The following is a 252916-nucleotide window of genomic DNA, read 5'->3' on the forward strand; positions in this document are numbered from 1 at the left end:
GTAGTTGATTTCTAGTTTCATAGCATTGTGGTTGAAAAAGATGCTTGATATGATTTCAATCTTCTTAAATTTATTGAGGCTTGCCTTGTTCCCCAACATATGGTCTATCCTTGAGAATGTTCCATGTGCACTTGAGAAGAATGTGTATTCTGCTGTTTTGGTATGGAATGTTCTATATATATCTATTAAGTCCATCTGGTCTAGTATTTCATTTAAGGCCACTGTTTCCTTGTTGACTTTCTGTCTGGACGATCTATCTATTGATGTGAGTGGGGTGTTGAAGTCCCCTACTGTTACTGTGTTGCTGTCAATTTCTCCCTTTAGGTGTGTTAATAGTTGCTTTATATACTTTGGTGCTCCTGTGTTAGGTGCATATATATTCATAGGTGTTATGTCCTCTTGGTGGAATGTCCCTTTTATCATTATATACTGCCCCTCTTTGTCTCACATTGTCTTTTTTGTCTTGAAGTCTGCTTTGTCTGATATAAGTAGGGCAACACCTCCTTTCTTTTGCTTGCCATTTGCCCAGAGTATCATCTTCCATCCCTTCACTCTGAGCCCATGTTTGTCTTTAGAGCTGAGATGTGTTTCCTAGATGCAGCATGTTGTTGGGTCTTGTTTTTTAATCCATCCAGCCACTCTGTGTCTTTTGATTGAAGAATTCAATCCATTTACATTTGGAGTGATTATTGGTATATGAGGGCTTAATACTGCCATTTTATCTCTTGTTTTCCAGTTGTTCTATATTTCCATTGTTTCTTTTCCCTTGTATTTCTGACTGCCATTTCAGTTTGGTGGTTTTCTGTGAGGTTTTCTCAGTTTTCTCTTTATTTATGATTTGTGGCTCTGCTCCAACTTTTTAGTGGTTACCATGAGGTTTGCATAAAAGATCTCACAGATGAGATAGTCCGTTTTCTTACAGCCTGTTATCTCCATTAGCCTAAGCAGGTTCTATCACTTTCCTCTTCCCCTTCTAAGTTATTCTCGTCACAAATTATTGTGTTGTGTGCTTGTGACTAAATTGAAATGTTTATAGTTATTCTTGATGCTTTCCTTCCTTTTTCTTTTATGTTATAATTAAGTGTTTAGTGACCTATTCTGATATAGAGCTGCAATTTTCTATCTATTTGTCTCCTTGCTCAAGGTTTTGTAAGCCTTTGCCTTTTTGTTACAGGTGGGAGGACTTCCTTCATCATTTCTTGTAAGAGAGGTCTAGTGGTGATGAATTCCCTCACTTTTTGTTTATCTGGGAAAGCTTTTATTTTTCCATTGTGTCTGAAGGATAGTTTTGCTGGATAGAGTATTCTTGGCTGAAAGTTTTTGTCTTTCAGTATTTTGAATATATCATTCCATTCTCTCCTAGCCTGTAACGTTTCTGCTGAGAAATCCACTGAAAGCCTGATAGGAGTTCCTTCATAGGTTATTTTCTTCTGCCTTGCTGCCCTTAATATTTTTTCTTTGTCATTGACTTTTGCCAGTTTTAATAGTATATGCCCATGAGATCTTTTTGCATTGATATAATTAGGAGTTCTATTGGCTTCACATACTTGTAAGTCCAGGTCCTTCCCCACATTTGGGAAGTTGTCAGCTATTATTTCTTTGAACAAGCTCTCTGCTCCTTTCTCCTTCTCTTCTCTCTCTGGAATACTGGAAACCTTATGTTGATTTTCCTAATTGAGTCAGACATTTCTTGAAGAATTTATTCATTTTTTTAAATCTTAGTTCTCTCTCCTCCTCCACCTGGAGCACTTCTATATTTCTATCCTCTAAATCACTAATTCTGTCCTCCATGACATAAGCTCTATTTTTTATGGATTCTAGATTATTTTTTATCTCATTAGTTGTGTTCTTCATATCCAGAATTTCTGTTTGGTTCTTTTTTAGTTTCAATCTCTTTGGTAAAGTATTCCTTTACCTTCTTCTCATTAATTTTATTCCTGAGCTCATTGAACTGTCTTTCTGAGTTTTCTTGTAACTCACTGAGTTTCTTTATGATAACTGTTTTGAATTCTCTGTCATTTAGATTGTAAATTTCTGTGACTTCATGGTTGGTTTCTGGAGACTTGTTGTTTTCCTTCTGCTCTGAAGTATTACTGTAGTCCTTCATGGTGTTTGATGAATTGATCCTTTGCCAGTGCATTTGTGATAGTATCAGGTCACAGATTCCACCTGTCACCACCGGGTGGGGACAGGATCTGTGTTTCCTGTCCTGCCCTGTCCACTGGAAGTTGTGCCCATAGGGCTTCTGTGCATTTGTGCACTGGCCACAGCCACTTGGCAGGTGACACACACACATGCAGGCAGGGCCTCTGTGCTCCACCAGTGGGTCTGTCTGGTGTGGGGCCCCTGTGGCAGGGGACAAGCTGGTGCACCAGGTGGGAGAGGATGGGTGCTTTCTTTCACGCATGTTGGCTCTGCAGTCATGGGCAGCTTGGCTGAGCTGCTGCACTTGGCAGGGGCTCCTTCAAGGAGGCTGAGCCGCACCACTTGGTGTAGAGCATTCCCACGGTCAGGGCTGCCGCAGCATGGTGGACACTCCTGCAGGGCCAGGCTACAACTCCAAAAGCATTCACATGGGCTGCGCTGCCCTTGCCTCCTCTTACAGTCACACAGGCCACTGTGTGAGGACCCAAGACCTAGATTGCTGCCACCGGGGAGGAGGAGAGGTGAATTCACCTAGCTCCACTGCCTCTTGGGGATACCACCCCCTCAGATGTACAGCTGCATGGATCTCTCAGTAGTCCTGCTGTGCTGTACAGGGAATCTTCTGCTGGTTAATGAAATTCTATTTAGTTGTAACTTAAAGAGGAGAGACAAAGAGAACAACTCATTCCACCACGATGCTGACATCACTCCAAATTTGACAAAATTTGAAACCACCTGTGTGAACTTGGGCAAGCTAATCAACTTCTCTGTGCTTCAGTTTCCTCATCTATAAAGTGAAGATCATAGAATCTACCTCATCGGGTGGTTGTAAAGATGAAAAGAGTTAATTAATATGAAGCACTTTGAAGATGGGCCCAACCTCAATAAATGCTACTGCTATTATTATTATCATCATGAAATTGGAAGAGCTTTCTAGCTGCTTCCCCTTTGGAACCAGGAGGTCTCAATCCTCCTCTCGAAGGTCTCCAGTGAGTGTCTTCTAGTTACATTAAAAAGACACAATGTCCCAATCGGCAACATGGAGTATCACTAGGGCATAGGAGAAGAGGTCAGGAATATTCCCACAGTAACACCGTATATGAAGCTGCAGAAAATCAAGGAACAAAACGAATAAACACATACACACACGCACACACCCAAAATCTCACCCTGACCACCTCACAAGACAATTCAACATAGCTGGATAAATCATTAGGGTTGATTGTCCTGCAGATCAACTGAAGTCTCCTATGTATATGGAGATGATGGACTTAGGTATTTTCACTGAACATGAAACAATCACCCCATGGATGAAGAACTCTTATACCCCCAACACAGGTCATACATCAGGCTTTTCCCTTAATTCACTCCACCAAATTCAGCTTTTCACTTTTAGAAAATATGGATCTCCATGTAATGAAAGAAAGGCCAAGAAATGTGGTCACAAATATGAGAAGAAATATGCAGGATCGGTTGGCAGGCTCTTCTTCCAATTATCTTGTAGAGGCTTGAGGCTCTGCACCATTCACAAGAGAAATGCTGGAATAGGTATTTCTCTTTAAATATGTAACTATTGGCCTAAGACTCACCTAAGATTGTGGAATAGAAAGAAAGAAATGGATTTCAGAAATAGTTTGGGAGGTAGAATCAATAAGACTTTTCCACTGATTGGATGTTGGGTGAGGGGTTCAAAAATAGGAAAAGACCCCATGACAACTCCCATGCCCTGACTCAGCCCTGCTCTTCCAGCAGTGCCACTTGGCCCCTTAGAGCCCTGAGTTTCTTTCCAACCAAGCAAGATAATAATGCCTCCTCTAGCTAATCCATGGAGTGGTGGGAAAACCCACTGAGGGACTTGTGTCTTTTTTGTCAATTATTATATGTCAATTGTTACATTGGATCCATCACATGGAGGGTATGAATGAGTGGTATATAAGGAGCAGGTTGTCCTGCCACACTATCCAATGTCAGCCTTCTGGATAAGAGTGTGGTCTGTGGTCAGGGCAGAGAGAAGACACCCCCTTGACACAGGGAAGAATTCATGGCCCAGCTTTGCCACCACCACAGCCACCCACAGAGGACCCGACTAAATGGTGTCTAAGGAAACAATGTACCTATCTGCAGGATCTGGCCCACACAGAATTAACTAATGAGACTCTTCCTATAGGTCTTTCTCAGGCCAAATTCCCAGGCGCTGCTGGCCATCCCAGTGCCAGAGATCTATTAGAGTCCCCATTGGCGCAGCATATGTCTTCTGTGGCATTTCTTTTATTTGCATATACCGACAAGCATGGCCTTCGTTGCCATTTGATTGGATTGTTGTATTGATGGATTTTTTTCTATATGACAGCTAGTGGAGAAAAGGTGTTTAAAAAGGACTGTAAACTGTCCAACCTAAAAATATATCTCTAGGGCGGTTCTAGTGCTTAATAAATTTAATTCAGCCAACATTTAGCAAGAGCCAACTATGTATGGGGTGCTGTGATGTGCTCCAAGGAAGTGGCATAATATGAAAGAATTGTGAGCATTTTAACTGAATTTACTACATTTCAGTTGGTGGCTCTGTCATTATAACAACACCCAAGCTATGCATTTGAAACATTGGGATGGTCCATTACACAACGTGGGACACATGTATGGAAATTTTTTTTCCAATATAGGATTTTTCCATTGTCTTTTTTTTTTAAGATCTTGTGATACCCAGAGACCTACCAAAATAACCAGTGGCTGCAACATCTGGGAGACCAAACAGACACAGGAAAAATACAGCAGAAGGGGAAGATCCATGAAAACAGGAAACATGGAGAGGAGAGTAAAAAGATATCAAAACAAAGGCAGCCTGGGCGGGCAGCGGGGGAGGAGGCCAGGAGAGAGGCCATAAGTTCATCTGCCGGCACTAGTTCCTCAGGAGTCTTCAGAGAATTGCAGGCTGACGTAGTGCCGTGCCCACACAAAACGACCACAGCCTTTTCACCTCTGTTTTACGCAAAAGTCATGGCCTCCTTTAAAACCAAATAATAGCAACACCACCAACTTCCCTACCCAAGCGGCTAACCGTGGCTGTCTGGGCCAACTAGACTCCAGACATTAACAGATATGGAGCGACAGCAGCGCTGTGGGGACTTGGATGCAGAGCTTGTTCCAACTTTGCCCAGTCTCATCACAGAGGACTCTCCATGCCCTCATTCATCTCCTTCATCCCCATATCCCTGCACTAGCACAGGGCCAGGCCCATAACACAGTTGTTTAATTAATAATTCACTAAACTGAACTTATAATAGCTTTGATCCCACCACCCAATACTCCTACCACATCACTCTCATTTCCTAGGCCAAGTTTTCAGTTCCAACTAGAGCGAAGTACCCACCCACAGCTGAGAGGGGCAGCACCCAGAGGACCCTCCTGCACAGAGTTGGCACCCAGTCCATGTTGTTGACTAACTCGTGGACAAGTAGAACTTTAAGAGTTGGATGGAGACCTAGAGTTCATCAAGTCCAATCTTCTTAGACATGAATTCTCCATACACCATTACAACAGAGAAACTTTATGCTCTCTCTGAGTTCATGTGTCTCCTGTGTCCAGACATTAGCACCCAGAGAGGGACACTTGTTCACCTCCTACCACGGACAAAGCAATGGCTAAATGCTTATTTCTCTTTTTATTTTTTCTTCAAATGACAAAAAAACCCACCACCACCACCACCACCTCTTCTCTGTTGCTTCTTCCGTGTGCCAGGATAAAATGCCACCTTCTCATTCCACTTTTCCAGCAGTTTCCCTGGCTTGAGAACTGTTCAGCAGAGATCTGATCTCCTCTTGCTTTAGCAATTACTTCTTCTGAAAGTAGCTGTGGATGCCATGAAAAGTTCTCCTCCCAGGAGAAAATGAAAACATTCAAACTCAAGACCTGGACACTTAAACCAAGGAGTCCTCACTGTTCACCTTCTCAAGAAAAGGAGGAAGAGTGGAGAGGAAAGTAGACAGCACTCTGCTCCCATGACTTCATGGATATTTCCTTCTCTACCCTTCAAACTGGTCACTACCCTATAGGAGTGAAATGAGAAGGGGTCCAGGGCAGTTCTCTGTTCTTCCAGTAGTCACACCAGTTGGGTCTTAACACCAGCAGTTTCCCTGCTCCTAAGTCCGAGAACCCCACCGGAGAAGGGTAGAGCCATCAGTCACCAGGATCAATGAGGCTTTAACAACTCCAATTGTACAGGGACCAGGTGCTGTACAGAAAGAGCTTCTCTCTGGGAACTTCCAGGCTAAGCCACAGATACCCAGCCACCTATCACACTGCACTGTAAGTTAATTGTTTACATGTCTTGCTTGCTTACTGCACTCCAACAGGACAGTGATTTAATTATCTGATTCCCCAGCGTCCAGCAATAAACGTGTATTTGTGCTCAAGAAACACAAACCTGAGACATGAATAGAGAGGCCAGTTGATCACAGCATTTCCAGGTAGAGAATCAGTGAAGTAACTTGGTGGTTAGAAAAATGAGGCATTTTGAGACTAAAGTCCCAAATCTAGAGCAGACATGGATGGGAAGGGAGTGGGGTTAGGTTTCTCCTACATCCCATGGGAATCTTTGTCTTCAGTCTGTTTAAAGTTAAAGTAATAGCTGAAGGAGCCAGGGTGGACACAATACCCAGTGTGAATGGGTTTCCATCTCTCCGGTGCCCCCACGGGAGGCCCTCAGACAGGCTGGTGGAGAGGTCTGCAACGAGAGCTTTTCCGCACAAAACGACCTCCCTCTTGAACCCCTCTCACTTCACGTTTCTTTGAGAGGGTGCCAAGGTTCACTTGCTGGCACAGAGATCCGCTCCTTCCCTCAGACACGGCATGTGAAAGGCAAGGCAGGAGGAGCTTTTGTCGCCTGTGTAACTGGGAGGGGTTGGGGGTCCAACGGTGAGACCCCAATAGAGGAAGGACCTCAGACAGCTGTCTGCCAAGGCACAGAAGAATGTCTTTCTTACTTTATGAGAAAGAAAACAAACAAACAAACAAAAAGATCTAAGGAAAAGGGAAAGAAAGGTAACCATGGTGCTTTTTCCAAGGAGCCCAAGACAGCTATCTCCGCCAGCCGGAGAGTGGGAAAGTTCAGCTTTGTTCTGATGAAGGGATATGAGGCTTATTTGGACCAGAGAAAAAAAAAAACATCCACTGAATAATCAGATGCCTCTGGACTGGCTACAGAAGGCTCTATCTGGTGGTGTCCATTCTGCCTGCTGGCTTCCTGCAGAGATGAGAGCCTCCCCCAAGACAACTGCCATTCTCCAAAAGTCGCGTTCTTGGCATGGAGCTGGGGCCCTCACGATAAGGGATTAGATGGTCTGGGGCCGGTTCTGGCCTTCTCCCTGCCAACTCCACATGGAATTAAAATGCCTGGATCTGAGCTGCTCACTCGGGACCTGCCTCCCACTCCACTCCCCATTCCCAATAAATCTGTGACCCCATGGGTCCCCGGAAGTTGGAAATGAGATCAAGGCCATTGGGAGATGCCTCGCTGAGCTTCCTGGGAGAAAGGAATCATTCCAACTGTAAGACAGAGAAAGCAAAACGAGCCCCAAGATTAATTTAATTTCCATTTATATCAGTCGTGGCAAGTTTCAGAAAAAGAAGAACTTGTTTTGTTTTATTTTGTTTTTAATGGCTAAGTGGTACCCTAAACCAGAAAGAACAGAGTTCTTCACTTCCCTGCAAGAAGCTACAACTAACACCCAGTCCTAGTAGGGAGCTCAGGGTTGGGAGATGCAATTGTCAGCAGCTGGAACCTTAGTCTTTGTAACAGGAATTTTAAAAGGGTGTGATCAAACCGGAGGAGGAAATGCCTTCCCCCATGACTCTCTTGGCTTATTCAGCTCCTGGAAAAAAAGCAGTTAGCCAATGTTCACTCATCTAATAGAGATCAACCTGGCATTTCACTCAGCATTTCAGCCACTGCAGGGTCCATTTGCAGTGTCTCCAATTCACAAGGTCTCTAATGTATGCAATGTTAAGCTTCAAGGTACCTTCCAACCCTCCTTTGTCTAGAATTTCTTTCCTTTCTCGTCTCCCCTTGTCTTCTCTCCTCTTTCTCCTCCCCACTTTTCCTCACATCACCCAGACCTCCCAGTGGTTCCCACCCACACCCAGAGGTCTGCACAGAACTATAAAGATGGTTTATACTTTTATCCGGTTCACACTAAATGGACAAAACACAGACCATGAACTCAGGAAAAGAAATGTCTTTCCTTTCAAAAAGTCACTACCTCACTCACCCATCCAATGAGCACCAGACTTAGAAAGAAGAATTGGGCAAAATGTCTTTGTAGCTAAAAGAGATCAGCGGCCCACCGTTTAGCCTCCAGCAAATTTTGTTACGGCATCCCAGCTCAGGAAAATAACTTGAGCAACCTCTTGGAGTTGATGGGTAATGTGATTTGACCTCTAGGCAGAATTCATTTTCAGAAATCATTTGTTTAAACAACAAATAAGAATTGCATGCTTTCTGAAGGCCAGATCCGGGTGTAGACACTGAGGATACAGAACTAAAACAGACAGATAATATTTCTGCCCTCACAAAACCTACTCTTTAATAGGGACAACAAGATAATATACATGTAAGTAAAATTAAATACATAAATAACTCATACAAATAAAATTCAGTTAGTAGTAAATACTATAAAGGAAATAAAAACTATGTAACAAGATAGAGATGGGAGTGGATGGGTGACCACTAATTGACCTTTGGAGGGCAGAGCTGGCCCCTTTAAGGATGTGGGATTGATGCTGCATGATGTGATGACCCAGGCTTGGAAAGATCTGGAGGAAGGGACTGCCAGACAAAGGGAACAGCAAAGAGCAAAGGGAGGTTGAGGGGAGGTGTCAGAACAAAACTGGGTAAATCAGCTTAGTCAATTACTTTTCAACAGTACCAGAAAAGTCTCCTGTCTTTCTGAATGCTTTTTTTTCCCCAAATAAAAATTAATCATAATTATTTCTTTCCCAATTTCTGCCCTGCCAGGGCCTCGTCTTGTGTCAGCCCCTTCCCCTAACACCCTCACATACACACATGTACACACAGGCGGAGACACACAGCTACTAACGATGCAAGGATTTCAGAGAGAAAATGAAGTCCCTTCTTCAAGACCTGAAGACCACCCACAAGTCAGGCACATGACCAGAAACCTGAGTGCCATGCCTGAGACAGAGGCCCCACGGCCGGAGACGTGCGGAGTGCCAGAGAAAAGAGAGAGAGCATGTGAGACTGTTCTGCATGGTTTTGTTTCTTCTTCCTTGGTTCTTTGTGAACAGCACTGGTTAATAGTATGTCTTTTTTTTTTAATAGATTAAGAGTTAGTCTGAGGCAAGAAATGTATCCTGGTGGTTAGAAAATAGAGCAACTTCTTTCTTTCTTTGACCATTTGAGTGACTCCTCCCTCCTGCTCGGTTCAGGCTAGGGCTCACGTCCCTGCACTGCAGGCCCGTGCAGTCTTCCCATTTCCTGCATTTCATGCGAAGGAGCATTCAGGAGATGGACAACAAGGGTTTTATTCAACTTGATCATCTCCTCAAAAAAAAAAAAAAAAGAGAAAGAGAAAGAAAAAAGATGAAGAACAAAAGTTGGGAGAGGCCAGACTAAATGGATATGATCTGAATGCATATTTGTGTTACAACTAATACAACCAGCATCAGAGAGGGACCAAGATCAAATAAATGGTAAAACCTGACAAAGAGAAGAATAGATGGTATGTGGAGCCATCTGTTTTGGAGGACACCCAAATCTGACTGAATCTGTGAGGCCAAACTACCAGCTATTCTAAGACGCCCCATTCCAAGAGTGGCCTAATGCGTATCTACACAATCGGTTTCTCTCACCATCACTTTGGCTGCAACTTTTTTGTGCAATTAAGTAATTTATTCCTTTCTTCAGCCTCCTGATTCTAATGAATCCGAGCCACAAACAAGCCTCAGTTGCTCCTATTCAAGGAGTCTGATTGCATCTGGCAGTGATTGCTGAAAATCCTGAAGAGGAAACAGGGAAGGAAGCATATTGTCTGGGGGGGTAATAGGTGAAGACCTGCCTCTCTTGACCTATAATACATTAGTGTCAGTGAACATTTGGCAGCCTTCAGATGATTAGCAATGAAGATGAATCAAGCAAAAAAGAGGTAGAAATCTGCCTCATCTGAATCACCAGAACTGCATACATTTGCATGCTGATTAGCTGTTCTTTTGTCTGTGTTCCTAATTATTATGACACATTATGTCTTCATCATGCAAGATTCTGATCTGTCTTGTTCAAAATGCATGTAGAAAAAAGTGCTGTTTATTGATTCAACATGTAACTTTTATTTTTATGTTTGCTTTAATTAAATACATATTTGATTGCCTTTGACTGCTGTCCTTTTTTTTTTTTTTTTCTCTTATTTATTTCATCTTGTTGACAAACACACAGGTAACCTTCCTTTATCATTCTCAGATCATTTGGTGCTCACCGTCTCTTCCCCCTCGGCCTCCCTCTCGCTCTCTTTCTCAGGTGCTCACTTTCCTTTTCTTAAAGAGGCAAAACAAAGGGGGAAAAGAAAACAGAACAGCATCCCTAGTAACACAGCCAAGGGGGAGCCGGGGCAAGGGCCCACAGGCGAGGCGCAGAGGAGGGAGGGAAAACGCTCCAACCTTAACAAGAGCAATTGTTTGTGACTCTGGAGAAGGGCTGTCCAGAGGACCATGGGCGGCAGAAGGGGGTTAAAAATAACATGATCCCGCAAAAGAAAGAGACCCTCTGTCATTCCCAGTTGTCTTCACACATTACTGATGATGAGGATTTGTGAACAGGATGCAAAAATGCCTGTCTCCCAGGTCAGGCCTCCATTTTTCCCTTACAGCCCAATGGCTCTGCTGGAAGATCCAGGAAAGGAGGGGAGAATGCTTTCCCAATGGGCTCTGCTTAGATCCACTTACCTCCTCTTTCTCAGAAGTGGAAGTGGTGAGGGAAAGCATCCGGGCCGGACCCCACAGATTCCCCTCCAAAGCAGTCAGGAAACCAACATCCCCACAGGCAAGGGCACTGAGCAGATAACTCTGGATTGAAGGGGCTCCAGCCCTCCCCTAAAAAAACTGCAAAATGTACGAGCATGTACCCCATGGCTTGCTGGGGCTATCCCTCCAAATGACTGGGGGTTCTATCAGGAGGGGCGTGGGGAGAGGTGTGGGCAGAAAGGGAAAGGAAAAGATATTTGTTTCCTGCTGGTTACAGCCACCCCAAGCCCTGATGTCCTTATCACCCTCCACCCAGGGATATGCTAAACAGCTGTAGTTAGCACCAAGCTATTTGGAGAATCCAATCAAGACACTTAGAAAGCAAAAGAGCATCACAGAGGAAGAGCCGGATGCAGGAGTAATTGAGTGCGCTCAGGGTCCAGAGATGCTCAGAAAGAAAGCGGGGGCCCAACCAAATGCAAATGGCTCCTCACTGAAGAGGCATAATGCCCACCGCTCTTCCTCGCTAATGGGCAATGATTGGCTGGAAATGTAATCAACAGCTCTGCCCCCAACATCTATCCCCACAGTGAGGGATGATGGAAATCCATATTCATGAGAAAGCAAACTGGCAATGTTTACTGGGTGCAAAAAGGGGGCAGGGCTGGCCTGGGTGAGACTGAGGTCCTTGGAGAGCGATAATGAGGCTGGGAGCAGGGAAACCAGTGCTGTTAGGGCCCCCACCCCACCCCACCCCGTCACTCATACCTGTCCCCCAATGTGGACACACGTCTGCTGAACCTGGGACTAAAGAGAACTCCCAGTGTGGCAAATCCATAATTTACCTAAGCAGAATTTCCCCAGCGCCAGTGGCCTCCAGATGTCTATGTGGGTGCCACCATCTCACAACATCATGTGTAAAGGTGCTCACTCCCTCCCCCAACCCCACCCTCAAAGTGCAGCATATCTACTCCATTTGTAGGAATAGACATGGAGCACATGGTAACAAAAGGTACAAGCATAACATCTTGAAATCCATTTTGGAATCCCTCCATCATATGCTGGGTTGTCTAAGCCAAAAATAAAGGATATCAGGCATTGAACTGGGTTGAATAGTGTCTGGATCAGTCTGACAGGCTGTCATAACAAAATACCACAGACAAGGTGCCTAAAGAACAGAAATTTATTTTCTCCTAGTTCCGGAGGCAGGAAGTCCAAGATCAAGGTGTCAGCAGGTTTGGTTTCTCCTGAGACCTCTCCCCTTGGCTTGCAGATGGCTGCCTTCTCTGTGTGTCCTCACACGGTCTTTCCTGTGTGTGCACATTCCTGGTGTCTCTGTGTGTCCTAATCTCTTCTTATAAGGACACCAGTCAGAGCGGATTAGGGCCCACCCCAATGGCCTCATTTTAACCTAATTACCTCTTTAAGGCCCTCTCTCCAAATACACTCCTATTCTGAGGTACTGAGGGTTAGGGCTTCAACATATGAATTTTGAGAGAACACAGTCCAGCCCAAAACAATATCCCCCCAAAACTCATATCCACCAGAACCTCAGAACGTGACCTCATTTGGAAATACAGCCTTTGCAGATGTAACTCGTTAAGATGAGGTGTTACTGGACTAGAGTGGGCTCTAAATTCAATGACTGGTGTTCTTAAAAGAAGAGGAGACAAACATAACGGCAGACACACAGTGAGAACGCCGTGTGATGACAGAGGCAGAGATTGGAGTGATGCAGACCAAGCCAAGGAAGGCCAAAGATTGTCAGCAAACCCCCTGAAGCTGGAAGAGGCGAGGAAGGATTTCTCCCTAGAGCCTTCAGAGGGAGCATGGCCCCGCTGACACCTGGATTTCAGCCTCCAGCCTCCAGAACTGTGAGAGAATAAGTTCTGATGTGTTAAGCCACCAACTTTGTGGTCATTTGTTATAGCAACCACAGGAAACTAACACAAGCATGACGACTGAAACCCCCAGAAAATCCCAAAATCTCAATGTAGAATTAGATTATCACTTGAGCCAACCACTTGCTCACCACAAGATGACCACAGATGCCCCAACACAAACTGGTCTGCATTTCTCTTCCCTCCTCCACCTCCCAAACCTCCCTCTGGTGAAGGAGCCAATGAGCAGTGATGAGATTTGCGAATATCCACCAGGGAGACACCAGATCCTAGTCATCTGGTCACCAGCTATCTGAAGTTGGAGCCAAAAAAATACAGGGAGATAACCATGTTCAATAAAGTCAGAAATCCAAACTAGTCCTTTGTCTCTAGGCTGAGGTTTAGAGACCTATGCCAATCCCCAACGACCCTCAGTAAAATGAGAAAAATAAAGACAAAGTATTGATTTTTTATAAAGCTAAATATGTTTAATCCAAAGGATGCCCCCTTTATTCTGAGATCTTGTCCTTTTTATATCTTAGATGTCCTAACTATTATGAAATGATGGCAATAAGAGATGTTAAGAATTTTTCTAACATCCATTCTTAAAATGAAAAGCTGGCAATTCTCTGACTGGCCTCCAATGAAAAAATAAAAATTCATGACCTGTTACTTCTTCCAAGAAGCCTCTGCACATCCCTCACTCCTTTGATACTGATGCATAAATTCTGCATTTCATTTTTCACTCACTTATATTTAGTTCTATAATTGTTCTCTGATTCCTTCCAAATAGATTGCAAATAGATCCCTTTCTCCCAGGAATAAGGATCATGACTCTTACATCTTACTATTTCCACTTTTACATAGCAGTGCACTCAACAGATGCCCAGGAAATGCTGAATGAATGAATAAAAGAATAAATAGGTGAAGTTGGTAAAAACTACACAAGAAGTTTTCATTGGGCCCAGGACAAAGCAAGAATTTATAAAGTAATAATGGAGACTTGATAGCTACTAAAGTCTCTTCCCACTACAGCTGTCTATGGTTCCTTAGTTTGTGGGCAAACTATTGGGATGAGAAACAGACTCCAAGTCAGTTGAAATGATAATGAAAAAGGTGATGTCCATGCCACAGACCCAGAGAATTATAGAAGCTTCCATGCTGAAATTGGCCCAACATATGAGGCAGCTTGATACATCACCAGGATCCAACTGCTTCTCACCGCCTTTGGCCAAACTACCTTCATCCTTCACCTCCATTAATGCACTAACCTTTATGGTAGGCAGAATAATGGCCTTCCAAAGATGAACGCCTCCTAATCCCCAAAACTCATGAATGGCAAAGGGACCTTGCAGATGTGATTAAGTTAAGGATCTTGAGACAGGAAGATTATCCTGGATTATGCAGATGGGCTCAGTATAATCACAAGGATCCTTATATGGGAAAGAGAAGGGTCGGGAAGGAAATGTGACAACAGAAGAAGACATCAGAGAGAGAGAGAGATTTGAAGATGCTATGCTGCTGGCTTTGAAGATGGAGGAAGAAGCCATGAGCCAAGGAATGCAGGTGGTCTTTAGAAGCTGAAAAAGTGAAGGAAATGAATTTTCCTCTAGAGCCTCAGAAGGAACGCAGCCCTGCCAACACCTTGATTTTAGGACTCTGACCTCCATAACTGTAAAATGAGAAATTTGTGTTGTTTTAAGCCACTAAATTTGTGGTAATTTGTTACAGCAGCAATAAGAAACTAATATATCCTCCTTACTGGTCTCTCTGCTTCTCTCTTGTCCTCTACGGTCTATTTCTAAACACGAAGGCCACAGTGATCCTTTTAAACCCAAGCCAGACCATGTCCCTCCCCTGTTCAATATCTTCCTATGGCACCCTATCTCAGAATAAAATACAAAGTTCTTAACATCACCCCCACGGTCCTACCTGACCTAGTCACGGTAACTTCCGAGGCTTCCTCTCCTGTCATCTCCTCCCATTCATTCCACTCTGGCCTCACTGGTCTCCTTGGGGCTCCTGGCATCCTCTTGACTCAGAGTCTTTTCATTTGCTCTTCCCTCTGTCGAGAAGGCTCCTGCCCCCAGATATCCAAGAGCTGGATTCCAACCTCCCTCACATCTCTGCTCAAATGGTACCTTCGCACCAAGGCCTTCACTGAGTCCCCTATTTAAAACTGAAAACCTTTTCACTCCCACTCTTCCCTCCCTACCTGCTGTTTCTCTACGGCACTCAACTCTCTGACATACCATATGTTTACTTACCTGCTTATTTCCTGTCTCCAATAGAATGTATACTTCATTAGGACCAGGATTTTTGTCTGTTTTATCTGCAGCACCAAAGCAGTGCCTGGCACACGGTAGGTGCTCAGTGAATACTACTAAATGGATGATCACCCTCTGCCAGCCTTTCCCTGTAGGAGGGGATATAACCAGTGCTGATAACAGCAACCACACTTATCACAGCTAAGTCACTGGGTACTTAGTAAGTGCCAGGCATTGTAGTAAATGTGTTACATGTATTAACTCAGTTAATCAAATCACAGTGGCTCCTCACATAGGGTCCTCAAGGGAACTCAAGGAGCAACAAACTTCAAAATGTAGGGTGGGAATTGCTGATTGCTGATGAAGGTCCCAGCTGGTTCGGGGCAAAGAGAGGAAACCGTTTACTGGGCAAAACTGAGGTTACCACAGGAGTGTTGATAAAATGGCATCTGAGCCAATAACCCTCCAGCTCTGGCAAGCATCCGACCCATAGTAGGTATGCAGTTGGAATCTGCTAATTCGTTTTTTTACAAAAAAAATCTAATGTCACCTGCCAACACGGAGAGAGGGGACAAGCTCACAGAAATTTGGGACTTCTGCTCAACAACCCACCCTTGTCAAAGCCTCCAAATCCTACCCACCTGCTCATGTCAGAGGCCCGAATGGTACGGTGTAGGCAGCTAAGAGCAGAGATGAGAGCAGCTAAGAGCAGAGAGACGGGGCAGAGGTGAGACGGGACAGGGACACAAGAAGAGGGTGCGTAAGACCTCTTGCTCCCCAAAGAGTCACAGAGGGGAAGTGTGGACAGAGCTGTCCCAGTGAGTGAGTCTGCGGGCAGCTGCAGGAGGCGTTCCAGAAGCAAGCTCTCCTTTCTGACTGTCCCCTGTGGGTCTCCTGTGGGAAAACACTTTCTGAAGCCACAGGAACTCACCTATGACAACTCCAATCACAGGCCTGACCCTCCCTGAGGGGGAAGAAAAAGGAATCCCCCTTTGAGGCCACATTCCAGGCGGGGATTTCCCTTTGTTTGCAATTGTAATCTCAGTAGTCACTCTCGTCAATAAACAAACAACTGAAAAGATTCAGCGAGGTGTAAAAACAGATCTGCACAGGGCAGACAACTGCGCATTCCATTTATTTACCTCTTCTAACAAACTGATACCTGGGGTGACATTTATTAATAAACGGCATTACCAGGTGCCTGATACGTGGCTCACGGAAATTAATTACCTAGCCCATGGTAAAACCCTAACAAGCCTGCAGCGCTGTAACATTTGTGCTAATTGAAAACGAGATAAGTGCTGTGGGTGCAATTTGCATTCAATGCAGTGTATTAATTATCTTCAGTTCCCTTCGTGATAAATACACCTGACTGAATCACTCTCCTAATTTACCAGGTAATAGAGTCGTAAGTGGATTCCCTTAGGTAACCAAGGGAAGGCGTTGAGTTGTAGGCAAGATGGAGGCCTCTGCCTTTCCAAGTACTTCAACGAGGTTAGCTCATGAACTTTCATGTGCTTCACATCCTTCCTAGGAATACAGTGAAGTCAGCCTGTTATACTCACTCAAACTCCCAGCCCTAATCCCTCCCTTGTCTTCCACCAGATAGGCCAACTGTTCTAGAATCTCAGAGAGTGCTCAAAAATATGAAGTCAGAGGGACTATATTTCGATCCGATAGACAACACTCCTGTACACTGAATATTATCTCTGCAAGGAAGGGCCTTTTGCTATTCATTGTCCCCGCATTAATTCAGGATTTAATTGTCCTTGTTTCTAAATGGACATGAATTGAAACTTGCACTAATAACAGTCAGGAAGATGCAGATTTAAAGATACTGGGCAGTTGCCGCAGATTGATGCTTGGGGGTGATGATTTGGAGAGAGGGCTCAAATGACAAACCCCAGAGGAGGCGTACAGAAAAGTAAGTTGCTTAGAACCACCCAACAAGGAAGGCCTGCCTTGCAAGATGGAAAGACACATTCAGTTACTAAGAACTGGAGTTCCCCGACCATCCAGGGCTAGCACGTCTGCAAAGCTCTCACCATTTCTTCGAACTTGACAAGCTTTTCCTCTTGTCTTCATGTGTTGAGCGGCATATAATGAGGGAGAGGTGACAGTTAATAATAATAGCAAGAGCAGTTATCAAGTATTGATGGGCCTGCCCCGTGGCGTAGCAGTTAAGTGTGCGCGCTCTGCTGCGGCGGCCCGGGTTTGGATGCCAGGCGCGCACCAACGCACTGCTTGTCAAGCCATGCTGTGGCGGCGTCCCACAAAGTAGAGGAAGATACGCACAGATGTTAGCCCAGGGCCAGTCTTCCTCAGCAAAAAAAGAGGAGGATGGGCATGGATGTTAGCTCAGGGCTGATCTTCCTCACAAAAAAAAAAAAAAAAAGAGTTGCGAGCTTCCCATGTGTCAGGCACCAAGCTAAAGACTTAACTTACATTATCTAAATTGATGCTCTTTAGAAGCCCTCCCTGCTTATTCTGTCTAAAGAACCCTCTGCCCCCTTCCCCCACACAGTAACTCGCCATGAAGCACCTTGCTCGCTTCCTGTAGGGCACTGTCCCAGTCTAGAATCACCTTGCTCGGCTGTTTACCTGCCGCCTCCCTATTTAGCATGCAAGTTCCTGAGCTGGAGCCTGTCTTCTTCACCCCTATGTGACCAGCACAGAGTGGGATACTCAATAAATATTGGGGAACAAATGCAAACTTATCATAATCCCCTAAAGTAAGCAAACCAAAACTCAATTTATAACCCAGTCCAAGCAGTGCATAAAACATGTTCTCAAACTAATAAATATATAAGGTGTCTCAGCCGCACCCATAGAGATCAAAGCGGGACTGCATCCCAGGGCCTCCGTGGGGATGATTTGGAATCCTGCGCAATAAGGGCCTGTAGCTCTTGGAATGCCCACCAAGAAACCCCATCTACATGCTGGTGAGGCGGCTCCAACCTGATTCAGCCTTCTCACAGTCCGTGGAAGAAGGACGTGCAGCTGGAAGTGCCCATAAGGTAAAAGGAACCGGTAGCCCAAGAGAAGCACAACTATTTCTGATTCTCACACTGGAGAGAAATTTCTTCTGAGGACAGCGAACACGTTGTTCACTGTCCAATCACACCCTCGCAGTAAGGAGACTGCTGTCGGCAGGCCCACAGGTACATCAGCGTAAATAGAAAAGGGCGCCCTTCAAGAGGGCACAGGGCTCGGCCAGAGGAGCGCGCTGGATTCCAGCCCTCCCTCGCCCCCTTAGGCGGGAGCCCTTGTACAGAACACAGCCTGTGCAATGCCCTGGGCGGCCCTGCTGAGGAAATGCCGGCGACTGTCTCCTCCCAAAGCTTCTCCTGTTAAAGGGCAACCTGGTCAAATCATCCCCACGGAGGCCCTGGGATGCAGTCCTGGTCCTCTGCTCTCAATCCCCTGTAGATGTTACCACACCCAGGACAACTCTGCTAGGTTACCTCTCAGTGTGACAAATGACCATCACTGCTGGGTTTCTCCTAAGAGGAAGGTAACAGATGTTATTTTAGCTAAATGAGCATCTTCTCCATTCTGGTAACAAAAGAACTGAACTCTTAATTCACTTCTGCCATGGACTGAACATTTGTGTCCCCCCAAAATTCATATTTGGAAGCCCCAACCCCCAATATGACTGTATGTGGAGATAGAGCTGTCATGGAGGTAATCAGCTTAAATGAGACCATAAGGGTGGGGCCCTGATCTGATAGGATTAGTGTCCCTATAAGAAGACACAACAATTTCTCTCTCTCTCTCTCCCCCTCTCCCCCCCCCCCATGTAAGTACACAGCAAGAAGGAGGCCATCTACAAGCCAACAGAAGAGGCCTCAGAATAAAATCTACTTTGCTGGCACCTTGATCTTGGACTGCCAGCCTCCAGAACCATTATTTAAGCCATGCAGTCTACGGCATCTTCTTATGGTAGCCTGACCTAAGATACCACCATTAACATCAATGATATTTAGCCACTCTGGGAAATGGGCAGCTACAAAAGGAGAATGCATAACAGGGTATTGAAGACTAGAGCTAGGAAAAGGAAAAGACAAGCAATGAATCAGAGAAGACTTTCTTCAGAAAGTTATGTTTGAGAGCCCACAATTTAAATTCATATACACCATGAGTTACATTCGCATTTCAATATCATATATTCTCAACACAGAGCCAGATTGGTCCTCTTGAAATGTAAGTCAGATCTTACCACTCCTCTGCTCAAAACTTACCAATGGCTCCATCTCCCTCAGAATAAAATCCCAGCTGTGCATGAGTTCCTACAAAGCCCCCCTGACCAGACCCAGGCTTCCTCTCTGATTTCCCCCCCTACTATCCTCCCCTTGGTTCACTCTGCCCCAGCCATACTAACTTCCTGCAGCTTCTCAGACACGGCCAAGCACATGCCCACCCCAGGGCCTTTACCTCTGCTGCTCCCTATGCCTGAGGGCTCTTTCCTCACTTTCTTTCTCTCTACTCAAATGTCACGTTATTGGTGAGGCTTTCCCTAATCACTCTCTATAAAATAACAACCCACAACCCCCTACACACACACATACACATACACTGCATGCCTTACCTATCTTATCCTGCTTTATTTTTCTTCATAGCAATTCTCAGCACCTGACATACAATTTGCTTATTAATTTGATTATCTGCCTTTCCTTAAAACAAAAGCTTCACACAGGCAGGAAATTATTTGGTCTCTCTTATATCTCCAGCAACTTCAATAGTGCCTGGCACATAGTAGACACTCAATAAGTATTTCTTAAATGAATGAAAAATGTGAATAATTATAAGGTAGCAGATAATAGTAGTAGCTACATTTATTGAGTGATAAGCTAAGATTTTTTTTGGGGGGGAGGAATATCAGCTCTGAGCTAACATCCATGCCAATCCTCCTCTTTTTTGCTGAGGAAGACTGGCCCTGGGCTAAAATCTGTGCCTATCTTCCTCCACTTTATATGGGACGCCGCCAAGGCATGGCCTGACAAGCAGTGCATCAGTGCGCGCCCGGGGTCCAAACCCGGGCCGCCAGCAGCGGAGCATGCGCACTTAACTGCTATGCCACGGGGCCAGCCCCGCTAAGATTTTTATATATGTTATATGTATATATGCTGGGCATTAAGCTAAACTCTTTACATACCAGGAACAGAGCTTTAAATTCATTATCTCATTAAAGTCCCCGCAATAACCATTTGAGGTAGGTATTATTATTCCCATTTAACTGATAAGAAACTGAGGCCCCCAGAGTAAGCCATCTGGACGAGCTCTTAGGGATAGCGAGGAGTGAAGTCGTCAGGATTTGAACACAGGTCTGTCTGACTTCAAAGCCCATGCTTTTAACCACTCTACATATCCACTGATACATTCCGAAAATTGGTATGGAAATCAGGTATCTGTGAATTAAATCTTAACTGAAATATACCAGGAGTATTTACTATTTAAAGGGAGCTTGCTGTGAATTCCAAGTTGTATATTTTAAAAAACATATAATTCTTTTTATGAAATAGGCCTCTATTGTATCTATTTGTGATAAATATACCAGCTTTATCTTAAACCAGGACACACCCATGATTCTAAAAACATTTTTATTTGCCTTTGCAATATAACATGACATTTCTGCCAGGAGATTGACCTTCCTAACTAGGTTTTGCCCAGGCAAGCACCAAAATGGATTGTACCCCCAAATCACACCGATGGGCAGAGAGGGAAAAGAAACCACCACCACAAGTTTGCTGCAAAGCCCACCTGGGATTAAACTTTTTCCAAAAAGATGCATAAAGAACTCACATGGTATTGAGAGGGTCAAAAAGAGGATTTTTTGTTGTGGTGGGAAAATTATCATCATTATGTTCTTTTAAATATCAGCAGAGAATCAAGTCTTCGCTGGGCAGCTCACCATTCTATCACATCATTTAAAATCATTGTGATTGAAAGCACAGAATAGCATAAGGACTTACCGACTTCACTGATTTTCCTGGTTGAATTACTGGGCTTGAAGAGTAATCACGCACTGCACATTTCTAACATCTATGCTTGTCCCCATTTTCAAATGAGGAAACACACCATACAGGGGTCAGGTGAGTAGACCGAGCATGGGGCACCCTCGCAGACATCCTGTCCAGCTCTTGACTGAATTTGAGTATCACTCAGAATTGAGTCTTTTAAAAATCGCTCCTATTCTTCAGTGCCCATTTCATGCTACACAAAAAAAAAACCCTACTCAACTGAATATCGTATTATTCTGCTTACTTCATTTGGGGCGATTCATATGGCAAAAACAACATTTAATGGGCCTATATTCCCCCCAAGTCTATTCCATTCCTGTTAATGGAGGAAACTTGGAGCAAAAAAAAAAGTTCCTGTGGTCAAAAAAGCTAGTGAAAATAAGTTTGAGTTAAGCAAGTGTCTTTAGAACAAGATTTCTCAGAGCCTTTAATATGCTAACAGGCATCTTAAGTCCCCAGCTCAGGGACATAGATATAGTGTTTCTCTAATGTGTTTGACAAGAGGACACTTTTTTTTTTTTTGCTGAGGAAGTTTAGCCCTGAGCCAACATGTGTTGCCAATCTTCCTCTATTTTGTATGTGAGCCGCCACCACAGCATGGCCTCTGACAGACAAGTGGTGTATGTTCACACCCAGGAACCGAACCCAGGCCACTGAAGCAGAACGCACCAAACCTAACCACTAGGCCACCAGGGCTGGCCCAAGAGCACGCTCTTTTTTAACCAGAATCTAAGGATTCCTGTTCCATAGCCAAGGTTTTAGGAAACACGGTTTAAGAGAGTACATCAAATACTCTAGGCTTCAAGAAGGTTAAAATCTACTTGAGGGGTGTTATGAGTTGAACATGTCCCCTAAAAAGGAATGTTGAAATCCTAACCCCTGTTATCTGTGCATGTGACTTTATTTGGAAATAGAGTCTTCACCAACGTAGTCAAGTTGAGATAAGGTCATTAGGGTGGGCCCCTAATTCAAAATGACTAGTATTCTTATAAAAAGGATGCCATGTGAAGAGACAGAGACACACAAGGAGAGGACATGTGAAGACAGAGACAGAGATGGGAGTTATGCTGCCATGAGCCAAGGAAGCCTGGAGCCACCTGAAGCTGGAAGAGACAAAGCAGGATCCTCTCCTAGAGGCTTGGGAGGGAGCACAGCACTGCTGACACCTTTATTTCAGACTTAGCCTCCAGAATAAATGTCTGTTTTGTTGCTTTGTTTTGGCAGCCCCTAGGAAACTAATATAGGAGGATGAGACACACTAATGACCGACTAAAAAATGGAGACTAAATAACAATACAAGCAAGAGGCAAGGATGGAAGGAGGCCATGTAGAAGAATGTCCAAAACGGAGTCCAGGTAACACAGATGCAGGGTTTGAAAGGAGAAGAGCTCTGGGGTGGTCAGAGATGGCTTCCAGGCAGAGGTGTGGGAAGTGGAGACGAGTAAACACAAACCTTCTGGATTATTGGAGGGAGTTAAAACACACATACACACAACTTGATGGAGTCACTAGAATAGACTGACACCTCCCTCCTGAGAGATTTCTCCCCTGAGCAGCTCGGTGGTCATCTGTCTGCCTTGAAGCATCATGTAAAATCCAGTAATCTCTCATACACGTCCCAAGTGAGTTTTAGAGAATACATGCATTTTCCACTTTTGTGAGCTTTGGATTTCTGGGTCAGCTTGCATGTCATGAAAAGAACAGCTAAATAAGAACAGCTAAGCAAATAATAATTCTAGAACAAACCAGTTACACAACCATCCTGTTTCAATAGGAAGACCTAGAGGAGGAAAAATATCTCTGAAACTTTGGAGTAAAAATCTCCATTGACTAAAACAGCAGTCAAGGTTTGCATGGGGGAAGGGAAAGGAATCATGAGAACCTTAACTTTTAGCATGAAATGCATCTGTTAAATAGACCTACTAATGGCGTTATTGTAGCTAAAAACAGCGACTTGAAAATGTTGTGTACATTATTACTGTCATTATCCACCAACTGTAAGAATGCTATGTTAAAACTAACTCAAAACACCTCGAGAAAGGTAATTGCTACTAATGGATCTGAAGTGTGCAAAATTGGACATCATTACCCCGTCCTCACATTGTGGGGCTGGGGAAGCTGCTTAGATGGCGGTTAGTAGGCTCACTCGTCTTTCAATCAGGACTGAGGTTTGAGGATAGGGCCAGGCTATAGCGCGAGGGAAATTCCACTCTGCAGAGCATTACAGGCAAGTGTTTATGGGGCAAAGCCAAGGGCAGGAGATGGAGTTTTAGCACCACTCACCAAACTTCCCCAAGTTGATTCTGTTGTGGGAGAAGGGACCAGAGATACGATAGAATCTTCCTACTCTGAAAATCTTCCAGGGGCCAGTTTGTCAGATCAATTGCCACCAAAATGAGTTAAGTATTGCTGACCCTGAAATTTAGGGGAATAATCCAGAATTGAGGGTTATAAAAGCCAAATGGTCAGCTCGAGTCACCTTCTGCTCCTAGACACCCCCTGAAAGAGAGCGACCCAGCTGTTCCATGTGATACGGCTTCTCTACTGCTCTGGGGTAATCCCTCCAGCCTCTCTCGCTGTGTAGAGCCACACTTCTTCCTGGTGCTTGGCCTGACCTCCTTCAAGTGTAACAACTGCTCCTATTCTGTGCTGAGTTCCCAAGCTCCTCACCTCACTTATCTCCCAATTTTCCCTGCTCCAGTGCTAACTGATCATTAAAAAACCCTCAGCCCTTAAATGTTTCCCAAACTTTCAAAATGAATGTCCCCAAACACTACATGCACCTTAACGTGGAAGCTCCCTCTTCCACCGAACTATCCAGTACACCTCCCCCACGATGCCCCCTCAAAAAAAAAAAAAAAAAAATCCAAGGAAGCTGATTTTGACCGGGAATTTCATCTCTTTTCTCACTACAAGTCTGACAACTCAGATGGAATTTTCCTCCTCCCTTCTGGTCAAAAAACAGGAGTAAAAACAGAGATGCCAAACACCCAGAAACTGCGTAAGTAATCTCTGACCAAGAGAGAGCTGCCTGAATTCTCAACTTAAAATTAAAAAATAAAAGTCGTTCATCCATGTAAGTAACGTCTTCCCAGCCCCAACGGCTCTGGTTGAGCAAGACTCCCAGTGCCCTTGCAAGCCTGTGATCTTGAAGCTCTGAATGAGTGACTTTGCCCCCATCTATTCACCAAGAGACTGAGAAGCAGGGAGCTGAATGGTCTCCTGGTCCCCTGGTGAGGCTTCCCCCTGCAAAGAGCACAGTGGGTGGTGCACAGGACAGATAAATGCACGGCAGGATGAAGTGCTGTTGGAGGAAGAAACTGGGCAAAACATTCTGACTTTTAAAACAATTTTCTTACATGTAACCTCAACATAAATAATATAACATTCATTTCATCGTTCATGTTATTTCTTTATTTACTCAAGAATTACTTATTTAGCATCTACTAACAGTGTTAGTGCTCTAACAGTACCTGCAAACAAAAGAGATACAGATGCCCGATGCATACACTGAAAACCTACAGTGAATACAGAATGTATATTCCAGTGTGGGACAGCAAATAACAAACATATACATATACAAGTCAGATCTTAGTCATTTTTCTTATGAAGAAAAATTAAGCAGGGGAGTATGACAAGGTGGAGTGCTCTCTTAAATGTGTGCTCAGGACATGTGAAAAGAACCAAAAGGCAGTGGGGTATCTAGGGGAACAGTCTCCTAGGCAGAGGGAAAAGAAGTGCAAAGGCCTTGAGTGGAGAGCGAGCTGGGGGAGTTGAGGAACAGCAAAGAGGCCAGGTGACTGGAGCACAGCGTGGGGGGAGGAGAGTGAAATGGATGACATCAGAGAGGTCAACAGGGGCAAGGCTGGGTTGGGCCTTACAACTTCAGGGAGGACTTGGGATTTTATTCAGAGGGAGATGAGAAGCTGCTGGAAGGTTTGAGCTGAGGAGGGATAAGGTCTGACCTGTTTTAAAAGGATCACAGTGACTGCTATGTGGAGAAGAGACGGTCCAGGGACAAGGATGAGAGTGGGAGCCCTGGTGGAAAGCTATTGCAGCAATCCAGGGAGGATGGGAGAGTGGGGAGAAGTGCTCAGAGTCCAGGTGTGTTTTGAAAGAGAGGCCAACAGGATTCGCTCGTGGGTGGGATGTGCTATGAGAAAAAAGAAGTCAAGGACCACTCTAGCTGGAGTGACGAAGAACTGGCAAGGTAGGCAGACCCCAGGTCTAGTCCTGCTCCCTCAGCAGCAGCGCGACCTTGTACAACGTCTTCATCCTCTCTGGGTCTTCTTCATCTCTCAAGTGAGAGGGTTGGACGGAACATTTCTAAAGTTCCTATGGGCTCTGACAGTTTTCACTTTGTTTTTGGCATGAAGGAGGAGTATAATGCAGATCACTTTTTAAACACTTGGGTATTACATCAGTTTTCTTAGGGCTCAAATAGTTCTCTTTTCAAACACCTGTAATTGTCATCCATGTCAATTGTCTCTTCTTCAATTTGTTATTAACCCCAGCTCTGCCAGATCTCCATCGTCAAAGGCTTTGCAGTTCTCCGTATCACTACAAACAATTTTATGAGAACTTGGATCTTCTGCAAAACTTGCAATTTCACTTTGCAATCTATTTATATGTTATTTGCATTAGTGTTGTCAAATGTTTCCCGTACCCTGGAATTAGCTGAGATGGGCTGAGAGCCAAAAATGTTAAAGATATTGACCCAATGGGCAGGGTTAAAACTCTCGTGTTAAACAAGGAGGGACGTTTGAGTGGAGACTGATTTTATAAGTGGTCACATCATGACTGAGAATTTTCTTATTAGGATGACTTTTTCTTCTATATGCAACTAGGGATTCGGATAATGAATACTCAGAGAACAAAAGGACCCTTACACCAATTAAACAGCTTCAAAAAGTTTCCCATAGTGGGTCTGAAATGTCTTTTAGCAGATAGGCATGGTGTTTTAGCATCTAGTTCCAAATCTGTTTATACATATCATTATAATTACAAGTACTAAATATTCAGTGGGTCCCAATAGAGAAAATATTTTGGAAAATCTGTTCCTAGACTTATCATATTTATTATATAGACATCAAGATAACGAGGAAGAAGAAAAATATATAACAATGTGTTTCCTATTTTTATTTAGAAATAGCCAGTCTTCCTCAGCAAAAAGAGGAGGACTGGCATGGATGTTAGCTCAGGCTGATCATCCTCACAAAAAATAAATAAATAAATTTTAAAAAATAGAAATAAATTAATTTTTCTTCATTCTTTTTAATTTTGGCAATAGCCCAATATTATACAGCCCTTTTACCACTCAAGGCTGGTACCATCCTTCCTTGCTGCCCACTGCAAACCAGGAGAAGGTCTAAAGCAAGTATTGTGCTCTCTGGAAGGAGAGAGATTGGGGAGCCAAGAGAGGCTGCTGATGAGAACAAAGGGAGACAGGAAACCAGTGAATTGACTGTGTTGTTCTTGCTGAGGCTTTCTTTGTGCCGTTTATCATTTCACTTGAGTTTCATGGTACAGAGACTATGGAGAAGCCATCCCAGAGCCCTGGCCAAGAATGAGCCCCTTTTGGAGATCCTGCTGGTCTTTTATATCACTTCTGCTGAAGCAATGAAAGAGGAAAGGTAGCATTCCTCCCGCTCTGTCCTGGGTGGATTAAAAAAAAATTACAGGCACAGAGGAGGGAAACTAATTTCATTCCCATTTGCTAGTTTAAGCTTTTTAAGAAAAGAGAAAATTCTGTGTAAGGGAACAGAATCTGGCACCCAATAAGAATAAGCAAAGTTTTACATAGCAGCCAGAGGAATGAGCTAGAGGAAGAGAAACATAAAAGGAGATGGTAATCCATTAACACCTTTAGTTTACTTGAAAACACATGTCACAGGGATGAAGCATATGGTTAGTTCTGCAGGACTCATCATGACAAAGGAAAAATACTTCAAAACCTGCATACTTCTTACAGGAGTGCATGTGAGAGACAGCAGATTAGCAATTACTCCTATTGCTTGAATTAATCTGGTACTAACTGAGCAGTCATATTAGCTCAGAGATGGAAATACAAAGAAAATAATGTGCCTCCACTTCCCTCGCCTACCACATACACGCACACACACACACAAGCATGCACACAAGCATCCCATGACAGACATCGCTAAATGATATTGACACTGTAAGTCCCATGTAAGCTGGAAGCATCAGCACTTGGTACAGCATCTACTACATAGTAAGTGCTCTGTAAATATCTGTTGAATGTATGAATCACTGCACTCTTCCCCATTGAGCCTAGTGCTGCCTTCAAGTCCTGCTCAACACAGCAGTTGAGTTCCAAGCTGTTTACTACCAATCAAGTAGCCGTGGCACACAAATTGAAACCTGCCTGCCCTCCCTTCACAATTAGCTAAATCATAACACTTTCCCTTTAAGTGATATGATTTGCATCTGAAAATATAGGTAGATCCCTGTGTTACCTGGAGCTCCATCATGACACCCAGGTTAATTTGACGTAGTTATTTTCACCATGAGGCATCCAATTTCACATATTTGTAAACAACAAATTCTGTTTGAAACATAAAGCCTATGTAATGGGCACTCTCATAAGTCACTCTTCATCGATGCTGCTTGCACATATTTAATGATGTTTTTCTCTAATTACTGTGTTTGGAGTATATTTTGAGATCTCTTTTCTGGTAATTCAAGTAGACATCATGATGCTCACCAATATTTCCAGTTCTCCTTCCTTCCTGGACATAGAGACGACCACATTTTCCTGACCCCAGGCAACGAGGTGAGGTCCTGTGCCTAGTTTTGACCCAAAGGCTATAACTGGGTGTTGCTGCCAGGTTGCAGCACTTAAGTGACAATGTTCAATTTTCTGTACACTCATCCCCTGCCATGGTCATTCTGAAATCATGTCTTAAGATCAAGGGCCATGAAATCCAAGCAAACTGGATCGTTGAGTCACACCCCATTGGATGACTGCTGCCTGAGTGAGAAACTTGATCACATAAAGGCACTAAGGATTTGCAGCTATTTGTCACTGTAACATTACCTAGCTTATCCTGACCACAGCAATGAATGAGGTCTGTCAGCCATGATGGAATGCTTGCCCAACCTCAGCCCAGTGCATGAGGAGTGATGGCCAGACTCTCAGAAGTTATAGGGTCAAAACAGTTGATGGAAGAGCAAAGTAGCTGGTACAGCAAAGAGGTGAAGACGGAGAGGGCAGGGGATTCAGGAGACAGGAGCTGGTAGGGACAGAGAAAGACGTGCACGGGAATTCATTACCAGGAAATCTGTATAATACATTAGGCCAGTGGGATCTGTCCTTACCTAAAGATACCAGAAACACTGATACCACCTAAGTGAACCCCAAGCATCACTCTAAACTCTTCTCCACTCCCCTACTCTGTGTCCTGATACCTGCCTCGAGCTCAGCCGTGGGCACGAGCTGCCTTCCGCTAGGGTAAAATGAGCTAAGCAGAACACTCAGCTGATCGGAGTTGGGGTTTTTGACTCTGCACTTTTCAAAAAACTAGCTCCATAAAGCCAGAGCAAAGTGGAAACTTACTCCAGATACTGGCTTGGCGGGTATATAGCAAGAGTCCGAAACAAGCCTAAATGCCAACTTGGTCCAGTAAAACAGATTTTGCATGAATTTCAGACTGTTTCCCAAAGACAGGTTCCGGGATATTGTGGCATTACCTGTAACAGCAAAAAATGGAAATCGTCTAAGTGGTCAGCAAAAGAAGAATCATTAAAAAACAAATTAAAAAAACCCCGGGGACATCCTTGTAATAGGATATTATGGGTAAAGCCAAATGGAGTTTTTGAAGAATATCTAGTGGAATGTGAAATATTTACAATGTAATGTTAGGTAAACAGACAGATGCAAAATTTTCTATACAGAACAATCTCAATTTTATATAACAATACATAATATGCATAAAAAGACTAGAAGGAAATGTATTAAAAATGTTACCAGTGATTATCTCTGAGTGGTAGATTATGGTGATTTTTATTTCTTCTTTACAGTGTCTGCATTTTTCAAGTTCTCTTTAATGAATATGTATTATTATAAATTTGGGGAAAATTTTTATCTTAAGCAAAATAAACTTGTATCAGGGCTTCAGTGATTATAATTATTCCAGGGTATGTTCTGGGGTGAGGAAAGCTCCAGTTCAACAATCTATACCTTCCAAATGCAATCCTAGCCAACGGTCATTAATGTCCAGTATAATGGGTCTATCAAAAGGACATTTTATTTTTATATTTTTTTAGTTGATATGTTATTAACTAAATAAAATATTATGAGAACACTATTCAGAATCTTGTTGTTAAATTATTTATACCACCTTTTGGTAAAATAAGGCTATCCTCAAGTTAGCTAATTTGAAATCCAGTGATTCTTAAAACAATTCAGCACGGCTGGGAGGAAGGTGCTGGATTCTCCAGGCTTTTGGCACATCCTACACTCGCCTTTTTCAGGGGAAACACAGCCAGAGTGTGGGCTATGTTTGGGGAAGAGCCATGCCCTGCCTTCCAGTCCTTGGGGCTGCCCCCTGCACCACAGGCCCCGGGGTCCACACATCCGAGCAGGCAAGAAATTTGGTCTAACGTCCAAGTCACCTCAGATCCGGAAGGAGTCTGGGATGGTGTCAGGTTTCCAGGAGTGCTTAAGAAATGGGGGACTCTCAAAGGTCAGTTTCAGTCTGGAAAATCCTAAGAAGAATCTTGAAGGGAACACTAGTTATTGCTACTGCGGCTTCCAAACAGGTGCAAGTTCCCAGGCACAAAGCAGAGGCTTATCTTCTCTACCTCCCATCCCGGCACTGATGTGGAGCTCAATACACGAGACCCCTCTACTCATGCTGCGGCCTGGCTTGCTGAGGACCTAAGGCAGTGACCAACAGTCAGCCAGTCAACTAGTATTTACCGAGCAGCCAGCATATGCCAAGCACTGGCATGGCACTGACAAAGTTTTTTTGGCAAACAGAGCAGAAAAGGCATACAGTCTAGTGCTTCTCAAACTTCTTAAGTGTGTGTGCATGTCACTTGGGGATCTTGGTAAAAGTGCAAATTCTGTTTCAGTAGATCGGGGGTAGGGCCTGAGAGTCTAACATGCTTCCAGGTAATGCTGATGCTTCTAGTACTTGGACAATATTTTAAGCATCAAAAGTCCAGTAGGCAAAATATATGCAAAAAAGTAAGCTACTGTTATTGAATACTTACAATGTTCCAGGCACCATGAGAAGCATGTTCCATGAGTTCTGTCGCTGGGTTTCTCCCAGACTTGTCTTATTAACAGGGGTCTGGAGGGACACCGAAGCCACTGGGACAAAGAGGTGGTGCCTATGGTCAAACCTGTGCCCATATGTGGATGGGTCACAGTTAGAGCAGTTGGCACGTTAATCTCCCAACCTTAACCCTGCCTTTGGACATTCAATATGAAGATATGATCCAGTAACTTTGGGGGCTGAGGCTTGACCCACAAGGAAGCAACAATAGAAATGTAAGTAATACAAATGGGACTTTGGACTAGCTCATTTCTTAGGTCCTTTCCAATCCTGAGATTCTAGGAGCCTATAAACACAATGGATATAGAAACCTATAAATGGCCATTAGTCAACTTCTGGCCAAGCAAAGATATTATAAAAGCATAAACAGGCAGAGTATGCTACCCCTAAGCAAGGTTTATAATGAAACATCTCTAATGTTAAAGACTTTCTTTTTTTTTTGCTGAGGAAGATTCATCCTGAGCTAACATCTGTTGCCAACCTTCCTCTTTTTGCTTGAGAAAGATTCGTCCTGAGCTAACTTCTGCACCAATCTTCCTCTATTTTGTATGTGGGTTGCTGCCACAGCATTTCCACTGACGAGTGGTGTGGGTCCACACCCGGGAACTGAACCCAGGCTGCCAAAGCGGAGCTCGCCGAACTTAACCACTAGGCCATGGGACCAGCCCCTAGAGACTTTCTTCTAATGTCTGTTCACAATGAGTGATGTGTCCAGAAGCTGATTAGGAGTTTCGTGTGTGGGGATAAGATTTATCTATTGGAGTCTCAGGCCCCATCCCAGATCTACTGACACAGAATTTGCATTTTTAACAAATCCCCAGGTGATGTGCATACACGAAAGCTTGAGAAGCACCAGACTACGTGCCTTTTCTGCCCTGTTTAACACTGCATTGCCAGGGCCATGACAATGCTTGGCATATACTAGCTGCTCAGTAAATCTCTATTGACTGGTCATTATATTGACTATAATTTATAATAAAATTATATGCTAAGTTTTAATTTTAAAAGCAGCACAATTGTTGAGCCCAACAGCTAAAAGTTCTAAGGCACCAAATGGCCCCGACATTCATTCTGGTGGCATTGTCACATTAGCAGGACATGGGGGCTTTCCTTCCTTAAAGCTCTCTCTGCTTCCTTCTAAAATCCTGCTAAAATAATACGCAAAGGAATATACAAATGACAAAGAAAACAGGAAAGGAGAAGACAGCCCACAACGAATGTCGCCAAATATTTTGGACAGAAAGTGGATGCATGTGTGATAACTGGCTTAGCAGAGTGGAACAATATGAAACCTAAGAGCCTATAGACAGGATACCCCTGAAATGGGATTGCTTCACAGTAGAGGGCCCAGAGAGGCTCAGGCACCTTCCTCAGGAAGCATGGTGAGGGTGGTGCTGGAAGAGGAGAACTGGCTGCTCCCCAACCCTACCTGTGGCAGCCTGGAGACTACTCCTCTCCAACCCAGCAAGCCCTGAGAGGTCTATTCACTGTCTAATTAGATCAAAGCGACTCTGGTAGAGACACCAAGTGCAATAGAGGGTAGAGATGGGATGCTTTACTGAAGTGATGGCATTAGGTGAAAATTCACACCACCCCTGTCTCCTCCACTGCCTCCAGAACACTGACAGCCAGGCTTATATTGATTACATACTACAGTGATATTTTGAATATGTTAGGTTAAATGAACTATATTATTTTAGGGCACATTGGTATGGTGACAGATGGTAAGGAGATTGATTCTTCTCTGAAGAACCTGACCTAAGAGAGACAACCAAAAGATGCTGACCTGTGATCTATCCCCAATAAGATGATCTGGTCCCATCAACCACCCTTCAGTGACGTCTAGCAATAGCTAAGCCTTGTCCCACACACAGACCTTGCAATCAACCTCTAAGACCTTCAGTTTTAGCAAATAGATGTTACAGGAAAGTCTTCACCATGAAGCTCAGAAACCAAAGCAAATAAACCAAGGAAAACCTGGAGGGTATGGAGAGCGTGTTTTCCAAAAACAGCCACAATATTTCTGTTCCCGTATTTTCTTTAAAACTTCGCCCTTCTCCCATTGAGAGGTGGAGTTTATGTTCTCTCCTCTTGAATCTGGGTGGGACTTCAACTAACAGAGTCGCATTGCTCAGTATGGGAGCCAGTGGCCACTAGGCACGTGTGGCTATTGAGCCCTTGAAATGCAGCTATTCCAATTGAAGAACTGAATGACAATGTTATTCAATTCTAAATCATTTAAATTTAAAACTTGAAGCAGTATAAAATATTTTTCCACTGATTTTATTGTTTTGAGGACTACATTTCACACTATTGAAAATTTAGCATCCAAAAAAAATTTATCATCTGAATTAGATGTGCCGTATGAAATATAAACTGGATTTCAAAGACAGTATGAAAAAATAATATACAATATCTTATTAATAGTTTTATATTGATTACATACTACAGTGATATTTTGAATATGTTAGGTTAAATGAAATATATTATTTTAGGGCACATTGGTATGGTGACAGATGGTAATTAGTCTTTGGGTGGTAAACATGATGTAGTTTACACGGAAATCGAGATATAACGATGTACACCTGAAATTTGTATAATGTTATAAACCAATGTTACTTCAATAAAAAATAATAATAAAATAAAATATATATATTATTAAAATTAATTTCACCTATTTCTTTTTACTTTTTTAATGTGGCTACTAGAAAACTTAAAGTTACACGTGTGGCTCACATTATATTTCCATTAATTGGACAGCACTGCAACAGAGTAAAGGGGAAATGACACTATGTGACCTTTGAGGCTGGGTAATAAAAAGGATGCAGCTTCCACCCAGCTCCCTCTCTTGGAACATGTACCTTAGGAGCCCTGAATCATCACATGGAAGTCTGATGCCCCTGAAGCTGCCCTCCTGGAAGGAACACCTGTTGTTAGAGAGAGATGCCCCAGCTGTTCAAATCTTCCCAACCCAGACACCAGACACGTGAGTGAGCGAGCCTTCAGCTGATTCCGGCCCTAGCTGACACTGAACGGACGAAAGAGGAGCTGTACCTACTGCTTTCTTCTCAAATTGAAGGTTCACGAGCAAAGAAAATGTTATCATAAGCCACTAAGATTTGGGGGAGGGGAATTTGTTACACAGTTAGATAATTAGAACAGAGGGAATCATGCTGGAAATTGGAAAAACTAAAACTAAAACTCCAATTCCTCTCTCCTTAGAGAGACAAATATACATAAATATATCATTATTAAAATAAGAATAGGATGCTATAAAATCGGTGTATCCAAAGAACAAGAAAGATTCTTGAAAATTAAAAAGATGACTGCTAAAAGAAAACTCAATAGAAAAACTGGGAAATTAAGTTGAAGAAATTTCCAAGAAACAATAAAAAGAAAATAGAAAAGAAAAAAAAAATGTTTAAATCACTCAAAAAGGCCCAAACTTAGCTAATAGGAATTCCTGAAAGAATAGCAAACAAAAGAAATAATACAATAAATAGTCTCCAGGCTGAAGGATATGAGTTTCTGGATCAAACGGTCCCACAAAAGGCTCATCATTGGGACACTGAGAAAAATGACTGGGAAATTCAGAATAATAGGAATTGAGAAAAGATCCTAAGAGCTTTCAAAGAGGAAAAAAAGGTCAGGAATAGGAATAAAATCCAGGACAATTGCCTCTAAAATTCTGAGTGAAATGGTTCCAGCTTAAACTCTATATCGAGCCAAATAATCAAATTTGAAGGAATTATACACTTTCAGGCAAAATACTCAAAAAAACGTTATCTCCTCTACACCATTACTCTGGTAGTTACCAGAACAAGGAAGATGAAGACATGGAGATCTAACACAGGACAGACGTAAGAAGAATTCCCAGGATGATGGTGAAGGAGTTTCAGGACAGAGGCTCAGCTGTTACATCCAGGCTGAGGATCTTCCCAAATTGGAACTCACCCTGAGGCAGCTAATCTGGGGAGGCTCAGCGTGGGACAGGGACTGGGATGCTCAGAGGAGATCAGTGGATAAGGCAAAACCAGAGAAAGAAGCAGCAAGACCAGAGGAAGGATGGGAAATTTACATCAAAACCAAACTACATATAGTTATTTCTGGGTAGGCACACTTATGCTTAAATCACCTATTCATTCAATGCACGCAGTTCATTCCAAAACGTGGGTTCAGTATTCTCCGTTAATCTTTCCTGTTGGCTTTATAAAGCGCTCAGTTAAGAGACTGTTTCAGACATTGCAAGCAGAGGTATTTGGACTGGGCAGGCACAAGGGATATTTGTGTTCAGATTCTTGTCCTCCAAGTGGAGAGGCATGGAAGCTGTAAACTGCCGTTTTACACACTGGTTCCTGAGCAAGGCCCACTCCTGCCTGGATGTTTCTCACATTACATGAGCAAACTCTCACATGGCCCCCATGGTGGGGACAGACAATGGAGACTCGTTTCCAGCGACCGTTGAAAGTGAAGCTGCATTATCAGTCTGTGTGAGTTCAGTCAGCTGCAAGAGCTCAGGCACTTTCTGTTCCTAATCATTACTATGGAATATTCTGGAAACCTGAGGATCTATCCATGCTCTCTGTCTTAGCCAGCTTCAACTGCTGCAACAAATTACCATAGACTGGGTGACTTAAACAACAAACATTTATTTCTCATAGTTTTGGAAGCTGGGAAGTCACCAGCAGATCTGATGAGGGCCCACTTCCTAGTCTGCATTAGCCTTCTTGTTGTATCCTCACATTGCAGAGAGCAGAGAGAGAAGCAAGCCCTCTCTGTCTCTTCTTATAAGGGCACTAACCAATTCACAACCCCTCACGACCTAATTACCTCCCCAAGGGCCCCACCCCCTAATACCATCATATCAGGGTTTAGGATTTCAACATATGAATTTTGGGAGGACACAACATTCGGTCCATAACATCCTCTTTGAAACTTTGCGTTATACTGCTGTCTATTGCTGCTTCGTTATAAATTCACTTCTCCCTGCTGCTTTGGTAGATTTGTGAGACAAATAGCATGCATGAGGAGGAGGCATAGAGAGGAAGAATCGACACTATCAACCCCACCCCCGACCCCTGATTTTGCAAAGGAAAACTCTGCTGAGTAGACAGACACTTGGAAGATTCTTCCCTTTCACTCACTCCTCTCCACCACACTAGAGGTATTTCTTTTGTCACTGTAGCAAGCCTGTATAAAGGATCCTAAAGAACTGAAAATTTTTCCCGGTGACCCTCACTTGACCTTAGCCTGCAAATGTTGTCCCCACTCATTTTGATAAACTTGAATTGCCCAACCAACGGCTGCTAAACCACAAGAATGATCCATCCTGCTCTGAGAACCACCTTTGACCAACTATTCCCAAAGCTAGCTGAGCTTCGGCTGACTCTTCTCGAAGAAGCTCTATAAAAACACCACCCTTCTTCCCCAAGGCAGAACACTCCTTCAGTCTCCTCATGCTGCAGCATTCTAAACAAAGGCTTATGCTAATGGTGCTCTGGTGGATTATCTTCCCCAATTTTTGATGCCAAGACTCTAATCACTGCCTGGACCCACTGCTGCTCAGCCCAGACCACTCCCGTGAGGATAGAGAATGCAGCAGACCCCTTGAGTCTCTCCTCTGGGGAGTCCCAGGGACTGGACAGCTGAGTAATTCCTGCCCCTGACCAGTACTCAGCTCTCTTTACACTGAAGCACCACCTAAGCCTGTGTTCTTCTCTCTTAATCGTCCTTGGTGAAAATCTTTCATTCGATTTATATCACAACCCAGGGCTCTCAACAATAAGACAGTTACGTGGTGCTGAGATTCTGAGAGAGTCCCCAGCCATTCAGTGGGCCTCCAGGTCTTGGTCCAGCTTCTTACATGTACAAACATGGTGCCAACAGCACCAAATCTTTGAAGTTCTGATGGCATCTTACCAAGAACAATTTAGAACTTCAGTGGCTGCTTTAGTGAACTTGGGATATGGGTAAAATAATCCATCTGCATGGCACTGTAGGAATCAAAGATTTCAAACATTCAACGTATTTATTACTGGTATTGAAAGGCCTCTGAAAGACAGAAAAATTCTAAAGTTGCTTCCTTTAAGGATTCTTTAGGAAAGACTAATAAAACCCTGGACGATCTAAAATCCAAACTTAAACTCCCTTCTCCCTCTACTAACACAGTTGATTGCATATTGGCCTTTTCCTGGTTCCCCAAACCTTGACTTCCTCCTCACTCTTGCTCTGCTACTTCTCCTGCACCTTCACTAGACTCTCTTTCCTCTCCTCCACTGCCCCTTCTTAAACACATCCCTCTCACTAGACAATACCTCCTCACAACGGTTTTTTAACATAGTTGGGGATGAAGATTACCCCCAAGGCCGATGGACTTATAACTTTAATCTTTGGCCATGATCAGATTTGCACAATCTAGTTATGGACTTCCCAACCCCTAGTAGGAAGGAAAGACAGAAGTTCACTGAAGAATTAAGGATTGTCCTTGCAACACATATCCTGGGACTCCTTAGTCTCTATCAATTTATTTGGTTATCAAAATGATGTCAAATATATGGATCAAAATTTAACCATGGATGGATATTAAAAGAGCATAAATATCAGATAAGATCTCTTAGCAGCTCTCCCTGAGATCTTTCACGTCAAAATTGAGTGGTCAAAAATTCAATCCTTAAATGAAGCCATCCTGATCTCAGAGACTATTAACTGTCTCACCTTCCAGGCTTGCTCTGATCTCCCTGTAAAGATATCACAATTGGCTTATCTACTCTCTGTGTTGGTGGTCTTAAACCTTAAACCCTTTCTTGGAAGGAACCTTATCAGGTACCATTAAATATAAACACTGCAGTCCAATACCAAGGAATCAGTCCCATTGGATTCTTGATTCCCAAGATCTCATACACTCACATCCTGGACTTCCATATTAACAGGACATCTAAAATTGAAACTCCCTCAGAATTCTTCTGAAGCAAATGGCATCCCAAAGGACACAGCTTTCCCAAGAATCTCCTGGCATCCCGAGATCAAGCAGCAGACAGCTAGGCATGGACAGTTTGGGCGCATGACCTCCAGATCAAGACCCCAGAACACAGGAAGCCACTGACTACCATATCCTTATTTGTCTCTTTCTCCTTCTTTTCATAATTATCTTTTCCCTTCTCTGTTGGTTTAAGACTTTGTTAAAATGAGAATCTTAAAATTCTTTCCCCTAATACTGTAATGTTATTCTGGATGCCAAAGATTAAACCCCAGTAAATCAAGAGGATGAACAAAGTGTTGGGCAAATTTACTGATATCAAACCTCCCTTCTCCTTGGGTTGGGGATGGAACTGTTCTCCTGGGTGATCCTAGGTGGGTCAGGATCTTGATTAACAAGCAGTATCCAAGGCCTTTTGATAATTCTTTTAATACGTGTTGTCTCCATAGTCATTCACTGTGTTCTCTGCAGAGTCTTAAATGCTTCTGTGAGCCATTCACTCAAAAAATGGTTGAAATTTAACTACAAAGGCAAAAGTCATAAGAAACTCTGATAGCAGTCATCACCAGTGAGTCTGAGACTGCAACTGACATGAGTTATGTAATTTGGAGGAGTGAACAAATCAGAATCTGACCAAATGATGAGACTCGTTCTCCCTGTTGACCAAGAGGAGGGACTGTAAGAGCCTCTAAGTGACTGAAAATTTCCCACTGTGGCCCTCGTATGACTTGGCCTCTGCAGCTGTGTCTCCCACCCTTCCGGATAAAACCCACCGTTCCTATCCAATGGCTGTTAAACCACAAGGTCATTCCTGCAATTCCTCCTAATAGTGCTCTGGTCGATTTCCTTCTACACCTGCTGACTGTGGTTTTACTGTTTAACAATTTTGTGCCCAATATGGACAGAGAACGCAAGGAGATTACAAAAAACTAAAAACTGTTGATATGTTAGGATAATGAGAATATTAAGAATTGTTTCCTATTTTCCAAATTTTCTCTAAGGTAGTTATATTATCTTAATAGTAATTATATCTCCTGATGAAAAAGGGAAGGGATGCATTACTCGGTTCCTACACAACTATAACCACTCCAAGAAAAGATTTCCAAAAACATCTTAAAAATTTGATGTTTTCCATGAAGATACTCAAGATAAGTTTTGAGCGATTTGGGGTATTATTTTCTTTAAACTTTTTCCTTACTTTAACAAAAATAGCCTATTTCTTCAGCAGAAACATGAATGTTTGGTTTAGAAATGACCAAAATCACAAAAAGCTTTGATTTCCTGCCACCTACTCTTCTCCAAAATGCCAAATTAATGGCATCTGATCCTAACAAAGTGAGAGATCCACAGCTAAAAATGTCTTTATAATGGGGGTAGGGAGAGAGGGGGAAAAAGCAGGGGTAATTTTTTCCCAATATGTTTGTCATTATTATAGGTTATATATACAGAAGGAAAGTTAATTAAGCTTTAAAAAAAATCCATCACACATCAATGGCTGCATTTTAATGAGTACAAAAAGTTGAGGTGTTTACTACCAATTAAAGTGGTTTTTAAATAAGCATTAATTAACACAGAAATTCAGAAGAAAGTTATACCTTGTCAAAGAAAGGCCAGTGCAGGCTATGCCCACTTCTGCTCCCATTCATATTCAGATAGTAATTACCACCAACCCTATATTTTCCATAATAATGAGGAGATGCTGTCATGTCTATCAAACAACAACACACACACAAAAGTGGTGGAATTAGAAATTCTCAACCTGAAGTAAACTTTTCAAATTTTTTTTTTCTGGGTTTTTCCCTCATCGGTGTCAGAGTTATTCAAAGAGGAGGCTGGCCTGATTTTAATTGTGAGTTTCTCTTTTCCTTTCTCCCCCTTTTATAGGGAGCATTGCTGGGGAGCTCTCAGTGATCAGAGAGGTGTATTCAAGTCTCCACCAGCAAATCAGAACTATTACCCAATTATGATTTAAGACAGCCTGCAGTTCTTCCTTTGTTTCTTAATAATCGTGTTAATTTGCATAATCCTACTCCCTCTACCCCACTTGCTTTTAGAAAATTATTGTCTCTCATAAGGTGGTAAGGAGGAGAAAGACATAAAATCTTTAAAATCCACAACCTAACTAGCACCCATCTGATGGATGGTCTTATCCTTGAGTGAAAAGTAACGGGCAGTGTGCTGGGATTTGGGGAAGCATCAAGGGAGACGCCGTGGGGGTGGTCGCAGGAAAGGGGTTCTCAAGAACCTCAAGGCAACAAGTTCCAGAGATTGATCCTCAACTATACAAATCAGATTTTCTTAGTGATGACCTTATTCTGACCAAATTAACACACAATTGACCAATAAATCATAATTTATAATGGAGGAGTTCAGAAATTTGCTTTCTGGAGCTTGGAATTCTCATGTTCCCTATCCAGGCGATCCCCTTTCCAATATCAATATGTTTAGCAAAGGAAGCTGAGTTATTAACCAGAAGGCTCCTTGGTGAACTCAAAAGCAGAGCAGGGAAGCAGAATGGCGTGGGAGTGTTCTGCCCAGTGGAATTTCCCCTCCGCACAATGGGGAACCTCTTGTGCTCAAAGTACTCCAATCTCTCACACACAGTGCCTCCTCCTTATGCAGTGGTGCAAGGAAGCTGACCGTGGACTCCGATTTTCAGTGCAGATTCCTCCCTTGTTTCACTGACACATATGTTGCTTTATCTAACAAAGTTCCTCCCGTTGTGGTAAATTTAATTAGTCAAATTCTCACCACACGAGAAGCTCGTCACACTCACAGTCTTTAATGATCCAAGGATAGAAAACCAAGCAAGAAAGATCAGTTCCAGGAGTTTGCATTGGACATGTTTTAAATCAAGTTGCCTAAGTTGCTGAAGAGTCGATTCTTGAAGCTAAAGGGCAAGAGGAGGCAGTGGAATAGACTTCATCATCTCCTTGAGAAGAGTGGTTTCTCCTCAATGCACAAAAAGGTGGCGGGATGCTTCCAGAAGTTCACACAAAGAAGTGGGAGGGAATGTATCCTTCTTCTTAGCCTCAGTCTAAGCCTTACATGAGGCATGAAGAAAGAGATGGATGAAGAGATGGTTTGATTATGTGGCCTTTTAGTGGTCAGAGTGCATTTTCAGTGTAGACTCAGGAGGCTGTGGCGGCTTCAGAATTTCTATTTAAGACAGGTTTAGGGAGCAACTCAGTTGGAAGGAGCTTAGAGAACTTGTCTGGAAGCCACATTTGCAAAGTAAAACTGCTATTTTTAGCTAGACTGAATGTATCTTGGGGTGGCCTTGGGGTGCTGATGAAAACTGAGGGAGGAAGTAAAGACTCTGCCATTTGCTGTGGGATTACTGAGGGGGGGGCCCAGGGCTAACTTATCTTTGAATTACGGAAATGCCTAGCAGGATGAGTAGTACAAGACAAGTGCTCAAAATGTTTATTAAATAAATGACAAGGGAGTTTTTAGTTCCATATCAAATGATAAGTTCATGCCTGGGTTTGATTCCCTTGTAAGCCACTGGCTTCCCTCTAGTTCCATGACTACTGACAGTGCTCTTAAATTACACCAACCAACTTTCATACCCACCCGTGTCACAACTAGATCCAGGAAGAGACTGATAATGGACCAGCAAAAAACTACAAACAAAAATCTAAAAAACCTAAGAATTTAGTTGAGAAGAGAACAGGCTGAATTGACACACCAGAGGAGGTGGCGCTGGAAATTGGTGTGGAGGAGGAAACAGATGGCAGCCTAACCTCGTGAGGAGCCACAGAGCACAAACATCCTGCCATTCAAGTTGCAGGCACTCTACATCATCCCTCTTCTTTTTTGTAATATAGCTGTTCATTGTTGACACTCACCTCCGTCTTATCTGATCCATTCGTACAGGAATAAACAGTCTTCAAAGAACAGTTAAGTACCAATGCGCTTCTCAGGAGAGAATAGCAAAAGGTTGGCAACCCCTCAAATTCCAGAAGTGTGAAAATCTCCTGCCTCATGTGGCTGCCACCTTGGCCTTTGCTTCTTGTTCCTTTCACTGCCGTTGCCTTTATAGGAAAATGCTCATTTGGGGCACTGTTTAAACATGCAGTCAATTGTACTTATTTTTGAAAAAGTGTGCATTTTCCCCTAGAGAGTAAATATGGGAAACATGTCTTCTTGGTCAAGACTGGCAAAATGAAATGTCCCTTTTTCTGAAATTCCTCAGTTATGTTACACCCATTATCTTGCCTTATTAAAATGGAAAGAACTTTCCCCTACGTGTGTCCCCTTCTTCCATTTATCAGAATTGGGATAGATTGTGCCTTTCCACTCAATTTGGACAATGAAATGAGTTTCATTTTTATTTATGGGCTTCATAAATCCGTTTCACTTGCTGCTTTTCATGCCCCAGTTCCACGCCGTTGTGTTGGGATTTCCCACCCTGCCAGGCAATTAAACCAAAAACTCACGGAAAAAATTTCTTTACAAAACTCTTTTACATAATCATCTCCATTTCAGGTCCAATATATTTAAAGGATAGAGTCTCTAAGTCTTCTTTTTGAGCATCCAACTCTCCAGATTAATTCTTTCGCTGTCATTGCCAAGCCCTCGTTTGAGTTCTAAAGGTTAGTTCAAAATTCCAGGACGGAAAGAACTCTTTAATTTTAGATACTATGTTTCCAGACCAGGTGCCAGGCCTGTGAGAAGATAATACAGTGGCTGCGTGGCTGCCGGAGCGAGGAACAGCAGGGGGCTCACACACCACGATCACCTGAGCTCCGAGCAGGATGAGCCTAGAAACCTAGAGCAGCAGCAATAGTTCCACAGTCTACACCGGATTTAAACAGACAAACAAACAAACAAAAAACCAGCCAAACTCAATCCCCCAGACCCACAGCATCAAAGGAAAGGTGAAGAGATGTAGTCCTGTTTCTCAGTACTTTGCCACCCTCAGACGAAGTTACTGTTATTTCTCTAAATACACAACCAAACAGCAGGCTTCTACCTGATAAGGCTGCATCCAACAAGATCCTATAGACCCAATCCAAGCTAATAAAATTTATGGATTGGATTCAGGTATAGTTCAGTCCTGTTATACAAAAATCCACAAAAAGAAACCCAATAAAACTTTATTTAGACAGAAACCCAGTAATCTAAATTTTGGATAGCTCAGACACAGCCAAGCTGAAGTTTGCTTCGATGCTTTCTCTGATTCAACCATATTGTCTATATCGACTAGTAGAAGTCAGCAAAGAATGTTTAAATCTGGCCCTACCAGGCTATAAGCTACTTAAGGCCAGGAACCATTGCTGCTTCCTCTTTGTCTAGTCCATGGAAGGTGCTCCACATTTGTTAGATTCATCTAACTGAACCTCTTTGTATGCGAGGTAAGCTGGCTGCTTCAATTGTCACGCCACTGATCACTAGGGTTGACCCAGATGCTCTGGCTCACTGGGAAGGTGTTCCCTTCCTCCCTCTATGTAGAGCCAGGGAAAAGATAAGCTAGAAAGCAAGAATTTGTAAGTGTGTGTATTGCACGATGTTGACACGGTTGACACAAGTGTTTTGGTCCAGCTGGCAGGTATCTCCCTGGAGTGGAGATGGGTGGATAGAGCATGATGAGAATGTCACCAACCATTAGGATCATCCATCTCCCTTTGCAAACCACACAACCTTCTGGCTTCAAAGGTACTTGCCTAGAAGGGAGAGAATAGAGCTAACACGAGTACTCTCGTTCATTTAGCAGTTACTATTATTATGAAAAATTAATAAACTGACATTCTGATTTATATCACAATCTTTTTGAACTTTTGCTAATGTGGGTCTATCCTCCGGAAACTGATGAATTATGGTGAATCAAGTTCTGGACCTGGCCAAGATGGGGTCTAGAGCCCAAACTGTGCTAGCTACAGCAGGAGTGTAATACCATGGAACTTCCTGCCTCAGCAGGCAGCCAGCTCTCTTAAACATTTCTAATACTACATAACATCTCAGGAAGTACCTAATTCTACCTCAGGGATACTGCATGCTAAAATGAGCAAGAGAAATATTGGCTAGAATAGCACTTTCTCTATCCCCCTGGATCGTTCAATTGCACTGAAGTAAAATTCCTCAAAGAACAAAATGGTGATTACAAAAAGAATTCCTTCCCTTAATAACACCAAATGGAGATGAGCCTGAAGCAACATAGACATTCAAGGCCATTTCATAAAGTTGTGCAGGTTGTATACTGCACAAGACCACCATCAAAGAGGCAACTTGCATATCATAGGTATTATAGATTTTTGTATTTACTGGCCAATAGCCTAAATGCCTTGAGGAAAGGCTGCCTTTTTCTAAATTGCACAAAGACATCAATGAAGGCTAGCAGTAGCTCTGTAGAAACCTACATCTAGTAAAAGGATAAGGTAGCTAGCATCCTCTTTTGTCTTTTTATTTATGTATTTATAAAGTATATAAATATTTTATTTATAAAATAAGGTAGCCAGCATTATTTTATCTTTATATATATACTTATAAAATATATAAATATTTTATATATTTATAATGTTTATATATATTTTATATATATACACACCCCAGAAGTCCCTCCATGTGCTCCACCCAATCATAACCCCTCCTTTCACCCAAAGTATCAATTACCCCGTTATGGTTATCACTTATTTGCATTTTTTAAAATCATTTTATCTCCCATGTGGGCATCTCTAGACACTATTGTTTAGTCCTACCCATCTTAAAAATTTTAATATCTTTTCATTCTCTTTTAATCTATAGATTTCTCCTCCACCCTCTTCACTTCTTTACAAATTATCTGTTGAAGCATTTAAGCAATTGGACCTTTAGTTTTCCAGAGTCCTCATGCTGCTGATTGCATAGTTATGGGAAAGCTCAACATGTTCCTGTGTCTTCTGTATTTCCTGCAAATTGGAAGCTCAGTGCACTTAAGGATCAGACCCAGTTTGGAGCCCTTTAGCAAGACTGTAGGTGGTGTCTAGCAATACTATAGGAGGCACAAATGTCTAGTTGTCCTCCGTTTTGTGATCTGAGCAGCCATTGATGCTAAATGCTTGTATCCATCCATTGGCGGTTGCGAAAGGGTGATATTCTAATTCTACCACTTCTTTTTCATTCTGTAGCTGGAACAGTTTCATAGAAGACTCTGTCCTCATTTACTATTTGGATACCCAGTGGAACAGTTTGTATAAAAATCAGGATAAATGCTTGGTTCTTTCCCTTGATTTCCCAGTCTTCAAGGTAATGAATTGGTTCCCTATAATTCTCTGAAGGTGGTTAATTCTTTTTAATCTCATTATCATCACGGACTTTTAAAACATATCTGATAGGTTTCAATTCTTATCATTATTGAAAGTCATTTGTCCCATCTTGGGCCAGTAGGAGGCTCTGTGTTCTTTTGACATAACCCTAAAGGCCTTTGATAGCTTCCTTGGTATCTAAGATATTCCTGCTTCATTTTGTAAACTTCCTGCCCCAGACTTATTTCTCCAAGAAGCCCTAATTTATTTTACAGAGAAATGGTATCTCAAAACCACAATCTGGGTGCTAGAGATGCTCTTGACTAAGTCAGACATAGTTTCTAGGACTTCTCAGTGAAATAAACTAGGAAATATTGATTCAAAGACAAAAACATCTCATAAATGTATATTGATACTTTCTATTCAAATTCAATACTGTAGAGCTTTTACTTAACCTCTTCTCTATAACAGCAGAATCTCCTTTCTTCCATTCTAAGAATTCTGGTTCTTAAAAGCAAAGGAGGGGGCCTGCCCAGTGGCACAGGCGGTTGGGTGCATGCACTCCACTGCGGCAGCCCAGGGTTTGCCGGTGCGGATCCTGGGCGCGCACTGACACGCCGCTTGTCAGGCCGTGCTGTGGCGGCGTCCCATGTAGAGTGGAGGAGGATGGGCATGGATGTTGGCCCAGGGCCGGTACTCCTCAGCAATAAAAAAAAAGAGGAGGATTGGCAGATGTTAGCTCAGGGCCAATCTTCCTCACACACACAGAAAAAAAAAAGCAAAGGAGAGGGGCAGGCTCAGTGGTGTAGCAGTTAAGTTCGCATGTTCTGCTTTGGCGGCCCGGGGTTCGCCAGTTCAGATCCTGGGTGCGGACCTACTCACCACTCATCAAGCCATGCTGAGTCGGCATCCCACATAGAAGAGCTACAACTCTACAACTATGATATGCAACTAGGTACTGGGACTTTGGGGAGGAAAAAGAAAAAGAGGAAGATTGACAACAGATGTTATCACAGGGTCAATCTTTCTCAAAAAAAAAAAAAGAGAGAGAGAGCAATTACAGAGCTAATACAAAAAAAACCCTAAAGTTATTATTTAAAAAAAAAAAAAAAAGCAACGTGGATGCTAGAATTAGAACATCCCAATATTACTTGTTTTATCCCACGTTACACAGCAACAGTCTCAGAATGACAATACCAATGTCATCACTAACATGATTATCAAAAATATTTAAAAATTTTTGCATATGCTTTCCCTACTTTCTACATTTTAAAAAAATAGTTCTACTACATCTACATTGTCAGAGTATAGAGCCATTACACACTGTACTCTCTCCCCCTTACTCCTCCTTTAGTCTTAGTTCTACAGGCAACTATTTCTTTAATGCTTAAGTTCTTATATCAGTATCTTTCCTATTATTTTACTCACCTACGATACATTCTCTACTAGATTTCTCAGGAAGAGCTCCTGGGAACAATACTCCCTGAGTACTTGTGTGTTGATAACTATTTGTGCCTTTTATACTTAAAAGTCAGTTTTGCTGGGTATAAAATCCTTGGCTGACTCTCCTTATTTTAAATATGTTGTTTCATTTTTCCCCCTCAAAAAAGCACCGCTGCTGAGAAGTGCAATGATAAACTAATTTTTCTCTCTTGTAAATCACGTGCAACTTTTCTTCTAGAGGCTGAAAGCATTTTTTCCTTTTCTTGGTGTTAATCATACTGTCAAACTCTCAGGTATGCAGTATGCTCTTTCCATATGTAGCTTCAATTTTTTTTTTAATTTCAGGGAAGTTTCCTTGAGTTAGTTTTTATTAGTTCAGTAGCCTTGCTTTTGTTTTCTTTGTGATCTCCTACCAACTATATGTTTAATCTTCTTTGCTTACTTCAATTTCTAGCACTTTCTCTTGAATCATTTTTATCTCTTTCTCTTTCTTAATTTTTTTCCTTTTAAAATTCTTCTGACTTCCAGTTCCACATGTAAGGAGCTTAGAAGTTGTCACTCTTTCCTAACACAAGTGAAATTCTGAAAAGACTGAAAAACCAACAACTCTCCTTGGATCTGTAAGAGAGACACAAGGTCAACCACTGCCCCCCAGACTGAAGACACAGACAGGAGAATACAGACAGTTATGGCTTACCAGAGCAGAGACTCACATGCGGAAACCAATGCTGTGGTAGGAAAACCTAACTATAATTGACAAATTGCTGGAGGCTCAATGTGGACAAGTCCAACAGTTAAAAACCCAGGGGATTCAGTCATGTGGGGGCTCTCCATTATATTGTGAGATTTACCTCCAGGAGCTCGACCAGGTTCCTACAGTAAATATAGAAGAAAAATACTCTCATGCTTTCATGCTTCTAGTAGAGGATGGGGAAAGGAACCATTTTGAAATATGCCAGAGAACTCTGTTCTTCTTAACAAGACCTACCCTCAGGGAAAACTAGTTAACCAAGGTCTAACCTGCTGGGTATTATCACAGCCTAACTGACCTGGGGAAAGGAAATACCTAACTCCAGTCAGCTCTAGCCTTCCATGTGGGAGAAGGGAAATATCCAACTGCAGTCCACTCTAGCCATCCTGTCCTACCTAAGGAGGTTGAAAAAACTGAGAAACTCTTGTGAAGTTCACAGTCCAGAAGCATAGTTTCACTAAAAGAGTGAGACATAATCATAGGACTAGAGAATGCTTCCCCTTCCCCCACACCTCACCATCACATTACTAAAGACCTATTTAGAAAATCATTTTACCCAGTACATCATGTATTGCAGTCAATAAAAAATTACAAGGCATACCAAAAGGCAAAAAACACAATTTGAAGACCCAGAGCAAGTACCAGAACTAGACATGGCAGGGAATTATCAGATTGGGGATTTAAAACAACTATGTTTAATATAGTAAGGGCTCTAATGGATAAAGTAGACAGCACGCAAGAACAGATGGGCAATGTAAACAGAGAGATGAAAATCCTACGAAAGAACCACAAAAAAAGTTAGAGATTTAAAAAAAAAACACTATAACAGAAATAGAGAATACCTTTGATGGGCTAATTAGTATACCGGACACAGCTGAGAAAGAATCTCTGACCTAGAGGATATATCAATAGAATCCTTGAAAATCAAAAAGCAAAGAAAACAAAGAGTGAAAAAAACAGAAGAGAATATCCAAGGACTGTGGGGCAACTACAAAAGGTGTAACATACATGTAATGAGAATGCCAGAAGGAGATGAAAGAAAGGAACAGAAGAAATATTTGAAACAATAATGACTGAGAAGAGGGGGCCGCCTGGTGGCGCAAGTGTTTAAGTGCGCGCGCTCCGCTTCAGCAGCCCAGGGATCGCAGGTTCAGATCCTCGGCGTGCACCAATGCACCGCTTGTCAGGCCATGCTTTGGCAGGGTCCCATATAAAGTGGAGGAAGATGGGCATGGATGTTAGTTCAGGGCAAGTCTTCCTCAACAACAACAACAAAAAAAGAGGAGGATTGGCATCAGATGTTAGCTTAGGGCTGATCTTCCTCAGAAAAGAAAAGAAAAGAAAAATACTGAGAATATCCCCAAATTAATGTCAGACATTAAACCACAAATCCAGGAAGCTCAGAAAACACCAAGCAGGATAAATGCCAAAAAAAAAAAAAGGAACTACACCTAGGCATATCATTTTAAACTATAAAAAATGAAAGATAAAGAAAAAATTCTGAAAGAACCCTGAGGGAAAAAACACCTTACCTATAGAGGAACAAAGATAAGAATCACATCTGACTTCTTCTCAGAAACCATGCAAGGAAGAAGAGAGTGGAATGAAATATTTAAAGTGTTGAGAGGAAAAAAACACCAACCTAGAATTTTGTACCCTGAGAAATTAATATTCAAAAGTGAAAGAGAAAAAAAGACTTTCTCAGATAAACAAAAATTGAGGGAATTGGTTGTCAATTGACCTGCCTTGCAAGAAATGTTAAAAGAAGCTCTTTAGAGAGAGAAAAATAATATAGACCAGAAACTTGGATCATATAAAGTAACAAAGAGCATCAAAGAAGGAATAAGAAAAGGTAACATAAAAACTTTATTTTCTCATTCTTAATTGATCTAATAGACAATAGTTCATTCAAAATAATAATACCAACAATGTATTCGATTATATATGCTTAAGTACATATGATATGTATACATATATGTATATACCAGATACATACATATGTATGCTTATGTATGCTTATATGTGAGTGAAATGAATGACAGCAATGATACAAGGATGGAAGGGAGGAATTAGGATTATTTTGTTATTATAAGGTACTCACACTAGCTGTGAAATGGTATAGTGCTATCTGAAAGAGGACTTGGATTAACTGTAAATGTATATGGCAAACTCTAGGGCAACCACTACAAAAGAAAAAAAAAAAAGTATAACCAATATGCTAAGAAAGGAGAGAAACAGAATCATATAAAATGCTCAATTCAAACCACAAAAGGCAGGGAAAGAATAGAAGACAAAAATAAGGACAAAGAACAAGGATAACAAATAGAAAGCAGCAATGAATATGACAGATAATAATCCAATTATATCGATAATCACTTTGAATGTCAATGGTGTAAATGTACCAATTGAAAGACAGAGATTTTCAGAGTCAATCAAAAAACAAGAACCAACTATATGTTGGCTATAAGAAAACCACTTTAAACATCAAGACACACATAGATTAAAATTAAATGGATAGAGAAAAATATACCATGCTAACAGTAATTAAAAGAAAGTGGGAGTAGCTATATTAATTTCAGACAAAGCAGACCTCAAAACAAGGAAAGTTATCAGGGATAAAGAGAGGCAGTACATAATGATAAAGTGGTCAATTCTCCGAGAAAATGTAACAATCCTTAACATGCATGTGCCTAATAAGAGTGTCAAACTATGTGAGGCAAAAACAAATAGAACTGCAAAGAGAAATAGATGATCCACTAACATAGCTGGAGACTTCAACACCCCTCTAACAGAAACGGACAGATCCATCAGGCAGAAAATCAGTAAAGACATAGCTGAACTCAACAACACCATCAATCAACTGGATAAAATGGACATCTATAGACTACTTCACCCAACAACAACAGAATACACATTCTTCTCAAGCTCACATGGAACATTCATCAAGATATTCACCTTCTGGGCAATAAAACACATCTTAACAAATGTAAAAGAACAGAAATTACACAATATCTGTTTTCAAACCACAATGAAACTATAAATCAATAACAGAAAGATAACTGGAAAATCCCAAAATATGTGGAGATTAAACAAACAAAAATACTTCTAAATAATACATGGGTCAAAGAAGACATCTTAAGAGAAATTTCAACATATTTTGAACTAAATGAAAATATAACTTATCAAAATTTGTGAGATGCAGCAAAAGTGCTTAGAGAGAAATTGATAGCATTGAATGCATATATTAGAAAAGAAGAAAGATCTAAAATCAATCATCTAAGTTTCCATCTTCAGAAAGTAGGAAAAAAAGAGCAAATTAAATCCAAAGTAAGCAGAAATAAAGAAACAATAAAAATTAGAGCAGAAATCAATAGAATTGAAAACAGGAAACCAACAGAAAAAAATTGACAAACCAAAAGCTGATTCTTTGAAAAAAAATCAATAAAATCTATAAGCCTCTCCCCATGCTAAGAAAAAAGGAGAGAGGACAAAAATTTACTAATATCAGAAATGAAAGAGGGGATATCACTAGAGACCCTATGGGCATTAAAAGGATAATAAAGGAACTCTATGAACAACTCTATGCCCACAAATTTGATAACCTAGATGAAATGGACCAATTCCTTGAAAGAAAAAGTTTGCCAAAACTCACACAAGAAGAAATAGACAATCTGAATAGGCCTATATCTATTAAAGAAATTGAATCAATAATTAAAAATCTTCCAAAACAAAGGTCTAGGGTTGATGGGTTGAGGGGTTCAATGGTGAATTCTACCAAACACTTAAGGAAGAAATTATACCAATTCTCTACAATCTCTTCCAGAAGACAGAAGTAGAGGGAATACTTCCCAAATCATTCTATGAGGCCAGCATTATCCTAATACCAAAATCGGACAAAGATATTACAATAAAGCTACAGAACAATATCTCTCATGAACATAGATGTAAAATTCCTCAAGAAAATATTATTAAATCAAACTCAACAATGTGTAAAAAGAATTATACACCAGGACCAAGTGGGATTTATTCTAGGTATGCAAGGCTGGTTTCACATTCAAAAATCAATTAATGAATCCATCACATCAATAGCCTAAAAAACAAAAATCACATGATCATATCAGTAGATGCAGCAAAAGCATTTGACAAAATCCAACCCCATTCATGATAACAACTCTCTGTGAAGTAGGAATAGAGGGGAGCTTCCTCACCTTGATAAGTAACATTTACAAAAAACCTACAGCTAACATCATACTTAATGTTGAGAGACTTGAAGCTTTCCCATTAAGATCAGCAACAAGGCAAGGATGTCCCCTCTCACCACTCCTTTTCAACATCATACTGGAAGCTCTAGCTAATGCAATAACACAAGAAAAGGGGAAAAAAGGTATGCAGATTGGAAAGGAAGAAATAAAACTGTATTTGTTCACATATTACATAATCATCTATGTAGACCATCTAAAAGAATCGACAAAAAAACTCTTGGAGATAACAAGTGATTATAGCAAGGTTGCAGGATATAATTTCTTATAGACCAGCAATGAATAAGTGCAATTTGAAATTAAAAACACAATGCCATTTACATTAGCAACCCCCAAAAATGAAATACTGAGGTACACACTGAACAAAAAAAGACAAGATCTAGAAACACAGTACTAGAAATCCTAGCTAGAGCAATCAGGCAAGCAAAAGAAATAAAAGGTATCCGAATTACAAAGGAAGAAGAAAAATTGTTTCTATTTGCAGATGACACTATTTTATATATAGAAAATCCAAAGACTCAACCAAAAATTGTTAGATCTAATCAAGGCATTCAGTAAAGTTGCAGGATACAAAATTAACAGACAAAAATCAGTAGCATTTCTATATACTAACAACAAAATTTCTGAAAAAGAAATAAAGAAATCAATCCCATTTACAATAGCATCAAAAACAATAAAATATTTATAAATTTAACTAAGGAGATGAAAGATCTCTCTGCTGAAAACTACAAGACATTGATCAAAGAAATCAAAGAAGACACATATAAATGGAAAAGTATCCTGTGTTCATGGATCGGAAGAATTAATATTATTAAAATATCACAATACTACCAAAAGCCATCTATAGATTCAGTGCAATCCCTATCAAGATTCCAATGGCACTTTTTACAGAAGTAGAAAAAACATTCCTAAAATTTATATGAATAGCCAAAGAAATCCTGAGGGAGAGTAACAAAGCAGGAAGCATTACACTTCCTGATTTCAGGCTATACTATAAAGCTATAGTCCTCAAAACAGTATGGTACTGGCATAAAAAGAGACACATAGATCAATGGAACAGAATCAAGAGCACAGAAATAAACCCAAGGATATACAGTCAACTAGTATTTGACAAGGAGCCAAGAATACTCAATAGAGAAAAGACAGTCTCTTCAACAAATGGTGCTGTGATAATTGGATATTCACACATAAAAGAATGAAACCGGACCCATGTCTTACACCACTCACAAAAATTAACTCGAAATGGAATAAAGATTTAAATGTAAGGGGCTGGCCTGGTGGCGTAGCAGTTAAGTGTGAGCGCTCCACTTCGGTGGCCCGAGGGTTCGTGGGTTCAGTCCCGGGTGTGCACCGACACACCACTTGTCCAGCCATGCTGTGGCGGCATCCCATGTACAGTAGAGGAAGATGGGCACAGATGTTGGCCCAGGGCCAATCTTCCTCGGCAAGGAGAGGAGGATTGGCATCAGATGTTAGCTCAGGGCTGATCTTCCTCACAAAAAAAGGGAAAAAGATTTAAATGTAAGACCTGAAACCATGAAATTCCTAGAAGAAAACATAGGAATAAATTGACATGGGTGTTGGTAACGATTTTTTGGATATGATACCTAAAGCATAAGCAAAAGAATAAAAAATAAACAAGTGGGACTAAATCAAACTAAAAAGCTTCTGCACAGCGAAAAAAAAAAACATTAACAAAGTGAACAGACAACATATGGAGTGGGAAAAAATATTTGCAAACCATATATCTGATAAGGGGTTCATATCCAAAATATATAAAGAACTCATACATCTCAACAGTGAAAAAACAAATAAACCAATTTAAAAAGGGGCAAATGACCTGAATAGATACTTCTCCAAAGAAGATATATGAAAGGCCAACAGGTACATGAAAAGATGTACATGTACAGGTACAAGAAAACATCACTAGTCATTAGGGAAATGCAAATTAAAACCACAATGAGATATCATCTCACGTCCATTAGAATGGCCATTATCAAAAAGACAAGAAATAACAAATGCTGGCGTGGATGTAGAGAAAAGAGAACCCTCGTGCACTGTTGGTGGGATTGCAAATTGGTACAGCCACTGTGGAAAACAGTATGGAGGACCCTCAAAAAATTAAAAATAGAACTACCATATGATCCAGCAATTCCACTTCTGGGAATATTCAAAGGAAATGAAAACACTAACTTGAAAAGATACCTGCATCCACGTGTTCATCGCAGTATTATATACAATAGCCAAGACATGGAAACAACCTAAGTGTCCATCAATAGATGAATGGATAAAAAAGTTGTGGTATATGTGTGTATATATACACACACACACACATATAACTATATACACAATGGAATATTATTCAGCCATAAAAAAACGAGGAAATCCTACCATTTGCAACAACATGGATGGACCTTGAAAGCATCACGCTAAGTGAAATAAGTCAGACAGAGAAAGACAAATACCGTATGATCTCACTTATATGTGGAATCTAAAACAATAAAAACCCAAACTCACAGAAAGAGATCAGATTTGTGGTTACTAGAGGCAGGGGCTGGAGGGCGGGAGAAATGGAAGAAGCTGATCAAAAGATACAAACTTTCAGTTATAAGATAAATAAGTACTAGGATGTAATGTACTATAGCTAACACTGCTGTATGATATATAGGAAAGTTAAGAGAGTAAATCTTAAGAGTTCTCATCACAAGGAGAAATATTTTTTCCGTTTTTTCTTTTCTTCTCTTTTTTTCATTGTGTCTATATGAGAAGATGGATGTTAGTTGAACCTATTGTGGTAATCATTTCACAAAATATGTAAATCAAACCATCATGCTGTATACTTGAAACTTAGACAGTAACGTATGTCAATTATTTTTCAATAAAACTGGGAAAAAATGGTGCTGGAATAACTGAAAATCCACAAGCTAAAAGAATGAATCTAGACACAGACCTTACATCCTTCACAAAAATTAACTCAAAATGGATCACAGACCTAAACGTAAAATGCAAAACTATAAAACTCCTAGAAGATAACATAGAAGAAAGAGCTAGATGAATTTGCGTATGGTGATGACTTTTTAGATACAACACCAAAACCACAATCCATGAAAGAAGTAATTAATAAGCTGGACTTCATTAAAATTTAAAACTTCTGCTCTCTCTGCAAAAAACAACATCAACAGAATGAGAAGACAATCCACAGACTGAAAAAAAACATTTGCAAAACACATATTTGATGAAGGACTATTCTCCAAAATATACAAAGGGCCCTTAAAATTCAACAATAAGAAAATGAACAACCCAACTAAAAAAGAGGCCAAAGACCTTAACAGGCACCTCACCAAAGAAGATATATAGATGACAAATGAGCATATGAAAAGATGCTCTACATCATACATCATCAAGGAAATGCAAATTAAAACAGCAATGAGATACCATTACACACCTATTAGAATAGCCAAAATCTGGAACACTGACAACACCAAATGCTGACGAGGCTGTGGAGCAACAGAAACTCTCATTCAGTGCTGGTGGGAATGCAAAACGACACAGCCACTTTGGAAGACAGTTTGACAGTTTCTTACCAAAGTAAACATACTCTTACCATACAACCCAGCAATCATGCTCCTTGGTGTTTACCCAAAGGAGCTGAAAACTTATGTCCACACAAAAAACTGCACAGAGATGTTTATAGCAGCTTTATTAATAATTACCAAAACTTGGAAGCAACCAAACGTCCTTCAGTAGGTGAATGGATAAATAAACTGTGGTTCATCTATCCAGCAGAATATTATTCAGCACTAAAAAGAAATGAGCTATCAAGCCATGAAGACATGGAAGAATCTTAAGTGCATATCACTAAGTGAAAGACGCCTATCTGAAAAGGCCACACACTGTATGATTCCAACTATATGACATTCCGGAAAGAGCAAAACTATGAAGACAGTAAAACGTTCAGTGGTTGCCAGGGGTTGGGGGGCAGTGAGTAGGAAGGGATGAATTAGGGGGTGCACAGAGAATTTTTAGGGCAGTGAAAATACTCTTTATACCATAATGATGGATACATGTTATTACAGCTTTGTCCAAACCCATAGAATGTTCAACACCAAGAGTGAAGCATAATGCAAACTATGGACTGTGGGTGATTATGATGTGTCAAAGCAGGTTCATCAGTTATAACAAATTTACCACTCCTGTGGGGGATGTTGATAATGGGGAAGGCTATGCATGTGTGGGCCAAAGGGAATATGGGAAATCTCTGTCCCTTCCCCTTGGTTTTGTTGTGAACCTGCAACTGCTCTAAAAGTCTTAAGAAATTTTTTTTTTAGTTTTTCCCCTTCACCTTATATTTCTCTTAAGGCATTATCTGTTGTGTTTATTCCCTCCTTTGCTCCCTGTTGTTTAGTTTTCATTTCTGAAATAATTTTTTTCTTTTATTTATAATTCTTTCCTGAATTGTCACCTCTTTTCCGAGTTTTCTAATTTTGATTTATGTTGTTCTTTCATGGCTTACATAATTTTCTTAACATCTTTCCGTTCATTTTGAAATAGTAAATTAGTTTTGATCTGTTTTGTGAGCACATCTTTCTGGAATGCTTTTATTGTCTGTAACGATATTATTCTATTCCTAATTCTCTTTTTTCTTATAATAACTTTGTATGGGACTTGATGTTGATTCTTTTCTGTTGTGCATTTTTATGTGAAATTCGTTTTTCTAAACTATGAGAGAAAAGTGGGTTAAATTTTAAAAGGCTCTAATTTCATAGAGCTCCCTCTTCTGTTGTTTTTGTGAAGTGTTAAAAAAAAAAGTATGACACCTTGTTTTCTGAGATTTCCTGGCCTTTCTTCCCTTCCTTTGAACCGGACCTTTCTCTTGTCTCTGCCCTGCTCAATTTCTATGCCATTCCCAGCAATTTCTCTTCAGTGTAGGGCCCTGTACTAGAAGGCAGTTCTGGCAGGTCGGTTTTGAGAGTTCAAAGGGCTAGCCCCTTCAATGCCTTTTATTGCAAGCTCTTGGCACTCACCAGGTGTTAGAGAGAGCAAACTGCCTTCACCTTCAGCTGCTCTTCTCAAATTGGCCCACTGAGTTTCCTAGTGAATACCAGTTGGCTATGTGGGGTTCTCCTCTTCTCAGGTCCAGTCAGAAGCTACACTGTTGCTTCCTTTTGCCTCCCACATGGATGCCCATATCACTCAAGTCTTGTGGTTACTGGTATTTTGTCCGCAACTGCTTGTATTTTGGGATTCGTGGTATCCTGTCGCCTAGTTTTGTTGTGTTATCTATGAATTTTTGATTTTGCTGTGTAGTTGCTCTGTCTGTGTTTACGTGGGATTATGTGGGCAGCCGGCTACTGCCATCACCACCACCATCTTCCCAGCATATCATCATCTTTGAATTCAAGCTAATTTTCGCTATGTGCTTCCTCTCGATTCCTTCCTTCAGCCTGTCACAGGAAGAATGTGGCCTCAATTTGTAAGGAGCCCCTGGATTATAGTATGTGTGTGCGTTTGGGAGATGTGTGGAGAGGGGGTCATGGGTGAGTGGAGGTTGCTAATTGGGGGCAGAGTTGCAAAAATTTAAAGACACAGTCCCTGCCCTTAGAATCCAGCACACATCCACTCGGTGAAGCAGAACTACAACCACCTAGTTTCTAGTCACAGCTCTTATTAGCTTGCCATGCCAACTGGGGCAAGTCAACTTCTCAGGACTTGCCCCAGGACTTTAGTTTCTCCATTTGTAAAACACAGTGCACGTCACTTGCCCTTTCCAACCGCATAGGTGTGGGGAAGAAACGAAATAACGGAACATATGTAATTTAGTCACCAGTGACCTGCGTCCTGGGGGCAGGAAACATATGTTCTTCATCTTTGTCTCTACCCCTATTTAATGCCTCGGACACTGCTTGACACACTCTGAGCACCCAATGTTTGCACCTCGAAAAAAGCATTAACAGCCCTGTTATGTGATAATTAATTTAAAAAGCTCCTTAGCCTCATCAGTGATGACAAGAGTTAATATGCCCATGTTTGGGAGCTGGAGAGGCTATCCTCAAAAAAGACCCTTCACATCGAAGAAATGGCCTTGACTCCAAAAGTCAACCAACAGAAGACACAGAAGAGCTGAGTTTTTAAATGCATTTTTTATTATTCAGCCTTCAGCAGAAATGTCACCTTTCTAAAGCAAGCTGTTATCATGCGCTCCCCGTGCCAAACAGGCGCCTCTGAGGAGCAGGATTTTATCTCAACATTTTTAGTGATTTGTGTTTCTCTTTCAAGGAGCTCCATGCCTTAAGGCACCTGAAACACTAACAGCACAAGAAGGTAAGGTTACAGGAGGAGCAGACTCCAACAACATGAAACGGGGATTTTTGCAAAACAGGTCTAGGATCAGCATCAAAGTTATAGTCTGCAGTCACCCTGCCCAATAATTCATGTCCTCTCAGTGCAGCTCATTGTTTTCTGGTGAGCTCCTTGGTTGAAACCATATTCTCAAAGAACTCCGTTTTGTGACAGGGCCCCCATTAGCAGGCTCAGCCACATGACAGGCCTAGAAGCAGCCAGCACAACTGCCGGCGATGCTTGCCAATAAGCCAGATGCTGCCACATATTGGCATCTGGGTCCTGGAATAGCAACCATGTTCTCAGTCTGGCTAGGGATTCTGACCCCAGCTACAGAAGGAGACAAAGGAAGGAAAGAAAGAGACAGAGCAAGGCGAGGGAGGGCAGACTAGGGAAGAGTCTCTTGGTAATTTCCCTACCATGGATTTAGAGCTTCCACAACAAAAGACTCGTTGGAAAGCTGCTACCAATGCTGCAATGGGCGGGAGAGGTAGAGATGGGGAGCATTCTAAACCCAGCGAGCTATTCTGGCACCTGGGGAGTGGGGGTAGTTGATTCAAATGGAGACAGCTGCAGCAGACAGCAACTGCTCTCCCCTCCTCTCCCTCACACCATGATAGCCCACAGTGGAGATAAGCTACTGGATAGAGCTTAAATCTGCAGCAGAGGGACAGAGTGGCAACATCAGGATGGCTGTCACTTTCTGCCTTTTGGGTGCCAAGATTTACCAGCGCCAGGAAGACCAACTAAATGGTGAGGACGAGATCCAGACCAGCAGTCTTTAGAGGATCCTTACGATCAAGAAAGATGTGATCGCGGTGTTTTGATCACAGCGACAGAGTGCAGGCAAAAGGAAGCCCGGTGCCTCGTAGTGACTTTCAATGCTAAGACGAGCCCAGCCAGAGTGAGGCTTCAGGTCCTGCTAGAGTCACATTAGGTGGAGGCATGGCCCAGGAGGGGTACACTGAACTGAGGTAAGTTTAGGGTTTGAAGTAAGAGGTGAGAGAATAGAAAGCAGATAGCAGTTCTTCTTGCTCAAAATATCAAATTCTAGGGGCCGGCCGGGTGGTTCAAGCTGTTAAGTGCACGTGTTCCGCTTCGGCGGCTCGGGGTTCATGGGTTCGGATCCCAGGCACACACTGACACACCACTTGTCAAGCCATGCTATGGCGGTGTCCCATATAAAGTAGAGGAAGATGGGCACAGATGTTAGCTCAGGGCCAGTCTTCCTCAGCAAAGAAAGAGGAGGATTAGCATTGGATGTTAGCTCAGGGCTGATCTTCCTCACCAAAAAAACAAAAAATCAAATTCTATGCAGCATCCCCTTTACCCGTATCATGTTTGTCAAGAGTCGCTCAGGGCCTTACACTTGAACGACAGGTTGATAGGAGCAAGAGAATAAGAGACAGACTATATGGTGGGAAGAGTCCTGGCCTCTGCAGTCAGAAGACTGGGGGAAACAGCCCCAAAGGTCATTTACCAGCAGGAGGGTTGATTCTCTTAGGGGCAAAGTGGCTTTTCTCTGTTCACCAGATACTGTACTCCCTAATGAGAACCACCTGGGTGTGCCTCTGGTCCTGATCCGTGGGGGGGGAGGGGGGTGTTAGTGGGAACCTCGGCCTACCACTGGAAAAAATCGTGCAAAGTATGTCCCATCGATGGTGGCTTAAACAATAGTGTCATTTTTTAAAAAGGGCAGCACATGACTACTGAGGCTGAGTCCAGGCGTAGCAAGAGCAGAGACAGACGACGCAACTGCTGACCCTGAAGTCTCACCTACTGAAAACACAAAACCATCTCAACACTCTGCTGACGCTCAGGAGAGGTCAAATATATATTTGGTCAAAACATACTTTATTAGTAATCTCATCTAATAATCTTGGTACCTTATAAACAAAAGAGCCTTAAAGTGAAAAATGAGATAGTGGGTCACCCACATTCCCCTCACCCTGCACCCCCTCTACACACACACTTAACCTCAGGGAACATCTACATTTCACTTCACTTCTGTGAAGCTTGACGCCCATTTTCAAAAGGCAAAACCACGTCTACTGAGAAAGCACTCCCAGCTGAGTCCCTCAGTTCTAAAGAGAAAACAGAGCAGTTTTGCTACATTTCAGAATCCGATGAGAACATTCTGGTGTCTTTCCCAACCTACAGTTTAGATTCTTTACATTCAGATTTTGAACAACGCAAGGACTAAATACTAAATTTCCACTGTGGCTCTGCTTAAGAAGGAGCAAAAAACCCAACAATATACAAGAAGTAATCAAAAGAATTGTAATTATACTTTGATGTTTATTCTGTTTCTAAAATACATTTGAGACAGCAGAAGCTATCTGTAAAGGGTGAGTTATCTGAAGCTGGATGACTCTGACAGAAGGGGCTGAGTCTCTGGGGGAACGGAATCGCCCCCACCAGGTGCTCCTCCTTTTGCCTGCCGCCTCTGATTTTGTTCTTCATCCAATTGGCTATTCCCCTTGCCTTTTCCCTTCCTGCCTGTCCTCATTATCTATCTTCTCCTGTCACTTCTGGTGATTCCTATTGGTGCAAGGACTTCCTGCGCCAGCCTCCTGGGAAATGTGCTAAGTGTTGGGAAATGTGTTCGAACTCAAAACATGTATCAGAGGGAAGGATGCCTATGATCATACAAGGCCGAGGCGAAAGCTGACATTAAACTAAACCAGTGGTTCTCAAACTTAATCGTGCATCAGAATCCCCTGGAAAGACCTGTTAAAACAGACTGCTGTGCCGGCCCCCAGAGCTCTGATTCAGTAGATTTGGAGAGGGTCTGAGAATCTGCATTTCTAACAAGTTCCCAGGTGACGCTAACGTTGAGGGTCTGGGGATCACCTTTTTTTCACTTTCCTAAAACTTTTTTATTTGGAAATAATTTAAAACTTAAAGAAAAGTTGCAAGAGGAGTAAAAATCACCCTATTCTCTTGACCCAGATTGGGATCACTTTTTGAGAACCCCTGAGCTAAGCTATGTCAAGAGTCTGGTTCAAAGAGAGCAATCACCTGGCAGGATGGAGTCCCTTCTAAGAGCAAGAGCAGAACACTATCCAAATAGAAAGCAAACCAGCTATTTCAAAGCAAAAGGCTGGGGAGGAGTGCCACCAGTGAAAAGAAAGTGAGTTCGGACCCAGGGGTTTTAAGCTCTAAACAGTAAATATCATTATCAACCAATGGAGGAAAGTGTGTCTCTCTCTGGTGAGTGCTTGGGGGTGATTTTACAAAAAACAAATTCATAATCTCCTAGTATAAAGTGGCTTCAAGAAAAAAGGAAAGCAATTATTTGATAGGGAAACTCTGTCCGCTTGAGAGACACAGAACAGAGGACAATGACGTAGCCTTCCTTTGTATTCTCTCATCTTAACTCAGGACTTTCTCTCCTGCCTGAAGTTCTGCAATAACTCCTAACTGATCTCTCTGCCTCTAATTGCCCTCTCTCCAATTTATTCTCCATTCTAACCTTAAAATTATCCTTTCAACAGCAGGCTGCAACCATGTCAGCTCTCTAAGAACCTTAACTAGTTCCCTACGACATAGAGAATGAAGTCCAAGTGTCTCAGTATGGCATTTCATCTGGCCCCAACCTACCTTTCAAATCCATGTACCTACAAACCAGCTGAAACAGAGTATGCACAGCTTTACATTTTCCCATCTCCGTGCCTTTGTACACAACTGTTTTTTTGTTCCCCTAGAAACTTTTCTTCTCCCCAAATAAAATCTTTATTGAAAAAAAAAAAGTCCTTATGTTTAAAAATACTGTTCCAACTTCAAGGTTCTGCAGCAATACCGGAAGCCTTCCTGCAGCTCCTCAGATCTCTCCTGTGTGCTCCCATACTCTATTTGTACCTTACACCACTTACAACATTCTGCCCTACTTATTATTTATGCCTTCTTTCCACCAGGTGTTTTAAGGTCCTTGAAGACAGGCACCATGTCTTTTGTTCAGTGACCAGAGAAGCCCATAACAGGGGCGGAGGGTGGATGAAGAGGAGGCAGAGAGAGGAAGAAGGAGGAAAAATGAGATAACAGTAGGAGAGCACGGTGAGGGGGAAAAGTTCAGTTTTAAAGTCTTCTTAGGCATTCAGAATCTTTTTGCTGAAGACAGAGCCTTCAAATATCTAACACTTTCTCTTTCCAGAACAATCCCAAGAGACTGAAGAGTTGTACAAATTTTCCTTCGTTTTGCCAACACCTCACCTCCTTTTCTTCTTGTTTTCCATCTATGTCGCTACTGAGTCCATTTTATCTATATATCGCCCAACATCACATTGCAGTCATTATTATTTTGGCACTGAAACAGGTTCTAATCCCTTTACATTCGTCACGTCCCCTTTGACATTTGCCTCTTTTGGTGGGGTTGGTCAAACTCCTGTGCTGTGGATTAGCTTTAGGAGGAACTGGGGATCAATATTCCTAGAAGAGTTATCTTTTTGATATAAAATGTTTTAATTTGAGATTTACAGGAGGGTGCCAGTAACTCTAAATGTGACCAAAAGCTGGTTCACGTGTCATTCTCCCTTACCACATTCAGTAAGAGGTACTCCTGCCCAAAGAAATCACAGCAGCTCTCCTCAGACACTCGTGGCCTCTCCCTTTACCACCAGCTATACCAGCTGTCTTCAGCAAGGAGATGGAGATAGAACTGACGCTAGGGAAGCCTGTCACTTAATCCTTTCCAAAGACACAGTTCAGCAGCTCTTTTCCTGGGGTAGTAGGAATAGTTTTGTTCTGCCTAACTCTTCCTGGAGGAAGAACTAAGAACTGCACTTCCATCTAGCTCAACAAAGGCTCTCTACTGCTCCAGATACCTGGGCCAACATGCCTGACGAGCGTGCTGCTTCACTTCCCTAGACCACCTCACTTGAGTTTTTTTCTTTCTTATACCTCCACAAATCTTCTCTGTCTCTATTTCTCCCTGAGATGAGATCCCTGGATCAAGGGAAGAAGTTATGTGATAGGAACAAAAAATGCAAAGCTATGCCATCTATATATATATATCACCACCACCACCAATCTCCCCAAAAAGGAAGCTTGTTCTCTGGTTTCCTCTTTACTGTCCTTGAGAGAGTAAGTGATGCCGAGTCACAAAACCCTGTAGTACTTTGCTTCTCATTTCCCTACTGCTGTTATGTTTACAACTTGATTTAGAAATAGCTGACTTCACAGCTTTTGCCATTTAGCAACCCTTCAACATAAGGACTTACTATGAAATCCTTAAAATGAGCTGAGTGGTCATCAAATACTTAAAAGTCCAAATTACCTAGCCTGGTAGAGGTTAATGTTCTGCATTAAATAGGAAAAGAAAGTATCAATTTTGTACTCTGATTATGCCTGCCAAAGAACTGAGTCAAATAAACACATAAAATATGAGAGATGAGGGCAATCAGGGTAGGAATACCACCACAGTCATTGAGAAAGGTCTAGTGAGCAAATGTAGGTGTGTCCTAACCTCCTTTCACCTCCATGTATGTCTATCGGGACCTTCAACTCTCCTTCTCCAGTGTAGAGCCGACTGAGAAATAACCTTTTAATATTCTATTCTATTTATAATTTTTATAGCCACATAACCACTAAGGGTTATGCTACTGAGCGGGTATATGGCAGCAACCCAAGGATCTGGGATTACTAGAAAAATAATTATAAGAAAACAGTTAAGTACCAATTAAAGATTTTCATTAACCTTGTCTTTCTACAATGTTGGTTTATCAAATTAGTTTACTCTGAAAAATAGAAAGCCCGTCATATGCTTGTGGAGCTTAGGACTCACCTACCTTTTTGTTCTATAGGAGAGGGAGCAGGTCTAGAATAGTTTTATTTGATTAAGGTTAAAAGGCTAGTTAGTCACAGAGATAGGACCAGAACACCACTCTAAGACTTGCCATTATATTCTACAAGCCTCAAAGAAAGAGCTTGCGATACCAGGCTTCATTACCCACAGCATTTAGATATATCAGAGGTTATATCAACTACTTTAAAAAGAAAGACAATCTATCTTATGCCTTGGCCTTTGCTATAAAGTTAATTCCTGAGTGAGTCCAATAAAGATGCTATAAGCGGCCCCCTGAGAAACCAAGAGCTTTTCAGTGCTATAGTCAGATTTCTTCTGTTTGGGTTCATAAATTACGGGCAAGTGAATTCAACCAAGGCATACTATGTGTGGGGTCCTGATATAGTGTTACTGGCCACAGCATGAGTATTATTTATAAATTGTATAATCTTTAGTACATGTATTACATGAAAGCGAAATTCAGTCTTGGTTCACAATAACTCTGAAATAGGATAGGAAAAGCTTGAGGGTCAAAACACAACAGGAATTATAGCTGTTTAAAAATCTTAAAAGGGAGATTTAAATATATTATCAAGAATTTAGTTATCATAACACAAAAGTTGAAAAGATCTAGGTCTCAAAAAGTATTAACTCATATCATAGTTAAAACAAATTGCTAAAATGATGGCATTCTTTTTTACTCTCAGGGAGTTTCACTTACCCATCTGTGAAATACAAATGGGAGATTTTCAGATCATATCTTAAGACAGGTGATATACCATAATGTTACTGGCAACCTGCTGGAAAAGCTCTCTCATAAAGAGCATAGTAGGGCGGGCCCTGTGGCTTGGTGGTTAAGTGCGCGCACTGCGATGCTGGTGGCCCGGGTTCGGATCCCGGGTGCGCATCGAGGCACCACTTCTCCGTTCATCCTGAGGCCGAGTCCCACATACAGCAACTAGAAGGATGTGCAACTACGACACACAACTATCCACTGGGGCTTTGGGGGGAAAAATAAAATAAATAAAATCTTTAAAAAAAAAGAGCATAGTAAAATAATAGTCAATGACATTGGTAATTTCATATAAAAATATAAAATCAAATGAGAGTAGGCACTTGAACAGAGGTTTGTACATTAATGTTCATAACGACATTGTTCCCAATAGCCAAAAGGTGGAAACACCCAAACATCCATTCACAGATAAACGGCTAAACAAAATGTGGTATTACATGCAATGGAATATTACTCAGCCTTAAAAAGGAATGAAATTCTGATACATGCTATAGCATTGATGAACCATGAAAACATTATGTTAAGTAAAATAATCCAGACACAAACAAATATTACATGATTCCACTTATATGAGAGACCTAGAAGAGTCAAATTCATAGAGACAGAAAGTAGAACAGTGGTAACTAGGGGCTGGGGGGGTGGAAGAATGGGAAGTTATTGTTTAATGGGTACAGAGTTTCAGTTTGGGATGATTAAAAAGTTCTGAAATGCATAGCAGTGATGGTTGAATAAAAATGTGAGTCTACTTAATGCCACTGAATTATATACTTAAAGTGGTTAAAATGGTAAATTTGATGTTATGTATATTTTACCACATTAAAAAAATCAAATGAGAAATACTAAGTGGGAAGTTCTTTTATGATTTTGACCCATATGACATATGCTTAAAAAAAAATACAAAAAACAACAACAAATAGTATCACCCATAGCATTAGAAATACTAATATTTCTAATATACATCATCAAATAAAAGCAGACTTGGGTTCATCACCCCAAAGCCATTTATCCTGTGTGTTTATTACTAAAATAATTCCTGTCCACCATGATTATGAATAATGTATTCACATTTACCACAAGTTCCAATCAAACATACAGAGAGAAATTGAAGCAATGGAATTGTGTCAACACACTGACACAGCAACCATCTGTTGACATTACTGTCCTCTGAATCCAAGGGACCAAAATCATGTGGTAGGGCTGGGAGCTTCACCTTAGCTGTGAAGTCCTACTTTCATGTCATAGGGCACTTCTGGAAGGAAGCTCTGTAATGGCCAGCTCTAACTACTTGCAGATTTCCTACTAGTCCTACACAGGAAGTCATCCTTGTGTCTCACCTGCATGAGTTCCTGTTATGAGGCCAGGGGCTGGTAAGTTGAAATCCAGTTCCAGGGACTGATGTCATCTTGACTGAGCTGTGATCCTGGTGACCTGTTCCCCATCCTGGTGTTGTTGCAGTCCTTCAGCTGGGGTTCAGGTTATAAGGGGACCAAAAAGGAAAAAGGGGGAGTAGGGTAACAGAAAAAGGAAAAATGCTTGCACATTTCCTTTGTTTCATTAAAGTATTTGCTGCTTCCATTTAATTTGATGGGAGGACCTGGGTGATGGCAGATGGAAGCTGTACAGATGCTCTTGGAGGAGGGGTGGGCTCTCACACAGATCTCAAAAATACAAAGGATTAGAAGATACAGAAGACTTTCATTATTTCTGGTGACTCCTAACTTGGAAATAGTGACTTATTTCTTCTTCTCTGGATAAAGTTTAAAAAACAGACATTAACACCTTTAAAACATTTGAAAATTGTTGTAAACAATGCATGACTATGGGAGCTATCTTAGCAACATGAAAGAAATAATACACGTTTGGAAATGTGTAAATACTCATATTCTTTCTACACAATGTCAAGTAGATTAGGAGGTCAAATCTGGAAATCCCATCACTATAAGTAACAAAATAGGATTGCCATTCAATGCCACTTAGACGAGATCCTTTGGTTCTTAGTATAGGCAAGCCAAAAAACTAAAATAAAGTCAAGCAGCAGAAGAAGCAGAAGTTGCTAAAATTCCAAAATAAAAGGAAGAGAGGCCTTTTTAAAAAAAATCTTAAGCAATTAAATGGAGAGATTTAAATTTTTACCACATTTATTTTACATCATGATTTCTTAGTCATTAAGTTGATACAATTTGGGGAAATAAATACTTCCTTCCCTTTTTTGTTGCTTACGTTTTAGCAGGGGTAAAAAGAACAGAATATGAGAGAATAGGCAAAGGGTGTAGGAAGTGGAAAGATGAAGTTGAAGAGAGAGACGGTGAGCGTTTGTAGGAACCTTCTGTAAGCAGTGTCAACCAACAACGTACAAAGTTGACAACATCAAGTGTTTTCTTCTCACGTGGACTTCTGAAATATGAAACAATATCAGGCCACATTCAACACACATTAGTTATAGAGCATTGTGGTACAGGTTTCCTATCAGACATGATGTGTATATTCTTTTTTTCTCACTTTTTAAGCTCCACAGATGACATTACTCATGAAGCAGTTTTCATATATTATTCAGCAAATATTAATTTGATCATATAACCCAATCTTGGTTAGCAGTTAGCTGCCATGTAAAGGTCCTCCTCTCAAGTAACACTTAATTCTACACTTGGAGCTTCACGTCAGAGGAAGTTCTTGAAGGGCATTCCTCTTTCAGTTGGGTTTACAACTTATCTGCAATACCATTTAAATGCAGATAAAACAAGGGACACACCTGCTTAAAGGTATGTACATAACAGCTCCTTGCAAACTAGCCAATATCTTGTCCAGAAAGTAACTGTAAAGCAATTGTTTTCTTTCAGCCTTTTTCTTCCCCCATTTCCTCTAACGGTCTTTATCCCAAAGCTTTGGTGCTCCACAAGTGACCATGAGGCAGAGCTGCCTCTGTGCTGGAGGCGCCCGTCACAGAGAAGATCAGAATGTGTGCAGATTATCCTGCATTATGTTCATCTCATCAGTTCTGCCCAATCCACGGGGGTAAAAAATGGATGAGATTTGATATCTTCAACACCAGCAACTCCAGCACCAAGTCGCTCCACAGGGTTGAACTGCAAGAGCTAAAAAAGAGGGATTTAGTGAGTAACAGGAATCCAACTGGCGAATCAAAGGAAAACAAAAATATATAAAAGAAAAGAACTTTTAAATTCAACCCCAGTGACAAATGGACTTCATTAATAGTCAACTGACTATATTTCCTTGAAAGGGAGCTATGTCTAAACACCACTCTAGCTGTGGGATGGTGGGAGATATCTGAGTTTACAGCTTTTCAAATGATTTGAAACATGACCTGAGTAACTCACTTTGTTTCTCTCATCCTCATTTAGTATAACAGGATAGCTACACCTATCAATTTCCTATTCAAAAAGTATATCGTGACATTAGACATTGCACCAAATTCTGAGAGATCCCGTTCCTTTCATGATTAGAAAGTTTAAGAAGCACAGTAAGTCTTTCAACTCCTAGTGAATTATGTATGCACTGAGACTAAACTTGACCTCAAGTCTGAACAAGCTAATTCGTACTCCAAAATCTATCTAGTCTTTGGAATAGCTGACTCACATGGAATAATACGACCCAATGAGGGAAACATGTTTTGACTTCTTCACTAATAGGAATCATGTATAAGATAAGTTAATAGTGTTATATGCAACAGGATTGTTAAGCGTGGGAAAACAGAAGTAGTTATATACAATTACAGTGGATCCTGAGCATGCGGGAAGAATGTGTCTTGACATTGATGTATCCTCAAATTTTTTGTTTTAACAGCTATACTGAGAGATAATTTATACATATAACATAAAACTTGTCTATTTTAAGTGTACAATTCAATGATCCTAAGTAAATTTAAAGAGTTGTGCAACCATCACCATAATCCAGTTTTAGAACACTTTGATTACCCTAGAAAGTTTCTTTATGCTGTTTGCAGTTAATCTTCACTTCCATGCCCAGCCCTAGGCAACCACTGATTTGCTTTCTGTCTCTATAAACTTGCCCTTTCTGGATAGTTCATGTAAATGGAATCGGAAAATATGTTGTCTCTTGCAGCTACCTTCTCTCACTTAGTATAATGTTTCTGAGCCTCATCTACATTGCAGCAGGTATCCACAGTCCACTCCTTTCTATTTCCGAACAGCATTCCACTGTTTGGATATAACATATTTTGTGAATCTATTTACCAGTTAATGAACGTGGACTTTCTAGGTTGAGGCTATAATGAATAATATTGCTATTAACATTCACATATATGTCTTCATGTGGACATATGTTTTCATTTCTCTTAAGGACATTCCAAAGAGTGGAACTGCTGGGTCATGTGGTAAGTTTATGTTTAGCTTTTTAAGAAACTGCCAAACTTTTCTAAAATAGCTGTACCATTTTACACTCCCACCAGCAATGTATGACGGTTTCAGTTTTTCTACATCCTTACCAACACTTGATACTGTCTATCTTCTAGTGGGTATTAGTGGTATCTTATGGTTTTAATTTGCATTCCCTAATGCCTAATGATGGTGAGCATCTTTTCACGTTCTTATTAGCCATTCACATAGCTTCCTTGTTGAATCTTTGCCTATTTTACACTGAGTTGTCTGCTTATTCAGTTATGAGTTCTTTATACATTCTGAATACAAGTCCTTTATCAGCTACATGATTTGCAAATATTTTCTCCCAGTCTGTGGCTTATCTTTCATTTTCTTACTGATGTCTTTTGAAGTGCAAAAAGTTTTTAATTATAATGAAGCCCACGTTATCAATTTTTTTCTTCTATGGATCATGATTTTGGTGTCATATCTAATAACTCTTTGCCTAACCCAAGGTCATGATGATTTCCTCCTACGTTTTCTTCTACAATTTTTATGGTTTTAGCTCCCATATTTAGGTCTATGAGCTATTTTGAGTTAATTTTTGCATATGGTATAAAGTAAGGGTCTTAGTTCATTTTGGTTTTAGCACGTAAATATTTGATTTTCCCAGCACCATTTGTTGAAAAGACTATTTTTTCACAATTTTGCTAATCTTTTCAAAGAATCAACTTGTGATTTCCTTGATTTTTCTTACTTTTCTCTTTTCTATTTTCATTGATTTCTGATTTCTTTCTTCTGCTTACTTTGGATTTACTTTGCTTTTTATAGTTTATAGTCTTTTTCTAGTTTCCTAAGGTGGAAGGTGAGATTCCTTTTTTTACGACCTTTCTTCTTTTCTGATGCAGTAGTCCCACCTTACCTTCAGTTTCACTTTCCACAATTTCAATTACCCGTGGTCCACCGTGGTCCAAAAATATTAAATTGAAAATTCCAGAAATAAATGATTTATAAGTTTTAAATTGCACACCGTTCTGAGTAGCATGATGAAATCTTGTGCTGTCCTGCTCTGTCCCGTCCAGCACGGGAATCATCCCTTTGTTCAGTGTATCCATGCTGTATAGTCTACCCTTCCATTATTCACTTAGTAGCCATCATGGTTATCAGATCGCCTGTTGTGATACTACAGTGCTTGTGTTCAAGTAACCCTTATTTTACTTAATAATGGCCCCAAGCAAACAGTAGTGATGCTGGCAATTCAGATATGCCAGAGAGAAGCTGTGAAGTGCTTCCTTTAAGTGAAAAGGTGAAAATTTTCAACTTAAGAAAAGAAAAAAAATCGTATGCTGATGTTGCTAAGATCTACAGTAACCTTTATTACAGTATATTATAATTGTTCTATTTTATTATTGGTTATTATTGTTAATCTGCCTAATTTATAAATTAAACTTTATGATAGGTATGTATGTATAGGAAAAAACATAGTACATATAGGGTTTGGTACTATCCATGGTTTCAGGCATCCACTGGGGGGTCTTGGAATGTATCCCCCACAGAGAAAGGGGGACTACTGTATAGGTGTTTAAAGCCATAGATTTTCCTCAAGAACTGACTTAGCTGCATCTTATAAATTTTGTGTGTTTGTTCTCATTCTGATAAAAACATTTTCTAGCTTCTCTTGGTATTTCTTCTTTGACTCATAGGTTATTAGAAATGTGTTGTTTAATTTCTAAATATTTGTGAATTCACCAGATCTCCTCCTGTTGATGATTTCTAATCAAATGTTATGGTCAGAGTATATTGCAGGATTTTAATCCTTTTAAACATTCAAACTTGTCTTATGGCATAGCATATGATCTATCTTGGAGAAGGTTCCATGTGTATGTGATAAGAATGTATTCTGCAATCATTGTTCTATATGTGTCAGAGTTGTCTAATAATGTTATTTGAGTCTGGTCTATATCCTTGCTGATTTTCTATCAATTATCAAGAATGGGTATTGAAGCCTCCATTTATTATTATTGGACTGTCTATTTTTCCCTTCAATTTGGTCAGGTTTTGCTTCATATGTTTTGAGGCTGTTATTAGAGCATATACATTTATAATCATTATATCTTTCTAAGTATTGACCCTTGTATCATTATGAAACATCTGTCTTATCTCTAGTAAGTCTCTTGTCTTCACATCTATTTTGTCAGGTATTTGATGCAGCCACTCCAGCTCTCCTATAGTTACTGTTTGCATGGTTTATCTTTTCCCATCCTTTTTCTTTCAACCTATTTGTGTCTTTGAATTTAAGGAGTGTCTCTTGTACACAGAAGATAGTTGGATCTTATTTTTTACCCAGTTTAACAATCTCTGTCTTTTGTTTGGTATGTTGAGACATTCACATTGAATGTAATTATTGATATAGTGGGTTACATTTGCCATTTTGCTACCTGTTTTCTACATCTACTGTCTTTTTTGTTTCTCTTTTACTGCCTTCTGTTGTGGCAAATACTTTTTACTGTACTATTTCAGTTCCTATATTAATTTTCTTTTACTATTTTTTTAGTGGTTGCTGTAATATGCTTCTTAATTTATCACAGTCAACTCCAGATTAATACTAATAATTCCCATGAAATGTAGAAACTTTGCTCTACTATAGCTCCATTCCTTCTACCTCTTTTGTCTATTACTGTCATACATATTACATATTACATCTATATATTATAAACCCAACAGCGCAATGTTATAATTACTGCTTCATACAATCTTATGTCTTTTAAAGGAAACTGAGATGAGAAATAAGAAAAAATATAGCCTTTTATATTAACTCATATTTACCATCCCAGAGTTCCTCATTTCCTCCTATGGATTCAAGTTACTATCTGGTGTCATTTCCTTTCAGACCTGAAGGACTTCTTGTATTATTTCTTGTAAGTCAGGTCTGGTAGCAATGAATTCTCTCAGTCTTTATTTGGGAACTTCTTTATTTCATCTTCATTTTGAAGGATAATTTTGCTGGATATAGAATTCACGGTTGACAGTTACTTCCTTTCAGCACTTGGAATATATCATTACACTGTCTTCTGTTTTCCATTGTTTTTGATGAGAAGTCAGACATTAACGTTCTCTTATATACAATGAGTTGTTTTTCTTTTGCTGCTTACAAAATTTTCCTCTTTGTTTTTGTCTTTCAACAATTTGACTACAATATTCTAAGTGGGGTTCTCTGTATTTTCTGCCTTGGGGTCCAGTGAGCTTCCTGGATGTATATCAATGTTTTTCATCAAATTTGAGACATTTTCAGCCATTATTTCTTCAAATATTTTTGTTGCCCCTTTCCCTCTTTGCTCTCCTTCTGGGACTCCTATTATATGTATATTGACATATTTGATTTTGTCTTACAGGTCTCTGTAGCCCTGTTCATTTTTCTTCAATTTTTTTGGTCTTTTTTCAGTTTGGATAATTTCTATCATTCTATTTTCAAGTTCATTAATGCTTCTTTCATCTACCTCAAATTTGCTGTTGAGATGCTCCAGTGAATTTTTTTCCTCCTAGTGAATTCTTCATTTCATTACTGTACTTTTCAACTTGAAAATTTCTATTTGGTTCTTTTTTTTAAAATATAATTTCTATTTCCTTATTGAAAATCTCTATTTGTTGATCCATCGTTGTCATACTTCCAATTCTTTAAACATGGTTTCCTTTAGTTCTTTGAATATATTTATAATAACTGCTTTGAAGTCTTTATTAAACCCAAAATCTGGAGACACTCAGAGACAATTTCTATTGACTGCTTTTTTTCGCTGCATATGGGTCATACTTTTTTGTTTCTGTGTATATCTTATAATATCTTGCTGAAAACGGGACATTTTAGATAATATATTTTAGCAACTCTGGGTCTGATTTTTTTCCCACAAAGACTGTTACCATTGCTGTTGGTTGGTTTGTTCTTTGTTTGGTAACTTTTTTCACCTAGATCTGTAAATCTGCTTCCCCCACCCCACTGTAACAAGCAGCTGTTGATATCTCTGCTCATTTTTGTTCTTGTTTTTATTTTTAAGCTTGGCTTCCTAGGGGTGATCCCTGCATCTGCATAGCTTAGTGGTCAACCAGTGATTGAAAAGAGGTTGCATTCAAATACTTCAGCCACTAAAGCTTCCCATCTGCCTATAGACAGGAGAACACATTCAAACTTTAGGCCACATTCAAGTCTGCCCTGGTTTTTTCTCTCCTCTGGAATCTTTCCCTGCTCCTATAGACATGCATGCCTCAGGGTTGGTCCTCATGGCCTGCCCCAGTCTGGCAGAACACTTACACCTGACCATGCAGGGAAGAGAGACTGCGAGCAGCTCCAGGCAAGAATGCCACAGAGTCCCACTGTTCTTTTCCAAGGTTCAGCTGTTTTTCAAGCATAAACACTTTTCAGATTGTTGTATGCCTCTGATCCATTTCCAGAGCACTGAGACGGTTGTTTTTGCCAATTCTGTCCAACTTTATAATTTCCTTTTTTGAGGGGAGAATTTGCCAACTTCCTCATACAGCGACAGCCATTCAAAATTGAGAATATTTCTATAGCAAATAATTTTTTCCACAGAATTTAGCCAACCGCAACTGAAATATTTAAATGATTTCTTTGCATTAATGGTTCTATACATACAGGAAATCCCACTATTCAAATTTAACCAAAATTTCTATTTATTTTTTTCCTTTATTTCTATTTTTTTCAGTCATGATTCATTAATTATTTGTTTGAAAAGTATCACCTGATTTCCTATTATGGGCCAGTTCACTACCTTTTTAAGACCTTTTCACCAGTATCACCAGCAGTTGCCTCACTGTTATGTTAGCAGCCCTGTAATTCAACTACATGCTTCATCAAATTACAAAGTACTATATGTCATGAACCTTCAATATTGTCCTACCAATAATAATACAAAACACTTATGTGACACTTACTGTGTGCCAAGCATTATTCTAAGTGCTTAACATGGGTTAATTCATTTAACTCATAACAACTCTATAAATATCTACTATTATTATCTCTATTTTATAGATGAGAAAACAGAGACTTGGGGAAATTAAACAACTTGTTTAAGATCATATGAGTAGTAAGTAGCAAAGATAGGATATGGATTCAGGCACTATGGCTCCAGAACCCATGCTCTTAACCACAACATTATACTGCCTCATGAGTGTGTGACCTGCAAATGCCAAGAATCTAGTACTTTACTTTGATATTACCAAATCCACAAGGAGTGAAGCACATACTTCAAAAGACTGTACTCACAGTCTTTTCACTTGAAATTATTATATCTAGCTTCAAAATGACTACTATTTATTAAAGCTAACTGCTCAAAGAATTATATTAGCAGTTGCTAAAATGTGTTAAGAGAAAAGCTGCTTTTATAAAACAAACATCATAAAAATATCCTAAATGTATCAAATCCATTTTCAAAATCAGACAATTCATGTCTACTGACGGAAATGTGGAAGACCTCAGACACCTTAATATAAATCTAAAATGTCAAACATTGGTAAAAGTTAACTATAACTATAGCATATTTTTTAATATTTCAGGAAACATATCAGTTTTTTCTCCTTTGTTACAATTGGCTGTTCCACCCCCATTCTTTCCAAAACATGACCTCATTATAAAATTCCTATAAAGGTTCATATTTTGACTTTTACTCAAGTCAATTTACTTAGTTCATGGAGTCCTCTATAAATTTGCAAGCATAAATCTATAGGCCAAAGTATAATTGTTTTACCCATGACTATCGTATGCATTCTGCAATTTTAAATACTATACCAGGCCTCAAGAGAGATCACACAAAAATTCTATTGCTTAAGAGAACGTGTCAGCCAGTGGCAAAGCCAAGATAGTCACTACTAACCTCCTTTCTCCTGAAGAATAGGCAATAAAGCTGAGCAATAAAGGCACAGAAATTTGTTTTGAAGATCTTTTTCTCATATAATATTTTTCAACTGACAAAGCAACTGTGTCATAATTAACTAACTGTATACTGTGAAGTACAAACATACATGCTCTGAGGATTTGTAAAATGTTAAGTATCTTTTTTTAAATTGCATTTAAAATGTAACCATGTTTACTTTAGCACCATTCGCTTGACTAAGATGGGTACAGGGGATTATGTCTAGGAAGAAAGCAAGGGGGTAAAAGACCAAAGAGAGGAAAATCTCCCTAAAGCAGAATAATTATTTCCATATAAATCATTCTGTAATTTTTTAAAATGACCTCTCTGACCTGTGAGGTAGTGGAAGAGGAAAGTCAAAATGACAAATTGCTAATCATGCCAAGAGACCCCTTTTCCCTTTCCTGATGATGTTTCCTCAACATGACTGGTAGTTTCCTTAGGCAGGCCAATGATAGCATGCTGATTTACTGTCTAAGCTGTATACATCTATAGTGGGGGATTTAACATACCTTAAACATACAGTCCTTTACAACACAATTTCTAATATGGACAGGAGCAGCAGACCTTTAGAAATTAATGCAGGGAATTCTACTCTCAGTATTATATAAGAATGACTACTTCTTTAAGGAAGAGAAACAAAAAATAGCAGTTGTTAGCCTTCCTTAAATTATTTACCAAAAAAAAAACCTTTGAATTTACCTTGTTGTGCCACAACAAATAAAATGAAATCAAATGAGTAGCTGTCCTTTTTTCCCATTACGATGAAATGTTTTATGTATCTTTGCATTACCTCTTAATCTTTTTGCAAAGTGCTCAGGGTATTCTCATCGCAGTATTTCCAACCTGATTATGTTTCTTTATATTTTACTTACTCTGGGCATTAATCTTCCTGAAGCACAACTCTGATCCTTTCACTTTTCTGCAAGAAAACTTCAAACCTCGATTTTTTACTGAATTAAATATTATCACTCTACCCTAGTGTTCATGGTAATAGAACCCTGTAAGAACCCCAACTTATTTTTCTGCACTCATCTATTACTACTATTCATCCCTATATTCATCCCGTCACTCTAGATAAACCAAACTTTTGATTTCCCAAATTCAGTCTTTCGGACTCCTTCCTTTGTTGAAGCTGTTCATTCCACCTAGTCATTCCCCCTACATCCAACCCTGCCATGCCCAAATTCTGTCTGAGGCTCCAAAAAAATAACATCCACTGCACAAAACTTTCCTAATACGACCACTGCATCAACTTATAACCCCTCCTTATCTTGACTTGCCAAAGTATTTTTTAAACCTCTCTGACAGCCTTTATCAAATCCATCTGTGATATAGTTATTTGTGAGTCTTTCCTTTGTAGCTCACAGCACTGTGCCCTACATATATTTGTTGAATGGAACCAAAATCACTCTTTAAGAGCATACTAGGTAATTTTCTTCTTACTATAGTCTCCCCTCCCCTTTTTCGTTTTTTTTAAATTTTTTTTCCCTGATAAAAGAAATAATTCATGTTTCATTAAACAAAAATTTTAGTTCTTTACTTTTTTCAAATAACCTTTCCCTTTATGTTTTCATAAAAGTATAAGGATCCCAGGACTGACGATTCTTGCTGATTTGCTATGAGCCTATCATACCACAATGGTGACAACCCTCAGTTGACTCACCAAAACTAGAGGAGCATTTTAAATGTGGGGAATCAATTTAAGAAGCTTACTAGAGTTCCAAGCCTACCTCTGGGATACTGAACTTTAACTATCAATTGTCTCTTTCCTCAAAGCCACCAGAAATGCACTAACTGACACCAATGCCCAAGTTCCATAAATGGATGAAGCTAGGAGTGATCTAACTTGGCAAGATTTTCTACCACCACTTCTCTCCTAAGCAACCTGAGTAGCCCATTCCTATTTATAAATATGAATGAAAGATTGAAAATAGCCATTCATACATGGTTACAAAATGTAACAGCAAAAATACAGCAGCTCCAGACAGGCTAAAAGCAATAGCACTTAAATCTCACACCTACACAAATATATGGAAGTGACTAAACATTAGCCTGGATTTTCAAAAAAAACTTTTAATACCAATAAGCTTTAACTGTTCTCTCCAACCTCACCAATACTTAGATAACAGCAGAAGCCTGAAGATATACAGTATTAGTTCTGAATTTGTAATTAGTAATGGGTCTTTCGTGCCCCAAACTAATTTCTTTAAGGTTTTGGAGCTGTAGGCTCTGCTAATTGGCATGGTTGATATACTTGGCCAATAGGTCAATTAAATTACCTGTTGAATGAGTGAGCGAGCCTCTTCAGAGACACATTCTGGCATGTTCAAAGTAGTGTGAGTATTTATTCCCGCTGGATGGCACTCAACCAGTGTCTGAAACAATCAATCAGGTATACTTCTTATCCCAAATAACATCATATTCTGTTCTATCACAGGATTTACGGACAGCAAGTACAGAGAGCTCGACAACCACCTTCACTGGAGGTGTAGTAATCAACATAGTGCCATGTAGGCAGTTTAGGACGAGGGCTATGAGCTACAGAACTTCTGACTGAAATGAAGGCAATCACTGAAATCACATCATAAGCTTATGTTACTAGCTCTTTTCTCTTAGTTATAAAGAGAATGGCTCATAATAGAGAAGTTTACATTACACATAAAAACTAAAAAGGGACTTGATATCTCTGAAACTTTTTAATGTTCTTAAAAACCTTCAAAGTTTAGAATTTCTTAATAATACTTTATATATGTACAGCAATTTATGATTTTAAATGTATGTATAGGTGATTTGTAAATTATACAACAACCTTAGGAGTTCAGTATTACCTACATATTTAAAGTAGATGACTACTTACAAAAATATGACTATTCATTTTCTTTGTTTTCTTGCCAGGAGGCAATCTGCATAATACTCTATCAAAGTCTATTAACCTCAAACATCTTACTTAAAAGTTATTTATCAGAGACAGTATAAACTCTGCCCTTAAGCTAGAACAGGAAAAATTTACAGTATTGAGAAAAAAGATAACATTATCTTTAATATTTACATTAATTTTCTATTCTGTGTAGTCTTATACCTTACTATGTACTAACATTGGGACATAGAATTTTATATGAATTTATTCAATGTAATACAATTCTACAATTGTATTACAATATCTGGAATATCTTAAAATATTAAATATTCTTAAAATATCTGGAATCTTGATAAACTTGCATTTTTCTGCTTTTTTTGATATGAAAGGTTTTCTTACTTAGTCCCTGATCTAACAACTAAAGGCAAAGGCTAAATGTTCTCAATTTGAAATCAAGCTAGCATCTGGGTAAAGTTATTAAACGTTCAGGTCACTGCTTACCTTGCCAGTGAGAAGTTCAAACAGGACAGCACCCAAACTCCACCAATCACAGGCTTCCGTTTCCTCTGTGATTGCTCCAACCTCTAAACACACCAAAAGAGGTTGATATTAAAATTCCAAAGGTCAATGAAACTTTCAAAATTAACATATATTAGCAAGGTGACCTTTTTAATGCTGAGAGAGCAGATACTAAATACTCCTGGGCTTTCAAAATTCCTGCAAGTTACTTATCCCTTTGGTCACCTACTGTGGTTGCATTTTTTTTTTTATGCAGTCATATATTAAACTGAGACATTTGTTCTCTAATTGATAGAAGGACACCTTCAAGACGCTATAGTTAAAAGTTATATAAATCTACTAGATCAGCATTTCGCTCAATTTTTCAAATTCAAGAAAAGTATAGCCAACTCTACCTCAGGGGTCATTTTTTTGGGTGTTTTAGAAATACAGACTCTAAGTTCAGAAGGAACTTCAAAAATCACTTAAACCAGTATTAATTAGCCTTTTAGTTACAGATTAGAAACCAGAGAGGTGAAATGCCTTGTCCAATGTCATATGGTACATCAGCAGCAGAACTAAAACCTAGTTTATAGTATCATCTGTCTCCTATAAAATTAATTGTTTTCAAGTACAGAAGAAGCATGTGAAATGCAAATTTATCCATTTTGTTATTTAGAAGTACAGACAGATATGTTGTTTTAAGCCACAACTGAAACTACTGGCTAAGATAAAGGCTTTTAGAATATCTACAAATTACACTTTTATCTGTGTCATCTCTATATCTCACCAGCCCAAGTTCCCGAAATGTAATATGACTTTTCAGGTGTCATCTTGCAGGTTTCTCCACACAAATCAGCAACAACTCCTCATTTCACCATTTTTGAGGCTTTTAGCCCTTCAATCATGTTTGAGGTCTTCTTGTCCTTTCCCAATGACATTCAATTAGTCACTAAGCCTTGTCAATATCTGCCCTTACATTTCATTTGACTGACGAAATATACTTATTATTTGTCTGCAGGTAGCCCACAACTCATAACAATAATGTTCAAAAGTTTTTAAGTAGTTAGGTTAGTAATAACTGGCAGTGGTGCTCAGGTGCCTAGCCTTTTAACCAATACTTGTAAATCTACTGTGTGGGAGAACCACAAAATTCATAAAATAGCCTCAGTGTGAAGTCCTGAAGCAAAGGTCATGTGGGCCAGAAAAAAAAAAAGGAGCCATTCCTATGCAAAATACTGAAATTACTCCATTTCAGCAACCTTCTTCTACAGCCCTGCACCCACCCTCTTCTTCTGGGTTTCAAATGGCCTGTGTAGAACTTGACCCTTTCAAACTAGACCCTATCTAGTCTTTCCTCTTCCTAATGTGCTTCATGCCAAATCACAACTTCCATTCTCTAACTAGCTGCTCTCTGCTAGGTGGTAAAAAGAAAATATAGACATTTAACTAAAACTACTGTGTGAATGAAAAGTCTCCTAATCCTCCTAGAGCCATTTGCATTTATAAAATAGCAGCTTGTTAAAAAAACTGAGAACTATCTAACAATATAGGTTTAATTACATATATTGTGGCACATCAGTATGATGGAATACTACTATATAAGCATTTTAAATGATGTATTCATACAATGTTTAAGTATATAAGTAAATGTCTGGATATATTAAATTAAAGAAAAGAAGCTACAGAACAATAGAATTCTAATTTTAAAAGTATGTATTTAAAAAAAAGACTGGTGAGAAAATATAACAAAATGTTTTAGTGATTTGCCTCTGGAGTGGTGAGATTTTTATTTTCATTCTTATAAACCTACAGGAATATTCAAGTGGTACAATTTTAAATGTATAGCAAGATGACATGAAAACATTCACGCCCGTTGGAGCAGGGAAGACAAAGCTATGTAGGCCAATCCTCCCTAGGAGTCTGTTTGCCCACACAGTTTCCCCCGCAACTTGAATGTATTATATACTAGAGAGAGCAATGGACTAGGAACCAGAAGTCCTGAGTTAAGAGCCTTGAGGAATTCACTTGATCTCATCCATAACATGAGGGTTAGAGCTAGGGCCTCTAGGTTAAATTCAGCTCTAACTTAAATTCAGCTCTAAATTCTATGATTTTGATACTCAAGGATTTCCAAAAATAGTGATTCTCTTGAAGGACAATTCCTTGGGGGTTCTCATTCAAAGTACTCATGCTACCCCTCCCAGATTCAAATACACTAACCCCACCCCCATTCCCAACCTCCCCACAGAGAGGAGAGCCACTAACACCTTTGGAAGTGTGCTCTAGAAACTAGAAAAATAAAAGAGACATACCATAGTCCTGTCATCAAATATAACCTTTTGCACATTTCCTTCCAGTCTAAAGCAAGCACTAGATTACACTATCTCCTTGTTCAAAACTTTGAAATGGCTTCTTACTAACCATTAAATAACATTCAAATGTCTTGCTTAATCAGGCATGTATATATTCCGGCCCCAATAATGAGGTCTCAACCTATCAGATTCATTCACCCACCATACATAAACAGTACAAACCAGGCACTATGCTAGGCACTTTCCTCCACAGAACTCTCTGCACTGGCCACATTGCTAAATAATATAAAAGTAAAATCAGTTTTCCCACTAGCATAGTTAATGGTTTTATTTTTTAATAACTTTTTCCTCAAGAATTTAAGTTATTCCATTTTCTTTAATCATACAGCAAGCGGTATATATTTCCTAGCTTTACAAAGGTGGTGACTATTCAAAATTCAAGACCAAAATTATTGATCAACCATCTGTTTTGAACGTGCCACCAACAAGCCTCACTTTCCGTGTTTGAATGTTGCTTTGCTCCTAGTAGGCACACACTGCAATAATTATAGTTGCAACAATAAAACAGGAGTTAATGTTTATTGACTGCCTACTATACTGTATGTAAGGAACTGTGTTTAACATTTTACATGAATTATTTAAAATTTCCAAGCAACCTTATGGAGAACTTATTTGGGTAGAGTGACTCTGGAGGAGAAAGAATACTGTATTTGTGTGTCCGGGGAAAAGAGGAATATGTGACCCAGTCAGCTCAGAGAAAGTTGTGAAAATTAACAAGATGGTTAACACAGGGTCTAACAACATGTCCTGAGGCGCTCTAGACCAGAGCCACACCCCAAGTCTCTGCTCATAAAGGTTTCCTGTTAGAATTGAGCAGAGGGTCACTGAATTAAGCCTATGTAATGTAATCAATGGCTAACACAATTTATAATGGCACCTTTTAAATTCAGCAAAAGGTCCAAAGTGCCATCACCAGTGTAGCCTAGACCATCAAAAACTATATGTTAATGCAGTGTCCCATATCACTGCTGGGAATGTGCATTGGGGAGAAATGTGCCACTGTGTGTGTGGCTGGGGGGGGGGGAAGGGCGGTGGTCCTTGAAGCTACCAGATAAGCATAGTGCATCTTCCTGAGCATCAAAGATTTTTATATGTGTGGGAGCGGGTGGGATATTGTTTTACTATTACAAGAAACACAGATCTATTATGAAACAGAATGTAAAATTTGCATAAGATTGGCAGCTAAAAAGACTTCAAAGAAACTCAGGATCATATTTCACTAGTCCCCTGGGGTGCCTATTTCATATTACCTCTACAGTCAGAAGTACTGGGGCAGAAAAGTTTGAGGCACTTCCTGAGGCAGACAAGGTGTATTCCTGTATTGGTTTCTGTGAACTTGCTCAAATAAGGGGTCTAAGAACTAGGTTCAGTGGTTTTATGCTGCTTTGAAATCCCTCGCAGTTTTCTGCCTGCGTCCTTAACAGCTATAATGACCACCCCACTGCCTCAAATGTGGACTGCCACAGTGTCTGATGGGTCCCAACCTGAACGTGAGGCAACACAGACAGCAGCAGGAGACCCAGGTAGGCCCCAAAGCCAGTTCACTTCCAATTCCTCAGTCAGCTCGCTATCCAGTCCAGGACGCACCAGGAGGCACCTGACACGACTGCTGGTGACACTCTAGTACCAGCCACCTTAGTCACTTCTTTCACTCCCCATTTCTTTTTCCATCTTTCCTTATCTTCCCCTCTTCTTCTTTCCCCTGACAGCCTGCTTCCCTTTCCTCTCCCCTCATTTTGTCTTTCTTCCCTCCTCTTGGATGTCATTGGTTAAGCTTCCTAATAGCACTCAGGCCTTCAGAGACTGCTGATCCCAACCTAAGAAAAACTGCTTCTGAAAGTATGAAGGCGAAGAGGCTGAATGTCATCTTCAATCTGCCCGGGCTAGTAAAGAACGATAACAACATTGAGAAAGTCATTTTTTTTCATGGAAATCTGGAAAAAAGACACTGAACAAGTTTCAAAGCCATCTCCTTAACAGTGGAGCTTAAAACGCTGCAAAATGACTTTATATTAAGCAAGGATTCATTAATTAATGTGAAATTGACATCATATCCAACTGTCCTTGATTTTCATAGATGACTCTAAACTACAACAAAAAGTTCTGCATTTAGGTAAGATACAAAGAAGAACTTCCTAACAGATAGGAAGTTTAAATATTAGAACAACTGGAAGCAAGTACTTGCAGAATTTCTTCTTTAGGGTTTTAAAACAGAATTTTCTTTCTCTTTTAGTAATCAGAATAAAGGATTTTGGATGTCTTTTGAACATTCCTTAAGGACCAATAATTCTTAGACTAAAAATTTAAAGATATACCCTGAAATTGCATTGCCAAAAAGAAGCTGAGGTTGTGTGGCTCTCAAAACCACTGCTCTAAAACTGCTTTACTTGCAAAATCTATACAAAAAATGTAAGCATAAATAAGAGTACTGATTTCTACATAAAGCTACATGATAACTACTACAAACACCAGGTGAAGAGTCAGGGACATGTGCCTACTGTCAAAAGTAGAAAATATAAAGAAATACCCAATAAATTTGTGAGGCTATTTTAAAATAAGTATAACATAGTGAAGCTGAGAAGTCCTTTTAAACTCCTACCTTGAATTTTTTAAATCTCTGGGGGAAAAAAGCAGAGAAAACACCTTAAAGGACAAATGCTATCACCGTTTTGTCAATTTTCAAAATATTTTTCCTATAAAACCCAATATGTTAAGTTTCCATGCATGCCCTTTCCCCCACCATTACATTCTTTTTTTTGTTTTTGTTTTGTTTGTTTTTATGTTTTTGCTGAGGAAGATTCGCCCTGAGCTAACATCTGCTACCAATCTTTGTCTTTTTGTATGTGAGCCACCACCACAGCATGGCCACCGACAGACGAGGGGTGTAGGTGCACACTCAGGAAACAAACCCAGGCCAGCGAAGTGGAGCATGCCAAACTTAACCACTAGGCCACCGGGGCTGACCCAGCCACCACTACATTCTATATTTGCAATTTCCAGGGTGGCAAATAGTATCCTTATTCTCTGCAAGTGCAGCAGTACTATAGGCACTCAGCAAAATGATCAGGGGGAAAAATAAACTATTCCCTAAGAAAACAAATTCTCAAATGATTCCCACAAAAACTCAAAAAGAGATGGTGATATCAAAGAATCCTGGATTTTTGTCTTTGAGTCAAAGAAATGTATTGACAGGGCTCCAATCATGCTACTGTTTGAGCCTGGCTGGGTATGTCACTTAGCTTCTCCAAAAATGAGGACAGCCAGACCTCTAATATTCTTTCTACCTGTAATTTTATGGCCCTGAAAGTGTTTTCAAAAGCACTCATGAGCCTTTCTCATAACTTCTTCTCCCTCCATTAACCTAAGATGCCCAAAGAGTGGGATTATGCTAAAATGAGCTAGCATTCCTCAATCTTCCTTTTTTTCCTTTCTCTACACAGCCACTCTTCCCTTTCCCTAAGAGACCTGGTGGCCAACGAAATGAATCAGCGTCGCTAAACCTAACCATCATCATCTTTTAATGTAATGGAGACACAGAATCAGCTCCAGATTAGATTTCAACGCATCCAAAATTTTTTTTTTTCTTTTTGAGGAAGATCAGCCCTGAGCTAACATCTGCCAACCCTCTTTTTTTTTTTGCTGAGGAAGACTGGCCCTGGGCTAACATCTGTGCCCATCTTCCTCCACTTTATATGGGACACCACCACAGCATGGCCTGACAAGCACGTCGGTGCGTGTCCAGGATCCAAACCCGGGCCACCAGCAGCGGAGCGCGCACACTTAACCACTACGCCACGGGGCCGGTCCCTCATCCAAAATTTTTTAAGGACATCAAATATGTGAGAACAGTATAGTAAAATTCTAGAACTCTCATTGTAGCACTACCAATTCTCATATTCTAACACAATATAGAATCTTAGTCACAATATAGGATCTTTTTGATTCGTACTAATGATTCAAACTCTCATACTTCACAAGTGAATAAACAAGTTTAAATAAAATAATAAAGATATCACAACATAAAATGTGCTTTTCCTACCTTTGTTTTACTCATGTTTAACACCTCACAGAACACTCTTCAATAAGCCAGGATATGTTTCAGAAAAACAATGCTGCCTTGGTAACCAATATTGTCAAAGGGCTTGCTAAAACATAGAATAAGAGAGTTTTATAGTCCTTATGATAATCAGTCAGAGTTTACTAAGTCTCCCTCTTATAGCCAAAAATAATAATGTTACCTGACCCCAAAACTGTAACTATAATAAGCCTCACTTCTGAAAAGGAGAGGAGCAAAAAAGCAGAAAGCCAGGAAACTATAAAATGTCTGTATCTGTATGAGAAGTGACGGGAAAGAAGCAAAGTATACACTTGCAGGCTTGAAGAGGTCTGAGAGACAGACCATGTGATCCCAGCATTACTGAAATCATGGCTACACTCATCTACGGGCACAGGCCCTGCCTTTTAGGACCATACAGTTCAAACCACATGGATTTGTCAAAGATGTGACTCAAAAATAAACATAGATAATGCTAAAAGGATGCTGGAAACTGTATAGAAAATCGAAAAAGCTAGAAAATGTGTCTCAAATTCAGGCTTTAAGTGAAGACCAACCTTTCTACCAAGCTTTATAAAAATGAACCATCTTACACTTCAAGCAATTACGGTACCCTCAATATCCCAAATTCAGAATTTACTTTTCATTAAGAGACATTACTGTTATGATGCTTGATAAATAAGGGAATCTGATATCGTACATTTAGTTTTTTTGATGGATTTTTTAAGGCACACCTTCAAACTGGTGATGTCACCTGATTCTGTTCCCTGATTTTTCCACTAAGAGAGACCCACAAAGGCCACTTCATCCTTCCCCTTATCTCTACTAATACTAATAATATAGTTGCCCATCCCCATTCTAAAAATCTCCAGAGACAATTCCATAACCTCCCTCTGGCAGTATGTTCTGCTGTTGCTCTCTTCCTTCCAAGATATGGTAGGAAATACAGTAAGTTCAGGATTTTCTTAGAAGAGAATTTCACATATAGAGAAATTCTATTTTAATTTAGAACAAGTATTTAAATATTTCTCCCAAACTGTTTTCTTTAACTACACTTTTTAATAAACAGAATATCAGACGCCCCATTTCTTTTCACTCCAAAGTTATAGTAACTATAGAACTGTTATTAAGAAGTCATATAAAACTCAATCAAAAAGCAACAATTGTTGCAAATAAAGTATTTACGTAATAGTCAAATTAAACCAACATTTAGATGCTGGCAGAATTTGTCACACAAATGATATAGCACTTTATCTAAGTATCAGAATGATGGAATAATTTTACAACCACAGACCTATACAATATACTAAAATGATAATCAGTAGTAAATATACTTTGGGAAGGGGGAGGGTAAATATAGTTTTCTAATGCCACAGGATTTTTTTTCTAAAATAATTTTTAAAGATTTGACTTTAAATATCTGACCTCATGGATTCCAACTCTCTCTTAGAAAAGAAAGATAAGTAAGAAAAATACATTAGGCTTTTGGAATAAAAGAGAGATCTTTGGTGAGTAAGGCAAAATAAAAATTAAGCCACATTCTTATAAACCTTAAAATGAAGCACTATGTACACTTTTATAGTATCAGAAAGAAAGCTGTAGTATCTAAACTTTGCATAAATTCTGTAAGTGTTCGGTAATATTTAAAATGCTGTACAAACAGTCAAGAATTTGTTAACTTTCTTCCAAGGGAGTCAGACTTCATTAATGGCCTTAGGAGTAGAGAAAAGTGAAAAAGAAAAATCTGATCTATCATTAGTGACATATTTGGACCAAGAAAAAGAACATCTTTCTTTTGCAATGAGCATTCTATGTCAGCTAGAGCATGGAAACATTAGTACTGTGTTCCTACACAGACAATCTTTCCCTGCAGCATCTGTTGCTAATTGAAAGGGACTAGAATTACAAAATTCTAGTCAATTTCTCTCACCAGCTCTTGCTGTGTATAAAGATTTTCTACACAGGGGCTGAACATTAGTCTTCTACTACAGCTGATAACTAAAGAGCAAAGAGAAAGAAACACAGAAGAAAGCATTTTTTTTTGTATCCAACAATATATGAAACTAAACCGTGAGAAGAGGGACAGCTACACATATCTTTTGTTAGCTGTAAATTACAGTTCTAAAAATACAACTGTTTACCTATAAAGGTTTACTAATGTTCTAGTTAACCAATTGTATGTCTTCTGTTTGGGTAGTCTCTTTTTATATATAAATCTTCAAAAGTAACTATCAATATTATACCAATTATGTCTCTTATTTCTAGCTCCTAGGCACAGTGCCTGGGACACAGGAGGTACGTAATAAATGTTTGTTGAATAAATATATCATCTTGTGTTTTGCAGCACTGTTCATTCAAGGTGTTCAAAACACCTACAAAGACCTCATCACGTTCATTTTCTTCGAGCCCCATGAAGCAGAGAGATCTACACCAAGTCCTTTTGCAATTTTACATGTGGTAGGCTAGAAAGTTGCAAACATTATCTAAAGCATACCCTGGCTGCTGGATGGAGCACAGATTAGAGCAGGGTGAGAACAGAGGCCAGTCAGTTGATGACTGCAGTAGTCCAGGCAAGAGATGCTGGTGGCTTAAACCGGGGGGTGGAGTGGACACCTTCCAGTGCTCCCCTCTGTAGAGCCCAACCACCGCTACAGTTTGTTCTGGCACAGAGGGCATGTGACAAGGAAAAAAAGCTGAAAAGGCCTGGGAGCAGGAAGAAGACAGGAGTGAGGGATAACTCAAGGTTTCCCCTGCCCCTGCTCAGTGTCAGGAATCCAGGCACACAGTTTACATGAAACATGCTACAAATGTGTAAGCTGGCTATAATATTTGGCTGCTGGTCTGGTGGGATAATTAGTATCAGTTAGAAATTTTTTTTAAATGTTATCAAAAACAAATTCATTTAAGTTCCTTGTATGACAACTATACTATCTAGTTTTCCCAAAGGTATTATTTTAGATATAACGACACATTTTTTAAAGTTTCCACAAACAACAAAATAAAATGTTACAACTAAAAGCAAAACTAAAAGCCGTATCAACTCTGAAAATAAAATCTCATTTTAATTCCACGTTTGGATTGTTCCTCTAATACCTATAAACTAAATTATCAAAGTTTAGAAGTTTAAAGTTTAAAAGTCTGAAGGTACACAACTGTTCAGAGACCGTGTATTTGAAATGAGGTAATTTGGACAGAAGAAATTTACTTGCGCAAGGTCTCACAACGTCTCTGAGGCAGATCTTAATTCCGAGGGTGACAGACTAACTAGAGCCTGGAATTTGCATTTCCTAGCCCATCCTTTCAAATGGGCATTTTGCTCCTTTTTCCTTATTTTATACTATTTCAGAAAATGTTGGCTGCCCAATTATCTGTTCCACATTCTGTAAAGTCCTCCAACATTGTACTCAACTGATTATTCAAATGCCATATTCATTGAGCAGGGCATATGAACTGTTTAAAAGCTACCAATATCACATTAGTCTAATTTGTTAGAGCATTATCCAGAGAAGACCAAAGACAGAGGCCAGGACTTTGCAGAGAGAGGAGCGTGTGGCAGCGGGGGCTCTGCTCTTCTCCGCAGCGCCACAGGAGGTGGGAGAGACATGGTGCTGCTCCACCCTTCACACGCTTGCTTTCTTGGCTCATCCCAGTCTCTAGCCTTGCTTCCTGCCACAACCACATTATTAATCCAGTTGGTTTTCAGGTAATTTAATTACCTGAAACCCTGGGCCTTTTGTATTGTGGAGACTTGGACGTTAAGTACACACCATGCTCAGCTAATTCAGGCTAGGCTTGCAAAATACCTAATTCTGCTTTTCTCCCACTACCCAGCTCTGAATTTCTTGTTGTCGTGGTGACCTGGCAACCATGTTCTGAGCTTTCCTGCAATTATCTGTACAACTTGGGTCAAAACTCCTTGATTTAACTTGATTCAGCATTCCACAGCCAAGAATTACTTGTTCAAGGGAGTTTATAGGTATCATTACTATACTGTTTTCTTGTGAGATAAAATAAGAAACGAGTAACTACCATATGACTTCTGGTTGACTGATTATAATTATAATTCTGAGCTGTATACAGTCTTGCTTACTCTCTCACCCTGCATTTCTAATAGGAAGAAAACCAACAGCACGCTCCATTTTCCATTGATCATATCACAACAACTCCATTCTGGATAGCCATCGGGTGTCACAGTGTTACCCAACCAAAGCCATTAAAGTTGATTGATGAGAAAAAGGCTAACTGAAAATTGTGAAAATGACAGACGCAGTTCTCTCTCTCTCTCTCCGCTGCTCTGTTGCTGTGTTTGGCAGGCAGAGCTATAGGCACTGCTATTAAAGGAACATCAGGAATTCTATTTGCTTTATCATCAATTTTTTAAAACTTTAGCATTTTTAATCATTTATTTGAAGGAAGTATTTGTGAATAATTGCTTAGAAGGAGTAAGCCCTGGTTACTTCATGGAGATTCAAACTGACAAGATTTGACATGAAATAGAAACTGACGACTTGGTCAGAGCAGCTAGGCAATAGTTCTGGTACATAATGTTTAACTTAGCATTACATCTTCTTTGTTGAATATCAGAGGTAAAAGATAGTTCACTTTCTTCTTTATAATATGGTGGTGAGGCCAATTAACTGACTAGTCGCCAAAAATCAACTTAGACCCGAAAATTAAGAAGCATTACACTGCAGCTATTACTTCAAACTATAAGTATCCAGTCTCTTGTTCCTCTTCTAAAAAAGAAATTTGTTGAAGATCACAAAGAAAAAGGTTTGGAGTAAGTAAGAAGTTAAAATTAACTTCCTTTTAGTAATCTAAAGCTTGGCATAAACCCCTTACTCCTCAGTATCAGGTAGTAGTATGAAATGTACAGAGATAATATCTTCATACAGAAGAGGCAAAATACAGTATCAATTCTTTCACCGTTATAGATTCTCCAATTCTACCAGCTGAAGAATTTCTTCTCTTGAGATAGACTAATGTGTTAGTCACTAAGGTGCCAAATAACAGAGACTGAACACTTTGCTATTACTCTGTCTCATTCCCACCACTACAGATAAATCACATTCTGGCTGGATGAGAAGTATGATTTCAGAATGGGTCTGTTTCAATATGGAGTGACGTTAACGCAGAGGTGAAGGGGACTAGCTCATCATCAGGGAGGTTGTGAGGGGTCCAGGATACATCCTACCTAGGGATGAATCCCAAGGTTCCAGACCCTCAAACCCATATAAAGCAACCCTTTAATCTTTCTTCCATCAGAAGGGCCTTGCCTGGACAAGGTAAGACTTGAGTTGACTTGAAGCTCTTTTTGCGTATCCTAACCTGCCTCTATCCGCATGACACAAGCTTCATCAGTATATAGGGGTGAAGTGCATCAGAGAATTTTCCTCAGTGTAAAATTCCACTACTCTATGGCAAACTTGAAAAGTTACTGGTTCTCTCAAAGAAGATATAGATTTAGTTTTTACGACAACAGGAACTAAAGGCAAAAGATTAAAAGTACTTGCTAATCATTCAAGGAAAACATTAAAACGTTTATTATGTACAAGGGAGCTACTGTTGAAGTTTTGCTTAAGGGTAAATCAAACAAAAGAGTTACTGTTTGAAACATAATGTTTAAATATTAACCACAAATTTTTACTCTTTGAAAATTATCTCTATAGCTCCCTCTTGCCTTTTTCTTTCTTCTCCTTTGGGGAAAAAAAAAGACCACCAGGGATATAGCCATATTTCCTCGTTATATCATTATTATTTCAAAATATACGTCTATATTCATTTGCTTTCTCTAACAACTTTGCATTCCTAAGATTAGATTCCTCAAGCTTTGTAAAGTTACCCAGGACCCGAAAATTTTCACATCTAAATGGTTCTTTCTTCTTTAAACAATTTTGTTTTTTGAGACTCCTGGCATTCAAATTTCACCCTACTCACTAGTTGTCTTGGCTTTTTCCCTTTAAATGAAAATATTTTCCATAAATCCCTCATTTCTACATTATACACTTTATGTACAAACTCTATAAATGAGTAAAAATATATACTTAGAAAGTCCTCCAAGTAAAATAATTCTTTTAACCCTACCAATGTTAGACAAGAAATCAATATTTATCCTTGTGGGAAAAAAATTCGTGCCTTAATAAGATGGACTTGAATTTTGACTAAATTTTGTATAAGAAGGTTATCAGATGATTTGACATCTGTGATCTTTTTTATACTCAACAAATCTATTTTACTAATGGTAAATTAAGGCCTAGAAAGTCTTAAATAACTTGCCCAAGGTCATGCAATGAGTTCATGGCTGATGTGGGACAAATATCAAGGTTTGGTAATTCTCGATTCTATCTTAATATTCTAAAACTTAAACTTATGATGTCCTCATGATATTCTTAAACAATCCCTGGTCTGAGTCCTAGATTTAATTATCAAACACATAACTATCACACAGAGCACCATGCTTAAAAAGCAACAAATCGCAGTAAAACATGTTTATGGAGAAGGGCAGGGGAGACTACCCCCCAAAAATATATTCATGGACTATTTGATAAAGTCAGGCTAGAAGAGCAAAGGGTGGTAGTAAATAAATATCACGCTCTAAAACTGAATTTTGTAGATAGTTTTCAACACGATTTTTCTATGTTTCACTTTCCACTGTCAGCTGTGAGCTGTTTCCAAGTGTGAAATCGCCTAAAAGAGGAAGCAAAGCTGTCATTTGACATCTGGGAGCGTGGAGATTGGGCTGTAGTAAAAAGCATTTTGGACTTCTTCAATTTTCACACATATTCACCTATAATTCTAAAGTCTGAAAAGTATTCAATGAGAGATATCAACGCAAATTTCAAGCATTTATAAAGGCGTATAATGGGGTGGAAAATAAAGGTGAAGGACACACACTGATAGGATACCATATCAACTTGTTAAGACTAGAATGGGAAACTTAAGTGATTATTATATTAGTATAATAACTAACATATAAACAATTTTACTCACTTGTCTTAGATTGCATATTAAACTTTCAAATACAGTCTTTTGTATTTTATTTGCTTAACATTATAGGTCCTATTTTCTAGCTGCTTTTTTATGATGAGAATCAAGACTGCTAAGAAAAAATACTGGTAAAAGCAAAAATACTTTCTTGACACTTTATTTTATTTTTCCTTTATACTTAAAATGCTATACCAAAAATGTATTCTATATTATGATAAATTAATAATTCCAATGACAAAGCACATAAAATCCTTTGTGTGTATGTATATAGAAATAAAATCAGCATAACTACAAGGAAGTCCTCTGGAGAAGAATAACCAATTACTCCAGTTTTTATTCTATAATCTCTCACAACAAAAAAATAGGAGAACCCATCTAAATTAATAAAGTATGTAAAAGGCTCCTAAAATGGAAACTAGACAGTGTTATATTTATACTGTCATGCTATACAATCTATTCCTACTTAGGGGACTATTTCCTTGCTTTTTCTCTTCCTGAACTCCATTCTGTGTTTCTCTGGTATGAAAGGAACTCATTTACCACGAATGATGTTTATTTAAAATAAAACCTTTCTAGAGAATCATCCTAGATAATCTAAGGACACAAAGTGAACCTAAAAGGAATGGCTTCTACTTTGAAAACAGGGCTGGGTTTGATCAGTGAATTCGTATTCTCAAGACCCTCTTGATGGGCCTGCAGCTGCAGCCATTTATGTACTGGCTTTTTCACAGATGTAGACAGAGAAAGCGCCATCGTTTTTGTCTTTTTGTTGTTGGATCTGTTTTCTTTAATATAAAAAAGTGGCAACTTTTAAAAAAAAAGTTCTTCATTTTGTTGTAGAAACTTGTGAATATCTGACATCCTTGGTAGTATACATTGTTGAAATGACTATGACTTTTTAAAATCTAAGATCATAAAGTTGGCAGAAACTAAACTTAAATAACAGAAGGTGATCATTTGCATTTCAAAATTTTTATCTATCTTGCTTTTCCCCTCAATTAGACCAAAACATGTTGATTCACAGGTTTCTGTGTGTGTTTTTTCTTTTTAAAACTTATTTATAGAGCAGAATAATGGCCCCCCTGCTAGTTTGGCATTTGCTCAAGTTTCTGTCCATGTAAATCGAATCTGTTACTGGAAATTTTTCTCAAAATATAAAGGGACATCATCCACAAGATAAAAAGATACACTGCTGATATTATAAAGTACAGGGCAGGTGGATAATGTTTTTAGGAGAAATATGTGATAAGGATTCCCAGGAGGGAGGGGCAGTAGGGGTAGAGGTTGCATGCTGTCTAAACAGAAGTGAATCGTTCTCATCACAATCTTATGACAACTTTACTTTCTAACCAAACATCAGCTGCTTAACATGCTTTAGAGTTACTTGGACAATAATACTAAGGTTAGAGTTGGGAAATGGGAGGGCACGGGGACTGTGAGGGGAGAATTACTTCAATCCTTAGTGTTTCTAAGGGTAGATCAAAAGATGACTAGTACTCTATGTCCCCAGGTCATTGATTTGTTATTTTTAAACATTGAAATATGAGCTTACTATCATTGCTCCCACCCCTTTGAGAAGAGGAGAAAAGCCTACTTACAGTTTTTATCAGTAGCACTGCCATTCAGTTTTGAGACAAACAGTAATTTACAAATTTTTGCTCTAATTCCTCTTGCATTGTAAGCAAGGGGCAGGAGTACATAGACTTAACTGAGTTCTGTAACTCTCAGGGTTTAAGATCATCTAAATTAGAACACTAGCATTCTTCTCACTTATGGCCATTACTGGTTTTGTTTTATTCTGTTGGTAAAATAAATTAATAGGCCCAAGGAATGAAGAGACTTTCCACATTGTTCAATGCATGCCATAATACTAGAACACTTTTGTGACTCACAAAGCTTGAAAGTGCAATTCTTTTATGCAAATAATTAACACAAAGCCCTTCTTCAAACTACAGCTTTTTTCAAATGTTAGTGAAGGACAACCTGGAAGACAACAGTAAAGATCCATTAATGGTAGACTGCCACCTGCTGGTGAACTATGAGAACTGTGATTTCTGGGAAAAGGCTTAAAAATTAGAACTTGGAAACTGATCTGTATTAAACTCAGTATTTCAGTACACACAACTGAAAGTATGTACCTGTTGATGAATGCAGTATGGTTTTGTTCCATGTTCATGAAATAGGTCAGCATGCTATGGAAGTTAAAGTAAACATGATTGCACTTTGAACTAAAGAAAAATAGTGTGCTGGAATGCCAGAAGACAACCCTAAATGGTTTTCAATAAGAAAGTGACAATAAGGATAGTGAATAAGAAGTCAGTTATAAACATTAAGCAATGTCCCATAAACATTTGGTTTTGATGTGAGATTTATACTGCAGTGAGGTTTATACTGCACTTGACTTCAGGATTTAATGGGTTTCATTTAAAAGAACTCCCAGATATAATTTTGATCCTAAAAGCTTCAAATTCATTATAATTAACACACTGATACCTAAAATATTATTTTTTATCAAATTAGAAAAGGGGAGGGTCTGTTAAAAAAAAAACAGATAACCATAATAAAGTGATTTCACTATGAAATTTTCTGTTATCCTATTAACTAAATCATAAGGTTTCAAAAAACAGCATAATATTATCTATTTGAGAGAAACAAAAAATGTAGGCATGCTCTATTGCCCCTAGGAAGAAATAAAATCAAACAGTCCTAATTTGGGGGAAGAAAGAGGAAAGAAAAGAGTATAGGAAAGAAGAAAATCCAAATCATTGTTTTCAGGAAATAGTTTTAGGATATTTGCTTTGGAGGTTGAAAAACTTTGCTACTCCCCAATACAGAAATAATTCTTAACAATGAAGGTTGTAACTAAAAACAATACAGCTCTTTCAATCCTAATTATAATCACTTCCCATTATGCAGGGAAACAATGTTAGCATCAATACACTGGTTAGCTAGTAAGCATTAAATACTGTATTAATTAATCAACAACTAAGCAGATCATGTCAATATAATCAGCTTGAATCTCCTTTGAAAACCAGTGGGGTGACAAGTGAAGCAACTTTGGCCATCCAAAGAGGCTGAATGCTAGGCAAAAGGTGAAGGAACTTTGAAGTCAAATATAGCCCCATCCACACTGACAGAGAGAAACTAACTCAAATCCAATTCAGATGCTTCAGCGACCTGTAATTACCAGCAAAGGATCTAACGCCCCCAGAAATAAATCTCTAATTTTTAGAAAATAAAGACTATACAGTAAGAGCAAGAGAAACCTGCTGTGTCAAATATTTGGCTAAATAGACTATCTTAAAACAAAAAGGAACATGCTTCCGAAAATTTGTCAAGTATAGAAAGAACTCTTTAAAATCTGCTCCAAAATGCCAGGTTGGCTCATCACTAAAGTCACAACATTGTATTTTCTTTAATTCTGCATTTTATCCATTCTTAGTCTTAGGAATCTTACCCTTTTAAGTCAGCTATCTCTCAAATCTTAATAAAAATCATCCATTTAAAGGTTCAGGGTATTTAAAGGTCCTTCTAGACACTAGGAATTTAAGACAGAATTCATTGACAGTTCTAAGAAAAGTACAGACCCATTTAACAACAACAACAAGTAAATACACACACACACACACACACACACACACACACACACATATAACTATGGACCATATAATGGTTTTAACTCTCAATTTTCTTTGTTGAAGGGTTAAAGAGATAACCAAGTCCAAGACATACGGGAACTGCTAGTGAAAAATAGAACTTCTATAAAGAAATGAGAGCTACCGAACTACTTTTTTAAGTGAAACATTTTAGGAGATTACTCTAACCTGGGGCACAGTACATTCTCTCTATGGCATCGCTGTCACAGGAATCTTCAACCTCACTCCACCTGCTAAAATACGTTAGCTGAATGTGTCCTAAAAACAAAACGACAGGAGAAATCAAAACATTTTTCTCTTCCATTTTCTGCAGAAGTGAACTGTAATTACTCCTTTTGTAGCTAAAAACAGTATCATTAAGAATAATGGCATCATTAAGTACTAGAAGCTATTACTGGGGGTGAATTTGCTGCACTGATAATGAAGCTCTAGACAGGAAATGAAGATACTAATTACAAGATAAAACGCCTACTCAGTTAATTGGAAGCAACAGCGAATAAAAAGAAATGCATTTGCAAAAGTTCCTGACCTCTATCATTCAATAAGATGTTGTTTGGGTTCAAATCGCGGCACACAATTCCCTCTCTATGTAAAGCATCAAGGGCTACCACCATTTCAGCTGCCCATCTTTGAATGCAGCCCTCTGGGATGTAAAACCTGGAGTTTAGTGCTAATTTTTTATCAAGGTCCTCAAAAATCCGATGTATTTCCTTGTCTCCGTCTAGTGCTAATCCACTCTCTCCCTTAGTCTCAGAGTCTCGCTGAAATAAAGTTGGTTCCTCTTTAGCCAAATCATCAGTTTGATCTGTAAACAGCAATACTTCTTCAGTCTTTAAAGTGTCTATGTTTTCATTATATTCATTAGCACCTGAGAGTGGGTTAGAAACATGGAATAAGCTTTCTTCTGTGTTGTTTGCAGTTACTGCCGACGCAACCACTTCAAGTCGTTGAAACTTAGGATCTGAGCTGTGTAACAAAGACATGTCTCCTGAACTACTATGATCAACAGCTGCTACAAGTAACATTCCAAGATCCCCCTGTGCATAGTGTTTCTCTGTTAAACTATGGGATTTAGGCCCAGAAGGATCACCCAATTCCTCTGTGCCTTTTTCTTCATATGCTTGGCACTGGTCAGGACTAAGCCTGAGGCATAAAACATCAGGGGCTTCCAATAGTTTACTTTCTATTATGCCTATATTAGTCTGTGTAAACTTAGTAGGTCCCATTGCCGCACCATCTTTTGTTGGCTCCAATTCACCAGGTAGATTTACAAGAAGATCAGGCCTTCCTTCATCTGTACCACTGACATCATCAAAAGCAGCATCTTTAAAAGAAATAACTGGGACTGAGTCATCTGAGCCCCTGCTAATGGTGTCCTGAGGTATAAACTCTACCTTGCTTTCACTAATATGAAAACTCCTGGAAGTGCTGTCTCCATCTGGAAGAGTGAAAAATGGTTTCAAAGGCTCTGACTTTCGACTATACAATTTTTCTCCAAAATCAAGTCCTAGGAGTTCACTAGTGCTATCCTTACTGTCTATTCTAAAGAATTCCATGGGGCTGTTTTTAGATCTACTGAGGGAATCTGATGTTCTTGGAGAACTAACTGCTTCTGGGTCATCATCTCCAGGGAAGAACTTCAGCTCATGAGCTATCAGCTGTGTGCTGGGGCTGCTGCTGTCAGCAGCAAAGTGTGCTGGGAAGCTTTTAACAGCTTTGGTATCAACAGCAGTCCCTTCAGTCTTCATGAAAGGCTCCTCATTCAATGACCCTGGTTCAATCTTTTCTTGCCCATATTCATTGCATAACGTTAAATAACTAGTAGTACATTCTTCTTCTGAACTTGAGCCAGAATCTGGCCATTTTGGAGAGCTATCTTGGCCATCATCATCTTGGTTGCTATCATCTTGAGAGCTTGGAGTAAGACTAGCCTTCAGAGGCAGAACTTTAAGCATGGTTTCACTCTCACTTCCTCTGGCTTCAAAGCCGCTGCTGTCCCGAGGACCAGAAGTTGGCTGTTGCAGGTGAACTTTAGTAAGTGCAGATTTTTTCACTTCCTCGATGTCAAAGCTTTCTTCAGGACTTCTGTTTAGAAATTTACTGATATATGACCAGAGTTTGCCACCTGTGAACAAGTATAACCAAAAAAAAACTTTTTAAGATCCCCAAATTAATGGTTGCTCATTGAAACCATTAGAAAAGCAAAATGTTAATATTCTAGTATCACTATTAGAATATTACTAATATTAATATTAATATTCTAGTATCTAATAGTCTAGTATTCTAATAACCAATCAAAAGCAAGTCAATAATACCCATTAATATTGAGTATGCTGTACGACAAGCATTTTAATAAAATGCCTTCTTGTTATTGCTAACTGGTAAGTATAGTTTCAAGCATATCTCCTGATATCAATTACTTTTAAAATGACAACCTATTTCTTCCTTCCAACCTATTTCTTCCTTCCCTTCTTTTGAAGGGAAAATAGTTATAACATATACTAGTATCTGGGCCGGCTCCGTGGCTTGGCGGTTAAGTGCGCGCGCTCTGATGCTGGCGGCCCGGGTTCGGATCCCGGGCACGCCCCAAGGCACCACTTCTCCGACCAACCCGGGGCCGAGTCCCACGTACAGCAACTAGAAGGATGTGAACCTATGACATACAACTATCTACTGGGGCTTTGGGGGGAAAAAAATGAATAAATAAAATCTTTATAAAAAAAAACATATACTAGTATGAAATCTCACAGCTAAAATTCTGCTTAAAAGTTAAATATAATTTAGCTTTAGAAACATCTGATTATGTTCTGATCTGCTTATGTAACAATTTTTTCAAGCATGGCCCCTTGGTCAAGTGGAAATATATAAATAAGTGCTGCTTAAAATTGTATACTACAGTGGTAAAAAAAATCGACAATATTATTCCATTTTGAAAAACACCCAGTCCAGGATCAGAGAGGATATTTGGCATCTGGTATATAATTATATCATATAAATGACATATTAATATTTTTTCCATTTTCTCCCCTCCCCATATATATCATGTGTGGTATAAGACCAAGTAAAGCAAATGAGGAAAATTAATTGGGCAGCCATTATTGAGGCAAGCTGTTGTAACTGTGGTTCTGTATTCTGATACATATCAGAAACCTATAAAAATCAATTTCACAGATACTATAGAGATTAAATAAACACAAAATAATCCAATATTTTACCAGCAATACTTGTCAGGTAGTTATTTCATCTTATTTTTTTTTGTTTTGTTTTAACCATTAAAAACTCAACCTCTTTTGCTAATTAGAATCTTTGAATAAATAAACTATAATAAGTATCAAAAACCTACGAAAGCTCTACTGATTAGATACACTATTACAAAAAGAAAGCATAGTTAAATTTGATCTAGAAATTTTAAAAACAGTAATTGCAGAAGCGTACTTCGTGAAGATATAACTGTAGCTTCCAAAAGTGGGAAATAATGTATTAAAAATGAATCCCTCTATTAATACGGAGAAGGCAATTTTTTTCAGCACACTTTTAATGTCATTATTAAGCATCAAATACCAAGGGAAATACTAAATCTTAAGGGAAATAATCATTGACAGTCAATTGTATGTGTAAAAAGGTCAATGGAAGCATCTAAAAAATCTTTTTCTACTTCACATTTCATTTCATTTAGAAGAACTCAATAAATAGATAAAGCACCTGATATTGTGCCCAGCATAGAGCAAATACTCTCAATAAAGAGTAGTTGTCATAATATTAATCCTAGGATACTCATACATCTCCTCTCCAGTGATCTAGTTAATAGTCTTCTCCCATTCTCACAATAATTAGCACTATAGGACATAATGGTGTTTAACTTTTCCCTCTCATTTTTTCTTAGCTAACTTTCTGTCCTCATTAGATGGTACTCAGGGTTTCATATTTCCCCATATTCAAACTAAAGTTTAAGGATACATACATGGCTTTGAAACTCACTCATTCACAAAAGGAGTTATGCATTGATTCCATCTTTTTTTAGTCTTTTAGATGCCACATTCCTCTTATCACAAATACCTCTATTGTGGCACACTAACAGTAATGCTTGAACCTGAAGCTGAGATTCTTACATGCAATCCAAATAAAATGGCATGTGTTGTTTTCAATTCTCCTAGATGGTGACTACTGTGAGGACAGGACCCAGTCTTCTTCATCTCTGTATACCTACTCCCTATACAGTGTGCAGGACATGATAGGTGTTCAGTCAATGCTTGTTAACTCAGATGATAACTCATCAGAATGAGATGTGCCATCACAAAGTAGACAGTATCTGCAGCTGTAAAGTTTCAGTGATCAGCAAGAAACAGTAACTAGTAAAGTTCTAGCAGAAGTTTCATTATTCTTAGGCCAATTCCACCTGAATGAGGTGCTGAAATCTAAAATTCAATGTGCTTAAATTCTTTATTTATTTAATTAATTTATTTTTTTGGTGAGGAAGACTGTCCCTGAGCTAACATCTCAGAGATGTGCCAATCTTCCCCTATTTTGTACGTGGGACACCACCACAGCATGGCTAGACGCGTGGTATGTAGGTCCGAACCTGGGATCCGAACTTGTGAACCCTGGGCTGAAGGGGAGCATGTGAACTTAACCACTATGCCACCAGGCTGGCCTCTAAATTCTTTATTTTTGCTCCCAAAATCACTTCCTCTTTCTGACTTCCGAGCCACTCTGGCACAAAAGCTTTGGACCAAACTTGGATTATTTTCTCTCCCTTGTTCTTTTTACATCTGACAAGTTTCCAAGTTCTACACGATCTACCCATAATGGTTCTCACAGTCTTCCTCCTTTTAATTCCTTTCACCACTCCGTGTTTCTTGGAATAATGTCATAGCTACAAGTAGATCCCTACTTTGAGTCCTTCCTATATCACTCTGTCATACTAACTGCTGCCCAACTAATTCTTCCATTTTAGCACAGATTTTATCATGTCATTTCTCCATTCAAGAACCCAAATCCCCTCCACCTACTGAATGATGTACCCACTCCACAGAGGCATTTGAACCCCTCAGTTATACAGTATCAACCCATGATTTGGTCCTCTCCCTCAACTCACCGCATAATTCATCTGAATTGGATTTCTCCATATATAACCTGTGCTGGGCTTTTGCTCAAAATATACGTACCACTTAGAATTTTCTTTCCTGTTAGTTTCCCCTATATCTGCTTGCCAAAATCCTACCCATTGTTGAAGGTCCTTCAGAATGCGTTTTCTTTTACCAATTTTTTTGTATCCTCTCACTGGATATAATTCCTATCTCTCCAAATCCTCTATATCACTTCACCTCTCTTACGACATTTACAACATTCTATTTCATATTAATATTACTTTTATGCTTTTATTGTCTCCATTACCAAACTGCAGGGTCTTCATAATTGCAGGAAGAGGATTCTGTCTAGCATGTAAAATAATATGTATTAGATGAATATTTATTAAATTGGGTTATAAAAAGATGACATCTTTACAAAGTTTTTGAAAACTTTTCAAGGAAAAAGGTCTATTAGTATTAATAATATCTTTATATTTGGTCATACTTTCTTCCTGTTTTAAAACAAATATATGGTTTTATTGCAAAAATATTTTAAATACAGAAAATACCAAGGAAAACAGAAAAAATTCAGAATATATAAATCACTCATAAACCCTATTAACCATGAGCACATTTATTTTCAGGCTTTTTATTCATGACTAGCATCATATCACAAACATTTTCTAATTTTCATGAGAATATGGACTTGAATGGCTATATAGAATATTCCTGTGACAGACATTATGATATATTTAAATGTTCCTCTATTGATGAACATTTAAGTTGCTTCCAGTCTTTTACTATTAGAATTAAAATAATATATTATTTTACATACAAATACTTGACATCTCTAATTATTTCATCAGGACAGAATCCCAGAAATGAAAGTACTAGATCAAGAAGCATCAATACTTTTAATGCTTCTGAAATGTGTTGTTAAACTGCTTTACAGAAAGCCTGGACCAGAATCTACTCCTATAAGCAATGTGTATTAGTGCCATTTTCACAGCAACTTGCTTATATTGGGATATTAGCAAGTTTACCAATTTGATTAATCAAATATGGCATCTTATTTAATTTCTATTCTTTTCATCACTAGGTAAAATTTCTAAATGTGATTGTTGGCACTTTCTTTATAGAGTTTGTTCTTAGCCTAAACAAGTACCCTAACATGAATTATAAAACTCTGTATTTCCAAGAGAGAAAAAAACTTTTAGCTCTTCTCCATTCTTTGCTGGGTGCCCATTTAAATTTAATGCTCAATATGGAGTTATAAAAACAAAATTTGGTCCCACCACATACTTTTTTTTTTTTGTGAGGAAGATCAGCCCTGAGCTAACATCCGATGCCAATCCTCCTCTTTTCACTGAGGAAGAGTGGCCCTGGGCTAACATCTGTACCCATCTTCCTCTACCTTATATGTGACGCCGCCACAGCATGGCTTGATGAGCGAGCAGTGCGTCGGGGCGCGCCCAGGATCTGAACCTGCAAACCCTCGGGCCGCCGAGCAGAGCGCGTGCACTTAACCACTATACCACCGGGACAGCCCCACATACTTTTTTTTTAATTACAAAATCATGAAAATCACATAACTTACAAGAACACATTATTCCCACTGAAGCTTCTCACCCACAAAAGCAGAGTGGGTTTTACTTTCTGCAGAGCTAACATCAAACCCGAGAGACAAACTTACACCAATGTCAACCCTATTACTGTAACATTAAAAACATTAGCCCCCAAAAAATCCTGTTATTGCTAACTTACAAAATATAAATAAAAAATACCTAACATATTTACAGTTTTTAACATTTTAAAAATATACCTGACGGGGACCGGCCAGGTGGCGCAAGTGATTAAGTGCGCGCGCTCCGCTGCGGCGGCCTGGGGTTCACCAGTTCAGATCCCGGGTGTGCACCGACGCACCACTTGTTAGGCCATGCTGTGACGGCATCCCATATAAAGTAGAGAAAGATGGGCCCGGATGTTAGCCCAGGGCCAGTCTTCCTCAGCAAAAAAGAGGAGGATTGGCATTGGATGTTAGCTCAGGGCTGGTCCTCCTCACAAAAATATATATGTGTATATATATATACATAACACCTTCCTAAGCTCCACTGAAGCATATAAAATAGCAGATATTAGTTATTTTACACTGTGAAAATAGCAATTCATAAAGTTTAATAAAAACTCACTCTTTGTCTCTCATCATATTTTGATCTATTGGTTTTCTGCAAGATTGCAAAGAAAATTTGTTAAATTTGCTTGACCAGAATTAGGACTTTAATATGTACGATAAAATATTGTCAGACCAATGATCAAAATCATCTTTTGACCCAGCAATTCTGCTTCAAGAAATCTGTCCTACAAATAGTTCTCAAAAAACAACACTAGGGGCTGGCCTGGTGGCGTAGTGGTTAAGCTCATGTGCTCCACGTCAGTGGCCCAGGGTTCACAGGGTTGGATCCCGGGCGCAAACCTACACACCACTCATCAAGCCATGCTGTGGCGGCGTCCTACATACAAGGTAGAAGAAGACTGGCACAGATGTTAGCTCAGGCCCAATCTTTCTCACAAAAAAAAAAAAAACCTAAAGTACAGAAAAGTACTAGAAACAATTTAAACACCAGTTAATAGGGGAGTAGTTAAATAAATTATGGTAAATCTGCACAACCAAATACTCTGTATCTAGTAAAATAATAACAATATTTGCAAATACCTACATAGTGTTTACCATTTACCAGGCACTATTCTTTTCTTCTTTCTTTTTTTTGTTGGCTGAGGAAGATTCGCCCTGAGCTAACATCTGTGCCAATCTTCCTCTATTTTGTATGCAGGTCACCACCACAGCATGGCCACTGATGAGTGGTGTAGGTCCATGCCCGGGAACCAAACCCGGGCCACCGAAGCAGACAGAGCCAGGTTACTTAGGCCACGGGGCCAGCCCCGCCAGGCAATATTCTAAGTGCTTTACATATATCAACAATTTAATCCTCACATGAACCCTATGACATAGGTAATTATTATCATCCCTATTTTATAGATAAGGAAACAGAGGCACAAAACGGTTAAGTAACTTCCCAGGGTCACACAACTAGTAAATGGTGAGCCAGCCTTCAACCTAAGTAGTCTGGCTCTAGAATCCTTGTTTTTTAATCACTACACTATGCTGCCTTTCTTAATGCAGACCTATACATACCACATACTGATAAGGAGAATTGTCCAAGGTACATTGCCAAGATGGGGAGGAAAAGCAAGCTACAGAATAATATGTAAGATCCATTTATGTTTGTTTTTCTAAAAAACAGACAAGCATGGAGAATATGTCTATAGTACACATAGGAAATTTTTTCCTCTATTTCTAGAGAATGGCACTGGGCATTAAAGTGAATAAGGAGGGAGAATTTTTATTTTTACTTTATATACTTCTATATAGTTTGAATTTATTTCTTTATGTATTAGTTCTATAATTTTTTAAAAAACTAGTTAATAAAAAGAGAATCATTTCACCCCTTGGGTCCCCAAGTAACTTGGGGAGAATTCTTTCCCATCCCCCATCTATCTGGTATGTCCACACTCAGCTGCTTTTCCAATCACTCTCTTCTCAGTCATTCATCTCTTCTCCGATTGACTCAGTATTCAACAATCATACGCCGAGCACCTTCTAGGTACCAAGCATTCTGCTAAATGCTGGGATATATACGATGGATATGATATAATGCCTAATCTTAGGAACTTAAAGTTTTAATAACACACATGGCCTTGACTGAATACAATTATTTTCCCACCTTTTCTCCCTCAGAGTTAAAATAAGGGATTCATTAATAGGAACAATAAAGATTTTAAATTTCTCTCCTAAAATCCTGTCTGGGATATCCAACTGCCTACCCAACACCACCTGGATATTTAATAAGCATCTCAAACTCACATGTCCAAAATTGAATCTCTGATTTTTTTCCTTTAAATCTATCCCTCCTATAGCTTTCCTCATCTTAGTAACTGGAAATGCCATTCTTTCAGTTATTTGGGCCAAAAACCTTGGAGCCATGCAAGGCAGAATCATGTCAGCTCTATCTTCAAAATATATTCAGAATCTAATAACCATTTTCTCACAACCTTCACTACTAACACTTTGTCCAAGCCATCATCATTTTCACCTGGACCTCTGCAATGACCTCCAAACTCATCCCTTGCTTTTGCCTTTGCCCTCCTGTGTTCTATTTCCCACAAGGCAGCCAGAGCAATCCCTATCTTGTCACTCCTCTGCTCACCAGCCCCCAGTGACTTCCTATCCATTCAAAAGAAAAATCAAATTCTTAAAGTGACCTATGAGACCACACAGGATCTGCCCACCTGCCTCCTCACTTCTCTAAGCTCATCTCCTGCCACTCTTCCCACTCTGCTCCAGCCCACTGACCTTGCTGTTTGTTGCACGTCGAGTACCCTCCTGCCTCTGGGCCTGTGTTCTTGTTCTCTCTTGCTGAGATAGTCCTCCCTCGTGTATCCACAGTGCTCTCTCTCTCACTTCCTTCAGGTCACTGGCCAAATGTCCTCTTCTATTAGGTGACCACTCTGTAAAATAGCAACCCCTACCTCACCCTTTTGGCATCCCCTTCTCCTTTCTTTTATTTAATTTTTCTCCATAGCAATCTCCATCTGACATATATTTACCTATGTATTTGCTTTGTCTCTTCTGCCTCTATAAGGTAAGCTCCATGTGGGCAGAGACTTCACCTATTTTGTTCACTGCCATTTTAGAACTAAGCCTGTATCCCAGTAAGCACTCAATATATTTCTGACCAAATGAAGTAAAAATGAAAAGGAAATGAGTCCAAGAGACTCATGTGAATCATGAATAGTTCTGTAAGCAGAGGAAAGCTAAAGCCACAAATCACAAATATTCAAGCATTCATATTATGGAGAAAACAATTGTTCAATGTTAACTTTTTCAGTAATTCACACACATGAAAGTGACATTTTTATGATACGTGCACAACCTCCTAACACACGGAGGTAACAAAGAAAGTACCACTGACGTGTAAAAGACAACACACTGTCCATCATGCAGTTCACTCAATTGTTCATTCCAAATCCAAGAAATTACCCTAGTTTCTTCTTTTGCTAACCTTGAATCCATCACAGGACCCGGTGATTTTACCCTCAAAGCATCTTCACTAGTACTCCCAGAAGACCACACCCTTATCATCTCTTGCCTAGACTATACTTTATTAGCCTTCTCACTGTTTCTATTCTGGCCTTTCTACACTCCATTCCCCATACAACAGCCAGAGTGATCTTTTTAAAATGTAAATCAGATTTTGTTACTGCTTAAGAAGTCTAATGGTTTCCCAATGTATTTGAAAAGCCAAAGTCCTTACCCTGCAAACAAGGCTCCTGCCTGCTTCTCCAATAGCCTCCTATACCACCATTGCCCTCACCTACCACACTCCAACCACGTGGTGTCCTTTCTCGTTCATCAAACATCCCAAGTTTGTTTTTGTCTTGATTTCTTACACTGATCCATGTAGCTGGAATGTGTTTCACCCTTACATCCAAATGGTCATTTCTTTTGTCATTCAGAACTCCTCTTAAAGGTCACTTTCCTAGAGGGCGCTTCCTTACTACCTAACCTAAAGTAGCGCCCCCACCAGTCGTTCTCTATCAGATCTCTCTGAGTTAAAGATCAGCGTACTCCCTATTATTATCCAATATTCTCTTGCTTTTTGTTTTTCTGTTTGATTCTCCACAAGAATGTAAGTTTGGAAGGAACAAGCTCTTTTCCTGTCTTGTTCACCTAAAAGCCTAGTACATAATACACGCTCGATAAATTTGTTGAATATTAAATGAACCCAGAGTCCCTATTTGCATTACAATTTAAGACCTTTGTATTATAAAATCTTCTTAAAATTAAACTATAGACACCTGAAATGACAATCAAAAGAAATCCTCCCCCCTCTCCCCAAATTTAAATAATCCAGGACAAACTCTATTGTCCTGTAACCATTCAAAGTCAGGCATGGTCAACAATAAAGGAAAAGAGACTCGCTAAAGATAATCTAAAACAGTGGAAAAGTTGAAAGCCATATGCCTATGTCTTTAAGACAGATTATTAAGATTTTCTAGAGTATTAAAGTAAAATCAGTTGAAATATCAGCTTTCGGGAGCATAAGAGAAGGTAAGAGGATGGTAGAAGAAAAACCGAAGTATGATTTGGAGAAGGAAGAGGAAGAAGAACAGGAAGAGGAAGTCACAAACAGCAGAGGTAAACCAGGATCGAAAATTTGCCACAGATAATCTCCAACATGAATAATCCAAACTGGGTAAGAGAATATTGACTATAATTACATTCATCCTACTGACCTTGTTCTAAATTATAATGGATTATTACTACGCAAGTTATTTTGTTCCACACCAGAGGTGGCTGTATTTCGCTATCAGATGACACGACCTCTAATTCAATAATGTCTGTAATGCACCGGTATCCTCAGATAAAAGCTGTCTATAATGTCTGAACAAAGGTGAATTAGTTATCCAATTCACACACGCAATTAACTCTCTTAATACCTGAGAGACCATGGAGCCCCTTCTGAATTTCCTATTAAATACTACATATGGAGGTCTTCCCTCCATCTGTAGTTATCTTGTGCTGTACTTCATAATAAACAATATTAATAGTTTATTGCCCCCATCAAAAATCTTGCATTAGTTATCATAAGAGACCTCATTCCACAAAGCAATGACTCATTTTCCTGGGAAAATGCCTTAAATTCAAATGTTATGCCTATTAGTAAAGCACAATAGTTTTTAATGTAATAGTTCTCAGTAATATAAAAATAATAATAACACCTTCATGAAATATGGAAAATAATTTAAATATTTTTACTATTTTAAGAACACCTCTTAAAAGCCAAAAGGCAATATTTATTATGTGGATTTATATTTATATGCTGTATTTAGTCATTCTAAATAAAAGACTATTTATTTAAATTCAGACGTTAAAGGGCAAAAACAAATCAAAACATAATATTTTTTTGCTACCTGTTCCCTCTTCTAAGAGCTGAAATTTCATAGTTTGAAGGCAGAGCACTTTACCTCTGCTTTGTACCCATATGTGATGCCAATGGCAGTATTTGTAAAAACCCAGACCTGAACAACTAGGTAATGTCAAATGTTAAGCCAATACTCATACCTTCTAAAAAAGGAGGTAATTAATTAGTTCTTCAGGGGATGCTTTTTATTTTAGTCATCTAACATTAACGTATCTTTTTAGCAGAGAACAAAATGAAATCCCTAAAATAAAACCTAGCTCTCTTAGCACACATTCACCTTAAAGTTCTCATCATATCAGATGAATTCTAGAGGAAAGTAGTTAAGTCTATCTAAGAATGTTACTGTCGTTCAAATGAAACGGACTGCTCACCTGGGTTTTCATTTTCCCTCACAACTCAAAGTAGGCAGGGAGAGCAGAGGAATAAGGAAACAGTTTTTTACATGCGTTTCGTATGTTTTATTCGCTCATGTAATGACAGAAGTAATGATAGAAACTAAAAAGCTAAATAGGTGACCGTCTTAGTGCTCTATAAACAGTAAACCACAAACTAACCTTCCGCATGCTGCAGCACAAGAAATACCGACTCCTCAGAAACGATGTACTTGTGCAGACACACCATGTTGGGCACACAGCGGGGGATGATGGTCTTTCTGTTCCTGCTGTATTCACTGCTTTTCCTTAGACCCTGACAGAGAACAAAAAGGTCAGTTGTACCCTCAGTTGCCTTTGGAGCCTGCTGTGCTCTGTGTTTATCAACCAAACTAATCTATCCGAGTTACTCTGGGCTTCAGAGAAACCACTCATCTGCTGCTCTATGCCCCTCAGTCCCTGGAGGCTCTGCTGATGGCATCTGGCGCGAATCCAGAGAACGGAAGATGCCACAAAGCTGCCATTAAAATCAATTACGTGGGTCAGTGTTTTTATTAGAGATGCTCTCAACTAAGTCATCAGGATGACACGCAGTTATTTCTCTATGACCTTTTCTGAAGTTTTATTTTACTTATGTATATCTTTAAAGCAGTAGACATTGTGACATCAATTCAAGTTCCTGAGACACAAAAGGTATTCCTAGATTAAATATGCAATTTTAAAATTCTATTCCAAAAAAGTACAAAGGTTATTTTAAGTTTGCTCCAAAGGAACAAGGTGTGTGTAGTTTCTGGTGTCATATCCTGGTTTAAAAATCTGGGGAAATGCCAGCGATAAAGTATACTCATAAAAAGAAATTGGTTTCAGTATATATCAAAGTGACCTACTGCCACGCTGATAAGTAAAAGTATCAGAAAAAGAAACATAAAATTAATCTGAAATTGATTAATTCAGGATGCTGTGGAAACACTTAAATTAGGATATTTTTAGAATATGTACTGTCACAATCCATTTCAAATACAATTTTGAAATTACAAAATTGAGGGGTTTTTCTTTCTTTATTCATTTAGTTACAAATTGAGTTATATACAGAATCAAATTTGAATGTAGATCCAAAAGAGAGAAAGGGATGTAGATAACACTTTCCCAAATACCTGTAACAAAGACTTTAAGGCAAAATTTCAGCTCTTAGGAACTGTAATCATAATCAAAGGTGAAATTATGTGTGGTCTTCACAAAGTATACAAAATGTATTAGAGATGTACACGCTATACATTTAAACCACATGAAATGAGTCTTCAACTTATCCAAATTATTTCCCCCATACTCTATAACCCAAAACTCTTTTTAAATGTATGCTATAGACTATTTATCTGATGGAAGGACAGAAAGTAAAATAAATATAGATCATCACAAAGATAAGAGAACATTCAAACACCCAGGAAAAACATATTAAAATTAAATATTCTTTCTTTCAGAAGCATAATTTGAAAATAAATTTCTAAATTCGTTAAACATACAAATTCTACTTACCTTCAAAATAAATGTCTGTTCTGTCCTTGTGTCCATTACAAGTAAAACCTACATAAAAGACATGAGTAATAATTTATTCACAATACAATGAAACATTAACTCACAACTTTTTAAAACTATACTTTAAGATTTTGGATGAGGTGCTAGTATTGACTCCACCAAAATTTTAATTTCTGAATAGTTTTTTTTTTAAAAAGCCATAGAATCACAGGATTAAAATAGTCTTAACTAACATGGGTTTTATCATGGTTTCCTTTTCTTAAAATGACATATTTCAGAAATCTTACTACGCTTCCTAGATTTATTTTTAAATATATTTCTTGAAAGTAAAGGAAAAATTATTTTAGACAAAGAATTTTTCCTCATGAAACATATATAGTTAAGAAGAAGTAAAAAAAATTTATGGGAATTGGTAAAGTCTCAATTTTCTTCCTAAAACTCCTTATGTAGCAACTTGCTATAACGTGATCTCAACAACTCAGGCTCCAGCCTAAGGCATCATTTTGGCAGTACTACTGCACCCTGGACTCATCCTTACCTCCTCTTTTTCCATCAGCAAATCCTGTCAGCTCTATCTTCAAAATGTATCCAGAATCTGAACTCGCTTCACCACTTCATAGCTATCACCCTAATCCAAACAGAGACTTACCTGGAATTTATAACAATGGCCTCCCAACAGATCTCTCTGCTTCAATCTTTGTTGCCCTGTGGTCTATTCTCAAAAGAGCAGCCAGGGTTTTCTTTTTAAAACATAAGTTAGATCTTATCATTCTTCTCATTGAGAGAAAAAGCCTAAGTCCAAAAAATGATCTCAAGACCCTTCATGATGTCACACGTTGCCCTCTCGAATGACCCACTCCCCCCGCCACCCATCTTGATGGTCTTGACGGATAGGAATGAATAGAGATACGAAATTATCCTACCACATTAATAGTTTATTATTTTGGAGACACTATATCAGAGGTTGGATCTTTTTTTCTGTAAAGATCCAGATAGTAAATATTTTAGGCTTTGGAGGCCCATGTGATCTCTGTTGCAGCTATTCAACTCCGCCGTTGCAGCACAAAAGCCGCCACAGTCTGAAATGGGCCATGGCGGGAATATTTACACCATAAACGTCTGCAAACACCGTAAACAGGACTCCCCCCTCCGCCCCCCCCCCCCAGAGAACTGGGAGTCAAGGATGAAAAAAAGACGTCAAGCCTGAGAAAATAAAAGAATAGTGAGAAGAAAAAAGCGAGTTAAGATGGGGAACCAGTTTGAGAAGAAGATGATAAATTCCACTTTACACATGATGAATTTGAAGTAATAGTGACAACATCGTCTTTGACCTCTTTTCTGAGTGCTTGACTGTTATACTATGTAAGTCTCCATTTAATTTCAACTAAACATTCCCACAGATCCCTCCTGAACTCACCCCTTCTCTTCCCAAAGCCCTGTCCCCACTACAAACAAAGCAAAACCCTGTTTCTCCTCCTGCAGTATGGAATAACACCACCATCCACGTAACCCCCCAAACCAAAAAGCACCCCAAGTCACCATGAATTCTCCCCGGTCCCCTACCTTCATAAACAGTGACCAATTCCAGTCAGTTCCATCTCCTAAGTATTTCTCTCATCCACCCCCTTCTCTTTCCTCCACCATGTTTTAAGTGTTTACCATGCGCTATGCATTAGCCATGTGTAATCAATGTTAATTCTTTCAACTACCCAATGAGGTAATTTCACCATTCCTACTCTAAATATGAAGACACTATAACTTTATCTGTAGAAGCTATAACGGTAGATAATAATAGAATCTACCGTTTCTGAAAATTTCAGTCATACAATCTTATAAAAGTGCTTGGTATAGCCGGTTGTTATTACTATTGCTATCGCCATTATTGCTTCTTCTCCCTGAAATGCTCCCCCAGCCACTTATCAAACAAGTACTCATCTTTCCATATGCAGCTCAAATGTCTATCTCTCAGTAACACTGACTCTTTTCTTCCTTTGTTCTCCCCCTGTACACAGTACCAACTTCTATTACAGCATTTCTAACCCTTCAATTTGGTTTTATTTGTTCACCTATCTCCCAACAAGATTTCACGCTTTTTATCAGCATGTTGTAGACAGAATAATGGTCACCAAAAATGTTCACACCTTACTCTCCAGAACTTGTGAATATGTTATGTTACTGGCAAAGAGGACTTTGCAGATGTAATTAAGGTACAAACTTTAAAACAGATTATTCCAGATTATCTGAGTGAGCTCAATCCAATCACATGAACCCTTAAAAGCAGAGAACTGTCTCTGGCCAGAAGTGGAAAGCAGAGAAACGATATGGCAGAAGGGGAAATCAGAGAAATTTGAAGTATGAGAGGGATGCACGGTTGCTGGCTCTAAGATATAGTGGCCCACATGTAAGCACCAGAGAGAGGCCCCTAGAAGCTCACAGCAAGAATGAGATGGAACAAGCAGCTTCTAGGAGCAAAGACCAGCCCTTGGTTGGTAAGCAGCAAGGAAGAGAATTCAGTCCTACAACCACAAAGAAAAGAATTCAGCCAACAACCTGAATGAGCTTGAAAGTGGATTTTTCCACTTTCAGAGGCTCCAGTAAGGAAAAAGCCCTGCCAGCACCCTGATTTTAACCTAAGGCACCCCATGCCAGACCTATGATCCAAAGAAATACGACACAATAAATTGAGTTGTTTTAAGCTGCTAAGTTTGTGGAAATTTGTTATGACAACAATAGAAAACTAATGTAAGGCAGAAGTTGTATTTCCTCCGACATATAACACATCCTTCTCCCCTAGCAAATGTTCGCTAAACATATGTGAATTAATTCTGGTGTAAAAGTTTGGAAGGTAGATGGCAATATGGGAAGGGAGCTTAGAAAAAAAGTTAGGACTAAAGATTTATATTTGGGCATTCTCGTAAAGAAACAACTAAAACAGGAGAATGTACCCCACTGGAATGCTTACTTTATACCAGGCACTGTAGTGGCTTTTAAAAAATTAAATCATGTAATGCACTCAAAAACCCAATGAGGTAGGTATACTTTTATTAACTAATTTTACAGATGAGGAAACAAACATAAAACTGTTAACTTGCCCATGCTCACAAAGCTAAGAAGTGGTAGACATAAAATTTAAGCCCTAGCAGTATGGCTCCAGAGTTCTTCCTCTTTAACTGTTAAGCTATATTACTTATGTCTAATTTTTGAAAATTATACATAGTTGGAATATTGAGGGCATATAAGATAACAAAAACCAAAAGTGTAGTGCGAAAAGTACAAAAAAAAGCAGAAAACATAGTGGTTCAGATGTCAGGGAAAGAGAACACTTAAGATGAGAATAATCATCTGTGCCAAACACCAAAGAGAAGCCATGAAGAATGAGGACTGAGAAACGATTACTGCCTAAGGCAGTTAGGAAGCCACTGGTAACTTTCAATACTGCATTATGCAGTGAACTGGTAAGGATAGAAGCCAGACTGCTCTGAGCTAATAATGGGCAATAAGAAAATGGAAGTGACATACATAAAACCTTCAACAGAGAAATATGTCAGAACTAGGAAAAACACTAAAATGGAAGAGTTGATAGGATCATCAGGTTCAAACTATTTTCAGATAGGGTAGACCTATTCTCCCAATAATTTCCCTTTGAGCTACACTCCCCACGAACCTTGAACCTCCAAGGCATGGAAACACATATAAAAACCTTGACCCTTAACAGTTAAATTAACATATCACGGGTGCAAAAAGGAGGCACCACAGCCCTCTTTCTACAAAGGAGGGCTCAAAGAACATCTATTGAGTCTGTGAAGACACTTAGTGTTCTGTAAATCTCATTTGCTTTTACATCAAGTTGTGACTCTTTTAAGCCACTCACCAGAATGCCAATCCTATTTAAACAAGATACCTCTATGTGAAATAGAAAATGTTTCTCTAAAGGTGTGGAAGCTGTACAAAGGAAAGAACTTCCTTTTCCTACTAGAAGCCTCTTAATTGACCGAACAGAATATACTTGCATAAATTACGAGTGATATCTCTTTGCTGGTCTCACTTATCCATGAAGCATGAAGTGGATTAGATAAAAAGGCCAAATTAAGACGGATAAACATGGATGAGAAGTGCTACTTTGTTTACCTTTTTACCTTCTTCTCCTACCAAGTTTGTTTGCAACTAGCCAACGTTCACACTGAGGCAATAAACACAAGAACATATGTGATTTTTTTAAAATGTGCCCTTTGACTGTCAATTTCTCCCAAACAGGTGTTGGCTAAATGATTATAAATTGGCCTCTGGATACACCTCTTCAACTGAGCCGTACAGGGCTGGTGATAATATAATTAGACCTAAAAACATCAGGCTGGTGAATGCTTTCCATCTGTTTGGCAATAATGTTTAGTTAACAATAGTCTTTAAAAGAAGCACCTTCAACTTCAGTTCTTAAAGTTATTTATAGAGCCATTCTTAACACACCAGCACTCCCGCTAACAAGAGCTTTAGCCACTTGGAAATTATTAGCCATACGGCTGTATACAAAGAGAAACGACTGCATTTAACATCTGTATCTTTCCAAATTTACATGCTTCAACCTCATTTAAAGTCATTTCTTAATGAGGAGTGCTATGGCGCTGCATTAATATTATAGTTGCATGCACAAAGATCATAGGGAGCCAAACATTTTTTTAATGCCAACAGTAGGCCAATCTGTAACGAAACTGTCAGCATAAAGGACAAAATAATAGCTTCTTTAACCCTCAAACAGAATTTGTTCATTTGTGGACTAGAACACATCAATTTAAATACTGCTCATGGGTTTGCTCACCTTTATGAAGACAAAAATCTAATTTGGTACTAATTTGATACAATTGTCTTTCCAATAAAAGGCTCCTAAACCCATCTTTTATTTCATGATAAAACAAGTACTATAACTAAAACTGTCATGAAATAATTATCTTGGATAGCATATCTTATTGAGAGAATACAATTAATGTATTTTTCCCTTTCATTTTTCACACTTACTTATCAGCACCATATTAGCATATGGTCTAACAGAAGAGATTACTCCATCTTTGCCTATAGTAATATATGGAATTACCACTCCTAACTGGAAAAAAAGCAGACAACTCATCCCGTAAGGATTAGCCTCATCTGTTCTTCAATTCCACCAGCACAGTGAGACTTGCCCACTCTTCTTTCATAAAGGAGTAGGAAAAGCTCCAACTGATTATAGGTCTGGGTCTTTTTAACTACAATAGGGAGGGCCTAATATTAAATGAGGTACCACATTTGGAAAAACAGGAGGGGCAGGGGAGTATATCAGAAGCATCAAATAATGATTATTTTTTTAAGCATATGTAGAATAAATTGGGAGGAAAATAGAAAGAAATGCCACTATAAAGACACTATGATTGCGGTGAGGAAATGTGGAGGGTTCCCTTCAGGGAGGATACAGTGTAACCCATTCTTGAACCTTTTTAGATACTTAAGTGTTGACATTCCAAGTCTCTAAAACTCTAAAAATAACTTCAGCTCCAATTCCTTTTAAAAAAAAGGCTACCTGGATAATTTGAGGGAAACTCTATGTCTACTTTGGTGCCTTTTACTTCACAGGTCTCAAGAACAATTAATAAAAGTTAAAATTTAAGCTTAAGAAAAGTCTATAAAGATGTCATATTGGACAAACACAGCCTTTCCCTTAATGTGTCGCCGTACTATTCGTGTTTGCTAGATATAATCTGAATGGACTTCAATTGTGCAAGTTATACTACTGGGAATTCACACATAAAAAAACAGACCAGAAAAGAATGGGATCAACATAATAAAGAAGCCAGAGAAAATATACAGCCCAATTCTGCAATGTAGGCAGTTTTTCTCAACATAGTTTCAGATGAATAGGATAATACTTACTGTGCTCTCTTGTAAAACAGTCCACACTTGACCATTATGAGATGAGTTATTAACTAAACTCATCTTGGCAGCGTTACAGGAGCTGGTAATGTTATTCCTCTGTAGAAATGGTTTTGAACAACAAACCTAGAGCACTAGACCTTTGCTTTTCCCCCGCAATACCATATGATGATAATCAAATGTTATTTATATACTGCTAAAAACCCTTCTCAGATATTCAAAATGTATTTCTACTGTTAATTGTTAATTCCAAACCTTATTCTCATAAGATATCTCTTATAAAAATTCAACTACCAGAAAACAAGGAATAGTACTAGGTGACCTTTAATACCAACAATTTTTCCCACTGGGGTCTAATTTTCTCTTTCTTTGGCATCAGAAGGCTAGCAATGTTCCCTGTACCAGTGCCCAGCAACTCCAAAAGCAAAAGATGTTGAGCCTACAGCTTTCGTCCATCAGAAGTTGCAGCATCAAGAGCACCAGCATGAACAGACTGTGCAGAAGCACTTCCCTCATATTATGCCATGAAGCCAATCTGTTCTTGGTGGTCATATGCTCACAAAAGTTGTTTCACTGATGAGAACTGAAGCATGAAGAGTAAAATTTGACATGGATACTTAAAATTCTAGTCTAAAGAATATTTTCATTACTACTCTCAAGGATCTATTTTTAGTAGAGAAAAGCATATAAGGTACCCTTAGGATTTAACAGGAACAGAAAAAAAATCCTTTGGAGTCTTATCAGTGTTTTATTTGTGCTAGAACTTCCAACAGTATAATGAAGTAAGTGAATAAACAATCCAGAAAAGGTATTGCTTTGTGGATTGATGGCAAAGTCAAAAATCATCAATCAACTCAGAACAAGGTGAGATATCTCTCTCTCTTCTTTTTTTTTTTTTTTGGTGAGGAAGATCGGCCCTGAGCTAACATCTGCCAATCCTCCTCTTTTTTGCTGAAGAAGACTGGCCCTGGGCTAACATCCATGCCCATCTTCCTCCACTTTATACGGGACACTGCCACAGCATGGCTTGACAAGCTGTGCGTCGCTGCGCGCCTGGGATCCGAACCGGCAAACCCCGGGCTGCCGCAGCGGGTGCACGCACTTAACTGCTTACGCCACCAGGCCGGCCCCTGAGATATCTCTTTGAGGTAGATTGAGTTCTTCAGGCTTCCATATAACCAAGAAATATCTTCAAAGGTAGGAAACAACAGACCAAATCTACCAGGATTCTATGGAGGCAGTACTCAAGATCCACATTTCATTCAGTTGTCAAAATCCAAAATATCGTAATTCAAAGTATACTTTAAATGTTTATCCAGGGCCGGCCCCGTGGCTTAGCGGTTAAGTGCACGCGCTCCGCTGCTGGTGGCCCGGGTTCGGATCCTGGGCACGCACCGACGCACCGCTTCTCCGGCCATGCTGAGGCCGTGTCCCATATACAGCAACTAGAAGGATGTGCAGCTATGACATACAACTATCTACTGGGGCTTTGGGGGAAAAACATAAATAAAATTAAAAAAAAAATAAATGTTTATCCAAACACCCTTAACTCCTAAAAACATCTCCTATTCCAGTTTATCTAATTATCTTACCTGTCTTAACTACAGGCAAATTGGGGCAGGAACAGGGGGAAAAGAACCACATTAGGAAGAGCAAGCAACATAAAACTAAGCTGGTAAATAACTAGTTTTTCTATAAGAAAACAACTAATTTTAGATTTCTTTAAATGCCCAGACATTTGCAAAGGTTTTAGTATGCTAATTTTTTAATTACAAGATATTTCAGCAGTGAAAGCTCTTTCATATGCACTACTGATTCTTCATCAAACGTTAACTTTCCAACTTAACACCAGTATAGCTGGTGGCAGCCTGAAGGTTTACCATCTGCTGCTACCCAAAGTCACTGTGGCCACCTTCAGAACATATGCATCAAAGCCCCAAGATAAGAGACTGAAGAAATACTGCCTAAGTCAGCATAAGGGCGATGACGAACCCAGAGGCAGGCAATAGGCAAGCTACCAGAAAATACAGAACATCATGAACCATCAGTCACCCCTTAGAATATGTACCCAAGGTCACAGAGGACTTTAGCAGCTAAACAAAAAGACAACAGAAAAACTAAGGCTAATAAAATTTACTTAAGTAAATGGGAAGATTTTTCTTTAAAAAAAAGGGGGGGGGGCCTAGTCACATTTAAAATCACCTATATTCAAAGTAAGTATTGTACAATGAGTAAAATGAAATATAAAATTTAAGGTGTTTTAATCAGTCTGTCTATGAATAATAATAAAGGAATATATTTTTTAGGTAGTCATAAAAGAAGGCACTTTGTTTTGAAAGGCTTGTTTTCTGGGTACTCGCATGCCCACAATACAAACGTTACCCAAAGAAAACGTACTTTGAGACAAGGTTTTATAAAATCCACAAAATAGCAACTAAAAACCCTGATTTCTGGCTATTCAAAAATGCCATTTATTTATGGTAATGATCACATTTATCACAATACCTCATATAGCAACAAAATATTGCGGTGTCTTTTAAAATACTAAAAACACAGAATCTCAAGAACCTGGTTATATTCAATTATAATACTGAATAACTGGCATATATTCACCTTAAAAGAAATTAGCTAATATGAAATTTTCTTGTCCTTCATCTTTGCTTTCTGCTTTTTTTTTTTAAGTATTTTAAATGCAACTAAAAGAAAATCAATATAGAAAATATTTTTTTCAAGATAATACAAAAAGCATCTTTTTATTCTTGATTTTAAAATGGCAACAAATGCATTTAGTTTGCATTAATTCTAATCTTAATCCAGATATTTAAAAATTCTTCAAAGTTTCCACAAAGAATTAGTTATAAACTAGTTTAAGACTAGGGCATTAATAACATTCATGTACAAAAGAATTGTCATAATGAAGCCCATTTGTCCTGCCCTCTATCTAAACTGAATACAACCATAATTTGTTGAATACAACTCTCTATGGTTTCTATAACCTAATACAATACAGCAGTGTGTGTGTATGCCCCATGTAAACTCAATTTATGCCTTCGTATACTTAGTAACTTCAATACTAATCATAATGATTTTTTTAAGGATCAGATTTTGTCACTGTGATAGTTAAAATAGAGTAAATCCTACCAGAATAACTTTATCTTCCAAAATATATTATGAATATATTATGAATCATAATTATAGAAAAAGAAAATAAGCATATTTTGGTGGTGCTAAAACAGATTTGCAAATACAAGTAATTTACTCAAAATTCAAAGGCCAGTCATTCCTACATTTTTTCATTCCTCCAAGGGACACTGAAATATGGTTGACAAAGTTTGTTTTCTTTGACAGACTAAAATCAGGATCAGAAAAGATAAAAAAGATTTAAAAAACGTTTCTCCATTTCCCATTGAAAAGTCACTTTGTAACCGCGGGCCCTCTAGGACCAGTTCAGCTGACCCCACCTTATCAACAGAGTGATTAAGAACTGCCTTTCAGAAAATTTGCCAAGTCACATAGCCAGAGCATGCACAGAAGACATCTTGATCTGAAATGACTGTGGAACCAAAGATTCTCCTCCCTATGGAACCAAAGGACCAAGCCGTGACCAGAACTTAAGTCAGACTCTTATCAGAAGCAAGGGGTCCTTCATTCAGGAAGATCCGGTGTTAAAATTCCTTCCCCATTTTACCATAAAAGTTTAGAACCTCATCATAAATGTTTACAACCTTAACATAAACACTTGAAGCCCACCAATCAAGGCCTGTTCTGCCAGCATTTCCGCACGCCAGCATGTTCTCCCTAACCTCTTAAATTCTTGCCCCAAATCCTAAATGGGGGAGACAGATCTGAGGGCACACGCCCCCTGTCTCCCTGCAGATGGATTTCACAGAATAAAGCTAATCTCTTTTCCCAAAAACTGATGCCATAAGTAATTGGCTTCTTTCTGCGTATCAGGTAGGAGAACCCCATTTTTGTGCGGTAACAACTTGGCCAACCCCCTGAATTATTCATCTTTAGGCAAATAGCTAAATGTAATCTTGCCCTAGAGCAACGCAAAATACTATGCTATTCTCCAAAAAAAAAAATCCAAGGAGTAATTATTTCAACCACAAACATGAATTTAAAATCTCTTATATGCCTCTTAGCCAAATGTTAATGAATGTGAGCCATTCCTCAATGATGTCTCATACTAGGATGTGAAGTTAATAATTTAGTGAACAATGAAGCTATCACACAAATGTCTTTTACATATATATGAAAAAAGTTTTACTCTATATAATTTTTCAAATCCTAGGCCTATACATCTATTACTTCACAAAACCTGCTTCCAAAGGACATGATGTGTCTTTGTAAGAAAACTGGATATAAATATAGCAGAAGGCAGAATATAAAAGACAGAGAAATTGGGTTTAAAACAGAAATGCTGAAGAGCTAGGAAAAACATCCACTTATGAGGCTCTTCTCAGATCCAAATGATTTAAAAGCTAGATCTCTACACCTTTGTCATTCTCATTTTGATTGTCTGTTTTCTGTTTTTGTGAAGCAACTTGCCCAAGGCCACAAAGAGATTATGCTAAAGAGAGGTTAAAACTCTGAAGTTCTGGGTTTATAGGCCCAAGTTCAGCTCAAGCCATTCAATTCCACAATGAAACCATTTATTCTATTTCTCTGGTTTGAATTCTGAAGTTCACTTGGGATAATGACTTGATACTTAAGTTTAGATGAAAATAATTCAATAAAAATTGAATTATTTTGTATTTATTATGTTGTTATGTTGTATTTAGCTTTAGATCCTTCTTATTTACATTTGCTACAAAAACCTAATACTCTAGTGTGATATAAACTATGTCCGTTCATAGCCTGGTTTATCTGCTACTAGATGTGCTCTATAAATATGCTTGAATCAATTTATAGGCCCTGAAAACTGAAATAAGTGCATAAAAAGCAGCAAATATGTCCATATAGTTTTTATATAGTGTTCAGAATCAGTGCAGTGTGTACTCAGTTAATAAATGCCATCTTGTAATGATAATAGACACAGAAGCTACACCTTCAAGTCAATCAATACATATCCAACTAAGTTGCCAATGTCAAAGGTACTCTGGTTCCAACTCAGAAGAAAATGCCTTAAGAGCAAGGGAACTTTAAATGCTACTATTTTAGAATGTTTTGTGCTTTTGGAACAGATGAACTTCTGGTACCGATTAAAATTTGTGTTTTAATATCACCCACAAAATTTATTTAGTATAAGAATACAACGAGTTCATGTTCTGAAAAATTCCAAAATATTTTAAAGCACATATGAAACACAAAGACACAACACTCATTCTCAAACTGACACTTTCATCGACTGCAACAAAGTAGCCTGCCAACAATCTACAGCTGTGCTCTGGGAAAGACGGTGAAAGGGGAGGAGGAGGACTGTTTTGATAGTTTTCAGTTCAAACTAACCCTTTGCTCTGATCCTACACAGAGTATTTGAAATCTTAAAACACATACATTGTCTCTTTTTGTTCCCTTTATAACTATTCAGCAAGCATTTATTGAATCCTGACTGCATAGACAGCATTGTATTTAGTTAGGCATTATCAGAGAAAATAAAGAGGAATAAGATATAGTTCCTGCCCTCTAGGACGGGTTAACAACATATTTAAAGCCACTAAATTCACACAAGTGAAAATAATACACAATTGAATGCTAAGCTTAATTCAAAGAAAGGAAAGATGAATATTACAGTTATGGAGGAGGTAAGCTTTCAGCTAAGTCTTGAAGAATGGACTAAATATAGATGGGCAAGTAGGAAAAAAGGAAGAAGAATTGACAAAGTTGAGGAAGCCAGAGAGAAAGAATACTCTGTGAGTCTCCCACACGCACATTTATACTATTCCTTCAGCCTGGAACACTCTTCCGTGAACTATATCCTACTCACTCCTCATGTCTTTGCTTTCCTTACTCTAAGAAGCCTCTGGAGAGCCCCAAACAAGGTGCCCCTCCTATATGTTCTCACAATTCCTTAGTGTACTTCCTTCACCCAAAGCACTTTTCACACTGTATTGTAACTGCCAGTTTATGTATTTCTACTTCCCAGTGGAGTATAAACTCTGAGACATAGAGATTAGGTGTGTTTTATTCACCATTATATCTCCAGTGGCTAATACCACACTTGATATAGCAGGAGCTCAATAAGTATTTGCTGAATGAATGAATGAATAAATGAGAAGACAGAAATGGAAAAGACATGCAGAGAAATGGTGAGAAGGCAACCCAATTAGAATAAATGGTCTCTCTATCTCTTTTGGGATAATGGGAGTAGGCAGGTATCATTCATTCATTCATTTTTTTCAACACATATATTTGAGTATCTGCTGTTTGCCAACCACTATGCTAAATGCTAAGAATACACAATTAAATAAGATACAGTCACTAAGCTGTGTTTGACATGTTACAGAGACTTATTCTCCAAAGACACATAAATCTTGAGCACAGGATTTAGATGATCTTTTCTAATAGATATCTGTAAAGACTTTGCCAAAATAAATAAAAATGTTAATTTTTAGAAAAGAAGAAGAAAAACGCTTGGTCATTTGAGGCATATGAAGGGCTTGCTGGCAGAGCCATAGAAATAATATCAAAAACTACCATACAATATGGATGAATGCTCTGACAGATAAGTTTAAGGCACTCAATGGACACAGCAAAAGATATTTAAGTGACACAGCAGAGGTAAGTAAGTGAGGCTTCCAGGAGAAGACAATAATTAGGAATGAGACCAAATTAAGTGAAGAAGAAAAGAAAATGTCTCTCCAGGTAAAGGAGTACGTCATGTGTGAATCATGATGCCTTGTATACCTTACAAGTTCAACAGGGCTATAACCAAGGGAGCACGTGGTGGTGGTCTGGGGAAGAAGGGGGAAGGAACAAGTTGATAATCAATAGAGAAAGCAGGGGCTAGATCACAAAGGTCTTTGTAGGCTTAGCTAAGAAGTTTGAACGTTATCCTAAAAACTATGTGAAGGTATTAAAGGATTTTAAGCAAGAGAGTTACTAGCTTTAGGAAGATCACTTTTCTAAAGCATCAGTTTTATGAATTATTCTGGTAGCACTGTTGACGATGAGCTGGAGGAAACTCAGACTAGAGGCAAACAATAGTACATCTTAAAAGGTGGAGAAAGAAAATAGCGTATACCTTTAAACTTACAAACAATTTGGAATGCCTAAATTTTAATTTGAAATACAGGTAAAGGAAAGATGAGTTAGATGTAACTAGAAGTACTCAGGGGGTACTGGGTCAACCTGAAATAATTATTCTAGCTATATGTCACCTACAGGACTCTGTCTTATTTTGTTGAAAAAAATTTGTTAACAACTTGAAAAAGGTCAACAAAGATGTGTTGATCAAAATTATTGACTCCATGAAGCTGAGAGGGCTACATAATGTGTTAAATTTAACATTCTCTTAAATATAAATCACTATCCCCTGTTGAAGCCCCATTAAGCAACAGTAAAGAAATTTTAAAAGATACAGTAATAATACAAAGAAATCAAGAGAGGAGATGAGAAAAGACGAAAAAATTTTAGAAGACAGAAAACAGATGCCAAACATCTAACGGAAGATAAACCAACAAAAAGCAAGCCAATTCATACTGTAGAATTCTAGAAATGATAGGTACCAGGTATCTCCAGAAAACAGAAGGATTGGGAAAAATTCTGCATACTCTTTGCCACTGCACAGCCAGCTAGGCAGCTTCCCTCCTCCTCCCCAGCAGAAGACTAGAGGTTCATTCTCTGAAGATGGGGAATCAGACAGATAGTACAGACAGGTGAAGGTGGGATTGAGGAGTGGTACTGAAACAGGCGCTATGTGAAAACCTGCACACCGACTTGGTGAGGACATCAGTACCCCTTCCACCACTGGGCTCCCAGAATGCTGTTGGTTTTACACTAGATCACCAGGTAGCCAATTGTAAGGTTCTTTTCTAAGGAAACCAATTGGTCTAAAAGATAAGACATATAGATACTGACACTTATTCGGTCTCCTTACAAAACATGTGGATTGTTAACCAAATTAAAGGTAACCAAATTCCCAGCTCAACAAAGTTCCACACCAAAACAAACCATTGTGAAATTTTAGAACAGTAGGGACAAAGAGAAGATCCTCTATGCCTCCAGCGAGAGAGGGAGGAAGAAAAAAATAGGTCACATACAAAGGATCAGGACTTGGGGGGCCGGCCCCGTGGCTTAGCGGTTAAGTGCGTGCTCTCCGCTGCCGGCGGCCCGGGTTCGGATCCCGGGTGCGCACCGAGGCACCACTCCTCCAGCCATGCTGAGGCCGCATCCCACATACAGCAACTAGAAGGATGTGCAGCTATGACAGACAACTATGTACTGGGGCTTTGGGGGAAAAATAAATAAATAAAATCTTTAAAAAAAAAAAAAAGAAAACAAAGGATCAGGACTTGGAATGCAATCTAGAAGACTGATGAAGGGAACTCCCAGAATAACAGGAAGTGGAAGTGTGAAGAGGAGAGCTACGGAGCAGGCCAAGAGAGCAACCCAATCCAGACTTGAGCAGAACAGCGAAGGAATCCATGAGAGATGGCTCTGAGAAAACCATGGATCTGACAGATTATCTGAGGTGTCTTGAGAGATGTTTTCAAGTTCTGTCGGAGGATTTAGGAATAAATAATGACAGGCACATAGAAAAAATTAAGCAAATGGAAAAAAAAAAAAATGAGGCAATTTATAAACTCTAAGAAAAACCAAAAATTTTTACAAGGAAGACCCAAAGATATTTCAACAGATTGGAATTTAGACCAAATTTAAGCAAAATAAAACTAGAAGGAATAAACATAAAAACAATACCAATCAGAAAGACAACGTAACTATCTTGAAATAACTAAAAAATGGTTATTGGAGAAGGGAAGTATTAAGACCTAAAGTAGCAGTTATTTGGCTCAAGAGAAAAAAGGACTTTCTAAGAGTTTCAACTGTGTAAAACGCAGTGACTCACGTTGAAACATTAAGTAGCTCTGTCTTGATTCATGCTTCTTTAAAGCCCCTTCCACGCTGCTTTAGAATTTACATACCAAGCTATATCTCTCCTGCGGGCCCAAAGAGAAGAACCGTGTCTTACACAGAGTAACATTCCCAGCATCTAACACAGTGCCTGTCACCTGGCAGCATTCAGAAGTTTGTTAAAGGAATAAATACAAGCCCCTCAAGCTGGACAGCCATTCAATGGTGCAATACAGCTGGGCCCCAAGACCTGTAACGCACTCAGTCAGATGTCTTTCAAGTCCTTTCTAACCCTGAGGTGACACACCCCAAGCTATAGGGCGTAAATGAAACTAGTCCCTTCACTGTGAAATTACTTAAGTTGTCCTACTATAAAACCGCCCACACAGCTCTACCCCAAAAAACACGTTAGAGAATCGTACTTTAAATACCAAAAGAATTTAAGTTCTTTGGAACAAAAACACTATGAATCCAACATATCAGCATTAATATCACATACAAAGGGTTTTGCAAGTATAGAATTTATTATATATACTCTTAATTATAATTAAGATGTATATTTAAACAACAGGGAGACAGAAAAAGATATCAAAGCACTGAACATTATGAAACATAACTAAAATTCATGTCTGTGTGTATCAAATATGTGGCTGTCCCTTATTTTAGAAAACAAGTATATTAGATGTAGTTCCTTAAAGATATTATTAACTATAATCAAAGCCTATTTTGATTCTGTATATAAAACTATGGGTAAACTACATTCCCTTCAACAATATGCATAAATTAATTTGTGGTTATTAATGTTATCTGCACTATCTGGCCCTATTAATAACTATTCCTTAGCCTCTCAGTCATTCTTAAAGCTTTGATCGAGAGGATGCCCTCCCCCATCCATACCACAGCATTTCAAACTGCTTCATGCAACTGCCCTATTGCTTTCCCCACATTCATAATAACCGGTGTTCCATGGGATTCTTAAAAGTATGACTTTTGTCTATCCAACTTGCTGTCCTTCCACTCAGTATATAACTGTCTTCAGCACAAGATCTCAAGTGTCTCCTAATGGCTGTGTACTAATCAATCAACAGAGTATACTACAAGCAGAAAGCACATTCTGACACCAACTTTCTTTGTGTCATCCTCAAACAAAGATGCATGAATCTTAATGGATTAAGCAAGGCACACAGCACAATTCTACTTAAGGTGTGAATCCAAAAAGAGGTATTTCACACTATAATGCATACCATAAGCAGCCTGGGATTGGTAAAATGTTCACAATGCCCAAAATAGTCTGGCCACTATGAAAATGAGGTGCAGTCATGTGCCAAATGCCATTGTACTTGCAAAGTAACTGGACACATTCAAGTCTATTACAAAAATTAACAATTACATTAAAAATTGCTTAGTAGCAATTGTGAAAAACTGTTTTCTTTACAACTTTTGCAGATTTAGGCTGCTAGAAGAAAAAGTTCAGAGGGATTTATTTAATTTACTCCAATATACTCTAACAATGCTAAACCGGGATTATTCAGAATTACTAACACTGAAAAGTGAAACAAACTTCAATCGTTGCGCTGCGAAAATGCAAAGGATACAAAAACTTCTCTTTCTGCTGGGGCCGGTCCAGTGGCATAGCAGTTAAATTTGTGTGCTTCACTGTGGCAGCCAGGGGTTGACAGGTTCCGATCCCAGGGGCACGGACCGATGCACCACTTGTCAAGCCATGCTGGGGTGGCGGCCCATATAAAGTAGAGGAAGATGGGCACAGATGTTAGCCCAGGGCCAATCTCCCTCAGCAAAAAGAGGAGGATTAACAACAGATGTTAGCTCAGGGCTAATCTTCCTCACCAAAAAATAAAAAAAAAAAGTTCTCTTTCTGTTTATTAAACAGAAACTAAGAAACAACACTAAAGGCAAATCATAAAGAAAACAATGAGAGTATAACAGAAAAAAAATTTAACATACATAAAATTAAAAAGCAAATTATGTGTGGGGGTTGTCTCTCACTCCCGTCATATATTAAAAGTCAACAAATCAATTCAACGTATATTTACTGAATGCCTGTTACGTGCAAGTACTGTACTAGACATGGATGAAAGCACAATGAACACACCAGAGATAGTCTCGACCCTACAGGAGCTTAAAGTTCAGCACAGGAGAGGGGCAATCACAAACACTTTAATAAGTGCTATCCTGTAGAATTACATGCGCAACTGGAACAAAAAAGAAAGATTCAGACATGGGACCTTCAGAGAACTCCTGGAAAACTGGAAGACTGGCAGGAGAACAGGAGTTTCCAGTAGATGCAGATTCATTCTTAAACTCATATGAGGCCATAAAGAATCTCAGAAATACTTCTGGGGTGGGGAAGAGAGAGAAGGAGGTTTCACTACGATGCAGGTAAGAGCTACCAAGTCAGTAAAACCTAGATGTTAATGTCTTTACGACCTCATTTAACAAAATAGTCTCATGGGGCCTAGGTGTGTGTATACATACAGAAACAAGACAGGAGAAGTATATATCAAAATGTAAAAACGATTCTCAGCAGGTGGCAGAGTTAAGGGTGAATTCTATCTTTTTAATTTTAGCTTATTTTATTTCTACAATAAACAACGTACACAATGAGAAATTTTTGTGTTGAAGAAACATGAGAAAAATAACTCCTGCATATTCAAGAGAAAGGTTTACAAATCCTTATATAGAGAGACTTAAAAATCACTAAGAGGGGCCGGCCCTGTGGCTTGGTGGTTAAGTGCGCGCGCTGCGATGCTGGTGGCCCGGGTTCGGATCCCGGGTGCGCATCGAGGCACCGCTTCTCTGTTCATCCTGAGGCCGAGTCCCACATGCAGCAACTAGAAGGATGTGCAGCTGCGACATACAGCTATCCACTGGGGCTTTGGGGGGAAAAATAAAATAAATAAAATCTTTAAAAAAAAAAAAAAAATCACTAAGAAAACATAATCTCCTAATTAAAAAATATGGAAAAAGGACATGAAACTGTCATATCATTGAAGAAGAAACACAAAGAGCCAATAAACATTTTTAAAAATTCATCCTCATTAGCAATTAAAATTGCATATTAAAGTGATAATGAAATCCAAATTTTCATCTAGCAAATGCCATTTGTTGGTAAGGATGTTAGGAAGTAAGTCTTCTTATATACCACTAGCAGGAGTATATACAAGCATACCTCTTTTTATTGTGCTTTGCTTCTTTGAGCTTCACAGATACTGCATTTTTTACAAATTGAAGATGTGTGACAACCCTGCATTAAGCAAGTCTATCAGCAACATTTTTCCAACAGCATTCGCTCACTTTGTGTCTCTGGGTCACATTTTGGTAATTCTCACAATATTTCAAACTTTTTCATTATTATCATCTTTGTTATGGTGATCTGTGATCAGTGATCTTTGATGTTACTACTATAATTGTTTTGGGGCACCACAAACCATGCCCATATAAGATGGAGAACTTAATCGATAAATGTTGAATGTGTTCTGACTCCTCCACCAACCAGCCATTCCCCCGCCTCACTCCCTCTCCTCGGTTCTCCCTATTCCCTCAGACACAATATTGAAATTAGGCCAATTAATAACCCTACAATGGCCTCTAAGTGTTCAAGTGAAAAGAAGAGTCACACATCTCTCACTTTAAATCAAAAGCTAAAAATGATTAAGCTTAGTGAGGAAGGCATGTTGAAAGCTGAGACAGGCTGAAAACTAGGCCTCTTGCACCAAACAGCCAAGTGTGAATGCAAAGGAAAAGTTCTTGAAGGAAATTAAAAGTGCTACTCCAGTGAACACACAAATGATAAGAAAACGAAACAGTCTTATTGCTGATATGGAGAAAGTTTTAGTGGTCTGGATAGAAGATAAACCAGTCACAACATTCCCTTAAGCCAAAGCCTAATCCAGAGAAAGGCCCTAACTCTATTCAATTCTTTGAAGCCTCAGAGAGGTGAGGAAGCTGCAGAAGAAAAGTCTGAAGCTAGCAGAGGTTGGTTCATGAGGTTTAAGGAAAGAAGCCATCTCCACAACATAAAAGTGCAGGGTGAAGCTGCAAGTGCTGATGTAGAAGCTGCAGCAAGTTATCCAGTAGATCAAGCTAAGATAACAAGGGTGGCTACACTAGACAACAGATTTTCAATGTAGATGAAACAGCCTTCAATTGGAAGAAGATGCCAGCTAGGACTTTCACAGCTAGAGAGGAGAAGTCAATGCCTGGCTTAAAAGCTTCAAAGAACAGACTGACTCTCTTCTTGTTAGGAGCTCATGCAGCTGGTGACTTTAAGTTGAAGCCAATGCTCATTTACCGTTCTGAAAATCCTAGAGCCCTTAAGAATTATGCTAAATCTATTCTGCCTGTGCTCTAAAAACGGAACAACAAAGCCTTGATGACAGCACATCTGTTTATAACATGGTTGTAACATGAATATTTTAAGCCCGCTGTTGAGACCTACTGCTCAGAAAAAAAGATGCCTTTCAAAATATTACTGCTCATTGACAATGCACCTGGTCACCCAAGAGCTCCAATGAAGACGGACGACAAGATGAACATTGTTTTCATGCCTGCTAACCCAACATCCATTCTGCAGCCCATGAATCAAGGAGTAATTTCAACCTTCAAGTCTTATTCTTTAAGAAATACATTTCATAAGGCTGGCTGCCATAGATAGTGATTCCTCTGATGGATCTGGGTAAAGTAAATTGAAAACCTTCTGGAAAGGATTCACCATTCTAGATGCCATTAAGAAGGTTCGTGATTCATGGAAAGAGGTCAAAATGTTAACATTAACAGCAGTTTGGAAGAAGTTGATTCCAATCCTCATAGATGACTTTGAGGGGTTCAAGACTTCAGTGGAGGAAGTAACTGCAGATGTGGTGGAAATAGCAAGAGAACTAGAATTAGAAGTGGAACCTGAAGATGTAACTGAATTGCTGCAATCTCATGATAAAACTTTATAAGTTGCTTCTTATGGATGAGCAAAGAAAGTGGTTTCTTGAAATGGAATCTACTTCTGGTGAAGATGACAACAAAGGATTTAGAATATGACACAAATTAAGTTGATACAGCAGCGGCAGGGTTTAAGAGAATTGACTCGTTTTGAAAGAAATTTTACTGTGGATAAAATGCTATCAAACAGCATCGCATGCTACAGGGAAAGCATCTGCAAAAGGAAGAGTCAACTGATGCAGCACACTTCACTGCTGTCTTAAGAAATTGCCAAAGCCACCCCCACCTTCAGCAACCACCACACTGATCAGTCAGCAGCCATCAACATCAAGGCAAGACTCTCCACCAGCAAAAAGATTATGACTTGCTGAAGATTCAGAAGATGGTTAGCATTTTTTAGCAATAAAGTATTTTTTTAATTAAGGTCTACACATTTTTTTAGACATAATGCTACTGCACACTTAATAGACTACAGTATAGTGTAAACATAACTTTCATACGCACTGACTGGGAAACCAAAAAATTCGTGTGACTCACTTTATCGTGATAATCGCTTCATTGCAGTGGTCTGGAACCAAACCCACAATATCTCCAAAATGTGCCTGTATTAGCATAATATTTCTGGAAAGGTTAAAACACACACACACACTCTCTGATTTATGATCTCCAACTCTGAAAAAGTATACTAAAGAAATCATAATAGAAGATAATTTATCTCTAAGAATATTCATCACAGGCAGAGAAAAATAGGAAAACAACCTAATGAGCCAAACAATAGGGAACTAATTAAACAAATTAGAGTATATGATAAAATAGTATGAAACCATTAAAGAGAATAATTTAGAATAGCATTTCTCAACTGAATCACATAGACTTTCTGAGGTTCATACTTTAAAGATGGTAATGGTGTATATCTCAATTTCTAATTTTTTAATCAAGAAATATAATAATATTTCAATATTTTTACCTTTAAACTAGTACAGTTTGAAAGCATCAAAGTATTTATAAAACAAGCAATGCATGGTGGTTAGTAACAATCAAATAAGACCTGACTCAGGCATTCAATTCGTTACAGCAAAACTCTATTAATCACTGTGGGGGTTTTGATGGCTGTAGCTTAAAAAATGTTACTGTTCATATATTAACTTACATTAACAAGGGCACAGTGATTTAAAAAAGGGAAAGCTGAATAAATGATACTGAAATACAACAAATTGATAAGGGACATAAATGTTATAAGCTTCACATAAAATACAGTTCTGAATAATGACAGAGATCTCTGGTTTTGGAAAGAAGACAGACTTGGGTTCAAACCCTAGCTCTACCACTTAGTGGCCATGTGTCTCTAGACAAGATACTTAACCTCTTTGAGTTGGAGTTCTTTATCTGCAAGCAGTTTGAGAGCATTAAATAGTTTACGTGGAAAGGTTAGAACAGTGCATGGTATGCAAGAAGGATGTAATCCTAAGAGTTTGGCCCTTAGAAAACTAAAAGTAAACTAGAAAGTTAGTGATATGGCCCACAATTGTAAGAGCTAACTGGCTGTCAGGGCCAGTTTGCTCATAAGTTTCTCCTGTATCTCTTACAATTTTAACATCAACTATTGTATGACAATTTTGGATGAAGGCAACATCCCCATCAATGACTCTTCAGCCTCTACTTGAACATCTCTAGTGACAAGAAACAAATAAGATATGGACGAATCCAGTCTGCCTTTCATCAATCCTAATTCTTGAAAGGTATCTCTAATCATTAGCCAAAATTTTGAAAACTTGTACTCATTTAGTTCTAGCTGCATCCTACGGGGATATTAACAGGCAACTCTTATCTCTCACTACTTTTCTTCCAGGAAAAGCAGATATTCTCATTCACCTAAGATTCCTAGTTTGCACCTGTGGTTCTGGCATAATTAATATCCTCTTTCACCCTCAAGATTTGAACAAAATATTATATAGTCACTCTATTCTGGATAGCCCTCAAAAATATGAAGACCACACATGTTTTTATTGGATTAACCTTTGCTCATTCTTCAGCTGTTCTTTGCATGATATGATTTTGAGGGCCCCACTAGCCTTATTCTTGCTTCTGAATGCGCACCAGCTTATTTATATTCCAAGAGCCCTAATGCTTAAATTCCTTGTTGCAGATATATGTTAATGAAGGATGTTCTAATCCCAACTAAAGACCAGAAAGTCATTTATTTCCCTTTAACTACTAGACCAAGATACAGCTATGGAATTACTGATCCTCTGGGTAAAGACACCTAAATGCCCTGAACAATGATGCTAGGTAGCAGTCTCACATTAGACCAGTAGGTGTCACTCTATATATGATATATTTAAAGCTATTTATGTTTCAATTCATTCATTCATTCAACAAATGTTTATTGAGCGCCCATTACGTGCCAGGCATGATTTTAGGTGCTGAGAATATAGAGGTGAGCAAGCAAGACACAATCTTGTTCTCATGGAGTTTACGGTCCAGAAATAAATGAACAAATCTGTTTTATTTACTTTCTATATAAAAGTTTGTAAAATCCTATTCCTAGGGAAATTTTATTTTCCTAAGTTAATAGGTAATAACACTCAAAGTAACTCATAAAGAACAAATACTGTAATGAAACAGAATCAGAGAAACCGTTCTGTACAGGCTAGATGAATGCATCCTGTGTATATTCTAGTATATAAATTTATTCAACACTTGTCTTCCAAACTTCAAGTTTCTAAAACTCAAATTTTAGGTATTCCTTGGTATGATGGAAAGGAATTTATCTTAAAAAACAATTCAGATTTTTAAAAATCTACCTATTCATGTTTTTACCAAGTAGAAACAATGTTACAAATTTTAAAAGATTATTTGCAAAGCTTATTAATTTCCTCATACATATTTCCTTATGTCTACTTAGAAAAGTTATACGTCATCTTCTAAACACCAAACACACTTCCCAGGTTAACAGAATAAAAACAATAACGAATTATGCCTTGGCATAGAACTTAAGAATTCCTCCACCGTCAAAAGTCCTTACTTGGATAAACCTGTGAGACTCACAGCTATTACCAGGACTTCAAGGTGACTTACTCACGATTAGAGCATAGCAACAAAATGTCACACTTTGTCAAAATAAACAGATATAAGAGAGGAAGCAGACACTGTACATCAAAAAAAGCACATTTGCATGCACAGAAATCCAACAACCTAGAACTATCTAATTACTATTTTGCTTCTTTGTACGCTCAAATGGAATGTTCTCCAAACTGGAAAAGTCAGGAAAAACTATTAGCTATAGTCTGAATTGCCTGAGATATACTGCATATTGTTCTATTTTAGCATGGAATCATATGCACACTTTACAACACAAGAAGTACCCAATGAACATTAAGTTACAAATGAACATCATAAAAGATGGTTAATGCAAAAAAGATTTATTAATTTATACCTAATATTAAATAAAGCATTTTATTTTACTTTGAAAGGTAAAGTGGTGGTTGATCAAATATATTTAAAACATGCTTTATTGGGTTATGGTTTTAAAATTACACTTATAAACACTCTGACAGACCCAGTCTTGTTAATGTTTGGCATATCAGAGATGTCATCAAATTTGTAGAAATTCAATGGCAGATATCTCTGTTATCACAATATTTTTATTCCAATATAAAACTATGTGTGTTTGGAGGGGGAGTTTAGTGTATTGGAAAAAGCACAGCTTTTGGAGTCACAAAGATCTAGGTCTGAATTCCAGCATTACCCTAAACTAGCTATGTGACTTTTGGGCAAGTTATTTATTAACCTGTTATAAATATCACTTTCCCACCAAGATGCAAAGAGCAGGGTTACAACAAGGATTAAGTACGTTGTTTTATATAAAATGCCTAATATATGGTCTGACACATAGTAGGTGCTCAATAAATGAGTTATCAGGAGAATGGCATTCTTCTTTCTCATCACTAGGTTGACTATACCACTTAACGTTGAACAACTACTGACTCACAAGTTTTTATAACTAACACAAAATGTATCTTTACCCTGCTATAATAAGTTTATAAAACCAAACCCCTTACTCGACTGAATGCCAACAAATATGCACCTTCTCCTTCAGCTCAAATATATTTTGCATGACCTTACAGGAATTGCTAAGATAAAAGCTTTTTCTCTTCTGCTTTTGTTATTTTAAAGTGCAGATGCATTTGAGTCATTTCTCCTTTTGTTTCATATCCTTAAGATCCAAAGCTTCAAAGACATAATGTCAGCATGCAGTCAATTTATAACTGAACTCTTGAAGAGACACTGAAGAATTACCTTGTCAATCACCCCAAGGACTCTGAAGGCCTTCAGCTCCTCGGCAGGGCTCCTTAGGTTCCAAGGGGGCCTTGAACTTAGTGATCCTGGAGGCTAATGGAAGATATCAAAGATTATACATCAATCAGGGAGGTACTTGAAGGAAAACTGCCTGCTGAAGCAAATGCCAGGCCAAAGGAAACTAAATTTATCATAAATGAGAGAATGGAAAGATGAAAGGAGGAAGTTTCTGTTTGTCTGTAATGTAAAATAAAAAAAAAAAAAGAAATAAAATCAAAAAGAAAAAGCAAGAAAAAAGTTGCAAGTAAATAAATCAGGATAACATTGAAAACAAAATTTTAAAAAGAAAAATTAATGAGCTGATATAGTTTCTAGAGCAATAACTCAATTTAGAACTGTGCAGCTATAATGAAACTTTGTAACAAATGGATAACTGAGCCAACAATCAATCACTGCATTATTTTTACCCCAGACTTGGTCTCAAGAGTAATTCAGAAAGGGGGTAGTGGGACTAAAAAACAACATTTAAACTTGGGGACAGAGGGAACAAAAGTCATTCTCTCTCATCATGAAACTATAGTCCTTTAATGTTACTTTATAAATACACTATGTATTTTAAGAAAGACTGGCTGATTCAAGGTCAACACGAAGAATTACCAATAATGATGAAAAATTAAGAAACTCCATCATATAACCAATAATTATCAGAACTGAGGTTGTTTAAGCCCCGAAAAGAGATGATTTACAGGAGAAAGAAAAATTTTTTCAAATATTTGAAGATCGGTGATCCTAACTTCCCATCCATTGGTTTTAGTTTTTCTCTATCAGTAAAGTAAGACATTAGACTAGATAAACTCCAAAGATACTTCCATTTGGCATCTATAACCAGAAAGCAATGTTATATTAATCCTTATATTAAAATAGTGATGCTGCAAAGGATGACAAGAGACACAAAGCCTTATAATATCCTCAAAGCAGACATTTTTGTTGTCAAAAATCTATTAGAATACATAAGAAACATTGTGCCCCCCCATGAGTGGAAGAGAAATATCCCCGCTAATCAAATGTCATGATTAACAGAGATACTGAGGTACCATTTTTGATACTTCAGGTCCTTGTGCAGACCATCGTCACTAGACAGGAAGCTCCCTGAGAACAGGTAATATGCCTTATTCATCTCTATATTCACAGTGCCTATCACGTTAGTTAGAAGGAAAGGGCAGCAGAAAAGAGAGGAAGGAAGAAGAATGGAGGGAGTTTGCATAGATAAATTAGGTATCACTTACAACTGGAAAACTATCACTTGTGAAATTTTCTAAAAGCAGCAATTCTAATTGCTTTCAAATTTTTTTTGTTTTGTTTTTAGGTTTAGCAAGCAAATACTAACTTTAATATGCCTGAACAGGTGATGTTTGATTTTAAGAAAAAGACGATGACAACTTTTTATTTTTTAAAGACACTTGAGAACACCAGTGATAGTGGCAACTGGACTGGATAATAATCTTTTTAAATTGATGTAATTAATACTTCTAGGATATGTGTCAAAAAAATACTTGTTTAATATCTCACTTCATGAGGGGCTGAGATAGATGCTATAAAAAACAGATACATCTCTGCCTCCCTAAAAGCTTAAAATCTAAGGGGAATTTTTAAGGCTATAAAAACATTTAGCAAGATATCTTCATGTCATACAAGTAAACAGACATATAACAGAAACAGTCTCTTCTATCTTAATTTATATTACATTATTTCATCTTCATCCCTCGTCCTACCCTGAGTGTGGTACTTACAGGAAGTTGTTATTATAATCCCCATTTTACAGGTAATAAAGGGAAGTTCACAATGGTCGAGTGTTTGTGGTCAGAAACAGAGACAGTAGAAGATCCAAGACTAGACACCAGCTCCTTTGTCTATGCTTGCCGTCTTTCTACTATGCAACACAGTCTGATAATTGAAAATTCATCTCCCCCTACTCTACTATCAAGAAAGAGTAAGACTTGCTTGTGATTTTGCTAAAAGGAATGTTGAAGAAAAGTTATAGGGGAAAAACAATACTTTAAATGATAATATATCCATTACATTAGTCTTTGAAAATATGGCCGAATGCCTCCAACATCCCTACCTCCTACTTATACCTTATTCACCGATGTCATTGGATCTTTCAGTTTCCAAAGAAAGTTTTCAGTTCACTTTAGCAATTTCAACAGCAGATTCAAACTACAAAATCTCTACTGCACCTTTCACTAAATAATTATCGTGTGCCCACTATGCGCATGGTAACCAAAAAGGATATAAATCATCAAAAGGCACGATCTCGGGGCCAGCCCGGTGGCACAGTGGTTAAGTTTGCATGCTCCGCTTTGGTGGCCTGGGGTGTGCAGGTTCAGATCCCAGGCACAGACCTGCACACCGCTTATCAGGCCATGCTGTGGCAGGAGTCTCACATATAAAGTAGAGGAAGATGGGCACAGATGTTAGCCCAGGGCCAATCTTCCTCAGCAAAAAAAGAGGAGGACTGGCAACAGATGTTAGCTCAGGGCTAATCTTCCTCACACACACACGAAAAATGCACAATCCCTAACTTCAAGAAGTTTACAATTTATTTGAGCAGATAAGCCAAATATATAAAAAGTTAAATAATAACAAAACATTGTTTTAAAAATACAAGACAATAGAGCTAAGTCACTAGTTAGTGTATGATAAACTCTTGTCTCAGGAAGAAGTGAGACTAAAGGTGATTTTAAATGCTATGTCGAAATCAGTTTAGGAAAAAGATATTATATATAGCATGGGAAGGAAATTAGCCAGGTGGGGAAAAAATATTCAAATTGGAGAACAGAGGAAAATAAAATCACATTCATGGAGTCAGTTTTCGCAGGCCTTGAATGCCAGGAAGAAAAGTCTGGACTATATTCTCCAGAGTCTAGACAACAAGTTTTCATTCGAGAAACAACCCAATGAAAATAGTGATTTAGTAAGGTTACTTGCGCAAAGACGGAAATGGTGAAATGGTAATGGGGAAAGACCAAAGGCAAAGTGATCATTAAAGTTCTGTTTCTACTTTAACCATCTATAAAAGTGTAAGATCAGAGAAATGAACAAAGAAAGATCATGAAATAAAATCATCAATAAAAAAATTCTATATTTCTTATATGCAGCATTTAAATTGGGTAGAATCCCTATAGATCTATTCCTTTTTTCAGAAGGCAAAAGGAAACATAAATCCACAGAATTTTAAGAACAGAGAGAGACAGAGATCAAGTCCAGTATTCTCTTTTTCTCAGATGAGAAAACTGAGAAGCAGCAAGGGTAAGCAATTTGTCTAAGGTGACAAAACTAAGTAACAGATAAGAGGGGATTAAATCTTATTTATAAAATAATATAGCATTGTTTGGGGAAACCTCAGCCCAAGGCTATAAGGTGGGGGCGGGGGAGAGAGATGCAATGTATTTCTAGGCAACATGGTTGATTTCCTTAACGAAAAAACTAAAATTTTCCCTGGTATGTAGGAGCTACCATAGCCGAAGATGCCTACAGAAGCAAGGAGTAGTTGTATTCATCTACACCAAAACTAAATACAGGGTGCAAGGAGGGGGAAGAGGCAAGAATATATGAAGATCCAAGAATCTTCAAAACCAAAGATGGCAAGTACATACCACTCAACTGGGCGAGCCCACGGTAGACACCACTGTTAATCCCACACTCTGCCTCTCGATACAGTGCTCTTGACAGCCACTACCAGAGGACTAGAGTTAACACACTAGTAAAACCTATTTTCTATTTCTGTTCTACAGTCTCTAAACAGCTAAGTGAAGCTTTGTTTTTGGTTTGGGGTTTTGTTTTGTTTTGTTTTGAAGTGGCTGTTTATCCTGCCCACAGTCTTTTCCCTTGATATTATTCCCTGTTCTCAGTGAGATCAATCTCTATTCTTACCAATCTGCTAGTACGGTACTTCTCAAAATTTAACACGTATGCACATCACCTGAGGACCTTGTTAAAATGGAGATTCTGATTCAGTCAGTCTGTGGAGGGGCCTAAGATTCTGCATTTCCAACAAGCTCTCAGGTGATGTTGATGCTACTGGCCCACCAACCATATCTGGAGTAGGGTTAGCTATTCCTCCTCAAGCAACCGGAGAGTTAGTCACCATTGGTGGTCTAGTGGTTAAGATTCAGCACTCTCACTGCCAAGGCCTGGGTTATTTCCCAGTCAGGGAACCACATTATGCATCTGTCGGTTATCATACCGTGGCAGCTGCGTATTGCTGTGATGCTGAAAGCTATGCCACCAGTATTTCACATATCAGCAGGGTCATCCACGGTGGACAGGCTTCAGGAGAACTTCCAGCCTAGACTGACTAGGAAGAAGGTCCTGGCCACCCACTTTCAAAAAAATTGGCCATGAAAACCCCTATGAATAGCAGCGGAGCATTAGCAGCACAGCACCGGCTGATATAGTGCCAGAAGATGTGAGGATGGCTCAAAAAGACCAGGCAGGGTTCTGCCCTGGGTACACAGGGTCACTAGGAGTCAGAATTGACTTGACAACACTAACAACAAAAGTCACCATTATTTAGGGGAAAAGAAGTAATAAGTAATCAAAGGCAAAAGGAAAGCACTACAAAGAACATATCTAGAACCCGCACTCTGAACCCTGATAGTTAACTACACTAGAGTTTCTGAACTTGGCTTCATCTGCAGACTTTTGGTTTGCCAAAAAGTCAAAGTGGTTTGGCAACCTGTAACCCTCAATCCCAGTCTCCTAAGCCTCTCTTAGATCACATTTCAAGCATGAATCTTAATCACAGTCCTATTACTGATTTAAAATGCCCCTGACTGCCATCTCTGCTCAGCCCACGTCTCACTGAGGATGACACAATACTCACTTTAAAATATTTTCTAAAGAAGAATTGAGAAATACCAATAATGCCAGCAAACAAAATGCACAATAGAAATATATTTTCAATATTATTATAGCAATTGTACTCAAAATCTACAAAAGATTCAGGCAATGCATACATTTATGTATTAACTTTCATTCACACCTTGTAATTGCGTGACCAAAAAAAAAATGTTTTCACATTTAAGAAATTACTCAATCTTTTATGTCCTAAATTTAGACCATTTACTATCGTTTTTTAAATTTCATTCATCTTGAGTTTAAAATTTCCAGAGCTAAAAATTGCACAAAAGCTATTGCAAGTCTTTTCCAGAAAAATCCCCTTTTAACATTAATTCTTAAATTATTCAGTCATCTACAATTTTAAAAAAAAGGAAAAGGAAAAAATCTATCTCCTTCAGTTAAGACTTCACCTGTACTTAAAACAAAGCTCACGTCCTTTTTTTCTATAAGATGCTCCTTAAATTTTCTTGGAGCCTTTTAGTAATGAAGTAATGAAACGAAGAAGGAGTAGGAGAGCGCTTTTGTTCCTTTCTGGCCTTCTTTGAAAAGGATGTTACCATCAACGACTGGGAAATTCAGAACTTTTATATTTACCACATAAGAGTCTCATAAATAAATTCAATAAAGCAGAAGCTTAAGCCATCACAGAAAACTTGGATAGAGGGCGCCATGGCCTAGACAGCACTAAAGGGGAAAACAGTAATCAATAAAAATTTTTTTAATCAGAAAGGATTCTTTTATTTTCTTAATCAACCAGGCTAGAAAGAAACATTTGCACATGGATTCAAGAGGGAAATAATATCTGCTTTGCACAGAATTTAAGAGCTAAAAGGGCCTTAGAAATCATTTACACCAATCCTCTCATCATGTTAGTCGAAATTGAGGCCCAAAGATTGTTAAAGAAGAGAAATAATGAATTCGCCAAGCTAATCACCAACCAATCTCTAGACCTTTAAGTTAAATTATAGATAAGAAAACAGTAAAGCATGTCCCTGACCTAAATAAGGGCCAGGTTTAATAGAATAAAATACAAAAGCGAAAATAAAAAGCAATTGCTCACATAAAAGGAAAACATTTTGCTCTAGGAAGAAAAACTCTCCTCTAGCCTCCTTGCCTAAGAACTGAAAAGCATCCTAGCTTATCAAATTTGATACACTAGGCACCCCTTTTTACCCTTTCTGATATAAGTTGTCATCATTCTATTTGGCTCTTACCGTTCTCTCTAACTTTTGTTTCCTCAATTATGTACATATTTTGGGTCCTCAATTATGCTATAGGGTTTTGCAAGATCAGAGACTGTGTCATCATCTTTTGTATAACTCCAAAGTGTTCATAGCTGGATGGTATATACAAACATAGACTTAACAGATGCTTAGTGAATTAATATACAACCTAATACAATCAGCTTTCCTATATTAGATATCTTTTGTTTTATTTTCATTAGAAGCTATGATTGAAGGGAAATTCTGACTGATATACTTCATGGTTCCTTTCTCTAAGTCAAAAACTATACAGCAGGCTTTATATATTTATTTGCCTAATAAATTATTCCTCCATAGAAGTGATTATGAGGAAAAGTAACAGGAGATGCATAAGTAGGGAGTTTGAATGAGTAAGTACAGGTAGAATGTGCAAAGTTTACATTAATAGAAAGAATAGAATACTGGTAATTTTGACTCTGTAAAATTTCTGGAATATTTATATACAAGACGGATTTAGTAAAACAAGTTCATTCATAGGGGTCCATCCTATTTAATACTGTTATCAATGTCCTCAAAAATAGAATTGAGAATATATATGTCAGGATTGCACACAGGAAGGGCTGCCAACTCTATCAAAAATAAGAACTGAATTCAAAGTAATCTTTAGATAAATATTCCATTTAAAAAAGATAAAATTCAATAGTGAAGAGTTAAAGGAGGGGCCAGCCCGGTGGCGCAAGCGGTTAAGTGCGCGCACTCCGCTGCGGCGGCCCAGGGTTCGCCAATTCGGATCCCAGGCATCTATAAAGTAGATGAAGATGGGCACGGATGTTAGCCCAGGGCCAGTCTTCCTCAGCAAAAAAGAGGAGAATTGGCATTGGATGTTAGCTCAGGGCTGGTCTTCCTCACAAAAAAAAAAAAAAAAAGAGTTAAAGGCAAGAAACTTAGGAAAAATTAGCAAACAGAATACAGAATAAAAGATTCACAATAATTAACAATTTGCAAATGAGTCAGCAGATCTTATTTAAAGCATATTCATTGTTAGAACAAGTAACAAATGCATATTACTTCCAAGTTGGAATATAATCTTTTCGTTCTAAAAGGAATGATCAAACACTTCATCAAAAATCCTCACTAATAAGTACAGTTTTGATAACTGCATGTTTTAAAAGGTCACACAAAAAATGAAAAGGACTCAGAAAATAAACAACAAAAAGTTTCAGTGGTCCAATGAATCAAGATTAAATATTGGGTGTTTATAAACTAGAAAACCGAGACATTTTATAATTTTCAAAAAGCATATAAAGCATAAAAAAATGTGGAAAAGAGTATACAAAGCACTATATGAGGAGAGATGAAAAATAGGGCTAAAACTTATTAAGTTAGTTATAAAGTTATAAAAGCTTGGCTTACAGGCTGGTCTTTTTACTAGGTAGGCACTTGATTTGTATTATGTGTATGTGTGTGCATCCAAGCCTGCTTGCCACTTAGATCAATTAAGAAAATAAACACTTTCTCCCAACTCTAAAAGATATGATTCTTAAATTGCATCAGAAAAAACTTAGTTTAATATAAAGAAAAAAATAACAAAAAAGTTTCCTCTAGAAATTTGCCAAATCCAGACAGAAATGACATAAAAACAATAATAATAAGTCGCAATGTTTCTAAAGTTTTAAGCATTCATCTGCTTTCTAGACAAGACTAGGGGTAGTCCCAAATAATTTAAACATCCCTGTTCATAATTCTAGGTGATCTATAGCAGATACTTGTAGGACTTATGCGTAAATGATTAGTTTTAGCATGAATCAATAAGACGTATAAGAATCGAACAAGAATCATAACTTTAAAAAATTCAAATAACATTCAGTATAAATTACTGTCATTCTACACATGGGGATACTAGAGGAGGAGTAAGGAACAACGGGTGGAGAAAGAAGGAGAAAGCAAGTCCCATTTTATTCCACGTTTGGTGGTTTGCTTTAATACTTTTCTTTCCACCAATAACTTCTAAGGAAATTATTGATAAAATTTCAAAGACCAAAATTCTCACATTCTAATTAGAAATAAAGCCGAGATTCAAGACAGCAAAAATGGCTAAAGAAAGTACAAAATGAAACATAAGACATACCTGAGATAGGTCATCAAGTTGAGGTTTTCCTTTATAAAGGCTAGAGAGACTCTCTGCTCGCATGAGATACTCTGCTGTTCTTCTCTTCACAGCTTCTCGACGGGTAGGACTGGACTCTCCTAAAAGAAGAAAACAACAGTCTGGACATGTAAAAAATATATAAACTTTCTTTTATCCAATCTGAAGATTATCTTCCTTTTACCCAATTCACTGTTTGTTCATTTTTTCTAACTGAAGAGAGATTCAAAACTGGAACAAACATCAAAGTTAATAATTTCAACAAAGTCTAAATACTACCCCAGGGCCGGCGCCGTGGCTTAGCGGTTAAGTGCACGCACTCCGCTGCTGGCGGCCCGGGTTCAGATCCCGGGCGTGCACCGACGCACCGCTTCTCCGGCCATGCTGAGGCCGCGTCCCACATACAGCAACTAGAAGGATGTGCAGCTGTGACATACAACTATCTGCTGGGGCTTTGGGGGAAAAAATACATAAATAAATAAAATTGTAAAAAAAAAAAAATATGCTGTAAGTTCTTAAAAAATAAATAAATAAATAAATATTACCCCATTGAGTTTCATTTACCCAAAATCTGAAACTCGCCTATACAAATATGTATAGAGAACTTAATATAATTTATAGGAGGATCAAGATACAAGAAATGCAGCATAAAAAGCTCTGAAGACAAAAGACTAGCCTAATCCAAACAGTATACAGTCGTCCAACTCAACCAATAGGACTAAATGCAATAGATGTGTGATAATAGCTGTGACATGGATATAATATGCTGTATAAGTATCACCAAACTAGAGAATAAAATTATTTAAGGTAACTCTGATTCACTCTAATTGATTTTTAAAAGCTTCATGGTTTTTTCATTAACAAGAAATTGTCACCCACTTTACAAGTGAAAACAAGAATGTGATTGAAATCTTTGTAATATACAACTATGTTAAAGTGAACAAGTCATTTACCCTGTCTGGCTCTCGGTTTCCCTAAACAAAAGGTATTCAGTGTGGTCTCCAAAGACCTCAAGACGTTAGAAAAGAGGTGGCCCAGCCCACAGAGTACTGGGCTCTCTCCTCTCCAAAGTGGGATGATCTTATGCTTTTATCCATTTTATATACTTGACTGTGATATAACATTTCATTTGAAGAAAGGATTCCATGGCTGAGAGTGAAAGAAGTTTAAAAACCACTATACTGTATGATCTCTAATGTTCCTTTCAAAAATAATATTTGATACTATTCATGATTCATTTTTATCAAAGCTCTTAATACGTAGTACTGTTTTTATAATTCACCCTGTGTATCTTCTGAATGAAGTTAACCAAAAAGCAAGTATCATACAGTGGAAAGTGCCCTGGATTACATTCCAGAAACCCTGGTTATCTGACTTCTGACTCTGCCTCTCACTAGTCATGTGATCGATGATAAGTCATCTCAACTCTCTGAACCTCTTCTTCATTCTCTAAAACGGAAATATATACCTCAAATGACTGTGGAGATTAAAGGAGACAACACACACAAAAGGCACTACAACGGAGCCGGTAACACAGGAAGCACTAAACTGTAAAGGTTTTCGACCTTGGTTTTTCTCTCAAAACCAAATCCTACAAAATAATGTTACCTGGTTTGCTGAATTGAAGGGAACTGATTTATAGTGAAGCAGACATTTTTCCCCAAAAGACTACTAGTGGAAAAACCTCTTCTTATTTCTGCCTGGAACAGCATCTTCTATTTCTTCTGGGACATGCCCCATTTCTCCTCCCCTGCATACTCCTCCACCTCTTCCCCGCCGCCACTACCAACTCTTAACAACATGGTTTGAATGAACCTGCTATCTTGTTTGAAATCTCAGTCCCTCTAGTCACTACTAGTTAGCCAAAGGTGAGCCCCCTTGTCACAAGCTGAGCCAACCATAGAATCCTACCCTTGTGGGCACAGCTGGAAAAAGGGAGAATTGGCCCAACACAAACTGGGCCAATCAGTCCTTCTCTGTTATCGACAATGCAAATAAGAGGAGTGGGAACTGCCAGCAGCCATAGCTTCTGCCAATGCACAAAAAGCCAATCAGAAAGAAGGAACCTGACAGAGAGAAGCAGATGTGAAAGACAAAAAACAGAAATCCTAATGTGACCAGGGTCCCTGATTTCAGCTGAACCTACATTCCTGCCATTCTATGCCTAAGGTCGTTCAAACGTGGATTTTGTGATTGCAAACCAAAGAAGCCTGACTGAATACAGACCTCAAAGAAAAACTGCAACAAAGTTGGAACTGCAATTTTGCTAAATAACTTTCCTTTCACAGTTTTTATATTACTATTCCATCTCTTCTCTCCCTTATGAGTAATTCACAAATATAACTGGTCTTGGGGGGGGGGGAATCTCTGTTGCTTTTTAACTGCAGAACAATCTATATTTATTAATTCTCCAACTCCTCAAACCTCAATTACTATCAGTATGCTTCCCGTCTCTGTCCTTAAAATTTACTTAATTTCTAAACCCAAAGTTTTTATTTTTATTCAGTTGAAAAATGGATATAATTTGTGAAAATCACCTAAGTAACTATAACATATTTTGAAGATAAAATGTGCCACATAAATAAGAAATATTCACTATTTCTACACACTACTAGTCCTTTAGTTTTGAGTTTACTGTTCATGAACTCTAACTGCTAATCCCATTATCATTAGCTCTTCTCATTTTAGGTTATGCCTTTCAAGCCCTAATTTAAATTCCCATTTAGAATTTTTGATTCATCTTAGGCTCAACTCCAATAGAAACTAGCAATTTAGTTTTTTAATTCAGTGTGAATTAAACTTTAATAAAACTTCAAAATTTGCTTTAGTCACAAAAAAATCAACTTCCCTGCCAAAATAATTTGAAATTCAAAAATGTCAAGATTATGGAACACCTAATTAAAGCTAGAGTTAAATCATATTTTGTAATCAAATCACTGTTTTTTAAACTTTTGGTATTTCTGTCACTTTCTAGGCAGTCTCCATAGTAACAGAGAAACAAGAACCGGAAGCCAGCAGTTGAAATGGACTCCTGCTGATGATAGTGGTTCCGCTTCCATGGAAACAACAAAGTGATGGAAATGCTGGAAGGCTTTTTAAATGTAACCTTAAATATACATACCACGACTCCTTCCTTATCAGCCCTTAAAAGTAGGTCACAACCACTGCTGATCAACAGCAGCAGCCAAGGATGAAAAACACCTCTTGTAGATTGCTGCTGCTGGATACTTACTGAGGTTTGTGAGTACTAGAAAGAAAAGACTAATCTATAGATTTCTAGAATAATTTTAACTGATCAAATTATTGATAAATGTGACTTTAAAGAGATTTTAATTGATTAAAATTTTAATTGACTCTACCCTTAATTTCTTTATCTTCATTTTAAGACACACAGCCCATAATGATCCGTTTTCAAGGAAAACTAGGTTATCTGGAATTCAACTTTTAATCTCATATTAAAATCTCATGTGGCTATTATTTCTTCAGTAATATATCCAGGTGGACACATTAAATGCTTTTAAAAATGGATACATATTTTACATTCTACTTAAAGATAAACCAATACCTTCAATAAGTTTCTCTACATTTCTGTTAATCATTCACATAGAGCAAGAATTTCCACTGGGCTTCAGCATTCAAAAAAGAAAAACTGCTCTCATTATTTACTAACCTTCATGTCAAAAAGGTCTAGTGTGGGGCACGCCCAGTGGCGGAGAAGTTGGGTTCACGTGATCCGCTTTGGCGGCCCAGGGTTCGCCAGTTCAGATCCTGGGCAAGGACCTACTCACCGCTCATCAAGCCATGCTGAGGTGGCGTCCCACATAGAAGAGCTACAACTCTACAACTATGATACACAACTATGTGCTGGGGCTTTGGGGAGAGAAAAGAAAAAGAGGAAGACTGGCAACAGACGTTAGCGTAGGGCCAATCTTCCCCAAAAAAAAAAAAAAAATGTTCTGGTGTACCATAAAAGATGTCTTATGTATTGTGTCAACCTGCATTTCTTTACTCTCCCTTATCAATTTCTGATCAGGTGAGAGGATGGATACAAGCTGATTATAGAGTGTGATCTACGAAAGAATATAGTGTAACAGAATAGAAATGAGGAGAAATTCCAAAGTCATCACTGGAATTTTTAGAAACGCTGGACTGCCTATCCTGCATTTCTCAGAGCACCAACTCTGACTTAAGTTACTAAGGGAAGTTTTATAGAGGGGACAGTCTATAGATAATAGGATTGTGAAATTCTAAGTTATCCAAGAAGCCATCACCACTTGGCACTCCTTCATAATATCAAATTCTATTCACAAGAGATAGAGTACCTTCCCTTTATAACTAAGGAAATTGAGGCTCAGGGATGTGAAATGCCTTTCTCAGGTACAAAGTTAATATGAGCCTAAACCTAAACCAGGTCTTAAGAGACCACACTTCAGGTAACTGAATTTGAATTAGATTATCCTACTGTTACCAAGTAGAACAAGAAAAATGCAGAGCACGGGACAAGTACAAGTGAGTATGGAAACAAAGACCAAGAGAAAATAAACATAAGGAGTTGAGACAGGAGCCTATCACACAACACAGCAGAGTAGAATCAGAGAGAAGGAGAGAGACTGAAGAACGATAGACAAGGACACAGGAAAATTAGAGCTACAAAGAGGTATAAATTTAACACTATGTGTAAGAGAGTTAGCCTTTCTGAGAAAAACTGGTCTCTCAAACATCCTTGTTACCCAAGAATTTCTTTGGAAAACAAAGGCATTTACCCATTAAAAAATAAAAAGGCATTTTATTTTCACTCATGGAAGTAAAGAAAATCAGTCTCACAAACTAGAATAAAAAGTAGTTCTTTCAATTCTGTTATTCTACCCCTAGTCACTAAAAAGAATATAACTGATGCCTCAAAACTGATTCAACAAAAGAAAAGCAATGCTGGAGGAGGAACTGGCCATGCTCGACTTCTCGAAAGACAGTATATCTACATCTGTATTTTACGGGAAATTTTAAGGGATTTTTAAGAGTATTTTGACTATACTTGATTTTCACCACAGGCACAGAATTTAATCCCCACATAAGACTCTACTTAGTCACCTCTTATCTTCTTATCTTTATTTCCCTACTCCACAAACACTCTCCAATAGGCTCTATGCTGCTGTACTCTTGGTCAAGCATGCTTGGCTTTTACTCAGATTTATCACATTAGAAAGAACATCCAAATCAACCTGGGTTTGCTGGAATGAGTTTTTGTTTGTCGGTGCTTCTTTTTTTTTTTTTTTTAAACAGCTTTAGTCACATAAAAGAACGCCTGTTTGAGATGGCCTTGGTGGTTATAGTTTTTTTTAAGTGCTGATTTATTATATTTAATGGGTTTTTTTGTTCTTTTCAGGTATAACCTACCATTTCTGACTTACACTAAGTGTTCTGACAACAAAAGGCAACCTTGAGAAGAAGAGTAATTTATGGTTCTACATGTCTACCACAACTCTGGAGCCATCAGCCTTCCCGTGTATAACGCGAACCCGGTCAGTCAGGGAATCTGCTTCCCATTTGCATTTAACCAACCCTCCATTAACGTTTTCTCAAAACCAAGTGTTATGTGACCCCTAGAAGTTCAAAGAGTTACCAAAGAATAGTAAAAGCAAGTCATAATAATATTCATGCCCAAGCACTGCCTCAATTATGATTGCTTTCAACGCTGTTTAGCAGGTTTTCTACTAACAGTAATACTGAATGAAAACTAACACATCATTAGATCATAGAGTGTTAAATGCCTACAGAGACAGCTTTCTCTTAGATTCAGCTAATTCTTTCTGCTCCCCAAACCTATTTTTCCTTTGTTTTGCAATTTTAAAGGGTAGTACCCAAAAGACTAATCATTCAATCTCTTCAAAACAACATTGCCTGGCCAGTCTCTTTGTGACAATAAACTCTTGGTAATTAATAAATTAAGTAAATAAGTAATCAAGCCCCTAAGTGTCCCTTACGGTAATAATAATAATCCCCTAAATTTCCCTTATGCTCTAACCAAATGGCTTTTAAAAGATTAAGATAAAAAGACTAAAAGCACCTAGAGATATATTAAAGGAAAAAGGAATAAATTAAAACCAAGGAGCTAAAATTTTGCCTTACAAAATGGAATAAAACTAAGATGGGGGAAATTGGGAAATGAAACGCCACATAAACTAAGAGTTTTTTATCTGCCATACTGGTAAATATGGAAAGTTCCCCAACCCCCACAAAGGTTTTTGCTTATTCTTTCACCGGCTAATAAGAAACATCTTAGGAGAAGTAGCAAATCCACAGAAGACTCTAAAGCCCAACAATTGTTTTCTTGATGTCATGATACTGAATCACATATTCTTCCTTTGAGATGATGTAAAGTGATCCACAGAATTACTGATTATAAGCAGTTAATTCTTCTCAATCCTAGAAGTTTCATATTCTCCTTTAATGCATCCCCACCTTAAAAATTAAATTGACTTAGTACATACCAGAATTAGAACAGACTCTATCCCATCTTTCTTCAGATTGATTTAATGCGAAGATATGTATCTCCACATTTCAGCAATTCAAAGGATGTGTCAATCAATACTCCCAGAGTATATCACATATGAAGCCCATTTCAGGATAACAAAGAAAATCCTCCTCAACAATTGGTTTTCTTTAAGTATGCCACCAGAGTGTCAAAGTTCTCCAAACCACTTATTCCTGCCGCTCCTACCCCTTCAGGAGAGCTGTCTAAAAGTTACTGAGCATCTATTTCATTCAGACACAGGCATCTCAATGCTTACAGTCATCTCAACATTGTCCTAGAACATTCCATTATAGAAGATCCTCAACAACATTTTGTTAAACAAATGAATGGAAAAGTAAACGAATAATTTTGCACCAATATTTACACGGTCTGATAACAATGCCTTCATGCCTAGAGATGCTCCAATTACCTCTTTCTATAACTTAATGCCTTTCGCTAACTTATACAATAGTTACATGAAATACATGTCAGAAAATGTATATAATAATTGTCTTTATCACTGTGTAGGTGAAATGAATAAAAAATGAATACAGAAGAACATAGCATAGGAGTGGCATGGTTGGACTAAAAAGAGAGTCTACATTTTAATTTAATTTTATGAAAAACTGTCATAACAGTATCAATGAGGGAAATACAGCGCAGATATTCTAAGTAATTATAAACCATTATGTAAAATAGAATGAAATCTATAAACTCTCTTTTTATTGTTTGACAATTACAATTTTGGAAAATGTGCTTCTTAACAGTTTGTAAAAGTACAATATGCCTGCACAATGATCTGGTTATTTTTCAAATGAAAAACACTTTGAGACCACTAATGGCAACACAGTAAGCTTCCGAGAAAAACCAGATTTACATTTTCAATACTTCCTAAAAGAGAATAGATAAGCTGAACTTCTGTGCAATTTATACAAGACTCAATGTTTAATTATTAAGATATAACTTAAGCTATAAGTTATACAAAACTATGTAACTCAAGTAATTACAAAATAATGATTAACTCTTTCTCAGAGTGCCTAATAACCTACAGGTACAGTCAGGGTCACTTAACAATAGGGATACATTCTGAGAAATGTGTCCTTAGGTGATTTTGTCGTTGTGTGAACATCATAGAGCATACATACACAAAACTAGATGGTATAGCCTACTACACATCTAGGATATATGGTACCAATCTTATAGGACCACTGTCATATATGCAGTCCGTCATTGACCAAAACATCATTATGCGGCACATGACTATACTGAAATCGCAGCAGTTTTCCATTTAGGGTTTTTTAGTTTAACTTGGTTTACTTTAAAATACTCATAGGGGGCCAGCCCCGTGGCTTAGTGGTTAAGTGCGCGTGCTCCTCTGCTGGCGGCCCGGGTTCGGATCCCGGGCGTGCACAGACGCACCGCTTCTCCAGCCATGCTGAGGCCGCGTCCCACATACAGCAACTAGAAGGATGTGCAGCTATGACATACAACTATCTGCTGGGGCTTTGGGGGAGGAAAAAAAAAAATTTAAAATACTCATAGATCTCTACATTTATTCTGATCAGAATTAAGGTTTTCTCCAGTAATCACAGGGATTAAACCAACCCTCTCACTTTAATGTTTTTAAACTGTGTTACTAAAGATATAAAAATGTGGTGATACTGATGACAGGGACCATCTAATAAAAAAACCCTTCGAGAATCCTCCTCTCTCTCCGCTTTTGCTACAGAGCAGCTGTGCCTCACACAGATTCACACGAATGAAAATATTTAGACGAGAAACCACCCACTTAGTTTATTTTCCATATGACTTTCCTGTAATTATTTTGTAAACTGTTCACACAACAATACATAAAAACATCTGCAAAAACAGGTAATTAATGTGTCAAGCCAAACTAATGCATTTTTTATGGTGTCCATGCTTCGTCAACTGTAATTATAACTCTTTTTTAAGCAAATGATGATGTGTTTGTTGCAATGTGCAAGTGGTTATTTTAGATGCTCTGTTTACTGTTCATACAATCTGAATATAAAACTCCACAGCTACTTTACCCCACATCAGTGCTCTACCTAGCTTTTTGCAGAAGCAGGAAAGTGGTTCTCTTTTCCAAGCTATAATTTCCAGTAAATATTTTTGTCATTAAAACATGAAACTCTCAACATAAAAGTTGACACCAGAATAGCCAACAATTCAAGAAACATATGCCAGCAAACTATTCATCCAGACTTTTTTCTTTCAGTTTTAACCCTGTGAGAAATACAGCACTTTATGCCAACCAGCTGCAGTATGCTAAACCTCCTGAGTATCAGAAGTTCAGAAGCTTCATTATTGTTTTTAATGTATAATATCCATTCCATCTAGACCCACCAAACACATATGTCTTTGACATGAGACCAACAAATGAAGAAGCAAATCCTGCCAAAAATATATTGTTTCATATTCAATTTACCCTGCCTGAGTTCTAACTACATGAAAAATCACCATAATTATTACTACTATTATTATTATACAATAACTAATATTGAATACCAATAATCATCCTGAGATGGACATTCCTGAAGGCCCAAGGTATGTATTCTCTAAAGTTCTGTTTCCAGAACTAACAAAATCTAAAATTAAGGAAGAAGCACAACTCTATAATATTTTTCTAGGGTCCCTTCTCTTTTTGAAAAATGTAATTTTTAAAATATCAATGGTGATTATCTGTAGTATAGAAAAACCTTGGTAATAAAGAACTCCTAGGAAACAAGAGTTCTTGTTCTGTTTACTTTCACAACCAAGTTTTTTAGAGATAGTGTAGAATTAGCCCTTCAGGTCCAAGCTTATGTAACTCTATTTTGATACAACTATTTCTAAACTGAGCTACTCCATTCTTCCCCTGAATATTAGCTACTGTGATATGCATCAGTTACTGGGACATGCTACAGGTGTCTAATCAGCTACTGGGATATGCTAGAGGTGTTTGTCCATCCCCATCTTGCTCCCAAAAAAGAACATAAGAAAGATATTATAGCAAATCAAATGACAGCTTCCCAGCTGCCAATCTTGAGTTTTAGGTCAAAGGCTTATTTTGGAGAATTTGGGGTTGGGTCTGATCCAGACAGAACAGGGCCCTAGTTCCAAGGATGCTTGAATAGGAAAGACATGACCAAGACAAGGAAAGGGAACAAGATAGAAGCTTATTTATTAAAGCCAGAAATCAAACTCAAGGTCAGATTAGCAAGAAGTCTCAATTCTGAGTTCCACTACTTATATAACTACAAATATAAATGTAATAATGCATTTAATTAATGCTATTTCAAATGGTTGAATTATAAACATTGTCAAACTTTTGAGACAAATATACTGATGTCTGTGCAGAGTATTGATATACCAGACAGGAGGCATTTTAAACCTACTGATATTTTTAGAAGCTACCTTAACACATACTGGCTGTTTACTACACATACTTTAGGATTCAACTTATTTATCACCTCCTCCAGAAGCCTTCCCTATAGGCCTTTCTCTCTCCCCCTGGTCAAGTGCCCATTTATATGTGCCCATTTATATCTACAGAATCATTCTCATTCAAAAGAATTATTGAGAATTTCCTATGTAACAGGCACTAAACTAGAAAATACAACAAGGAATGAGAAAATGCCTTGCCTTCAAAGACATTACAAGTAAATAAATTATTTATCTTCAACAAATAATTGCACAAATACATATTTCACTGTAAATATGATAACTACTTAAAAGAAAACAGTGTGCGATGACAATAAAGTTGAGGAAATCTATTCTGGTCTGAGTAGAGTTGAGGAAAGGCTTCCCTGAGGAAATATCATGGAAACAGACCTGATGAACAAGGAGATATCAATTGAAGAAGCACAGTAAAGCACTCAAACAGAGGACAGCTTATGTGAAAGTTCTAACATGGGAAGGACGTTGGTGCCTTCCAGGAGGTTAAAAAGGGGCCACTGTGGCTAAAGAAGAAGTGAAGAGGAGTGATCAAGACAAGCCTGGAGAGGTAGGCAGAAGCTAAATCATTCATATGGCCTTGTAGACTGTAATATCTTTGGATTTTATCCTTAAAGCAATGGATAAGTGATTTAATGCAAGAAAGTGACACGATCAGACTCCATTTTCAAAAGATCACTCAGGCTATCGGTAGAGAAAGAATAGATTAAAATCCAGTGAGGGCAGAGGCAAAAAAAGCGGTTATAAAGTTGTTATAAAAGTGATGACAGGGGGCCGGCCCGGTGGTGCAAGCGGTTAAGTACACGTGCTCCGCTGCGGCGGCCCGGAGTTCGCCGGATCCCAGGCGCGCACCAACGCACTGCTTCTAGAGCCATGCTGTAGCAGCATCCCATATAAAGTAGAGGAAGATGGGCACGGATGTTAGCCCAGGGCCAATCTTCCTCAGCAAAAAGAGGAGGATTGGCATCAGATGTCAGCTCAGCACTGATCTTCCTCACCAAAAGAAAAAGCAGTGACAGAAGGTGGAACTTCCAGAATGTCAGAGTGAAGAGCTCAGCAAACCTCTCCACAGACAAAACTGGTCAATATTATCAAAAACAACAACTCTGGAAATTTTAACATGGAGCTACTCCTACCCAACCCCTAGCACAACACAATACTAGATGTGAGCATCAACAGCCTTCCCACTGCTGGAGGGGACTGGTATGATTTGGATCTCCAACAGAAAGCTCCATGCTACTGAAATCAACAGCAACCAATGACAAACAACAGATAAGTCAAAAATGTAACAGGGAAATCTGCAGAACAAGACAGTCATAGTGTGCTCTGATAAGCTCCCACATATTCTTGGGGATCCTGAAAGTTACACACATGCACAGAAGAGACCACAGAGGGCCCCAGCTATACACTGATTCCTGGTGAATAGGAGGCCTTGCACAAGCAGAAAGTAAAAGCCAGGGCAGACTTATAAACTGCTTGAATTTTGAATGCCCTAATCCATACACAGACACTCTTAGCAAATGTTAGAAGCCTCACTGATTCACACAGTTTAAGCACAATCTCTAAACAATCACTGGCTGATCACAAAACATAAAAAAATAGCAACCACCACCACCAACCCAGGAAAATGGGGGGAAGGAGGGGTAGAATCTAGAGTTGCTATATTATATAAAATCTCGAGTTTTGGGGCTGGCCCTGTGGCGTAGCGGTTAAAGTGCGTGCACTCCGCTGCTGGTGGCCCGGGTTCAGATCCCGGGCACGCACCGAGGCACTGCTTGTCTGGCCATGCTGTGGCAGCGTCCCATATAAAGTGGAAGAAAATAGGCACAGATGTTAGCCCAGGGCCAGTCTTCCTCAGCAAAAAAAAAAAAAAAAAAAAAAGAGGAGGATTGGCATGGATGTTAGCTCACGACTGATCTTCCTCACAAAAATAAAATAAAATAAATTGTCGAGTTTTCAACAAAAAATATGAGACATGCAAAGAAACAGGAAAAGTATGGCCCATAAACAGAAAAAAAAAGCAGTCAATAAAAACTATCTCTGAGGGGATTCATATGTAAATCTTAGCAGACAAACACTTCAAAACAACTATTATGAATATGTTCAAAGAACTAAAACAAATCATGTTTAAGGAATTAAAGTATGAAGACAATAAATCATCAAATACAGATTAACAATAAAAACACAGAAATTGTAAAAAATAATAGAAACTCTGGAGTTAAAAAGTACTCCACAGCACATGGAGCTTACAGAAAAAAGAAAGCAAATCTGAAGACAGATCAGTAGACATTATCCAGTCTGAATAAAATTAAACAATAAAGGTGTTGGGGGCGGGGACCCAGACTCAGACACCTATAGAAACCATCAGCACACTAACATGCACATAATGCAGTGCAAGAAATTCCAAGTGAGAAGAGGAGGAGGTAGGGAGGGGGCAGAGGAAGGCAGGAAAAATATTTGAAGAAATAATAGAGGAAAACTTCCCAAATTTGTTGAACATTGATCTACATATCCAAGAAGGTCATCAAATACCAAGGATACAACAAACTCTAAAAGGATAAACTCGAAGAGATCTACACCTAAACCCACAATAGCCAAACCGTCAAAAGCCAAAACATAAAATATTAAAAGTAGCAAAAGGTAAAAAACATTACTCATCATGCACTAGGGAATCTCAACAAGATTAACAACTGATTTATTATCAGAAAAACAGAAACCAGAAGGCTGAGAGGAAAAAAAACTGTCAACCAAGAATCCAAAATCCAGTGAAACTATCTTTCAACAATAAAGGCAAAATAAATATTGCCACATAAAAATTGAGAGAATTTGTTGCTAGTAGACCTGCCTTACAAGAAATAGTGAAAAAAAAGGAAATGATACCGGAAAATCAACAATGACGTAGAAGACTTGAGCGACAATTTCAACCAACCTGAATTAACAGACATCTATAGAATATTCCACTCAAAAACACCAGAATACACATTCTCTTTTTTTTTTTTGTGAGGAAGATCAGCCCTGAGCTAACATCCATACTAATCCTCCTCTTTTTGCTGAGGAAGACCGGCTCTGAGCTAACATCTATTGCCAATCCTCCTCCTTTTTTTTTTCCCCCAAAGCCCCAGTAGATAGCTGTATGTCATAGCTGCATATCCTTCTAGTTGTTGTAGAATACACATTCTTTACAAGCGCACATGGAACATTCTCCAAGAGAGGCCATGTGCTAGGCCACCAAACAAGTCTCAATAAATTTAAAAGATTTAAATCATACAAGGTATATTCACCAACCACAACAGAATTAAACTACAAATCAACAACAAAAGAAAATTTGGGGAATTCACAAATATTTGAAAATGAAAGAATATATTTTTAAGTAATACATGGGTCAAAGAGGAAACCACATTGGAAATTAGAAAGCATTTCAAGCTAAATGAAAATGTAAACAACACATTAAAATATATGGGATATGCTGAAAGCTGTGCTTAGAAGCACTTTACAGCTTTAAATACCTATATTGAAAAGAAGATCTCAAATTAACCTAAGCTTCCACCTCTTCAGATGAGATCTAAAAAATGAAGAGAAACTACACAAAAAGAAAGCAGAGACAGGAACAGAAACCAATGAAATAGAAAATAGAAAAATACAGAGAAAACAAATGAAATCAAAATTGGTTCTCTGAAAAGATCAACAAAATTGACAAACATATAGCTAGACCAACCAAGAAAAACAGAGAGAAGACACCACAATCAAAATAATGAACAGATCCATCACTTCCAATTAACAATTCTTTATTTTGTCTTCATTTTTTAAATATATTTTCCCTGGGTATAGAATTCTCAGTTGATAGAGTTTTTTTCTTTCCATATGTTAAAGATGTTAACCAATCATCTTGTTTGCATCGCTTCTGACAATGAATCTGACAACATTCTTATCTTTGTTCTTCAATATGTCTTTTTTTTCTGCCTGTCTTTAATTTTAAGATTTTCTCTTTATCATTGGTTTTGAGTAATTCAATTATAATGTGACTTGGTGTAGTTTTCATGTTACTTACACTTGGGCTTTGTTGGGCTTCTTGGACCTATAGAATGTTTTCATCAAATTTGGAAAGTTTTCAGGTATTATTTATTCAAATAATTTTCTGTCTCCCTCTTCCCTTCCCTTTTCAGGGCCTACAATTATATGGAGAAAACTTGTTCCATTGCTTACTGATAGTATATTAATTTTTGCTTTATTTTTTAATCTTTGTGTTTCATTTTGGATAATTTCTACTGCTATATCCTCCAGTTCATTAATCCTTTCTTCTGCACTATCTAATCTGCCACTAATCCCATTCTTTATCTTTTTCATTTCTGATATTGTAGCTTTCATCTCCAGAAGTTCAATATGGGTCTTTTTCAAATCTTCCATTTCTCTACTTAACTCCTTGAACATAACGAATACCCTCATAATAAGTTTTCAAGTCCTTGTCTGATAATTCTAACATCTGTCACTTATGGATGGGTTTTGATTGATTCATTTTTTTTCCTCACTATAGGTCATATTTTTCCTGCTTCTTTGAATGAACGGTAATTTTTTATTAGATGTCAGCCATTGTGAATTTTACTATATTAGATGGTGAATATTTTTCTAGTTCCTACACATATTGGGCTTTGTTCTGGGATACAGTTATGTTTCTTGGCAGCAGTTTGATCCTTTTGAGTCTTGCTTCTAAGATTTGTTATGGTGGGCCTAGCATTAACTATTACTCCACACTACTGGGGCAAGGCTCTTCTGAGTATTTTACCTAACGCCCCATGACTGAGGCTTTTGAGACTACCCATCAGGAATAGACACTACTCTCAGCCTGGGTGAGTGTCCAGAACATTTCCCCTAATCCTGTAACTGAATCTTTCCCTGGCCTTGGGTAGTTTCTCCAGATCTATGCACCAATCAGTACTCTGATGAATATTCTAGAGGACACCCTGCTAATTTCTGTACAGTCATCTCCTCTCTAGATAAAACACTAGACATTAGGCAATGATCCTGCAAGCTCTAACTGCAAATTCTAGCTTTGGTCTTCCTGGACTCTCAGCTCCATCTCTTCAACTCAGAGGTTTTGCCATAATCCATCTGGCTTCCCTCTTCCTGAACTACAGCCTGGAAACTCAAGACAGTAAGCTGGGCAATCAGAAGACTCACCTTATTTGTTTCCTGTGTCTCAGAAACCACTGCCCTTCATTGCCTAATGTCCAATGTCTTGAAAACCATGTTATATATACTTTGTCTGGTTTTTGAGTTGCTTCAGGAAGGAAGGTGGATTTAGTCCCCATTACCCATCTCGGCCAGCAGTGGAAGTCCTAGTTTTAATGTGGCTACTGAAAAATTTTAAATTACATATGTGTCTTACATTATATTTCTATTATACAGTATTATTAGAGATAGTTACTAAAATTACGTAATGCTGAAATCACCTAAGAAAGTAAGGTAAGAAGGCTGACAACCAAGTCTCAATAAACTTCAATATTTAAAGGTGAAGTGGGGAAGAAGGAGCTGGCAAAGTAGACTTAGGTCAACCTAAGAATTAGAAAACTAAGAAAAGTGTGGTGTCATTGGAGTAATAGAAGAGATTTAGGAAAGCAGAGGTTGCGTGAAATAGTCACTGTAGATTGTATACATGTGAGTTAACAAAAGAACATTAAGGATAAGTAACATTATTAAGGGCCCAGTTAAGATTAGTAACAATGAATTCATTTTCGTCACCAATTTGTCAGAGTGTGTGGTTTCTTCCCATGGCCCAGGTGCCTGCCTCTGTAAGCCAGAAATAAGGGAACTCATGGATACTCCAAAACAAATTGATAAATTAATCCAGGCTGGGATTTTGCCAGGTAAATCTGATGGAAGGTCAGAAGCCAAGGAGATTAAGGTATCTGCCAAAAGACTTTTTAAAATAATGGATCATGAAAATTAAGATAAATAGAAAAATGGAGGGCAGCTGAGAGATGCTGGAGAGAAAAAGTGGATACATCAGGCATCTAGAAGTGCTAATAAGTAACTTGAAGACTAGGAAAGTACAAAGTAATGGCACTTTTTAAATTGTTTACCACTCTCTCCCCTCAGATAACTTATAAGCTCCTCATTGATTTTAGTGAGCATAGTCGTCATCCATTAAAGTTTTGTTGAATGAAACTAAATTGACCTGACTTGCTAGATCACATAATGCAAATTCTACAATCTATTTCCTGTACTACCGAACCACTTCATTTAAAGAGATTATTACCATTTACTGACCTGTCACATCTTTGCCTCTTCTCATTATTCATTCTTCTAATCTTGTTCCTTGTCGCTCGGGTAAAGATGGGCCTTTTATTAACAGTGCAAATCACAGCATAGTTCCCCCTCCAAGTACCAAACCAATCAACTAAAAAAAAAAAAAAATCCAATCTAGGGTTCTTTGTTTCTAAGCTCTGCTTTTACCTGTCCTGGGATACTCAAAATCTTCGTTCTTTATTGTCCCTCAGTGTGTTTTTCTTTTGTAGGGGAAGAGGTTATTACTGAGCTGGACTCATTCAAGATAACTATTTTTATAGCCAGATTTTACTATATTTGTGAGCTTTTTCACCCACAGCCAATAAAACAGGTTATGCTTTCATTAATCAGAGAATAATTTAATGACATCTCATATAGTTGAAAATCCAATTTAATCATAAGTACTGATATGACTATTCTATAATGATTGGTTAACTACTAAAAATAAGGCAGAGACTACTAAAAGATAAGAAAATGTCCTACAAACATAAAAAACATAGCCATACCATAGAAAGTATCATGAAACCCCCAAACAATTTTTTGAATGTATCATGCATCCCCATTTCAAGGCCCTGTATTAAAATGATTAAATAGGTAGGGTGGCTTGGCCATAAAGAAAGCCTCAACAAATTTCAAAAAACTGAAATCATTCAAAGTTCTTTGAATACCATGAAATTAAGCGAGAAATCAGTAACAAAAAGGTACTTAGAAAAACCTCAGCTGCTGGGAAATTAAATAGTATACTTATGATATACTTAGAAATATATCACTTAGAAGTAATTCATGGGACCTTGAAGGCATTATGCTAAGTGAAATAACTCAGACAGAGAAAGAGACTAATAGAGCCCTAAAGATGTCCATGTCCTAAGCCAGAAACCTGTGACTATATTATACTTTACTTGGCTAAAGCACCTTTATAAATCTGACTAAGGTTAACAATCTTGAGATGGGGCAATTATCCTAGATTAACAGGGTAGGCCCAACCAAATCACATAGGTCCTTAAAATCAGATAACCTTTCCTTGCTGAGGATCAGAGTGAGATGTAACTATGGAAGGATGGTGAGAGGGATACAACATTGCTGGCTTTGAAGATGGAGGAAGGCATGCAGGTGGCCTCTAGAAGCTGGAAAAGGCACCTTTTCTAGAAGCTGTTTCTAGAGGAAACAGATTCTCCCCCTCAAGTCTCTGGAAAGGGAATACAGTGTCCTGCCCACACCTTGAGTTTGGCCCAATGAGACTTACATCAGATTTCTAACGTAGAGAACCATAAAATAATAAATTTGTGTTGTAAGTTTGTGGTAATTTGTTACAGCAGCAATAGAAAACTAATAAAATGGGATAAAGAAAAAATAAAAACAGAAAATAGAAAATATTTTGAGCTGATAATAATGAAGATATGACATACGCAAACTTACACAATGTAGCTAAAGCAGTATTTAGTGGGAAATGTATAATCTTAAACGTATATAGAAAAAAAGCCCAAAACTCAAAGATGTAAGCTCCTAACTCAAAAAGTAAAGAATAGTCAGACCTGAGAAGGAGGGAACTAAAAGAACAGAAATTCATAAAATAGAAAACTAACCTAAAATAGTATAATAAATAAATTAATGTTGATTCTTTTTAACATAAATAAAACTGATAAATCCCTAATAGGACTGATCAAGAAAATATAACAAATTACCAATATCAGGAAAGACCCAACAGATATCAAAAAAAAAAAAAAGATACTAGAAATCATTCTATAATTAATAAATTTGAGGGTTTGACAGCAAAAGCAAAGGTGACAAAAGCAAAAATAAACAAGTGGGACTATGTCAAACTAAAAAGCTTCTACATAGCAAAGGAAACCAACAACAAAATGAAAAGGCAACCCACCAAATAGAAGAAAATATTTGCGTATCATATATCCGATAAAGGGTTACTCTCCAAAATATACAAAGAATTCACACAACTCAACAGTAAACAAACAAACAATCCGATTAAAAAATGGGCAGAGGATCTGAACAGACATCTTTCCGAAGAAGACATACAGATGGCCAACAGGTACATGAAAAGGTGCTCCGCATCCCTAAATGTCAGGGAAATGCAAATCAAAACCACAATGAGAAATCACCTCACATCTGTTAGAATGCCAAGCATCAAAGATAGATAAGTGTTGGCTGGCCCCGTGGTGCAAGAGGTTAAGTGCGCACGCTCTGCTGCAGCGGCCCGGGGTTCGCCGGTTCAGATCCCAGGTGCGCACCAATGCACTGCTTGTTAAGCCATGCTGTGGCGGCGTCCTATATAAAGTAGAGGAAGACAGGCAGGGATGTTAGTCCAGGGCCAGTCTTCCTCAGCAAAAAAGAGGAGGATTGGCATTGGATGTTAGCTCAGGGCTGGTCCTCCTCACAAAAAAAAAAAAAAAGATAAGTGTTAGCGAGGAGGAACCCTTGTGCACTGTGGGTGGGAATGTAAACTGACGCAGCTACTATGGAAAACAGTATGGAGGCTCCTCAAAAAATTAAAAATAGAACTACCACATGACCCAGCAATTCCACTTCTGAGTATTTATCCAAAGAAAACTAAAACACTTACTCAAAAAGGTATCTGCACCCCCACCATGTTCATTACCGCATTATATACAACAGTCAAGACACAGAAACAACCTAAGTGCCCATCAATGGATAAATGGATAAAGAAATGGCACATAAACACACACACACACACACACACACACACAAAGGACTATTATTCAGCCACAAAAAAAAGGAAATTCTGCCACTTGCAACAACATGGATGGACCTTGAGGGTATTGTGCTAAGGGAAATAAGTCAGACAGAGAAGGAGGAATACCATTATGATCTCACCTGTATGTGGAATTTAAAAAAAAAAAAAAAAACCTCATAGAGAATAGATTGGTGGTTGCCAGAGGCAGAAAGTAGCAAGTGGGTAAAATGGGTAAAGGAGGTCAAAAGGTACAAACTTCCAGTAATAAAATGAATAAGTCCTGGGGGTGTAATGTATAACATGGTGACTATAGTTAATAATATTGTACTGTATATTTGAAAGTTGCTAAGAGAGTAGTTCTTAGAAGTTCTCATCACAAGAAAAAAAATGTATAATGATGTGGTGATGGATGTTAACAAGACTTACCATGGTGATCATTTCACAATATATATGTATATCAAATCATTATGCTGTATACTGGAAACTCATATAACATTATATGTCAATTATATCTCAATTTAAAAATTAAAATAAAGCAAAGGAGCAGAGATAGATAAATAAATAAATTTGTTTGTTCATCTGCATGAATAGACAAATTCTTTGAAAAATGCAATTTACCAAAGGTGCTAAAAGAAGAAATATATACAATTTTAACAGTTGGATATCTATTAAAGAAACTGAACTCACTATTAAAACCCTTCCCCTAGAATTGTTCTTAAATTTGTTAAGCATGATACTTGCATTGTGGATATGTAGAAGAATGACCTGATTTTCTGGAGACATACTACATAAGGGTTAAAGCCATGATGTCTATAATTTACTTTGAAATTCAGTAAATATATATACTATATATATATATATTTGTATATGTATATATACATATATACAGATATAGATAATAAATATGAAAAATAAAAATACACACATAAATCTTGAGTAATAGCAACCCAAGTCCAGTGATATATAAAAAAATATATACATCACAACCAAGTAGGTTCATTTCAGAAATGCAAAGGTTGTTGAACATTGGAAAAAACAATCAGCATGGAATCTCAGGTCTGGAGGAAAATGGCAGTTACCCAATTTTAAACCTCCCCAAATAACCTCTCAAAAAACAAACAAAAAATCAAGAGAGCAAATAAAACCACGTACGACCCACACCTTTACCATTATCAAGAAATGAAGAATACTACGATCTTTGGATTATCTGTAAATAGGGAAATAAACCAAATTACAACAGAGCTCCCAGGGCCCCACTATTGCAGCCCTGTGAGCATGGACATCCGGAGAGAAAAAGCTTAAGAGATGCCTAGAGGAGTACATAGTACTTAAACTAAAGCACAGAGAAAAAAAAAACACCCCCAGAAAAAGAAAGTCCAATTAAATGCCAAAACACTAAACACAGGTTGGGACTTGGTAGTTGAAAGCACAGGCAAATAAAGAAGGACCTGAAAGTGAGTGGAACTAAAAGTGAGAGATTTGGTAAAGCTTTTCTTCTGGGGAAGAATCAGATCTATAGAAAAGGATGCCACATCTTGAAGATGTGGCAGTGAAGTGGTAAAGGGAGAGATGGAAATGAGAGGAGAAAGGTAAGGATCCTACAGAAAAAGAGAAACAAGACACCAACCCCGGCCCCCACCATCATCCATAAAAGAAATTGCAGAGGAGGGGTGAACAAACAGAAGAGGACAGAAACTGGAACTCTGCCCTTGTAAGGAACAAGGACAGAAAAAGGCAGACCTCACGCAATCAGCACTGTTAGAGGCAGGACAGTACCTTTGGAGAGGTAAGTAACTGGAAAGGCACATAAGAAGCTTCTAGGGTAGGGGTCAAATTCTGCTTCTTGATCCAGGTCCCAGTTACATAGGAGTGTTCCATGTGTTAAAATATATCAAGCTATATACTTATGATGTACTTTTCTATATATTTAATCATATTTCAATTAAAAGTAAAAAAAAAATAGATATGGTGCTTGTTTTCTAGAGAATCACAGTCTAAGAAACATATAAGAGAAAACATATGAACAACCATTTTTTTAACAAGTGGGCGGAGAAAGCATATTAAGCGTCACTGTGGGGTCAGGAAGGGTAAGTAGAGGATGACATTTCAATTTGTTTTGTTTCTTTCTACCTAATAACCCTTCCTCGTTTTGATCCACTCCTCTCACATGCTATAGTTATGCTGTTCAGTTCATGTGTTTTCTCAGGGATAGCTCTGCCCAGCTTCCCAGGGATGAGCAAATAACCTGTGCTTAATCAGGTTACTCCCTAGCTAGAAAGAACGAAGTGGAAGCACGTGACCCAGGCTTTTACTGGAGCTAGGGGGGAAAACGCCCTCTTCCTCTAGGATCCTGAGGGAAAAGCCGAGTAAACCTAGGGCTGCTGGGGGATTATCTTTCACACTATGAAGACAAAAGCACAACACAGAAAGGGGATCACAAGCACAGGCCTTGTATAGAGATGGACAAATAGAAGACCGAGACAGAGACCAGGTGACACTTCTTGAACACCTGAGTCTAGCCATACGTAACCACTCATTGATGTGGACTAAAACACTCTTTTCTACATGAACTTCTGTGAGTTGGTTAGATGTTTGTTACCTGTACCTGAAGAGTCCAGTCTAACACAAACACTGAAAAAAGAACTGATCTGACTACAGGATAATTTAGAAAGCAACCCTGTTTTCATTTGTAAACATTGAGAACAGAGAAGCTAAATTCTTCTCTTAGTCCATTCAGGCTGCAAGAACAGAATACCATGGAACATTGTATTGTGTATGGTATTCTGTTCAATACTGGGTAGCTTGTACACAACTCAAATTTATTTCTCACAGTTCTGGAGGCTGGGAAATCCAATATCAAGACTCCAGCAGTATCTGGTGAGAGCCTGCTTCCTCCTTCACAGGTGGCCATCTCACGTAGCAGAAGGTGCAAAGGAGCTCTCTGAGGTCTCTAACAAGCATTAATCCCATTCATGAGGGCTCTGCCCTCATGACCTAATCATCTCCCAAAGGCCACACCTCCAAATACCACACATTGGAGATTAGGTTTCAACATGAATTTTGAGAAGACACAAACATTCAGTCTATAGTACCTTCTTCCTGAACCTAGGAAACAGTTCCTTCCTCCTTCCGAGTTCACTACATTAGTAGTAACTGCTTTTTCCTGTTACAGATACTTCCTAGATCAACTAAAGAAAAAAACATAGTAGTGATGGGGATAGGAAAACAGAATAGGTGGCATATTTAAATAGTTTCAAATCTCTATTTTTAAAATCTGAGTTTTACTGTTTTAAAATGCTTTCTTCTAGTCAGTTTCAAAACAGTTAAGATCTAAAAAATTCTCAACCTAGGCAACATATTGAATTATAGTGAGAGCACATGCTTTATTCTAAAACAGAAAAGACAGTGGAAAATTTACATAAAAGAAATATTCTGAATTTGTTTAATACTGCTCTCCTTTGAAAAGTAAGATCTCAATTTCCAGATTAAGATGGACAAGTAGGTTCATAATCCAATGAGCAGCCCCTCTTTTCCAACTATATTACAATAATGAACAAAATACACAAGAGATCATAAAAGGCACAATTAAGGTTTAAATATAAGATAAAAATCTCTGTGGCAAGTGGGATTCATCCCAGGAATGCAAGAGCGGTTTAATATAAGAAAATCAATGTAATATACCACATTAACAGAATGAAGGGGAAAAAAAAAACAAACATGATCATCTCAATTGATGCAGAAAAAGCATTTGACAGAATCCAACACTCCTTCATGATAAAACCATCCAGAAAACTAGGAATAGAGGGAAACTCCTTCAACATGATAAAAAGCATCTGTGAAAAACCATTAACTAACATCATACTCAATGGTCCAAGACTAAAACCTTTCCTTCTAAGATCGAGAATAAGACAAGGATGCCCACTTTCCCAATGCTATTAAACGTTGTACTGGAAGTTCTAGCCAGAGTATTAGGCAAGAAAAAGAAATAAAGAGGCATCTATATTGAAAAGGAACAAGCAAAACTACATTTATTCACAAATAACATAACTCTATACAAAGAAATCCCAAAGAATCCACACAAAAGAACTACTAGAGCTAATAAATGAATTCAGCAAGTTGCCAGATATAAGATAAACACACAAAAATCAGTTGTGTTTTTATACACCAGGAATGAACTATCCAAAAAGAAAATTATTGAAACAATTCCATTTACAATAGCATTCGAAAGAATAAATACCTAGGAATAGATTTAACCAAGGAGGTGAAAGACTCATACACTGAAAACTACAAAACACTGCTGAAAGAAATTAAAGAAGATCTAAATAAATGGAAAGATATCCTATGTTCATGGATTAGAAGACCTAATATTGTTAAGATGGCAATACTTCTCAAATTTATTTACAGATTTAATGCACTCTCTATCAAAATTCCAACAGCCTTTCTGGCAGAAATTAAAAAGCTGATTTTCTTTAAAAAAAATTAATTAAAAATAAAATATGTCAATTATACCTCAATTAAAAAAAAACAAAAGGTGATTTTCAAATTTATATAGAGTTGTAAGGGGACCCAAATAGTCAAAACAATATTGAAAAAAAAGAACCAAGTTCTCAAAGGAGATCACAAATCAAAAAAGCTAGGGGCCAATGCATTGGAAGGCAAGAAGATCACACCACCACTGCCTATTAAAAACACAGCTTTTGGTCTAATTAGCCTTATACTATATCACACTTTTGTACTGAACTAGGCAATCCCTTAAAGATAAAATGGGCTAGACAATATTTTTGTAGCATCTTCAGAGTTAACAAACACCATAAACAAGTGAAATAAATTTTATTTTTAAACTTATACATTTTCATTTCTGAAATTCAGCAATAAGAAATCCTGTGACTTGCTTCCCTTTACCAAACACAGACTTACTACCTTTCTCACATATCCATCCATTCTAAACCAAAAAAGTTTTTTCTTTGGGTTTCCTAATATTCAAGTAACTCTCATTCAAAGGAATAAATCAATGGCCAAAATTGCTTTTTACAGCACTTGAGTATATATCATTATGAGTGCACAGAGACTAACCACATTCATAGGGCCTGCACATGTTCTAGAACCAACCCTACAATTCTGAGCTAGTATAAGTGACTCAAAGGAAACCTAGAAGTATATATGGGTTTGTGGTTCTCCAGGAATTCTTTTTTTTTTTTTTTTTTTTTTAGATTTTATTTATTTATTTTTTCCCCCCCAAAGCCCCAGTAGATAGTTGTGTGTCATAGCTGCACATCCTTCTAGTTGCTGTATGTGGGACGCCGCCTCAGCATGGCCGGAGAAGCAGCGCGTCAGTGTGAGCCCGGGATCCGAACCCGGGCCGCCAGCAGCGGAGCGCGCTCACCTAACCACTAAGCCACGGGGCCGGCCCACCTCCAGGAATTCTATTCCTCCTTGTGGGAAGGGGAAGAGTAGTCAAGACCCAGTAAGAGACCCAGAATGATGTAATACCTCAGCACACTAGGTCACAGTTTTTGACACATGTCTGGATATCCCTGAGAGCTTAGTACATGTACCCAGGGATGAGGTAAACTATAAAAAAATGGCTTGGTATTGCTTATTATACCATTTACCAGGATGAAAATTGTAGAAGATTGTTTGCATCTCTTATCTTAGCTGAGTAATAACCTCAAAAATAGTCTCACTGGTCAAAAATATCAGTAAGATTATCAAAGAAAAATTAGATGTCAACAACATCCAGGAGCTCTTTCATTGTAAGATTCATAGTCTACATGGGAGATTTAAACAGAAACAAAGGGAAAAGGAGGGGAGGGGAGGGCAGGGGAAAGGAGAAGGAAGGAAAGGGAAAGGGAGGGGAGAGGACAGGAGGGGAGGGGAGGGGAAAGGAGGGAAGGGAAGAGATGAGATCTCATTCTGAAGGGTCATCACTCAATTTTATATTTTTACCAAAAAGCATTTTATAATCACTATCACAGTACCTGGTATACACAAGTAACAAAAACTTGTTGAATGGTCGACTGGACGGATAGATGGTTGAATAAGCAAACAAATGGGTAGAAAGAAAAAGAATGAATACTCAAAATAAGAAAATTTAAAAATGTTTGATAGTCCAGAAGACTTGTTGCTTCTCCATTTCAAAAAGCTAATCTAATTAGGGAAGAAATACGTGAGAAGTAACATGGTATAGTGGAAAGAAGACAAGATTTGAACTCAGAAAGACCTAGATTTAAATCCTGGCTGAAAATCTTATCGGCTTGTATCGTTGAGCAAATTGCTTACTTTATGTAAGTCTTAGTTTTCTCCACCTGTAAAATGGGGATTACAGTATCTACCCTACAAACACAATAAATCAGCAGTTTTCGAACCTGGAACAAACTAAACAAAACCAGCTCTCAAATCAATTCTGTAATTCAAAATGTAGCCCACAGATGGGTGTTACTAACAATGCTCGCCATCTGGTAGCTTCCTGTTTTAAATAATTATTCTTGCTAACTAGGTGCCAAGCTTTTAGAATCATTACATTAAATGTTTGCACCCTCTGAATTTTAGTGTCCTTAGACAAAGTCCATTATGACCAGCCATAGTTGTTCTGACGATTAAAAGTAACGTTAAGAAAAATCTCTTGTACAGTGACAAGCATGTATTAGATAATATACTATTGTTGTTATTTAAATATTTCATTAATACCTTTATGTCATTTATTTGCCACTCTACATTATCACAATTATTCCAATAAGCCCACACTGAGAATACAGATTAATCCTATCAGCCACTTGCAGAAATATATAAACAAGACAGAAATGAAAGGATATGTATTGAAATATTCTCTTCAAAGATTCAAGCTGATTCCTTCAATCTTGACTTTTGGATTTTCTATCTGAAATCCCTAAAGACCTGAGGACTTAGAAGAGTAGAGGGTACTTTAATTTCAAGAGCCATTTCTAGACTGAGGGAAGAAGTAAAGTGTCAGGTCCAAAAGGAGAATTCAAAGTTACTACTGACAGGGTATGCTTTTTCTCTGCTAGATGGGCAAACAGAACTGCCACTATTGTGTTTTGCATCTAGTCTCAGCTGTGCAAACACCAGTTAGGTAAGAAAAACATCAAACCATCTTTATCAGATCTACAAACAACCCCGATAAACTCCTTTATGATGAATAGTTTAGTTAAGATGAATAGTCAGTATTTAGAATAAAAAAATTTGCCAACTCATAAGAACCTCTGTACAAAGCATTCCTACTTAGCTCTGAAAGATTATTTTCTCTGGATTATCAGATATCCAGAAATAACCATTTTATTATAAAGCATGCCAGTCCAAACCAAGGTCACAGATAACAATTCTTATAGCAAGAGTTAAATTAAAATGATTCATAGGTATTACTAGTTGTAGTGATGTAGCAATAACAGTTTTGCCACACTAGAACAAACTTTCCCCAAGGAAACATCTCTTCTGCTCATAAATGTCAAGTAAGCTTACAAGCTAGAGCCTCCAATTTCCTCACAAATTAAAGAATAATGTCCATAACACTCAACGTGATAAACTGAAAGCTTTTCTTCTAAAATTAGGAACAAGACAAGGATGCCCACTTTCACCACTTTATTCAATATAGTAGTGGAAGTCCTAGCCAGAGCAATTAGGCAAGAAAAAGAAATAAAAGGGATCCAAATCAGAAAAGAAGAAGTAAAACTGTCTCTATTTGCAGATGACATGATATCGTATATAGAAAACCCTAAAGACTCCACCAAAAAACTGTTGGAACTAATAAACAAATTCAGTAAAGTTGCAGGACACAAAATCAATATACAAAAATCAGTTGTGTTTCTACATACTAATAACAAACTATCAGAAAGAGAAATTAAGAAAACAATCCCATTTACAATTGCATCAAAAAAGAATAAAATACTAAGGAAAAAATTTAACCAAGAAGGTGAAAGATCTGTACACTGAAAACTACAAATCACTGATGACAGAAATTGAAGACGACAAAAATAAATGGAAAGATATTCCATGACCATGGACTGGAAGAAGTAATATTGTTAAAATGTCCATACTACACAAAGCAATCTACAGATTCAATGCAATTTCTATCAAAATTCCAATGGAATTTTTCACAGAGTAGAAAAAACAATCCTAAAATGTGTAGGGAACCACAAAAGACCCTGAACAGCCAAAGCAATCTTGAGAAAAAAGAACGAAGCTGGAGGCATCAAATTTCCTGATTTCAAACTATATTATAAAGCTATAGTACAGTACAGTATAGTAATCAAAACAGTACAGTATTGGCATAAAAGAGACACATAGATCAATGGAACAAAATAGACAGCCCAGAAATAAACCCATGCATATATGTCAACTAATTTATGACAAAGAAGCCAAGAATATACACTAGGGAAAGGATAGTCTCTTCAATAAATGGTGTTGAGAAAAATGGACAGCCACATGCAAAAGAATGGCACTGGACCCATAAACCATACACAAAAATCAACTCAAAATGGATCAAAGACTTGAACATAAGACCTGAAACCATAAACTCCTAGAAGAAAACACAGAGAGTAAGCTCCTTGACTTCGGTCTTGGCAATGATTTTTTGGATTTGACACCAAAAGCAAAGGCAACAAAAACAAAAATAAATACGTGGGACTACATCAAACTAAAAAACTCTGCACAGAAAAGGAAACCATCAGCAAAATGAAAAGGCCACCTACCAAATGGAAGAAAATATTTGCAAATCATATATCTGATAAGGGGCTAATATCCAAAACATATAAAGAACTCAGACAACTCAATAGCAAAAAAAAAACAAACAATCTAATTAAAAAACGAGCAGAGGAACTGAATAGACATTTTCCCAAAGAAGACATACAAAATGTCGAATTTCAGGTACATGAAAAGGTACTTAGTATCACTCATCAGGGAAATCCAAAGCAAAACCACAATGAGATATCACTTCACACCTGTCAAAATGGCTTTCATCAAAAAGAGGTAACAAGTGTTGGTGGGGATGTGGAGAAAAGGGAACTCTTGTGCACTGTTGGTGGGAATGTAAATTGGTACAGCTACTATAGAAAACAGTATGAAGGCTCCTCAAAAAATTAAAAATAGAACTACCATATGATCCAACAATTCCACTTCTAGGTACATAACCGAAGGAAACAAAATCACTATCTTAAAGAGATATCTGCACTCCCATGTTCACTGCAGCATTATTTACAATAGCCAAGACATGAAAACAACCTAAGTGTCCATCGATGGAGGAATGGATAAAGAAAATGTGGTATATGCAGTCATGTACCACATAACAACATTTCAGTCAACAACGGACTATGGGGGCCCAGCCCCGTGGCACAGCCGTTAAGTGCACGCGCTCTGCTGCTGGCGGCCCGGGTTCGGATCCTGGGCGCGCAGCGACGCACTGCTTGTCAGGCCATGCTGTGGCGGCGTCCTACATAAAGTGGAGAAAGATGGGCACAGATGTTAGCCCAGGGCCAGTCTTCCTCAGCAAAAAAAGGAGGATTGGCATGAATGTTAGCTCAGGGCTGATCTTCCTCACAAAAAAAAAAAAAAACTGACTACGTATATGACAGTGGTAGCATAAGATTAGTACCATATAGCCTAGGTATGTATCAGGCAATACCATCTAGGTTTGTGTAAGTACACTCTACGATGTTCACACAAAGACGAAACTGCCCACAGCTAGTTCTCAGATATATTCTCAGAACATATCCCCATTGTTAAGTGACGCACGACTGTACATACAACAGGATATTCTTCAACCATAAAAATGAAGAAAATCCTGCCATTTGCAACAGCATGGATGGACCTTGAGGGCCTTATGCTAAGTGAAATAGACAGAGAAAGACACTGTATATTCTCACTATATGTGAAATCTAAAAAGAACCAAACTCATAGAAACAGAGAACAGATTGGTGGTTGCCAGAGAAAAAGGGTGCAGGGTAGGTGAAATAGGTGAGGGTGGCCAAAGGTATAAACTTCCATTTATAAGATTAATAAGTTCTGGGGATGTAATGTACAACATGGTGTCTAGAGTTAACAATACTGAATCGCATATTTGAAAGTTGCTAAGAGAGGAGATCTCAAAACGTCTCATTACAAGAAAAAAAACAACTATGTGAGGTGATGGATGTTAACTAAACTTATTATGGTAATTATTTCACAATATATACATCTTTCAAATAATTGTGTTATACACCTTTAACACAATGTTATATGTCAATTACATCTCAATAAAACTGGGGGAAAAATTTTTTTTTAAAAAGAATAATGTCCATGTGTCTGTTAGGTGGTGACTGGTATACTTTTAAATAGAATCCAAAGACCAGAAGTATTGCCCTGACATTACATTTGAAACACAGTTAAATGTATAACCATGAAGACTGAAACAGAGATTTTATATATTGGTTAAAAATTAGAATTCTGTGACTGCGGTTCCCACAGTTTGCATAAATAAAAATTGATCACATTATGAATAAACAATAAAAAGCTAAAAGCAATTAGTCAATTATAACTTTTTGGATTGGATGGCACACTAACAAAAAACCATCCAGGGCAGGAATGGATATTGTGGTTTCAGAAAGACAGGCATACAAAAAAAGAAAACACGTTTAAATGGTAACATTCCTTAAGATAGAGGTCTAAGCAGGTTCGGTATCAAGTTCTAGTGGAGAATTAATTCACTACCATAATCACAAAGAAACTAACTAAACTTGCTGATATGCATCCATAATTCTCATTTTGAAGAAAAGATTTTTATTTTTCTGGTGCCATCAAGTGGTAACATTACAAAGTGTTCTAAGGTTAAATGCAAAGAAGTTTTAGACAGAAAAATATCACACTAATGTGTTTTATCTATATCAATTAAATACTAGTGATGTTTTAGCACAAAGCTATCTAAAAAGAAAAGGGAAAAATATCAGAGCTGACTGCAACTCATTTCCATTTTAAACTCCCAACCCAAAATGAGAATTAAGACAAAGAAGAAAAATGAGTACATCTTTAAGACCAGAATGCTCCAGTAGCCAACAAAAAACCCCAATAGACTATGAAACTATTTGAAAAACAGAAATTTTTATCAAAATGATGTATCAGTGACACCATAAGAAATGCTCCCTGATGAAACTCCATTAACATTGCAATAAAAGAATTATTTTTAAGGCAAAATCCCAAAAGGACAAAGAGATTGAGAGAGAAAACAGCAATGACAAAATTTGAGAAGCTAGAAAGTAGACAGATGACTGGTTACTGACTTGGGAAACTCAAGAAAGCTGCCTAGCTAACACGGCACTATAAATCTCTGCAAAACTTCAGGAATTGGCGGCACTGGGTAGCTGTGGAAGTGAGAGTGAAGGCTAGAAACAAGCGAATTAGTCAAAATCCCGGTCCAGAAGCAGTTAGGACGCCACTACACACACTCCCTCCTCCGCTCCATATACCAAGCATTCCTCTTTACACCACATTAGAAGACTGAAAGTTTACACTCAAGGAAGAGTAAAACAGAAGGCTTCCGGACTATAGGACACCAGGCATAGCGAGGGTGGGAGTACCTAGTAAAACAGTGTTAGTAATACAAGACACTGGTCATCTGAATGGTACTAACAAGTCAAAGACCACAGAATAACAATGAAAATGATAATTTTCTGGAAAGAAAACCATTGGAAGAAGGTTCTGTCAACCTTTGATGATTGTGTCCAGAAAGTCATGTAACTAACTGCAGTATGCTTCACTCTGCTGCTATAAGGAAAAGGCAAATGACTAAAACAAAAACTGATGCTTTAAAAGAAAGGAAGTTCTACTTACAGACATTCAGGTCTACATGTCTCATATCATCCCCATTAATTAGCTGAGAATTTACTGCAACTAACAAAGAACAGAATAGTAGGCAAATCTGAGAACCTTTTACACTCTTACTTTAAAAGCCCATTTCATCTCCCCCCTGTAGGCCATCAAGAGTAAATGCACTAAAGAATCTCTGTGAATACTCCTGTGACATGAAGGCTGGTGAACACACATCAGAAAAAACAGACTACTATTCATACAAGAGACTTGGAGACTTGATTTTTTTTTTAAATCCTGTTTTTGTTGATTAATTGATCAAAGTAGAGAGTTAAGTATCTCTGATACTGTATTCCATCTCTTGTAACTAAAAGTATATATCCATATTTAGGTCATTTAATCTTCAGCAATTTCTCATTTTCAGTCTTATTTTTACATAAGATTATACACAAGATACAATTATATGCATATATTTTTTTTTCCAAATACCAACATAAGAATACACCAAAACATATTATTACAGATAAAATTGTACCTTGAACACCTTCTAGGAGTAAATCAACTCCCTTCCTATAAAAATCAGAGGCAGCTTCATAGTCATCTTCTTCTTCCTTTTTTAAAGCCAGCTTTATTAATTCTCCTGCTTTCTCCAAATAATCTCTCTTGCCAAGCCTGGATTTTAAACTGCCTGGAAAGAGGCTACGACTTTCCCGTTCTTCTTCTGTTTTGTTTTGTTCGCTGTCAGAAGCAACAGCGCCTAGTGCTGAAGAATCCGAAGATTGGTTGAGACCAGAAGTTCTAATGGGAGAATTTTGATTGGAAGCCATTCCATCATCTAACTCAGCAAGAGAATCCACATCAACAGTAAGGGATATCAGATCGCTGTCACTGGAGAAGCCTAGAAATATTATCAGAAGAGTAAACAAATATTAAATTGAGAATCAGCCAAAAGAATATAAATTACGCTATTCATTTTTTCATACTATCCAAATCAATTAGGAAGGCTGTAATTTACTGATGGAAGTCAGTATCTAGCAATTTGTTTCAGCTTAGTTCATTCATTTTTGCACTCTCTCTCTATAGCTCTGGAAGACAATCTCTTTGTCTTAATTATCAAACTAAAACTGAAGACAAGTCTTTATCTAGCCTTGTTGTCAAAAGGAGTCTTGACCACAAGATCTTGTAAACCGTTTATAGAAAGCTGATGCTTGTACACACAGCTACTGTGAACAACATTATGAAAAGGGGGAAAAAAGCTTTAGAGTAAAACAAAAAGAAATCCTTGAATCTCAGCTCTTAAAACTTACTATGCGACCAACATTAAGTTATTTAATAATATTACTTATTATGCAAGGCTTTAAATGAGGAATAGAGTTAGTGCGTGTAAGGCATAATAGACTATCACTAAATTATAACTATTACAGCAATTATATAATAATTATTTAACTATTATACAATGTATCCTCAGAGGTGTGCTTTTAGGTAACCACCCATATCTGGAAAATGTATGTCATTTAGTGTTTTTTTAAAAGGACTGAATTTTTAGAAATTTTTATTTCAGTAACTTCCACAAGCTTCTGGATAGAGCTTTGGTCTGTACTGACATCTTAGTTTTCTGACAGAAAACGAATAATAGGTGTTATTGAAACATTTAGCAATGAAAATTACCTCTCCCATTTCACATAACTGACTTCATGATAAATGAGCATGACCTACAACAACGGTTATTAAACTTTCTGGTCTTAGGACCTCCCTTTACCTTCTTCAAAATGAGGACCTCAAAGAGCTTTTGTTTATGTGGATTATATCTGCAAATATTTACCAATATTGATATTCAGAAAACAGACTGAAAAATTTTTAATTAAACAGTAAAGCCCATTACATGTTAACATAATTTTTATAAAAAATAATATATTTTCCAAAACAAAAAATTATTTAGGGAGAGAAGTGGCATTGTTTTACATTTTCGCAAATCATGTTAACTGAAGAGGGCTAGATTCTCATATCTGATTCTGCCCTCAATCTGTTGTCATATGTTGTTCTGGTTGAAAGATTTGAAGAAAATGCTACATAGATGTGTAATTGAAAATGGAGTGAATATTTTAGTAACCTTTTCAAATAATTGTAGATATTGTTTTCTGATACTACACAAAAACTCAACAAGCGGTAGTTTCTTAAAGCTTAGTTGCTATGTAGAATATAAATTCCTATCAATGAAATTTTTGTTTCTGGTACATTCAAATCCACTGGTCTGTCTGGCACACTGAATTGATCTTTTATCCATGCATGAGTTGATAACATCACACATTAGTCATTTTGAAAATACTGGTTCCCTGAGTTACACAGATCTTCTAAATGGTGACAAATTTCATTATTACAATATCCCCCCAAAAATCACATTTGTTACTATCACCACTAATCTCATCAGAAAATTCTGTAAGTATTGGGAAACTGTCAAGCTTAACATGGCAGATACAAGCTCTCCAAAATTCTAATCTTGGGTTGAAAACTCGAATTTTATCATTGGCAAAAATTACTGTCAGTTATTTTCCTTGAAGTGTCAGCTCACTTTATTCACTTTCAAAAAATATCTACCAAATTAAAAAATATATATATATATATCTACCAAATATCCAAGTCTGAATACTGACAGTTTGTCTGCCAATCATTCTTTCAAGCAAAAATCGTGTCCCAGGAAAAAAAGCAGCTAGTTTATGGTTCAAACAACTGTACAAGTGCTTTTCCTCAAGACAACCATGGTAGTTCAATATGCAGAAGAGTTTTATGTATAGTTCCATTTCCTCACACAGAATATCAAAAAGACATGCACCCCAGGGCTGAGATTTAATAAAATTAACAGTTTTTACTGCTTTATCAAGGACATTCTTAGGTGCAATTAGCATTGGTATTACTATAAGTGTGTGCAATGATTACTGTTACAGTCTGATGTCACTGTCACTGTCTTGATTCATGCTCAGGCACAGCAGTTTTACCCACCATTGCTTTTGCATCATCAGTGCAAATGTCAACACAATGAAAAATGCAAATAATTTCCTGGATTATTATCAAAATAGTTTCTGCCTTGGGGACCCCCTGAAAAGATCTCAGGAATACTCAGTGGTCTGAAGATCATACTTTGAGAGGCAACTGATCTAGTTCATTAAATAAGATTGACAATAGGGTTATGTAAAAATTAGGTTTGGGAACAACCAGGAGATCTTTATCACCAATGAATACTGATTACCAAGTTTCTCAGAAAAGAAAATGTATTAAGAAGAAAATCATTTCTTCAGAATCATATACTAAGCCAAAATTAAAGGTGGATTGGACTATACCATTCCAGATCAGGGGTCAGCAAACTTTTTTTCTGAGAGCCAGAGAATGAATATTTTAGGCTTTGTGGGCCACATAATCTCTGTCACAATTAATCAACTCTGGTATTGCAGCATGAAAGCAGCCACAGACAATACATAAATGAATAAGCATGGCTGTGGTCCAATAAAATTTCATTTATGAATGTTGAAATTTGAATTCCATAGAATTTTCACATTCCACAAAATAATATTCCTTTGAATTCCATCAACCATTTAAAAGTGTAAAAACCATTCCTAGCTTGTAGGTCATATAAAAACAGGTAGCAGGCCAGATCTGGCCCACGGGCCATAGTTTGTCAACCCCTATTATAGACTTAAATTGCTTACTTCATGTCAAATAAAGTAAGTTAGGGTAAAAACATGTTTACTGGCAGCTTAGTTCAAATTTCAAGTCAGCTTTAGACACTATTTTGGCACCCTATCAATATATCCTGTTTTCAGAGGTTTTTTTCCAAATCCTTAGAATGCCCATAAAGAACTAATTTTGTTCCCTAAAAGCAACGGATTTCATTAAATCCACAATTTCAGATGAGATTCATTGGACCTAGTGGAAATCTTTTCAATTCCCTGACATTTCAACTGTACAGACAGTACTTGAAAATCAAAATCTTTTACAGCAATCTACAAAATTATTTATCCACTGTCCTGAAAAGTACATAAACTTTATAAGAGATTTTTAAAATAATTTTTAAATACTTTATGTATTTCAAAGCAAATTTATTTCCTTAAATGGTGTCATTATATAACTTGGTCCATTGAAATTAATAAACAAATAGACAAAGTCAAAAAAATGTTCTGGTTTATACGGCTAATCACAAAAGAAAGGAAATGCTGCTATAAATCTTTTGTCTGCTCTCCTGTGTCTTGCCACTATAACCTTCACATCATCTATCACATTGTACTGTTTCATGCTTGGCCTGATCTTCCTTTCAAACAAGAACAATAATACCAAAGGGCAAGAGGGTAAAGTTATGTGTACTCAGTTTCTTGACTTTTGACCACAAAAATCTAGTGACATAGTCATATTTCCTCTTACCTTTCCAACCTCATTTTATTAGCAAAGGAAATCATAATTAAATGAAATTAGACCAGAAAAGTAAGATCACCAAAACACCTAGGGAGAAAGTCAGACAGTAAAAGTAATAAATATTCTATACAAATTACTTCCTTTTCAAATTCTACCTAATTTTAAATGAAGAATCTTTCAAAGTAAGCAACCAAATAAAAACTAGCAGGTTAGGAAGAGGAATTTTTTTAGCCTAACTGGGAGAAGCAAAGGGAAACAAAATGACTGCTTCTGGTTTAACCTTTTTGGAAGACAATTTGGCAGTTCCTATCAGATGCAAAATATGTTTATATCTTTGACCTAGAAATTCAGTAATTTCTACCAAAAACAATTAGAGATGTGAAAAAAGATCTATATACAAGAATACCCATCATAAAAATTAATGAAAATTTGGAAATAACAAATTCCTAATAATAGGAAACTATGGTACACTCTATGACAAAATATTATACAGCTATTAAAAACTGTTACAGAAGAATGTTTAATACTAAAGTATTCATGATCTATTACACAAAGACAAACTGCAAAGCAGTGTTTTGCTATAATTTTAATTTAAAAACACAAAGAAAAAAGGCTAGAAAAGTACACTAAACACTAACAGTAATTTTCTCTGTATGGTGGCATTACAGGTGACTCTTATCATATATTCCTTGTATGTACATGGCAAACCCTTAAGGTTCTGTATATAAGGGATATCAAAGGAGATGCAGCAAGGGCTAAAACTGGGAATTTGTTTGCGAATAAAGATATGTTATACAGATATCATTTATGAAATATAGGCCTGTATGAATCATCCAGCAGCCAGCGCCAAGGAACTCCTAATTTAAGCGAGAAGATAGAAATGACTATAAAGACAGATCTGTTTAAAGCAGACTAACCCCTAACACTTCTTCCTTGTCTATCTTCTTCCTTTAATTCTCCTCTTAAGATGCAACCTACCATTCCTGAAAAGCCTAACCCTATCATATCTCCTTGACCATACAGTGCAACTAACCATCTTCTAGTACTCTCTGATATCTTTCTCCTCCATATTTAAGCAATTTCTAAATTCCTTTCTTCTCAATGAAGTATTCCTCAAACAGCTCAAGAAGAACACGCCCCTTCACCACCACAATGAATTTTGTATATATACATATGTATACATATATATGTGTGTGTATATACACACACACTCAGTACCTAGTCTATTCCTCTTAAATCCTTAACATATCTACTGAATACAGTGCTTGCTTAACTCCTTGAAATCATGGGCCTGTCATTCAACCTCTTTTATACAAAGCTACATATAAACATCACATGAAGTAGAGACTAGCTCCCTAAAGCCCAGAAAGAAAGTTAACAAGTAAGATATAGGGAGGTTCTCAGTTAAGGTGAGTAGGAAGAACATTGTGGAAAAGGCAGGGCAACAACTGACAATACAGCGACTATCTGTCAAAAGTTAAACCAACCTGAAGTCAATCCATGTTTAAAGGGGCCCTCTGGGCCAGCATGAGAGTAAAAGACGCATCCTTCACCAACACCATCAAGTCAAAAACCTAAGCCTTTTTTGGAAGGATACAGGGGTGGGGGAAAGTCAAAGGTTCTATGAAAGCGTTCTGCCTCCAGGTTCCTATCACAGAGATTCAAGTCTCGGGGCTATTAGAGGGCCCCAGGTGACTGCTTAAAAGGCAGCTACAGACATGAGGGGTTTATTTAGCATCCCAGTTCACCTACCTACCCTCACCTTCTGTGCTTTGAACTGCTCAGAGTAGGGCAGTATAGTGAAATGTGTCTAGGATACCATCTCTGAAAGGCACCAGGGGAAAAGGTTGAGTTGCCATAGAAAGAAATCTTTATACTATAAACTATCAGAAATCTGTATTTGAAGACCATCTGCAAAAAGAGATCAGTTTCCTTTAGAACAACAGGTGGTCTCTCATGGCCGACTATATATAAAATACATGGCCTCATTATTATTAGCTGATAGCTTTCACTGAGCCCTGAGGTTCAAATATTGCCATAGTCAACAAAAGGGAATTTCTACTTTTCCTAGTAGCAATGACTCATGCTTCACACACAAAGCAAGTTATCTAGCCAGCAGAACAAAGGTCACCCGGAGGTAGAAGACATACATATCAATCTCCATTAAGAAACAAGCCTTTATAAATATGATTTTAAGTGAACACCTAAAGCTGAAACTTGATGCTAGTTAAGACTCCTGTACTCGATTACCAACTCATCATTTAGTAATAGCTATTGCTACCGAAAAGAAACATTCCTTTGATGTTTCACATTTTTATAACGTCCTTGGGACCTGTCTTTGCCTCACCCTTGAAAACTTATGAAAAGAGTATCAGAATATCTACCGTATATTTGGTGAATAACAAAAGAAGCTCAGAAAACAACACATCAATCACAATTATAAGCTTAATACTGTTATCTTATGATGAACAACAAAAATCTATGAGTTGGCTTTCCTTTCTACCTAATAAACTTTTTATGCTGCTCTACTCCATAATCTTCTCTGCAAGTCAAACCTGTTACCTGCACACAAGTAGCTCACACTGAACTTTCTACATCAAATATGTATGCTCACTGCCTTCCTCTCTATAAAATTAAATCTCCGCATTTCACAACATAGTTCTGTGATTGCTATTAAATATCAGGAGTGCCTGACTGCCTTAGGCACATGGCTTAACTTCTCTGAAATTCCAATTTTTAATTAAATAATTAATAAGAGATTTATGTGTATCATTCCCAATGTTCCTTCTACTCTAAAACCCGTTCCTACAGTATATTGAGAAATTTTTATTATTTGTCTCACCCAACTCCTAAACTCCAACATTATCCAACATTATCCTCAATAGCCCTAGGGTTTTTAAGAGTCAATATTGATAATTTGTATCATTGGTTTTACATGCACACATACCCACAATGACACATTCTCATTTGTGCTTATCTTGAAAAAAATGACCTGTTCTTTTTCTCCTATTTATTTCAAGTTCCCCCACCAAAGAAAATTCACCTAAAAAGGGACAGTGAATAAAAGCTAAGTAGATAAGCACTTAAGAGAAAAAGGAACATCAAACTGAATAAGCACACTCTAACATAATACAGCAGGGCCTAAAATAATCTCAGTGACAAGATTTAGAGTTCTCATGGTGCCACCTAGTGGACATTTGCACTAAATTCTACTTTAAATTTAAATTACTTTTAATTAGGCTTTCTATATTTTGTCATCCTACACTACATGGTGTAGTGCACAGACTTTAAGTTTGTCTTAAAAACTGATTTAGGGTGTTAAGTAGTCAATCAACTGAAGAATATTCCTTTTTAAAATGATCCTGCCCCAAAGACTCAACTTTAAATCGACTAAATGAAAATAACACCAATAAGAAAAAGAAAATATAATAATAATAAAAAGGTATTTTGATACAGAAGAATTTTTTTCAAACTTAAATAGCTATACACCTTTCCAATTAGTCCCCCCTAATGTTTTAAGTATAATCAACAGTATTCAAGTTAACACAGTTTAACTATAATCTTCGTGCTTATCTACATAATGGAAAAAATTATTACCCTGCCATCAAATTAATACACAAATCTTGAAAGTGATTTTAAGAGATCCCTTTCAGAGACCAGTGATAGATGCTATTCTCAAAATGTACACCGCATTTACTCTAAAATAGTTAATCCAAGACAGTTTAATAGATCCTTTCTTGTGTCTACAATTCTTACAATGAGCACCTAGGAAGATCTTAATCTACAATTTACAGGCAAAAAAAAAAAGGTAAATTTGCCTACTCAGGGAGACATTCAAGAATATTCACTCTTAAGAGCTGCTACATAGAAGAAGCTGATCTCTCCCTTTGTATTTGTGGTTATGATCACCTAATTATTTTCTCTTATTTGCTGCATACACCTGGAAAATGTCCCTCCCAAAACTGCAAAGGAAGTCAAGTAACGTATTAGGAAGAGGAAATGACACAGGTTACCAGATGAGACTATAGCAACATCAAAGGCTCCAACATCAAGGCCAGCATGACAGTAAAGCAAACTACATCCTTCAAAGAGGCCAACAAATGAGTGAAAAATGTCAAGAAGCTCAATTCCCATGTACCATTTTGGCCAGATATCCACAAACGTCATAGTAACTTCATAGCTAAGTTTAAAGATTTTATTTATTTTATTTTTTCCCCCCAAAGCCCCAGCAGATAGTTGTATGTCATAGCTGCACATCCTTCTAGTTGCTGTATGTGGGACTCGGCCTCAGGATGGACGGAGAAGTGGTGCCTCGATGCGCACCCGGGATCCGAGAAGTGGTGCCTCGATGCGCACCCGGGATCCGAACCCAGGCCACCAGCATTGCAGCGCACGCACTTAACCACCAAGCCACAGGGCCGGCCCGCTAAGTTTAATCCAACAAAAAAGATGGAAGTTTCAAAAGGAAATAAGAAGTTAACAATCAATTAAATCTTTTTTCATCTTTGAGAAAATATAGAGTTTAATTTTTCTGAACAAAGGAGATCAAGAGTAACTAGCATTTTATTTTAAAAACATAAAACAACGTTAACCTTTTATCTAAAAACCTACTGAATAATTTTATAATTTTCAACTTCATATTAGATAAAATATATTTACCAGTTAATCACCAAATTATTGGTTTTTATGAAACCTTAAATGGGTTTCCTTTATCCCACCGTGCTATAAAAAGATAATTTTTTTAAAAACCACTAACCCAGCTCTTCATGTTTTTCTCAGAAAACTTTCTTTCAAGGTAAATTAAGACTTGTTGATTGCATTTTTATGGTACTAATAAAAATAATGATCACTTAGCCTCTACATCTGTTCTCTGAGAGGTGATATACTTGCCATGTCATTCTAACTCTAACCGAAGGACCTTGAAACAGCAGACTATATATTAAGATTTGCCCCTCTGACTCATTCCATTGGCAAATTAAATTACAAGTATGAAAAACGAATCCACCTTCAAAACATCATTTAAAGTACTACACTCAGAGGAGTTGTTATGGAGTGAATCACTTCCTCACATTTTGGGTCTAAATCCAAATCACACGCATTTGCCACCACAATCCCTCTACAACCCTCCCTTTCGCTGCATACCTATGGGGCTTGGCTGGCTGCCGGCTTTCCTGCTCTTTTGCTACTAGAAGCCCCTCCCCCACCCCACCCCCTTGGTTTGTCTCCTGGGTTTGCAGACCTTTTGGTATGAAAGTAAATCTTCCACTTGCCCAGCATGCCAGACAATCTCAAAGTCATTTCCCCTCTCAAATAACAATGAATTTGCAAGCTGTATGACACTCTGATCTGTATTTGTCAACAAGGTGTCTTTCAGCGGGATTAATTAGCCAGGCATAAAGGCTTTCAAAGGGAGGGGGTAAAAAACATAAGCATTAACAGCATTTCCAGTTCATGTGTTTCATTCTTCATGAATCACAGTGTGTTTTACAGATGGTAATATAGTTGGAAAACTAACTATGCACTGAAAAGATAAATTGGCATTTACTTTAAGGTATAACTCTTTCTCTGTGTTTTTAACAGAAATGTTGCCTCTTATAAAAGATAATTCCTTCTAAGGAAAACCCATCTTTTTGAAACCTCAAAGGTAAACTCTGCAACAACTGCTGTAGGCAGGGTGGCCCAAGCTGCCCAGTTTGCCCGAACCAGTCCTGGTTTATGCTTGCTGTCTTGGTGTACTTATTAACAGCATCCTCTTTAATTTTCAGAAGTGTCTGAGTTTGGACAATAAGTTAAGAGCTCGGCCTAGCTTTAGGTTATATCTCTTTTAACATTAATACAGCCACCCTTTTATCCTGAACAGCCTTCCATATTTTAGAAAATATTCTTCCATCTCAAGAAAAGTCATTCCTAATAATAATGCTCCCCTCCTTCTCTCCTAAACTACAGCAGAGGACAACTGACGTTTGCACCGCTCCCACCCATGACTACCTTAAACTAAAATAGGCTCCTGAGACACCCTTCTCTCACCATGGCTGACTCCCACCTAGTAATAAAGGCTTATTGTGGGTATCAAAAGAACATAACCATTCCCAAATCACCCAACTTTCAATTCTCATATCAAAAAGTAAAGAGAAGGAGAAAAGAAACATTCTGCAATTTCCAAGAACTGTACTCATCATTGAATATTTTCCTACAAATCTTTCTAGCTCTCCTATTTGTCCTATATTAGACGTCACCGAATCAGCAAGTTGCATAGGTGGAAAACACCCTCTCCCTCTTTCTCCAGAGGAGGGTTATCTCTGAGGCAACAACCAGATCAGGTTATCCCAGATAAGTCACCTTTCAAGGAAACTAGTTCTATTAACAGAATGACATTGGGATCCCGAGCAGGGACTAATTAAATTTTCCAAAGCCTAGAAAGGATCTCAGATCAAAATAGGTGATGAGGAATAGATTTTTTTCCCAAAAAACATATGATGGATTGTAAAGTAAAATTACTGTCAATAATGTTTTTCTATGATCTTGGCTGATTCAAGATGGAGTCAAAGGTATTGAGGACTCAGTGGAGACCCCTGAGCCTGAGGTCTCCACACATTACACAGAACACTGGGTGTAAGTTAATGGACTTTGCTTTTAAGGCAATGGGAGCAACCATGAAAAACAAGAAAAGTTAATCACTTCTTAATGTGGTAGCACCAGAAAAAATTATAAATTTTATGTTCTTCAGCCCACACAATGGATGAGAAGTTCTTGCTCCTAGCAAATCAAGACAGGAATTTACTGCAACAGATCTAGGTCAATGTGTCTGTTGATATGACATCAGTACATATCTCCACAAAAACATCACTGCAGTGAGATTATGGCTACCTCTCATGTTAGTCATAAAGCATCCTCCTCTACCATAAACTCTTACTCATGAAAGAGATCAAGAAATATTATCTACTCTTTGATTTTACTTTTATATAAACCAAACCTAAGCTACTTCAAACAAATCTAACTACCTATTTTTAAGGATTCTCCCCACCCCTGTCCCTAGACCTCTTATTTTTTAATTCCAAAATCTTCCCTGGAAGAAAACTAACTAAGGAAATCCAAAGACCAAAATGTATGTATTTTAAATCTTCACAGAAATTTAAGGATAGCTTAATAAAGGAATAAAACAAGAGATTAGGCATTTTGAATTAAAGTGACTACAAGTACGAAAATTGTTTTGGTTTAGACTCATGTTGTTATAAAACATATCAGAAACCCTAAAAACTACCTTAGGTTTATTCTTTCTAGGTATATGACTAAACTTTTAAACCCAGTCTTGAAATTAATTGTCTAAAAGTCAAATGCTGCTACATGAACTTTAGCAAGGCATTCTTATACTAAACAATACAAATTCTGAACAGTCATTACACCACATTTCATCAAATCTAAGATGCCATTAATTGTAGGATGAATCATTATTTTACACATCATTAAGAAAGAAAAAAGCTAACAATTAAATGTAAGATATCACAGACCCAATATTACGCACCCAATATCAGTGATGTTAAAATGTGAAGGAAAAAAAGTATCTTAGATTTAGTGAAATACTCTCAAATTTCTATATCCATCTATTTTTTGCAATGCAGATATGATATATAGTCTTCTGCAATCAAAACCATTGAAATTAAAACAATTAAAATCTCTTACCTTCTGTACTACACTCAGGAAAGCTATCAATGAGGGAATCCGAATAAGCTTCAGCAGGACCAATCAATTCAGAACCATCATTAATTATTCCACCCTATAAAGATCAGAGTAATTGTGTTTCATTGTCAATAAGAGTATTTAAAAATCAGTCATAAATGAAAAACAGTAATCTCAACTGAGTATGTATAAGGATTACATAAAACTATCTATCAATCTAAATTATCCTTGCTTTTAAAAAATCAGTAGGAATATCAATATTGGTTCATCAATTGTAACAAATGTACCACACCAATGCAAGATGTTAATAACAGGAAAAAAACTGTGAGGGGAAAGGGAATATATGGGAAAACTCCATACTTTCTCCACAATTTTTCTGTAAACCTAAAGTGCTCTAAAAATTATCCATTATAAAAAAATTCAATAGGAATATTATGTTAATAATAATATGTGGCTCTTTATAAAAGCATACTTTTTTAATCTATAAAAAGTACTCATAAAAAATTGCAAAAGAAAATACACACCAGTTAAAGAATATTGTTCAGCATCCTTAGAGACTGGTCATTCTAATTAGTGATAAATGATGGACTCCATTAGGAAGTCATTTAATTTTATCAAATTAAAAACTACAACATATCACATAGCACCTCAAGTAATTCCAGAAGTACCTTAAATTTGAAAACCATGTGAACACAGTGTAAGTAAAGCTAAATAAATTTAAGATATTTTTATTAAAGAGACACATTTTTAGTAAATATAAAATTGATTTCAGAGGGCCGGCCCCATGGCATAGTGGTTAAGCTCGCACGCTCCGCTTCGGCGACCCGGGGTTTGCAGGTTCAGATCCCGAGTGCAGACCCACACATCACTCATCAAGCCATGCTGTGGCAGGCGTCCCACATATAAAGTAGAGGAAGATGGGCACAGATTTTAGCCCAGGGTCAATCTTCCTCAGCTAAACGAGGAGGATTGGCAACAGACATTAGCTCAGGGCTAATATTCCTCACAAAAAAAAAAAAAAAGAAAAATTGATTTCTCCATGTGACCATCATTTCAATTCTATATTTAGGTTTGCAAATTCAGGCCTCAAAAGACTATTTTCTCTTACTCTACATGCAACTAGAGAACACCATTATCAGGCAAGGAGTGGAGGTATGATTTTGTGCTATGGCTTTACGGACTGAATGCTCCAATCACAGACATAAGAGTTTATAATCCTTAAATAATTATAACTAATTAAAATGATAGCTCTTCTACTCATTAACATCTTTCCTTCTACCTTCCACCAACAGTTCTATGCCCCTAAACACTACTACCAGAATAGCAAAACCCAAGAGAAATACAAGACTCCTACTTCCTCTCTATGTCAGCACAAAGAACTCAATGACTATCTTTAACTAACCAAAAGTCTCCCTGCCAGCTTATTTTTAAGAAACAGAAATTTGAAATGGTTCCTCTCAAATTACCAAATTTTACTTCCCAGAGTGTTAAGTGAACTGAAACTTTAAAAATGATTATTCTCTTTAGGAGCAAGAATTTATATTACTTTACACTATTTCTTTATTAAAATACTCAAATCACAGCTTACATCTGAATTTTTCTCCAAAAAAAAAAGAGTATCTATTCTAGACTAAGCCATCCTTTAAACAACATCCAAACCAAATCTTAAGAAAATTTGCAAGTATTCTTGAGAATTTTAACAAAGTTGATTTTATTTACAATCTCACTTAACAGAAAGTGCCTTTCAACTAATTAACTACCTCTTCCACCACCAAGTGTGTGACTTTAAGTTGACTACCTATAAAATGGAAATAACGTCTATAAATAATTCAAGGAGTTAAGACTAAAAGATTTCATACACATAAAGTATTTAGAACGATGTAAGCACTCAATAAATTTTTATTTATTATTATTATCAAAATTATCAAAAATATTAACCTTTTGGTGTTCTTGAGTATGCAGTAAAAGGAAACTCTTATTACGTAGCATGTTAAAGTTTGTTAAAGAAAAGTCAATCTAGGGGAGAAGGAGTTCGGGTACGGTAGAATAAGTAGATCAGCAAATGCTCCCCACAAAAGGCAATGATAAAACTAGAGAAAATTGTCAAAATAATCATTTGAGAGCTCTGAAAATTGACCAAAACATAAAGCAAATGAAGAAGTGGTTACTCATGAAAAACCACAGAACCACAGGTAAGAACTGTGGGAGTCTGTGGCATTCTTGCCTGGGGTTGCTCCCACGTTCCATCCCAGCTGTGTTGCCATGGTAATTATACAAGGGAAAAGCAAGCCTTGAAAACCAACAGATTCACTTGCAGAGGAAGCTGGCATAATTTGGAGTGAAGCACAGAAAAACGTCCACCCCAAACAGTGTTATCAGCAACAGTAGCAATCTCAGTGCCAAACAAACGGCAAGGAACAGTGGCTCAGCAAGTATGAAGTTGCGGTAAGCAAAAGACCAGCACATTAGCCAGACATTTAGCAGGGAGATCCAGCAAATAACACAGCCACAGGAGTTCTTAACAAGCTCTCTACCCATCCATGCAGGAGAGACCAGAGAGAGATCAAGCCATCTACAAATACCTGGCAAATCATGAGATGGTGCACACACACAGAGGAAATGCAAGGGATCCCAAAGGAAAGTAAAAGCCAGGGCAAACTTAAAAACTGCTTAAACTCTGAAAACAGGCAAAGAGGAGAAGCACATAATGGAACAAAGTGTTTAAGTACAAGCAAAGATCAATTACTGGCTGACCACTAAGCCATGTTGATACAGGGCTAACCTCTACTTAGTCAGGCTTAAAAATAAAATAAAAATTAAAAACTGAACAGAGATATCAGCAGTCATACACTGCACATTAAACAGACTCCACAGATTTAGTACAGACATATTACTAAACACACTAACAAAATAACAGCAACAATCCTGAGGGGGAAAAAAACAGAACTCAGAGTTGTCATAATATATTATCCAAAAGTTCCAGTTTTCAACAAAATAATTACGAGACATACAAAGAAACAGGAAAGTGTGTGTTCCACATACGGGGGGAAAAAGCAGTCAACAGAAACTAAGTCTGAGGGGGCAAAGATGTTGGACTTGAAAAGGCAAAAACTTCAAAGCAGCTATTTATAAACATGTTCAAATAACTCAAAGAAATCATCATTAAAGAATTAAAGGAAAGTATGATGACTATGACCCATGAAATAGCAAAGAGAAATTATAAAAAAGAACCAAATGAAGCATTATCCATAATAGCCAAAAGTAGAGACAATCCAAATGTCTACCAGCTGATGAATGGATAAACAAAATGTGTTACACTCATATTGGCTCAATGGAATATTATTCAGCCATAAAAAGGAATGAAATACTAATATATGCTACAACATGGATGAAACCTGAAAACATTAAACCACGTGAAAGAAGCCAGATGCAAAAGATCACATATTGTCTGATTCAATTCATGTGAAATGTCCAGAATAGGCAAATCCATCAAGACAGAAAGTAGATTAGTGGTTGCTAGGGATTGGGGCAAGTGGGAAAGGAGGAGTGCAAGCTAATGGGTATGAGGTTTCTTCACGGGGTGATGAAAATGTTCTGGAATTAGATAGTGATAATGGTTGCATAACTTTGTGAACATACTAAAAACCACTGAACTGTATACTTTAAAATGGTAAATTTTATGTTATGTGAATTAATCTCAAATTTAAAAAAAGAACCAGATAGACATCCTGAAGTTATAAAGCATAGTAACAAAATTTAAAATTCACTAGAGGAGTTCAACAACAGATATGAGAAAGAATAATCATCAATGAACTTGAAGATCAATCGAAACTACACAATGAAGATCATAGGAAAAAAGACCAACTAATAATAAAGAGAACCAGAGAGAGCTGTGGGATAATATCAAGCATACCAACTTACATGTAATGGGAGTACCAGACAGACGAGAGGGAGACAGGGGCTGAAAAAATTATTTGAAGAGACAAGGGTGGAAAATTTCCAAAGTCTGATGAAAAACATTAATCTACAAATAAAGACGACAAATCAAACCCCGAACAGAATAAACAGAAAGAGATCAACACCTAGATTCACACTGTTGAAAGACAAAGGGTAAATTCTGAAAGCAGCAATAGAAAAAGACTTATACAGTGGAACTACAGGACAATTAACAGCTGACTTCTCATTAAAAAAAAAAAACACAATGAAGGATAGAAGGCAGTGGAATGATAAATTCAAGGTGCTAAAAGAAACACTGTCGATCACCAATTCTATGTATCCAGCAAAACTATCCTTTAAAAATGAAGGGTAGAGGCCGGCATGGTGGCATAGTGGTTAAATTCATATGCTCCACTTCAGCAGCCCAGGGTTTGTGGGTTCAGATCCCAGGCGTGGACCTATGCACTGCTTATCAAGCCACACTGTGGCAGGCGTCCCATATATTAAAAAGTAGAGGAAGAAGGGCATGGATGTTAGCCCGGGGCCAATCTTCTTAAACAAAAAGAGAAGGACTGGCAATGGATGTTAGCTCAGGGTTAATCTTCCTCATAAAAAAAAACAACAACAACAAAAATGAAGAGTAAACAAAAACATTTTCAGACAAAGACTGAGAGAATCTGCTGCTAGCAAACTTGCCTTACACAAAAAAAGAAGCTACAGAAAATCCTTCAAGCTGAAAGAAAATGACAACATATGGTAATTCAAATCCACCTGAACAAATAAAGAACAAGTATTTACCAAAAAAAGTAAATATGAGGGCAAATATAAAAGACTATATAAATATGTTTTTCTCTTTTCTTAACTTTTTTAAAACACATCAGATTGAATAACAATGATCATAACACTGTATTGCTGGGTTTATAATATATTTGAGGTATACACATGAAAATACTAACACAAAAGAGGGGGAGTAAATAGAGCTTTACGGAGTAAACTTTCTATATTTTACTGGAATTAAATCAGTATTAATATCAAGTAAATTGTCATAAATTAAAATGCATATTTTAATCCTTAGAGCAACCACTAAGAATATAACTCAAAAAAAAGGAATTTAAATGATATAATAAATAATATTTATTTAACACAAAAGATGGCATAAAGGAGAAACAAAGGAACAAAAAATATGAGACATATAACAAATAGCAAAAAGGCAGACAAAAATTCAATCATATCAACAATTACTTTAAATATAAAAGGACTAAATACGGAATCAATGACAGCAATTTTCAGACTGGATAAAAAAATAAGATCAAACTATAAAGTGCATGTAAGAAATATCCTTTAGATTCAATAACACATACAGACTGAAAGCAAAAGAATGAAAAGAAAGGTACCATGCAAAAAGTGACTGTAAGAGACCTAGAGTAGCTATATTAAAATCACACACAAGAGACTTTAAGATAAATATTAGTAAAGACAAAAAGGGACATATCATAAGGCTAAGAAAATAAATTCATCAGGAAGATATAATCATTATAAACATATATGCACATGCCAACAGAGCCCCAAAATAAATAAAGAAAAACTTAACAGAACTAATAGGAGAAATAGAAAATTCAACAATAATAATTGGGGACTCCAATACTTCACTATCAATAATTGACAGAACAACTAGACAGAAAATTAGTAAGGATACAGAAGACTTAAATAACACTATCAACCAACTTGAACTAACTGACATTCACATAAAACTCCACCTGACAACAGAATGTATATTCCCATCAAGCAAACATGGAACATTCTCCAGGATAAAATCAGGTCTTAATAAAGTTAAAAGGACTGAAATCATATAAAATATGTTTTTCTGACCACAACCACAAGAAAACAAAATTAGAAATCAACAACAAGAAAAAACTTTAGGAAATCCAAAAATATTTGGAAATTAAAGAACATATTTCTAAACAACCAATGGGTCAACAGAAAAATCATTTTAAAAAATCAGAAAATACACTAAACTGAATAAAAATGAAAACAAAACATAAAAATGTAGGGGATGAGGCTCAAGCAGTGCTAACAGAGAAATTTATAGCTGTAAATGCCTATATCAGACAAGAAGAACCATCTCAAATCAATAACTTAAGCTTCCATTTTACGAAACTGAAGAATTAAAGAGCAAAGTAAATCCAAAGCAAGCAAAAGGAAGGAAATAAAGTTTAGAGCAGAAATCAAAGAAATGAAATTAAAAAATAGAGAAAAACCAATGAAACCAAGTTGGTCCTTTGAAAAAATCAACAAAAATATCAAACTTTAGCTAGACTCACCAAGAAAAAAACAGACAAGACAGAAATTATGAAAATCATGAGAGAAAGAGGGGACATCACTACCATCCCTAGAGAAATTAAAAGCATTGTAAGGGACTACTATAAGAATTTTATGCCAACAAATTACACAATTTAGATGAAAACTCCCAGGAAGACACAAGTTACGAAAGTTGATTTAAAAAAAAAGAGAAAATCAGAATAGACTTATAACAAGTAAATAAACTGAATTAGAATTTTAAATCTTCCCACATCAATTCCACTCCTAGGTATAAACCTAAGAGAAATGAAAAAATATGCCCATGCAAAAACTTACATGCCAATATTTATAACAGCATCATTCATAATAGCCAAAAGGAGGAGACAACCCAAGTGTGCATCAACTGATAAATAAACAAAATGCAGTATATCCATGAATCCATACAAAGAAATATTATACAACCATTTTTAAAAAATGAAGTACTGATACATACTACAACATGGATAAACCTTTAAAGCATAATGCTAAGTGAAAGAACACAACTCTATTCACAATAACCTCAAAAGAATAAAAAACTTAGTAATGAATTTAACAAAAAAAGCGCCAGACATATCCTGAAAATTGCAAAACATTGCTGAGACAAATTAAACAATAGCTAAATAAATGGAAAGTCATTTCATATTCACAGATTGGAAGACAATACTGTTAAGAAAACAATTCTCTCCAAATTGAACTACAAATTTAATACAATTCCAATCTAAATTTCATCAGAATTATTTGTTCCTATGGATAAACTGATGCTAAAATTTTTTAGGGAAATTCAAGGGACTCAAAATTGCCATATAAATTTTGAAAAGATACAAATCAAGTGGGATAACTTATACTATCTGATTTCAAAACTTATTATAAAGCCACAGTAATCAAGACAGTACGGTACTGGTATAAGAAAGGCACATGGATCAATAGAACACATCAAAAGTCCAGAGATAAACCATTACACTTACAGTCAATTCATTTTCAGCAACAGCACCAAGGCATTCACCAGCGAAACGACAGTCTTTTCAACAAATGGTCCTGAGACTATTAGATATTCACGTGCCAAAAGATGTATTTAGACTGTCACTACACATGTACAAAAAAATTAACTGAAAATGGATCACAGAACTAAATGTAAGACTAAAACTTCTAGAAAAGAACATAGGGTTCTTGACTTTTGGTTAATCAAAGAGTTCTTGGATATGACAACAAAAGCATGATTCAAAAAAGAAAAAAATTGATAAATTATACTTCATCAAAACCAAAAACTTTTGCATTTCAAATGACACCATTAAGAAAATGAAAAGATAAGCCATAGATTGAGATAAAATATTTGCAGATCACATATTTAATAAAGGACTTGTATCCAGAATACATTCTTACAACTCAATAATAAAACAAACAACCCAACCAAAAAAGGACAGATTTTAATAGACATTTCACCAAAGAAGATATGAATAAACACATGAAAATATGCTCAACACCACATCAGTCATTAGGAAACTGAAACTAATACTACCGTGAGATACCACTATACATGTATAATTTAAAAATCACACAATACCAAGTGTTGGTGAGGTTGTGAAATAACTAGAGCCTTCACACATTGCTGGGGAATGTAAAATGTACAGTCACTTTGGAAAACAGTTTGGCAGTTTCTTAAAAACTTAACTTAAACTTACCATAAGACTCAGCAATTCCACTCCTCAGGATGTACCCAAGAGAAATGATAACATATATCTACACAAAGATCTGTATGCAAATGTTCACAGCAGTATTGGTCAAAAGAGCCAAAAACTGAAAACAATCCAAACGTCCATCAATTTGTCAATGGATAAACAAAATGTTGTATAATCTATACCATAGAATACTATTCAACAACATAAAGGAAGGGAATACTGATAACATGACGTAATGCATGAAACTCAAAACGTTACACTAAGGAAAAGAAACAAGAACAAAGACCACATATTGTGTGATTCCATGTATTTGAAAAGTCTTGAAAAGGCAATTCTATACACCGAAAACAGGTAAGTAGTTGCCCAGCGATGGAGACAGGAAAAGGGATTGCCAGCAAAAGGGTTCCGGGGAACTTGCTGAGGTGATGGAAATGTTCTAAAATTGGATAGCAGTAAAAGCTGCACAAGTCTGTAAATTTAGTGAAAATCATTGTATTGCACACTTACAATCGGTGAATGTTAAAGTATAACACTGTAAAAAAAATAATAACCAGCAAAGAGTATGGTGTGGAAAGGTACAGATGAAAAAAATTGGCAATATACTGATAATTTTTGAAGCTGAGCAATGAGTAATGGAGGCTTATTATACTATTCCTTCTACTCTTGTGTATGGTTAAAAAAAAAGAAAAAAAAAGTGAACCTAACCAAGTGTCTATATGGTCATTTGCATGTGGTATCTATCATCGGTGTTTCTACAAAGAAAAAAACTGTTATTGTAGCACACTCTGTGGACTGGCTACCCAAAAACCTCCCCTCCATACCTTCATCCATAGTCAGAGCTGGAAAACGAAAAGAGCCATCTGCCCAGACTTCTCTGAAGCTAAAGATAGTCCTGTGACCCAGTTCTGGCCAATGAGATGTAAGAAGGACTACCTCTGGGGAGAGTTTCTGGGACAGCTTTTAAAAACTGCCATAATTCTTTTGGCCCTTTGCCTTTCACACCCAAACCCAAGAACCTAAGTCTCTGATGACATTATTGAGCTCTGTACCAGCCCTGTCCTATCTTCCTCACTCAAACTCCTTCTTGTTGTATGAGACAAACTCCTTTCTTATATGGCTCACTTTTTTGTTGTTGTTGTTTACTTGCCGCTAAATAACCTTCAAAGACCATATTTTTTTTATCTCTATTTAAAGAGAATGAATATCACTGCTGTGATATTACCAGATCAGTATCCCTCTCCTGCCCAGCACACTGCTTAAGATTTTTCCAAGATTAACTTGACTTCTCTTTAACTGCCCAATCTTTTCTTCCTCTTCTTTTGTCTCTCATTTCAAAGCCTAAAAATAAGAGTCTTGCAGCAGTTACAATCATGATTTCCCAGATCCAAAAGAAATGGAATGAATAGGTAACTTTTATTTAAATTGTCCAAAGTCTACAATCTGACTTCTATATCCGTAGACTGATTTTTTTTAGCCCTCCGCATGTGTTAATTTGCATGACCACCTTTGTAATTTCTATAAAGCAATATTCTTCTTGCTTAATAATGTTGCCCTTTTCTATAAGCACAGACTCCTTGTCACATAGAAATAGCTGTAACCAAGAATAGCAGAGCTAAATACTGTATCAATTTGACTGGCCTTTTATCCTTAAGATCTGCATTAAGTCATAAGCAGAAGCCAAGTTCATCATCTCAGCCTAGTTTGAGAGTAATGAAAAATTAGGCAACAAAGTCAATCAGCAGGAATCTTACTGCAAACTTTTCTATTACTAGTATTATTACTATAAGCCATAAGTTTACAATATCTTTCAAAAGATCAACTTTTGGGGCCAGCCTGGCAGCATAGTGGTTAAGTTCAGCATGCTCCACTTTGGCGGCCCAGGTTCATAGGTTCGGATTCCAGGCACAGACCTACACCACTCATTAAGCCATGCTGTGGAGGCAACCCACATACAAAATAGAGGAAAGATTGGCAAAGATGTCAGCTCATGGCCAATCTTCCTCAAGCAAAAAGAGGAAGACTGGCAACAGATGCTAGCTTACAGCCAATCTCCCTCACCAAAAAAAGGATCAACTTTCTTCAGTAAACTAAAATAGGTCACAAAAAATAAATTCCTTTTTAGATACACTAGCATCAGGAAAATTAAAAATCCCACTACTCATATACCTTGTTGGCTATATGTTCTAAGAAATTACATTTATACAAATGAGTAGATTTTTAGTTAAAGAAGGAAAAAACATTATGGCATAATCACCTAGCTTTTTTATAGAAGGCTAAATGCAGTAAAATATATAAGACTATAGGAGGAAAATTGTGGCTGTCAAAGACATTGCTATCAACCAACAACTTGCACAGATTCAGTTCAAAATAAATCAGAAAATGATTATTAAAAATAATAAAGAACTTAGAATGAAGGCATTACATGTCAAGAAACTTAAAACGCTAATATCCAATGATCTCTGGTAACATAATTTGTACTAGCCTAACTCTCTAATATTGTAGAGTGACTATTTTTGTTCTATCTTTACACAAATTAGTATAATTATAACAAATTTAATATAGACTTGTAGTGGTTTCTATTCCAAAAAGAAATCGACCACTGAAAGACATCTCAAAAAGTGAAGATAACTACCGGAATTTCATGATACTTAAATTTTTTTTCAATGTGTTTCAATTATGATGGAGTGAATCAGATAATCTCTAAGCCCTTCACATCAATTTTTTAAAATTTATGAATCAAAAATCTTATACATTTCTACACTAAAAACAGAATATACGCCACAGACATTATTTAGCTACTAACTTCTACTTATTTTAGTGAATAATGAAATTCAAAGGTAAATGACATTTTCTGTCCAAAAAAAAAAACTTGAATTGTGCTTTACTATAAATTAGAAAACAAAGGTATTTAATAAAATACAAAATAGGGCCGGCCCCATGGCTTAGCGGTTAAGTGCACGCTCCGCTACGGGCGGCCCGGGTTCGGATCCCGGGCGCGCACCGATGCACCGTTTCTCTGGCCACGCTGAGGCCATGTCCCACATACAGCAACTAGAAGGATGTGCAACTATGACATACAACTATCCAGTGGGGCTTTGGGGCGGGGGGGAAAGGAGGAGGATTGGCAATAGATGTTAGTTCAGAGCCGGTCTTCCTCAGCAAAAAAAAAAAAAGAGGAGGATTGGCGTGGATGTTAGCTCAGGGCTGATCTTCCTCACAAAAGTAAAATACAAAATATTTCAGAAAGACTTCCAAACCTTGAAAAAATCTTCAAGTTGTTTACTGTTATAGAGAGCGGGAATATTGGCAGAGAACTGTAGCAGATCTTCAGCACATTGTCTTCTCTCTTCAATAACAGTTTCATCAAATCGTCCTAGAATTAAATAAGAATCAACACTTAAGGAAAAAAGGATCAAACACCGCTTTATGACAGTTTATGTTCACAGATTAGAAAGCAGCAGCAGGCTTATCACTGCCTATTTGCTGTGCTTATTATGCAGTCTTCTGAAGTCAAGACTAGTCTACAACTGGAATCAGCAGCACTCTCACCAGAAAAGAAAATAGTGTTTCTGATAAAGCAAGAGGCAGAGGTGTCAACTGATAAATAAGTGGTGCAGTCACAACCTAAGGCCTGTCAAAGTAAGAAACTTACCACTTAAGAAGTTGGTGATTTGAAACTAAAGTTGAAAAGAGAATTATAAAAAACTCAAATGGTTTTCTACAGTAATTTAATACTGTAATTACTCATATAATTTTCCCTTTCCAACTCTTTTTGATTTATAGCGGAGTTGAAGAGAGGAAATTATGAGAATTATCTGTATATCAGTAGGGTCAAAAATCTCAGTTTGAAGCAAAAAGCTTTTCAGCCAAATTCTGTGTGTGATGCTGTCAACATACATGACAGCATACTTGTGAGAAAAAAAGAGAACACACACAGCACCAGTGAGCTCTGCTTCATAAGGTGATTGAAAGGTGGTTTTCATAGAATTTTTTTTAATGATATATACAATTTGAATGCTGATAAGACATTTTAAAATATTATTTTATACTAGTCTTAGATCAGATTACTGGCTGGCATTTGTCACATGCCAGGTGTCATACTGATTGCAATACAGGTTTAAAAAAATACAAAATCAAGAGCAGCAGCATCACATACTTAAACATTTCAAGTGGCTTTGCAAAGTGTTAACAGAAAATTGAGGCAGAAACAGATTCCTAATTATCGAACCCAAGGCAAGAATTTGAAACTGAACCACTAAATACCCTCAGTTCAATGTGTCTCATGTTTATGGCAAAGGGTCTACTTCATGATAACTAAAAGAAACGGTTTTAGAGTTAGACTTGGGTTCAACTACTAGCTCCATCATTCACTAGTGACAAAAATCTTAGACAGATTATTTCATCATTTGTAAAATGGAGAAAATGAACAACGTACTTAAGGCTCCCAATTCCATGCCAGGCACATAGTAAGCACTTAATAAATTAATCATGGTGTCTTTGAACCACCAAGTACCATCATAGCATCTACCATACAGAACATGCTAATTAACTTTTGTTGACTATATGAGTGAATAACGGAAACTAAGAAAAACTTTTTAGCAAAAAAACTGTCTTACAGTGGAACATTCTATCCTAGAAGATGGTCAGTCATCTTTCACTAATAAAAAAATCTTAACAGTGGATCCATAAACAACCCCCTAGGCTTAATGGATGGGTTTCAGAGACACAATCCTACAAAATTTCGTGCGTATGTCCACAGGTACATTTTTCTAGGGAAAGGGATTGTAACTTTTATCAGCATCCTCAAAGAGCCCAGGGCCCAGTAAAGGTTAGCAGGCCAGTGGCCGGCAATTAGAGGATTTCTAACATCCCGTATACTGCTTTATTTACTATGGAATAGGCTGCCAGTTGCTATTTCAATATCTGTTCTCACCTTCTTCCTTAGTAAAATAATCTCCAATTTCTGACTTCGGACATGGCGGCACAGTAAAAAATGACTATAATTTCTAGCTTCCCTTGCAGTTATATGTGGACATGGACTAAGCTCTGGCCAATAACACATAAAGTTATATTATGGCTTCCCAGAAATCTCTTTTAGAGATAGCTGATATACACCCTCTCCTCACCTTTTCTTCTCTCTCCTTTTCCCTTTCCAGGAAGGACTATACCATGGGAAGTTAAAAATGACACAGCAACAAGGCAGGAGCTTGGACTCCTAATCACTGTAGAGCTGCCCTGCCTGAGGCTACCTCCAGATCTTATCCCATGAGAAAGAAATTGACTTCTATCTGGTTTTAAGTTTTGTCACAAGTAACCAAACCTAATATAGCCCTTTATGCTAAATCTGTTTTCCTATTAGTTCCCAGTTTATATGCAAGAATTAAATTAAACTCGACTCTCCCAATGACAAAAGCATATCTAAAATGACACTGCTAGCTTACCTATCAATAATATTATCTGGAAACAAACTCCCCAACCCATAAAACAAATTCTCTGGCCAGAAAACAATCTAAATTTTTCAATCTTGGGGAAAATCCATTGGCCAAACAGGTTAACATGACAGCTAAATGTCTATTATTCCTTCTTTTGCCTAAAGAAGAAATTAAGTACACTCTAGTGCTTATGATTATAGTCCAACATATTTATCCTTTAAACAAAAAAGTAAATTCTAGGGCCTGTGAATTAATATTAGTAATTTTGTGAACATCTATAATCTTAGGACAGAAACCCAGAAAATGCATGCGTAATACTATGTTCTAACCCACAAGACCGACTGATATTAACTTTATTTTTTTTTAATTTATTTATTTATTTAGCGTGTGTGTGTGTGTGCGCGCGTGTGCGTGTGTGTGTGTGTGTGTGTGGAAGATCAGACCTGAGCTAACATCTGTCACCAATCCTCCTCTTTTTGCTGAGGAAGATTGGCCCCAAGCCAACATCCGTGCCCATCTTCCTCCACTTTATGTGGGACACTGCCACGGCATGGCCTGACAAGCAGTGTGTTGGTGCGTGCCCGGGATCCGAACCTGGGCCGCCAGCAGGGGAGCGTGCACACTTAACCACTACGCCATGGGGCCGGCCCCCAATATTATTTTTAAATACATTAACTACTTGTTGAGAAATTTTAATGGAAAATTCCCTGACATTTAATGACACCCTAAAATAATCTTATTTAGTAGCTGAAACACATAAAAATTTGGGAGCTTTAATCCTAGTGTGATCAATGACTCATCCCACCTCCCCATTAAGCTAGACTAAAATGCTTAAGCAACGGATATATCAACTTCTAAATAGAATAAATATGTCAAAAGCACATCTTTGTTGTACTTCTATTGATCTATGCATTTCTATTCCACTAAACTTGGAGAAGCAGAGATGAATTAAAACATTTTTCAGAGCGGAACACAACCAAAAATAAGGTTCAATTACATTGAATCCCATCATCAGAACAAATATGATGAAAGAACATGCTCATTTCTTTGTTCCTAAGATATTACAGAATAACAAAAAAAAAATAGTATTGGTAGTGTAAACAAAGAGAAGTAGATGAATTTTAATGCAACAACTACTGGCCCTAATATCGCTAACAAAGCCACCTAATTTAAAAAAAGTTTTTTTAAAGTAGCAAGATTCAACAGTCATCCTAATGGTAGACAACACCCGTAGCAGCTGTTCTCTAGTTGTTAATCCTTTAATATCATCAAAGCATCACTTGAAAGGCAGCCACAATGAGAAATCATAAGGAGGTGATTCTCTCATCATTGCTTTAAATTTCCATTCACAGAGTCAATGTTTATTTTCCTGCAAACAGCACAGAAAAATTACAGGTAATCTACGATAGAAAATGCAAAACAAATTTTTCTTAAGAAGATTTACTGGGCAATATTATATATTATGTATTATATTATTTGTGTATGAGTGTGTATATTTTATATATAAGCCACTCTCCTGCTCCCAATTGTCCAACAATGGTTTGTTTATTAAAAGCTGTGGGGGGGGAAATTAAACTCAAACATTCTAACTAAGCTGGCAAATCAATGGAAATAGTCTCTCTCTTTGATTTATAAGTTGCCTTTGTGATCTTCTCTATGTTTTTTATTATTATTATGCAGAACAACTCCTAGATAACAGAGTTTACAATTTTTTTTAAACCCAAATGTCAACGATCAAAAACTAGTTATATAGAACTAACAGTTATCCTTGACCAGTAAGAAACTAACCAGAAAAGCCTGATGCTGATTCCTAAATGTATCAAAAATTCATTCAGAGTAAAAAGAAAGAGAGGCCAAGGTTCTCAGGCGTGAATTCCCTTTAGCCAACAGCAGCAAGAACACACCTCTAGTTAAACAAATTGGAATTATTACTTCTTGCAACTAGGAAGAATATATACCACTGGGAACCCTGGGGCATTTCACTAATAGGGTATTAGAAAAGACTCATCATTTGGGTTTGTGTTAGGTGCTTTCAGAAAAGTTCATGGAAGTGGGGCTTTGCCCTGGGTAGGATGCTGTCAGGAAGTGGGGGTAATTCTGTAATTCTGTGACTTCTATATAACTCTATGATTCTATGATTTTAATAAATCTTACTATTAGGCAAGAAGAATGAAGAGAGGCTAAGGTTGCAGTTTATAAAGAAGCAGCAGTCACTCACAGTAGCCAGGATGAAGATATGCTTGATCATTTTTGTGACTTGAACAGTGTTCGTGTTTTTGTCTGTGTTCATACATGATTACGGAGTGGTCCTGTTTTCGTCTTGATCTAAGGACACAGAGTGGACTTGTCTAATGCTCATGTTCTGTGAAACTGCTTATGTTCAACAAGAGAACAAGAGACAGGCCAACTCTAAGAAACACCAAAACGGATAGGTAGGGCGCCAGCCCCGTGGTGTAGCAGTTAAGTGCACGTGCTCTGCTGCTGGCGGCCCGGGGTTCGGATCCCGGATGCACGCTGATGCACCGCTTATCAAGCCATGCTGTGGCGGCATCCCATATAAAGTGGTGGAAGATGGGCACGGATGTTAGCCCAGGGCCACTCTTCCTCAGCAAAAACAGGAGGATTGGCATGGATGTTAGCTCAGGGCTGATCTTCCTCACAAAAAAAAAAGATAGGTAGTGCCAGACCAGTTCTTTCTTAGCTGTCAGGAGCTGCTTTATTTCTTTCTCACATGAAATCAAAGCCTAATGAAATACAAAACAAAAACAATGATCTAATCATGAAAAAAAATCAGACAGATCAAGATTGTGCAATCTACAAAACAACTGTCTTACACTCCTTAAAAAGGTCAATGTCATGAAAGACAAAAAAAATTGCATAAGGAATATTCTAGATTAAAGAAACAAACCTAGAGGCATAATCTTGGATCCAAAAAAAAATCTAAAAGGACATTTTTAGGACAACTGGGGAAATATGAATATGGACTGCATATTTGGTAGTAATATTGTATCAATGTTAAATTTCTTGAGTGTGATATGGAATTGTGGTCACAAGGAAATATGAGAAGTAGGTGTGAAATGTCACAATATCTGCAACTTATTCTCAAATGGTTCCGGAAAAAAATGAGACACACATACATACAGTTACAGAAGAACGTGGCAAATTGTTAACACTCAGTGAACTTGAGCAAAAGTGTTCACTACATTATTCTTTTGGGTTTTTTCCTGTAAATTTGAAAATTTTCCAAATTAAAAAAACTGGAGAAAAACAAAATGAGATAGGTGCTATATTGGTGAGATGTAGAAATGGAAGAGAAAAACAACCAACTCAGCCTAAAGGAAACATAAAGAACTTCCTAGAAGAGGAGGGAACCACAAGTCTGAAAGGCTAACCAGAAACTTCACAGTAGAACACTGCACCACTCAAGAAGGAGACACAAGAGAGTTCTGTACACGAGAGGAATGATAACTGAGCAACAGATGATAGCTAACAATAGCTGATACATGTCGAGCACTGAGCTAGACATGCTACAGATACAATCCTCAGAACACAAAGGTATTATCCCTATCTTACCAATACGAAAACAGACTCAGATGTTAATTTGTACAAGATCACACCACTAGTAAATAATGGATAGAAGATTTGGGCCTAAATCCATCTGATTCCAAAAGGCATGTTCTTTTCACTGTACCACTAGAATAGTAACTACATATCTGATGGTTCTGTAAATTACAACAGGACTTTCTTTTGCTCCTGAGGTTTACATACTAAAAATGTGAGAGTAGCTAAAAAGATAGATGATTAACCAAAAATCCTCCACACAACCACAGCTGCTACCTGCAGGGTTCATTGCCGTTATCAAGCATCACAAATGGACTGTACCATTTATTGAAAGAGATAAATTGCTTACTTACTAAGATAAATAAGAAACTTTCACTCTATAATATGAAAGGATGTGCAGAAAAGTTGAAGATAATCCATCAGCAACAGACAATAATAGCTAAGAACCTCAACCAATTTAGAACCCACTCCCTTTTACCCAGTGACAAGCTTATTGTTTAAGAAGCTGGGCTGTGTATCTTCCAACATGAAAGTTAAAGGTATACGTATGCAGTTAAATTCCACAGCACAGAAGGTACAAGGCAAAAAATAAAAATATCCTTCCTCCCATGCCCACAGAGGTTACACACATTATACAAATGTGTGTAGGTATATCTTCACACAAATATATATGTCTGTCTAAACATAGATGGGATCTTACTAAACATATTGCTGTGTAACATTTGTTTTCTGTATCTTAAAAATCTATCTTAGACATCTTTCTATACCAGTATATATCCAATAGTTGAAGATTCTATTAATTGGTTAAATTATGGCGCATCCATACGATCATATATTCGTAACTGAGAAAATTCAGTTTATTTTCAGTTTCCTTCTACTGAAAATGTTGCAAGAACACCCATGTGCATGTCCATATGTGTGTGCACATATCTGTGTGTTCTCAAAATGTGGTCCACAGATTGCGGGGTCCCCTGAGGGCCTTTCAAGGAATCAATGAGGTCAAATCATTTTTATAATACTACTAAGACAGCAGTTACATTTTTCACCACATTGACATTTGCACTGATAATCTAAAAGCAATGGAGGTAAACCTGCTGACCTCTTAGCATGAATCAAGACGATGGCACCAAACTAAACTTACTAGTAATCATCATATTCCCTACTGTTACTCACTCATATTAAAATCTTTTTAAATGCCAGTTTCATTTAAGAGTGTCCTTGATGAAGCAGTAAAAGTTATTAACTTTATTAAATCTCAACCCTTGAGATCATTTCTTTATAAAAGTCTGTGGGAAAAAAAAACTATAACTATTGAGCCTTGGATATTTGGCAGATATTTTCTCAAAAATAAACAAAGTGAGCCTGACACTTCAAGGAAAACTATCAACAGGATTGTTGTCAGTGATGAAACTCAAGCTGTCAAGTCACTGTGAGCTTCCCAATACTCAAAAAATTTCCTTTAGAGATAAAATATTAATAATTCTTTGATATTGTATAATGAAATGGGTCAACACTTGCAAAATCTGCATAACTCAGGGAACCAATATTTTTCAAATGACCAATGCATGACGTTATAAGTTCATGCATCAGTAAAAGATCCGTTCAAATCTAAGACAGACCAATGGATCTCAATATAACTAAGTACCAAAGGTTCACTGATAGGGTTTCAGATTCCATAATGCAGCTAAACCTTTAAGAAATTACTACTTGTCAAACAGAGTGGTGGGATGAATTAAAAAACAAGACCCAACAATATGCTGCCTCCAGGAAACACATCTCAGCTCCAAAGACAAACACAGGCTCAGAGTGAAAGGATAGAAGACAATACTCCAAGCTAATGGCAAACAAAAGAAAGCAGGTGTTGCCATACTTATATCAGACAAAGCTGACTTCAAGATAAAACAGGTAATCAGAGACAAAGAGAGGCAATATATAATGGTAAAAGGGACACTCCACCAAGAAGACATATTACTTTTAAATATATATGCACCGAATATAAGAGCACCAAGGTACATAAAGCAACTATTAACCAACCTAAAAGGAGATATTAACAACACAATAATAGTAGGGGATGTTAACACCCTCTCATCAACGGACAGATCATCCAGACAGAAAATCAATAAGGTAATAACGGACTTAAACGAAAAACTTGATGAGATGGACTTAATAGATATATAGAGAGCACTGCATCCAAACACAGAAGATTACACATCCTTCTCAAGCATGCAGGAAACATTCTCAGGAATAGACGATATATTGGGAAATAAGGCATGCTTATATAAATTTAAGATTGAAATCATAACAAGCATCTTTTCTGACCAGAATGCCATGAAGCTAGAAATTAACTACAAGAAAAAAACTGGGAAAATGAGAAAGCTGTGGAGACTCAACAACATGCTACTAAACAACCAATGGATCATTGATGAAATTAAAGGAGAAATCAAAGCATATCTGGAGACAAATGAAAATGAAAATACACCGTACCAACTCATATGGGATGCAGCAAAAGCGGTCCTGAGAGGGAAACTCATAGCAATACAGGCCCACCTTAACAAACAAGAAAAAGCCCAAATAAGTAACCTCAAACTATGCCTAACAGAATTAGAAAAAAAAGAACAAAGCCTAAAGTCAGCAGAAGGAGGGAAATAATAAAAATCAGAGCAGAAATAAACGAAATTGAAATTTAAAAAACAGTAGAAAGGATCAATGCAACAAACAGCTGGTTCTTTGAGAAGATAAACAAAATTGACAAACCCTTAGCCACACTCACCAAGGAAAAAAGAGAGAAGGCTCAAATAAATAAAATTAGAAATGAAAAAGGAGAAATTACAACAGATACCACAGAAATACAAAAGATTATAAGAGAATACTATGAAAAACTATACGCCAACAAATTGGACAATCTAGAAGAAATGGATAAATTCTTAGACTCATACAACCTCCCAAAACTGAACCAAAAAGAAATAGAGAACCTGAATAGACCAATCACAAGTAAAGAGATTGAAACAGTAATCAAAAACCTCCCAAAAAATAAAAGTTCAGGACCAGATGGCTTCTCTGGAGAATTTTACCAAACATTTAAAGAAGACTTAATACCTGTCCTTCTCAAACTATTCCAAAAAAACAGAGGAAGATGGAACACTTCCCAACACATTCTACGAGGCCAACAGCACCCTGATACCAAAGCCAGACAAAGACAATACTAAGAAAGAAAACTACAGACCAATATCCCCGATGAACACAGATGCAAAAATCCTCAGCAAAATATTGGCAAACCGAATACAGCAATACATTAAAAAGATCATACATCATGATCAAGTGGGATTTATACCAGGGACACAGGGATGGTTCAACATCCACAAATCAATCAATGTGATACACCACATTAACAAAACGAGGAATAAAAACCATATGATCATCTCAATAGATGCAGAGAAGGCTTTTGACAAGATCCAACATCCATTTATGATAAACTCTCTCAACAAAATGGGTATAGAAGGAAAGCAACTTAACATAATAAAGACCGTATATGACAAACCCACAGCCAACATCATACTCAATGGGGAAAAACTGAAAGCCATCCCTCTGAAAACAGAGACAAAACACAGGTGCCCACTCTCGCCACTGTTATTCAACACAGTACTGGAGGTTCTGGCCAGAGCAATTGGGCGAGAAAAAGGAACAAAAGGAATCCAAACAGGCAACGAAGAAGTGAAACTCTCGCTGTTTGCAGATGACATGATCTTATACATAGAAAACCCTAAAGAATCCATTGGAAAGCTATTAGAAATAATCAACAACTACAGCCAAGTCGCAGGGTACAAAATTAACTTACAGAAATCAGTTGCATTTCTATATACCAACAACGAACTAACAGAAAGAGAATTCAAGAAGACAATTCCATTTACAATCGCAACAAGAATAAAATATCTAGGAATAAATTTAACCAAGGAAGTGAAACACCTATACAATGACATTGTATAAGACATTATTGAGTGAAATCAATGATGACATAAAGAAATGGAAAAATACTCCATGCACTTGGATTGGAAGAATAAACATACGTAAAATGTCCATACTACCTAAAGCAATCTACAGGTTCAATGCAATTCCAATCAGAATCCCAAGGACATTCTTCACAGAAATAGAACAAAGAATGCTAATATTCATATGGGGCAACAAAAGACCCCGAATAGCTAAAGCAATCCTGAGAAAGAAGAACAAAGCTAGAAGCATCACAATCCCTGACTTCAAAACATACTACAAAGCGATAGTAACTAAAACAGCATGGTACTGGTACAAAAACAGACATACAGATCAATGGAACAGAACTGAAAGTCCAGAAATAAAACCTCACATCTACGGGCAGCTAATCTTTGACAAAGGAGCTAAGGACATACAGTGGAGAAAGGAAAATCTCTTCAATAAATAGTGCTGGGAAAACTGGACAGCCACTTGCAAAAGAATGAAAGTAGACCATCTTTTTACGCCATACACAAAAATTAACTGAAAATGGATCAAAGACCTGAAGGTGAGACCTGAAACTATAAGACTCCTGGAGGAAAATATAGGTAGTACGCTACTCGTCATCAGCCATAAAGGGATCTTTTTGAATTCCATGTCTACTCAGACAAGGGAAACAAAAGAAAAAATAAACAAGTGGAACTTCATCAGATTAAAGAGCTTCTACAAAGCAAACAAAACCAGCATCAAAATGAATAGGGAACACACCAGCTGGGAAAAAATATTTACAAAACATACATCTGACAAGGGGTTGATCTCCATAATATATAAAGAACTCACAGAACTGAACAACAAAACAACAAACAACCCGATCAAAAAATGGGCAGAGGAAATGAACTGACACTTCTCCAAAGAAGATATACAGATGGCCAAGAGGCACATGAAAAGATGCTCAACATCACTAATCATCAGGGAAGCGCAAATCAAAACCACACTAAGATATCATCTTACACCCATTAGAAGGGCTATAACCACCAAGACAAAAAACAACAAATGTTGGAGAGGCTGTGGAGAAATGGGAACCCTAATCCACTGCTGGTGGGAATGCAAACTGGTGCAGCCTCTATGGAAAACAGTGTGGAGATTCCTCAAAAAATTAAAAATAGAAATACCTTATGATCCAGCTATCCCACTACTGGGTATCTACCCAATGAATCTGAAATCAACAATCCAAAGAGGCTTCTGCACCCCTATGTTCATTGCAGCATTATTCACTATAGCCAAGACATGGAAGCAACCCAAGCGTCCCTCAACTGATGACTGGATAAAGAAGATGTGGTATATATATACCATGGAATACTACTCAGCCATAAAAAAAGACAAAATCTTCCCATTTGCAACAACATGGATGGACCTGGAGGGTATTATGTTAAGCGAAATAAGCCAGAAAGAGAAAGACAAACAGTACATGATTTCACTCATATGTGGAAGATAAACCAACACACAGACAGATACAACTGTTTGGTGGTTACCAGGGGCTAGGGGGGTGGGGGGTGGGCACAAGGGGTGGAGGGATGCACTTAAATGGTGACTGATAAACAATAATGTACAACAAAAATTTCACAATAAAAAAAATTACAAAAAAGAAAAGAAATTACTTGTCAAGTTTTGGTGTATCAAAGATGAATATCTTCAATTATCTGAAAAGCTATTAAAATATTCCTCCCTTTTTCAACTACATCATCTTTGTCTGCCTGAATTTTCTTCATATACTTCAACCAAAACAATCCATCACCACTGACTGGATCCAGAAGCAGATACGAGACTCCAGCTGTCTTCTTTTAATCCAGGCATTAAAGATTTGCAAAGGTAAACTAATACTACTCTTCTTACTATTTTTTTTTTTTGCTTTAGAAAAGTCATTTTTCATAAAAATATTTTTTTTTTTTTAAATTTTTTGTTTATTGCAGTAACATTGGTTTATAACATTGTAAAAATTTCAGGTGTACATCATTGTACTTCTATTTCTGCATAGATTACATCATGTTCACCACCAAAATACTAATTACAACCCATCACCACACACATGTACCCAATTATCCCTTTCACCCTCCTCCCTCCCCCCTTCCCCTCTGGTAACCACCAATCCAATCTCTGTCCCTATGTGTTTGTTTATTGTTGTTATTATCTACTACTTAATGAAGGAAATCATACGGTATTTGACCTTCTCCCTCTGACTTATTTCACTTTGCATCATGCCCTCAATGTCCATCCATGTTGTCACAAATGGCTGGATTTCATCGTTTCTTATGGCTGAGTAGTATTCCATTGTGTATATTGCAACAAAAAGAATTAAATACCTAGGAATAAACTTAACCAAAGAGGTGAAAGATCTGTACACCGAAAACTATAAAACATTTCTGAAAGAAATTGAAGAAGACACAAAGAAATGGAAAGATATTCCGTGCTCTTGGATTGGAAGAATTAACATAGTTAAGATGTCCATACTTCCTAAAGCCATCTATAGATTCAATGTAATCCCTATCAAAGTTCCAACAACATTTTTCACAGAAATAGAACAAAGAATCCTAAAATTTATATGGAACAACAAAAGACCCCGAATAGCTAAAGGAATCCTGAGAAAAAAGAACAAAGCTGGAGGTATCACACTCCCTGATTTCAAAATATACTACAAAGCTATAGTAACCAAAACAGCATGGTACTGGCACAAAAACAGACACACAGATCAATGGAATAGAATCGAAAGCCCAGAAATAAACCCACACATCTATGGACAGCTAATCTTTGACAAACGAGCCAAGAACATACAATGGGGAAAAGAAAGTCTCTTCAACAAATGGTGTTGGAAAAACTGGATAGCCATATGCAAAAAAATGAAAGTAGACTCTTACCTTACACCATACACAAAAATTAACTCCAAATGGATTAAAGACTTGAATGTAAGACCTGAAACTGTGAAAGTTCTAGAAGAAAACATAGGCAGTACGCTCTTCGAAATCAGTCTTAGCAACATCTTTTCAAACACCACATCTGACCGGGCAAGAGAAACAATAGAAAAAATAAACAAATGGGACTACATCAAACTAAAAAGCTTCTGCACAGCAAAGGAAACCATCAACAAAACAAAAAGACAACCTAACAATTGGGAGAAGATATTTGCAAACCATACATCTGATAAGGGCTTAATCTCCAAAACATATAAAGAACTCATGCATCTCAACAACAAGAAAACTACCAACCCAATTAAAAAATGGGCAAAAGACCTGAACAGACATTTCTCCAAAGAAGATATACAGATGGCCAACAGACACATGAAAAGATGCTCAAAATCACTAACTATCAGGGAAATGCAAATCAAAACTACAATGAGATATCACCTCACGCCCGTCAGAATGGCTATAATTAACAAGACAGGAAACAACATGTGTTGGAGAGGTTGTGGAGAGAAGGGAACTCTCATACACTGCTGGTGGGAGTGCAAACTGGTGCAGCCACTATGGAAAACAGTATGGAGATTCCTCAAAAAATCAACGATAGAACTACCATATGATCCAGCTATTCCACTGTTGGGTATTTATCCAAAGAACTTGAAAACACCAATTTGCAAAGGTACATGCACCCCTGTGTTCATTGCAGCCTTATTCACGATAGCCAAGACTTGGAAGCAACCTAAGTGCCCATCAAGGGACGAATGGATAAAAAAGCTGTGGTTCATAAAAATATTAACATGTATTTTTTTCTTATTTAATACAATAATATTTTTTAATTTCTGGTATGGTAAGTATTAATAGGTACAACCACATAAACAACAGTTCTTCAAGGTGCTTGATAATTTTTAAGAGCATAAAGGACACTCCTGAGACCAAAACGTCTAATAATCATTCATAAATATCTCCTATGCAGACATGAGAACAGATGTGTAGTAAAATTTACTAAAAACAGAATTGCTAGAAAAAGGTATATTTCAAATTGCCCTCCAAAAAAACTGCAAATTTATACTCTTTCTGTTGTGTATCTATGTCCCCACACTAGGTATATCAAACTTTTTAATTTCTGCCTTGCAATTGACTTTCAGTGATATCATTGCCTATTAACTATTCCACCTCTTAAATCTTAACTCCTTCTTTCTTTTTTTCCAACTTATTTTCCAAGCATTTATATATCAGATATGGTCCTACATGCTGAAGATATCCCATAAGAATGAGGCAGTCTCTAAGTCACACAGCTTACCGTCAAGTAATCAGAGAGAAAGGGGTTGGAAGAGACAGTTAAATACAATATGAGGGAGGTTTCTTACTTTTAGAATATAAAAAAACACTTTTTGGTGTGGGTTTAGAAGCATGATTCTTAAAACTCTTCCCACTGGTGAATTTTTAAAACTATTTGCATCTTAATAATTAAAGTGCCACAAGACTTAAAAACTTGACAGTAAGGATGTCACATCCTAAAGCACTTCCCTTTCTCAGCTTCTGGATCATGATGCTCACTCCAACTACAAGACTAAGTTTCTTAGAAGACAGAGGCTATTTGAGTCACTGTATTCGCAGTGCCTATTTTTAAAATGTTTCTTGAATTAGATGTGCCCATAAAATTTCCAGATAATTAAGGGTTAGGTTGAAATTAATCAAAAAAGATTCTACTAATAACATATTTTTGGCATGTAATCATGCTTGCCAGGCACAGAGCAGGCAAAATCATGGTCAAAAGAGGTAGTAGTTCAAGGGCAAAGAGCAACAACAACTTTAATCAGGAAAGGTGTCAAGAAAACAAAGGAACCATAGATATTGCATAATAACTATGAACAGAAGGCAACAGAAATATGGAGCAGCATGGACTATATGGGCTCAAAGACCAAAAACAAGCAGTCAAAGGTTAACAGCCTACAGTAACAAGAGTCTGTGGATCCCCTAATGCTTAGTAGGGGAACAGGATGAATCGATGGTCCCATCAGAACTAAAGGTTCTACTGCTACTGACCTGTTGCCCACATCCCTCAATTGTTTTTCACCTAAGAAAATACAAATGCTTTCTTTAATTATGCAACCAAGATAGCTTTGCTATTACTTATATTTCAAGATATCATTATATATCATAAATTGTTAATATTAAGTATTTGTTAAAATTAAAGAACTGTAGCAACAAGCTTTTGATGACTTGATTCTGGCATAAATGCTCCTGATGTTGCTATACTATGTAAGATGCTCTGCATCTTCTCCCCAGATCTCAAGGAGCTGTGAAAGATGCAGAATATCCTGAAGAAGCAAGTGTGAAGCTCAGTGAGTACTGTGGTTCTGCAATCAGCCTGGAGAAATCCCTGTTCCCTGTGGACTACAAGCCAATGCAGACAGAATAATTTCAGATCACCCAGAATTCTTCCTGAGTCAAAGAGAGAGCATAACTAGGGTTCAGTCAAGAGACCAAAACCACACAGTGATTTGAAGAGGAAAAGTGTAATATAAAGAATTATTAACTATGACAGTGGAACAACAAGAAAGGTGAAAAGAGAACTCTAAAGAATACCCCAGGGGAGAGCATCCAAGGAAGGAACAACTTGGGAGAGGGAACCTCTCCCCAAGGTTGGGATTCAGATCTTCTTGGATCTTGCAATCTGTGGTTGCAGCCACTGAGTGGGGGCGAAGTCAGCCGGGTTTCCCGGGCCAGAGCTGGTCCACAGTTGTCAGGAAAGCAAGGAAGACCCCTCTAGCGTTCAGATGGGACAAGGCTGCTGGCAGGTGGGCAAAAAGAGAGTCACAGTGCTGGGAGCCCACTCACAAGCAAGGCACCGCAAGGCCTGGGGTACAGAGTGTCTGTGTCAGGAAGACCACGGGAAACAACTTTCTGGGGTAAAGTGAGGCCAAGGCTGGCATACAGGCATGCAGAAGGAAGCGGGGCATCAGGAGCCTGCTCGCCTACAGGCAACAAGGTCTGGGGTCTACAGTGTCCCTGTCAGGAGGGGCACAGGAAACAACCTTCTGAAGTACTAGCAGGCTGAGGCTGAGGGGCAGGTACACAGGGAGAGTCAGAGAGTCAGAAGTCCACTCTCCAGTAGGCCTAGGGTGCCTTGATGTGCTTAGCTGGGTGGCCACCAAACTGGCTGGGGCTGCAAGCTTGTTAAGAGACTGTGTTCTAAGTATGTGGCTGAGGCAGATGCCTCTGGCAACAGTGCAGCAGAAGGCAAGAGAAAACAAAATCCAGAGCACAGTGGAAGGAGGAAGAGAAGCCCCTATCCTCCTGCAAAGTCCCTCCAGCGCCCTCTACTGTGAAGCTTAACAGCATACTCACTATAAAGCAAAAATACTTAGACTCCAACCCATTAATGCAGAATAGGAAATGAAAAAAGGGACTGGAAGCTAAGAGGCAATAAATGGATAACTGGCATGGCTCTCAGAATTACCAATGTAAGAGCCCCAGGGATTCCAGACCGATCTTGAAAGGCAGCAATCTCCCTAATGTTGACGACAAATATGGCTTGTATCAGAACATACTCGACAAAGCCATTGTAAAAAAATCAACATGGTATAGAAACAGGTATTAACATAAGAATAGCTAAATGTCACAAGAGAAAAATCTTTAATTAATGGCAATGCACACAAAAAGTTGTTATATATTAACAAAGACAGTAGTTAAATTTCACTGGGAAAAATAGAGATTATTTAATAAATTATCTTAGAACAGATGTCTATCCATCTAAAAAAAAAGTAAAATGGAGTATCATCTGACATCCCATTCAAACATAAATTCCACATCAATTATTAAAAGGATTTTTTTTAAGCTAAGAAAATCATCTCACAAGCAAACAGGTGTTGGAAGACATTTCTAATGAAGACCAGAAACCCAAAATCTTAGGAGAGAAAGAGGCATAAACAGAACTGAACATACAAAAATTTGTCTGGCAAAAGCTATCATAAACATAAAATATGTATATGTATGTGTATACGAAAATATATATGCACATATTATCTGTATTACGCAGGTTTGTATATAAATGAAAGTACGTATAATGCATGCATTGCACATACATATGTACATAAATGCATTATGTTTCATAACTCTAGTTGCTGAAAGAGCCTAGAAGCAAGTTGCAATGAGCATATCTACTGCCCAGATAGTGGTCTCTGTGGCAGCCAGAGTCCAGCCAGAAAATGGAATCCACATAGCAATTTGAACAGGGAAAATCTTATAAAGAATTATTAACTATTTACACAGGATTAACTACTACTAAGAGAGAATAAAAGAGAACTCTAAGGAATACACTAGGGTTGAGGGAGAGAAACAAAGGCAGTACTTGGAAGGGGCCTCCTCCCCAAGGCTGGAATTCAGATCTCACTGGAGACAGTGTGGCTGCACCACAGTGGATGAGAGAAGTTACCTAGGTTGCCTCAGCCACATCTGTTCTATAGTAGGAAGGTCAAAGTCGGTGGGCAAGGAACTGCAGGCCAGGACTGGCAAGCAGGAAACTCTGCTGTGGCGCCAGCAGGCAAAGGGTGGAAGGCAGGGAGCTGCAGGCAGGAACTGACAACAAAATTTGCTGGAGGATCAGAACCACTAGGTATCCTACACACACGCCACTGGCAGCACACCCAAACCTACTTCCTACAGGGTCTCGCTAACACCCTCTACAGATTAAGTTTATACACGCCAGTTGGAAAAGTATATCCAACAAGGCAATGAAAGGTGGATATGGAGCTAAAATGCAATAAATTGATAACCAGCATAGTTTCTGATACCATTCCCCACAAAAAGCAACCAGAGCTCCTTGAAGAAATGGCTAATTCCAAGGCTGGAGCAGAATAAATTCAAGATGAGGACTGAAGTGCTTAAAAAAAAAAAAAACCCATATGATAGGAAGAAGTCACAAGAACACAGAAGCCAGAGTAAAAGGGCTCCTACTGGTCAAAGCTGGGACAATTTGAGTATCAAAATAATTAAATATATTAATGAATTCTACACTACTAGGAAAAAAGTAGGTATATGAGTCTAAATAAATAATGGATAGATGGAAAAATATATAGCCAGATATGACACATAGATACAGACACACAGAAGTATAGATACAAAGATATACAGATAAAGTGAGAAGGAAGGATAACGGCAAATGTGGGGTGAAAGGGGTTGCTGGAGTTAGAAAATCATTATTTTGTAACCATCATGTAAACATTAGTTCATGCAAGAATCATCAATGGATGCTACATCTAAGAGTGGGACATTTTCATGATTTTAAAAGTGTTTCCCTGGGGCCGGCCCAGAGGTGTAGTGGTTAAGTTCCCACGCTCCACTTTGGCGGCCCAGGGTTCACGGGTTCGGATCCTGATCCCAGCGCGGACCTACACATTGCTTATCAAACCGTGTAGTGCTGGCATCCCATATACAAAAAACAGAGGAAGACTGGCACAAATGTCAGCTCAGGGACAATCTTCCTTAAGCAAAAAGAGGAAGATTGGCAACAGATGTTAGCTCAGGGCCAATCTTCCCCACCAAAAAAAAAAAAAAAATCAATTAAAATTTAAAAAAAAAAAAAGTTTTTCCCCAAAGGTTGCAAGCAAGCAAGAAAGAAAGGAAGGAAAGAAGACAAACATACCGTGTGTGATAGTCTGAAAAATGGCCCCAAAGATATCAGGTCCTAATCCCTGGAACCTGTAAACGATACCTCATTTGGACAAAGAGTCTTTGCAGATGTGATTAAGGATCTTGAAATGGGAAGATTACCCTGGTTATGTGGGTGGGCACTAAATGCCATCCCAAGTGTCCTTATGAGAGGCAGAGGGGCATTTCACAGAGAAAGCAATAAGAAGGTGGAGCAGACTGAGGGCCTTGAAGATTGAAGTGATGATGCCAAAAGCCCAGCCACCAAACACTGAAAGGCAAGGAACAGATTCTTCCCTAGAGCCTCTAGAAGGAACACAGCCCTGCCAACACCCTGACTGCCGCCCAATAATACTGATTGCAGACTTCTGGCCTCCAGAACTGTAAGAAAATAAATCTCTGTTGTTTTAAGCCACCACAAAACCAGCCTTCCTTTTAGTTTCTCTCACCTGTCACATTTTACTATAAACAGCAAGAAGATCACACCATACTTTATTAAACATGCTGGCTGGAAATCTCCTTAGCTAGACTACCCTGTTCATTTGTTCTTGTTTTAGCTTTTTGCTATTATAAACAACACTATAGTTAATATCCTTAATTGTACATTGTTGTGCAGATGTACAATATTTAATTAGGATAAACTCCTGTGAGAAGAACTGCAGCACACATTTAGTACATTTTCTACTTTCCACATAACTGTTGGCAACAGTGTTGCTAAACTTTCTGCAACCAGGGAAAAAGGATCCTCCCCTTCCTCTGGTTTCCAGTAACATTTACCTGATTTTCCTGCAAATCCTTACTTGCAGTTTATCAAACACCATGAGGCTTCTGTTAACAGCTTCTTCAAGACACTTTTGGCCTCACTAACACTCTCCTCCAAGCCCACGGCTCATTCCAAAGCCACTCTCCACATTTTCAGGTTTTGTTACAATAGCACCCTACTTCCAGATAACGAAATCTATTAAGTAGTTATTGCTGTGTAACAAATTACCCCAAAGCTTGGGGGCCTACAACAACAAACATTTACTATCTCACACAGATTCGGGTCAGGAATCCAAAAATAGCTTAGCTGGACAGTTCTAGCTCAAGGTCTCTCATGAGGCTGCAGTCAAGCTGTTAGCCAGGGTTGCAGTCAACTCAAGGCTCTACTGGGCCTGAAGAATTTACATCTCAGTTCATTCACATAGTTGTGGCAGGTTTCAGACGCATGCTGGAGAGACCTCTGCTCCTCTCCACGTGGGACTCTATTTCATAGGCTTCTGGAGTGTCCTTATAACATGAGAGCTGCTATGCCTCAGTGCAAGTGATGAGATAATGAGAGAGGAAGAAAACTCCCAGGAGAGAAGCCCCAGTCTTTTGTAACCTAATTTCAGAAACGACAGACCATCACTTTTGCCTTATGCTATTGGTCACACAGACCAATCCCTGGGAAGGGATCACACAAAGGTGTAAACAGGAGACAAGGATCACGGGGAGCCATCTTGTAGGCTGGCTACCATAAAAGGAATGGTACAAATATTTAGCAAACTAAAAGGTGGCATGATTTTGATTTACTGATGTAGTATAAGGGGAAAAAAAGACTCTATTTAAACATTTTTCTTATATTGGCATAGTAGTCATCACACTTAAACTTGGAGAACAAAACGTAATTGTAGTAGACTTTCTGACTCTATAATGAACAATATTTGCATAGTCATAATAATATAAATGTTACATATAATGTTTATTAAATTCCAGATTTGAGAATAATCCTATAGATTAAGTATGGAAGCTTAATTATGATTACTGAACAGAATATAAATATTATCACCTTTGACAAATGATAAAATATGAGTAAAGGTTTTAAAAATTAAGTGGTGAAAGGGGCTGAAGAGGTAGAAGGAAGGACAAAATGATTTTAGAGTCACCTTACAAAGACAAATGATATTGTCCACAGTTACGGAACAAGAAATAGTGATGTAGTCAATAGAGGAACTAAAAATATTATGTAATAATACAGGGGACAGGATAAGGTAAATCCTTACCCAGCAGAGTAAAAAGCCAACTGATATGCACTAAGTTGCTAAAGCAAAAAAAATGGTATAAACTTATTATTACAGACATGGAAATAAGCACTTAAGAAATGAAAAATAGAAAAGATGAAAATTCAGTTCTCTCTAAAAGCAAAACTGGGTACAGGACAGGTAGAGGAGAAACTGCTTTTTATTGTACATTCCTCTACATTAGCTTTGTTTTGTGTTTTGTTTTTCATTTTTCTTAGCCTGTATTACTTTGATTTTAAAAGTTACTCCAATGTATAAAGGACACTGACAATAAAATTATTTGAAAACAATAAGGTAATATGCATTCAAAAGTTACAAAAATATGCATAACTTTTGACCAAGTAATTCTACTCACAGGAATTTATCCTAATTAAATAATTGTACATCTACACAACAATGTACAAATAAAGATATTAACTGCAGTGTTGTTTATAACAGCAAAAAGCTAAAAATAATATGTCAGTAAAAGATTGGTTAATAAATCACGATACACACAAAAATCTGAAATACTATGCACCTATTAAAATTAATAAGGTAGATTCTTTTTATTGACATGAAGAGACAATCATAATATACTGTTACATGATAAAGAGGCTACAAACTATATATAGCAAGATGCTATTTTTGAAGTTTATATGTATACATAGGTAAAGACACACATAGATACTCGTGTACACACACACAGTCTAAAAGAACATGCCAAAATGTTGTACCATCTAAGACATGGTATTAAGGTTGAATTTTTATTTTAAGTATTTTTCTGTATCATCTGAGTTATCTGCATATACTACTTTTATAATCTGAAAAAAACTGTCTAGTTTGAAAAATAATACGCATATACTTTGACTCTACAACTTCACATGCAGAAATTGATCACAAAAAATAAAAAGATGAATATAAAGCTGTCCATTCTATGATTTATGGTAAAATCATAGAAAAAAATAATAGAAAATAATATTCTATACTCTATTGGTCAAGGTCCAGTTAGCGGATAGAAACCACATCAATTTTTTAACAGAGAGAATTTAACATAAAACACTGTTAACGGGGTATTTGAAAACTGATAAGGCAAAAATGAACATCAAGGTATCAAAAGGTAGTACCAAGAAACAACTGCTAGGAAATAACAAGTGTTGGCAAGGATGCAGAGAAATTGGAACCCTTGTGTACAACTGGTGGGAATGTAAAACTAGGTACCACTATAGGAAACAGTATGCAGCTTCCTCAAAAAATTAAATTACCATATGATCCAGTAATTCCACTTATGAGTGGAATTACCCAAAAGAATTAAAAGCAGGATTCAAACAGATATTTGTACACCCATGTTCACAGCAGCATTATTCATAAGAGCCAAAAGGTAGAAGAAACTCAAGTATCCATCAACAGATGAATGGATAAACAAATATAGTATATTCATACAACAGAATATTATTCAACCCTTTTAAGAAGGAAATTCTGACATATGGTACAACATGGGTGAACCTTGAGAACCTTATACTAAGTGAAACAAGCCAGTCACAAAAGGACAATATTGTATGATTCCACTTATAAGAGATACCTAGAGTAGTCAAATTCATAGAGACAGAAAGTACAATGGTGGTTTCCAAGGGGAAAGAGGAATGAGGAGTTATTGTTTACTGGGTAAAGAGTTTCAATTTCGCAAGGTGAAAAGAATTCTGGAGATGGTTAACGGTGATGGTCGCACAAAAATGTGAATATACTTAATGCCACTGAACTGTACACTTAAAAATGGTTAGGGGCCGGCCGGGTGGTGCAAGCGGTTAAGTGCGCAGGCTCCGCTGCAGCAGCCCGGGGTTCACCAGTTCGGATCCCGGTCGCGCACCGATGCACCGCTTGGCAAACCATGCTGTGGTGGCGTCCCATATAAAGTGGAGGAAGATGGCATGGATGTTAGCCCAGGGCCAGTCTTCCTCAGCAAAAAGAGGAGGATTGGCAGATGTTAGCTCAGGGCCGATCTTCCTCACAAAAAAAAAGAAAAAGAAAAAATTGGTTAAGATGGTAAATTACATGTTATGTGTATTTTACCCCAATTAAAAAAATTTTTAATTACATAAAGCCTCAGATTATAAAAGCTTTAACAGCAACCTTGTCCAACTATTGGCTAATTCTAATCTTTTTCAGTTAAATACCCAAAATCATTTGTTTTCCATTTGAACTACTATCAAGCCACCAGGCTACTAGATTCTGTATTTGTGTAACTGATTTTCTAAATATAGTACTTCACATTTTTTCCTATTAAATTTAATTTTGCTTGCTCGAAAGAAAGAAAGAAAGATACAACTGCTATCCCTAGTTCTGGAGAAAATAAGGGGAAAAGGGTAGAATTATTAACACTGAGAAGCTTAGAGGAGGGGCCATGGAGCTGAAACTGAGACCTCTGAGGAGGGCACTTTGGTGTTGGCATCATCCCTCCTGCCCCCCTGTGGCCCAGGGGCAGACAGTGGGGCAGGAGGGATGATGCGCTGAGACTAATTCTGGGAATGTAGAAAAAGTACAAACAGAAACCAAGTCCTGCCACTGAAACAAACGACTGCAGCCAGGGTGAAGAAGCTTGCTGGGTTCATGCGGACGGGACTAGGAAGTAAGTCTCTTCTTCCAGCCTTCCAGCCTCCCTCTAATGCCCCCTTTTGCCAGAGATTAACAAAAAACAGCTGGCAAGAGAGACTGGGATTAGAAAAGGTATAAAAAGGTAAGTTTAAACCTAAAAAACAACAGATTTATTAACCAGTAAAAACATTAACAATGATAAATAATATAAATAACACCAATTACTGGACCCTCAGTACATACTAGACATGCTAATGTTTTATACACATCATCTATTTAATCCACACATTATTACGCCCACTTTAAAGACAGGAAAACAGAGGCTCAGAAAGGAGAAGTCACTTGACAAAGTTATACAGGTAGTAAATAGCAAAGGTGGAATTCAGTTCTAGGTCCAAACAACCCTAAAGCCCATGCTCTTAATTAATTAAAATCAATCCAAAGGTCTACCCGAAGACTGATTGCTAAGTAAATTATGATAAATCCATACATAATGCCATTACAAAACATGTTCCAGAAGACTATTTATTCACATAGGAAAGTATTCCCAACAAATCGATATGTTTTAAAGGGCAACCTACAAAACAATATACATAGTAAAACATTATTTTAAATTACTGTGCACACACACAAACCACACTGAAAAAAAGATTGGCAGGACATAATCTAAAATATTAACCGTGTAATTATGTTTATCCCTGAGTGTTTTGCTTTTGTTATTGTCATCATTATTTTTCTTTGTGTTTCTCCATGTTTTCTACCTTTTGATATTTGATATATTTGATACTCTAATTTGACTAGTCTCAGAAACACCAGGAATCTAATAGTTGTTAATCAATATCATCATAGAATATTCATATCTGGACTGGTGCCTCAAACCACAACCATTCATATTATGAGAAAAGTGTCAGAAAAATATACAAAAGTATAGACTTATTTTTTAAAGATCCAAAAATTTCAGAACTCTAAGAGTAATTCAATATCACATTTTCTTATGTTCCTACATATTTTTTTATTTGCTTGATAGTTGGAGTTGGAGTTGTTGTACTATTGTTTCATGGAAGGGAGAAGTAAATGCATTCTGAGTTAATGAAACTACACCAAGAACATAAAAAAAAACTTCAAGGGCCTGTTGTATGATATGAATCATCTTAATAAGGGGCTCCTAACTTCATGGTACAGTATTTCAAGGTTTAGCATTACATATAATTAGCTTATCATCATTTTTTAAAATCACAATTTCAAAATAATCACTTACCGAACACTATTCCTTTAGCAAATGGAGGAAACAATTCTGAACGTCGAAATAAGTTTTTGTGAATTTGCCATAGTTCTTTGTGTAGTTTCTTAAAGTCACTGTATCTCTTCCATATGATTATCTACAGAAAGAAGAAAATTAAATGTGTTTTTTAGGTTCAGATATCTGAACAACAAATAATCTTCATTAAAGTGCTCAAAACTGTTATGCAAAGGCAAGCAAATACATATTCTAACCAATATGGTTTACTGGCTGAAATTAACTCATAATATTTGCTTTAAAAATATAAAGCAGCAATTCTTTCTCCAACTGTTCTGTTTTGGTTTTTAAATTTCATTTTAAACAAGTACTGTTTTCTTCATACTGGAAAAATATTCAACCTGGTACAAAGAAGATCTATACTACACAAAATGTCACTTAACTTCTTCAAAAATCAATTACCATTGGTCTGGAGATGAGCTAAGTGTCAAAATATATATTCTGTCTCAAAAACAGCATGTTTATAAACAAAAAATACTTAATTTAGACAATTTATAAACAAAGTACATACTCAGCATTTGCCTAAAAGGATAAATAAACTGAGTAACACTGAAGAAATGGCTATGTAGCAAGTAATTAGCATGAACCTTTACATTTCATAAATCTTATTTCATAGATCTCAATTTAAAGTAGTAAGATTTCTGAAGACACGGTAAATCCTGATCAAAATACCATTAAAATTAGTATAGTTCAAAAAACAAAATAACAATCATCTAGATTATACAAATACATAAAAGTAAGTTTACCTTCATTAGTTTGAATTGTTCTACCTTACTCAGATTAAATTACCAAAAAAAAAAAAAAACACTTTATAAAGAAAAGGGATTTGACACATGGCCTTGATACCACTGATTCAGCTGCTCAGTCTCCACAAAATAGGGTAAAATTGAGTTGTTGTTTTTTTTAATTTTTGTTTATTGTGGGATAAAATTGAGTTTTAAATTGTTACCTGGTATACTAGGGCCTTTGCTTCTGAAAATCCCAATTACTTCACTTCTAACAAACTCAATAGCGTAATGGTAATAAACAAATCTTAGGCCAAGCAGGTAACCAAGTGTGATTTAAGAGACACTTGTCAAAAAATTTTCTCTCCACATAGAAGAAATTCTTCATTAAATTTTGTCATACTACCAAAAATTCTGCCATGGTTACTAAATTTCTTGTTTCATATAGTTATAATCCTAGGAGACTAGTCAGACTATAATATGAATTAAACTACTTCCTCGTAATGCTTCCTTTTATTCATTTACTCAACAACAAAAATAGTCATCAAAACAAACATTTTCATGACCCTGCTCTGTGCTAGACATTGTGTTGGCAGAAAGGATGAAAAAATGAGGACTATAGTCCCTGCCTTCAAAGAGTTCCTAGTCTAGCTAAGAAGAATGAGCCAACACAGTAACTACATTACTAGACGGCGTGATAAAAGCTGAGAAGGGCAGCCCAAGGGTGTTAGGGAAGGACCACCTAAACCAGCTTGGGTTTCTAAGAAGGCTTACAGAAAGTATTATCTTAGGTGAGCATACTGAAGGGCAGTAGTGATTAGACTCACAAATATAAAGTAAAGAGAGAGAGAAGGGGTTGGGGATGAAGTTTTCAAAAGGAGAGTGAGACATCAAATATAATTACTAGATTTTTGGCTTTTACAACCGGATGAATGGCGGTGCTGTTCCCTAAGGTGAAGAGCAAGGGAGAAGAAGCTATTTTGAGATAAGAATAAAGTTTAATTTTAGACACATTTGATTCAGGTGCTTGTGAGGCATCTAATCAGAGATGCCCAATAGGATAGACGGGTTTGGAGTTCAAGAGCAAGAACTAGCAAGATGTATTAATTTCAGAGTCATCAGCAGAGAAGTAGTAATCACTCAGGAAATGTTTCTCAGCAGTTATAATAAGATGAGGAGTCTAATAACGGAATGATGGGGAACCCTCACATTGAGAGCACAGCTAGAAGTTGGAAGAGGAAATCAAGTGCAAAGTAAGTGTTTAAGAAGCTTGTGCCGTGAGACAGGCCACTCAGATGGAAGAAGAGATCTTCCTTTAAAATGGAAGTAAACAAGACAAATGCTGATAGCACAGAACCAACAGTTCCAGGAAAAGACAGAGCAAGAGGAACCAACCAAGAGAGCCAACCAACATCTGAAAAGTAAAAGGTCTCAGGTGAGTGAGATTACAAGTGATTCTAATTTTCATACTTTTTGCTTCTCTGTAGTTTCTAATCTTGATATATGAACAGAATTCTGTCATGGGAAAAAACAATGTTATTTTTATATTTTTAAAATAGATCAAACTATGATAGTACCACATTGCCATGGACTTAAGGGAGAAATGGGTGATGGGCCTGTGAAAGTAACATCCTACATAAGGCAAAAGGCACCCTCAAAGCCATTATAAACTAGACACGAGAGCTATTAAAAAGACTGTAGCGCATGGAAACAAGTAAATCTGCAGATAACATTTATATTCTAGTTAGGGTCATTTTTAAATAAAGGCAGAGTAACTTAAGGAGCAAAAGTTAATAATTTAATCACAACAATGATAATAATACCACGGTATATAAACCCCTAGACAGTCTGTCAGAGTAAGAATTAGAACCCCGAAGGTGAGATTCTGTGTTTCTTCACCATGCCCTCATTTATTCATTCCATATTCCTTATTCTCAACACTAGGAATACAGAACCAAAATACCTAAGAGTAAATATAAACCCTTAAGAAACGCAGGAAACCAAAGCATCTCAAAATGTCGCATCCACTGCCTCCTTTTCTTCGTACTCCTTTTACACTTTGATGTTTCTAGAAATCTTCAAAATGGAAAAGTGAACAAAAGCACACTTCCATTACATTAGCAAGTACTGATGTTTATATGTGGACTACACCAAGTCCCAAAAGACACATGCAAAAATTACTTTGTCTAATAAATGATCAATTCTCTCCTATTGGAAAAAAATGGTTGTATAATAGCTATTGCTCTATTGAACCAACCCCGCAGAAATGTCTTATTCATTAAAGTTACTCTGAGTAAAATTCCTCAACTTATATATAACAGAGTGACAATCATATATAGACTACAAATTTAATGAAAGCTTAATTTTCATTAAAAACACTCCCTTGAGTATTTTTTACATAAAATATATGTTTTCTTTTCAGATACTTGCACTTAATGACACCAAAAACCTTTAGATCTCTTGTATTTTACAAACCCACTCCACTCAATTAACTCTGTCCTCTTTACTCTCATAGGAGTGAAAACTTGCTGGATCATTTCTTCTTGCAACCAACATTATCAGCATACTATTTGCTTATGTATTTTCTTTCCCCCTTTTCAAGAGCCTTTTCTTTCCCTTGACACATTTCTGAATGTTCTCAAACAGTTTTTCTAAAACTATTTTATTTATGAGATGACTTAAAAGTTAGAGCTTTCTGACATGATACATAGAAAGTTCTATTTCAGTTCTTTTCCTTTCCCAAATTTCACCACCGAAATTTACTACCTATATAGAAACAGAGCTAGAGATTACTTTTTTGAAAGGTGGAGGAAGGAGGGCCCAACATCTCCATCTCTTTCTTTACCTTTCTGCTGCTCTTAATAAATAAAAATTTAGAGGGAATTTTTAAAAGATTAAAAAAGAAAGAAAGCTATCCTAGATAATTTTAAATTATTTATTCCATGTGAGTATTTTAGCATTCTTAGGAAGAATACACTGATATCTGGTAGCATGTGCCAAAATATATATACATGTAAAAGAAAAACAACAAAATTTCTCCAGTTTTTATAAAGATAGCCTATTAATAGCCCTATATTTGGTTAGACTAACAGCACATCTACTAATCCTCAATAGCCCTTGTGAAGCCTGACTAAACTCTGAAGCAGTAACTAAATGAATTAATTAAGGGAAAGAGAAAGTAAAAGGAAAGGAAATGAAAACAAATTCTAGGTGGTGAATTCCTCTTATAAAGGGGAATTCCAATGTTTACATGAAATACCTGGGAAAGTAAAAAAACAAAAAGTTGACATAATTTCAAGGTTATTTTATATTATAAGAAGCCAGCTAGAGAGTAGACATGTTTTTTTTTTAATTTTATACCATTCTAACAAAGGACCATGCAAATCTAACTAAAGGACACTTACAAGAGTTTTCTGATGAATGGTTCACCAACAGTTGTTATTATAAAAGAGTTTTCCCCAAAAAAGGATTAAGGAAATAGCAGAGAGTATGTTGATGGATAGGTTGGTTCAGGATTCTCCCTGGAAAAGGGGAACATCAAGCTACAAACTACAGCACAGCAATGAGACAGTGTATTCAAAGGAAACACAACCCATTTTCAATTTTAACAGAGTTGTAAATTTCCAAAAGCAGAATAGCCTGGTATTGACTATTAATTCAACATAAGTAGTAGAATTCTAAAGAATAGTTCATACTAATCAATTGACTCTTAAATAGAGACTTTAATTAATCAATGGTGCAAATTACTTTCACTGCTGTCTACATATACAGTTATTTTGGAAGAATATATATTCTTTTCTTCCAAAATAACAGTATTAGAATATTCTCTTCCTGGTTATTGGGGAGGGGAGGTGGGGTGAGATATCTTAAAACCCCTAAGGAAAATAGTAGGAAATCTTTTAAAAACATACCTTTTATTGAACCCTTTTAAGCCACAAAACAAAAATATCAGATCAGATATAGCAAGAAATGGTAACGTATAAACAAAGTTAAAATATTGTCTAAAATATTGTCACACACTCAAACCAACCAGTACCAAACAATCAACTTAAATGTATAAAAAAAGCTAGGTTTGTCTGTAAGTAGTAGTGGGGCTTGTGGTTAAATACAAAGTACATACCCCACCCAAAAACATTAAAATTCAATTAGGGGAAAAAAAAAAAAAACACTGTTGCAGAATCGAGACTACCAATATACGTCTGTTTTAAACACTTTATTAGGGAAAAAAAAAATCCCCAAGCTATGTCCTTCTAATCTTAGTGTAGATGAGTAGGTACCAAAAGGCAAGTAAATCAAAAAACATTAAAAGAAGCAAACTCCTCAGTTAGGATTCCTAAAGATATATAACAAGCACAGAGTAATTACAAATAGAGAATTTCACAGTTTTAAGCAAAAACATAACAAGCTAGCATCATTTTAGAGAGAGGGAAAGAGTCTACAAAAGAACTAATAACTATAAAAGTTTAAAAAGAAACATCTACACCCAATGGAGTTTTCCAAGATGTCAACACGTCAACTTAATATAAAAGTGGAAGCAGAGAGAAACTCATAATTTATTATTATGATTTTTAAAATTAATACTAGCTACCAAATACTCTTCATTTTTTTATTAAACAGGCATCATGATTTTGAAATAAGTAATTACAGGCCCTTAACTAATACTGAAATCTTATGTGTGCTAGTTATCAGAAAAATTATCACATTATTAAACAGCACTATAATTCTTGAAATTATATTATATAACTTAACACCTACTAAAACTTAACACATACTTAATAGGTCTGAAATAGGACACTTCAGCTACTGTTTTGTGAGCTGAAGACAATCTCCACACAAACATACAAATACAAAGACTGATATACAAATAATTCAATTTCCTCAATAGGCATTTAATTAATTTTTTGTCAAATATATAAAATAAAATTGTCATATGGATAAACATGTTACCTCCTGGACATCCTCTGGATTTCTTCGTGAAACAACCTAAAACAAAACATAGACAGAAAAATCTAATCATTATCAAAATTTAAGATCTTACATTTGTATAATTACTTACAACAGTGTTTGTATGAAAGATTTGTTTAAAGGAAAAAAGATACCATATTATATATCACTTACACAGAACTCAGCTATACAATAACTTCACTATCTGAAACACATACTAAAAACTTAAGCAAAAAGGCAGATAAAATAAGGTTCACACTCTAAAGTTCACATATTACACATTCACAAGAGAATGCCTCAGGCCTTCACTCTTCCTTGACATAATTCTAACAAGCCTGTCTACCCCCGTTCCCGGCCTATATAAATTTGAAGCATAAAAAAACAGCTGCACCTGGGCAAAGTATACAAAGGACTGCTCTGTATTATTTCTTCCAACTGTACATGAATCTACAATTAGCTCAATAAAAATTTCAATTAATAAAAAAAGCAGCAACAATGCTCAGACACCACCAATATCTGTGAGAAGTAATCAGTGACCACCTAATGGTGAAGAAGAAAATAAAAGTAACTTATTAAAAATTATATACAGCACCTCCAGGAAACACATCTCAGCTCTAAAGACAAGCACAGGCTCAGAGTGAAAGGATGGAAGACAATACTCCAAGCTAATGGCAAACAAAAGAAAGCAGGTGTTGCCATACCCATATCAGACAAAGTAGACTTCAAGATAAAACAGGTTAGGGCCGGCCCTGTGGCTTGGTGGTTAAGTGCGCGCGCTGCGATGCTGGCGGCCCGGGTTCGGATCCCGGGTGCGCATCGAGGCACCACTTCTCTGTCCATCCTGGGGCCGAGTCCCACATACAGCAACTAGAAGGGTGTGCAGCAGTGACATACAACTATCTACTGGGGCTTTGGGGGCAAAAAATAAAATAAATAAAATCTTTAAAAAAAAAAAAAAAAAAAAAAAAAGATAAAACAGGTTAAGAGAGACAAAGAAGGGAAATATACAATGATAAAAGGGACACTCCACCAAGAAGACATATCAATTATAAATATATATGCACCCAACATAGGAGCACCAAAGTACATAAAGCAACTATTAACAAACCTAAAAGGAGACAATAACAACAAGGGGATCTTAATACCCCACTTACATCAAAGGATAGATCATCCAGACAAAAAGTCAATAAAGAAACAGTAGACTTAAATGAAAAACTGGACGAGACGGACCTAGTAGACATATACAGAGCACTCCATCCAAAAACAGCTGACTACACATTCTTCTCAAGCATGCAAGGAACATTCTCAAGGATAGACCGTATGTTAGGAAACAAAGCAAGCCTCAATAAATTTAAGAAAATTGAAATCATAACAAGCATCTTTTCAAACTATAATGCTATGAAACTGGAAATCAACCATGAAAAAAAAACTGGGAAAGTGACAAAAATGTGGAGATTAAACAACATGATGCTGAAAACCAATGGATCACTGACAAAATTAAAAGAGAAATCAAAAAATATCTGGAAACAAATGAAAATGAAAATATGCCATACCAAACCATATGGGATGCAGCAAAAGCGGTCCTGAGAGGGAAACTCATAGCAATACAAGCCCACCTTAACAAACAAGAAAAAGCCCAAATAAGCAACCTTAAATTACACCTAACAGAACTAGAAAAAGAAGAACAAACAAAGCCCAAAGTCAGCATAAGAAGAGAAATAATAAAAATCAGAGCAGAAATAAATGAAATTGAGACCAAAAAAACAACAGAAAGGATTAATGAAACAAAGAGTTGGTTCTTTGAGAAGATAAACAAAATTGACAAACCCTTAGCCAGACTTACTAAGAAAAAAAGAGAAAAGGCTCAAGTAAATAAAATTAGAAATGAGAGGAGAAATTACAATGGATATCATGAAAATACAAAGGATTATAAGAGAATACTATGAGAAATTATATGCCAACAAATTGGACGATCTAGAAGAAATGGATAAATTCTTAGACTCATACAACCTCCCAAAACTGAACCAAGAAGAAATGGAGAATCTGAATAGACCAATCACAAGTAAAGAGATTGAAATAGTAATCAAAAATCTCCCAAAAAATAAAAGTCCAGGACCAGATGGCTTCTCCAGTGAATTTTACCAAACATTCAAAGAAGACTTAATACCTGTCCTTCTCAAATTATTCCAAAAAATAGAGGGACATGGAACACTTCCTAACTCATTCTACGCGGCCAACATCACCCTGATACCAAAGCCAGACAAAGACAATACTAAGAAGGAAAATCACAGGCCAATATCGCTGATGAACATAGATGCAAAAATCCTCAACAAAATATTGGCAAACCGAATACAGCAATACATTAAAAAGATCATACACCATGATCAAGTGGGATTTATACCAGGGACACAGGGATGGTTCAACATCCACAAATCAATCAACGTGATATACCACATCAACAAAACAAAGAATAAAAACCACATGGTCATCTCAATAGATGCAGAGAAGGCATTTGACAAGATACAACATCCATTTATGATAAAAACTCTCAACAAAATGGGTATAGAAGGAAAGTACCTCAACATAATAAAGGCTATTTATGACAAACCCACAGCCAAAATCATATTCAACGGGCAAGGACTGAAAGCCATTCCTCTCAGAACAGGAACGAGGCAGGGCTGCCCACTCTCACCACTCTTATTCAACACAGCACCGGAGGTTTTGGCTAGAGCAATTAGGCAAGAACAAGGAATAAAATGAATCCAAATAGGCAACTAAGAAGTGAAACTCTCACTATTTGCAGATGACATGATTTTATATATAGAAAACCCTAAAGAATCCATTGGAAAACTATTAGAAATAATCAACAACTACAGCAAAGTCGCAGGGTACAAAATCAATCTACAAAAATCAGTTGCATTTCTGTATGCTAATAACAAACTAACAGAAAGAGAGCTCAAAAAGATAATACCATTTTCAACTGCATCAAAAAGAATAAAATATCTAGGAATAAATCTTATCAAGGAGGTGAAAGACCTATACAAAGAAAACTACAAGACATTGAAAGAAATCGATGATGACATAAAGAAATGGAAAGACATCCCATGCACGTGGATTGGAAGAATAAACATAGTTAAAATGTCTATATTACCTAAAGCAATCTACAGATTCAATGCAGTCCCAATCAGAATTCCAATGACATTCTTCACAGACATAGAAAAAAGAATACTAAAATTCATATGGGGCAACAAAAGACCCAAATAGCTAAAGCAATCCTAAGAAAAACGAACAAAGCTGGAGGCATCACAATCCCTGACTTCAAAATATACTACAAAGCAACAGTAATCAAAACAGCATGGTACTGGTACAAAAACAGACACATAGATCAATGGAACAGAATTGAAAGCCCAGAAATAAAACCACACATATACCAACAGCTAATTTTCGACAAAGGAGCTAAGAACATACAATGGAGAAAGGAAAGTCTCTTCAATAAATGGTGTTGGGAAAACTGGACAGCCACATGCCAAAGAGTGAAAGTGGACCATCTGCTATCGCCATTCACAAAAATTAACTCAAAATGTATCAAAGACGTGAAGGCGAGACTTGAAACTGTAAAACTGATAGAAGAAAATATCAGCAACACACTATTTGACATTGGTCATAAAGGAATCTTTTCGGATGACATGCCTACCCAGACTAGAGAAACTAAAGAAAAAATAAGCAAGTGGGACTTTCTCAGATTAAAGAGCTTCTACAAGACAAATGAAACCAGAATCAAGATGAACAGACAACCCACCAGCTGGGAGAAAATATTTGCAAAACATATATCTGACAAAGGGTTAATCTCCATAATATATAAAGAATTCACACAACTGCACAACAAAAAAACAAACAACCCAATCAAAAAATGGGCAGAGGAAGTGAACAGACACTTCTCCAAAGAAGATATACAGATGGCCAATAGGCACATGAAAAGATGTTCAACATCACTAATCATCAGGGAAATGTAAATCAAAACAACACTAAGATATCACTTCACGCCTGTTAGAATGGCTATAATCACCAAGACAAAAAACAACAAATGTTGGAGAGGATGTGGAGAAACAGGAACCCTCATACACAGCTGGTGGGAATGCAAACTGGTGCAGCCTCTATGGAAAACGGTATGGAGATTCCTCAAAAAATTAAAAATAGAAATACCCTATGATCCAGATATCCCACTACTGGGAATCTATCCAACGAACCTGAAATCAACAATCCAAAGAGGCTTATGCAACCCCTATGTTCATTGCAGCACTATGCACTATAGCCAAGAAGTGGAAGCAACCTAAGTGTCCCTCGACTGATGATTGGATCAAGAAGATATGGTATATATATATATACAATGGAATACTACTCAACCATAAAAAAAAGACAAAATCGTACCATTTGCAACAACATGGATGGGCCTGGAGGGTATTATGTTAAGTGAAATAAGCCAGAAAGAGAAAGACAAACACTGCATGATCTCACTCATATGTGGAATATAAACCAACACATGGACAGAGAAAACTGTATTGTGGTTACCAGGGGCAATGCGGGTAGGGGGTGGGAACAAGGGGTGAAGGGAGACATATATATGGTGATGGACAAACAAAAATGTACAACCCAAAATTTCACAATGTTATAAACTATTAAAACATCAATAAAAAAATTATATACAGCATTCAGAGACAAAAAATTGTATCAATATTCCCTGAGCAAAGAGGAAGAGGGGAGATTCTTTCAGACTTCTCTAACTACTAAAGACAAAAAGTCTAACACCATTTAGAAAAATTTCCTCACAAGACTTATGAAAAGAAGAAAGCTTGGTGCTTAAATCATTAAACAGCATTGCAGAGTGGAAAAATCTCATATGAGATACATAATACCATCTAAGATGTAAATGTAAAATTCATCAACTTGATACTACAATACGCATTTTGCAAAACCAAACGGAAAGATCCAAACATATTAAAATGGTTGCCTAGGGATGAGAGGAAGAAAAAAGTCTTTGATGACTGGTGACACTACCATGAACTGGGGATTATGATCAACTCAACACTACTCCTGAGGTCCAAAACAAAAACAAAAACAAAAAAATACTGTTGAGAGTCGGACAAATCTGAGTCCCAATTATGGTTCCTCCACTGACAGGCTTGATCTCCTCTATAAAACATCGATAATACTCCCTGCCTGGCCTGGCTGTGGTCGACACCAAACAAGAACACACCAAGAACTCTACAATTAAAAAGTTAGCTCACTCTCTCCCTTACCAGAGAATTTAACTATCTTGAAAGGTCCCACCTAAGAATTCCAGACAGGAAAAGTTTCTAATTTCTTGCCACTCTATTCTCCAACTTTCAAGATATATAAATTTGGTGAAATCTCTTAGCAATTTTCACTGGTTTAGAACAGTGCTGTCCAATAGAACTTTCTCTGATGATGGAAACACTCCCTATCTGCACTGTTCAACACAGCAGCCCCTGGCCACAGGAGTGCGTGTGGCTACTGAGCACTTGAAATAAGCCTACTCTGACTGAAGAACTAAATTTTTAATTTTATTTCACTTAAATTAATCTAAATTTAAATTAAAATAGCCACATATGGCTAATAGCTACCGTATTAGACAACAGATTCAGAAGAGGCTAGAATACGTAACTAACAACTATATATTATTCAAATATTGGATTTTAGCTATTACTTTCAAATACCAGCCCTCCTCCCCCAAACAGACACATACCTTTGCAAAAGTATGGTGTTTCACATACTGAAATGATTTAATTTTGCCTCCTAAATATCCTTCTTATGTTTTTGTAAAATGTGCTAATGAGAAGAAAGTCAGGGATAATCAATCCACTAATAATCCACCCACCAAAAATAGTCAACATATGATCACTGGCAATAAGGTATATTTAGGTGTACCTCACATTCTACAAGTTATATTTTTCTGAAAAATTAACAGATTTCTTGAATTTACAACTCAATCATTTTATAAATATACTGAAGTATCCTACTATTTTAAATAATCTTCCTTTACATTGCAAATGATCTTTTTGTGACAAAAGAAATTATTTCCCGGTTTGGTGCACATATCAGAAGTATCACATTTTGGATTTTCTTCAGGTAAGCCATTCCTAGAAATCAAATATATGTGTACTGCATAAGCAAAAGTATGTTAGCCATCCCCTAACAATATCCACAATTTTAAAACCATCTTGTCAGAAATAACCGATTTGATTATGATTTCTCATCCACACTCTCAGTGGCTCACATACTTCTATGTGCTGGGGCTACGACGGTGAGCACAACAAAGTCCCTGCCCTCCCGGCGCTCACAGCCTAGCAGTGCGCATGACTGTGATGGGGGTGGGGTGGGATGTAGAGGGAGCAGGGAGTATTTCCCAAACTTATTTTCCTATCTCAGAGAACAGTAGTGTGCTAAGCAACAGATCGGGAAGCACTTCACCCTAGACCATTGCCACGACACTGAATGCTCGCTGTCAGGACCACACTGGCATCCCAGAAGCAGTCAAGAACAGTTTAGTGATTTAAGACTTTTAATGTTTTCATGATAATAAGATACTCACGGTTATTACAGAAAATCAAAGTTTAAATACTCTTACACTACCTAAGTGAAGGTCTTTAATTTTAAACTTAGAAGAACTTCTCTTCAACCTCAAATACTTCTCATACAAAGGGGGAAAATTTTACTTAGGCAGAGTTCAGAAAATCAAATGAAATGCTGTTTGCTGAGTATTAACTATCCCTTTCCCCAACAGCACAAACAAAGCTTAGTGAAAATCATGTCTGGAAAGTGGAGGCCTACGCTTTCCTGATTCTTCTCTTTCCTCTTTGGTTCTTTTGCTTCTCTTTTGTAGGTTCCTCCTCCTCCTTCTACCCCTCAACACCCTGTGAGCACTCTAAGAGTCAGTCCTAGACTCCGTTCCTTAGCCTCCTTTTTTTTTTCCCTAAAGCTTCAGTGCAAAGTTGTGTATCCTAATCGTTAGTTTTTAATTTTCTACATGAGCCGCCACCACAGTGTGACAACTGACAGACGGGTGGTATGGTTCCACAACCGGGAAACAAACCTGGGCCACGGCGGTGAGAGCGCCGAATCCTAACCACTAGACCACCAGGGCTGGCTCAAATCTCCTTTTTAGTATTAAGAGACAAAGTCTATATCTGTGCTAATACTATTCAAGGCACTGCGCTAGGTATGGGGGAAAAAAAACTTGATTTTGCACATTTACATTTGCAAAGCATTTTATATCAATGATTCACTTTATTTCCTCAACAACCTATGAATTAGGCAGGGGTGGTTATTATGAGTGCCCCTTTTACTGATAAGGAAACAAGATCCAGAGACTTTTGTAAGGTCACATGGCTATTCACCCTTAGATCTGGAATTAGAACTCAGATTTTATGACTCCTGGTCCAGTGCTCTTTCCGCTGCATCCCTCAATTTATCTCTAGTATTTTCAGCAATAACTAAGTTTACTTACTTCCACAAAACACTGTCACCATTAGGTTTTCTTTAGTCTTTCACTTATTCGTTCAACAAAGATTAGTGCTACTCTGCTGCTAGGTACTAAAGTCAATGGAGAATACACCGGGTCTGATTCCCATGCCACTACATTATAAAAATATAATCACTTGCCAAATACTTTACCAAGTTCAACCACTTAGCACCTCACTGTAAGAGATTCAGCATTCACACATGTATAATCTCATTTAAATAAATTAAGACTGTGTCCTCTGAAATGGAAACCAAACACACAAAAGGGTTAGAATAACATGAGCTGGGCCCAAATGGTCCATTAGTAACAACTCTTTCTAACTATGTAATTCTCTTCAGTGGGACTGAAAAACTGATGAAAAATAAGAACATCAATCATAAATCTGAGAAAAGAAAATGATCATACTGAAAATGAACAAAATTGAGCCCTTAGACTCAGATTTTTATAACTTTTAATACTATATTACCAACTATCTCAACAAGTAATACCAACTTTAAAACACAAATACTGTAAATTCACACTGATATAGATTGCTAGCATTTAGTAATTTTTTTCTGGGTGAATTTCAATATTTTGTCATAAAATTCAGCCAATATAGGATTAAGAAAAATGTGGTATATATATACAATGGAATACTACTCAGCCATAAAAAAAGACAAAATCGTCCCATTTGCAACAACATGGATGGGCCTGGAGGGTAATTTATGTTAAGTGAAATAAGCCAGAAAGAGAAAGACAAACACTGTATGATCTCACTCATATGTGGAATATAAACCAACACATGGACAGAGAAAACTGGACTGTGGTTACCAGGGGCAGTGGGGGTGGGGGGAGGGGGGTGGGGGGTGGGCACAAGGGGTGAAGGGAGTCATATATATGGTGATGGACAAACAAAAATGTACAACCCAAAATTTCACAATGTTAGAAACCATTAAAACATCAATAAAAAAAAAAAATTCAGCCAATATATTCCAAAAAAGCTGGAATTTAAAGCAGTGATTTTGGGGCCGGCCCTGTGGCATAGCGGTTAAGTACTCGAGCTCCGCTGCTGGCGGCCCTTTGGATCCTGGGCGTGCACTGACACACTGCTTGTCAGGCCATGCTGTGGCGGGGTCCCATATAACCTGCAGGAAGATGGGCACAGATGTTAGCTCAGGGCCAGTCTTCCTCAGCAAAAACAGAGGAGGATTGGCATGGATGTTAGCTCAGGGCTGATCTTCCTCACACGCACACACTAAATCAACAAATACTAAAAAAAAAGAAACATTAAAAAAAACAAAAATTATTCAAATCTGTTATATTTCCTACAAAAAAATGATCACAAAATAAATCCCTTTAGAGACAAATAGAAATAAGTTAAATACACATTTTAAGAAGATACTTTTATGAGCAATTTATTATGTCAAGTCTTCTGATGGCTACTTCACTATTAGTGTTCAGCTGCTAGTGTAGGGTAATAGCAGAGCTACGAGGATAAAGTACAAGAGTAACATATATTTTTTAAAAACTAAACGTCAAGATACAAATAATCAAACATGAAAAGAAAAGAAAAAGAGGGGCAGGCCCACGCTTCATTTCTCAAAGATACGACTCTCCAAATATAGGACAGGTATAATAGGATATACAAAAATGTAAGGCTACACTATACTGAACATTTCCCATTGTGGTAATTAGGTAACCCAAATGGCACATTCATCAAAATAATGCATGCAACCCTGGCTTTCAGACATTTGACTTCCATAAAATCCATACTTTCATAAAAATATACTGACACCTTTAAACTGCACTTCATACACACAAAAAAAACAACTCTGGCAAGAAGAACAGTACCTCAGAGAGCCCAACTCACACAGGCAAGCATCCCCTTACAAACTCAACCTCCCCCCTACCCCATCACCTGCATCTCAGCCCCTCTCCCTCTTTTCCCTGCAGAGCTGCAGGTGTCACTGGTTGGCAAGAATATTTGGGCGAGTTATTACCCACCAGCCAGGTAGTCTGGACCCAAGAGACAGCACCTGCACAAACCATAATTAGACATTTTACATTTTTTAGTTCTCTGGAGTGGAAGAAGTCCAACATAAGATAGATAAGTCAATGGGACAAATTTTAGACATTCAACTTTCTAACAAGTTTTTACGACAGTAATATGTTGAAAGTAAGGAAATGCTGCTTTCTACATTATTAAAATCCCAAAATTTCAAGAGAGAATAAAGAAACTATAACAGCAAGTTACCTCTAGATACTCAATAAACGTTTGCTGAAGTTGTTTTTCTCACTTCAAATTTTACCAATTATTATGGCACCACTCTAAGGGAAACTTTTCCAATCAAAGTTCAAGGAAAATCAAAATTCTTAACGTTAAAGAAAGTTGGCAATTTAACATAAAATCTTAATATCTGAGCAAACAAGTTGTCAATAAACAAGATGAAAACAGGAATTTTTCAAAATCCACTTAACTAAATTTTTGGTACACAAGTTATGTACTTAATATTAAGAATCAGAAAAAGGAAAGGAAAGAATAAAACAAGACTCTAGAAAAAACTGAACAACTTGAGTCATGATTTTTCAAAAATTTTAAGCATAAATACATTTTACAACAAACTGATGTCCCTCTCTACCCCCATAATTACTCCATTTGCTGAAAATATCTCCAGATTAAGCCAAAACCAAGTATTTCTTCAAGAAATCTTCACAGAGCTATTGTTTTAACAACTGAACACTAATAATTCTCACAGCTTTAATACCAGGCATTTGTAATAATGTAAGAGGTTAAGGGTTTAAAATTTAGTAGGTCCTTTTATTCCTTTAAAGTGACTTAAATTATTTCTTGAAATGTTTATGAATATGCATTACTTTCCAAATAAAAAGCTAACTAAATTAAAAATTAAAACATGCTGCCTCCCATATACAAAAACTCCACTGTGAATATCATACTTAAGGGTAAAAGACTAAATGCCTTCTTCCTAAGATCAGGAACAAGGCAAAGATGTCCATTCTCACCACTCATATTCAACATTGCACTATAAGTCTTAGCTAGTGCAATAAGGCAAGAAAAAGAAATAAAAGACATACAGATTGGAAGGAAGAAATAAAACGATCCCTTTTGCCAGACAATATGGATTGCCTATGTAGAAAAAAACAAGAACTCTACCAAAACTCCTAGAACTAATAAGTCACTTTGGAAAGGTCACAGAAATGTTAAGGTGAACACAAAAATGAACCAAATTTTTTTATACTAACATTGAAAAATTGAAAACTGAATTCTTTTAAAAAAAATACTACTTACAATAGCTACAAAAAATGAAATGCTCAAGAATAAATCTAACAAAACATGTACAAAATCCGTATGCTGAAAACTATAAAATGCTGATGAAAGAAATCAAAGAATACCTAAATTAATGGCAAGACATACTATATTCATGTATTTGAAGATTCAACATAGTAAAGATGTCAATTCTCCCCTAAACTGATCTACAGATTTAAAGCAATTCTAATCAAAATCCCATCAGGATTTCTCGTAGATTTAGACAAGCTGATTCTAAAATTTATATGGAAAAGCAGAGGAACTAGAATAATCCAAACAATTTTGAAAAAGAAGAAGAAAGTTGGAGAAATCATACTACCTAATTTTAAGACTTAGTATAAACCTACTATAATCAAGACAATGTGGTATAGCACAAAAGAGAAAATCCAGAAACAGATCACAGAGATATGGCTAACTGAATTTTGACAGAGGTGCAAAGGCAATTCAGTGAAGAAAGGCTACTTTCTTGAACAAATGGTGTTTTGTTGCAACTGGATATCTATATGCAAAAAATGAACCTCTACCTAAACCTCACACCTTATACAAAAATAAACTCAAACTGGATCATAGAGCTAAAAGTAGAATGCAAAACAATAAAACTTCTAGAAGAAAACATTGGGGGGAAAAAAATCTGTGACCGCAGGTTAGTAAAGAGTTTTCAGACATGACACTAAAAGCATACTCCATAAAAGAAAAAAATGATAAACTGGACTTTACCAAAATTAAAAATTTTGCTTTGTAAAAGACACTGTTAAGAGAACGAAAAGATATGCTAAACACTGGGAGAAAATATTGGCAAATCACATATCTGACAAAAAACTTATATCCAGAACAAATAAACAACTCTCAAAACTCAACAGTAAGAAAACAAGCAACCCAATGAAAAAAAAATGGGGGGCCAGCACAGCGGCATAGTGGTTAAGTTCGTGTGCTCCGCTTCGGCGGCCCAGGGTTCACTGGTTCAGATACCAGGCACCAACCTAAACACTGCTTACCAAGCCATGCTGTGGCAGGCGTCCCACATATAAAATAGAGGAAGATGGGCACAGATATTAGCTCAGGGCCAATCTTCCTCAGGAAAACCAGGAGGATTGGCAACGGATGTTAGCTCAGGGCTAATCTTCCTCGCAAAAAAAAAAAAAAAAAGAAAAACAACAGTCTCAAAAGATTAAATATTGTATGATTCTATTTATATGAAACCCTAAAAAAGACAAACATAGTGCTGGAGAGTAGAGGAGTGGTTGCCAGAGGCTAAGAGGTGGGGAGAAGAGTGTGAAAAAGGGATAGCATAAGGGAGGTTTTTGGGATGGGAACTGTTGTTACCTGATTATGGTAGTGGATATATGGATGTCTATGTGTTGAGATTCACAGAATTATATAACAAAAAAAGTCAATTTTACTGTTTTTTAATTTAAAAAATGACACTTAAAAAGAAAAGTATTGCCTATTTCCAGCCTTCTCTCAAGTCCCTTCTATAGTCCAGGTTCTGTGCTAGGCACCAAGAATACAAAGTTAAAAAGACAATCTGCCCTCAGAGGAGGGGGCAGACAAGTACAACATGATAAAGGCTTTAATGGAGGAGTATATAATACACATGGAGACCTACACCTAAGAAAGGCTTCCAGGAGAACACACTTGAGATGGGGAGGGACTGCCAAGACAAAAGGAAAGAGCATTCCAAACAGAGAAAGCAGCATCTAACAGAGAGGTATGGGAGAACACAGTATACTAACAGACTTGGGCAAGCACAAAAAATTCCCCTCCAAAGAACAAGCAAGCCACTGAAGATTACGGTCAGGAACTGAAAGCAGGTTCCCTCCAAGCAATACAACCAGTGTTTCTATTTGCATCTTTGGAAATGGCAGTTTTCAGGCTCAAGTCAAGCTGAGTACTTCTTCCATTCATTCCCTTGCTCCCCTTTGTTCACATCATCATAGTCACTGTATTATCCACGTATCCATCACTCTCGCCAAACTACAGTAAGGGCCCTGAGGGAACAAACAGGAGTCCCCATATGTACACCCAAAGAAGCCAATGAAATGTGTTTTATAATATAGGTATTCTGCAGCACAGCACTGGGATCAAAAGCACTATGACTGGGGCCAGTCTACCTGGGTTCAAATCTAGACTCTACCACTAGTTAGCTGTGTGACCCTGGGCAAGTTACTTAATCTCTCTGTGCCTCAATTTCCTCACTGACAATGTGAGAATAATAATAGCATCTACTCATTGGGCTGCTGTGAAAAATGTGCTAATTTATATAGAGTGCTTAGAACAGTGCTTGACTCATAGTAAGCACCATATAAGTGCTTACTATCATTTCTCAACAAATATTAGCTATGTAAAATGAGGACTTATGTATTCTCACATTGTGAAAACAAACACAAATTACTTTAAGTATGTGCAAGACCTGCATGTTGAAAACTAGAAAACATTGCTCAGACAAACTAAAGAGCTAAATAAATGGAAGATAAATGTTCATGGATCAGAAGACTCAATATTCTTCAGAAATTGATCTACATTCTCAATGCAATCTCAATCAAAATCTGGGTAGGTGTGTTTGTAGAACCTGACAAGCTGATTCTAAATTTTATATGAAAATGCAAACTATCTAAAACAGCCAAAACAATTTTGAGAAAGAAAAAGAAAGAGGACTTAGACAACCTGATCTCAAGATTTAGTATAAAGCTATAGTAAACAAGGCTGTGTGCTAATGAAAGCACATGTCCACACAAAGACTTGTATACAAATGTCATAATAGCTGTATTCATAATAGCCAAAAACTGGAAACAACTCAAATGTCCATCAACAGGCGAATGGATTAATTGTAGTGTAACTATACAATGGAATAGTGACTAACAATAAAAAAGAATAAAAACACACAACATAGATGAATCTCAAATAATCATGCTGAGTTAAAGAAGCCAGACCAAAAAAAGTACATACCGTACAATTCCACTTATATAAAATTCTAGAAAATACAACCTAATCTCTAACTACAGAAAGCTGACCAGTGGTTGCCTAGCAACAGGGAGTGGGGAGAGGGGACTGACTGCAAAGGAGCATGAGGGAACTTCTGCAGTGATGACTGTGGTGGTGTTTACACAACTATATACATTTGTCAAAACCCCTCAAACTGGGGCCGGCCCGGTGGCATTGCGGTTAAGTGCACCAGCTCCGCTTCAGCACCCTGGGGTTCGCAGGTTCGGATCCCAAGCACATACCGACGCACAACTTGTCAAGAAATGCTGTGGCGGCGTCTCATACAAAGTGGAGGAAGATGGGGCACGGATGGTAGCCCAGGGCCTGTCTTCCTCAGCAAAAGAGAGGAGGACTGGCATCGGATGTTAGCTCAGGGCTGATCTTCCTCACACACAAAAAAAAACAACCCTTCAAATTGTACTCTTAAAATTGGTGAATTTTATTGTATATAAATTATGCCTCGATATAAACAAAATAAAGTCATAAGGTGGCACTGTCTTTTCAGAATAAAGCATACCTTTTGCTTCCCATACTCATGGAAAGAATACGGGCAAGAATTACCACGCACTTAATATTGCTGAGAAATCTAAATTACAATATAAGAATTTTGTAAACTTAGCATGATGAAACAACCAAAAACACTGCTAATGGTTCTTTTATATCTATGTTTCCTTCAACTAAACAATCAAAGGAAATCTACAGAAGAATTTTCCAATTCTGAATAGAAATACTTTATCTAGGTAAAAATTAAGAAGCAACACAGAATTTAACTAGCAAATCTGTTAGCAAGCTTGCTCACTGACCACAAGGTCATTAAGCCTGGCAGGTTCCAGAGAAGTGAAAAAAAGTATAAAGGAGATTTAAGATAAAAGAGTTCTTATGCTACCCAAAATTTAACACTGCTACTTCCAATGATTCTGATTCTACTGCTACAGAAAGAACCCACAAGGGTCAAGAATAAAGAGATTGTTCCTTAAAGCTAGAAGTAAATCAGTAATAGGAAACATACAGAAGACATTCCTAATTTTTCTCTCATGAACTTCTCTCAGGGGAGCACTACTTACCCAGTTAATTCTCCTGAGCAAAGATGTTTTTCTCCTTTAGCCTCAAAAAACAATAAATATTTTACTTGTTTTATAATATTAAGCACAGTTACTTTTAAGGTATTTCTCAATGTTGACCCTCAAACCTTAAAATTAAAAAATAAAAGCCGTAACATTAGCAATAAATGAGGACATAAACATTTACAAGGAGAAAAAAGGCAGTGTAAGCAATTTTCAAGTTCAAATAACCACAGCAATATGTAACATGCATATTATATGGATTTGGTTAGTTCTACGGCAACGTGCTACTTTATCTTCTAATTTATATAGTCAGAAAAGTTAGTTTAGTAAATAGTTGACAGCTTAAGAAAAGATATTTAAGATCTAAATTGGGTTAACCTTTCCTTTTGTAAAGTAAGAATACAAGTAATCCTCATCCTCAGTGTTTCCTATTGAAGTTCCACAGACACATTCACACCTTCAGGCCTTTATGGGCTCTATCCCTTCTATCTACGATGCCCTCTCGTTTTATCCCACCTGTCTGGATTCTTCCCATCTCTCACTACCTGTTTTAATTGGTACATGTTCCCTGATCCCTTGAGCCTGAAGCAGTCTGTCTTCTGAAACCCCATAGCTCTTTTCTGTAGTCTCTTATGACATTTAACCCTTTCTATCTTGTACTATACTTCTCAAGTCCAGTCAGCTCTCTTCTACTATGAGTATCGTTGAAAGTGAGATCCACACTTCATTCAGCCTTGTATCTCTCATAGCACTTAGTGCCTGGAACTAAACATTTATAGGGTGTGCTGCCTAGAATGAAAACATTCGACAATGCTTTTTTAGGCACTATGTGCCATCCACTGCCTTAGGTGATATAAAAGGAAACAAATACCAATGATAGAGACCCACTCTAAGTCTACTAGAGACATAGACATGCAAACAGATTGATACGATACAATTGCGGTAAATGTTATAATAAGGGGGGAACATTATGCATGTTAAAATTGGTTCTATTTCCACAAACTACGTTAGGAAACTAAGTCTAGATTTTTTGAAGGGCCCAATGACTAGAAAGGTCTCAAGAGTGGTATTATAAGGGCCCCTTAATCTTAAGAAATTTCTTACATAATCTGAAACTAACATTCCACTTATATAACAACCTTACCTGCAAACAGGGAGTAGCAAATTTCTCTCTATGCTCAGTACAGCCCTCTGCAATAATCAGGCCTAGTCTTACTATCTTTAAACAAACTTGCTCATCCCATCTTCTCACATTTGTCTGAATTGTGCACCACTTCCATAAATTGCGTGCCACTTCCGTGCTCCAAACTCTGCTTATCTAAATCTACTTAACCTCTAAGTTTCTTCTCAAGGCCTACTTGCTGAGCTTTCTATCACATACGATCACTACATCCTCCAAATGTATACTGTACTATTACGACTATCTGCACCTCTTTTTTAACAATTAATGATAATGATAGAGTTAATTCTTAACTTTTTATATAACTTGGAGTTAAGCAGAACTGGTCTCAAATCCCACATGTGCTACTGCCTTGCAATGTAAAGTTGGCCAAGTTATAGAACTCCCTTGAACCTCAGTTTCCTCATTAAAATTAGGATTAAATTGAGTGATGCTTACCAAATGCCTAATATACATACATACTCATACATACATACATTACATAATACTTAATTAATTTTATTATTGTTTTCCAAGAATAGATGAAAACTCTCTTTAAAAATATAAAGTGGGTACTTAAAAATGGATCTGTTAGTTGATATAAAGGAGCCTCACAACTTTTAAATGTGCCCTCAAGACAACTCACACAAGACACTCTCAGTAGAATTTCTCCTAAGTTTCCTTCTGTAAGCCATGAAAAACTCAGAGGCAAAAACACACAGCCAGACAGAGGTCCTAGGCTGGTGGCCCTAACACTGACATCCTTCTCATGAGTCTTGTCTGCCTCAGTGCAAACCTGACGCTGTGTAAACAATCAAGAGAAAAAATATCTTCTATTACATATATCAAATAATACATAAACTAATATTTTTTTAATCTGCATTTTCCCTCGGAAGCAAGCAAAACCACTTCTGCAAATTTCAGCCTCAGAAGGGAAAGCTAAATGGAATTGGGGCTGAGTCATCAATTTAAAACCATGAAGCTCGGCCCCACCCTGCCTGGAACCGGGACACTACCGCAACCTCCTCCAGCCGAGTCCCGGGCATCCCACACTCAGCCCCTACCGCAGCCTTCCTGAAATCCCCACCTCCGGCGCATCTCCCGGCACTAGGAGCACCCAGACCCACCCTAGGCTCTGACCCGGGATCAGGTACTCCCACACCAGTGTCCCCACCCCAGCCTCTCGTGCCCCAATACAGGCTCCTACTCCCGCCCGACACTGGCACTCACCCGGGCGGTGACCTTATACACCGTGTAGCCCCTCGGGTGTCGCTGGGGATCGGTGACAGTGTAGAAACGCGCCAGGTCGGCACCCCGCTCCCGGGCAGAGGTCATCCTCCCGCCGCCTCTGTCGCCGCCGCCTGCCGGGGATCATCAGGGCAATCCGGCGCCGCCGCGGTCCGGGCTCCCCAAGCAGCGGCGAAGCGAGGAGGGGGCGGTGGCTCCACGGCGGCGCCTCCGCCGCTCGGCTTAGCTTCCGGGTCGGGAGAAAAGCTTCCGGGCCAGGCCGGGTCCCGTTGATCCCCATCCGGGCGTGGGACTGGCAAGCCGGCGAGGATCAGGTTGGTCGCGCCGCCCTTCTGGTCATTGCGGAGACCTGACACGTCTCCACTAAGTCTCCTGGTGCCTCTTAGATTTTGTGAGAGCTGTGATGGCTACGACACACTGGTGAGAGCCTGGTCCTCCGCACCCCCGCCCAGCCCGTGTACAGACTTACTTGGAATCGTAAAGGAATGGAGGGATACCCTAACTGAGCATCTTTTTTCCTTCCTTACTCATGTCCTAACATTTTAAATACCCACAACAACATCTGAACTCTCTCGCAGACATAAGCCTTTCTTCTTTCTAAGATAAATCCCATCCGGGGCCGGCCCCGTGGCTTGGTGGTTAAGTGCGCGCGCTCCGATGCTAGCGGCCCGGGTTCGGATCCCGGGCGTGCACCGAGGCACCGCTTCTCCGTTCATCCTGGGGCCGAGTCCCACATACAGCAACTAGAAGGATGTGCAGCTATGACATACAACTATCCACTGGGGCTTTGGGGGGAAAAAATAAAATAAATAAAATCTTAAGATAAATCCCATCCACCTGTGCACTCCTGTCTTTCTACCTCCACAGCAAGCCACCAACCCTATATCAACCTTAAAATCCAAAGACCCCCCGCCCCGCCCCCGATTTTAAAAGCTGGAGCCTGCTTCTGGCTCGGGCGGGGGGGGGGGGGGGGACTCACACGACCTCTCAAAGCTACTACGAAAATAGTTTCCCATTTCAATTGGTTGCTATGTAGTGCTTGGCAATCCCCTTATCTTTCCTTGATCAGGATTCTTATTCCCCGTAACGTTCATTCCAAGTCTTTACCATTCTTCTCAACCCTCTACTCCTCCTCCTCTTGCCTCCCTACCCATTTCTACCTGCCCCTGACTTCTTTACTGGGCGGGGGCGGTGAGGGGGTTGGGGGGCCTTAGTAACAATCCTTTCGTCTTCTCACATTCCTGTTCCGATCTGAGATGTAGATATATGCTTTGCTTTTGTAAGACTAATCACTCCACCTGTGCGCTGAAACCCATCCTCTTTGGCAGACCTAAAGACATTGTTCTATCAATGACATCCCAATTCTTATTTCTGTATCTTTAGTCTCTTCCTCACCACCGGCTCCTTCTTCTCAGCCTACATATGCCTAAACCTATCTATTATTCATTCATTAAACCTGAATTCACCACCTACTATGCGCCAGACATCGTGCTAATTTGGCATTGGAGTTACAAAGAGAGTCCCTGCTCTCAAGTACCAGCCAGTAGGAAAAAACAAAGAACAATTAAAATATATTGTGGTAAGTACCATGGCAGATGTATATATGGAATGCTGTAGAGCACATCTAATTCAGAATGGAAGATTAGCTAAGGTTTTCTGATAGAGGGGAAGCTATTGCTGAATCTTAAAAGAGAGATAGGAATTAGCCAGGCAGAGAGGAAGGTAAAGGACATCATTCATAGTGGCTTTTTTCCTTCTCCTTCCCCCTTATTGTCAAAGTTGTTTAAGTTGTTTTTAAAGTAATCTGCTTCAGTATTCACACGTTCATCACACATTCATGAATATCACCCATTCATTCCTATATCCACTTCAATCTGCCTTCACAATACTGCCACTGTGAAAATGCTTTGAAAAAAGTTTCTAATGACCTCATCTTACCCAATATTTTCAGACTTTGAATATTTCTAACCATTTCCACCTTTTCAGAACTCCTTTATGTCTTTAGCCACTCTGAATCATTTATTCCTTTTCAGTCTCCTTTGCTGATTTTTCCCTTCTTCCAGGAACCTCTAATGTTCTTGTTCCTCAGGATTTTGTCTTTGATCCTTTGTTCTTTATTCCCAGTGATTTACAAATCTATATCTCCAGGCATATCTCTCTTCTAGGATTTGACTCAAGTTGCCTACATCTTTGCCTATATATCCAGTTACCACTGAAAACAGAACAGATTAAGATCTGAACTTTTATTTTCCTCATAAGGCTGTTCCTATCTCAATGACTGGTTTTACTCTTTTTAGTTATATTAGCCAAGTGTCTAGGAATCATCTTTAGCAACTTCCTCTCCCACTGTCTCCAAATTTGTTTGATTCAGCAAATACAACTGGTTAAAACTTAAAGAATGGAAAAAGATATACCATGAAAACTGTACTCAGAAGAGTTAAGAAGAAGGTGCATCACCAGGAATAAAGAAAGACAAAACTTAATGATAAAGTGTTCAACTCATCAAGAAGGCATAACAATTTTAAATCTTCATGAGCCTAATAATAAAACTTAAAATTGTATAAGGTAAAAACCATTAGAACTAAAAGAAGAAAAAGACAAATTCACAATTTTAGTTAAGACTTTTAACACTCCTCTCTCTGTAGTTGGTAAAACAAGTAGAAAAATAAATCAGTAAGGATATAGAAGACCTGAAAAGCTCTATCAACCAAATCCTCCTGATTGACATTTACAGAGCACTCCACTCAAGAGCAGGAGAATATATATTTGTTTCAAGTGCACACAAAACATTCACCAAGTCAGACCATATTTTGGGCCATAAAATAAATGTCAGCAAATTTAAAAAGACTAATATAAATAGTATGTGCTCTGTAACCTCAGGGAATTAAACACAAGTTAATAACAGAAAGTTACCTGTAAAATTCATGAATACTTGGAAAGTAAATAACGTAATTCTAAAAATTCATGAGTTAAGGAATATGACAATATTCCTTAAAATGACAATAGACCTTTAAAAATTGAATTGAATGAAAATTGAAACATACCAAAAATTTGTGGGGCACAAGTAAAGCAGTGCTTAGAGGGAACTTTATAGCCTTAAAGCCTATAGTAGAAAAGAAGAAAAGTCGTGAATCAACAATCTAAGCTTCCACCTTAAAAAACTAGAAAAAGAGGATTGAATTAAACCCAAAAAAGCATAAGGAAGAAAAAAATAAAGAGAAGAGCAAGACCATGAAATAGAAAAGAGAAAAGCAATAGAGAAAAATCAGTGAAACGAAAAGGTGATTGTTTCGGAAAAAGTTTAGAAAATTTATAAACTTCTAGCCAAAGGGCTCAAGAAAAAAAGAGAAGACACAAATTGTAGATATCAGAAATGAAAGAAGACACATCACAACTGATCCTATAGTCAATAAAAGGAAAATAAGGGACTTACCTGAACAATTATATGCTAATAAATTTGATGACTTAGATGAAATGGATAAATTTATTGAAAGACATAAACTACCAAAGTTCATTAAAGAACAGAGACCTTGAATATCCCTATATCTGTTAAAGAATTTGAAATCTTCATAGAAAACTTGAAGCCAATATGACTTCAATGGTGAAATCTACCAAGCATTTAAGGAAGAAAGAATACCAATTCTACAAAAACTCATCAAAAATAGAACAGGGAGGGCCGGCTCTGTGGCTTGGTGGTTAAGTGCGGGCGCTCTGATGCTGGCGGCCCGGGTTCGGATCCCGGGAGCGCCCGGAGGCACCACTTCTCCGTCCAATGCGAGGCCGAGTCCCGCGTACAGCAACTAGAAGGATGTGAACCTATGACATACAACTGTCTACTGGGGCTTTGGGGGGAAAAAGCTGAATAAATAAAATCTTTAAAAAAAAAAAAAAAATAGAACAGGGAACACTTGCCACTTATTTTGTGAAGCCAGCTTTCCCTAAAACCAGAAGTTCTCTTCTTAAATAGATTCAGGTAAAGACAAAGGAGGATGTTGGGGGTGGGCAGAGTAAGTTATGGAAGATTTCCAGAAAAGCACAGTAAACAAGTGTAAGGTTATTTTTTTATTTTTATTTTTTTTGTGAGGAAGATCAGCTCTGAGCTAACATCCATGCCAATCCTCCTCTTTTTTTTTTTTTTTTTTTTTTTTTTGCCTAGGAAGACTAACCCAGGCCTAACATCCATTCCCATCTTCCTCCACTTTATATGGGAGGCCACCATAGCATGGCCTTACAAGCAATGCATCAGTGTGCGCCCGGGATCCAAACCTGGGCTGCCAGCAGCAGAGTGCATGCACTTAACCACTATGCCACGGGGCATGCCCCAAGAGCAAGGTTATTATGCAGATTTAAGGCCTTGCCTACCACATTGACAAGTTTCTACAGATGAGGTCATCCCCCCCGCTTCCCAGTACAGAGAGAGAAAGAAACCTTTACAAATGAAGATATCCCTTACAAGTGTAAATGTTTGGTAAACAGAACTTTGATAAGAATGGGCCTAGCAAGGACCCTCCCAGTCTATGATACCCAGAGTTATTTATGGTGATGGCCTGTCTTGGGGACAGGCCTCTTATCTTAAATTCTTTTAGGCAGTTTGGGGGAAAGTCAAATGTCCTTCATGATTCTTCTGAGCCTTTATTGTCTTCAGCTCAAAATAATCCACATGCCAGAGTGGCACATCTTGGAACGGCCTGCCCTCAACCCCATCAAGATGATTTTATATGTAAATATGTTTAATATATGTTAAATATAATATAAATATGTTATATATATATGTATAATCATCTCAATAGACACAGAAAAAGCATTTGAAAAAAATCCATCCATTCATGATTAAAATGCTTAGCAAACTAGAAATAGAGGAAATTTACTTAACCTTATGAAAGGCATTGTGGGAGATCAGAATTGGCCACTCCAAAATGTGTCTCTTTGGCATGAGGATTATTTTGGGCTGGTTACTGTTAAGAAACTACAGAAGGGAAAGAAGCTCTGAAAAGTAGAAGTTACCCTTTATAAGAGATATTTACATTTATAAGGGAAATCTCCATTTGTAAAGGTATCTCCCTCTCTGTACCAGGAAGAAGAGGGGATGAACTTATCTCTAGAAACTCTTATCAGTGTGGAAAGTGAGGACTTAAATCTGCATACTCTTGTTTACTGTGCTTTCTGATAATCTCCTATAGCTGGCTCCCCCCACCCCCAACATCCTCCTTTGTCTTTACCTGAATCTATTTAAGAAGAGAACCTCCGCCATCTTGTTGAGAAATAGTTTCCCTGGTCTCTCCCATGTATACATGTTATAAAGCTTTGTTTGATTTTCTCCTGCTATTTGGTCTCATGTCAGTTTAATTTGTAGCCCAGCCAGAGAGGACCCAGAATGGGTAGAGGATAGTCTTCCTCCCTTTCAGCATCTACAGAAAAACTAAAACTAACGTTATACTTAATGGTGAAAGACTGAATGCTTTCCTGCTAAGATCAGAAGTGAGGCCAGGATGTCTGCTCCCATCACTTCTATTCAACAGTGTACGAGAGAGTATGTGGAAGGCAAAAAAAAAAAAAAAAAAAAACAATGTATATAGATTGGGAAGGAAGAAATAAATGTGCCTTTATTTGCAAAGGACATGATCATTTACATAGAAAATCCTTAGGAATCCATAAAAAACTAATAGAGCTAATAAGTAAATTTAGCAAGATCACAGGATTCAAAGTAAATACAGAAAAAGTAATTTACTTCTATATACTAGCAACAAAAATGAAAAACTAATTAAAAAACAATACCATTTACAATAAATTTAACAAAATGTGTGTAAGACTTGCACACAGAGATAGGAAACATTGCTAAATGAAATTAAAGAAGAGCAAAATAAATGAAGAGATATACTATGTTCATGGCTTGGAAGGTTCAGTATTGTTAATATGTCGAACCTCCTAAAATTGATCTAAAGCTTCAACAAAATCCCAATTAAAACCCCAGCAGTCTTTCTTATAGAAATTGAAAAAGCTGACTCTAAAATTTATATGGAAAAACAAAAGACCTAGAATATCCAAAACAATTTTGAAAAAGAAAAAAGTTGGAAAACTCACACTACCTGATCTCAAGACTTACTATAAAGCTACAGTAAATGAGATAGTGTGGTATTGGCATAAGGATAAACATACAGATCAATGGAACAGAATAGAGGGTTCAGAAATAGATCCACACATAAATGACCATTTGATTTTTGATAACACGCCAATGTAATTCCATGGAGGAAAGGATAGTTTTTCAACAAAAGATGCTGGGATATTTGGACATCCATATGCAAAATGAGAAAAAAAGGAAAGAAAGAAAGGAACTCAATTCTTACCTTGCATCATTTACAAATAGCAACTTCAAGTGGATCATAGCCATAAATGTAAAACCTAGAACTATAAAAGTTCTAGAAGGAAACATAGGAAAGAATCTTGGTAACTTTGGATTAGGCAAACAACTTTTAGGAAACAAAAAGTATGAATTATAAAAGAAAAAAATTGATAAATTGGACTTCATCAAAATTAAAATTTTCTGCACTCCAAAAGGTATCATTAAGGAATGAAAAACGAGTCACAGATTGGGAAAAAATATTTGCTAAACATCTGTCTAATAAAGGATTTATATCTAAAATATATAAAGAGCTTCTACAATTCAATAGTAAAAAAAGACAACCAATCCAATTTTTTAATATGTGAAAGAACTAAATGTACATTTCACCAGTAAAGATATACAAAGGGCAAATAAGCACATAGAAAGATGTTTTACATCATTTATCTTTAGGGAAATAACTATTAAACTATGACGAGGGAAAATGGTGGAGAAGTTCCCTACTCCATATAAGCAATGAAAAAAACTGGCAAAAACTGTCAGAATCAACTTTTTCAGAACGGTGAAAACTAACCAAAGCTTGCAGCAACCCAGGGAGCACTTATTCAAGAAAAACAGCTGAATCTCTAAGAACAGCAAGCTTTCTGACATTTTAACTTACCCTACTCTCATCCCCCACTTCTCAACTCAGGGGTATCCTTGAAAATAACAGCCTACATTTCTAGTACCAGTACTGGAGAGGGCAGAAAAGACCTGCTTCTCACAGAATAATAATTATTTGTTTGACCTGTCCAGTGGCTCCCTGGAAGGGTCTCTGCAAGGCTCAAAGGCTTGTCTTTATCTCACCTAACTTGGCCCAGTGCTAGAGCCACTAACCAGGGACATTTGTCAAAAACTTTTAAAGGTGAATGTCACCTTTAAAGGTCATTGTCATGGGGCCGGCCCCGTGGCTTGGTGGTTAAGTGAGCGCGCTCCACTGCTGGCGACCCGGGTTCGGATCCCGGGCTCGCACCGACGCGCTGCTTCTCCGGCCATGCTGAGGCCGCGTCCCACATACAGCAACTAGAAGGATGTGCAGCTATGACACACAACTATCTACTGGGGCTTTGGGGGGAAAAAATAAATAAATAAAATCTTTAAAGGTCATTGTCACCTGAGGCAACAGATAGTTGAGCAAACAATAGACTGCCCAAGAAGCTTGTGAGGAAAGGTTGGAGAAAGACAAGCTTTGGGGAATAAGGGGCTTGAAAAGGTCAATATATTCCTGGGATTCTAGAAAATCATGCATATAACCAGAACTATGCACATGCTTAAGAAAGACTTAAGAAGACCCTAAGCTCTTGTGTCTGGCTAACCTTGAAGTTCTTCAAAAGCAAGAAAAGAAGGCTAAGGCAGAGTTGTAAACTGCCTGAGTGTTGATGGTGTACCCCAACATACAAACAGAGCCCCTGCAAAGAGTGGGAGATTTTTTTATTTCCAGGCATTTAAGAAAATCTCTGTCCAATCGTTATCTGACCACTAAGCTAATAGAACGGAGACTTCAGTGGCAACACACAACAAATAATAGACTTTACAAAATTAGTTCAGAAAATTTACTAAAGAAACAACTACCACAAGCAGTAACAACGAACTCTGGGGAGTGAAAAGAATCTGATTTCTAGCGTTGTCACAATATAATATTCAAAATGTCCAGTTTTCAACAAAAATTTATGAGGCATCCTAAAAAACAAGAAAGTATGGCTCATACACAGAGGAAAAAAGCATTCAAGAAAAACCATGTCCATGAGGAAGCTCAAATGTTGGTTTTTACTAGACAAAGATTTTAAATAAGCTATTTTAAATATGTTGAAAGAGCTAAAGAAAACCATGTCTAAGCTGACCAAGTCTAAAACCAAAACTGGCTCAAGAAGAAACAGAAAATCTGGGCCGGCCCTGTGGCTTGGTGGTTAAGTGCGCGCGCTGCAATGCTGGTGGCCCGGGTTCGGATCCCAGGTGCGCATTGAGGCACCACTTCTCCGTCCATCCTGAGGCCGAGTCCCACATACAGCAACTAGAAGGATGTGCAGCTGTGACATACAACTATCTACTGGGGCTTTGGGGGGAAAAAATAAAAAATAAATAAAATCTTAAAAAAAAAAAAAAAGAAGAAACTGAAAATCTGAATAAACCTATAAGATAAAAATATTGAATCATTACTTTAAAAACTTCAACAAAGAAAAAGCCCAGGATCAGATGGCTTCACTGCTGAATTCTACCAAATGTTTAAAGAAGAATTAACACCAACCTTTCTCAAACTCTTCCTACAAATAGAAGATGAGAGGGGCCACCAGTGGCGCAAGTCATTAAGTGCGCACGCTCTGCTTCGGCGGCCCAGGGTTCGCAGGTTCAAATCCTGGGAGCGCACTGACGCATTGCTTGTCAGGCCATGCTGTGGGAGCATCCAATATACAGTGGAGGAAGATGGGCGTGGATGTTAGCTCAGGGCCAGTTTTCCTCAGCAAACAAAGAGGACAATTGGCATCAGATGTTAGCTCAGGGCTGATCTTCCGCGCACACACACACAAAAAAACATGGAAACGATAAAACCAACCTGGATATGTTTTTAAAAAAAAACAAAAAAAGAAGAAGATGAGAGAACTCATTTTATGATGCTAGTATTATCTGGATACCAAAACCAGACAAAGATATCACAAGAAAAGAAAATTGCAGACCAAGATCCCTTATCAATATAGGCAATTATCTTCAGCTAAATACTAGCAAACTGAATCCCACAGCATATTAAAAGGATTAAATACCCATGACCAAGTGGGATTTATCCCAAAAATGCAAGGTTGGTTCAACATATGAAAATAAATCAATGTAATACATCATATTAATGAACTAAAGAGGAAAAACGCGTGATTATCTCAATAAATGCAGAAAAAACATTTGACAAAATCAAACACACTTTCATGATAAAAACACAAAACAAACTAGAAATAGAAGGGAACTTCCTCAACCTTATAAAGGGCATTGATGAAAAACTCACAGCTAACATCATATTCAATGGTGAAAGACTGAAAGCTTTCTCCCTAAGATCAGCAACAAGACAAAGATGTACATTCTTTCCACATCTATTCATCATTGTACTGGAAGTTCTAGCCAGGGCAATTAGACAAGAAAAAGAAATAAAAAGTATCCAGAGTGGAAAGGCAGAAGTGAAACTCTTTATTTGCAGATGACATGATCTCAGATATAGAAAACTCTAAAGAATCCACACACAGACACGCACACAAAAAAACTATTAGAGCTAATAAACAAGTTCAGCAAAATTGCAAGATACAAAAATCAATCTTATTTCTATACACTAGCAATGAACAATCTGAAAATAATTCCATTTACAATACCATCAAAAATAATAAAATATTTGGGAATAAATTTAGCCAAGGAAATGCAAGACTAGTATACTGAAAACTTCAAAACATTCTTGAGAGAAATTAAAGAAGGCCTAAATAGGGCCGGCCCTGTGGCTTAGCAGTTAAGTGCACGCACTCCGCTGCCGGTGGCCCGGGTTTGGATCCCAGGCGCACACAGACGCACCACTTCTCCGGCCATGCTGGGGTCGTATCCCACATACAGCAGCTGGAGGGATGTGCAACTATGACATACAACTATCTACTGGGGCTTTGGGGAAAAAATAAATAAATAAATAAAATTATAAATAAATAAATAAATAAAATAAAGAAGGCCTAAATAAATAGAAAGTTATCCCATGTTCATCGATTGGAATATTGTTAAGATAGCAATACTCCCCAAATTGATCTGCAGATTCAATGTAATCCCTATTAAAATTCCAACTGTTTTTTTTCCAGAAATGGACAAGCTGATCCTAAAATTCATGTCGAAATGCAAGGGACTCTGAATAGCCAAAACAATCTTGGAAAAGAACAAAGTTGAAGGATTCACATTTCCTGATTTCAAAACTTACTACAAAGCTACAATAATCAAGGCAGTGTGGTAGTGGCATAAAGATAAACATATAGATAAATGGCATAGGGTTGAAAGTTCAGAAATAACCCCATACATTTACAGTCAAGTGATTTTCAACAAGGATCCCAAAACCATTCAA

The 252916-nt window shown here is 37.8% G+C and overlaps 1 protein-coding gene across 1 annotated transcript; it reads right to left on the reverse strand.

The window, feature by feature from the left end:
* Window positions 1-64418: 64418 nt before the first annotated feature.
* RPS6KC1 (ribosomal protein S6 kinase C1) lies at window positions 64419-242663 on the reverse strand. Its single transcript, XM_004424901.3, has 15 exons — window positions 242454-242663; window positions 225178-225213; window positions 219467-219587; window positions 195297-195412; window positions 184094-184187; window positions 172548-172910; window positions 141249-141367; window positions 133017-133109; window positions 108852-108899; window positions 107502-107634; window positions 95365-96960; window positions 95004-95093; window positions 77767-77849; window positions 76688-76783; window positions 64419-67242 (listed from the first exon to the last, which is right to left on the reverse strand). Exons 1-15 carry the CDS (start codon window positions 242556-242558, stop codon window positions 67132-67134), a joined length of 3204 nt encoding a protein of 1067 aa, XP_004424958.1. The 5' UTR covers window positions 242559-242663; the 3' UTR covers window positions 64419-67131.
* Between the last annotated feature and the right edge of the window lie 10253 nt (window positions 242664-252916).

The sequence above is a fragment of the Ceratotherium simum genome, chromosome 2 (genome assembly GCF_057802395.1).
Source record: "Ceratotherium simum simum isolate JZ-2026a chromosome 2, ASM5780239v1, whole genome shotgun sequence".
NCBI lineage: Eukaryota > Metazoa > Chordata > Mammalia > Perissodactyla > Rhinocerotidae > Ceratotherium > Ceratotherium simum.

Bases quoted from the DNA above. Each gene is read 5' to 3' on its own strand.
- RPS6KC1 (XM_004424901.3), bottom strand. From the start codon at position 242,558: ATGACCTCTGCCCGGGAGCGGGGTGCCGACCTGGCGCGTTTCTACACT. The intron at 133,110-141,248 runs GTATGTCTTATG...ATCTTCCATTAG, and splicing joins AACTTGATGACCTATCTCAG to CCTCCAGGATCACTAAGTTC. The intron at 95,094-95,364 runs GTCAGGAACTTT...TTTTGTTTTTAG, and splicing joins CATCTTATTGAATGATAGAG to GACACATTCAGCTAACGTAT.